The sequence below is a fragment of the Dama dama genome, chromosome 17 (assembly GCF_033118175.1).
Source record: "Dama dama isolate Ldn47 chromosome 17, ASM3311817v1, whole genome shotgun sequence".
Classification (NCBI taxonomy): domain Eukaryota; kingdom Metazoa; phylum Chordata; class Mammalia; order Artiodactyla; family Cervidae; genus Dama; species Dama dama.
The window spans coordinates 68,313,941-68,602,298 of NC_083697.1; the positions used below are offsets into that span (position 1 = coordinate 68,313,941).

At 38.1% G+C, this 288,358-nt stretch overlaps 1 protein-coding gene across 3 annotated transcripts; it reads right to left on the reverse strand.

The window, feature by feature from the left end:
• Positions 1-41,944: 41,944 nt before the first annotated feature.
• GABRA2 (gamma-aminobutyric acid type A receptor subunit alpha2) lies at positions 41,945-182,500 on the reverse strand. 3 transcript variants are annotated; one of them, XM_061164679.1, is made up of 11 exons: positions 182,363-182,500; positions 181,292-181,369; positions 178,648-178,763; positions 127,254-127,321; positions 107,481-107,701; positions 105,042-105,124; positions 100,373-100,516; positions 99,209-99,361; positions 62,245-62,447; positions 55,911-56,090; positions 41,945-48,613 (listed from the first exon to the last, which is right to left on the reverse strand). In XM_061164679.1, exons 2-11 carry the CDS (start codon positions 181,360-181,362, stop codon positions 48,317-48,319), a joined length of 1,536 nt encoding a protein of 511 aa, XP_061020662.1. In that variant the 5' UTR covers positions 181,363-181,369; positions 182,363-182,500; the 3' UTR covers positions 41,945-48,316. The 3 variants fall into 3 exon arrangements, with proteins under 3 accessions (XP_061020662.1, XP_061020661.1, XP_061020663.1); XM_061164678.1 differs by lacking the exon at positions 182,363-182,500 and having other exon boundaries at positions 181,292-181,446; XM_061164680.1 differs by lacking the exons at positions 55,911-56,090; positions 182,363-182,500 and having other exon boundaries at positions 181,292-181,446.
• Between the last annotated feature and the right edge of the window lie 105,858 nt (positions 182,501-288,358).

A 288,358-nucleotide genomic window follows, 5' to 3' on the forward strand; every position in this document is an offset into this window, starting at 1 on the left:
TGGCAGGTGCATTCTTTACCACTGAGCTACATGGGAAGCCCTTAAACACGGAACATTTAACTTAAAAGTAAATAGCACTTTCCATTAATCCTGCAAGCTGATTACATTTAGCAGTTTTAAATTGCCATTTTTCTTTTTTGCTCCCTTTCTCCATTGCATTGCTTTTTCATAACCCTTTATATTAAACAAACAAACAAAAAATCTATAATGTAACTTAAATTCAGCTACAAAAGTACTTATTGTTTTCTTTAAGGTTTGTTTAAAACCTATCTTCCAACCCCAGGGTTGATTTGCTACTGTGGGGATTAGTTCTGTGCAAACTTCAAAGACCTAAGAACTCCTAGAATCGTTTCCAAAATACTATAGTAAATGTATTACTTAAGAAGCCTATGATCCTGACATTACTTACTTGTATTAAATCTCAATTATGCTATTTATTAGCTGATGACATTGGCAGATTATTTAAATTTTCTTCCTTAGCTATGAAGTAGAAAAATAATAGGATCTATATGATAGGGCTGTTGTGAGTTGATTTTTATAAAGTACTTAGTGTTTGGCACATAGGAAACACCTGTGTGTATTGATTATTAATATTATTACTATAAAATTATTCCTAAAAACTATGTATAAACATTTTTGTGAAGTCCCGAAATAAAAGAAAATCAGAGTAATGTGGTCTCAGAACCAGGAAGGGTTTTTTTGTTTGTTTTTTTGTTTGTTTGTTTGTTTTTACCAGGAAGGTTTTGAATCCTACCCCCTTTACATCTGTGAAAGTTTAGGCTATCATATAAGCCTGTTGGGCTTCAATTTCCTCAATTATAAAATGGGTACATTATTCTTACCTTAAAGTATTGTTTCAGGGATACTTACAGGCATGTTCCTGCAAGTAAATACACAGAAAACTCCCAGTAAATATGCTTCTTCTGTTTGTTTTGACACCTGAGTGGGACTTGTTTTTTATAGCCTATAGTCACTTGACGAGGGTAAAATAACCAATGTTCAAGGAGTTAGTGGATTAGAGGTACAGGGCCAAAATGAATTATCTCACCTAAACATGTCACATTTTATTTTACACTGCTGCTCAACAAAGCAACAGAAAAGCGCACAGTGTGGGGTCTTTAAAAGAATGAAATCTATTGCACAAATAAACCATGACACATTTTCTTCCTGACAGTTTCTCTACCATAGCAAGATTTATCTTTACACTCAACCAAAAAGATGGACATAACTCAGGTTGATAAGATTTACCCTGGTGACGCTGGATTAAAATAGTGTAATCACAAGGACTAAATGTATTTCATTTTAGGAAAAGACAGTTGAAAATATCATTTGATCTTCCAATTATTTCTTTGCTGATAACTTCAGTTTCTGTGAAAGATATGATTGGAGAGAGCCAAAGAATGGTAAAAATTCAAATCATATTATTTACTTTTTATAAAATAATATTTTTAATTAAAAATATATTTCTAGATATTTCAGAACTTTTATCTATCTAATCATTTGTTGATTATTTACACTAAAGGAAAAGAGAGAGAATTATACCAAATATCATCTAAAACTGCATTTAAATACTAACTTTTTGCAAGAGAAAGAAAAAGATGATTAAATATTCACAAACACACATTTTTGATGTTAAATAGATACAATTCAAAATCAGGCTCTGTTGTTTTTTTAAAATTCATATAATGAATCAATGAAGAAATGAATAAATAAGCTGAAAACCATAACACTACTTTTCTTTTTTAATTTTTAAAATTGCACCTAGTTTCATTTCTGAATTAGAGAAACAAGAACAGGAATATCTTTGGGGCTCTCAAGTTTCTAGATTCTGAATGATGAGAAATCTTTATCAAATTGCCAACATCCATTGGATCATCGAAAAAGCAAGAGAGTTCCAGAAAATATCTACTTCTGCTTTATTGACTATTCCAATGCTTTTGACTGTGTGATTCACAACAAACTGTGGAAAATTCTGAAAGAGATGGGAATACCAGACCACCTGACCTGCCTCCTGAGAAATCTGTATGCAGGTCAAGAAGCAACAGTTAGAACTGGACATGGAAAAACAGACTGGTTCCAAATAGGGAAAGGAATACATCAAGACTGCATATTGTCACCCTGCTTATTTAACTTATATGCAGAGTACATCATGCAAAATGCTGGACTGGATGAAGCACAAGCTGGAATCAAGATTGCTGGGAGAAATATCAATAACCTCAGATATGCAGATGACACCTCCCTTATGGCAGAAAGCTAATAAGAACTAAAGAGCCTCTTGGGGAAAGTGAAAGAGGAGAATGAAAATGTTGGCTTAAAGCTCAACATTCAGAAAACTAAGATCATGGCACCTGGTCCCATCATTTCATGGGAAATAGATGGGGAAACAGTGGAAACAGTGTCAGACTTTATTTTGGGGGGCTCCAAAATCACTGCAGATGGTGATTGCATCCATGAAATTAAAAGACACTTGCTCCTTGGAAGGAAAGCTATGATCAACCTAGACAACATATTAAAAAACAGAGACATTACTCTGCCAACAAAGGGTCATCTAGTCAAAGCTTTGGTTTTTCCAGTAGTCTTTTATTGATGTGAGAGTTGGACTATAAAGAAAGCTTAGTGTCAAAGAATTGATGCTTTTGAACTGTGGTGTTGGAGAAGACTCTTGAGAGTCCCTTGTACTGCAAGGAGATCCAACCAGTCAGTCCTAAAAGAAATGAATCCTGAATATTCATTGGAAGGACTGATGCTGAAGCTGAAACTCCAATACTTTGGCCACCTGAAGTGAAGAACTAACTCACTAGAAAAGATCTGTTGCTTGGGAAGATTGAAGGAGGAGGAGAAGTGGACGACAGGGGATGAGATGGTTGGATGGCATCACCAACTCGATGGACATTAATTTCAGTAGGCTCCGGAAGTTGGTGCGGGACAGCCTGGTGTGCTGCAATCCATGAGATCACAAAGAGCTGGCTATGATATGACTGACTGACTAAACTGAACTGAAAGAATACAAAAATCTTTGAAACTTGAAATATATTTTATTACAAAAGAATATTTTAATGAACAGGAGTTACCATTTTTTTTTTCAACACACCAGGTAGTAGACTCTTACATGATTATTTTAAGTGAATCAAATATCAAGCCTGAAATAATTGAGGAGGAAAATATATATCTATATGCATAGATATTAATTTGTACCTATTGTTCATTAAATATTTAAATTCCAACTTTAATATTTACTATGAATGTAGCAATTAACTTTAATTCATTTGAATGTCAGTGTCCTTGCTGAAAAAGCAATAAAAAGGTGATAAAAATCTTAAAATAAACCAGGGGAAAATATTTAGAACTCAAATCAATTTTGTGTTTGTGTTCAATTTTTAAGTTATAAATGTGTCATTCATATTAGAAAGAATAATTTAATTATGAGAGAAACCAGTAAGTTCAGTTCAGTCGCTCAGTCATGTCCAATTCTTTGTGACCCCATGAACCGCAGCACGCCAGGCCTCCCTGTTCATCATCAACTTCCAGAGTCCACCCAAACCCATATCCAATGGACCAGAAATATATTTAATGTATTAAATAGTCAGCAATAATTAAGTTTTGGCCATATGCTCTATTGGAGTACTGTGCATTATGCTCTACACACATTGCCTCATTTAATTCTTCCAATAATCCTATGAGGATAGATATCATTATTAACCTTATTTTGTAGGGGAGGAATCTGAGTATTCCTGAGGAACAGAGAGGCTAATTAATTTGCTCAACATTAGACACATTAGCATTAAACATAGATTAAAACTAGGAACTGTCTGAAATAAAAGATCTAAATTACTCTGGTAGATTGACAATTCCAATAGAAAAGTTTGTAAAGGAAAAAAAAACACAATTTTAAAGAATATCCCTCTTTTCCTTCATTATTTTGACACACTCACTTGAAATCCGCAGCTTATTTAAATCCAAATCTCCACCAGTTCTGCCCCTGATCTTGTGCAGCTGAATACATTCTTAGCTGTTGTTCAGTGGCTCAGTCATATGCAACTTTGCAGCCCCATGGACTGCAGCCTGCCAGGCTTCCCTGTCCTTCACTATCTCCCAGAGTTTGCTCAAAGTCATGTCCACTGAATCAGTGATGCCATCCAACCATCTCATGCTCCTTTGTCCCATTCTTCTCCTGCCTTCAGTCTTTCTCAGTATCAGGGTCTTTTCCAAGGAGTCAGCTCTTCATGTCAGGTGCCCAAAGTATTGGAGCTTCAGCATCAGTCCTTCCAGTGAATATTCATGGTTGATTTCCTTTAGGATTGACTGGTGTGGTCTCCTTGCTGTTCAAGGGACTCTCAAGAGTCTTCTCCAGCACTAGAATTCGAAAGCATCAATTCTTTTGCACCCAGCCTTCTTTATGGTCCAACTCTCACATCCATATACAACTACTGGAAAAGCCACAGCTTTGAATATGCAGCCTCTGTTGGCAAAGTGATGCCTCTGCTTTATAATGCGTTGTCTAGGTTTGTCATACTTTTCTTCCAAGGAGAAAGAGTCTTTTAAATTCATGACTGCAGTCACCATCCACAGTGATTTTGGAGCCTAAATAAATAAAGTCTGTTCACTGTTTATATTTCTCCCCCATCTATTTGCAATGAAGGGATGTGACTGAATGCCATGATCTTAGTTTTTTGAATTCCTATCAACATACAAACGTAATGAAATTTATCCCATCATTTTTTTTCTTTTTTTTAATTTTCATCTTCTTTTCTTAAAGCTCCTTTTCTTTCTCTACTTGTCTACGTCCCATTGATTGGTACTTTTTTGGAAACAGAACTCTGATGATAGATATTCCTTGTGTCCAATTTCTTCTTTAATGTTTTCTCTCTTGAATGTATTCATCTGACATTTCCACTCTTGAGAAACTACTTATCCAGGTTGACCATGACCTTCACTTGGCTAAATTCAGTGTCACCATATTAGATCAATCTGTATCTGTTAGGAAAAACGCCGCGGGAGGAAAAAAGCCGCCTCTAAGGACCGGTGGTAAAGGCCTTTATTAAGCTCGCCCTCGGGCAGAACTCCCGGGGGCGGGTGAGTGAGGAGACGAAGGGAGTCTGCGAGGTATGAGGGGTGGGGAGGGGCTTTATAGTCAGGGCCCGGCGTCCAAGCCAGGTCTTCCCATATAAGGAAGAAAGCGCGGGCTACAGCGGCGGTCGGTGTCCAAGGGCTCCGTGTCAGCACCTGATTGGACCAGGCTGCAGGGGGGCGGCCCCTGGAAGTTTAGCCAGCCTCCGGAACTTGTCTGCGACACTTTTCCGGGGCATGCCTCAACATGCCCGACCTTTCAGTATCATTTAACAGAGTACTCCTTTTCTAGATAAATTTTCTATTTGGTTTTCAGGATACACCAGTCTTGATTTTTCTGCTTCTCCCAACATAATTTCTTCTAATTCTTTTTGGTTTGCTCTTCTTCTTAACAGTCACTTAATGGTTGAATGCCCCAAGGCTTAGTTTAAGAGCATTATCTTTTCTATCTAAAGTCAGTCTCTTGAATAGCTAGTCTCAGCATTTATATGCTGAAGACACTCATTGTGCTTAACTGAAACTTTGTGCCCATTAATTAGTAACTTCCTATTTCCTTCTCTCAGCCTCTAAAATCATCACTGTACTCTTTGATTCTATAAATCTAACTGGTTTTGACACTTTATTTAACTGGAATCATGTGGTAGTTATTGTCTGTGTCTCGCTTATTTCACACATCCTCAAGACTCATCCAGATTGTCACATATTGCAAAATTTCCTTCTTTTTAAAGGACGGATGTATACGTTCTATTGTGTGCATGTATCACACTTTCTTCGCCTGTCAACAGACATTTAGGTTGTTTCCGCATCTTGTATATTATAGTGCTGTCGTGGCCGTGGGAAAGTTAGTGTTTCTTTGAAATCTTGAATTTGATTCTTTTGGATAATTTCCCAGGAAGAAGTGAAATTGCTGGAGCATATGGTCCTTGACTTCATTTCTCTCAAATCCAACAAGGAAGCTATCTGGAAATCTACTTTAGATGCATCTTCAAAATATACCCTGAGATTTGGGGCCTGTGAATTTACAATGTTCATCAAACTTGGAATGTTTTCAGTCATTGTGTCCTCAAAAAATTTTTTTCTGACCCTTTCTGTTAGATGTTGTCCGATAGCTGACTTCTGCTCTTTTAGTTTTTAAATTACTTTCCCTCTCTATGTTTTATTTGGATTAGTTTCCACTGCTTTGTCTTTAATCTTGTTAAGCATTTCTTCTGCCTAATTAATCCCTATTATCCATTAATGCTGTTAACCCCATCCAGTGTCTCTTTCATCTCAGATAGATTTTTTATATCTAGAAGTATGATTTGAAATTTATGTATATCTTCTGTGTCCCTACTTAACCATTTGATGGTATATTCCATGGATGTGACAGAAAATTCCATGGACAGAGGAGCCTGGTAGGCTACAGTCCATGGGGTTGCAAAGAGTCAGACACACCTGAGCAACTGACACACACACACACCATAGTTATAACGTTTCTTTCTGCTGTTCAAAAATTCATGTCAGTTTTTATTGGTTGATTATTCTCTTCACTATAAGCTGTATTTTATTGCCTTGAGAAATATTTGATTGAATGCCAGATATTTTGAATTTGTTAATCAAAATTTCAGAATCAAAAACCCGATTGCAATAAAGAGGCATTTATGTGGGGTTTGTTAAGACCACAGCCTGGGAGACAAAGTTTCAAGAAGCACTTGGATTTTGTTCTGGGCTGTGCTATTCTTATTTGCTCAGTCATGTCCAACTCTTTGCGACCCCAGGGATTGTAGTTCACCGGGCTCCTCTGTCCATGGGGATTCTCCACATGAGAATACTGGAGTGGGTTGCATGCCTTCCTGCAGGGGATCTTCACAACCCATGGATCAAACCCAGGTCTCCTGCACTGAAGGAGCATCCTTTACCATCTGAGCCACCAGGGAAGCTCAATAATGTCCTAGTCTTTTCTGACTCTTTGAGACCCCATGGACTGTAGCCCGTCAAGCTCCTCTGCCATGGGGTTTCTTCAGGCAAGAATACTGAAGTGGATTGCCATGCCCTCCTCCGGGGATCTATCCAACCAGGTCTCCTGCATTGTAGGAGGACCCTTTACCATCTGAGCCATCAGGGAAGCCTAACTAGACTACAAAATGAGAAAGGTTATAAGGGCAAAACCCCTAAAGCCACAGTTACTTGAGCTGTGTATAACAAACTGTAATTGGGACTGGCAAGAAGTAAGAGTGCTTGTTAAGCAGGGCTTATACCCATGGATGTATGCTCACTTGTGTCTGACTCTCTTGTGACCCCCATAAGCTGTAGCCCACCAGGCTCCTCTGACCATGGGATTTCCCTGGCAAGAATACTGGAGTGGGTTTCTGCTTCCTTCTTCAGGGGATCTTCCCAACCTAGGGATCAAACCCATGTCTCCTGCATTGGCACGCAAAAGCAGGAATTGGTTGTGGCTTAAATGGTTGCTGTTATGAGTCAACAATCTTGAGACCACAAGATTGCAGGCAGTAGATGTTCTTTTGAAACCAGTTGGTAGTGTCCTTGACTTTGGTACAGTTCACAGAAAATTCGAGTTCTCAGCAGTGTAGGGACATGTCCAAGACCAAATGCTCAATGGCCATCCAACTCTGTTTTGTATTCCTGAACTATGATTACTCCATTATGATCTCAGTCTGCCCTCAATTTTTACCTTGTGAAGTGCTGGATTCTTTTGCATTACTATAAAACTTAAGCTTTGTTCTGGGATATAGCTAAATTATTTGGACACAGTTTGATCATTTCAGGTCTTGCTTCTATGATTTGTTAGGTAGTTATTGAACAGAGATCAATGTATAGCTAATTATCTAAGTACTAATGCAAGACCTTCCCGAGTTCTCTATTCAGTGCTCTGAATTATGAGTTTTTCTGGTCCAGCTTCTGAGAATAGGCATTGAGACCATCCTTGTGTGAGCGCTGGGAAGTGTTCTCTCTGCCTATGTGGATCCTCAAGCTTGAGTGATTTCTCATACATTTGCTCTGATGAGTAATTCTCAGAACACTCCAGATATCCCTCTGCATTCCTTTCTCTCTGTGCAGCTCTCATGTTTTTGGGAGTCTAGTCTCTGAACTATAGTTAGCTTGTTTTCTCTGGAATCTCAGCTCTTCCTCTTCAATTTCACAGGATTCTCAAGGCTCAGCTTTAGAGGCCTTTCCTACACTATGGCTTCTAAACTCTCTCAAAGCTATAGCGCTCACTTCATTTCCTTTCTGTCTCTCAAGGATTACTGTCCTCCATTGCCTAATGTCTAATGTTTACAAAAAGGTTGCTTTGCATATTTTGTCTAATTTTTTTTTTGGACATTTCAGATATGAAAGCAAATCACAACCCTGTTAACTCCAATTTCAATAGGAGCTGACATTACCCTGTGATGGTTGCAAAAATAAGAAATAAAAAGAGGGATATAATATTTTCAAATATAGTCACAAAGAACATATATGTGTTTCTTAATACAATACAGACTTCTTGTACATCTTTTAAAATTATTTCATGTATCTTCATTTTCATATTTATTCTTACACTGTTTATACTATTTAAATCTTTATAAATTATATCAAGGAAATTTACATTACTTTGAGTAAGTTATAGTAAATTATAAATAAAAATGATTATATTTTCTTACCTTTATTGTATAGACCAATTACATTTGGTCCTCAAGGATAGAAAGGAAATATGTTATCATTTGCAATCTAAAATATTTAGATAGAAATTGTTTTTCAGGTAATTAAAATTAGCTTTCATCAAGATATGGACTCTTGTCACCTAATCTTGATATCTAATATTGAATGGCACTTGGGCAATTCACCAAAATCATGCCCAACTTAAATTACTTTGTAAAATCCCAGTTGACACTGATATGAACAAATATGAAAAAGAAGGATTAATTTTCAATCACCAACAATATTTAATGCCTTGCTTTATTTGTCATATTACTGACTCAAAAAAAATTAAAAATGACTTCATTTAATTTTCTTATTCTTATGTAAGACCATCTTGAAAATTATAAAAGAACTAAACAATACAGACAATCAAGAAAAAGGAAGTTAATTATTTTGATTGGTATTGTCAAGACAAATTAATATTTTATAAACTAAAAATGAATGCTTTCTGAAGATTCAGTGGGAAGTCCACTTAACTTGGAAGAGAAAGATAAATTTGAGCACAGTTTGCATTTGAGCTTTGGCAGATTACTTAAATATTCTGAGCAGAAGTATTCTCATCTATAGAATCACATTAATTGTTTATGTAAATTTGCTATGAAGAGTAAATGAGATAATACATTTTTCAGAGCTTTATTCATCACACTGATATAATCATTTTGCATTATTAAATATTACAATATTTATATTGCACTATTTAACTTTAATTAAACATACTATAAGCCTGAAAGTTTATATTTTCTGTGAAACACTCTCAAAATTCCACCTATCCAGGGATAGTTTGGGACTTTGGAAAGGTCATGTATACACTGCTATATTTAAAATGTGTAACCAACAAGAACCTATTGTATAGCACATGGGACTCTGCTCAGTGTTATGTGCCAGCCTAGATGGGAAGGAGATTTGAGGGAGAATGGATATATGTATGTGTATGGCTGAGTCCCTTTGCTGAAACTACCACTACATTGTTATTGGATATACCACAGTACAAAATAAAAAGTTTAAAGTTTGGAAGAAAATTTCTACTTCTCCAATTAAAAACAGTTCTTTATGACATGAAGATTTAAATATAATTCTCACTGTCATGAATAGTAAAGAACACATGTTCCAGTTTTAAACTGTCCATTACATTTTAACAAATAAACAATATTCAACATTCTGCACTTTACATTGGAGGTTATTTAGGCTCTAAATGCATATGATATATACTGCTATAAATATATTTTAAGTATTGTTGAATATTTCTAGATGTTAAAACTATAACTTTACTTGAATAGAAATAAGGACCATAAAAAGAAATAATTCACAAACAGAAGACAACCAAAATAGTATGGGACAAATTTGCCTGGGGATGTAACAGGCTAGGGAGTCTTCATATAACCAGAGGCTATGTTAAACATTATTTTAATGCATATATGGGCTCCCAAGAGGAAGAAAAATTCCTGTGTAATATCTTCCCTACCTGAAAAGCAAACACAAATAAAAACCAGTAAGCTAAAAGGTAAGGTAGCTTAGAAGAAATACTAATAACAACTCAGAGAATCAATCTTGAATTTGGGTTAACGTGATGACACTAAATCTGTGTATTTTATATTCAGTTTCTTTAAAAAGATCAAAGTTATCTCATGAAAGTAGTATACTTGGAGGCCTGCAGGAGCAAATGCAAATTTTCTCTGGAAAACAAGAATACCAAACATATGTCGTCTGTGATCCCACAGATTAAAATTAAAATTGTTGAACTCATAAACAATGATCACCAAACATTTAAGAGAACATGAAACTACCAGAGTCAGAGGAACAAATTGAAGAAATACTCCTATTAATTTATATTCCTATAACAATTCAGATAATAGAGTACAAAATAGATAATAAAAGTAATTAAATAGAAACCATTCTGAAAAAAAATCAGTGATAAGAAAACACACACAAAAATAAGTAGGAAAACAGTAAATAGAAAAATTCCCAGAGAGACATAAAAATTAAGCAAGAAAAATTAAAAAATATAACCCATAAACATTTATATAAAAAAGTTAATAGATGAGTTAAACAGATACAACTGAAGAAAGCTGTTGCGAATTGAAAGATCTGAGGAAATTATCCAGAATTCAGTGCAGAGAGGCAAAGAGAGGAAATTATAAAGTAAAAACAACAATGTAAAGAGTAGACTGTGATATTCTAAAGTATATCTAATCAGACTATTAGAAAGGAGACTAGAGAAAATGAAAGAAATCTGATATTTGAAGAGAAGATAACTGTGTATGCTCTAGTAATGGTGAAAGGCAAGAATCCACAGACATAGGAAGCACAAGATATTCTCAAGAAGGTTAAAAAAATAAAGAAAAACATGTATAAACTAGAGAATATTAAATGCAAAGAGATGGTCCAAGAGAAAGAAATAATATTTTTAAAAATTGTTTCATTTATTTGTTTGGCTGCGTAGGGTTTTAGCTGTGGCCCATGATAGCTTCACTGTGACCTGCAGGACCTTCTGACGCAGCGCACGGCTCCCCGGGTGCAGCGCACGGCTCCCCGGGTGCAGCGCACAGGCTCGGGAGGTGTGGCCCCCAGGCTTACTTGCTCTGTCGCATATGGGTTCTTAATCCTCAACAACAGATCAAGCCTGCATCCCCTGCATTGCGAAGTGGATTCTTCACCACTAGCCCACCAGAGAAGCCCCAGAAGTAAGTGATATTGAAGTCAGACTTATACCAGAAACAGTGTAAACCAGGGAACACAGGAAAGACTATGAAAGTTTGAGAAACATTTTTAAGGAAAAAAAGCTTAAGTACTAATAAAGGTAAAACAAGTATATTTGGGGGAAAGTTACTACCAACAGAAATATATAAAAACTTTCTTTTCAAAATTTAGAAACAAGACAACATGAATTAAGATATGAAATAGATAGAAAAGAAGAAAAATAGAATGCATTAGAAAATAAAAGACATAACCTCTAAACATATAAAAAAGGAAAAGTAGAATATGACAGAAGAAAATTTTAAGTATTGCCAAAATATAAGAAAATGGTAGAAAAGAAAAAAAAAAAAAAAACGTATAAAAGGGGAAGGACAAATAGGAACAAGAAGAATTCAAAAGTAAAAATAATTTCAAATATATTTTTAAAACTCAATTACCAAAAATGAACTAAGTTTAATATTTAAGAACAAATTGATAAAACAGATTAAAAATACCCAGCTATAAGCTGTTTAAAAGCAACTTATTTAAAACATAAAGATAGTTAAAGGTATAAATATAAAGTAAAAAGAAGAAAAAAGTTAAATTTGGAAACATGTTTACACAAAATTATATTAAACTCAGATAGCATATTTTTAAAATCTTTAATTGGAGGATAATTACTGTACAATGTTGTGTTAGTTTCTACCCTACAACAATGCAAATCAGCCACACGCTCAAGACACCCCCTCCCTCTTGAGCCTCCCTCCTACCCCCTAAATTCAGATAACATATTTTAAAATAATCTTTGCTAGGGGCAAATAAGATCACTGAAAAGTTAAAAGATGCCTTTTCATCAAGAAGATATACTAATTATAAATCCATATGTCACAAATAAAATAGTCTCAGTTAGAGCAAGGGCTTCCCAGGTGGCACAGTGATAAAGAGCCCACCTGCCAATTCAGGAGACACAAGAGATGTGGGTTCCATCCCTGGGTCAGGAAGGTCCTCTGGAGAAGGAAATGACACCCCACTCCAGTGTTCTTGCCTGGGAAATCCCATGTGCAGAGGAGCCTAGCAGGCTACAGTTTATGGGGCCACAAAGAATCAGACATGACTGAGCTCCAGAGCAAAAACTGATAAAATTAAAACTTTAAATGCACCATCATGATTTTCCATTATTTTTAGATCAGGCAGAGAAAACTTTTATGAATATATACAAATTTTGAATAATGCAATTAATAGTTTTGTTTGAAAAGGTTGAACTCCCTACTCAGTATTTAAATAACATTCTTGTTATACACTAAGTCATAAAGCAAGTATCCAAAAAATTAAAAATAAATCTATATTCAACATAGTATATCTTTTCTCAAATTATTAGAAAATATTCCCCATTATTTTGTAAAATTTTGAAAAGTATGCTGCGTATTAACTATGAGTAAAGAAAGAAATCATTCTAATGGAAATTTAAAATGAATTATAATGGAATAATGAAATTATCATACAGAAAATTTGTAAACTGCAGTAAAAGCAATATTTTGAAGATAATATATGACCCTCAGTGTTTATATCAAAAAAGCAGACAAACTCAAAATGAAAAATTCTAATGTTTAAACAAAGAAGGTAGCAAAAGAACAAAAGAATAATACCTGAGAATAACTGGGAAAAATATAATAATGAAGATAATACAGAAATTACAAAAAAGAAATATAAGCAAACCTCCATTTTTAGCAGATGGGAACCCAGAGATATGGAAGACAGCTATAGATACATGCATGTAAATGGAGATGATCTCTAAAGCCAAAAGGTATTTGTTCTTTTAAAATATTAACAAAATTAGAAAACTTCTGGTTTAGATTTCTATCATAATAGAATCTTTATTATTAACTAGATATTCAGTTAATAATTGTTACCTTTTTCAGCATCTCTGGCAGCTAGTTTTGCCCTTGAGATTAAGTTCTGGGCAATTTCATGAAAGCAGAATCTTCCTTAAAAGACAGTTGGCACCAAACAAGTGTCCATTTTTCTTTCTCTTTTTTGCCTCTGTTATGGCTAGATGGAAACACCATGGCTGGGGGTGAAGGAGCCATCTTAGTCGATGAAGTCCCTTGGAATTAGAGACAAAGGAGGAGTTCACGGTGATCTAGAAGAGGATAAATGCCTATGGACTTGGGGAGCAAAGTCTTTATATCTGTACTGATCTACTTGCATTCCGACCTAAACAGAAGTAAATTACTATCTTTTGTCTCACTTGAATCATTGTTATGTTTGTGCCTGCCTAGTCAGTCACTCAGTTGTGTCCAACTCTTGAGGACCCATGGATGGTCTGCCAGGCTTTTCTGTCCATGGAATTTCCCAGGCAAGAATCCTGGAATGGGTTGCCATTTCCATCTCCAGGGAATCCTCCCAACTGGATCTGCCTCACTTGTGCAGGCGGATTCTCTACCACTGCACCACCTAAGTCACTGCTAACTTGCTGACAAAGATCGAATTTTGCAGGAGAAAAGACTCTCACAGGAGATTGTTGCTGTTGTTGCAATCCCATGGACTGAAGCACGTCAGGGTCCTCTGTCCTTCACTGTCTTCCAGAGTTTGGGAAATTCAGGTCCATTGAGTCGGTCCCTCTAACCATCTCATCCTCTGTCATCCCCTTCTCCTGCCCTCAGTCCTTCCTAGCATCAAGGTCTTTTCCAGTGAGTTGGTTCGTCACATTGGGTAGCCAAAGTTTTGGAGCTTCAGCTTCAGCATCAGTCCTTCCAATGAATAATCAGGGTTGATTTTCTTTAGGATTGACTGGTTTGATTTCCTTGTTGTCCAAGGGACTCTCAAGAGTCTTTTCCAGCACCACAGTTCAAAAGCATAAATTCTTTGGTGCTCAGTCTTTTTTATGGTCCAACTCTCACATCCATACATGACTACTGGAAGAACCATATCTTTGACTATATGGAAGTTTATTGGCAAGATGATATCTCTGCTTCTTAATACACTGTCTAGGTTTGTCATAGCTTTCCTTCCAAGGAGCAAGCATCTTTTAATTTCATGGCTGCAGTTACCATCCACAGTATTTTGGAGCCCAAGAAAATAAAAGTTGTCACTGCTTCCACTTCCCCCCTCCTACTTGCCTTGAAGTGATGACAAGAGATACCTTCTCTTTTTTCAATTAAAAATAAGGTGAATCATCAATTAAGAGTTAATTGGGTTTGAAAGGATGAAGTTAAAGTTCTGATCAGAAAGGAGAAATCATCATTTCAGAAAGTAAACATATCAGGGAACAAGCTAGTACTGACAGAGAATTTTAAGTGGCCCCCTATAGTGGTGACAGTTATTTAAAAATTGCACCAATTTGCCAGAAAGTATAACTTTTGTCCAACATATGCTAAGTGTTCAGGTTGAAGTACAGAGAAGGCTGATAGAAAAAAAAAAAAAAAAAAATATATATATATATATATATATATATATATGAGTTTTACCAGGAGACTATTAAGGATAGATATTGTGGCAAAAATTGAAAGTATTTGGCAGATATTTATTATAATACATGGAACACAGAACCTAGATCAGTCTAAGGGAAAAATAAGAAGTGAGGAAATGATGGAACTTAATGAAGTTTAGGAATTTTGTAGATATTCAGGAAGAAATAGGCAGGTTTTGAAGTTCATTGTCCAAGAGTGAAATTATTTCATTCAAGATGTTTTAACTCCTTTCCAAGTGCTCAGTTCAAAGACTTTCTCTCCTGCTGCTTGTAACTGGTGAAAACTGAACTGGACAAAATTGGAGAATAATTGCCTTAAGCAATTACAGATAAAAGTAATGTAGTTTAATGAGAAAAACTTGAACATTTTCAAAAAGTAGTAAAAAAAATGGTCTTCAAAGAACCTCCTTTCCAACATCTATATCTAACATCTTCTAGAGGTATAAAACACTCTTGCCCAGAGAATTATGCTAGAAATTAGTATGAATATACATAATATTAATTAAAATGTAACCATTCTCATTATCTTTAAGTGAACTCACAAACCCAGTAGACCTGGATATATTTTTTTTCAGATTCTTATGGAGAAAATTGTATTCCTTCCTATCTAAACTCTTATTCCTTGAACCCTCTTTGATATTTGAAATGGGGGCCAAATATATCTTCATAGTAAGGGAATCCATTTAGGTATATGTGTCACATTTTTCTTTCAATCTTCAATCTAAAATTGTTATTCCAGATGGCGGTCCTAAGATGGAGGAGGAATAGGATGGGGAGACCACTTTCTCTCCCACAAAGTCATCAAAAGATCATTTGAACACTGAGTGAATACCAGAAAATAACTTCTGAATGCTGGCGGAGGACACCAGACACCCAGAAAGGCAGTCCGTTGTCTTCAAAAGGAGGTAGGGCAAAACATGACAGATCAAAGGAGAGACAAAAGAATTAGGGAGGGAGATCCATCCCAGGGAGGGAGCTGTAACAGAGAAGTTTCCAAACACCAGGAAACCCTCTCACCAGCGGGTCTGTAGGGAGTTTTGGAATCTCAGACATAACAGGGAGGAAAAAATAAATAAGTAAAACCCACAGATTACACACCTAACTGCAACCCCCAGCAGAGAATTAGCCCAGATGCTTGCATCCACCGCCAGCAAGTGGCAGCTGAATAGGGAGGCACCGGCTGCACTGCTTAGGGTGAGAGACAGGCCTGAATGCCCTGAGGGCAATCTGAGGGAGCTAAGGTGAGACAGCAACCCAAACCATGGGATAGCCAGAGAGAGAGAGAGAAAGAGAAAAAAAAAAAGAGGAGAGAGAGAACTTTCCTGTGAAAAGCTCTAACTTAGGGCACTGCTGGGCCTGCTCACAGAACAACTGCTAACTGCTACCGCTAAGTCACTTCAGTCGTGTCGGACTCTGTGCGACCCCATAGACGGCAGCCCACCAGGCTCCCCCGTCCCTGGGATTCTCCAGGCAAGAGTACTGGAGTGGGTTGCCATTTCCTTCTCCAATGCATGAAAGTGAAAAGTGAAAGTGAAGTCACTCAGTCGTGTCTGATTCTTAGCGACCCCCTGGGCTGCAGCCTACCAGGCTCCTCCGTCCATGGGATTTTCCAGGCAAGAGCACTGGGGTGGGGTGCCATTGCCTTCTCCATCACAGAACAAAGGACTGAGCAAATACTAGAGGAGAGTTAGCTGGCAGTGGACCGGCCCATCCCCTGCCAGAGGCAGGGAGGCAGGTGGGCGGCAGCCAGAGCCAGAAGGCGAGGGGCAAACTCGGCCCCAGAGGTGGCATCCGCTCCCAAACTGCAAGCAGGCTCCCAGTTGCTAACCAAGTCTTCCTGGGATCCTGGATGGTTGACATCCGTCAGGAGGGTCGCAGAGACCAGCTCCCCAGAGGACACACACTCCTGAGACCGCACTCCCGCTGCGCACCCCGGGAAACCGGCGGCTGGGGCGGGGAGGGGACAAGATGCACCGCCCACCTGGGAGACTGCACTCACCAAGCACCTGGTCACCTGAGCTGCTCGGACCTGGGAAGGACACAAAATGCAGGCCCAGCCGAGTCTGCGCCTTTGTGGAGCACCCGAGAAACTAAACCTGAGTGGCGTAGACCTGGGAAGTGCACGCAACCCCAGGCTCGCCTTAGACAGTTCCCCTGCAGAGCAACCTGGAGCCTGAGCAGCCAGGAAAGTACACACGCCGTGAGCGGGGAAAAACCCGGTGTGGCCCAGACACTGTGAGCACTCCCCACACACGCCAGTGATGTTTGCTTGCAGTGTTTCTCCCTCCCTGCAGCACGGCTGAACAAGTGAGCCTAAATTAATGTTCACCTTAGCCCCCTTGTGTCAGGGCGGAGGTTAGATACTGAAGAAACTTGCAAACAGAGTAAGCCAAAATAAACAAATAGGAAACCGCTTTGTAAGTGACAGGTGCAACAGATTAAACCCCTGTAGTTAGCATTGACTACACTGCAAGGGGCCTATAGACCTTGAGAAAAAGTATAAGCTGGAACAAGGAACTATCTGAAACTGAACTGACCCCCACACTGCCCTCAACAGTTCCAGAGAAATTCCTAGATATACTTTACTACTATGATTTTTAATTCTTTTTTTATTTTAAGTTCTTTATTACTCCTTTAATTTTCATTTTTAAAACCTATTACCTTAAAAAAAGGCCCTATTTTTAAAGCAAATTTCATATATTTTAAAAATAACTTTTGTGATTTTGTTTTGTTTTAATATTGCATTTTTGAGAGTCTAACCTCTACTCTGGATTTTTAATCTTTACATTTTGGTATTTTTATCAATTCTGAACCTACAAGAACCCAATCTTCAGTACCCATTTTTACTTGGGAGTGAGATTACTGGCTTGATTGCTCCCTCCCCTTTTGACTCTCCTTTTTCTCCTTCAGGTCACCTCTATCTCCTCCCTCCCCCTTCTCTTCTCTACTTAGCTCTGTGAATCTCTTTGGGTGTTCTGGGCTATGGAGAACACTTAGGGAACTGATCACAGGCTAGATTGGTCTCTCCCCTTTTGATTTCCCCTCTTCTCCTCCTGGTCACCTCTATCTTCCTCCTCCCTCTTCTCTTCTGCATGTAACTCTGTGAACCTCTCTGGGTGTCCCCCATTGTGGAGAATCTTTTCACCACTAACCTAGATGTGTTATCATTGGTGCTGTATGGATGGAGAAGTCTTGAGGCTACTGTAGAATAAGACTGAAAGCCAAAGGCAGGAAGCTTAAATCCAAAACTTGAGAACATCAGAAAACTCCTGACTCCAGGGAACATTAATAGACAAGAGCTCATCCAAAATCCTCCATACCTACACTGAAACCAAGCTCCACCCAAGAGACAACAAGTTTCAGAACAAGACATACCAAGCTAATTCTCCAACAATGCAGGAACAAAATCTTGAGCACAAAAATATAGGCGGCCAAAAGTCACACCAAACCCATAGATACCTCAAAACTCACTACTGGGCACTTTATTGCACTGCAGAGAGAAGAGATCCAGCTCCACCCTCCAGAACACCGACTCAAGCTTCCCTAACCAGGAAACCTTGACAAGCCACTCGTCCAACCCCACCCATGAGGAGGAATCTCCACAATAATGTGGAACCACAAACTTCCAGCATACAGAAAGGCCACCCAAAACACAGCAATCTAAACAAGATGAAAGGGCAGGAAAATATTCATCAGGTAAAGGAACATGAAAAAAGCCACCAAATCAAGCAAAAGAAGAGGAGATAGGGAGTCTACCTGAAAAAGAATTCAGAATAATGATAATAAAAATGATCCAAAATTTTGAAAATAAAATGGAGTTACTGATAGTCTGGAGACAAGGATTGAGAAGATGCAAGAAAAGTTTAACAGCGGCCTAGAAGAAATAAAAAAGAGTTAATCAATAATGAATAATTCAATGACTGAGATCAAAAGTACTCTGGGGGAAACCAACAATAGAATAACTGAGGCAGAAGATAGGATAAGTGAGATGGAAGATAGAATGGTGAAATAAATGAAGCAGAGAGGGAAAAAAAAAGAAATGAGGACAACCTCAGAGACCTCTGGGACAATGTTAAATGTCCCAACATTCAAATCATAGGAACCCCAGAAGAAGACAAAAAGAAAGGCAACGAGAAAATGCTTGAGGAGATAATAGTTGAAAACTTCCCCAAAATGGGGAAGGAAATAGCCACCCAAGTACAAGAAACCCAGAGAGTCCCAAGCAGGATAAACCCAAGGCAAAACACCCCAAGACACATATTAATCAAATTAATGAAGATCAAACACAAAGAACAAATTTTAAAAGCAGCAAGGGAAAAGCAACAAATAACTCACAAGGGGTTTCCCACAAGGATAACAGCTGATCTTTCAATAGAAACTCTTCAAGCCAGAAGGGAATGGCAGGACATACTTAAAGTGATGAAAGACAAAAACCTACAACCCAGATTACTGTACCCAGCAAGGATCTCATTCAAATATGAAGGAGAAATCAAAAGCTTTACAGACAACCAAGGGCTGAAAGAATTCAGCACCACCAAACCAGCTCTTCAACAAATGCTAACGGATCTTGTCTAGACAGGAAACACAGAAAAGGTTCACAAACTCGAACACAAAACAACAAAGTAAATAGCAATGGGATCATACTTATCAATAATTACCTTAAGTGTAAATGCGTTCAGTGCCCCAGTCAAAAGACAAAGACTCACTGTATGGATACAAAAACAAGACACCTATATATGCTGTCTACAAGAGACCCACCTCAAAGCTAGGGACACATACAGACTGAAAGTGAAGGGCTGGAAAAAGATATTTCACACAAATGGAGACTAAAAGAAAGCAGGAGTAGCAATATTCATATCAGATAAAATAGACTTTGAAATAAAAGCCATGAAAAGAGACAAAGAGGGACACTACATAATGATCAAAGGATCAATCCAAGAAGAAGATATAACAATTATAAATATATATGTACCAAACATAGGACCACCGCAATATGTAAGGCAAATGCTAACAAGTATGAAAGGGGAAATTAACAATAACACAATAATAGTGGGAGACTTTAAGACGTCACTCACGCCTATGGATAGACCAACTAAACAGAAAATTATCAAGGAAGCACATACTTTAAATGATACAATGGACCAGTTAGACCTAACTGATATCTATAGGACATTTCACCCTAAAACAATGAATTTCACCCTTTTCTCAAGTGCACACAGAACCTTCTCCAGGCTAGATCACATCCTGGGCCATAAATCTAACCTTGGTAAATTCTAAAAAATTGAAATCATCTCAAGCATCTTTTCTGATCACAATGAGGTAAGATTAGATGTCAACTACAGGGAAAAGAAAAAAAAAAAAAAACTATGAAAAATACAAACATATGGAGGCTAAACAACACACTTCTGAATAATCAACAAATCACAGAAGAAATCAAAAAAGAAATCAAAATATGCATAGAAAAGAATGAAAATGAAAACACAACAACCCAAAACCTATGGGATTCAGTAAAAGCAGTGCTAAGGGGAAGGTTCATAGCAATACAAGCCTACCTCAAGAAACAGGAGAGAAATCAAATAAATAACCTAACTCTACACCTAAAGCAACTAGAAAAAGAAGAAATGAAGCACACAGGGTTAGTAGAAAGATAGAAATAATAAAAATTAGGGCAGAAATAAATGCAAAAGAAACAAAGGAGACCATAGCCAAAATCAACAAAACCAAAAGCTGGTTCTTTGAGAAGATAAATAAAACAGACAAACCGTTAGCCAGACTCATCAAGAAAAAAAGATAGAAGAATCAAATCAACAAAATTAGAAATGAAAAGGGAGAAATCACAACAGACAACACAGAAATACAAAGAATCATAAGAGACTACTGTCAGCAAATATATGCCAATAAAATGGACAAATTGGAAGAAATGGACAAATTCTTAGAAAAGTACAACTTTCCAAAACTGAACCAGGAAGAAATAGAAAATCTTACCAGACCCATCACAAGCACAGAAATCAAAACTGTAATCACAAATCTTCTAACAAACAAAAGCCCAGCACCAGATGGCTTCATAGTTGAATTCTACCAAAAATTTAGAGAACAGCTAACACCTATCCTACTCAAACTCTTCCAGAAATTTACAGAGGAAGGTAAACTTCCAGATTCATTCTATGAGACCACTATCACCCTAATACCAAAACCAGACAAAGATGCCACAAACAAACAAACAAAACTGCAGGCAAATATCACTGATGAACGTAGATGCAAAAATCCTTAACAAAATTCTAGCAAACAGAATCCAACAACATATTTAAAAGATCATACATCATGACCAAGTGGGTTTTATGCCAAGAATGCAAGGATTCTTCAATATTCTCAAATCAATCAATGTGATAGACCACATTAACCAATTGAAAGATAAAAACCATATGATTATCTCAATAGATGCAGAGAAAGCCTTTGACAAAATTCAACATCCATTTATGATAAAAACCCTCCAGAAAGCAGGCATAGAAGAAACATACCTCAACATAATAAAAGCCACATATGACAAACCCACAGCAAACATTATCCTCAATGGAAAAAAATGGAAAACATTTCCCCTAAAGTCAGGAACAAGACAAGGATGCCCACTCTCACCACTATTACTCAACATAGTTTTGGAAGTTTTAGCCACAGCAATCAGAGAAGAAAAAAAAAAAGAAAGAAATAAAAGGAATCCAGATTGGAAAAGAAGAAGTAAAACTCTCCCTGTTTGCAGATGACATGATCCTCTACATAGAAAACCCTAAAGACTCTAACAGAAAATTACTAGAGCTAATCAATGAATATAGTAAAGTTGCAGGATATCCCTGCATTCCTATACACTGACAATGAGGAAACAAAGAGAAATTAAGGAAACAATTCCATTCACCATTGTAATGAAAAGAATAAAATACTTAGGAATAAATCTACCTAAAGAAACAAAAGACCTATATATAGAAAACTATAGAACACTGATGAAAGAAATCAAAGATGACACAAATAAATGGACAAATATACCAAGTTCATGGATTGGAAGAATCAATATAGTGAAAATGAATATACTACCCAAAGCAATCTATAGATTCAATGCAATCCCTATCGAGCACCAATGGTATTTTTCACAGTACTAGAACAAATAATTTCACAATTTGAATGGAAATATAAAAAACCTCAAATAGCTAAAGCAATCTTGAGAAAGAATAATGGAACTGGAGGAATCAACCTGCCTGACTTCAGGCTCTACTACAAAGCCACAGTCACAAATACAGTATGGTAATGGCACAAAGGCAGAAACATGGTTCAATGGAACAAAATAGAAAGCCCAGAGATAAATCCACGAGCCTATGGACACCTTATCTTTGACAAAGGAGGCAAGAATATATAATTGGGAAAAGACAATCTCTTTAATAAGTGGTGCTGGGAAAACTGGTCAACCACTTGTAAAAGAATGAAACTAGAACACTTTCTAACACCATACACAAAAATAAACTCAAAATGGATTAAAGATCTAAAGGCCAGAAACTATAAAACTCCTAGAGGAAACCATAGACAAAACACTCTCTGACATAAATCACAGCAGGATCCCCTATGACCCACCTCCCAGAGTAATGGAAATAAAAGCAAATATAAACATAGGGGACCTAATTAAACTTAAAAGCTTTCACACAACAAAGGAAACTATAAGCAAAGTGAAAAGACAGCCTTCAGAATGGGAGAAAATAATAGCAAATAAAGCCACTGACAAAGAATTAATCTCAAAAATATACAAGCAACTCCTGCAGCTCAATTTCAGAAAAATAAGCCACCCAATCAAAAAATGGGTCAAAGAACTAAACAGACATTTCTCCAAAGAAGACATACAGATGGCTAACAAACACATGAAAAGATGCTCAACATCACTCATTATCAGAGAAATGCAAATCAAAACCACAATGAGGTACCATCTCACACCAGTCAGAATGGCTGCTATCAAAAAGTCTACAGCAATAAGTGCTGCAGAGGGTGCGGAGAAAAAGGAACCCTCTTACACTGTTGGTAGGAATGCAAGCTAGTACAGCCACTATGGAGAACAGTGGAGATTCCTTAAAACACTGGAAATAGAACTGCCATGTGACCCAGCCATCCCACTCCTGGGCATACACACCGAGGAAACAAGAATTGAAAGAGACACGTGTTCCACAATGTTCATCACAACACTGTTTACAATAGCCAGGACATGGAAGCAACCTAGATGCCCATCAGCAGACAAATGGATAAGAAAGTTGTGGTACATATACACAATGGAATATTACTCAGCTGTTAAAAAGAATGCGTTTGAATCAGTTCTAATGAGGTGGATGAAACTGGAGCCTATTATACAGAGTGAAGTACGTCAAAAAGAAAAACAACAAGACAGTATATTAACGCATATATATGGAATTTAGAAAGATGGTAACGATGACCCTATATGCGAGACAGCAAAGAGAGATCGATATAAAAAACAGACTTCTGGACTCTGTGGAAGAAGGTGAGGGTGGGATGATTTGAGAGAATAGCACTGAACCATGTATATTATCTTATGTGGAATAGATCACCAGTCCAGATTCAATGCATGAGACAGGGCGCTCAGGACTGGTGCACTGGGATGACCCTGACTGATAGGATGCAGAGGGAGGTGGGAGGGAGGGTCAGGATGTGAAACACATGTACACCCATGGCTGATATAATTTGAATGTATGGCAAAAATCACCATAATATTGTAAAGTAATTAGCCTCCAATTAAAATAAATTAATAAAAAAATTTAAAATAAAATTGTTATTCCAAAGATATTGTACTATATTATTGATAAACTTTGTAAAATATTTTACACTGTTCTCCAGTGTTTCTTCACCTCTCATTTCTAATATATGATTTATTCAGAGATAGCCTGCTGGGTTCAGTCTTAGAAATTTTCTGCCTCTTCAAACATTTTTAAGCCGTTTCACTTAGATTCTTCATTTAGCTATTTTTTTAAAAGGCAATCTTGAAAAAATATTAGAACTACAAAGATTATCTGTGATCTTGGTATTTTTTCATGCAAAATGGCTCATCAGATTTTCAAATAGCCAATATGTCAGAAGTCATTTTCAAAGAGTGGTATTTAACGTACAGAGGTGGTCAGGTTTGACTGAGATTGCTACTATTAATGGGCATCTATATCTCTTTTGTATTTCCCAGGTGGGGTTCATTAGCATTGCCAAGTGATTTAAATTGTATAAGTTATTATGAGCATAATTCCAGATGGTTGAAAGTCTGCAGACAAAGGAAGATCATAAATTGTAATATATGATTGTGGGAGTTAATTTCATTCCAAGTGGAATTAGGATTCTTGAAACTGACATAAGCCTTAGCCTTTTGTTCTTTCCATTAAAAAGAGAAGGAAAAACTCACTTCTGTATAATGTATAGATCCTGAAGAATTATGGACTTCGAGAATTTATTAAAGGCATGATTTAAAACAAGTTACAGAAACCACAGGCATCTGTAGGATCTTAGCCTCAGACACATTGCACAGAGCCTAAAAGACAGATACATAAAGAATACACTTCACATCAATAGGCACTGTCCTGTACTTTTAAGATATAATAGTTTATTTAATGTTAGTGAGACTGGAAAGACTCAAAGACAAATAACTCTGGGGAAATGTAAAAATAATTCACAGAAGAGGCAACAGGCAAAGCTGTATCTTTAAGTCTGAAAGTGGTTTCAGCAGGTAGAGATGGATGGAAGATAGGGTACCTGCGAGGGAAAAAGGAATCACATTAAAGTCACAAAGAAGGAATACATAAACCCATTTGGAGGTCAGGAAATTATCCACTACAGGTAGAGGATAAAGTGCTTGAAAGAAAGAGTGAAGAAAAATAGCTTAAGAAAACAGGGTCTGTAATTTAGGATGTGGTCATATTATGGAGGACCTTTATGTTTAGTTTGAATTTTTTCCTTGAAATGCTTTCCCTATTAGGCAGTACTCTGAGGCGATTACATTTGGACTTTAGAAAGAATACTCTGCTGGGGAGATAGCAGGTGGAGAGGAATGGAGAGAGACAAGGCACAGAATTTATTCAAGAAGCCAAAGGAAGGAGACAGAAATCTACGTGAAGGCAGCAGCATCAGGGGTGAAGGAAAGGGAAGGTCTGAGCGCACTTCAGAGAAAGAAGTGACAATTTTTTTCAACGGGACTCAGGATATTTTTGTTGTTGTTGTTGACAAGAATTGATGATGATGTGAACAAGGGAGCAGGGAAAAAACAGAAACAACAGTGACCTAGCATTTCTTTGACCCACTCCAATATTCGTGGGCTTCCCTTGTGGCTCATATGAGTTAAATAAGCAGGGTGACAATATACAGCCTTGACGTACTCCTCTTCCTATTTGGAACCAGACTGTTGGTCCATGTCCAGTTCTAACTGTTGCTTCCTGGCCTGCATACAGGTTTCTCAAGAGGCAGGTCAGATGGTCTGATATTCCCATCTCTTTCAGAATTTTCCACAGTTTATTGTGATCCATACAGTCAAAGGCTTTGGCATAATCAATAAAGCAGAAATAGTTGTTTTTCTGGAACTCTCTTGCTTTTTCTATGACCCAGTGGATGTTGGAAATTTGATCTCTGGTTCCTCTGCCTTTCCTAAAACCAGCTTGAACATCTGGAAGTTCACAGTTCATGTACTGCTGAAGCCTGGCTTGGAGAATTTTGAGCATTATATGAAAAGGAGTATGTCAAGGCTGTATATTGTCACCCTGCTTATTTAACTTGTATGCAGAGTACATCATGAGAAACACTGGGCTGGAAGAAGCACAAGCTGGAATCAAGATTGCCAGGAGAAATATCAATAACCTCAGAAATGCAGATGACACCACCCTTATGGCAGAAAATGAGAGGAACTAAAAAGCCTCTTGATGAAAGTGAAGAAGGAAAGTGAAAAAGTTAGCTTAAAGCTCAACATTCAGAAAACTAAGATCATAGCATCTGGTCCCATCACTTCATGGAAAATAGATGGGGAAACAGTGGAAACAGTGTCAGACTTTATTTTTTTGGGCTCCAAAATCACTGCAGATGGTGATTGCAGCCATGAAATTAAAAGACCCTTACTCCTTGGAAGGAAAGTTATGACCAACCTAGAGAGCATATTTAAAAGCAGAGACATTACTATGTCAACAAAGGTCTGTCTAGTTTTAAAGGCTATGGTTTTTCCTCTAGTCATATACGGATATGAGAGTTGGACTATAAAAAAAGCTGAGCACTGAAGAATTGATGCTTTTGAACTGTGGTGTTGGAGAAGACTCTTGAGAGTCCCTTGGACTGCAAGGAGATCCAACCAGTCCATCCTAAAGGAGATCAGTCCTGGGTGTTCATTGGAAGGACTGATGCTGAAGCTGAAACTCCAATACTTTGGCCACCTCATGCGAAGAGTTGACTCACTGGAAAAGACCCTGATGCTGTGAAAGATTGGGGGCAGGAGGAGAAGGGGACGACAGAGGATGAGATGGTTGGATGGCATCACCGACTCAATGGACATGAGTTGGGTAGACTCTGGGAGTTGGTGCTGGACAAGGAGGCCTGGCGTGCTGCGATTCATGGGGTCGCAAAGAGTTGGACACGACTGAGCGACTGAACTGAACTGAACTGTGCCTTAGCTGGTAAAGCATCTGTCTGCAGTGCAGGAGACCTGGGTTGATCCCTGGGTTAGGAAGATCCCCTGGATAAGGGAAAGGCTACCCACTCCAGTATTCTGGCCTGGTGAATTCCATGGACTGTATAGTCCATGGAATCACAAAGAGTCATACACGACTGAGCGACTTTCACTCACACTCACTCTAACTACTAGTGTGGGCATGGCCTCCCAGAAGGTCAGTAGATCAGTAGCTGAGATATCTTTCTGAGTAGGTGGCTCTGCACTCAGGTATTTGTATTTGTTTGGTGGTGAGTATAAGAATTTTCATGCATTTGAAGGTATTAATGCATAAGTTTCCACAGAAATTTTCAAATGCCTTTCTCTTAGAAATAGCTTCTTAACAGAACACAAAATAAAACAGAACAATAAAACTAATTGGGCAGAAATAGTGTGAATACAAAAATCACTTTACATTCACTGGCAAACCCTGGCAGTCAATCACATGTTGCTCAGGCAAATCTATTTTGTTAAATGAAGACATTGGCTATAAATATAGAGGTATTCAATACATATGATTTCCCCCCTAAACTCCACCACTATTACTTATTTAAAAAATATTTCTAAAACACTTGCATGGATATAAAATACTGGGGATTGATCACATACATTAGTCAGACTACATCTTCCAGAAACTACCAAGATGCAAATCCTTATGAAAGAACCAACAGCCTTCTGAAATGTTTCTCCTCAGTGAATTTGGTACTGTGACCTGACATTTATTACTGACACATCAGAAATAGACATTTTGGGGTTGATTTATAAGTAAGGTGCCTCATGCAATCCATCTCAAAGTTTATTGATCTAAAATCAAGGTGCCAGAGCAATTATTGCCAAAATCTTAAAAAAAAAAAAAAAAACACTGATCAGTTCATTACTTTATAATTTCCATCCATCACAAGATCTTTGGAAATTAGCAAAATGCTACAGGGTTATGCAAATATCCCTTGAGAAGGAGAGGTCTAATGGGTGAATCATGCACCTCAGGGGAACCACAAATACTTTTAGCTTAGTAGTCATTCCTTTATAAGCAATTGTGTATCTGTAAACTAAAAATGATTTTTATTGTGTACTGGAAATTTTTCTTTTAGTATACAACAAGATGATATTAATGAATATAAAACAAAAAATTAGATCATAATATTTGCATTTGTTCCCAGCTTTTGTTAACCACCATGTATCTCTGTAAATAAATCTTGAATCTAGTTACGTGCTCTTTGTAACAGGAAAAAATTTTAATAACATCAGTGTATTTTAAAAAATAAAAAATAAATAAAACAGCCTCCAGTATACAGCTAAATAAGTTAGTCCTATTGAACATGAGCACTTTGTTAAACTTTTATTAAAGAGGAAGATACAGCAAAGATTAAACCCTACTCAGAAACTTGGGCAAATCAGTAAAAATTATATTTCATATGTTAAACTTATTTAGTAAAGAATTTAGTACAATATGTGGTTGTTAGTATCCAGTATAAGTTGTGATTGAGTTTTAATTTGAAGTATTTAATAAGTGTTTCCTGTATATCCCTTCTCTCAGACATGTTTCCTTGTCCCTTTTATATATAGTAGATTTTATATATTCACTTCATAAGCAATCACAAAGACTCTATATGGACAGAAATCCACGTGTACAAGCAAGGTTTTCCACCCCCAGGAAATAGTCAGGGCTGCAGAGCTGGTGCTGAAGTCCCTTCTTCACCTCTTGGTTGTATGACACTGGGAACACACTTAACTGCATTGTGCCTCAGACTTCCTGCTGGTGAAATAGGCATAATGTTAGATGTTGTTCAGTCATTAAGTCATGTCCAACTCTTTATGACCCCATGGACTGCAGCAATCCAGGCTCCTCCATCCTTCACTATCTCCTAGAGTTTGTTCAAATTCATGCCCATTGAATTAATGATGCTATCTAACCATCTCATCCCATGCCTTCTCCCTCCCCCTTGCCTTCAATCTTTCCCAGCATCAGGGTCTTTTCCAATGAGTCAGCTCTTTGCATCAGGTGGCCAAATTATTGGAGCTTCAGCTTCAACATCAATCCTTCCAATGAATATTCAGGGTTGATTTCCTTTAGGATTGACTGGTTTGACCTAATGTTGTTCAAGGATCTCTCAAGAGTCAACAGCATCACAGTTCAAGGGCATCAATTTTTCGGTGCTTAGCCTTCTGTATGGTTCACCTCTCACATCCATACATGACTACTGAAAGAACCATAGCTTTGACTATACAGAACTTTATTGGCAAAGTGACAGCTCTACTTTTCAATGTACTGTCTGGGTTTGTCACAGCTCTCCTTCCAAGAAGCAAGTGTCTTTCACTTTCATGGCTGCAGTCACCATTCACAGTGATTTTGGAGCCCTTCAGAGGAGCCTGTCAAGGCTTCTGCTTTTCCCCTTCTATTTGCTGTGAATAATATTAGTACCTGCTTCGGTTTTCTATGATATTAAATGAAGCGATTCGTTGAAAATTCTTTGTAGGAGTGGCTGTTGAAGTAACTCTAGGTTAATAAATGTTGGCTATTGTTGATAAGAATTGAACTATGGACACAGGAAGAGAAAATGAAAAGCCTAAAAAGCTGAATAATGGGGTGGATAAATTCCTGGTAGACCAAGAACACCTCTCCATCAAAACTACCCGAGAACAAAATGGGAAGTCTGCTACCTGAAAGTAGAAGCAAAGCCATTTTCTCTTTTACCACTGAAATCTCCTCTGAATTAGAAATAGAAAGTCTGTACTAGTATCATTAGTCCATGTAGGAACTCCCCAGAAAGTTGATTAGAAACTGGAAAGTGGAAGTGACACGTGTACTTTGCATCTTGAAAATTTTAATTCCCAGAACTTGAGTGTGGATGAAGAGAAAAAGACCTTTGGTAACAGTTCCTCTTGGTGATTGTATAGCAGTACCAATTCTTCAGTACAATACAATACAGCAATACCAATAATTCTAACATTTATTAAGCAGTCAATATGTACTGCGTGCTGTATGTTACCTAATTCAAGAAGTATATGGTATTAAATATGTAGTTGTTAATCAGTCCTGAATATTCATTAGAAGGACTGATGCTGAAGCTGAAGCTCCAATACTTTGGCCATCTGATGTGAAGAACTGATTCATTAGAAAAGACTCGGATGCTGGGAAAGATTGAAGGCAGGAGGAGAAGGGGATGACAGAGGATGAGATGGGATGGTGGGATGGCATCACTGACTCAATGGAAATGAGTTTGAGTAAACTCTGGGAGTTGGTGCTGAACAGGGAAGCCTGGCGTGCTGCAGTCCATGTGGTCACAAAGAGTTGGATACAACTAAGTGACTGAACTGAACTGAACTTCCATCTGCAACCTTGGTAATTTACCTGTATCCAATGATACTGTCAATAGATCATTGAAAATTCTTCTCTTGGTGATAGACTCATCCAATCTAAATGTTAAAGTGGTTAATAAAATGAGAACAACCATGATGCTAATCTATGACAACAAAAATTATTTATAGATGCAAGAACATTCCTAGTGTATACATCCAGCACGTTGTCTCACTTTAGGCAAACCTAAATGAAAAGCCAAAAACTGATGAAGAGTTAGCTCAGTGTGTAAGTGTAGTATTCTGATGTATAAGAAAAATAAATATTTGATCTTCAGATGACCAAAACATATTTCTCATATACATTTGGTCTTTTCCCATAGTTCCTGACCCAGAACACTTGAAGTTTCCTAAATGAGCCATGAATTTTTGAGCCACAAATTTGTCTTTTGTTATGTTAATAATGTGACTTTTGGACCCCACCTAAGTAGAGGGATGGTTGCCAGGGGAACCAATCATGTGATTAGAGGATTGGAACTTTTGGTCTAATCTCCCTAACCTCCAGAGAGGGGTGAGGGGGCTGGAGAGTGATTTGATTGCCAGGGGCCAAAGCTGTTGTCAGTATAGCCTGTGCAATGTAGCCTCCATGAAAACTCCAAAGGAGAAAGTTTGGAGAGCTTCAGTATTGGTGAACACATGGAGATTTGTGGAGAGTGATGCCCTAGGAGAGATCATGAAAAGGACCTGCCCTTTCCTCATGCATTGCTCTGTGTATCTCTTCCATCTAGGGGTTCCTGAACAATAGTCTTTCATAATAAACTGATAATCTAGTGAGTAAAATATTTTATTAAGTTCTTTGAGCTGTTCTAGCAAATTAATGGAATTCATGGAGGAGGTCATGGGAACCTCAAATTTATAGTCAGTTGATCAGAAGTATAGGTAAAACATGGACTTGGACTGGCCACTGAAGTCCAAAGAGGGGGTCATTGAAAGCTCCAATCAATAGCAGGTTCATCAGAAGTACAGATAATAACCAGAGCTTGTGATTGGCATCTGAAATACAGGGACTGAATAGGGGGCAGTCTTGTAGGACAGAACACTTAACCTGCAAAATCTGAAACTATATCTGGGTAAATAGTGTCAGAATTCTGCTGAATTGTAGGAAAGCTGTCTGGTGTACCAAGTATTGCTTGTGGGTGTGTGAGGAAAACATCCCAGAGCTAACAAACACATTGGAACTGGTATCAAAATACCCAATTTAGTAAGGGCACAGAACAAAGGAATACTATATGTTGACTATTAACCTAAATTAGGCTTACTTTGCTGCAGCCATATGACAGTAGGAATGATTTTGTCCATACTCAGGGACCAGGATATTCAGATGTATTTGCTAAGTTTCTCTCTTTTGGGGTAGAACAAGGATGTGCAGATGTTTACTTCTAAAAGATCTACTTCTGTTAGGCTTCAGTGGCCAACCAACAACACTGATTGAAATTTGTTATTTTGGTATGCTAAAACTTGTAATCAGGTTATATTCTTGTTCATACAATTTGAAAGATATTTTGTCTCTGAAATATGAACTTGGGACTTCTTTTTTTTTTTTTTTCTTTTTTGACCTTAGGGTTTAATTCTCAAAGGGAAATTTTAATTCTTTGATTCTCAGTATCTAAGAATTTGAGGTACATACCTAATTGAGTTTTTAAATTTTTGATTTGATGCAAAAAAAAATTCTAGACCTAAAGTAAAATATTGTTAATCAATTAGTAATATGCCTTTCAATTAAGAAGTGTATTGTGCCCTATGTGAATTTACTATGCAATTCTTAGAGTAGCCTAAGAATAATAATTATAATCACATAAAAAGTAAAAGCAAATGCAACTGTGATCTGCTTCCTTAGAAGCTCAGCAAGACACATCCCATTTTTCTTGACTTTTAGTCTACAATTGTTAAACCATAAATAACTTGTCTTTGTACATTAGCTTTAAATATGCATACTCATTCATCTCATTATTCTTAACCTTCATGAACAGCTGGATTCGTTACAAAAACAGAACTCTCTTTTTCTTCTACCCCAGAATGAGATGAGGGAATAATTTAAACATTTACAACCATATTTAAGTGAAACGGTAAATAGGCAAGATGTAGATGCCTTTCTGAGCCTTCTATTCCCGCAGTTACTTGTTTTCCAGTCGGCAGAATGCCGTGCTCCTCTTGATGAAGCCCAAGTGTTTTGTATTGCTTGCCCTATAATTTTCTGGACAGCGTGCGCCAGCAGAGAACTACACACTTCATTATCTTTTCAATAGACCTGAAAATTATTTGTTTAAAAATCTTTCCCACTGTCATTTTTAGAGGTGTTTGCAAGAATGATTGTTATAGATTTCCCTATAATTATAATTTAAGAGTTGCTTCACATTCATTCTCTCCTATATATCAGTAAAAACTGAACTTGAGGTTTAAAAATCACATCTTCTTTGGCTTTGTTTCTGTTCCCAAGAGTAGTCTGTTCTTTATTCATCAATATTTTGGTTCACAAACTACTCCCTGCTCATGAATTCATTATTCCCTTTTCATTCTCCTGAGAGCACTTCATAGTGTATCTTCTGAGGGACAGATCGTACCATGCCCTTAATTTCTCTCTTCACTACCCACAAAATCATCACATAACAGTGCTGGAAATTTATCTAGTATGTACAGCATTTCACTCTTGATGTCTTTTGATCTTGAAGAAGGCTATCATTCTGGGGTCTTTTTTTCTTTTTTTCCATATTTGCCCAGAGTACATTTCTGAAGTATTTTGCAACTCAGTTCTCCAGATATTTCTACTATTTCAAGAGTTTTATAGAAATTCAATCATGGTCTATACATACAAAATAGTTAAACCCTAGCTCAGAGTATACAATCCCCTCTTTATTCTAGATCTACACAACTGCTAATGAAAGAAACCAATTTGAAATACTGTTGACTCCTGACATTATCATATTTTAATATTTAGTATTTAATATCTAGTATTTAATACCTAAATATTTAATATCTAGTACATTACCTTTTTTTTTCCTCACCAAATAGATTCCACTTCCTGTTATCATCTTTCCCTTTCCTTATCTTTCCACAATGTGGCAGATAACAGTTCTTGTCCCTGCCTTAAAGAATTGGCACCCATCATCCCAAATCACTTTCTTTTCCATGCCAATTTACATTAAAGAGCTTAAAAGGCAGCACTAAATCCACCTACCTGCATTAGGATAGCAGGAAGGCAACAGGAAATGAGTAGACATATAAGTTAAAACCTTTTTTCTGATGCTTACCAGCTTTTAATTTTCAAAAAAATAAAAAATAAAAAAAGACCTGATCACATGAAACAGGTTTGTGATTTTTTTAAATGCTGTGTTTTATTTGGAGCAGCCTTTATTTATACTACATTAGAATTTAATGCTTTAAAGAATTTGCTGGAATTGGTTCTCAACATCTACTCCATTATCCTCTGATCATCATTTTCAGACTCTCAACAGCTAGGGTTCTAGATTTGATTTAGCTTCAGTCACAAGCAGATAAACTCACACAAGAATTGAAACATGAAAAACCAAGGGAATGAAAGGCATTTCCTGTCTCTGCTGTTTATTCCAATGAAGCACATTCCAGAAGATTTGGGGTTTTCTACAGTGACATTAGCAGTAGTCCCACTCTTACGTCTTCATAGGACTGGAAAGCGTGGCACAGATATTTTCCTGATAATGATGATAATAGTGATGATTAATGATAATGGCAGTTACTTGGTTATGATAGTTGATTGTGGTGTTAGTTCTGGCACTGTTGCTCCCTGATTATAGATAAGGTAACAGCTTCTTAGGCTTTCCTTGTGGCTCAGCTGCTAAAGAATATGCCTGCAATGTGGGAGACCTGGATTGGGAAGATCTCCTGGAGAAGGGAACGGCTACCCACTCCAGTGGCCTGGAGAATTCCATGAGCCATGTAGTCCATGGGTTCCCAAAGAGTCGGACTCAACTGAGTGAAATTCACTTCACTGCAGCATAGCTTTGAGAGAATTTACTAACCTGGAGCTTCTTTCTACAGTCTTCCATTGCATCTCTATGCAATTCGTATGTGATAAGAAATCTGTTTTTTGTTTTCTTTGGTCTGCATCTTAATAGTGATTGATAAAACAACTTGATGGCAAGATGGTTTGAAAGTAACAGATTATTAAGGCAATGAAAAATTATAATTGATTAAGTGACCTGGTTTAATTTTAAGCTGGCAGTGTTCCTGCTAACATGAGATGTCTATGGGTAGTCCATGACATGCAATGTTAATGGGTTACTTGAATTATGAGAGGTAGTATATGAGATTGCTTGAAGTCATTAATTTTAGAGCTATAGAGCTTATGTTTGAATTCAAGTTCTACCATAAACCAGCTGTGTGGTCTGCAGTAAGTTATTTCATTTATCTGCATCACAATCTCCTTATCTCTATGACAGTACTAACTTAAAATTTTGTATGAAGATATATGCATATATATTATAAAGAGCCAAGAAAGATGTTTGGAAGGGAGTGCTTTTTGTTATTTGTAAGTATTATCATTACTATTACATTTTGGTAGTTGTTATTTGTCAATAATTGTGAGGTCTAAGATTATATTTTACATCCAAGCTAACAAGTTAGCCAGCCAAGTTTTCTGAAAACTAGCAGAAAACATAAGATCCTGGGTCAGAGACAGGTTTTTACTCAAAGCAATAGCAACAGCCAGCATGCCATGATGTTTGCATGTGTTTCTTGAGACCCAATTTCTATAGAACAACAAAAAGAGATTCAAAAAACACCTGCACAGTGGGTTACATTATAAGAGAGGAACTTCAAGCTTAGAGAGCCTGAATCTTTTGTAATGGGCAATAAACCTGCCTGACTTTTGCCCCAGAGAAACATATTATCTTTATCATACTGGGTTGTAAACAACTTGACTGTGCTTCCGTCTTTATCTTCCAAGGCTGTTTGTTATACAATTGTATTTGAAAAGAGTCTAGGACAAAGGCAGCCAGTGCCTTTGCTGACAAGATGTAGTGAAATGTGAGTGACTCATGGAGAATTGTTTCAAAAAGATCTGCCCTTGTATTTCTACACCATCTTGGCTCCTGGTGAATTTCTCCATGGGTTTGTGACACTTTATTGACAAATTTAACTGATCAAGGCTTGGATTATATCTGTTCAGTTCGTCTCACACAACATTTAAGTAGGGCCATCATCAACTCCTATTTCAAGACAGAGGGTAAAACAAACCTGCAGTCCTGACCATAACCATGGTCTCCCAGGTTCTCAGATACAATCGCCCCAGGTTCTCAGACACAATCGCTGAACAAATCCCCAAAACAACCAAGAAAGCCAGGTATTTTTCTCTGCAAATTTTTGTATTAACCTCTCCCCTTGTCTTGAGCCATTAATCTATGTAGAAAAGTGTGTTAACAATTGCACAGACTCTGGTTTAGCCCTCAAGGGGGCAGTAAATTGAGGATTACCTGAATATCTTTTTGGGTAAAGGTAGTGTCATTGATCATTTCTGGGAAAGTCAGGAAACAAACTTCCTACTACCTTTTCTAATTGTATGCCTCCCACTATAGGAATAAACTGTCCTCAGGATATCTATAAATAATGAGCTGGTTATCTCTCAGGAAACCCCCTGAATAATCAAGGATAACCTCATTTTGGAAAGAGCTCTATAATCTGAGGGCTAAATTATCTACTGGCAGTGTTTCATAAAATACTTTAAGGTCTCTAAAGTACAATTCACCATGTTTTAAGGAGGAAAGGAAGTTTGTGTCTGGTTTCCCTACAAGAATTATAGTCCCGGAATACATTTGGTCCATTTGGAAAGAAAGTGTGATTTGTAGTTGTCAGAACAACTTTATAACAACTTTATGGGGCCTTTATAAACTGAAGGGCACAGGTTACCAATGCTTCCAGTGTGGCAGAGAACAGAAAAAAACATAAAATGTTTAGAGGAACAGAAAAGTTATAAATATGAGCCATAGCTTTGTCATCAGTTAGAAAACAATGGACAGAAATATTTCCTCATAATTTCTTTCTTGATCTGTTATATATAGATATACTTTCCTATATCTTTTTTCCTATACTTCCTTTTTTCTCTTCCTTTGGTTCATGCTTCATATAGCCTATGGTTGTAGGCATAGGCTTTAAGTCAATATAGAATGTCAATATAGAATTTTGACTGTACTAATGAATATTGTGGAGAAGAAAATGGCAACTCACTCCAGCATTCTTGCCTGGGAAATCTGATGGACAGAGGAGCCTTGCAGGTTGCAGTACATAGGGTCACAAAGAGTCAGACACAACTTAGCAACTAAACAACAAGCCATCATTGGGGCTTCCCAGGTGGATCAGTGGTAAAGAATCCACCTGTCAGGCGGAGACATGGGTTCAGTCCCTGGGTTGGAAGACTCCCTGGAGAAGAAAATGGCAACCCACTCCAGTATTCTTGCCTGAAAAATCCCATGGCCAATGGAGCCTGGTGGGCTATGTCCGTGGAGTTGCAAAGGAGTCAGATATGATTGAATGACTAAACAGCAAACAAAAAAATGAATTTTAACACTGAACACCTCCCAGAGAAAGTTTATATCACTGCTGGATTTTTTTTTTCCTTTTAGAGACGTGCTGAAAATATTTTTTTCTGTTCAGTGATATTTATTGTTTGGTCGCTGGGTTGTGCCCCTTTTCGGCCACCCGGCTCCTCTGTCCATGGGATTTCCCAAGCAAGAATACTAGAATGGCTGGCCATTTCCTTCTCTGGGGAACTTTCCCAACCCAAGGACTGAACCTGTGTCTCCTGCTCAGCAGGCAGATTCTTTACCTCTGAGCACCAGGTAAGTCCGCTACCTTTGATGATAGCTTATTGTTATTTCTATTGTATGGTTTCTTTTCTTTTCTTTTTGTGGTAGATTTAAGTACGGAAAGAAGAATACTTTAGGAATTTGAATAGGCAAATGGGTAACCTGACAGTCAAAGACTCACTATATTTTGCAAGTTTGAAAGATAAACATTATATAACTCAAGTTCGGGCTGATTTAAGTTTGACAAATCAGATGCAATTCTGTGAGATTTGGAAGACTGATGCAATCTGGAGAACATGCTTCTGTTGTTTCTGCTGTTTCTGCAGGTAAGCAGAGTGCAAATGGCGGGTGATTTTACTGTGGCAATGTTAGCAAACATCCCAGTCACTAACCTCATAGATATTAAAAAGGAAGCAGGACAGAGCATCCATTTTCCATTAAGACTGTGTGTGGCACAACGTGGTTCTGGACCAAGGAACATCATACTAGCTTCCTGATTGAGGTATTCTTGATGTGGTTGTGGTGTTACACATGTTAGACCAGTCATTTCTTAATCATAGAAGAGAGAGCAATCTAGCTGGCCTCATGCTAAAGTGAAGATATTGAAAATTTTCCTGTAAGTTTATCTCATATTCTATTTTACTAATCTTTTGAACAAATCTGTAGCATCTTTCTAAAACTCTATAATAAATTATTACCTGCTCAAAATGGGTATAGTGGGCTGTTTTCTACAACTGAAATCTGATTACATAATTGTTTATATCTTTTATGTAGATACCTTTAATGTCTTATAAATTATGAGCACAACTCATAGAAGGTAAATACCTTTCATATTCCTGTATATTTTCTTCTAAAAGAATCTGCAGTAATTCTAATTCCTTCAAAACTAAAATCAAAATAAATCCATTATATTTAATTGCTTTGAGTTATCATCCTACTCAGGCACTGAATTTTTTTTTTAGCAGTTTCTTATTTCAGAAACAGGCACAATGCTTATAAAGACACTTTCAGTTTTTCCATGAGTAGTTAATTACAAATAATTTTTAATAGCAAATATGAATGTGATGGCCGCAGCTGCATCTTGATGTATGCAATCTTAAGATGTTTTCTGTGATTCCGTTTTATTATCTGGTTGAATAAAAGAAGGTACAACTATCACAGAATGATGGCAGATTGAATGTTGTTGCTACATCGTCAAGATGAAGCCATTCCCATCTGAATTTTCAAGTAAAATCTGGCTGAAGTCAATTGCTAGCTTTTCTTTTTAGAGACTCATTCAGTCAGGTGGTCTGTTAACATGTATTGAACATATAGTGTATACAGAGAACTAAGTCTGCAATACAGCCCAGGAGAAGCAGCTACTGGAACATTGTTCTGAAGCGGTGACACTGACTTGGCCATACTCTATGACTAAGACTATATGCAGAATATTAATCAAGCACAATCTCAGGGCAGCATCTGAGGGCATTCACTTGATTCAGATTCCCGGGGTTCCTTCCCTACTGCTCTGCCACAGAGCATGGGGTATCACCCTGGACCTTTCCAGTGGATGAACATGATATTTGTGAAGTTGTACTAAATATCTAAATAATTTATGCTCATATGAATTCTTTTCAAGGCAAGATAATTACAGAATTGCTGTATAATTTAATGGAAAGGCTATGGAATTTAAAATTCAGAATATTATAAGTGTGGTTTTAGGCACGTTACTTAGCCTTAGCCCCAAAGAAATTATCCAGAATGCAGCACAGAGAGTTAAAGGCGTGGAAACCATAGAGGGCATTTAAGGAAAAGGGAGGATAAAGCAGGATGATAGAACATGTATCTAATGGGCACTCTGGGTCTTCCCACATCGTGCAGTGATAAGGAAACCTCCTGCCAGTGTAGGAGGCACAGGAGATGCGGGTTCCATCCCTCTGTTAGGAAGATCCCCTGGAGAAGGAAATGGCAACCCACTCCAGTATTCTGGCCTGGAGAATCCCTAGGACAGAGGAGCCTGGTGGGCTACCGTCCACAGGGTTACAAAGAGCTGAAAAGAACTGAGCGGCTGAGCATGCATGCCATGAGCAGTCCAGGAAGAGAGGAGAAAGAGAACAGAGGAGAAAGGCTGTTATTTAAAGAGGGTATAATGAAAAAATGTCAGAACTGATCGAAAGAAACAGTCCTCAAATTCAACAGATCTCACTGAATTTCAATTGAAGATTTTGAAAAAGATGGGCATAATCCTCATTGATGAGAATATTATAGACTAATGGGGAAAACACATACTGAGTCATCATGAGCAACGTAATCTTCATGGAGAAGAATATTACAGACTAATGGGGAAACACATATTGAGTCATCATGAGCAACACAAGAGCCCAGTGGCATGAAATCAGGCACAAGCGTTCAACGAAGGTGACATGTATCTCCATGCAGAGTCCAGGTCAGTGGGAACAGCGTGGAAACTACTAGCTTCACGACATAAAGAGTAGGGTATGCAACAGGGCTTTTCTCCTTCAGGGCAGTGCCTACTAGCATGATAGTTGAGAAAAGCAAGCAAGAAATAATGTGGAGCTTAATTTTGCCCAACATAATTTTATAGTGTTATCAAACTTCGTCTATGCTTTGCTCAAATCAAATAATAAATTGTTAACCTCATATTTCAATTCTATTGTTATTACAAAATTAGCTATAACTCTATCAAATTTAAAGTACTAAAGTTCAATATTATAGAAATTGTAATAATGTATGCTTAATAGCAAGTCATTAATAATGACATCCTGTATAAATAGAACTTCATTCTTTTGAGTAGAAAGTGAAATTATAAAATCATTTCAGAAATTAGTACTGTACTACTTTGAAATATGCTAATCAAATGAGCTTATATTAGATATGTAGGATGTGATCACTATTCTAGTATCAAAATTTCTTATGTGAAATTCTTTGAATAAAGAAGTAGTAATAAAAAAAAAAAGAAGCAGTAATATACTGAATGCACTGAATGCACATTTAGCTACAAAATGTATATTAAGGGTAAATGGCGGATCTTATTTTTTGGAAACAGGGAAGACCAAGTCATCAAATCTTGATTGTTATTTCTCTTTAGTCAATTTCAACTTTATTTCATCTATTATGAAAGTGCAAGTGTTAGTCTGTCCACAGAATTCTCCAGGCAAGAACGCTAGAGTGGGTAGCCATTGCCTTCTCCAGGGGACCTTTCAGATCCAGGGATTGAACCTGGGTCTCCTGCATTGCAGGCAGATTCTTTACCTTTTGAGCCACCAGGGAAGCCCTCAACTATTACAGCTAAATTACTGTTATGAAGCATGCATTATGGGCATAATGGGTAATGAAGATAGGAATATATTCTAGGTCCATTCTTGGTAATCAGCAGGAACTTGATTTCCCTCATTTACAACACATGTTCCCATTCCACTCCAGTTCTGAGTGCAACAGTCTTCAAGGACTACCAGTTTTTGAATCTTACTGCTCTTTCAGCAGTTTCCTTGATTTTACAGTTGAAAGGGGAGGCAAAACTCCTAAGAAAACACTTTGTAACCTCTGTTTTCATTTTCTGAATTGTTGAGGGCAAAGATGACATAAATGCTTCCATGTATAGCATGTTTTAATCTACACAAATTTGACAAAGCTTGGACAATAAATTGATATTAGGGAAACTAGTGAGTAGTGTTGATGAATGTGATTTTATACTGGCTATAATTTAAATGAGATGTGAATTTGAGCGTTAAATATTAACCTCATTATTTAAGTTGCATATGCTTCTTTTCAGGATAAAAGTTTAAAAAATGTTAGGATAAATAATTTTTAAAACATTTAATTAAAATTATATGCTGAAAATGACAATTAGAATGTATCTTTTTAACATATATACTCACAGTGTTCATAATTAATTCCAGGTCTACAGAGTACAAATTAAGATTAAGACTAATTTTAATTAATTGATTACTTTGGCCATTTCATGTGAAGAACTGACTCACTGGAAAATCCATGATGCTGGGAAAGATTGAAGGCAGGAGGAGAAGGGAACGACAGAGGATGAGATGGCTGGATGGCATCATCAACTCGATGGACATGAGTTTGAGCAAGTTCCGGGAGCTGGTGATGGACAGGGAAACCCGGCGTGCTGCAGTCCACGGGGTCGCAAAGAGTTGGACACAACTGAGCGACTGAACTGAACTGACTAGTTAAATGATTAAATAGTAAAAAGAATGAATACTTTATTACACAAGGTTTGGCAGCTTCATTTGAATTCATTATATTATGTAAAAACCTAACTTGTAACATTCATTAATTTTATGTTTGTTTTTTCTTTATTAATATAGACTAAACTAAAAGCTACAGAAAAAGCAATCAGAAGTCTCCAAAAAAGAAACAGATTAGAAAAAGTCCATGATAGGTTTATAAAATGAAAACGTATTCATTCATGGCTATAGAGTAGACTTATTTGGGGAGTTTAGAAAATTTCTCATAACCTCTCCTCTCTCAAGATTCTGACTAGGGTAGAACCAGTGTTTCTGAAAAGTCCTCAGGTAATTTTAAAGTGTGGATAGGGTTGAGAAATATTGTATGAGAACTTACCATACTAATAAAAAATGCCTTGTTATTTAACTTTCTGACATTTAAAAGCATTTAATTTCAGTGATATTAGCAATAATAGCAATGATTCAAAGAAGAAATAATTTCCATAATATTGCATTAAATTAAAGGGAATAGATTCAACAGGAAAGCTGCAAGATTTCTGGTTAACAAATAGAATGATGAACTTGAGTCTATCTAAATAAACGAAAATCACTTATTTTATTTAAGTTTCATGTAAATGTGACACATTTTATGATAGAAGGGAGCTAATTATCTGGGTGAACTTTTATATTTTCCATAGCACCACTTTCTTAAAGTGTTAAACAGATCAATGTTAACTATTCATGATCCTCCCCCCTAAAATTTCAAAGGAGATTTGGACTTTTCCTCTCACTCTATAACCTTTTTATTTTAAAAAGAAGATTAAGAAACTGATAACATTTAAAATCACTACTACAAAATATTAGTGTTCTATCCCAATATAAAAAGTCACATTTACAGTAAATTCAATTCTTGTAAGCAAACATGTAATGAATGATTAGAGTACAAAAAAACCCCACAATTTTCAGATCAAATATACTTAAATTAATTTTAATAAGTACAAAAAAGATAATGTTTAGCATTAATCTGCATGTGATTAATTAGGAATTTTTAAACAGCAAGCATACTGACACATTCAATAAAGGTCAAATTATTTTACATACAAAAAATAGTGACTTTTCCCAGTTACAGCAAGGTCACAAATTACAAATATTATTAGCTCTAGAATGATTTTTTTCCAACTAGAAAACCTACCATACAAGCATATTGTCACCTTAAAATCTCAGATTAATGAATGCTCAAAGTTTAGTGGTGGAAACTTGTCATGCATTCTCTATGCATGTAGTTGTATTATTAATACACAGCAAGAGGAAATCATTCCTTTCCATTTTGTTTTTTACTTTTCTGATTCAGCAACAAATATGAAGTTTTCTTGTTTCCATGCCTGTGACCTCTAATGGGAATATTTCATGAAAGGTCACAATCCTATTTGGAACACCCTAAAACCTGAATTTTTATCTGCTCAAAAGAATCTTTAAAAAATTAGATACCAATAAACTTGAAATCAATTGTGGAGCAGGTGTCCAAGATCTACAATCAAGCACTTACCCATGGATGGTAATGTTTAATTCATGAAAATTATAATTCAAAGTTCAGTTTCATTTAGGTCTTTCCAATCATACATTAAACTTCTTCACATTTATGCTGGGTTTAAAACACAGCCAACTGCTTCAACTACTGTGTTGAGTATTTAAAAATGAATAACTGGGGACAAATCTTTAAGTCATCATCCCTAAAGTAATTCTGTGTCTAACACCTTTGTTTTGCTTTCTTAATACCAATTGTTTTCACAAATAAATTTTGTTGGAGTTACACTTATTTATCTAATAACATAAGCCTGCTTTGGCATCATGTTGTGGTAAAGTAAGTCTATAAACAAAGCATTAAAAACATTTTTTTATACCAACTAAGCTAATTTAACACAGTGCCAACATCAACATTTATATGGTGTCAGATTAGACTTCTTTCTGTAAACAGTAATTTGCAACAAACTGATGAAATCAATAAATAATCCTTGAAGTTCAGTGACTTTGAATATCATAGAACCAATAATATAGCAAATAAAGTCTCTCCAACCCCTAAAATAACTGTCATTTTTTTTAAGAAATGAGAAAAATAAAGAGGGAAGTGCTTAGTATTTTGTGTGCTTAATCAACTTCAATCTTTTTTATACATTATTATACCTATAGACCAAAAAAGAAAAATGTGATATATTCCCAGAAACTAAATTGCAACCAATGTTAGGGAATAGCTACTTTCACAAAAAATGGATTCTTAGTTGCTTTACAATTCAAAAAAGGTATAGAACTAATCAATCACATATATAGATGACTTGCTATTTGCAAATGATCAACAGGATATTAAATATAATAGAAGCTTTAACAAACTCTCATTGAGAAACTTGAAATTCAAAGATTTTTTATCGTATCTTACAAGCACAATTGTTATATTATTTTAAATTTAATGGCTCAAAAGAGTCAACCAAAAATACATCAGAAAAATGTTTACACCTTTGTAGAAAGGATATTTCTAACTATGTGGGGCTCAAGACTAAATTCCAGTGAATAAGTTTGTTGGATCTATTGAAAAAAAACTATTCTATTGACTAAATTAATTACCAGTTTAAAAAGAGCTACATTTGGAAGTACATTCATTATAAAAGAAATTGTTTCTATTTCATAAATTTGTTTAAATTTCTCAAAATATTCTTTCATACTTGGAAAATACACACACACACACACACACACACACCCCTATTTCTAATCAAAGCTAAGGCCTTTTTAAAGGTTCTTTGAGAGTATTACTATAAACTGACACCTAAACCTATTCCTTGGCATTTCCTACTGGCAATCTTAATTTATGTATTAACTTCATCATAGAGAAAGTGATTTGAAGTGGGGTATATATTATAAGTATTAAAAAAAGTTCTTTATATAAACTGGCAAAATAGAATATTTGACCTAAATAAGGTTGAAAACTGTGATCTAAATATGTTGGATAATTAAGAATTTTTGAGAACGTGATATAAACTTATAAGAAATAGATTTTAATTACCTTTCCAAAATGCCTTTGACATGAACTTAGTCTATCTTAGTACTTTAATCATGATGCTTACCTTGATAGACTCATGATTGTTAAATCTCTCTGTATATACTTATGTATGTATAATTTCTCACCTTTCTTAGGACTTAAAAAGGGAAAGTGCCTCATTAGGTTTAACTAGAGATAAACATTTTTCAAGTGGGTTTTTCTATTTGAATTTTTTTCCCTTTTTTTGAGGTCTTAAATTTTTTTTTAATTTGATGAAAATATGAGTGTATAAATATTAATGAAAAGATTAGTATCTTTCATATAAATGTTGAAAATGCAAGATTATGGATATTAAGAGTTTTATTAAATATTGAATTTCATTTTTAAAGCATGAATTCAATAGAGAAAAATATCATTATTTGTCTTATCCATATTATTATGAGTGATTTTGATACAGTGTCTCTGGTCTCTAAGTATGCAAGTGTTAAAAAATAACCACACCCCTTCCCAGTTTTAATTTTATGCTTCTGGATACTTTGGATTAAGAAGAGGTAAACCCAAGGTTGCCAGAGACCTAAATTAAAAGGAAAATAAGTGCATTACAGGGTAGCAATCGATCAACTCATAATTTGAAATTCTGATTCTTTCTATAGGCAAAAAAAAATCTGAGAATTGCTTCAAAAATATGCAGATGGATATAGGAATGCCAGAAGACTAATAAAAGGAAAACCAATATAATAAAGCTATTAATAAGGTCCCAAATTTCAAATGAGTCATAAATATTTTGGTATTTCACAGGCACTGTCTGAGTATAATAAGTATGAAGCATTTGGAAAAAAAAATTTTTGATAGATGCTGAAGAACTATGACTTTGCAGAAGGTGGACCTGACCTACTTCCCTTATCCTCACATTGGAATGATGACAGGCCATGTCAAAGTACAATATCAACAGACTCCATACGGTTTGGGGGCCCTTCTAGGATCTATGACATCATGGTAGAGTTGAGTTCCTTCAACCAGCAATATGAAAAGAGCCATATCATGAAAACTTTATATATATATGTATATATACAAAAAAAATATAAGTGAAATGATAGCTTTTGTGCTCTTTTTAAATAAACGATGAACTATTTAAAAAAAAATTGGAAATGTGGCTCTAGGGGATCACTTATCCAAACCTGAGATAAATTCGAAATAGATCCCTGAAAAGATTGCTAAACATTAAGACTGGCATTTTAAAAATCACTGAAGTTTAAAAAAATTATTCAATGGTTTTGTATGAGTTCCATTTTCTATTCAAGCAAATATAAACATAAACAGAAGAAAACAGCAAAACAGCCACCATCTCAGCACACTCGTGATCTCATAACTCATTAATCAATTCTCAGTGATAAATTAACTTATATATTATATTTGGTCTTTGATTTAAAGTCTTTACAAGAATGAGATGCACTTTGATTTTCAACTAAATTCTGTGGACATGATGAGTGGTATTAACACATCCCCATGGCATGGAAAACAGCAGGAGGTAAAAGATATTTGTTGAACAAATATTGTATTAGTTTAATCAGAGCAGTAACTATACAATAATGAGATTATATCTCTATATATGTACATGTATTTATCTACATTTTGTACATACCATAACTCTTTATGTCAATATACAACTGCATAAAATAATCATGATATTATGGGCCAAAGAGACTATTGTTATTTTATTAAAAATGTTTTCTGAAGTTATTAATCTTATATTTAATAAATCCATGTCACTTTTATTTTGTGTTTTTAAAAGGATTTATGGAAGGGAGAATAATTGTAAAGACTCTTGTTCTATAATTTAAAATCCTTTACCATGGAGCATCCTCCCTCTCTCCAGCAAGACTAAAGCTTCTTCAATTTATCTAAACTTTAAAAGGCTAGGAAGTGTGTTTAAAAAAAAAAAAAAGAAAGTTAAAGAAAATAGAAAACCCCGATCCACATTACTGGACTATCTCAACTGTCAAGATGTTATCAGGCTCAAATAAAATTTTAACAATTGAAACTAAAAGTAAAAATAACAGTAATGGTAACTTTCCTGGTCAATCTACCATAAATTTTAATAAACAGGTACCATCAATGTAGGAGCAGCCTTTTGCAAAGGTATAGATGAGTTTTTTTCTGTTGTCCTACAGAAACTGCTATTTACAAATATTTTTACATATGTACATATTTATAAATTTATAATGTATAGTCACACATTAAGGGGGAAATGCAGAACTTATAAGAACAATATTTTAAATGTTTAACAATATATACCATACAAAGCACTTTTATTGCTTGCCTTCAAGCATTGTGTACTGTCTTAGACTACTGCACCCTTCCCTAAACCACCTGGAAGAGCTATGATATATTCAAATGTGTAAGAAAATAGGATATATTCCATTGCAGTATATGAATAAAGTGCACTTTTAAAAACTATTTAGATGACCAAAAAAGTGCTTTGGAAGGGAATTAAACAATACATTTATTGGCTCATGTAACAAGTTTATTTTATTAAAGATTATGGATTACCTTTTGTGAGGGAATTTTTAATGTCAAGGCTGTCTTCACGGCAAATTCTGTTAATAAGATGCATTTGTGACCTTGGTATTAATACAATCATGCAAAGCACATAACAGAATCACACTGAAACAAAAAAAATGAAAAAAATAAAAACCATAAACGATGCAAAAGAAGAGCAGTTTTTTCTGTGATTTCGCTTGCTTCTATAAGATAACTTCTTTTATTGATTTTATGAACATACCTATTTATGCACTATACTGAAATACTGTACAAAACTGCAAGAAATGCCACTATTTGACTACTTATGTCTCTACAAAAACACCATCATAAAGGTGTATCTATTAGTAAAAGTCAACTAATAACTGCTAATGTATATGTGAGTTTAAAGGATTTTAAGTTTACCCAAAATGTTGAGTCTAATAACATGAGACTCAATTAATAATTTCTGTAACATATTTCAGGGGCATAAAGAGTACTTTAAATTCTAAAAGGAAAATGAATTTTGCCCATTAATAATTAGTAATTATATAAAATTGAAAACCGTGGTTTCTAATTTAGCTAAATATTTGTGTATATACCCTAATTGAGCTAATTGTGGGTGTGTGTGTTTTGTTCGTGCATGTGAACTAATCCACAATCTGTTGGTTGATGCTTTAAAGTTTCAGTTTAAAAATGTTCAACTCTTACCAAAACCTCTTCTCATATACAAAGCTGCAAATTTGAGTCAGAGAAATTTAAAGTTGCAATTTACAAAAGCAGAATTTACATTAATTCTTATCTGAAAGAGCTGCTTTCAAGACAGAAAAATGTGCCAATTAACTGCCCTGTTCTTTGTAATTATTGGCTTCTGAGTCCTGATGAAAAGAAGCCTTAAGGCAGAATTTGCAGTAAACAGCAAAGGAGAGAATCGTCTAAGTGCTCGTATTCACTCTGTGACACCTATGAATTCTCACTGATGGGAGTTTTTGGCACAGTTTTCTAATCCAATATGAATGTTGCTCCACAGCAGCCAAACTGGATGTTTTTTCCAGTTTCCAGCACCAAGAAAATTTAGCTGATCAATTTCAATACAACACATATCTGGAAATACTAAGACCTATTTATCATTTTTTTTTTAATTTAAGGTAGTTTCCAATGATTAAAATAATCTGGAGGATTTCAATTATTACTTTCAAATAAACTCTGATGTGAAACATGTGATGACCATGGCACTCCAATAGTTATTAAATCCTAGGCATACCGAACATCTTGTCAGGGTGATTCATAATTATTTGAATTTGTCATGCCGTAGTATGTACATGGCTATAGATGCTAAACAGAGTAATTAAAAGCTGATTTCAAACCTCTAGTTTTTCTTCAGATGTGTGCTAAGCTTCCAATTATATTAGCAGGGATTCTGAGCACTCGAGAAGGAAAGATAGGAGGTTCTGTTATTTAGAGGAATTCAGCTTGGAAAGACAATGTTATTTTACTTTCTAGTTAGGTAAGAGTAGAAAATACTCCTATGTCAGACCTAAATCAAAAGGGTCCATAAAGGGTGGTGTAAGATCTCCATTTTCATTGCTGTTAGAGTAAGAGAAAATAAATCAGATCACCTGAAATCTGCTTTAGACCAATTCCAAGGGTAAATCTTTTAAAAAGGCAACGGCTCATTGGGCCTGGGGCGCCTTCTGCCTTTGGTTAGCAAATGCGTGTCTCCATTAGAGGTCTATAAGCTGTGACGCTATTTACATACTGTACATGTTGGTTCACAATTAGCAGTTATTAGTCAGACTGTACATGGCAAAACAAACCAAGTGTAATGTCGCTATACATCTCAAAGACAACCTGTGCCGAGAATCAAGGACTGACCCCTAAGACAGGTTCTCTGTTTAAATATGTGGCCCAGTAAACTAAATTAAATGTACCAAACAGAACTGGGAAAACTATTCTAGACATTCTATCAATTTTGCTAACGCTATTGAAAGTCTTCTTGGCTTCAGCTGGTTTGTTTTCCGGTTTCTTGTTGGGTTCTGGGGTGGTTGCGCTCTTGGAGATGGTGGAGAGAACTGGGTCTTTTGAAAGATTCGGGGCATAATTGGCAACAGCCACTGCATAAGCGTTGTTCTGTATCATCACAGAGGCTTTTTCTTTTTTCTATTGAAAAAACACAAGAATTAACAGAATGTGGATTAAGACTTCTTAATATTTTCCAAACTCCAGTTTCAAATCCTGAAGAAAAGTATTTTGATAAGCATCATCATACATTAGAAAGAAGGGATTTAGGGAAATAAATGGAGTTAATTAAGTCCTAAAAACCACAAGGGTGAGGAAATCCCCAGAGTAAATCAATGATACCATTTTCCTGGAGAAACATTTGTTTTTACATAGAACAATTAAAAATACAACTTTAACAAAATGATACATTTTTTACTCTTATGTGTTACTTAAATATTTGCTGAGTGAATGAATAAACAAAATATAGAAATAATTTAACAAGAGGAATGATCATCTTCAGTGAATGCGCTCAAATTTTGCATTGAAAATTTAACTTATTTAACTTCATAATAGGATAGGATATCTCCCCTTCATGTCAAAATCATATAGGAATGCTTTTACTTAATGGTAGAAAATTGTATCCGTATGCAGATGGTAGTATAATAAATACTAAAGACATAAAGGAAGATGTAATACAAACGTTTGGATTTCTGCCTAGCTCATCTACATCCTGTTTCTCCTTAAATTTCCCTATCCAGTTCTCACCCACTCTGGTCTGGGTCACAGTTTTCTCCTGCCAGGAAAAAACAGCATTCCTTTGTGCTTTCCCAGTTGGGAGATAATTAGTCAAACTACAGCCCCCACGGGGAATTTTTAAGACTTAAATTGGATGGCGTCATTTCTGAACTTAAGTCTCATTTAAGAGACCATCTCATGGAACTTAGAATGAAATCAACACTTCTACCATGGTGTCTTTTTTTTATTCATTATACATCAGTCTCATAGAAATCACTTGTATTCAGAGGACTTTTTTGGTCAGTGCCTTTGGCTACGCTACCTCTGATAGTGACAAGTATAAAGTAAGTAATAGGGATTTAGTATTTACTAGTAAGACAGGGATAAAGTAAGCAATTAAATAGTTAATCCCACTAAGGAATTGTAAGTCAAGAAAAAAGTATGAGACCCCTGTAAGTTAATGATCACTCTAGAAAGCAGGTTGGCTTAACCACAAAACCAACCAGGCTTGCTTAGCAATAAAACCAAGCAACAGAAGCATGAGACATGCCCCCAAACAATTAAACAATTGTGGCATGAGACCTACATCCTGCCCAGTGAGCTCAATAAGTTAATGATTCCTAGGACACACTCCTTTGCATACACTAAAAACAAAAATATAAGGACAGGGTAACATTATACTAAAACCTGCGATGATTTACCATTTTTAGCATGGGTTGCCACCTTTTCACTCATTTCCATTGTGCATGACAATCTGGGCTTGACCATGTAGGGATAAGAAAACTCCCCTTCCTGACATAGAGGAGGAACTAGTGATGGAAATATCATGTCTATTCAAAAAATGAAGAATAAGGTGATCTTCTCCCCCTCCCCTCTCTTCCTTTGATTATAAAACTGTAGCCCATTAAGTTCTTGGGGTGTGGCACCCCCTCACCTGCCCACTTTTAAGTCTCATGAGCATCTTGTTCTAATGAATCACTTATCTGTCACTTTGCCTCTCACTGAATTCTTTCTGCACATAGACATAAGAACTGGAGCTCCTCAGAACATCTGAAACGCCGCCGAGTGGTCTTACTTCCCCATCCTGGAATGGCTTCTCTCCATCCCATCTTCCCTATGAGCAGTCTCCTCTCACATTATGGTCTTGGTTTAAATGTTATTTCCTCCAGAAGGATCCCCTAACCACTCTATCTAATGCCATCCTTGCTCCCCACCTATACTTTTTCAGAGCACCCAGTTTATTTCCATCATGGCATTTTTCAAAATGAGTAAATTCTTTCTTCAATTGTGTGATTATCTGATTGACACTCTTCTTTTCTTATTAGAATCTAAGGTCAAGGAAAGTTGGTGCTGTATCTGTCTTCTTCACCATCATAACCTTAGCCTGATTCCTTCTATGAGGTAGGCACATAATACATAGCCAAATTAATGAAACCTGAAAATATTTACATGACATTAAATAATACTATTTAATAAAACCTGAAAAACTATGCAACTGCAGTTCTGTACTAATATAAACACACTATTAGTTACCTGAATGCAAACAAATTTGAGGTAGCAATGAATTAAGCAAAATAGTACATAATGTAAGTTAACAGATTTAGATGACCAATTGACCTAGAACAGAATTTCGAGAATCAATATTTGGAATAAGTGAGTGAAAGTCACTCAGTCGTGTCTGACTCCATGACAATACAGTCCATGGAATTCTCTAGGCCAGAGTACTGGAGTGGATACCCTTTCCCTTCTCCAGGGAATCTTCCCAACCCAGGGATCGAACCCAGGTCTCCTGCATTGTGGGCAGATTCTATACCAGCTGAGCCACAGGGAAGCCCAAGAATACCGGAGTGGGTAGCCTATCCCTTCTCTAGGGGATCTTCCTGACCCAGGAATTGAACCAGGGTCTCCTGCATTGCAGCCGGATTCTTTACCAACTGAGCGATCAGGGAAGCCCCACGCAGTGTAAGTTAACAGATTTAGAGGACCAATCGACCTAGAACAGAATTTGGAGTATCAATATTTTGAATAAGAATTCTCAAAATGTTCAAGTGAAGTAACAAAAGGCCTCTGAGATTCCAGGAGGATCTGTAAACAGCCTGCATTCCCTGTTCTTCACTGCCATCTGGTTTCTCCCTCACCTCTTTCCCTCGCTGATAAGGCATTCTTCCAGACTTGCTAGGAGCATAAAAGAAAAAGATTATCATTTGTAGCTTTATGAAAGTTATAAACAGGTTTTCCCATGTTACATACGGGAAAGCATATAACTATAGTACAGATAACTAATACTTAATGAGCACTAGGATATGTCAGGTTGAGTGTTAAGCCTACCATGTCATTGGTGACAACACTCACTACTGGCTAAGAAACAAGTTCTATGTTGCAACTCCCAAGTTACCCTATCAGAAATGGAAGCTAAAGAGGCTCTATGACAGGACCAGCTCTCCTGTCTAACAAGTGACTGAAAAAGTACAGACACTTAAATGTGTGTGGCTTCCAGGTCTCTGCTTTCAACAGCCTGATATGTGACTTTGTCTTTGCGGAAGCTGTGTGAACCCTGGGAGTGCTTCTTCTCAAAATATTCCAACTGGAGTTTATATCACCAGGTCAATCTTCTAAAAGACGTTAACCCATATGTCTTTAACGCATAAAGTTCTAACATATAGTGTTTATATTACTGCAGTGATACCCCGGTATCACTTAAAATGACATCTAATTGCAGTTATAGAGAATTTGGAGCTTGGGAATGTTTTTTAAACTCTCCTTGCTTCAGCTTCTAGATTTAAAAGAGAGAGAATTATACCAAAGCCATACTGAACTGCGGGGAGGATCAAATTAACTACCGTGCATTTGAATTGCCCTGAAAACCGTAACCATTTAGTGGAGTGCAGTGCTGGTTACGGGCTTCCCAGGGGGCTCCGTGGTAAAGATCTGCCTGCAATGCAGGAGACTTGAGTTCAATCCCTGGGTTGGGGATATCCTCTGGAGAGGGAAATGGCAACCCATTCCAGTATTTTTGCCTAGGAAATCACAGAGGAGCCTGGTGAGCTACAGTCCAAGGGATTGCAAAGGATAGGACATGACTTAGCAAGTCAACAACAACAAAGATGATTTTGTGGAAGACAGATGTTCACGTTGGGTCAGGAGTTATGGCAGAGGGCCTAGTCATTTATACAACGAAAACATAAAATGTAAAATATCCTTCGTTGTAAGAGGAATCTATAGATAGAAACTGTGTTGCTGCTAAGTCGCCTCAGTCGTGTCTGACTCTGTGCGACCCCATAGACGACAGCCCACCAGGCTCCCCCGTCCCTAGGATTCTCCAGGCAAGAACACTGGAGTGGGCTGCCATTGCCTTCTCCAATGCGGGAAAGTGAAAAGTGAAAGTGAAGTCGCTCAGTCGTGTCAGAAACTGTACTAACTCTTACCAACGCCATTCCTGCCCCCCACTTGAATTCCCTTCAATTGTACATAAATACACAGGAGACACTAAAAATATTTAACAAACTCTAGAGCAGAAACATCAACAAATCAGAACAGATACTCTGACCAGTCTGAATGGACATCAGCTATAAAAACCCATAAGGGCTGTACTAGTCTATATCAGCCTAATAGGTTTTTTATATTTGTATGTTGATGTTCTTTATTTCATCCCAACCAGTGCTGGACATTAAAATAAGCAGTGTTAAAAATCATTCTAACATGTTCACAACTTTTCTTATCATTCCAAAGGACATAATTTCATCATACTTTCTCTTCACTGTTCAAAGTATAGCTTCAATTTCTGAATATCAGTATAAACTTCAAGAGCTCAAAAAGATGATGGGTTTTGGCTTCAAAATGTTCCCTTGGAACTTGGAAACTTGAGTATTTTCAAACCCAGCAGCAAGGAAAGTGCAACAGCCATGGGTACTATTTCTAGTTGAAACTCAGTAGCTGGCACCTATAATTTCACACCAATTTACTGAATGAAGGTCGGGGTACCTCATAAAGCTAAACAGCTATTCCTAGCCACAGCTCTGGAAAGTCTTTCTAACTCAGACTCTTCCAAGATCTTGTTTTCAAGGGTATAATAACTCCCCTTCATTACATTTGAAGATGATTACCACAAATCTGTCTTAAAGGAGATTGTTGCTACAGATTTAAACTTCAAAATATGGGTATAGGGGAAAAAAACTGTTAAAATCATAGCTGACTTCTAATTCATAACTTAATTCTCCATGCAAGATAAGTTGCTTCAGTCACGTCCAATTCTTTGCAACACTATGGACTGTAGCCCGCCTGGCTCCTCTGTCCATGGGGATTCTCCAGGCAAGAATACTGGAGTGGGTTGCCATGCCCTCCTCCAGGGAATTTCCTGACCCAGGGATCAAACCCACGTCTCTATGTCCCCTACATTGGCAGGCGTGTTCTTTACCAGTAGCACCACCTGGGAAGCCCAACTTAATTCTAAGATCCTCTAAAGCAGAGTACATAGATTAAGTCCACATAATGTGTTCTATTACTGTTATTTGTAAGACACAGATCTGCTAGTAATAGTATCAAAGAATATCCATACTCTAGACCATTACTAGTAGATATTACCTTGTCCTTTTCATTACTAAGTGAAAGTGAAAGTGAAGTCACTCAGTCGTGTCTGACTCTTTGTGACCCCATGGACAGTAGCCTGCACCAGGCTCCTCCGTCCATGGGATTTTCTAACTTCTATTTAAAAGAATCAAGTTTATAGACAGCATGCTATGTAGTCTTCTTTGAATATCAGGCAAACCTCTGATCAAGCCCAATGATCAGCATGCTAACTACTTGGGCCACGGCATTTTAGCCCCACGTACCAATTTTACTTTATTTATTTCAACTCTTGACTTATGCTAAAATCCGGAGACCCTTGAAAAGAAATAGGGCAATGAATTCTATTGCTACATGAAAATACTCACTGCCATGAGATATATTTTTAAAACTTGTGTCCCTAGATAAAGTTGTGGGTTTTTTTTTGAGAACTAGGTGAGCCCTGATAGCTCATACTATCTAATTTCTTACAGACTAATTTTACTAATTCCATATGTCTACTCTAAGGTTCTTAGGTAAGTCACCTATACATTTTGACAAATAAGGCCAGATACGGCTGATAATATAAGTAAAGTAAACAAAGTTAAGTGTGAAGAATAAAACCAAATGGAAGCAGGATGAGGGAAATGAAGGCAATTTGGCACTGCTCTTTTCTATTAATTTTAAGTAAATTAATTCATTTTGCTACCAATACAGGGATGATTGAATTATCTCACCAGAATTTTTACCCATTATATTTCACTAGACTTCTTCACCTATATATCCCACATATACTTAAGACATTAAATATCCAGAAATGAAATCAGGTTACTTTCACTCCCAACCTAATCCTGTACATCCTCCTAATCTGTGAATGATGCCCTAAACTGTATTTCCTCACCTGTGAATGATACCACAATCGAGCTAGCAGCTGATAATCAAGCCACACCAGTCCCCTAGTAGCATCTGTTTTATACTGACTCAGCTCAAGATCACATCTACTGAGACATAATAACCTACTGCAAAAGCACCCATTCCATGTGCTTCCACACACCTCAGTGCTTGTCTCTGTAGGGGCACATAAAACTGTTTCCCTTCTTTCCTCTTTTACTTGATTGTAAGCTTCCTGAAGGCAGAGATTAGGCAATGCAGAGCTTCTAGCAAGTTCCTGGCACAGTGCAGGCTCAAAAAAATGTATGCTTCATGATAAATGAATGACATCTACTGGAAAGATATATATATATAAGAATATACAATGCATATAACCATACAAAGTATTTTGTAGAGTATAATAAGTATTTATTAGATTAACAGAAGTGAATTCTAATAGTGCGTTCTACAATTATATTATCTAATTATCCCTAAAGTCCTCAATTGCACCATCTATAGATGTAGAAGACTAGGAAATAATAAAATAAGCTCAATTGAAAAATAACACTCTGGAATTTCCACCTATGTGTGGAAATTGTTTTACTTGTGATAGAGACATATAAAAGAGAAGTGGGGAAATATGGTTATACACTAAAGCAGTAAATGATTTATTTTTATACATTATCCAGGGAGAAAAGAAAATTATGCTGCTATAGAAACTGTTGATGCTGTTACTTAAGTGGAATGAGAAGGAATTATAACACATACTACTAAACTTTCTATTTTTTAAAGGATGTTTTATAAGAATCAGAATATCCTGAGGTTACTTATTAGAGTGTCCAAATATATACTTAAAAGTTCAGTCTGGGAAACTCCTGATTATAAAAATCAAAATGTCTTACATCATTGTGGCAAATCAATCTCTGTTTTCTTAGAGTATTAGATAAAGTGATGCATTAGTAAACTGAGTAAACACTTTAGCTAAAATGTAGACACCTAGTACTGAAATGACCTGCATATAAATGAAAATAGCAATCACAGTGTCAGAGTCGGAAAGAATCTCAGAGAGTGTCCTTTAGCATAAGGAAATGGAGCTCTCATAAATATAATACTAAATACAATAGTCTTTGGAAAAAACCCCAAGTTTCCAAAGTGGCAAATCTATGCTCTTTCTACATACAATGTTGCTTTTTTACAGTCATTGTGGCTACTAGAAAGCCCATTATTTGTAAAAAAAACAACATGCTCCCTGATTAGATAATGGTATTGTTAATTGTCTGCTAACCATCCTAAGAAAAGTGATACTTACAGAAGATTGTTTGAAGGTTATACAGTCCATCCACTTCTCTAAGTACTCTAAAGTCTTTCCTTGGATAAAATTGTGCCATGAGAAAGCTATATACTTGGACCATATTAGCTTAGCTCCTTGAAGAATTGCCTTCACTGAGTTGTAAGTTAATGTAATGCCTTCAGCTTTTATTGAAGGGGACTACAAGAAACATCAATATGAAATTAATTACTGCATTTATTGGGAAAATGCTGACATACTTGCAATAGCACCCAACTTTTCCTAATATAGTGGTGGCTTAGTTGCTAAGTCGTGTCCGACTGTTGCAACCCCATGGACTGTGGTCTGCCAGGCTCCCCCGTCCCTGGGATTCTCCAGGCAAGAATACTGGAGTGGGTTGCCATTTCCTTCTCCAAGGGATCTTCCCAACCCAGGGATTGAACCCTGGTCTCCTGCATTGCAGGCAGATTATTTACCAACTGAGCAACAAGGGAAACCCTTTTCTAATATAAAACCCATATTTTTTTTCTCTTTTGATTTTTTTTTTTATTAGTTGGAGGCTAATTACTTCACAACATTTCAGTGGGTTTTGTCATACATTGACATGAATCAGCCATTATTATGTTGTTTAAAAAAGAGAATTCAGTATAGGATTTTTTTTTTTTTTCTGAGGAAATTTATACTTCCATTTTTCGGTTAAAGGGAAATAAGCTTCCCCCTATGGTTCATTCTCATAGCCAAGAAGCTTAGAATTTGAATCTTAGCTATTCTAGCTATGGACTGGGCTTCCTGGGTAGCTCAGCTGGTGAAGAATCTGCCTGCAATGCAGGAGATCCTGATTCAATTCCTGGGTCAGGAGGTTCCCGTGGAGAAGGGATAGGCTACCCACGCCTATATTCTGGCCTGGAGAATCCCCATGGACATAGGAGTCTGACGCGCTACAGTCCATGCGGCTACAAAGAGTGAGACACGACTGAGCGACTAACGCACACAGCGCAGATGTGGACCACAGTTAATATTCTGGCCCAAATGGTGGGCACATTTGCAGTCTACTTTCCTTCATCCTGATTTTCCACTTCTATTTATATAATAGTATAATAATTTAAGGACATACATTCTTTTGATAGACTGTCTGAAATGCTTTTGGAACAAAGAAGGATCTTAAAAAATACAAATAGATGAATAAAAACACTTGAAATATGATGCAATGTGATTACCATGGAGTGAATCCCAAAATAATGGCACAGTTCATGTTAGTTTGGATCTTATGGTTCTATGCCTGTGTTTTCAGTAATTTAATATGTAGTGTATTTCCAAAGAACATGCTTTTCTTGGCCAGTGTAGAACCACTGACTCATGTTTAGAAGCAAACACAGTCTTAACAGAGTAAAGGTATATTTTAAAATTTAATTCAAAAAGCTATGTGCTAAACACTATGTTAGGTATTAGCTGAGAAATAACGAATAAGATAAAGCCATTCTCCTCTATATCATATAACTACTGTTAGCTTTGTTTACAATAAAAGTATAATGTGATGAGGTTACATAAAAGGAGTTTGTGGCAAGTACTGTAAAAGCATAATGGTGGGTGGCAATTACATTCAATTGGATAGGTCTCAGGGAATAAGTAGTTCATCAGTTAGGAAAGAAAGAAGAGGGCATTTTAGCAAGAGGGATCAACACACCTAACGTCATGGAGATGGGGAGAGGCATGGGTAGCTGGAGGTGTTTTTAATGGCTAGAGGAAGAATATGAGCATGGACTTCAGATCTGTTCAATCTTGGATTCACCACTTATTAGATGTGTGATCTTGAGCAAGTAACTTTACTTGATGAATCTTATATTCCTCATTTTGACATGGAGATATTCCCAGGCACATCATGGTAAGTGCACAATAAACAGCAAAATATTTTCTTATCATTCATGATGTAAACAAATGTATCAGAAAGCTATATATTTGGGCCATATTAGCTGAGATGCTTGAAAAATTGCTTTCAGCAATTCATTAAAGAGCTAAAAACTAAATGATCATATTTCTGTTTTAGAAAGATACCTCTGGGACTACTATACAGAATGGATTTAAAGAAGACATGATTAGAGATAATGAGGAATAAACAGACTGAAAATAATGAAAGATGGTAAGGGCATGGCCTATGGACAGACATGTAGGAAAATGGACATTTGACAGCTGGTTAGATCTCAAGGGATGCTTTCAAGTTGTTGGTATGTGAAACTAGGTTTTTCCATAAAGTGAGATACATATGAAAAAATAGGCACTTAGGACATTTACTTTTTGATTGCTTGCTGTTTCTTTCATCTTTTAAAAGAGATATGCAAAGATTGAAAAATTATGTTCATGTAGAACATGGGTACCTGTTGGATATACGAACCTGGAAGTTAAAAGAAAGGTATAATAACTGTGGAAGGTAAGATAAAGGTGTGGGCTGTGGTTATGATTTGGTTATGCTTAGTTAATTTACACCACATTTATTAAAAACTAATATGTATAGTAAGCCCTGTACAAAGGGCCAAGGATAAATGATTTATTAAAATAAATGTGGTCATTGTTACCATGAACAGTGAAGGAGCTAGGACTTAAGCATGCAGTTATAAGCTGTAATAAAGAATGAAATGCAAAAGAGCAGGATACTATACATACTTATAAAATGATCTAATTTTTCAGGGGTCAGGGGAGCAAGTGTTCAGAAATTTCCTGAGGACTGGGCTTCCCTGATAGCTCAGCTGGTAAAGAATCTGCCTGCAAATCAGGACACCTGGGTTCAATCCCTGGGTTGGGAAGATCCCCTGGAGAAGGGAACGGCTACCCACTCCAGTAAGTATTCTGGCCTGGAGAATTCCATGGACAGTATAGTCCATGGGGTCGCAAAGAGTTGGACACGAATGAGCAATTTTCACTTCACTTCACACTGGTATTTGTGCTGAGGATGGGTAAGTTTTATCTATTTAGAGATAATAAACAGTAGACAATGCATAGTGTGGCTGGCATTCCTACAAGTATTTTCAGTAAAATCCCTAAAATGAGAATCACATAGTAATAGCAAGAACAAAAAAATAATTTTAAATGACTGTCTTTGGGGATAAATAAGAGCAAATGCTAGGTAGGCTGGACATACTCCAAACTTAGGCAAAGAATCTCAAAGAACAGAATGAACAGTGGCAGCTGTCAAGATTTAAGGAAGGAAGGTGATATTCTAAGACCTGTTTTAAAGGTCTGACAGAAGAGAAAAAGTTGCTGACTTGGACCTGAAATGGAGTCTTGGAGTATAACAGTATTCAATGGGTTCAATGGGAATCCCTTAAGAAAAATGAAAAATTATCTGATTTGAAAATGTAGAGACTGGAATCCTTCAGCTACAGGACAATAAATGGAAAGATAACCTGATTACAGAGAGCTGAAAATTAAACTGAAAGTGAGAACATACACTTTACAAGCAATGCTTTCAATAAGCTTGAATGGAAAAAGAAGAAGAATGGGGAATCTGAGGATGGGGGAACGGGTGACAGAATCTGGAGAGAGTTTTGCTTTTGCCTTTATGGTAAATTAAGTATATTAGGCATCATCAGAAACTTACAGGAAGCAGTTGAAAAAGAGTAGATGGCTTTGAAGAAGTAAGAGAAGAAAATAATAACTGATGGTTTAATATTGAAAAAGGAACAAGAGGAAAAGGAATCAAGAGATAAGGTATAAGCATTAGTCTTGAGGAAGGTTCCAGAAGAATTTGGGAAGTTGAATAAACAGATACTTTCATATACAAAAAGGTATAAATAAGTGAAGTTGAATTATTTGATCCTGCACTAAATTTTTCGATCGATAAAGTTTTGTTAACTAATTTCACACCTGAGGCAAAAAGTAGTGTACAATCTTGTGCAAGATCACAGAGCAAGATAGGCTTTGTCTTCTAATAGAGGGCTCAAATTTAGCTTGAATATGAAGCAAATGAATTTATTTATCTGTTTGCAAAAACTAACCTTAAAGATCATCAGAGCACAATCTACATATAAACTGTATGTTAAATACATATTTCTTTTTTCAAACATACAATATTAATATGAATCTCTGAGCGATTATCCTCATGGGACAAATTAATACTTGCCAGTTAACAAACCTTAAATAACTTTTTATATATGCTTTGGATTGACAGATCATTAAGTGCATTTACTCATGTTTACTAACTCCAAAAATGAGGGCTTCCTCCAGTCTGGTTCAACTAAAAGGATCCCATTTTGGCCTATGGATAAAAGCTTTGTATTTCAGGAAAATTACTGTTTTCCACTTAATTAAATCTAAGGAAAACAGAGTAAATTGCACTTTTTTCTTTTTTTTTAGGCAGATGTGCTAGTTTGAGGCGTTCCACTATGCATCCTTTTAGCTTTAAGAACCTGGTTATTTCCAATAGGAAAAAACCTCCCAAAATGTATTTGAACCAAGAAAATGGATGAGTACCCCCTGTTAAATTTACCACTGTAAAGTATTAAAAGATTTTCCATGCAGGCAAAGAAGTGTTGTCATTGGTATTACACTGCCAGATTTAATAGCAAAAATCAATTTATTCTTTTATTCAACAAAACTTTCTGCAGTGCCTACTAATTGCCTGACACTGTGTTTGGCACTCTAGCTATGGAAAAATGGTCAACAACAAGCAAGGAGCCTGATGTCAGGTTCCCTTTAACTTAACCTCTGAATTTGAAACACTTAGAACTGAGATAATACAAATTTTGTTAGTTGTTTTCCTGCAAATTAGGTTGGAGCATAAATGACTTCAACCGAGGTTTATCTGCACTTCATGTGATCTGATATGTGGATAGACTTAAATCTAGTATTTGTCTCTGTCAGGGTATTGCTTTTAGAATGCATTATCAGGAATCTGGGTTTTTTTTGCATTTACAGGTACTTGCATTTTCCAAGTTCAGTGGTTAAGAAGGCATATTATTTGATATGCTAAACCACAATGTCAATTTAATTGGCACCTCAATGCATTAAAAATAAAATATCAATATACTTCTACTTGGATTTATATCACAAACCACTATTTATCTTTCGTGATGTATTTGCAAAGCATTTTATCTTCAAAAAATGTTAGTATGAAACTGCATGTGTAACTTATATAACTTAAAAGAAGTAACTGCATAGATAGCAATGAAACAGCAGTATACTATATGGGGAATGAAAACAAATCAACGATAAAATGTGATGGGAATGGTGAAATAACCTAAGAGTTAAGCATAGAAAATTAATGAGATTTTCTTTAATATTTACTCATTGACTATTAGTATACAGAATATAGCTTATAAAATGAAATAAATCAGCACTTGTTAAAACTTTTACAGTTTACAAAGTTAAGGGAAAAGACTACAATATCAATGTCCATATCATCATATAAATTAGAAAAAAATTATATTCAAATAACTGAAAAGGAAAATCAGCAAGTATGCTGTTCCAAACTTAATGGAAGGGTATTCAGGTAGATACTTTGTAGAAAAGAAACCCTCCAAGTAGAGCTTTTTATTATTATTGAGAAAACCTTACATCATTGTGATGTATACAAAGGCTCCTCTCAGGCAGACTGAGAAAGAAAAGGCCTATTTATCAATGCACAAAACTCACGCTTCCTTCAGTACCTGAAACTGGAAAATAGACATCAATAATTCCCAAAGAAGTTAATCTCAAAGATAAATATTTTTTTTCTCTTGTGGAGTAAATGAGCAACTGACAATGCCCAGGCATTCCTACCTACTTACTTATTCCAAACAGCATGGGAGCGATCACAATCCTGTTAGTTCTTTTACATCCAAGCAGCAGCGATGGTACCCTCATCTCTGAAGAGCACTCAGCCCACTGATGGGGCCTGAGAGTCTATAACTGGTAAAAATTAATGCCCACTTTTCTTTTCCAAATCTTTTTACTGAAAAGTGGTGTGGTTAAAGGCATGAACTTAAGGGTCAAGCAGATCTGGGTTTAAGTAAACATTAACTTGTGTGAACCTGGGCAAGTAAATAACTTCACTAAGCTATACCTTCTTCATAAAAAAAAAAAGAGAGAGAGAGAGAGAATTAAAAAGAGATCCTAGTGATAAAGTTGTAGAGATTATATGAGAGGCCATATGTAGAAAACTTAGCAAGTACTGGACACTGTCAGAGCTCAACTGATGCTGGGAAGTGGTTTTAACAGAAGTAATGATACCAGAGCTCCTAAAGGATTTCAGGCAAGAGCATACTTTAAAAGAAAGCTTTATGTTTGAATGTTCTTAATGTCAAATTTGAGGAACAGTATCTGTTACAAGCTAAGTGGGTTGAGGGATTCACTTAATCACAGTTAGAAAGAAGTTCTCACTTACCTTGTCATTGACCACACTCTTTCCATCCCAAGCCCATCCTCTTTTGGTGAAGTAATTAACAGTTGCAAATTCAATGAGGGCAGAGAACACAAATGCGTAGCAAACAGCAATGAACCAGTCCATGGCAGTTGCGTAAGCCACTTTGGGGAGAGAATTCCGAGCACTGATGCTTAGAGTTGTCATGGTTAGAACAGTTGTTACTCCTGCAAAACGACAGGAAGCAAAATCATCAACAAATACCAGCAGGACAGCACTGGAAATATTGTTTTTCAAAAGGTACTTTCACTGCCACCTTTAGCCACTAGAAAAGCAACAAACAAAAATCTTCTGAAAGAAAATAGTGCAGTTAATTATCATAAATGGTTATTATATTTTTTTGAAGTGATGACTCTGAAATGCTTTGCTTTTTCATTTTTGCTTGTATGAATCTCCTTTTCCTCTTAAGTACCATTGAGGTTAGAAAGACTGGTGAAACTGAAGTAGAATGTCCGATGAGGAAAGCAGGTACTTGAAATTGACCCATTTTCCATTAACATTAATTTAAAAAATCCTTCACAAAGCTTCACATTAATTTATTCATCATTTATTTGACTCATTCTAAGCAATGGACCAGTCATCCACACTAGTGACCACAACAGAACTACGATTAAGAAGTTCTTCATTCTAAGCATAGCTAGGCTAAGTATGAAATTAATTCTCGACTGGTTAGTATTGTGAAGATAGAATCTCCTTAATAGTGAGGCTTAGAATCTACAGAAAAATAAAACAAGCAACTAAATGCTATACCTTATAAAATATTAATCACTAATTTTAAGGAGTAGTTTATACCTCCATTGGTTTAAAGAATGTCGTTCGGGGAAATCACAATGGTTAAGTAAAAAGAAAGCAATAACTCAGAAGACAGTCACAACATCAGCAATCAAAATGTCTACAGTTACCTGCTTTATCAGAGATTCAAGAGGATTAATTATGTGCAAGCATGCAAGCATGATAAGTCTCTTCATTCGTGTCTGACTCCCTGTGACCTCATGGACTGTAGCCTGCAAGGCTCCTCTGTCCACGGGATTGTCCAGGCAAGAATACTGGAGTGGGTTGCCATGCCCTCCTCCAGGGCATCTTTCCAACTCAGAGATCAACCCCATGTGTCTCAGGTCTCCTGCACCGACAGGAGGGTTCTTGACCACTAGTGCCACCTGGGAAGCCCAATTATGTACACACAGGACATATTAACTTAAAAGAATCAAAAGGCTGGAGAAATGTTCATTCATATAATGAAATTCTTTTATATTTTATTTTTTACTTTCCCTTAGGATAAATAAAGCAGCTTTTTGTCTCACTTACCATAGAGTTAGCAATTCAAAATAGCAGTAATTCTATTTAATTATGAATGAATGAATCTGGGAATAAGATGGTAGTAGTAGGAATGAAAGGTAGAAAGATAAATTTAGCTAAAAATAATTTTAGCTCACTTGCTGCTGAGTCAATACTATAAAACACATTTAAGAAATATATGGTGTTAACATGTATCAAACTGTGAAAGATTTTAGATGGTGTTTCCTTTTGAGAATTTGGTACAGTACAATAATTAAATAGAATACAAGACAGTATGGACCCACACATACAAACAACAACCTATCCCCCCATGCACACACACATACATAAATGCAATTGACATGAAGATAAATTTAACTTCATCAGCAGTCAAGGAAAAAAAGCAATAATGAGATGCTTTTAAAAACAATATTGTCAGCAAAATGTTAGGAAAACTTTGAAAGACTGATATTATCCTGGCATTGAAGATGATATAGATCAATGAAATTCTCTTTAGGGATTACAAACTGGTGTACTACACCTAAGAAATTGTTGCCTAATCTGAGGTCATAAAGATTTAAGCCTATATTTTCTTGTGATTTTATAGTTTTAGATCTTACATTTAGGTCTTTGGTCCTTTTTGTGGTGATTTTTGTATATGGTAGATGTCCAGATCTATTCTTCTGCATATGGATAGTCAGTGGTCCCAACACCATTTGTTGAAAAGACTTTTCTTTCCCCATTAAATGATCTTACCACTGTTGATGAAATCAACTGATCAAAGATGGGTTTACTTTCAGACTTTCAATTCTTCTTTTTTTCAAACTTGAAACATTTTATTTTATACTGGGGTATATCCAGCCAGTCTATTCTAAAGGAAATCAGTCCTCAATATTCACTGGAAGGACTGATGCTAAAGCTGAAACTCCAATACTTTGGCCACCTGATGCGAAGAACTGACTCATTTGAAAAGATCCTGATGCTAGGAAAGATTGAAGGCGGGAGGAGAAGGGAACGATAGAGGATGAGATGGTTGGATGGCATTACCAACTCAACGGACATAAGTTTGGTACGTTCCGGGAGTTGGTGATGGACAGGGAAGCCTGGCGTGCTGCAGTCCATGGGGTCACAAAGAGTCAGACACGACTGAGCGACTGAACTGAACTGAACTGACAGCCGATTTACAGTGTTGTGGTAGTCTCTGGTGAACACTGAAGGGATTCAGCCATATATATACTGGACTTTCAATTCTATTCCATTCATCTACATGTCTCTCCTTATACAAAATTCATAATTTTGGTAACATAGCTTTAGGGTAAGTGTTGAAATTGGGAAGCATGGGTCCTCCAAATTTCTTCTTCCTTTTCAAGATCATTTTAGCTATTCAGGGTCCCTTATACTTCCCTATGATTTTATGGCCAGTTTGCTCATTTTTTCAAAAAATATCCTTGGAGTTTTGGTAGATATTGCATTAAATTCCTTGTTTGGGGAAATATTGCCATATTAACTATAATAAACCTTCCAATCCCCAAATGTGATATATCTATCCATTTTAATTGGACATACATGTCATCTTCACTTATTTAGAACTTCAGTTCCTTTCAGCAACATTTTGTCATTTTCAATTTATAAGTTTTTCCCCTTTAAACTTAAATTTATTTATAGGCATTTTATTCTTTGGGCTGTTATGTAAATAGAAATACATTTGTTTTCATTTTAGATTATTCATTGCTAGTGTATAGAAACAAAGCTGATTTTTTTGTGTATTGATCTTCTACCTGACATTTTCCTGACTATATTATCTCTAATAGCTTTCATGTGGTTTATTAAAAGTTTTCTATATATAAGAATAGTGACTGCATATAGAGCTTTATTTCTTCCTTTCTAAATTGGATGCCTTTTATTTGTTTTTCTTGCCTAATTTCCCTGGCCTATGCCTGTAGTATGATGTTGAATAGAACTGATGAATGCAGACATCCTTATCTTGTTCCTGATGTTAGAACTAAAGTTTTAATCTTTCACCTCTAAATATCCTCTTTATTGGGTTAAAGAGGTCCTTTTCAAGGGCTAGTTCACTGACTTTTTTTTATCATGAAAGGATGTTTTATGTTTTTCAGAGTCTGTTGAGAGGATGGTGTGTTTTCTTTTTTTCCATATTCCATAAATCTATTTGGGATTATTACATTGATTGATTTTTGTATGTTTAACCAACCTTACTTTCCTGTGGTAAATTACACTTGGGTCACAAGTGTGCAATCCTTTTTATATGTGGCCAGTTTCAGTTTGTTAGTTTCCTGTTGAGAACATTTGTATCTATATTCATAAGAGAGATTGATCTCCAGGGAATCTTTTCCTCTTGTGATTTGTCTGGATTATAGAGCTTCTTGAATGAGTTGATCTGTGTTTTTCATTAAAGCTGAAAAATTCTGACCACTATTTCACAAATATTTTAATTCCTTTATCCCTCTCCTCTCCTTCCATGACTACCACTGTCCATATATTGACATGCTTGATAATATGCCACACGTGTCTTAGGCACTGATTACTTTTCCTCATTTTTTTTTAACTCCTTGTTTCCCATACTTAAGAATCTTAACTGACTTCTCTCTGAGTTCACTGATTCTTTCTTCTGATTGTATAAATCCACTATTAAGATCCTCTAGTAATTTTTTCTTTTCAGTTACGTACTTTTGAATTGCTGGATTTCTACCTGTTTACTTTTTATAATTTCTATTGATTTGATATTCTATGTTTGATAAGGCATCATTATTACACTTTCATTCTTTAGACATGGTTTCTTTTAGCTGTTCTAGTTTATCTAATGTAGCTTATTTAAGGTTTTTATTTATTGCAACACTTGGGCTTCCTTAGGTACAGTTTCTAATGAATCCTTTTGTTTTTGTAAATGGTATATACTTTTTAAATTTGCAGACCTTATATTTTTGCTGTAAACTGGACATTTTGAATACTATAATGTGGCAATTCTGGAAATTATATTCTTGCCCTTTCCAGGGTCTTTTTCAATTGTAACTTGTTGTATTCATGGACTCTGCTTGTATAGTGACTTATCTCAACTAATTCTGTAAATTCTGTATTCTCTTCATTTGGGACCACTGAAGTCTCTGTTTTCTTAGCCTAATGGCTATCTAATGATTGGACAGACTTTCTGAAACCCTGGAAAGCATAAATTTCTCTGTCTTTGCCAGGTGATTCTGTATGCAGGTTGGGGTATGTCTTCAACATTCAGCCACGCAGTTGCCAACTCTGCCTTAGCATCCACTTTCTGCTTGTATAGAGGCTCAAGGTCAATGAGAGGGGAGTGCTGTGGGCTTTCTCAGTCATTTTTGGGTATTCACATAACTGCGTATCCATGTGGCCTTCTAGATTCTAAGAAATACATTGGTGTTTTTCAAATCACTTATGTGCAATTGATTCCCCAGCTTTTCCTCTTAAATCTTTTTGGTTAACCCATTGTTTGATCCAAAAGTTATCCATTGCCTCTGGCAGAGGCAGCTAAAATATTTGTCTGTAAATGCTTTCAGTGTGGATATGAGACTAGGGTATAAGTTTCAGTACCACAAAGATTACTATTCTTACCAAGATTCTACAATTTTTCTCAAATAAGTGTACTCAGGGTTGCAAACTGTTGGCTGATTTCTAAAGTTCTGAAAAAGTTGATTTTCAACAGTTTTACCAGTTTCTCATTGCTTTTATGAAGATGTGGGATTTTAGTATTTCTTACTCCACCATTTTTGTTGATATCACTTCAAATAACTTGAATGGGTCTCCCCTGAGACCTAGGAATTATTTTCCTAGATGAGCCAGGGCAGGATGGATACCTCTGTAGTTCTGTCCTCAGAAGGCTTTACAGTCAGATTGCTGGGTTTGAATTCTGGCTCCACTAGTTGCTGTCTGTGTGATCTTGAGTAAGTTTCTCAACTATTCTCCTCATGTTCCATATCTTCAAAACAGATCTCTAGACTATATCTACTTCAGAAGAATGTTGTGAAAGTTAAGTATGTATTTACCACAAAATTTGGGACATTGTGGGAATTTACTAAATGTTATTTATTTTAATTCTCTTTTTGTTGCTATTAATACTATCAGAAACCTACCTTACCATAGTGATAGCAGGAAAATATTTAAAGATAAATGATACACAAGGCTCCTTATTATGAACGCTGCTTGTAAAAGTAAAAAGGTAGTAATCAGTGATTGGGAAATAGTTTAATAAATTTTTTAATACCTACTTTAGTGATACCACAACAATAAAGTTGGGATAATATTGACTGTAAAAAATCTACATTTTTTTCTTGAAAAGTTTCATGATCCAGTTTTCATGAAAGTTTATGCATAGGAATTTGTGTGTCAATATAGATATACTGTATGAACTTAGTAAATAAAAAAAATCAAAACGGGCATTCATCTTAAATTACCACTTTCAGGAATAAGATAGCATGTGGTTTGGAATGATGAACTAGAAACTTTGTTTCTACTTCAAGTTCAGTTGAAATAGAAAAAAAAAATCAGATTTTTTCTATTATTTTTTAAATTATTTTAATTGTTTAATTATTTTAATGTACAATTCATTTCCAGGTTTTCCTCTTAAATCTTTTTGGTTAGCCCATTGTTTGACCCAAAAGTTATCCATTGCCTCTGGCAGAGGCTGCTAAAATATTTGTCTGTAAATGCTTCCAGTGATCTTTCTATTATTTAATTTCTTTGGTATTTTATCAGATAAACATGAAAGGACAAAATCTCTAAGGGTATTATCTAAGATAATCATACTGATATTAGTTACTCTGGGGAATTAACATTGAGGGAAATTCACTTTTTTCCTGAAGTGACCCTTCTTTGCTTCTGTGATAAGACAAAATGCAAAATTTTTAATTTAAACAAGAGATAATGACTTTTAATCATTTCTAATTCAACTGTGAATTTTGGGGAATGACAGATACATTAATGTGGACTAACAAAGAAAAATCTACAAAAAAATGCATATTCAAATTATGGCAGACCATAAATTTAATTATGATTCTGAGTCCATACCATTAGCTTGAAATTAGATTTGAGTCTAGTCACTCAAGCCAATAAAATGTTACAGCAATTTCAATATAAATCTTTTTCACCATACTTAAATTGCCCCTGTATCTAAATTTTATTTTCTTTCATCTGACTGTGGAAACTTGACATGGAAATTGTTAACACTGATTATAAGCTCTTCCTCCTTCCCTCCCTCCCTTCTCTTTTTTCTTTGTACTGCAGGGATAAGATTCTCATAAGCCAGCTTTTCTCTCTGTTAGTTCAGCCTAGTCTGTCCCATCACACTGTAGATAGAAAAGCTAGGCATTCAAAAGGTGCACTTCCCTAAAAAGTTCACACACCTCCCACGTGCCCATCTCCCAGCAGTGGGCATTTTCCTGTTCCTCATAAGGCCTCCATAAATGAATGTTTCCACAACACTACTTCAGCAGACTGTGCCTTCCCTTATCACCTCCAAAGGACCGCTGAAACTCAATGCTTCTTTGGAAAGCCTAATTTTCTTTTACGGTAAAATAGCAGGCAAGTAGTTCATAAAGCACTTTCAGCACTAAAGTTTTATGCATACATGTGAAAAATATGTGACTATTCCTCAGACAATATCTAACACATAGGTATTTTACATTCTGATTTTATTCTGCATAGTATTTCTTATTCCAACTTGTAGGTGCCGAAAACCTCAGTTCATAGTAGCTGAGTAAATGGTATCAAAGAAAAGAAATGCTATGTTTTGACTGAAAATAGACACTAAAAGGAGAAAATCAAATTGGGGAAACAATTTCACACAGAGAATGAGACTGTGGGCTCCGTGGCCAGGTGCCTGAATTCTAATTCTGTGACCTTAAGGAAGTTCCCTAGCATCTTTGTTCCACAAATTTCCTCATTTGTAAAGCGGGGATTAGGAGTAGTGTTTTCCCACTGTGGGTTCGATCCCTGGGTGGGGAAGATCCCCTGGAGAAGGAAATGGCAACCCACTCCAGTATTCTTGCCTGGAGAATCCCACGGACGCGGGAGCCTGGGGGGCTACAGTCCGTGGGGTCACAAGTGACTGAGAAAGCAGGCATCCCGTTGTTAGAGCAACCAAAAGAGTTACCGCAGGTAAAACGATGCCTCTGATTACAGCAAGATACCTAGTGTAATGTCACTCTGAAAGGAAAGTGGGGGCATATTTAAATCAGAAAAATAAAATCCTCAAATTGTAAAGAATTTTCAGCCAATTAAAAAATAAATAAACTATTTTTTAAAATCCTCGAGACCTTTATACCCATCAAATGCTTGAAAGTGAGTATTTGTGGTTAGGGTGTGGGGCGCAAGTTAGGAAGGAGATATCTCAGAAACCAAATAGGCACAAAAACTGCAATAGAAGAGAAACTTAAAACTGTTTGATACCACCTGCTGGTTGCTGGTAGAAACGGCAGAAACTACGGACTTCTGGCAACAAAATGTTGACTTCCCCACTCCACCCCACCTTCCCCTTGAGCCCAATGGACAAATCAATAATCACTCCTTCCCCCCAAAATGGTAATAATAATATTAACAAATACAGTAGAAGCACACTATGAAATTTGTTGTTGTGTTATTGCTAAGTTGTGTCTGACTCTTTTGCAACCCCATGGACTGTAGCCCACCAGGGTCCTCTGTCCATGGGATTTCCCAGGCAAGAATACTGGAAACGGTTGCCATTTCCTTCCCCAGGGGATCTTCCTGACCCAGGGATCGAACCTGTGTCTCCTACCTTGGCAGGCAGATTCTTTACCAATGAGCCACCTGGGAACCCCCACACTATGAAAGATTGCAATTTTATTTTTAAGGTTGAAATTTTAATGCATAACTGTACTACTACATCTGATGGGCTTCTCAGGTGGTGCTAGTGGTAAAAGTCCCACCTGCCAATGCAGGAGACTAAGAGACATGGGTTCGATCCCTGCATCAGGAAGATACCTTGGATGAGGGCATGGCAACCCACTCTAGTATTCTTGCCTGGAGAGTCCCATGGAAAGAGAAGCCTGATGGTCTATAGCCCACAGGGTTACAAAGAGTCAGACATGACTGAAGTGAATAAGCACCCACACACGCTATATCTGAATAATAAAAAAGTTGAAACTTCTATACATTAGAGGCAGACATTGTACTCGGATAACATATTGTCATAACATCTAATTATCTCAAACTCTATTAATTTAAAATTTTTGAACTTAGAAACTACTGATTATGATCTAGAACATGTTTGAAAGGTTAATTATAGTGTACATAATATTGTGAGGGATTTACAATTTTTTTTATGCTTATGTGAATACATCATGGATTTAATAAATCCAAAACTCATATCCCTTTCCCCAAACCCTTTTCATCTTTATGTCCCTTTCTTAGTGAAAGGCTATTGCAATCTGAATGAAGCCATTTTCATATTCCAGGTTGAAATGGCAGAGACATGGATAGTTTGTCAGTCTGGGCAACACACAGTTTCCTTTACCTAGAATTTTTTTTCCCTTTCACACATCCCTCTTTTTTATTACCAAAATCCTACTCAGTTCAGTTCAGTTCAGTCGCTCAGTCATGTCCGACTCTTTGCGACCCCATGAACTGCAGCACACCAGGCCTCTCTGTCCATCACCAACCCCCAGAGTTTACTCAAACTCATGCCCATTGAGACAGTGATGCCATCCAACCATCTCATCCTCTGTCGTCCCCTTCTCCTCCTGCCCCCAATCCCTCCCTGCATCAGGGTCTTTTCAAATGAGTCAACTCTTTGCATCAGGTGGCCAAAGTACTGGAGTTTCAGCTTCAGCATCAGCCCTTCCAGTGAACACCCAGGACTGATCTCCTTTAGGATGGACTGGCTGGATCTCCTTGCAGTCCAAGGCACTCTCAAGAGTCTTCTCCAACACCACAGTTCAAAAACATCAATTCTTCGGGGCTCAGCTTTCTTTATGGTCCAGCTCTCACATCCATACATGACCACTGGAAAAACCATAGCCTTGACTAGACGGACCTTTGTTGGTAAAGCAAGCAGGCATTGAGTTCCCATTCTGTGCTGGGCACTATGGAGCTGTGCGTGGAATGCAAGCCAAACCCAATCAGTTGTGTATGAGATTTTTGTTTTTCCCAAAACAACACAAAATAATATAACATCACAGCTGGGTCTATGATGAACTGTAACTGGGTGATCTACCTAGACTGGGAAGTTGGGTTAGGCTTCCCCAAAGAAACATGGGGATAAGTTAGCAAGGTCACCAGGCAAGGCTGAGGAGAGAATATGCACAGGAGGCCAGCCCGGAGACACGAGGAAACACGGCCTTGTGAGGAACGGAGAGAATCCGGCAAGGTGGGAAGACAGGGAGGAGGGTTTCCTGAAGAGCAGGTCAGGGGAAAGCAAAGGCCAGAACATCCAAGGCCGGCTTGATGCTGCTAAGATAAAAATGACTTCCACGAGCACTGCCAAAGCTTTACAGAGTTCATGCTAAACTGGCTAGTGACATGATCAGCATTTCTTGTTTAAAAGATTTCTCTGGCTATTAATCTTCCATAGTTAACTAGGCTCCCCTGTTCATGGGATTCTCCAGGCACGAATACTGGAATGGGTTGTCCTGACCTCCTCCAGGGTATCTTGCCGACCCAGGGATCGAACCTGCGTTTTTGTTAGCTCTGCATTGGCAGGCAGATTCTTTACCACTGCACCACCTGAGAAGCTTTCAATAGTTAAGGTGATTGCTTTTATCTGCTCTGGCTTTTTTTTCAAACATTTTCTCTTTGCCTTTAGTTTACTGCTGTTTGAATATGATATGACTGTGTCTTTCCTTGTTTTTCTTTGTAGATAATTATCTTTTGTGGTGTCCTCTGAGCTTTCTGGACCTATGGTTTAGTCATTAATATTTGCTAAGTTTCAGCCACGATTATGTCAAGTATTCCTTCTGTTCTCGCTTTATTCTTCTCATGTTACAATTACGGCTCTGTTACACCGATCGAGATGGCGGCACAGATCCTGAATGCTTTGTTCTGCTTTTGTTGTTATTTATTCAATTGAGGTTTTTTTTTGCTTGAATTTCAGCTTGAAAGTTGAAATACTAGCTAATCATACTAGCTAATCCCTAGTGGTTCAGAGAGTAAAGCATCTGCCTGCAATGCGGGAGACCTGGGTTCGATCCCTGGGTCAGGAAGATCCCCTGGAGAAGGAAATGGCAACCCACTCCAGTATTCTTGCCTGGAGAATCCCATGGACGGAGGAGCCTGGTGGGCTACAGTCCATGGGGTCGCAAAGCGTCGGACACGACTGAGTGACTTTGCTTTGCTTTAATCAATCATTCATTCTTCAGCCTCAGAGTTGGTTGATGAGTCTGCTAAAGTCATTCTTCATTTCTGTTACTGTCTTCTTTATTCCTATTATTGTTTTTGATGTGTAGAGTTTCCATTTCTCTGCTTTTATAAACAACCTCTTCTTGCAGGCTGTTCACTTCTTCCACTAGAGGTACTAACATATGAGTCGTTGTTACTTTAAATTCCTTAGTTTATAATTCCAGTGTCCCTGTCATGCCTGAGTCTCTGTTGCATTTTCTCTTCCAACTGTGTTTTTTTAATGTTTCCCTTTGGCATGCCTTCTAATTTTTACCCCAAGTATTAGTACAGTGTAATTGACATACATCACTGATAATTTTTTGCTAAAAGCTGACCATGTTAATTTGGGGAGTAGGGACTGACATAAATAGACCCTCAGGATAGGATTTGAATTAATCTGGCTAGACAGTTGTGTTTAATGTCTGCTGTCGTTACTGGTGCCACGCGATTCAAGGCTTTTTTGTTTTCTTGTGGCTTCCACTCTTGACCTTGGGCTTTCCTAGCTACTCCCTCTCCCAGGGAGCCGGCGTCTTCAGCTCTTTCTGCTCTAAGCTGCCGCCAGTCTACAGGCATCTCATGGGTGTGGTGGTAAGGTGTACGAAAGGGAGACTGAACTATTAATAAAATCCGATTTGATCTCAGGCTTTTAGGCAGCCTGTGTCTCAGACTGTAACATCACAAGTGTTTCTCTTCTGGTATGGCTTTATTCCCCCTTCTCTTCCTCCCTGCAGTGGCTGTAGCATGCCCAATCTATTTCCGTGATGCTCTGATCTCTGTTGATAGCATTTCATTTTCTCATATCTTCTTAGGTGAGAAAGTAAGACTGGAGCAGCTTGAGTGGGAGGAATAGCCTCTTGTGAGCTGGGCTGAGGCTCCGGCCAAGTGCCTTCCCCTGGACACAGGCTTTGGTTATGGAAAAGGCTCTGGGTACTGTTTCAAAAAGATTCTTCTCCTTACCCCTTCCTCTGCTATTGTGAAGAATGGCTATATCTTAGGTCTGTAGCCTGAGAATCTAGTGGGATTCCAGGAGGTAAAATCCCATGAATATGTGGGGCTCCTTCAAAAGTCGTAGCTTTACTAGTTCCCTACTCTCACATGAGGACATGTTCAGTATCTAACAATTATGAAAATAAGCATTTAAATACCTCTACCAGTGTACGCTGTTTAAGCAGCATCTCCTCCAGGTAAAAGAATCTTAGCTGTGTCTCTCTGGATGTGCCTCAGTTCAGTTCAGTTCAGTTCAGTCGCTCAGTCGTGTCCGACTCTTTGCGACCCCGTGAATCGCAGCACGCCAGGCGTCCCTGTCCATCACCAACCCCCAGAGTTTACTCAAACTCATGCCCATTGAGACAGTGATGCCATCCAACCATCTCATCCTCTGTCGTCCCCTTCTCCTCCTGCCCCCAATTCCTCCCAGCATCAGGGTCTTTTCCAATGAGTCAGCTCTTCGCATTAGGTGGCCAAAGTACTGGAGTTTCAGCTTCAGCATCAGTCCTTCCAATGAACACCCAGGACTGATCTCCTTTAGGACGGACCAGTTCAATCTCCCTGCAGTGCAAGGGACTCTCAAGAGTCTTCTCCAACACCACAGTTCAAAAGCATCACTTCTTTGGTGCTCAGCTTTCTTCAAAATCCAATTCTCACATCCATACATGACTACTGGAAAAACCACAGCCTTGACCAGACGGACCTTTGTTGGCAAAGTAATGTCTCTGCTTTTTAATATGCTATCTAGGTTGGTCATAACTTTGCTTCCAAGGAGTAAGCGTATTTTAATTTCATGGCTGCAGTCACCATCCGCAGTGATTTTGGAGCCCAAAAAAATAAAGTCTGACACTGTTTCCACTCTCTCCCTATCTATTTCCCATGAAGTGACGGGACCAGATGCTATGATCTTAGTTTTCTGAATGTTGAGCTTTAAGCCAACTTTTTCACTCTCCTCTTTCAGTTTCATCAAGAGGCTTTTTAGTTCCTCTTCACTTTCTGCCACAAGGGTGGTGTCATCTGCATATCTAAGGTTATTGATATTTCTCCCAGCAATCTTGATTCCAGCTTGTGCTTCCTCCAGCCCAGGGTTTCTCATGATGTACTCTGCATATAAGTTAAATAAGCAGGGTGACAATATGCAGCCTTGACGTACTCCTTTTCCTGTTCGGAACCAGTCTGTTGTTCCATGCCCAGTTCTAACCGTTGCTTCCTGACCTGTGTAAACATTTCTCAAGAGGCAGGTCAGATGGTCTGGTATTCCCATCTCTTTCAGAATTTTCCTCAGTTTATTGTGATCCACACATGGATGTGCCTGCCTCTCCCCAAGTTGGGATGGCAGTTTGCCTGTCACCTCAATTCTCCTATGAATGCAATAGAAGTCCTCAATTTTCATTTGTTCAGCTTTCTCTAATTGCAAAGATGGAAGTGACAACTTGCAAGCTCTTCACATGCCAGTGATGAAGCCTGAAGCTCAGGGCCTTGATTTGAACACATGATTTTTTACAATTTCCCATTTTATTAGTTATATGTCTGCGTTTTGTTTTTCTTGTGGGTTTCTGGTTGTGTTATGGGTAGTTGAGTTTGACAGTTAATCAGAAGAGCTTGGTAATGTTTAGCAAAGTAGTGAATCAACATAATACAATCTTATGGAAGTAAATAATGAACTAATATCAGCAGATGAGTGATAGTCAACAAGGTGAATTCATAAATCTCTGCATTTGGCCAGCACCATTCAAGGTGAGACAGATGCTCTAACAGTTCATTGTGTTCCTGCTAACTGAATCTTGAAAGGGGAGCTTTGAAAACATATGGAAATGAGTTATAATAAAATGACAGAGTATTGTTATATCACTGAATCTACTTCATTTAAAAATAACTTGTTAAAAATAGGACAATTCAAGAAATAAACCAAGTTTTTAATTATATGTACCTGATGTATTCAGTTAGGTTGCCTAATATTTGGTCCTCTACTAACTAGTTTGATCATATTTTTGGCAAAAATATTACTTGTAAAATCTGGCCAAATTATTTAATGCTTTTACTATAAGCATAAACAAAATCATACTGAAGTTTGAAAGTAAGAAGAATATTCATACAGTAATGTTATTGACCCTAATTTAACATTTGTGAAACATATTAAATTAATAAGATATTAAAACTTTCATGATACAGATGGAAATGTATTTGCAATCAATGTTAATGTGTAAGTACACATACAAATATGGATATGAATATTCAAGAACTCTGGGGAATCAGTGGTGGAACCTCAAGCTATGGGGATCAGTGAATATTCCCAGTCTGTGTTCAATGCCCCTTCTAGGTTATCAGAGAGCACCCTGAATATTCCTAGACCATAATATATATATATATATATATATATATATTTATATATATTTGTTTGCTTTCCTTTCTCTTCAAACAGACTGTGAGTGTAGGAATCACATCTCTTTTGCTTACTTTATGCCTCTAAGGGCTTCCCTGGCACCTCAGCTGGTAAAGAATCTGTCTGCAATGCAGGAGACCCCGGTTTGATTCCTGGGTCAGGAAGATCCACTGGAGAAGGGATAAGTTACCCACTTCAGTATTCTGGCCTGTTAAATTTCACGGACAGAGGAGCCTGGCAGGCTTCAGTCCGTGGTGTCTCAAAGAGTCGGACATGACTGAACAACGTTCACTGTGTCTCTAAGGTCTAGAATAGCGTCTGGCACATGTTTTCTCATTGAATGAGTTAATACAGTTTTGAAGCAAATACACCTATTTGTGTGGATACACACATATAAGTGAGTGGGTATGTTTGTGTATGTTTTGGGTTAAATACATAAACACACAAAAATATTCTGATACTAGCTGTTTTCTCCCCAGAATTCAATGATTAGGGAATTGGGATTAAGAGATGTATGATCATTGAAACAGTTTTAAATAAATATTTTATGTGCTCCAGAAATCTAATTAAAATACTATAGATATAACATTTTACATATATATATATATATATATATAAAGTAGTACGTACATAGTATATGGTGAATATGTTACAGCTATATGTAATATATAGTTACAGATATAATATATACATATATAAAATTATGTATATAAGATAAGGTTAGAGTTAATTCTTAGAAAAGATATTAAGGTAAACACCAACTAAAGACTATTCTCCAGAGTGAGCAGGTAGGAAACCAGATAAGATAAAATGAAAATACCCCTCCATCCTCTCTCTCATTTAACAATTTTGGTGTAAGATATCTAAGGTTAATAAGACGACTGTGGTATCAGAGACCCAGGCTTCCTCTCTCTTGTTTCTCTGTCATTTTTATGGCAGCATCCATGTCCCTGAGGTTGAAGGGGGCTCGCCAGCACTCGGCCTGAATTCCAGCAAAAGAGAGGGGAGGATGAAGAGGGGTCCATACATTTACCTTAAGAGCACAAACTCAAAATTCAACACCTAACTTTTACTCGTGTGTCTGTGACAATTTAGTCATGTGGCCACACCAGCAGTAAGGAAGGCTGGAAATGAGTGGTAATGCACGTCAAATCAGTGTAGTCTCGACCCGATGTACACAACTAGAATCAAGACTTGCAGTGTTCTGTAAGTTATTAGGAAATAACTAGTCATCTCTGACAGATGAGGCCCGTGATAGTTCAGGCACAGACTACATAAATTGTCTGAAAAACTGGGATAAGAAGAAAGGGGTGTTTTATATTAACCCTCTAAGATATCAAACTATCTGCTAAAACAAAACTTTACATTATGTACATACATTGGCCCCCTGGAAATCATTCTACTGTGTTTGCTATGCAAATACAGCTTTGAGACAGTTCCAAAGCTCACTTCCCAATAGTTCGGTCCTGTCTAAGTAGGATTGGAGAGCTACTGCTCCCACCCATGTTCTGTCTTTGGCCCACTCTTCTCTAGTGTTCTTAGGAGGCTGCCCTTTACCACTTGTCACTCAATTGCTCAGATTCCACAAGGCAACATAACTGTTCTTCCACTCCTCTTACTTTACTGTGCTTCTAGGCAATATAATTTACTCTGATTTCCTAATCTGTGCTCATATGACAAATATCTTTAAAGATGTATTTTATGAACTCCAGTGACCATCTTCCTGATATTTCTAATAAGCTCAATACCAGTTTATTAAGTCTCCTACATGACATTAATTTTTAATTAAAAATCTATCCAGTCTATCACATGCCTGCCACTGTGTTAGATAAGTGTACACAAAAAAACATGAATTATATGTTCATGGAGAATATCATCTACTGGAAGACAGATAATTAACAGGCAAATTGCACAGATGGTGTAGTAAGTGATAGAGAAAGTATGGCTGCTCTGAGACTACCTAAAAAGTACCTATCCAAGATTTTGGGGTCAGAGAAGGCTTCCTACAGGAAGTGATATAGCAAAGGAAATTTGAATAATCTGAGGAATAGGTTCAATGAAGAAAAAACATGTTCCTGGGTCTGATGTAGGTCAGTGGATAAAAAGGTACACTCACAACAGGTTAGGCTGTGGAGGCCCCTAGAGGCCAAATAATCATGGTAAGGGCTTCAGTCAATGACTATAACGTACCGTCATAGAGAAGTTTCATGCAGGAGAGGGTTATATGAGTAGAATTGAGTTTTAGAAAGATTACTTTTGCCACACTGTGTAGAAAGGAATAAAGAACAGTAAGACTAAGGTCAGAGAGGCCAGAGAAATCTTATACAGAGAAATCTTATATAGTGACCCCATACTGAGAAGTTCCATAGAAATCTCAAATTTTAGCCTTCACAACTACATCTATAATCTAAACCAAAACTTACCACATCTCCCATAATTCTTTATCATAAAAATGATGTCACATTTATCTAGGCACTCAATAAGAAATCCAGGAGTATTCTGCAATGTTTATATTTATCTCCCCTTCAGATTCACTATGTCCTACATATTCTCCCTCCCTAGCTTCTCCCAAATCTATGACTCCTTCTCCGTCAATGTTCATTCAGGCTTTCATTATTTCTCACTTGGATTATATCAATTGTCTCTTAAATAGTCATCCTCTATCACTCATACCATTTCAATCTATTTACACAGTATTTCTCATAATTGTCTTGCCTAAACTCAAAGGCATCCATTTTACTCTCTCATTAAAATACATTTCAAGCAGTTTCCCTGGCTTTTGTTGTGCTGTTCAGTCGCTAAATCGTGTCTGACTCTATGCGATCTCATGGGCTGCAGCACACCAGGCTTCCCTGTCCCTCACTGTCTCCCGGAGTTTGCTCAAATCCATGTCCGTTGAGTCAGTGACGCCTCCAACCGTCTCATCCTCTGTCACCCCCATCTCCTCTTGCCCTCAATCTTTCCCACCAGCAGGGTCTTTTCCAATGACTCAGCTCTTTGCATCAGGTGGCCAAAATATTGAAACTTCAGCTTAAGTCCTTCCAAAGAATATTCAAGGTTGATTTCTTTTAGAAATATAAGCTGTACATAAACTGGGCTCTGACTATTCTTACAAACAAAAGAATTTCATGCCTGAGATACACTGAGCAATAATCTGTTTTTCTTGATATGTTCTGTGTTGCTTTTGATAATCATGTACCCTCTGCTTGGAATATTGCCTTTTCCATGATACTACTTTCTAAGCTTGACTTGACTTCTTCCCTGGGGGCCTCTCTGATTTTCTCCATTTTTACTGCTTCCTTCTTTTGCTCTCACCTGATTTGGAACACTTCCTCTCTTCACATTTATTTATATGTCTCTCCAACTCCGCCATACTCTGAGCAGTTTGTAGGCATCTGGAAATGATACCACCTGACTCAGATTCTGATAAAAGTAAATACTTATATGCCATTGTTTCATCGAGTGAAATAATTAAAAATCTATGAACAGTAACATTAGGGGACCATATTTACAAATTCTCGAAGAAGGAACAAACAGGTTAAGAAGCTAATAAGCTTTAGAATGAAACAGAGGTTTCATCATTATATTGTATCCATGAATCGAATATAAAAATGGTATAAATTGATGCATAAATCATGTATTCTTACATTAGTTCAGATAGGATTAAAAAGTATCACTTTGGAACAACTACTATGTGCCAAACATTATTAAAAGAACTTTTTATGTATTAATTTGTTCAACTCTTATAACAGCCCTGTGAGTTTGATATCATTATCATTCTCATTTACAGTTGAGGAAACTGAGGCTAGTAAGGCTGATATCTTACTGAGGGTCACACTGTTAACAAGTGGCTGAAGCAGGATACAAACCCAGGCAGACTGCCTCGAAAGCCCACACTCCACTAAACTGTACTGCCTAATCCATAAATGGTCTCCTCTTTCAAAGCCAACTGTCATGTCCATATTACGCAATTTTCAATGTAACGAATCTAACCTTTGTGTTTTAGTACTTCAGCCCCTAACAGCGCCACCCTTTTTAGAGCTAGATCATGCATCAGCGTGTTTCTGCTGCTCAAGAAGTGACCATGCTATGTGTGCACAGAGGCAGTGTGGGCTAGAGTCAGGCGCAGATTTGGATTTTGCTTCTGCCACAGCAGCTCTGTGAACTGGCTAAGATTCAGCAACTTCTCCATCCGTAAAATGAAAATGTTATTTTTTAGGACGGGGGGATCATTGAGAGGATAAAGTACACTGTAAATGCCTAGTATATAAAATCATCCATCAAATGTTAAATTATCCTCCCTTCTTTCTCCCTTTCCCTACCACTTTCTCTCTCTCAGCCTCAGTGGCCTTATCTCTGAAATGGGAACTAAGACATAATTTGAACATTAAACGATACATGCAAATGTCCCAGCTGGAACCCGTCGAGCAAAGAGCCTTACGGCTCCTGTTGGTTCTGAGTTCTCTAGGTCCCCAAGTCTAGGTAGAGCAGCTAAGAATGCAGACCAAGGAGGCAAGAGTCCCATCTAGTGGTGGTTTAAGAAAAAAATCAAAAGACACGCAGGGATTATAACTGCTTAAATCATGGCTTAGAAATCCTTGGGCTAGTTTATTTTAGTTATTCATTTCCTACTTTGAGAAATAATTTAATGTGGCTCACAGGAAAAGAGAAAGGAAAGCCTTGAACTGGATTCTTCTCTCTTCCTCCAATGTCCACAGTCTCTTCAGAATGGATGTCTGGGCTTGTTAAACTCTTTATCTATCTGGCTGAACTACTGTGTTCCTAGATTTCTTAAAGGATGTGATTCGATTCTTCATTTAGGCATGATTTGTTAGCCTAATGCTATCAGATGAATTTAGTAGTGTCATTATGTCTATAGGGTCGCACAGAGTCAGACACGACTGAAGTGACTTAGCATATGACTTTAAGACCGATCTTTTGCAAGAAACATCCATCAATCAAAATCTATTATATTTGAGAGATGACTTCCAAGAAATCTTGCATGGCTTATATCTAATCTCAAATGTTATCAGAAATGAATTGGAAGTTCTGGTTAAGGAAAGGCTAGATTGAACAATGGTTGAATACAGCCTTTCTGGGGATCTCCATATCTCTGTTCCATTACCGAGGAAAATTCAGTCCAGTATAACTACTACACACCACAGGAATTGTTATGAACTGCAAGTCTGTGTTCCCCCCCAAATTCACATGCTGAAATCGAATCCCTGGCGTGATGGAGGTGGGACTCTGGAGAGGTAATGTGGTCATGAAGTTCGGGTCCTCATTAATGAGATTAGTGCCCTGATAAGAAGAGGTCAGAGAGTTAGCTCACTCTTTCTGCCATGTGAGGATACAAAGACCCCACCATCAGGTATCCTGATACACAACTTTCAGCGTCCAAAGCTGCAAGAAAGAAATCTCTGTTGCCTCTTAACCACAATCTATGGTACTGTGAGCAAGAGTCCAGCCTAAAATAGTAGTACTCTGGTTTCATAAGTTTAAAAGAAATTAATATATCCAGTATGATGACAACAAAGCAATGAAAGAACAGACCACGGAAAACACTCAGTATGAACTCCCCACTGTTATCAAATCTTTTTACTATTTCAATCTTATAATTGTACTGTCATAAAATGCATTGTGCCTGTTCAAATTTTAACAGTTTTGGTGATTTCTTATAGCTCCCTGAGGTGATTTAACTAGGGAGATGTGATGCTATTTGTGATAAATAATGCATCATTAAATAATTTTTATCAAAAAAGTCACCCAAGTAGAAATCATTTCCTTGAAAGACTAGGAGATATGTGAAAAAAAATAATAGTTTTTATTTTTTGAGTGTTTAAAAACTGAGAATAAATATGCACAATCTTGCTATAGTGAAACTAAATATTTAATAACCTAAACCTGTTTAAATAGTAAAATAATCATAGTAAAAAAAATCTATTATTTTCCATTTTGTTATTTCAACGCTCAAGTGAAGGAAAAAAAACTAAACACAAAAACTAAAAAACAAAACAATAACAGTAACAAGCCCTCTTGAAACACCTGATATCTCCCTTATATATTCTATAAGGTTATCAAGCTTTCACAGATGAAATCCAAGGCAAAGTATAAGAATACTGTCAAAAGCAGCAATCATATTCTCCACCTCAAATTAAAATTAAATGGGAGTTTCCAATGACTGAGGTTTATAATATAAGTAGCAGTGGCCCAGATGGTAAAGCGTCTGCCAACAATGCGGGAGACCCAGGTTTGATCCCTGGGTCAGGAAGATCCCCTGGAGAAGGAAATGGCAACCCACTCCAGTACTCTTGCCTGGAGAATTCCATGGATGGAGGAGCCTGGTGGGCTACAGTCCATGGGGTCGCAAAGAGTCGGACACGACTTTACTTTCACGTTTAATGGGGCTTCTAAGGTGGCTTAGCGGCAAAGAATCTGCCTGCCAAGCAGGAAACATAGGTTTGATCCCTGGGTCAGGAAGATCCCCTTGAGAAAGAAATGGCAATCCACTTTCGTATTCTTGCCTCAGAAATCCGTGGACAGAGGAGCCTGGCGGGAAGGGTCGAACATGATTTAGCAACGAAACAAAATAAGCAACATACTTTTAAAGACCTGGATTAACTACATTAATTTTGCTTAAAAATGCACCATTATGAAACTAGGACAGGAATGAATTTTGAAAGGTCACTTAATGTATTAGTTACTATACCATAGTTTGATAGTATCAACTTCTGGGCAGGAAATAGATCAAAGGATCTGAAAAACTTCAATAAACAGCTGCTAATACCAATAGTTAAAAAGAAAGAAAGTGAAGTCGCTCAGTGGTTTCTGACTCTTTGTGACCCCCCATGGACTACTGGCCTACCAGGCTCCTGCATCCATGGGATTTTCCAGGCAAGAGTACTGGAGTGGGCTGCCATTTCCTTCTCCAGGGGATCTTCTCGACCCAGGGATTGAACCTGGTTCTCCAGCATTGTAGGCAGACGCTTTACCGTCTAAGCCAGCAGGGAAGATTATCAATAGTTAACTATTTTGCAAATCTGAATATTCACCTCAAGTTCTGATCTATGTTTATTAAGCCTGATTCTCAAACAGAAATTACCCATGTTTGAAACAATTACCCAGGAGATTTCTGATTTCAAACTCTGAAAGCAAAAATAAAAAATTTGATGGAAGAGATCAAACCAGTCAGTCTTGCGGGAAGTCAACCCTGAATACTCTTTGGAAGGACGGATGCTGAAGCTGAAGCTCCAATACTTTGGCCATCTGATTCGAACAGCTGACTCATTGGGAAAGACCTTGATGCTGGGAAAGATTGAAGGCAGAAGGAGAAGTGGACCACAGAGGATGAGATGGTTGGATGGCATCACCGACTCAATGGACATGAACTTGGGCACATTCTAGGAGATAGTCAAAGACAGGGAAACCTAGCATGCTGTAGTCCATCGGGTCTCAAAGAGTCAGAGATGACTTGGCAAATCAACAACAACAAAAGAAAACGTGAGAGCATTTGAGTGAGAGAGCTGTAAGGTCAAATTCTTTCTTTGCTACTGACCTGCTGTCTGATAATGGAGTAATCTAATACTTACAGGTTTCAAAGTTCTTGTCTGAAAAGTGGGGATAATCACTTTCTTAGCTGGGGATACTTTTTTCAGAATTAAATACTGGTTACGTCAAAAGTGTCTAACACAGTATATGACCCATAGAGGTGCCCTAAACACTATTTAATTTTTTTTTTCTCATCACTATGACCACACAGATTTCAGTGTCAGAAATAAGACTGGATAATCTGTCCTTATACCTTGAATGGTCTTAACTGTTTTGAAGTGACAGTTGCATGTCCTGAAAAAAAATCTAAAAAAAAAGTCACTGACAAAATAACAGCATACACTTTTCATTCCCTTCCTATGCACTTAATAATAATTCATTCTCCTCAATTACGCTGAAGCAGGCTACCTATTTTCCTGAAACAACTTCTAAACCTAGCCCGAGTCTAGGACCAGCAAGGCTTTCTAAGTTTCCTTGCCATGGCTTATTAATGCATTTCTCTTTAGTCACTTTCCTAACTGGCAGCGGCCGCCTGGATGACTCTGGCTGTGGGGAGGAAGGTGGCTGGAGGGCTGGTGGCTTGCTGATTAGCACGTGCCGCCTTGTGCCAAAGCCAATCCTAGGACGCCAGGTGTGCAGCCTGTTAGCACTCCACAGCCCGTGCCTCGTGGAAGACAGAGACTTGGAACCGGTTTTGCAGAGGCTGTATTCACCCTGTACAAGCTTTCTGTTTATTGGTTTCATATCCTGCAACCACCCAGGCATTCTGCTCCTGCTGCCACTTGATCCCCGCTTTCCAATTAAAACCATCCACGTCTCCTTCTAAGGCTGCCCTAATTCTTTAGCCTAAATAGGCTGATGCTGTATCCAGATGATTTTCTGATTTTCCTCTCTTTTTAACTTATTTTCAGCTTTATTATGGTGTAGTGGAAAATAAAATTATAATATATTTAAAGTGTACAGTGTGATGAAATGATATACATTATGGGGTTACTTAAACTCATCTCACATATTTACCATTTTTCTTTCTTTTTGATGAAGACAGAGGTTCAATTCTCTTAGCAAATTTCAGTTACGCAACAGTGTTATCAGCTATAGTCATCATGTCATACGTTAGATCCTCAGACCTTATCCATCCTGTAGCTGAAAGTTTGACCCTCCTCTCAGCCTCTCCCTAGGCCCCCACCCCCTGGCAACCACAATTCTGTTCTCTGTTTTCATTAGTTTAACTTTCTCTTTGCTTGGATGTATTGCTCAGGTCTTACGGAATTCTCTTTTCTATTTCTGCATGCCTTGATCCATAGACCACTTGGATTTATACCACATTCTACAGTATCCTTGGTTCTCAGAAAGTACTCAGGCTTGCTATATATAAAACAATAAAAGTATATGTTCACTTTAAGATTAAATAAAATTTGTACACATATTGTTTTAGGGATCCTGTTAGCATCCCAATGAGGTAGACTGCATAAATTTTATATCTGTTTATAATGGAGAAAATCTAGACTTCAGAGAGGTTACATGCTTATTTAATCCAGAAGTGGAACCAGGACCTGGCAGAAGCTTTCTTCCTTCCTGGTGCAACAGTCTTTCAAACAGGTATTTAAGCACTCAACATTATTAGTTGTTTTATTTAATAAATTTATTTATTATTATTAGTTGCTTTATTATCATTATATTGATTACTTCAGATCATGATTATCTCTTTATTAAACTACAACAACGTCACTATTAAGTGACTATCTACCCAGTAGGTACTGGTTTCTCAAAAGTTGAAGTAGAATGTTCTCATCTGCCAATTTTTTGATTGCTTATAGTATGTGTTTCATATAAGTACACAGAACCCACTTTCTACATAACTTTCCTGGATTAAATGAAGAAGTGTTTTTCACTCACCAATTCCAGCTGCAAAAAAGGTAATTCTAATATTAACAGCTTGTTGGGCATGCTGGCAGAGGGAAGAGATCCCCCAGAGTAGGACTAATGTTGAGACCTATGGGGAATTAGACAATGATGAGGTAAAGAGGATAAGGGGAAGGTAAGCCAGGGGGAAGGGAGGGGAAAAACTAGAGACAATATTGACAAAGGTATGAAGAAAGCAGATACATTGATAATTCAATATGATAATCTGATAATTAGATATTTAGGATTTTGTTTTATAATGTATACTGTTAATATAATATAGGATTTTAACCATACCTAAAGAGAGGTCACGCCTTTGCTTTCAGCATCTGGCACATGATTACTACAGCTAGATTGTCACCCTTGATAGGAGTGGCTTTGTCTGGGGGCTTTGGCCCACCGAATAGTGACAATTGAAGGTTGGCTAACCTATTGTAATGCTAAGGGTTACTTGTTTATTTTTTTCCCTGAACCCATGCAACCTTCTTTTGGAAATAGCACTCTGATTCCTTAATTTAAAAATTAGGAAAGTAGCCTACTTTCACTTTTAGTCTATATGGCTTTGCTAACCTAACTCTCACTGAACTCACAAATGTATTTATATCTATCTGTCTGGGCTTCCCTGGTAGTTCAGTAGTAAAGCATCTGCTTGCCGAATGCAGGAGACTTCTATTCCTGCATTGGAAAGATCTACTGGAGAAGGAAATGGCAATCCCCTCCAGTAATCTAGCCTGGGTAATCCCATGGACGGAGGAGTCTGGCGGGCTACAACCCACGGGGCTGCAAAGAATGGAACACAACTGAGCACCTAAACAATTGCAACATTCTATCTCTAAGACCATTTTCCCTCCGCTTATTGCCTCAGTGTGATCCATTTAACTGTTCATCAGTTTAAAAGCAGGTAAAAATAACTGCCCTCTTGAAATTTAAGTTCTTGTGGGAGAGAGAAACTAAACAAAAATGTATTTTTCTATAAGATACTGGAAGATGATATGTGCAATGGCAAAAAAAAAGAACAGGACCAGTGCAAGCAGAAAAGTTAGGCGTGGGAAACAGTTCACAATTTTAAGTTATTTGTCAGTGAGTTCTCTTCGCAAAGATGACAGTTAAGACAAAGCCTGAATGAGATGGAGGAATTAGCCATCTGGGAAAAGAGAAATTCAAGCAGAGGGAAAAGATAAACCTTTGAGGTGAATGACTGGTATATTCATGAAATAAGAAGGAAGCCGAGTGGATGCCAGGGGAGGGGTGTGAATCTGTCCAGGATGATTGCATCAAGGATAAGAATGTGATCCATGTAACTTACTAACCAGTAAGACTCAATTATGAGACTTGATCTACATCTTTGATGGTATGTCCTGTGGATATCTGTACAACCTCATGATTAATTAAGAATGAAGTTAACAAAAAGGCTTAAGTCAGCTTGACTTACATTTCATTATACCAAAATAAAGGAGATTTGATTAAAAAACTGAACACACACTGGCATATTTCATTTCAATACAGGAATATCAAAGATTCTGAAATTCTCTTCAAACAACTAAACACTGACAATGTGAATGTCAAAGAAGCTGGATTATTGCCCAGGTAGGTCTTTCCTAAAGATTTATAGAGCTTGTAAATCACGAAACATGCCATCTTGTGATATCGAGCCTAAGCTAAAACAAGAGCTGATGACACTACATATTTGTTGATATGAAGAAGAGAATGAAGTATTAGACAATAAATAGTAATAATAATAGCAATGACTTCATAGAATTTACTGTATGCCGGAATTGTTCCAAGTGTTCTGTGTGTCTATGAATGTATTTGTGGGTGTGTTAATTCCCTAAACTACCTCATGAAGTAGATACTATAATTCCAGTTCTACAGAGCTACAAGATTAAGATACAAAGAGGTTAAAAAGACTTCCGTAACTCTCCTAATTTGGCAATAGTACTGTCAGATTTTGAACCAAGGTACAAGCATTCCTTGGAGATATTATAGGTTTAGTTCAAGACCACCACAAAAAAGTGTGTATCACAATAAAACAAGTCACATGGAATTTCTGGTTTCCCTGTGCCTATAAAAGTTATATTTACACTACAGTATAGTCTATTAGGGTCTTTTCCAATGAGTCAACTCTTCGCACGAGGTGGCCAAAGTATTGGAATTTCAGCTTCAGCATCAGTCCTTCCAATGAACACCCAGGACTGATGTCCTTTAGGATGGACTGGTTGGATCTCCTTGCAGTCCAAGGGACTCTCAAGAGTCTTCTCCAATACCACAGTTCAAAAGCATCAATTTTTCGGCGCTCAGCTTTCTTCACAGTCCAACTTTCACATTCACACATGACCACTGGAGAAACCATAGCCTTGACCAGAGGGACCTTTGTTGGCAAAGTAATGTCTCTGCCCTTAAATATACTGTCTAGGTTGGTCATAACTTTGGACAGGGAGGCCTGGCATGCTGTAATTCATGGGGTTGCAAAGAATCAGACACGACTGAGTGCCTGAACTGAACTGAACAGATAGTCTATCAAGTGAGTAATAGTATTTGTTTTTGTTTAATCACTCAGTCATGTCCAAATCTTTCATGACCCCATGGACTACAGCCCTCCAGTCTCCTCTGTCCATGGGATTTCCCAGGCAAGAACGCTGGAGTCAGTTGCCATTTCCTTCTCCAGGGGATCTTTCCAACCCGGGGATAGAACCCACGTCTCCTGCATTGTAGGTAGATTCTTCACCACTGGGCCAGCAGGAGCGCAACAGTATTATGTCTTAGGTGAAAAATAGTATTGCTAGAAAGTGCTAAGCATCATCTGAGCCCTCAGCGAACTGTAATCTTTTTACAATAGTAACATCAAGGATCACTGATCACAGATCACCACAACAATTATAATAATAATAAAAATATTCTGAAATACAGTACAAATTGCCCAAATATGACACAAAGTGAGCAGATGCTGCTGGAAAGACATCACCAAGGGACTTGTGTCATATGCAAGGTTGCCATAAACCTTCAAATTGTAAAAAATGCAACATCTGCAAAGTACAATAAAGCAAAGCACAGTAAAACGAAATAAGCCCATGCTCTGGTTCCAAAATATGTATTCTCAATCGTTTCATGATCTTCACAGGAAACATATTTTTCCTTTTTCCTGTTGTAGTAGAAACCACTAACTGCCTATCTTATATTTAGTCAATCCATATTAGAACACTTAATTTATTCAGGGTAACAATTTCTCAGACTCTCTGGTTATGAGACCAAGTTAGGCTAAAAATATATGAATAGAGACTATTTGAAGGGACTTCTGGGAAAGCTCATTAATGGCAAGCACAGAGCTAGAAGATGTCTTTTGCCCTTTTTGCTTACTTCTTCCTGTTTCCTGGGTATGAATGTGACACCTGGACCACCAACAACCTTTCTGTCTCAAGAAGCAAAACTCCACGCTCAGGATATAAAAGAAGGAAAAGAGAAGTGAAGTGACTGCCTGACGCCCCTGGCGTAACCGCATCAGTCTTGTAGCGTTTACTTGAGGATTTCTTTCACATGGAAAAAAAAGTTCTCATATAAGACATGTTTTGGATTCTCTGACATATAAAATCAAACTGAGTCATGGAAATGTGTGATCTAAGTAGAAAAATGAGCAATCCAAACATATCCCTTTTGGAGTTTTTAATTATTTCAAAATTCACACAAGAGAGGAAGGTAAGGCCCTTGCAAATGCAATGAACTTTGTACATATAAAGTCTGCAGTTTTAGCATTTGAACCCCCTGTACGCTTTTACCAGACATGCACTCTAACAGATGTCTGTTATTTGGTTCTAGATAGAAAAAAACTCTCTATTCCACACTGAATGCGACATTAAGGTGAAAATACCAGGACATATTTCTTACGCATAAAGTCATTCATATACGCATATGAAAGAAAAAAGAAAGTGAAAGTGAAAGTCGCTCAGTCGTGTCCGACTCTGGGACCCCATGGACTATACAGACCATGGAATTCTCCAGGCCAGAACACTGGAGTGGGTAGCCGTTCCCCTCTCCAGGGATCTTCCCAACCCAGGGATCGCACCCAGGTCTCCTGCATTTCAGGTGGATTCTTTACCCGCTGAGCCACAGTATAGTCATATATTCATAGATAAACTTACTCAGAAATGTGAAGAATGATTTGGCTTCAAATATACAAATAATAATTGCAAACTCATTATGATTATTCTTATTTATGGGAAGTCTTGAAGGATGTTATTAAGCAACTGAAAAGACCAGAAGCCACAATTTCACAAAATAAGCTATATATATGTTTACACAAATGCAAAATGAGTGTTGTACATTGCAGATATACTGCTTAGTCACCAGAACCTTGAAAGCATAAAACCTGAGGTTTACGATTAAAAGTTTCCCAAGTGTTTTCTCCCACCAGTGGCAACAGAGGGCAACTGTCTCATCATGAAGGGAGTTTTGTTTGTTTTTTGTTCAAGAATACCCCAAGCATCTAGAACCATGTGATAAATAAGTGCTCAGTAAGTGTTGGTATTGAATGAATTGGGCAAGAGCACTCAGAGAAAGTCAAAGCAGGCTTTCATCACCTATCATTGCAAGATACGTGGGCAGAGCCTTTGAGGAAATAGCTTTGAAAAACATCAAGCTGCCTCTACAACCACAGAATCAATGCAATATCCAAAATACTGAAGAGATAAAACCCAATACAATGGAGCAGAGATTCTAATATGAAAGTCGTGCACATTCTATTCTCGATTCCTCTACCTGCTGTCTTGTTTGCTGTATTTTTATTTTATTCATGGCATGAAGCCAGTCCTCAAATGTTGAGAAATTTGACATTTATCTCCCAGGGCATATTAATTTCTTAACTGTGTAACAGTGGGGTTTTTTTTTGTTTGTTTTTTAACTTTATCCATCAAAAAAAAAAAAGCTCCGGAGGCAGGAGGAGGGCAGATGATTTAACGATATCCCATCAGCTTGTAGACCTGACTGTGGACTTAGAGAAGTTTGCAGAGGGCAGATACCTGCTTAGGTAACTGCTGGGCATCAGTCAGATGATGATGTTCAGACTCAAAAGGAGGCAGAAAGATGAAGGGTGAAGTGAAGGATGGAATGAGAATAAGGATGCTGACAGGCTTCAAGTACCATTCTGGACAGAACACAGGACTTTTACTGTTTACTTGCACACACACATATATGTAGGACTTCCCTGGAGGCTTTACAATAAAGAATCTGCCCGCAATGCAAGAGCCCCAGGTTCAATCCCTAGGTCAGGAAGATCTCCTGGAGAAGAGAATGGCAACCCACTCCAGTATTCCTGCCTGGAGAATCCCATGGACAGAGGAGCCTGGCGGGCAGGAGTCCATGGGGTTGCAAAGAGTTGGACATGACTGACTCACACACACACACACACACACACACACACATACATGTATACCCACATGCAATTATATTTATCACAAGCTTTACACAGAGGAACTCACACAGATAATGCCAAAAATGCTTTTAACCACCTGACAGTTTACATTTACATGAAAATGTCTACTGTTAACCAGTCATATAAAATTTACAAATTCAAATATAGTCTGGATTTTTAACTTTATATGTTATTTTTATAACCAATCTTTTGAAACTTTTGCGTATTTGTTATAGTTGAACCTAATAGCCTGGATCCTAACACATTCTGTTGATTAAAAATTAAATATTTATTCATCTATCTGTCTCTTTTCTATACTTCGGTACTCTTTTATTTGCATGATTTTACCATATGCATCTATGTGATTTATGCTATAAAATCTGTGTTTATTTACCTCAATGCAGTATTTTACTTTCCTTACAATCTTTATTAAACAAATATTTCATTATTTAATTTCATTTAATATGATGGATATTTACATATAAATTTAGATCTTCATGGAAAATCGGTTCTGTCCTAATCATTTCCTTTCTGTTTTTAATCATTATGTAATTTTTCCTAAAAATTTATTTTGGCCATTATTTGTGCTCTGAAATCATGTAACATTGTTTTTTAAGCCATTTGAATGGAAATTTTCCCATATTTTTGGCCACATCCATCTGTATGTCCTTGTTTCAATAATTGGCAAATTTTGAAATAGGTATCTAAGAAGATTTCTAAATCCTGAGAAATTCTTGAGGTGTTCATTCAATGCTGTTTCTTTTCCAAGCCATGACTAAAAATGTTTTATGGACATGAAAGTCACATAACATACAATTAACCATTTTAAATTGTACAATTCAGTGGCATTTATGCATTAAACTGTTCTGCAACTACCACCTCTATCCAGTTTCAAAACATTTCCAGCACACTGAACACCCTGTTCTTACTACATACTACAACCCATTTTACCCTGTATCCACCTACTGGCAACTACGAAACTGCTTCTTGGGTTTGCCTATACTGGATAATTCATATGAAAGGAAGAATACAGTATGTGAGCCTTTGCATCCACTCTCTTTCACTTAACATACTGTTGTTGAGATTCATTCATGCAGTAACATGTTATATTTCAGTCAGTTCAGTTCAGTTCAGTCGCTCAGTCGGGTCCAACTCGTTGCGACCCCATGAACCGCAGCATGCCAGGCCTCCCTGTCCATCACCAACTCCCGGAGTCCACCCAAACCCATGTCCATCGAGTTGGTGATGCCATCCAGCCATCTCATCCTCTGTCATCCCCTTCTCCTCCTGCCCTCAATCTTTCCCAGTGTCAGGGTCTTTTCCAATGAGTCAGCTCCTTGCATGAGGTGGCCGCAGTATTAGAGTTTCAGCTTCAACATCAGTCCTTCCAATGGACACCTAGGACTGGTTTCCTTTAGGATGGACTGGTTGGATCTCCTTGCAGTCCAAAGGAATCTCAAGAGTCTTCTCCAACACCACAGTTCAAAAGCATCAATTATTTGGCGCTCAGCTTGCTTCACAGTCCAACTCTCCATACATGACCACTGGAAAAACCATAGCCTTGACTAGATGGACCTTTGAAGGCAAAGTAATGCCTCTGCTTTTTAATGTGCTCTCTAGGTTGGTCATAAATTTCCTTCCAAGGAGTAAACATCTTTTAATTTCATGGCTGCAGTCAAAATCTGCAGTTATTTTGGAGCCCAAAAAGATAAAGTTAGCCACTGATTCCCCTGTTTCCCCAACTATTTCCCATAAAGTGATGGGACCGGATGCCATGATCTTAGTTTTCTGAATGTTGAGCTTTAAGCCAACTTGTTCACTCTCCTCTTTCACTTTCATCACGAGGCTCTTTAGTTCTTCTTCACTTTCTACCATGACATTACCATAAGGGTGGTGTCATCTGCATATCTGAGGTTATTGATATTCCTCCTGGCAATCTTGATTCCAGCTTGTGTTTCTTCCAGCCCAGTGTTTCTCATGATGTACTCTGCATATAAGTTAAATAAACAAGGTGACAATATACGGCTTTGACATACTCCTTTTCCTAATTGGAACCAGTCTGTTGTTCCATGTCCAGTTCTAACTGTTGCTTCCTGACCTGTATACAGGTTTCCCAAGAGGCAGGTCAGGTGGTCTGGTATTCCCATCTCTTTCAGAATTTTCCACAGTTTACTGTGATCGACACATTTAAAGGCTTTGGCATAGTCAATAAAGCAGAAATAGATGTTTTTCTGGAACTCTCTTGCCTTTTAGGTGATCCAACAGATGTTGGCAATTTGATCTCTGGTTCCTCTGCCTTTTCTAAAACCAGCTTGAACATCTGGAAGTTCACAGTTCACGTATTGCTGAAGCCTGGTTTGGAGAATTTTGAGCATTACTCTACTAGCGTGTGAGATGAGTGCAATCGTGTGGTAGTTTGAGCATTCTTTGGCATTGCCTTTCTCTGGGATTGGAATGAAAACTGACCTTTTCCGGTCCTGTGGCCACTGCTGAGTTTTCCCAATTTGCTGGCATATTGAGTGCAGCACTTTCTCAGCATCATCTTTCAGGATTTGAAATCGCTCAACTGGAATTCCATCACCTCCACTAGCTTTGTTTGTAGTGATGCTTCCTAAGGCCCACTTGACTTCACACTCCAGGATGTCTGGCTCTAGGTGAGTGATCACACCATCGTGATTATCTGGGTCATAAAGATCTTTTTTGTATAGTTCTTCTGTGTATTCTTGCCACGTCTTCTTAATACCTTCTGCTTCTGTTAGGTCCATGCCATTTCTGTCCTTTATCGAACCCATCTTTGTATGAAATGTTCCCTTGGTATCTCTAATTTTCTTGAAGAGATCTCTAGTCTTTCCCATTCTGTTGTTTTCCTCTATTTATTTGTATTGATTGCCAAGGAAGGCTTTCTTATCTCCCCTTGCTATATTTAATCCTTTCTAAATGCTGAAGAAGCTGAAGTTGAATGGTTCTATGAAGATGTGTAAGACCTTTCAGAACTAATACCCAAAAAAAATGTCCTTTTCATTATAGGGGACTGGAATGCAAAAGCAGAAAGCCAAGAAACACCTGGAGTAACAGGCAAATTTGACCTTTGAGTACAGAATGAAGCAGGGCAAAGGCTAATAAAGTTTTGCCAAGAGATTGCACCAGTCATAGCAAATATCCTCTTCCAATAACACAAGAGAAGACTCTACACATGAACATCACCAGATGGCCAACACCAAATTCAGACTGATTATATTCTTTGCAGCGAAAGGTGGAGAGGCTTGATACAGTCAGCAAAAACAAGACAGGGAGCTGATTGTGGCTCAGATCATGAACCCCTTATTGCCAAATTCAGACTTAAATTGAAGAAAGTAGGGAAAACCACTAAACTATTCATATATGACCTAAATCAGATCCCTTACGATTATACAGTGGAAGTGAGAAATAGATTAAGGGACTAGATCTGATGGACAGAGTACCTGATGAACTATGGATGGAGGTTCGTGACATTGTACAAGAGACAGGGATCAAGACCATCCCCCAAGAAGAGAAATGCATAAAAGCAAAATGGTTGTCTGATGAGGCCTTACAAATAACTGTGAAAAGAAGAGAAGCAAAAAGAAAGGAGAAAAGGAAAGATATACCCATTTGAATGCAGAGTTCCAAAGAATAGCAAGGAGAGATAAGAAAGCCTTTTTCAGTAATCAGTGCAAAAAAATACAGGGAGGAAAAAAAAATAGAATGGGAAAGACTAGAGATCTCTTCGAGAAAATTAGAGATACCAAGGGAACATTCCATACAAAGATGGGTTCGATAAAGGACAGAAACGGCATGGACCTAACAGAAGCAGAAGGTATTAAGAAGACGTGGCAAGAATACACAGAAGAACTATACAAAAAAGATCTTTATGACCCAGATAATCACGATGGTGTGATCACTCACCTAGAGCCAGACATCCTGGAGTGTGAAGTCAAGTGGGCCTTAGGAAGCATCACTACAAACAAAGCTAGTGGAGGTGATGGAATTCTAGTTGAGCGATTTCAAATCCTAAAAGATGATGCTGAGAAAGTGCTGCACTCAATATGCCAGCAAATTGGGAAAACTCAGCAGTGGCCACAGGACCGGAAAAGGTCAGTTTTCATTCCAATCCCAGAGAAAGGCAATGCCAAAGAATGCTCAAACTATCGCACAATTGCACTCATCTCACACACTAGTAACTTAATGCTCAAAATTCTTCAAGCCAGGCTTCAGCAATATGTGAACCATGAACTTCCAGATGTTCAAGCTGGTTTTAGAAAAGGCAGTGGAACCAGGAATCAAATTGCCAACATCCACTGGATCACCTAAAAAGCAAGAGAGTTCCAGAAAAACATCTATTTCTGCTTTATTGACTATGCCAAAGCTTTTGACAGTGTGGATCACAACAAACTGTGGAAAGTTCTTCAAGAGATGGGAATACCTGACTTTCCTCTTAAGAAATCTGTATGCAGGTCAGGAAGCAACAGTTAGAACTGGACATGGAACAACAGACTGGTTCCAAATAGGAAAAGGAGTACATCAAGGCTATGTATTGTCTCCCTGCTTATTTAACTTATATGCAGAGTACATCATGAAAAATGTTGGGCTGGAGGAAGCACAAGCTGGAATCAAGATTGCCAGGAGAAATATCAATAACCTCAGATAAGTAGATGACACCACATTTACGGCAGAAAGTGAAGAAGAACTAAAGATTTTCTTGATGAAAGTGAAAGAGGAGAACGAAAAAGTTGGCTTAAAGCTCAACAGTTAGGAAACTAAGATCATGGCATCTGGTCCCATCACTTCATGGTAAATAGATGGGGAAACAACAGAAACAGCATCAGACTTCAATTTTTTGGGCTCCAAAATCACTGCAGATGGTGACTGCAGCCATGAAATTAAAAGACATGTGATCCTTGGAAGAAAATTATGACCAACCTAGAGAGCATATTAAAAAACAGAGACATTACTTTGCCAACAAATGTCCATCTAGTCAAGGCTATGGTTTTTCCAGTGGTCATGTATGGATGTGAGAGTTGGACTATAAGGAAAACTGAGTGCCAAAGAATTGATGCTTTTGAACTGTGGTGTTGGAGAAGACTGTTGAGAGTCCCTTGCACAGCAAGGAGATCCAACCAGTCCATCCTAAAGGAATCCAGTCCTGAATCTTCATTGGAAGGACTGATGTTGAAGCTGAAACTCCAATACTTTGGCCATCTGATGCAAAGAACTGACTCATTTGAAAAGATCCTGATTCTGGGAAAGATTGAGGGCAGGAGAAGGGCACAACAGAGGGTGGGGTGGTTGGCTAGCATCACCGACTCAATGAACATGAGTTTGAGTAAAGTCTAGGAGTTGGTGCCAGACAGGGAGGCCTGGTGTCCATGGGGTCGCAAAGAGTCGGACACGACTGAGTGACTGCAGTGACTAACTGACTGACTGGTAGGTGAATCATATCCTATTGTAAGTATACACCATATGTTCATTATCCATTCATCTACAAAGGATATTTGAATTTTTTGCATCTTTTGATTATTAGGAATAATGTTGCCATAAACATCTGTGTACAAGTTTCTATATAAATATGCTTTCATTAATCTTAGGTAATATCTAGTGGTAAAATTGTTGTATCATATGTTAATTCATGTTCAACTTTTTGAGGAACTGCCAAACAGTTGTCCACAGAAGCTATATCATTTTATATTCCCCCTGCAATTTACGAGGGGTTTCCATTTCTCTGCATTCTCACCAGTACTTAAGTCCCTTTTTTTTCTTTTGGTTTATTCATTATTATGGCTATCCTTGTATGTATTAATGTATTTTATTGTTGCTTCAATTTGCATTTCCTTAATGTACAATGATGTACATTATTACTTGTGTTTGTTTGCCATTTGTATATTTTGTTTAGAAAAAAGTCCATTTGAGTTTTTTGTCCATTTTCTAAAATCAGGGTTTTGGTCATTTTGTTTTTGAGTTGTAAGAATTCCTTATTTATTCAGGATATTAAACCCTTATCAGATGTATGGTTTGCAATTTTTTCCTCCCAAAGGTGAGTTGTCTTTTCACATTTTTGATGATGTTTGAGATACAAAAGTTTTCAGTCTTAGTGAAATTCAATTTATCTGTTTTTCTTTGTTACCCATGCTTTTGGTGTCAAATCTAAGAATCCACTGATAGTTCCAAATTCATAAAGATTTATCCTCCCTTTTCTTCTAATAGACCCTGTACTGTCTTCTAATAGTTTTACAGCTCCTCAGTTTTACAATAAAGCTTTATACCTGTTTAATTGTTGTGTCAAGGAGTGAGGTAGGACTCCATCTTCACTGCTTTGTACCTGGTGGTCATCCAGCTGTCCCAGCTCCATTTGGGAAAGAGGCTATTATGTCCCTACAGAAGGGTCTTGGCACCCCTCCTGAAAATCCATTAGCCATTGTTGTTTGTTTCTGGACTCAGTTTTACTCCATCCGTCTATATGTCCATCCTTACGACACTACCACACTGTTTTGATTAATGTAGCTTTGTACTAGGTTTTGAAGCTGGGTAGTATGAGTTCAGCAACTTTTTTCTTTATTGATACTGTTTTGGCTATTTGGAGCCATTTGCAATTTCACATGAACTTTAGGCTTGACATTTCTGCCCAAAAAAGCCATTGGGGTTTTTACAGATATTGAATTGAATCTATAGATTGCTTTGGGGATAATTCCTATCTCAATGGTTGGTACTATTGTCCAAAAAAAAAAAAAAAAAAAACCATGAGATATCTTTCCATTTAGTTAGGTCTTCTTTAATTTATTTCAGCAAAGTTTTATCGTTCTTAGTGGACAAGTTTTTACCTACTTGATCACGTTTATTTTTTCTAGATATTTTATTATTTTGGACATGATTATAAATGAAATGATCTTTTAAATTATTCATTTATAATATTGAGACTAAAACTGATTTTTCACAATTGATAATAAGAATAGCTAACAATCACATAGATGTAATAAATGCCAGGCATTGTTCTAAGAGCTTTACACATGTCCCTGGTCTCAAAACACTATAGTCTATAAGATGCAGCTACATTATATTAACATGGCCCACAAGGACGTCTCATCTAGGCCTCAAACTACATTTCCATCTGTGTGCATATCTACTGACACTGAAATAGCTCACAGTCACTGAACACACTATGCCCTTTCACACTGCTGTATTATTGCATACTTTATCCTTTTTTGACTAGGATTTTTGTCCCATCTCATTCATCTGGGAATCTCCTACTTATCCTTCAAGACTTAGCTTGAATGTTAACTCAGCTACATAATCGGCCCTCTTAGGGAGGATCCATGCTGCTGTATATTTTTAAAGGTTTGCATGTGCCTCTTTTATAACGCTTTCGTCTTGTGTTGTCATTAACTTTCCTGCTTATTCTGGCGCTCTCCACCCTAGCAGATTCTCAGCAAAGCCTTCCTAAATGAATGAGTGGACCAAATACACAAAGTGGCCTTCTTTGTTACAAAATGTGCTCATCTTAATTCATATATCTAAAAAGCAGCAAATTCCCCTGCATGTTTTAAATCAAGAAACTTAATTTTGTTATTAAACATACTACTGATAGGGAATGAGGGATCTCTTTCTCTTTCTACTCCCCTTCCTCCCTTATTCTCTCTCATTGAAGGTACTAAGGTCATCTTTGTTCATCTAAAAACTAACCCACCTCCAAAAAAAAACAACAAATAAAGTAAATATAAAAGCTTAGAAATATGGTACTGTTTAACTTTATGTTAAAACCTCTAAGAATATTCTTCTTATACTAACATGAAATGAAGTGTTGATAAGCGAAATGATTTAACAGAAAGAAGACAGTGTATTTCAGATTTGAGAACTGTTTATATTCCCTGTCAAGAATGGGACACTGGCTCTGCATTTTACTTTCCTGAGCCTCAGTTTCCTCATCTATAAGGCAAAGCCTAATACTCCCTGCTCTGTACATGACAAACTACTGGGGTGAGGATCAAAAGACAGAATGCTTTTGAAAGTATGCCATGAAACAAAATGTGCTTGTGCAGTTAGTCACTCACCAAACACTGTTCTCGCGGGCACAGATTCTCTGTTAAGCCAGAACGACACTTGGGAGAGAATGACCGTCATGATGCAAGGCAGATATGTCTGAATCACAAAATACCCAATTTTTCTTTTCAAGTGGAAATGAGCTGTCATTACAGTATATTCACCTAGAAGAAAAATTTAAGAAGCTTAAGAAACTGTAGTAGTCAATAGTTTGAACATTTTCGAAATGGAAGGGATTAGAGAAAAATAGTCTCTGATTTAAAAATGCAAAGAATTCGTCCCATATATGGCATGGAAAATATATAACATTAGAATGCCATTTAGCAGAGCAAGAGTATTTAAAAGAAAATTTTCATATGACCAAGGAATTTGCATGGTTTGCATACAGTGTGGTATTTGATTTTTCTCTCTAGGTCATGCTTACTGACCAAAGGATAGAGGATTCATAAGTGCTCTCTGAACATACATTATCTTAGTTGCTCAGCTCCTCATCCTCTTTGGTACCACCCTCCAGCCTCTGCTTTGATTGTTTTCCAGTCTAGTCCTACTTAGGCTCTTTTTGGTATTGATCTCTGGCCACATCTCCACGACTGATCTTTTGGCCCAGAACTTAATCCTATCACCAATTCTGAATTTACCAATCTTAATGTCTTCTCTAATATACTGAGGTCAGTTCTGTCTGATCCTCATAGCTACCTTCCGTTCTGCTCTCTGGGTTTATATCTGCCAGATGTGAGATCATGAGTTCATGCAGCTGTGTGTTCTTAGGGAGAGTTTCAGCTTTCCTGCAGAGGCTAGCAGTAATTATTTATAAGCAAGCACTGAATAGTCATAAATTATCCAGGATAGGGAAAAAGAATTAGAAAATGAGGGAAAGTGTAACACTGATGAAGGTAAAACTGGCTCGTCTCAAAAGACGCATTAGATCAGTATTTTTTTTAAACTTTAACACATATCTTGGAATCTCCTTAAAATCTTGTTAAAAAGCAGATCCTGACTTAGCAGGAGTCAGGTCTGAGCGTCTCAGTTTCTAAAAAGCTCCCAAGCACAGTCTATGCTGCTAGTTCTTAGACTTCAAGAGAAAAAGGTTTTAAGCAAACTGATACATGTCCAATGGCTTTAACCCATTAACTTTCTTAGGAATTAGCTTTACTTTAGACTCATTTTTTACCAACCTGTACTAGATTTAATTGTCTCCTTCCCAATTGATTGGCCCAGCAGATCATATTGATTTAACCTAGAGCCATCAGGAGCCACTTGTACAGAATCAGACGCATTGTAAGTCCAAATGTAAGTAACCTCTGAGGTTGTATACGCATCTGTAGGAAATCAGGCGAAAAAAGTCTTTTTAAGCATTTTAATAAGAACCATCAATAATATCCAACATCAAAGGTTGTATATTTCATAGAATTATTGTTTAGTATAAAACTGATGTTTACAGATCATGTTTTTAGGGTAAAAAAGTGTCTTTGAAATTTCAATAAGAAGGGTGTGAAGCAGATCAAGAGAGGCAACCATGACCATAAGAATATTTTCACTGCAACCACTTTGAGAGATAAAGATCGAATATCTCTTTAGAACCTGCAAAAATCACTGGACTCTGAGATGGTTAAAATGTCTTCCATATTCCCAAAGTAACAGATGAAAGCATTGCAGTAAACAGGTTACAAATACCCAAGGCCCATTTAATTAGTTAATTTAGAAACAGTCATTGCTCATGAAATAATAATTGTATTCCAAAATGACATTGTTCTCTGGACATAATGGTAACTTATTTCCATGTGAGAATAATAATGATATATATTATATTTAAAGTATTATCTTTGTAGTTTGTTTTATAGACTTCTCTTCAAAACTTTTACCTAGTTAAGAATTAAATGACTTAGCTATCATGATACAATGCATTTCATTAAAAGAATGAGAAATTTGCTGAATATGTAAACTAACGCAGAATGCTATAGTTTCATAAATTGAAAACACTTTAAAACATGTTCATTTTAAAATTAATTATTGCGCACAGATCTCACTGGACTATACTTGCTTAGCATCCTAAGTAAGCGGTATACTGGTAGGAGGAGACGGATCACGTACAGACCAGATATAACTTTCTGATTTATTTGGCCAAAGATGCAGGACTTATCAGAAGTGAGATGACTCTATAGCTTGAGAGCAAGCCGTGCATCTTGTCTCAGCACTTCTCTGGCCCTGGCATTTCCCTTGTGCCTGTATGTCCTGAGGGGGAACAGGCAGTTTCTCCACAGTTGAATAAGCAGACAATTCTGGCTGTCCTACTGACCTTCCAAAGAACTTCTCTGCACTTGTGCTCATGGGAATATTTAGAAATATTAGTTACTTCCAGTCCCTGAGCAAAACTCAGCATCGCAGTCACATTTTCAATTGAGGGAGAGAAAGAACCAGCTGTCTGCCTCTAGGTCTTCAGGACACTGGAAAGCTCATTTACCTGCCACCTATACATTTTCTAGGTTAATACCATGGTTCTGGGGTGGTTCTGGCACTTACCTGGAACCAAAATCTGTGACCACAAATCCATTCCCACTTAACCATCAGTTACAATAAAGTTATTGCTGTGTCTTACTCACTGTGTGATCTTTCAGTGATATCCTACAATGTGTCTGCTTTTCTGAATGTCACTAGTAAATGTTAATATCAGTGAAAGACATGCACACGCCTACATCCACAAGTAAACTATAGTATATAAAATATTTTTCTGAAACAGCATTCTAAAAATATGTGCATTTATATTATTTATATTTATATGTGTGTCATTGTTTATATATACATATATTTAATAGCAAATATCTTCCTATAGTTTGCATATGAATGAATTAAGTTACTCTAAAATCTAAATTTCTATTAAAAAATTTCAATTAATCATTGATGATTTTGTTGTTATATATAAGTAAGTAATCTTAGTAATGTGTATAACCAGCAATGCATTCTCAGATTATCAAGTGGCTTGTTTTGTTTTCCTCATGAGTACATATACTGACCTTCTCTTCAATAAAATTTCAAATGACACATAATTTAATAAACCGAAAAGACATCACACGCTCCACTTTATATCAGAAGACCTCAGAGTACTCAGCAGTTGTAGATCTTAATACATATAAGGTTTTATTTTAAGCAATTATAATAATTCCACTTTTGAATTTTGATGTTTACCTTTAAACATAAATAAGAGAAAATGAAACTCTGCAAAATGGTGATATTTTTGAGAAACTAATAAGAGACCAATGGGAGGGACTCTTTCTTACTCATAGCTGTACTTTTCACACCTGTCATAAGGAAAACACTCTCGCTTCATTCTTGCTGGATTAATCAGGAAACTTATAACATTTTAATTTTGTTATTTACTACTATGAAAGATGGAAATCTGGATGGAAGCTCAAGAATATGTTAAAATGACTGATCCTTCCCATATCTTTTATAAAAAGAAATCATTTCATTTGTTAGGTAGGAATATGTTTTTTAGAGTTGGGGTCTGGCGAGAAAAGAGAGAACAGAAAGTTATGCAATGCAGATTTGAGGCATTTTCTGGTCCACAAACACACATGTAAACTCAGAAACTATTGTGATTTTTCAGTGAAGTATAAAAGGAGAAAAAGACAAATTTCTTTATAAATTGCATGTCTAGATTACGTTCCATTACATAATTTTACTTAATTTAAATCAATAACCCATTTTGAGTCCTAATCTGAATTAAAGAGGCATACTAACCAATTCTTAATATTTGATAACCCAAACAATACCAAAATCATTTTAATTATTAATTTTTATCCAAAAAAATTAAAATTTCTTCTGGGATGATGCCCAGAGTACTTTTAGATTTCCCTTCAGGAAGTTTTAGATCAAATTAAATAGCAAGGAATTGTATAAAGACGTGAAGCAACAGCAAAAAGCAAAACAAAATTGAATTCAAAACTGTAAGTTAGTAGAAAAGATGCTTCTTTTATTTGAGGATAATGATAAAACTCCAGGAATTCCATCACGTGTGGGAGACAAGGAAATTTTTTTAAACAAATGAGAAGTAAATGATTAGAAGAAAAGGTCATGGCTCCTTCTGCCAAAATTTGTCTTGCCAACATTTTAAGTTTTGGGTTGGCCTGTTGGTCCATATACCATACTGCTGTCTATACAATTAACTCTCTATGTCTCAAGTATGTACTATTGGCAAGGATAAATAAAATAATATGCAACGTTTTTTTAACTGTATGTGTCAGAAAAAAATATAGAGAAAACTAAGTAAGCACAATTCAACAAAAAATGCCAAACAATAAGCTCTATATGTTGCCTGCAACACTTCTAAATACAGAAAACCATAATCTCAAGTGCACAATATTACATTTCTCTGAGCATGCACTATAACACATTTTAAATGTTCATTTAAAATATTTTCCAGTGTATCAATTTCATATTCAGAACTGAGACATCACTTATGTTTAGTGTCTTAATGGCATTAACTTGTCCACTGCAAAATCCTTTCCTTCTTAGATCACTACTGCATCTTCAATAAATACTTGCTTTGGTATCAAGGCTTTTCAGTTATCTATTTAATGCAATTTATGCAATGCAAATAATCTTTTCTGTGCTGTATATGATGTAGTTTTCTAGCTTAATACTTATTTGGAATAACATGATTGACTATCTTAAATAATTTTCGAAGAAGTGCTAGTACTGAAGTGATAGTTTCCATGACAGGAAATGAAGGCTTTGTAATTATACAAAGAGGAGATTCTCAAAGAAAATTGGGAACTGACACTTTTGTAATATAGAACAAATAAGATTGAACTTATCATTCCATAAAACTATGATCATCAAAATAATAAGAGAGTTTTGCATTCGTATTGGCCATCATTCTTCCTTATTCTTCACTTGATACAGTCTGTGAGCAGAAGGTATATTATTTAGTCATGCATATTTTTAATCAGCTGAGAGAACTGCATTTCTGTTCAAGAGTGAAAAGTCAGAAGCTGCTCAGAATGGACAAAGATGGAGTGCCAGAAAGAGCACGGTTTCTGAAAAGGTCAGGCTATGGGACTCTCACAAAAGAGAGAAGCTGCTTCGCCATTGTCCGGGAATTTATCCTGAACCTGCCCTGAATGCCTTGTGGGCCTAGGGAGATGACTTGACCTTCCCTCTTTTCAATTATTCTGGGAGAGCTAATGCTTCTGGTTGACATATAAGATACAACCTCAGTGACCTAAACAACAGCCAAATGCACCGTGCCTTTTCTGAAATACTTTTTGTACACAGAAAGTGCCCACATGGAGCAATCTTGCTCCACTGACTCTTTCAAATTTACTTTAGAAAAAAATTGCCTCTATTATTAGAAAGTGGAAAGATAATTACAGAGATCCAGCTTCTTTTTTCTTTTTTTTCACCTATTCTCTACTGCCATTTGTGTCACGCTGATCACTAAAAACAACAGAATCTCTCCTTAACATTTTCACTCGCAGTTGAAAAAAACCCCACTTTATGTTGCATTTTTAATGTATTTGCACTTGAAAAAGGAGGTAAACGATAATAGTCCGGAACTTCAAGGAGTTCCCACTTTTTCATGTGTATAAAAACATAGGGTGTTTTTTACTAACAGTAAGGAAAATGACAATTAAACATGATAATTAAGATATAGTGATATTTGAGAATACAGGAGGGCTAGCCAATTGATTACTTGAGGGAAGTCAGTATATTTTTTGTTTCTACATCTTGTTAGAAAATCATTAAGCATCCCATCGTATGAGGAGGAAGTACACAGTTAAGTTGTGATGCTGACCATCTTTGATTTTATTGACCCAAAACATGCACCTCCATCCCCATACTTACAGCTGCCAAATTTCAGAGGACATGAGTGGGCATCCATTGGAAAATCCTCCAAGTGCATTGGACATTCAGCTTGAACTGTAAGCCTAAAAGTCAAAATTCCACTCTTTGTTTAAGTAAATTGGCAAGTCAAGATAAATCACTCCTTAATGTTGTCAATAGAATTAATGATGAATGATGAGGTAGGATCCTCATCATGGCATCCTATTAAGCTAATTCACATTTAAATATGCTTTTGTTATTTCACATTTAGGCAATCGTTCAGAAGATGTTAGCATCAATAAAATCTGAGCATAAGTAACAAAACCTAATTAAAAATACACATTACTTAAGCATTTCATACTCTGTGGTTAGTTAAGAAAAAGTTATGTACATGTTTTTGAAGCTTAGTTTCCCATTAACTTCAATATTAACATCTGAAATCTTAAAGAAAAAAATGAAAAAAATCTCTATCATAAAAAGAAAGCTATTTTCTCCCAATGTTCCATCAATAACCATATAGCAAACCTGATACAAGAATTCAACAATGCCTTGGGGAAGCACCCCTCAAAATTAATAAATTGTAAATGAATATTATATACTATATATAGATACACATGAAAGTGAACATGTTAGTCGCTCAGTCGTGTCCTGCGCTTTGCAACCCCATGGACTGTAACCCACCAGGATCCTCTGTCCATGGAATTCTCCAGGCAAGAATACTGGAGTGGGTTACCATTTCCTCCTACAGGAGATTTTCCCAACCTAGAGATCGACTCCAGATCTCCTTCATTGCAGGTGGATTCTTTACCATCTGAGCCAGCCAGGAAGCCCATAGATACATATATATGCTAGTCTCAACAAGATATCTCTAGGATATATATATATGTATCTGTCTTTATATCTGTAAATACATACATATATATACATAAAAATATATATATTAGAAATATATTTTTGAGACTAGACTGTTAATCAAATTATGGACAGAAGTCCATAACTGTTGAATTATAAATGTTAAAGAAATATATTTTGTATTTTCATGATCACATTAAAGAGTAATCATAGCAAATTTATTATAAAGAAAATTATCGATTATTCCATTTTGCACAAAGGTAAAGTAGATAAAATAGGTACTAATTTGAAATTACAGATGAATCTCTTATGATGACCAAAACAAATGGGACTAACAATTAATTATAATGTATATACTTCTAAGAGCTTCCCAGGCGGCTCAGTGGTAAAGAATCTGCCTGTAAATGCAGGAAATGCAGGAGATGCCAGTTGAGTACAACCCCTAGGTTGGGAAGACCCCCTAGAGTAGGAAGTGGCAACCCATTCTGGTATTCTCGCCTGGAAAATGTCGTGGACAGAAGAATCTGGGGCGGGGGATGGGCTACAGTCCACGGGGTCGCAGTCAGACATGACTGAGCACAGAACAGCATATACTTTTAAGAGAGTATTTAAGTAGAACTCTATACAACTTTTTCCAAAATCCCAAATTTCCAATTTCTTTTCTTAATTCACAGGACTGATTAACGTGTAAAACCAAGCAGGATATGATATCTGCATTGCAAGGTTCAACAAGAGAAGCAGAATGAATAGCTAGCTTCCATTTTAGACAATGGTCATTTAGTAATGAAAACTGAAAAAAAAGCTTTTTCTTTAAAGATCAGGACTGCATATTGTCCCTTCTTAAATAACTTTCACAACTGAAATTTACCACTTAACATTTCACATGAAATAATAATACATCAAGTGCCTGGAATACATATCTGTCTATATATAATGCTGATGAAAGTTATTTATTTAGACAAAGTCTTTATCAAATTTTACATTTTAGATTATACATCATTTTATTAGATTTGTAATTGTTTTCCTTGTTACATAACATTTTAAAAGATTAATTTGTGAGAAGAGTTAAAATGGAATAGTTGCTAGAGTCAACAACTATATATTTCTTTAGATAATTTTTAAGACTGTATCATCTGAACTTGGAGTTACAAGGCATCTCTGAAGTTGTAAAAGTATTTTTTCTTTCCTAGGGAGAATCAAAATAGTAAGTGAAATTTGCTTTAAAAAAAAAGGACTTAAAATTTTGAAGGAATAGTTCATGAGATATTAAAAACAAAACTTCATGCTAGTATAAAATTTTAACCCATATTGTTAAAATTGTACTTAACTCCAGTGTAGTATGAAAAGTAAATTGACAAAAAAATAAATACATTTTTAACAGTTAAAGCAATTTTTAAGTTTTAACACACTAAAATGAGATTCAAACTCATAAATACTACTTTACCTTTCCTTGTTAATATTTAAGCATTTACAAAACATATTCTGGTTATCTCAATAATGTGTTGTAAAGGTATTCAACTTGCTAGTACCTGACACCTAGTTTGGCTGGTTGGTTAATGCACAGACTCCTCAGTACTTAAAGGCGACACATCAGATCTAAGCATGTACCTCATTGTGTACAGCAGGGTGCCGTCATCCTGGATTCGCAGAAGCTTGTTTGGCATTGTCATATTGTGCGCCACCGACTTCTTCCCATTGTGGAAAAAGGTATCCGGAGTCCAGATTTTGCTGGCCATTAAATTGTTGAGTCGAAGAATGTTCATAGGACCTTTAAATTTTAATCGTTCATCTTTCCATTTTTGTCGAAAGAAAACATCTATTGTATATTCCTGAAATAGAAAATAGAATTTTTGAAAATAATACCCATTTTAGATACAAGGATACTATAAAATTAGGAAAAAGTAATAATATAGTTCAAAAACACAGAAAACTATTTTGAGAAGTGAATTTTGAAAAATCATTCTTTTATATTTATCAATAATTGTTGCCATTTACAAAAGGATAAAGCATATATAGTCACACAATTAGTTACACATTATGAAAAGAAAATGAGAAATACTTTCTCTGACCTCTTTCAGTTGAATAAATTCTTAGTCAAACTGCATTACTGCATCGTATGGTTTAAAACTACTTGGAAAGGGGGCATGCTTGGGCAGAGTTTGGGTGGATTTGTACCAAATTACTTAATCACTTATCTCAAGAATGAATAAGCAGGCAGCCTGATTCTTAGTAGCCAAAAAAAAAAAAAAGAGGGAAAAACAGCAACTCTTAAACATACACACTGTCAGATCTAAATGACATTTTCTATTACCAAAGAAACTGTAAAATATTTTATTGCTTTTTTAACCCTAAAAAAATGATGAGATATCATATTGTTAATGAGAAATTGTTAGGAGATGATGATTTCAATAAAGTTTATTTTATGAATTAGTTGTAATGAAAATACTTTGACAAGGTAATAGAATACTAAAAGTATGAATGTTTTGCAAACAAACACTCTCAGGTTACAATGTACCTTTAAATATTCATACAGACCAACTATTGATCAATTCCTCTGTTATCATTCTTCAATAGTTTAAGTTGGTTTATTCAATCTGTCTCTCTCTTTCATCCTCTCTCTTTATCATTCCCCACCTCCCTTTTCTCATTCTCTCTCTGTCCTTCTTAGGATAAGAGAATGCATACATTTTAAATATGTACAATTCACAATTGTGATCAATACTGACAATTTATTGGATATTAAAATTTTGGTCAATGTATGTTTGTGCAAACATTTTCATGATAAATAACTAAAATGCTCAGTTACGCCCCTGAGACTGGAAATTCAGAAACTGTCCTTTGAGCATAAAGCCACAGTCATCACATGTTTGAAAATAAACACCTTAGCAATTGGCAATTTCACTCAACTAAAATTGTCTGTTTAGAAAAAGACGTTAAAAAGGTCACATACTTATGACAATATCAAATCATTTGTACAAACCACACTTAAGTAAATGATTCTGAACAAGTCCTCAAAAATTGAATGGATGAAGATAAGCAGTCAGCCACATGTAATGATATACGGACAGAAGTAAAGAGTGACTCTGGGTCCTAAACCTTGGCAGAAAATATCATCACCTAATCTACCCTCACTGTGATTCAGTCACTCTTTAAAGTTTAATTTATAGAAATATAGCTCAATTAAAAAAAACTAGATTAAAAGATGAGTTTTTAACATTTATTTATTTATTTTAATTGGAGGATAATTACTTTACAATATTTGATGGCCCCTGCCATACATCAACATGATTTGACCATAGGTATACATGTGAGCCTATAAGTTTTTGCTATCTGGTATGTTTTTACGTAAATGTTTCTTTGCAAATGTGGTTTTGCCAAATCCATGTCTGATGTGAGCACACTGGACATTTACTTGTTCAGTAAATGAATATACTTTACGACTTTTTATAAAACTTCAAATTTTCTATTTCTAAAGAACTATGGGATGTTTATCTGTTTCAGAAATTCTTGCTAATAGTAGCAAGCCTTTCCTATAGACCCCTCACATGGAGACACTCAAGGTTTCCAAACAGTAAATTTTAGGTGAGCTCCTTTTTTTTTCTTTAACCTTTTTATTTTGTATTGGAGTACAGCCCAGTAACAATGTCGTCATAGCTTCAGCTGAGCAGCAAAGAGACTCAGCCATAAATATTTTAAAGCTATTTTTAAGAACACTGTTTTTGAGCCTTCAAAGCATCCCAAGTGTACTCTGCCATCCTAGGCAGACTGACTGTGCATTTTTCTCCTCCCCACAACCAGGCACATTCATGTTACACTCGAGGCAATTTTCCTAACCTTGCCATTCCTCGGATAAAGCAAGTGCTCTACCTGCCTGGGTCAAGAACTCAACTCTCAGCCACACTCCCAGTCCCCTGAACACCTGGAGGAAACACAGTCTGTTTATCTTTACTACGTCATGGGGCTTTCCATTACTACAGTATCATGTACTGCAGTTACACCTTTGTTCTCCTTCTTTGTTTAGAATCCTTATCCAAATGTAAGAAGTAAGTGAAGTTTTGCTAGTAAGTAGCGCACATTATGTCCCTGGTACTCACTCTGCCCACCGCCACCAAAGGCAGAGTCCTGTGGGCAAGTCACCCCACGGGGAGAGAAGAAACTACAGCAGGGAACGGTCAAGGGACGCTGGGCTCGTCTACATTCAGGGGGCTGTGATTTGCACTCAAGTAACATTTCAAGTTATAATATCTAGTTTTGATTAAACTACCTCTAGTGAAAATAAATTCACTTAAAAAATCACTGCTAAGTGATACCATGGATTAAAGAAAACACTAATAAATACACAACCCAAGTGGACAACAAGAAAAGGGGATATCACTTCTATGACTAATATGAGTTCTTCATTCGTCACATAAAAATGATGAACTAGTCAACTCTACAGAGAAATATGCAAAAGCAAATTTATAATTTTCAGTAAAGATAATTAAAATATGAGTTTAAATCCACTGTATTTAATGATGAGCTTCATCTGAAGCACATATTGTACCATGAAATACTGGTCAATGATATATAAGGACATTGCAAATACTAAGTTGTTTTGAAAACCAAACATCCAGAAAATTAAGATGTATATCCAGAATTGATGGATGTGTTTTATAAAAATTGACATGATGGTTCAGTAATCAGTAACCAATAATACACTTCTTAAACTTGAATTTATGTCTCTTTCTGCACCTATACCAGTTACTGAGGCAAGTATTAAAATGATATGAATTTGGAATCAGATCTTGATTGCTATATTATAAACTATTTAAGCAAGATATATAAAAATAAAGCACATTTAAACATAATAATTGTTAAAATACTCTCAGGAATAAAAATATTAAGTAGAGTAAAAATAAATCTACTTTAATAATTACATAATGATTATTCCTGAAAATAATATGTATTTAAAATTAATATTCCAATTTCTGGTTTTGTGCTTCTCAGAATACTTCAATGTATTAATACAAAAGCATATAGATATGTAAACAAATAAGTACCATTGATTCACTAGTTTTTGTGGTTTTGATTTCAAGATTAAAATAGAGGGAAAGGAGACATTTCAATAGAATAATATGTACCGCATATCCACTAAGCTACAACAGGATTTCCAAACAAATTATTTGCATATGTAATTTGATATATATATATCAAGTTAAATCACATATAACTCACATTCTCAGTATTAGAAAAGAATATTCTTGAAAGGTTTCTTAAAATAAACCTCAAGTTTGTCATGAATATATACTAATAAAATAATTATTTGATTTGTGTGTTACAAGAAAATTGCCAGAGAAGTACAAACAGTACAGCTTCTTCAGACAAACAAGACTTGGTCCCTTGAACCGAGGTTCTACAGAAATAAATAACACCAAGGTCAACCACAAAACTGCTCAGAGAAAACACAACAACTAAGGAACAAATTTAGAAAGAAACACAAAAGTTTCACAAGGACACGTCAGCACGCAGCTATCCTCTGCTGGTGTACAAGACACATGAGGCTAAGGGAGACAGAGTCAAAGAATCTGCACACTTGAGAATTTGAGAAATTCTTTAAGGGAAATGTAATCAAGCATCTCTGTTTTACAGATGGATTTATAAACAAATTTAGTGACTGCCCAGTTTCCAAGCTTGTAAGGGACAGAACTCAGACAAGGATGCGTTTTCCAGCCCAATGTCTTTACTGCCACTGTTATTTCCATCAAATGTATTGCGAATAAGGATATCGCTCTCTATTGCACAGTTAATTGAATAAATATGATTTCAAGGGCACATTAACTTAGTGAAGACAGCATATTTCTTACTGCTTGGCTACATTAATTATAAGCCAGTGCTTGTAGCCAATTTCTGAAAAATTTTATCTATGCACGAAAACATGACCGAATCGCAGGATTGCTCTTGGAGTGATTTCTCATTTCCTTTGATTTACTGAGTGTGTTTTAAAGTCCCAAAATTTGTTTCATTAAACCCTTTTGCTATTAAAGGACAGTCTCCTCTAGGTTTCAGTCTGTGTTTGTTTTATCATGAAGAAAAATGTGGCTTATGAGACAGGTATACAGCAATTAAAGAAATAACACCCTGAGACTATATAAGAACGGTAAGTTCCAACACTTTCAGTTGGTACTCACAGGGGTGGGAATTAAGACTCTAGCCTGGTATTAGCCCTGCAAAAACTGCAAAACGTAAGAAGCTTAAGAATAGATCAGCAGTGTCAATAAACCCAATTAGTACCCATCATAAAACCTTATTATGCAAAGAAGCTCACACAAACAGACTGCAGACCACCACAATTACTACATTTTTGGACTATTGCATGGGCGAGATGTCTGGGCTTTCTCTTTGGAACTAGATGCCTGGCAAGTTTACAAATTAGAAACTGTTACTGAAGATTCAGATTCTAACAGTAAATGATTTAAAATATCTAATCAAAGTACTTAAAATGATTAATAGTTAAAATATGTCAATTGCAATTCATTCTGACACAATGTATTGTTTAAAATTCATTACAGTCTTATTAAATATACAGCAATATTTCCATTTCACAGGTAGGGAATATTTCAGAAGTCATAGTCATTAAAAAAAGAGAAAGAAATCCAACATTTGAACTCAAACCTTATGTTTCCTAACAGTACGTTCTTTTTGTTGTACCATACATAAAAACAATCCTTGGAGGTGGGACAGAAATTTCCTTCTTTATAGACTAAAAAATAGACTCCAGTCCTGTGTCATGGAAAGTTACAGGAAGAATTTAGTTGCAGGTTGAGAATCAGAGTTTTGAAATTGTCAAAGTCTTCTTTCCATATTTAAAACTGACTCAAACACAAGATGGAAAAAAAACAACAATAATAAGTTGAGTGACATGAAATAGATGTTAAGTGCACGGCCTCATAAGTCAAGTGGACCAGAGCACTTGACCTTGAGCAGATTACTTAATCTCTCTTTATTTCAGCGGACTTAATCTGTAAAACAGTGGCAATTACACAGCTTATTTCTTATAAGGATGAAGTGGGATAATACATGTAAAATTCTTAGAAATAGTTTGGATTTCACAGAAGGTAGCCTGCTATAGCTTGGTATAAATCACCTTCGCAGGAGCCTTCTTCCCCAACTCCCCAAAAAGTGTGGCCTGAGAAGAGAAGGACGCCCATCAGTAAAAGGTCACAATATACAGGGCCAGAGGCAGAGGCTACGCAGAACGCCACAAGAGAACTATAAAATAGACCACTGTGCTTTCGGTGTTTGGGCTAGTACAGAGGTCACTGGAAGGAAATCACATGCATGCCCCGTGAGGCCCTGCGTTTATCTAACAGCCATACAAGCATCACAGACTGCCAAGAGAACCACCTACAGAACAGGCTGAGTAAGAAGGCGCGTCCTAACCTCCCAGTCTGTCCCACCCTCTGCACCCACCCTTGCGCCCACATGTCTGGTCTCTACGTCCGTGTCTCCATTCCTGCCTTGGAAGCAGCTCCATCAGTACCATTTTTCTAGACTCCACATAAATGTGTTAATATATGATGTTTGTTTTTCTCTTTCTGACTCACTTCACTCTATATGACCGAATCTAGGTCCATCCACATCTCAGCAAATGGCCCTATTTCATTCCTTTTAGTGGTGGGATGGGGAAGGTGGGAGGGACGTCCAAGAAGCAGGGGATGTATGCATGCACATGGCTGATTCACTTCAGAGAACAGCAGAAACTAGCACAACTTGGAGCAATTATACTCTGATAAAAAATAAACACACCTGAAAAATGTCTACCAACAAAAAAGATATTTCCTTCCTTTTTATAATCTCCCTTTTCATTGCCTCAACTCTAGAAAGACCCAGAAAGAGGAGAGAATAGTCGATCACAGCCCACCAGCCACTTTGCAACCCTTACCTGTGACTATGGCTGACAAGAGGAGAGAAGCTCTAAATGGCACAAAATATTGATATTCAAACTGGACTGGACTGAGCTCTTTGATATTTGAAAGCGAACAGAAGCTATAAGGGGCACCCATGATATTACACGATACGGGGAAAGAAGATCCATAGAATGAAGTGCTGTTAAGTTTGCTTTTGAATTTCTAAAACCCTCGGGATGAAGTCCAAAGGCTTTCTTAGAGCCTCCAAAGCCCTGCAGTGACCTCTCCCTCCCTCACCTTCCCAGTCTCATGCCTAGAAATTCTTCATATACTCTGCCGATGGCAGTACTGGTTCTTCAGGGCCTCACGTGTCATGCTTCACCTCACTACCCAAACTCATGGAATTCCCCTGCAGTCTCCTCCCTGTCAACCCCATCAACATCTGGCAAAGTTCACTCCACAATGAGAACAAAGACTATGACCGCCTTCTTCAATGCATCACCAGTATCTAACTGCCCAGAACATAGGAGATAAACACTAGTTATTCCATGAATAAACAAATGAGAGGAATCACTGGAAATTAAGTGTAATAACAAGGATTCTGGGCCATAACAGTTCAAATGGTACACAAGGAGAAAGGCATCGGCAGGGGCAGATGATAGTGCAATCCCCTAATCCTTACATTCACAAGTGTGCAGTGCGAATGTGTATGTGTATGTATGCCTATGTGACTATATTAAACTAATCACAGCAAGCTCTTTTTCTATATAATATGTATGTATTAAAGTATACTGCTTTATTCTAAAGGAGATCAGTCCTTGGTGTTCATTGGAAGGACTGATGCTGAGACTGAAACTCTAGTACTTTGGCCACCTCACGCGAAGAATTGACTCATTGGAAAAGACCCTGATGCTGGGAGGGATTTGGGGCAGGAGGAGAAGGGGACGACAGATGATGAGATGGCTGGATGGCATCACCGACTCGTTGGACATGAGTTTGAGTAAACTCTGGGAGTTGGTGATGGACAGGGAGGCCTGGCGTGCTGCGGTTCATGGGGTCGCAAAGAGTCGGACACGACGGAGCGACTGAACTGAACTGAAAATATACTAACACATATTGAAAAAGCCATGAGATAATAAGATCTGTGGTAACAGAAATCTACCATGTTTCAAGTTTGATTTGGAGATGCTTTTATGGAGTTTGGGGGCAGCTGGCTATAAGGCCCTTCATGATTTGGTTCTAAGTTGTTTTCTAGTCTCCTCTCCCCCAAATCCCGAAGAGCATTCTAGGCTGCAGTCACACTGAACTTTTTAAAGTTTACTAAATTCATCAAGCTCTTTCACTCTGTGCTAAAACACTCATCCTGATACGTAGCTGGCCAAACTTTGTCCTCCTCTGCTTTCTTTTTTTCCTAGAAATCTTCTCAGATATAGACATCCTCTACCCATATGCTCACTACCACCATATCAATCCATAAATGCTTCAACAAAAACATGACCACACTGTTTTAAGATTGATGATTTTTTCCTTAACTGTCCCCCACAACACTGTGAACTTAAGTATTCGGCTCCCGACACTGACAGATACAGAGTGCACTCGGCAATCTGGCTGAGAAGACCAAACACAACTCATGCCTTCTAGTAGCTCAGGCTGCAATAAAGAAAAAAGACATACAGAGTTTTATAATCCAGCATGCAAGTTCATCAAAGGGAGTCAAAGTCATGTTGTGGAGCATGGGGATCAGAAGGATTGACTCTGCTTGGAGTAAGCCTAGAAAAACATCAGGGAGGATGAAATTTGAGCTTGGCTTTGAATAAACGAAAGCTCTCCAGTTGGCAAAGCAGGAGGGAAGGCATAACAAGAAGGGGGAAAAACATTTGCAAGGCCACAGAGTTGTTAAAGATAATGGCAGGTTCTGAGAACAGCGAGAAGTTCCATGCAACTTAAAAAAAAAAAGGCTGTCTGACAGTCATAATGCCTTACAGCTATTGCCCTCTGCCTTCCCTCCTCGCCTCAACCAAGCGGCCTAAAAATGTTGCCTCCACTCTTTCTCCATTTCCTCACCTCCCACATGCCTCAACCCACTGCAATCTGGTTGCTTTTACCATGATCAACAAATATCTCTTTGTTCTTAATCTAATGACACAGCTAAATCCTTTCCTTGGCTTTACCATAATTTATGACACTGTTGTTTTCTCCCTACTTTTGTAATGAGTGCTTTCTTGCACTGGCATTAAAACCACATTCTCCTGGTGCTGTAGATAATCCTCGGGAAAGTGCCCATGGTACCGCAGACCACCTGTGTTTGACAGTCATCTCCATGTAACGGTTTCTCCTGGAGAAGGTAGGGGCATACGCTAGTGATGGTGTCTGTTATTCCTCATGGCATATAAATTCTGCAGAGTTCTCCCTAAAGGACAGGCCCCGCCCTTGTAACCTTGGGAAAGAACATGCAACTGCTCAAAGTTTTATTTTAAAAATCACTTCATGTTCAGAAGCCACAGTCGTTTGTTATTTAGCTTACACAAAAGCACAGGGGAGTAGAAAGGAGTGCTCTCCCAGAGGCAGTCATGGGAACTATGACTGCATGTGCGTAGTTCCCACAACCCTTCTTGCTGCAGAAAAGTAATGGCTGGAGTCACGCCACCTCTATCTGCATTCTTTTCTGTAACTATCACCCCACTCCCTAAATGAGGCTTTACTAAGGGCAAAACCTACGGCTCATCCCATTCCCAAATGAGCCATGCCTCCTTCAGGACACAGAGTCCAACCTGGACAGAGGGCTGTAACCAGTACAGACACCTGACCCCTGAACATCACTGCATCTGGGCAGGAAGGGAAGGCAGTGCTCCCCAATGCTGATGACTAAGGATGGAGCACAGTCTGGTTGAGAGCAGGGAACACTCCTCCATTCTGACAGACAGCACGGCTGCTCCTTCTCAGTCTCCTCCACAGTCTTTTTAATCCTCCTCTATCCCAGAGTTTCTGTAAAAGCATGATTACCATATCACTCTAATCTCTTTCCTTGTACAAGTTCACGTATGCCCACGGTTTCGGCTTTCAGATGACTCCCGAGCCATCTGCACTCTAAGCCTTTCTCTTGAGCTCGATCTACGCCTGCTACGTAGACATTTCCAAGTAAATCTCTTACAAAAACTCCAACCCAATATGTCCAAAACATATTCATCCCTCAGACACAAAAACAAAAGCAAACAAACTTTTCTTCCAATGTTCCATATCCCAATGAATGGTACCTTCATCCATCCAATGCTCCCAAACCTTCATCCTATATTTCTCCTTCAACTCCTACCTCCAATAGGTCACCAAAGCTTGTCAATTCTATCACATCTCTTAAATCTTTTCAGTTTTTTTTTTTTTTTTTTTTATCTTCAGTCTTTCTACTTGACCCAGGCTTCAATCATTTCTTGCCTGGCATACAGAAGCTTTCAAAAAAAAAGTTTTTTTCCTTTTCTCACCCTCTAATATAAATTACTAGATTGCAGAAAATCTGACTCTTCACATGTCCTCTATACTACCCCACCCTCAAACACAGAAACAAAAGCAAACAAAACTTCTCTTCCTATGTTCCATATTCCAATGAATAGTACCATCATCCATTCAATGCCCCCAAGCCTTCAACCCTATGATGGTTTTTGGCTTCCCTCAGCATAAAGTTGAATACCTCAACCTGTTAAAAGGCATACTGTCATGCCCTACAACAAGCAATTATGATACCACAGATCTTAGAACAAGCCTAGGATATAACTTTTAAAATAAATACTTCAACTGATCCCAACACATTTCTATGAATCTCATTATGGGGAAAATTATTAAAAACTCTAGCTAGGAGGGTGCTGAAAAACACAGGCTGAATGTTCCCTAAATCTAATTCTTATGCTTCCAAAATATCAATAACTTTACAGTAGTTAAATTCTATATTCTGGCTTTAAAATGAGTACATATTATTAAATTATCTTTGATATATAGTAGTTGCCACATTTTTAGCAGTTTTCCATATTTAGACACATTTCCAAATGTCAATTTCTGATAAGTATTAACACCTTAAACTCAGTATCAATTTTCGACCAAATATCAAGATGTAATAATTCTCTAACCTCCCTATGATGTTAACACAGTTCAGTTCACTTTAGTCACTCAGTCATGTCCAACTCTTTGTGACCCCATGGCCACCCTGTCCATCACCAACTCCCAAAGTTTACTCACACTCATGTCCATTGAGTCAGTGATGCCATCCAACCATCTCATTCTCTGTCGTCCCCTTCTTCTCCTGCCTTCAATCTTTCCCAACATCAGGGTTTTGTCCAATGAGTCAGTTCTTCACATCAGGTGGCCAAAGTATTGGAGTTTCAGCTTCAACATCAGTCCTTCCAATGAAGATTCAGGACTGATTTCCTTTAGGACGGACTGGTTGGATCTCCTTGCAGTCCAAGGAACTCTCAAGAGTCTTCTCCAACACCACAGTTCAAAAGCATCAATTCTTCAGCGCTCAGCTTTCTTTATAGTCCAACTACCACATCCATACGTGACAAGTGCAAAAACCGTAGCCTTGACTAGATGGACCTATGTTGGCAAAGTAATGTCTCTCTTTCTTAATGTGCTGTCTAGGTTGGTCATAAATTTTCTTCCAAAGAGCAAGGGTCTCTTAATTTCATGGCTGCAGTAACCATCTGCAGTGATTTTGGAGCCCAAAAAAGTAGTTTGTCACTGTTTCCATTGTTTCCCCATCTATTTGCCATGAAGTGATGGGACCACATGCCATGATCTTAGTTTTCTGAATGCTGAGTTTTAAGCCAACATTTTCACTCTCCCCTTTCCCTTTCATCAAGAGGCTCTTTAGTTTTTCTTCACTTTCTGCCATAAGAGTGGTGTCATCTGCATATCTGTGGTTACTGATATTTCTCCTGGCAATCTTTTTTTTTTTTAATTAGTTGGAGGCTAATTACTTCACAACATTTCAGTGGGTTTTGTCATACATTGATATGAATCAGCCATAGAGTTACACGTATTCCCCATCCTGATCCCCTCTCCCACCTCCCTTTCCACCCGATTCCTCTGGGTCTTCCCAGTGCACCAGGCCCGAGCACTTGTCTCATGCATCCCACCTGGGCTGGTGACTCCTGGCAATCTTGATTGCAGCTTGTGCTTCATCCAGTCCAGCATTTCTCAAGATATATTCTGCGTATAAGTTAAATAAGCAGGGTGACAATATACAGCCTTGACATACTCCTTTCCTATTTGGAACCAGTCTCTTTTTCCATGTCCGGTTCTAACTGTTGCTTCCTGATCTGCATACAGATTTCTCAAGAGGCAGGTCAGGTGGTCTGGTATTCCTATCTCTTAACAAATTTTCCGGTTTGTTATGATCCACAGTCAAATGCTTTGGCACAGTCAATAAAACAGAAGTAGATGGTTTTCTGGAACTCTTGCTTTTTCAGTGATCCAATGGATGTTGGCAATTTGATTTCTGGTTTCTCTGCCTTCTCTAAATCCAGCTTGAACATCTAGTAAACTCTAGATCAGGAATCTGGATATGACTTCAGCGTGCCCATTGTTTAAGATCTAACCCTAATACTTCTCAGAGCAAGAGACGACCACCCGGGCTGAGGTTCTCAGTCCAGGCTTCAGTGCAACAGCTGGTGGCTGCACCACTGTGTCTGAAGAATACGCTCACATAGCAAACACGTTCACTGGAATGGGAAAAGACTTCCTATGCAGACCAAATAAAGAGGGAAAAGACACACACTGAGGAGTTATAAACTGCTTAAATGTGCAACTAGATACTACCTACTCTATCAATTAGCTACTAGTACATTCCCAAGTTTACCTTCTTACTCATAAATTTCTTAAAAGTTGAATTTTTGTAAAAAATCAACTTAATTGCAAACACTGTAATTAGAATCTTTAATTATAATTTAGGTCTGCAACTTTCTTTGGGCAATTATGCTAGTTAATGATTCTGAGAATAGCAGTGTGTATGTGTGTGTCTGTGCTTGCTCCTTTGGGTCTTAATTCTTTTTGCTAGGCTGCTTTTTTCCTCTCAGGCTAATGTCACAACAAATCTGATCACTGACCTGCACATGCAGACTTAAGAGTTTAGGTTCTGCTACTGAGTATGCACACTGCATAGAAATAAGAGTATCAGCTAAGTCTCCCAAAGTGAAATTCCATTTATTCTTTACTGTTTACCTATTAACAAACTGCTTCTGTAAGATACAAATTAGATACCTTCATATCCAGTTTTATGTATGGGCAGTAATTACATGAGTATCCTGCCCCTCTGTATCATAATAAATTTCTTTATGTTTAGAGAAGCACACATAAGTTTCATTTCCTGACCTGGCCATCCATGCTAACATGAATTCAAACTTTTCCTCATTATTTTCCTTGCTTTCCTATAAAAGTAATATCAATTGAAAATCATGCCATGTGAGCAACATGAAGGCCAAATCATTTCTATTTCACATGTGTTGAAATTAAGCTCTGCCTTCTCTAATAGATTTACAATATGAGGAAGTATGTGTGCTGTGCTACACATGTATATAGATTAAGCAACTTTCATGGTCTTCTCTAGATATGGACAAATATCAAACAGTAGCTGTTCAGTGATCAAACTATCTCTGGACTCTCCCTCAAAATCCTCTTCATATCACACACCATGATACACACCTATTATTAATGAATGACCCTTCAGCTCCAATTCATCCTGTTTTCCCTTTCTTTGAGACATGGGAGAAGTGCCCTGTACACTCTGCTCCCTCATCAGCTCATGTAATGTCAGGCCTTGTCACTAGAGGACACGGCCACGTTTTTAGCAAAGAAAGGGGGTTTTCTTTCCTGGCTCTCTTCCTGGTTTAGCTGCATTGCTATCCTTCGGTTCCGCTGCAAAGGACCTCCATGCTGTGAGCTTTCAGCCAGTAGGCACGACATTCCTCTGACCAGCTTCAGCACGTCCCTTCATGTGTTTCTTCACTGCCTGTTTCGTCACCAGTGGCAGATGTATCCTCCTCAAGCCACAAAGTCCTCTCCGGTGAGCTCTAAATCTTGGCCTTGGGGGAAAGGACTCCCTTCCAAGTCCTGAGTTCCGTCCTTGTTTGTGATGCTTACCCCAGAAGCAGATGTTGCACTTTCTGCATGTGCTAAATCTACATTGCTTAGAGTCTCCTTTTACATTTTTATTTAGCCACCTTGTCTGAATTAACAATTCATTTTGTTAAATTTTCTCTGTTCTAATTACTGTTATGGATTCTTTCCTCTAACTGGACACTGATGATAGAGTATGTGCCCAGTTGATGGTCTCGCAATTAATTAGGCTGCCCTCAAGCCAACTATTGGTAGGAATGAGTAAGCAAGGTACATAAAGATGGAAATCAAGTAGAAAATTGGACACGGCCAAAGAGAATTCTATAGGACGATGTTAGGCTGGGTGATTTGAGGACAATATATGCTAGGAAAAAAACATCTAGTACCTTGAGCAGTTCAAGAGGGTGCAGAGATGTTATATATTTCATTTTAGGGTAATTTATATTGTATACAAGTGCATGTGCTCACATACATACACACATAATCCAAAATACATAAAGAAAACAAAGCAATACATGATTTTTAAAAAATTTAAGTGTTGCCAAATACAGTTTTATTCAAATCAATTCAACCTATAGAGTTTGCACTAAATGAGTGCATTTTCACATTTAATGTAATGTGTGGCAGTATCCCCCCAAATATAGAAGCTTATCTTGAGTCGGTTAATTTTTTTTTTTAATTCTTGGGCTAAAGTCACTAAAAAGACCAATGTTCTAAACTCAATTCAGATATGAGAGCATTTAAATTTGGTCTGTTGCTAATGACAATGCATTTAACATCAGCTACCAGCTTTTATTTTTATTTTTTTGCACACATCTTATTAATATTTATTTCATTTTTAAGAATCACAGCAGCAGGCAGACAGGACCACAAACACACAGCTGCTAGATGCATGCCCACTTTATCATGACAGCTTCGCTCAGACACAGTTGTGTCCCAGTTCTGGACACATTGTCCTTGACCTTAAGTGTTCAGCTTCACACGTCAACATTCCCTGCCCTGGGTTTCAACTTGATATCAGTGGATTCCTTCTGCAAATCTTTGATTCATGTAGGATGATTAAAACGCTTTTTCCCATTTTCTTATTTGCCTTTTCCCAGAATTTAGCATTTGTAAAAATATATAAATTTACCATCAAATGCTTGGAAGGAATTCCTATATGGAAACACTAAGTGATGACAGTTTCTTTTTTTCAAAAAAGATTCAGCTTTACTGAAGTATAACTGACAAAAAACACATAAGATATTTGAAGGAGTCATAGTGGTAGTTTGATATACATAGTAAAACGACTCCCCCTGTCTAGTTAGGTAACACATCCATCGCCTCACATTTATTTATTTATTTGTTTTTGGCGAGAGCATTTAAGCTCCACTCTTCTGGTGTCATTCCGCTGCTAACTCTTATCTAGACTGTTTGCAGCTCCATCAACTGCAGTAAACCAGGCTTCCCTGTTCTTCACCAAATTCCAGAGTTCGCTGAAACTCATTTCCATTGAGTCAGTGATGCCATCCAACCATCTCATCTTCTGTCACCCTCTTATCCTCTTACCCTCAATCTTTCCCAGCATCAGAATCTTTCCCAACGAGTCGGCTCTTTGCATCAGGTGGCCAAAGCATTGGAGCTTCAGCTTCAGCACCAATCTTCTCTTTCGATGAATTTCAATTATTCAATGCAGTGTTATCAACTGTAGTCACCATGCTTTACACTGGAGCCTCAGACTTTATTTGTCTTGTAGCTGAAAGTTTATGTCTTTTCACCAACCTCTCTTCATTTTCCACACTGACAACCATTTATCTATTCCCCGTGGTATGACCTTTTTTATGCCACATGAATATGATACAAGGCAATATTTGTCTTTCTCTGCCTGGTTTATTCACTTAATGCCTTCAAGGTCCATCCATGTTGTCAAAAATGCCAAGAATTTTTCTCCCAGTGTGACATATGTACATATATTAATATATATATCACATCACATTTCCCTATCTTGGCTATTGGGAAAATGGTGAATAAAAACAGAAGTGCAGGGAATTTCCTGGTGATCCAGTGGTTAGGACTCAGTGCTTCTACTGCCAGGGTCTGGGTTCAGTCCCTGGTCAGGGAGCTAAAGATCCCACACGCTACACAGAGTGGCCAAAAACAAAAAAAAAAAAACAGAAAAGCTAGTGTAGATTTCTCTTGGGGACCTGTTTTCATTTTGGATGTATACCAGACATGGATTACTAAAAATACAGTAGTTCCATTTTTAATTTTTTGAGGAACATCCATACTGTTTTCTATAGCAGTTATATCAACTTATAGTTTCAATAATGGTGCACAAAAGTTCTCTTTTCTCCATATCATTAGCAACATTTATCTCTTGCCTTTAAAAAAAAAACTGAGGTATAGTTGATGTATATGTTTCATCCATACAACATAATGACTCACAACTTTGAAGTTTATACTCCGTTTTAAGTTATCATAAAACACTGCCAATATTTCCTGCGATATGCTACACAACATATCCTGAGAGCTTAACGATTTTGCAAACTGTAGTTTGCATTTCTTAATCTTGTGCCCCTACCTTGCCCCTCCTCCTCTCCCTCTCTCCACTGGTTACCACTAGTCTGTTCTCTATCTCTGAGTCCGTTTCTTTTTTGTTATATTCACTAGTTTATTTCATGTTACAGATTTCACATGTAAGTGGGTAAGTGATATCACGCTGTATATCTCTCGTCTTTTTGATGACAGTCATCCTAACAGGTGTGAGGCGATACCTCATTCTGGTTCTGACTTACCTTTCCTTGATGATTATTGATGGTGAGCATATTTTCATGTACCTGTTGGTCATTGGCGCATCTTCTTTGAATAAATGTCTATTCAGTTTTTCTCTCTTATTTAAATTAGATTGTGGTTTTTGCTTTGTTTTACTTTTTTACTATTTAGTTGTGGCAGTTCTTTGTATATTTGGGATGCTAACCCTTTATCAGATAAATAATTTGCAAATATTTTCTTCCATTCTGTACAGTACCTTATCAGCTTATTGATCTTTTTTGCTGTGTAGAAGGTCTTGGCTTGATACAGTCAGTCCTACTTGTTTATTTCTGCTTTTGTGTCAGGTTTAAAAAAATCATCACCAAGACCAATGTCAAAGGGCTTATCTCTCATATTTTCTTCTATGAGTTTTATGATTTCAAGTATTATAGTCAAGTCTTTAGTCCACTTTGAGTTGAAGCTACCAGCTTTCTAAATGTTTCAGTAATCCCAAAGAATGGTCAGAACAAAAGGAGGAGAATTAGCTTAATCCATTATCACTACTGGAAAAGAGTCACTTCATACATTTTGCCATAAATACATGACTGTCTAAAACCCTCAAATAGCAAACATTATGTGTCTAGGAAAAGTATATATTTTGATATATATTTTTTTGAGATAAAATAATTCACTTTGCAAAGCAAACAAAAACTTAACACAGTACTGTTAGCACCAAGATTCACTACACAAAATCTGCAACATTGAAAACTTTGATATCTGGGGGCCCTATACCATTTGCCTTTCTGTTTTGGCTGGTAATAAATCACCAAAGTAACCATATAAGAACCATAATGTATATAATATCCTGCTATTCTTTCAACTGTGCTTGGCACAATTCTGATTCTCCACACTTGGCTCCACGTAGAGGTCAGGTGTTCATTCTCACTGTGTCTCTAATACGTGGGAGCATTTACTAAGACAAGCTGCACAGAAATATTAGCTTTATTGCCAACTAATGTAGAAGTTGAAGTTGGAGGGAAAGCACTTAAGGTTTCACATATTAATTTGAAAGAACTTCAAAGATCTACAGTGTTTGGTATCAGTCACCTCCCCAAAACTGATAGCTCAGTTGGTAAAGAATCTGCCTGCAGTGCAGGAGACCCTGGTTCGATTCCTGGGTCAGGAAGATCAGCTGGAGAAGGGATAGGCTACCCACTCCAGTATTCTTGGGCTTCCCTTGTGGCTCAGCTGGTAAAGAATCTGCCTGCAATGCGGAGACCTGGGTTCGCTCTCTGGGTTGGGAAGATCCCCTGGAAAAGGGAATGGCTACCCACTCCAGCATTCTGGCCTGGAGAATTCCATGGACTGTATAGTCCATGGAGTCACAAAGAGTTGGACACGACTGAGTGACTTTCACTTTCACCCCTCTTGTACTTGACATCTTCAGCCATCCAAGTTCATCAAGTTCTCTGACTGTGAGGTCAGAAAAGTGGCTCTGGGTGGAAGAAAAACATATTTTTGTGATAAAATTGGCATAACTAACTCCTAAAGGAAAGGTAGGCATGCCCCAATAAATTGTATAATTATAGGAATGTAAATTGATGCAGCCACTACAGAAAACAGTATGGAGGTTCCTCAAAAAACTAAAAAGAGTTGCCATATGATTCAGCCATCCCGCTCATGGAAATATATCTGGAAAAAAGCAAATACTCTAATTTTAAAAGATACATGCACCCCAATGTTCATATCAGCACTATTTAGAATAACCAAGACTTGGAAACAACCCACATGTCTGTCAGTAGAACACTGGCTTAAGAAGATGTGACGTACACACACACACACACACACTGGGATAGTACTCAGCCACAATAAAATGAAATATCACCATTTACGTCAACAGGGATGGACCTAGAGAATTTTATATTTAAGTATAAAGTGAAGTAAGCCAGACAGAAAGACAAATACTGTATCATATCACTTATATGTGGAATCTAAGCAATAATACAAATGAATGTATATACAAAACAGAAACAGATTCACAGACATAGAAAACAAACAAGGTTACCAAAGGGAAGGTGGGGGAAGGATAACTTAGGAATATACGATTAACAGAGGTGGGGGAAGGATAAATGAGGAATATATGATTAACAGATAAAAACTACTATACATGCCATAGATAAGCAATGAGGATTTACTGTATAGCTCAGGGAACTGTATTCAATATCTTATAATAACCTATAATGGGAAATAATCTGAAAACAAAGTAACTGAATCATTAGGCTATACACCTGAAACTAACACAATATTGTAAATCAACTATAGTATAGTTCAAAAAAAACTGGCGAATCTTGTTTATGAGCATCTGCAAGAAAGGAAAACCTTTAGTTTTAAACCCATGTTTATCCAGATGGAAAACATCCATGCTTGTCATCCTTCCCCATGGGGTATCAGATGAAAGGAAGAAACTTGGGAGGACGATATGATGGAGGATGGCCAGGCAAAGCCTGGGACAAGGGCATCTCCTCTAATTCTCATTCTCTGACAGCAAGAAAGGTGGATGAAAAATAATTTATATGAAAGTTTTCTATAGTACAGCACTACAGGGAGCAGTAGAAGATGCTTCAGGCAGACATAACATGCTTATGCTCAACCAAGAATTTAGTGATGATTGGTCTAGTGCACTGATTTCTAACCCAACTGACCAATCTCCCTCTTCTACTGATCTCACTTTAAAGAAAAATAAAGACCAATTCCACAGAATTCAAGTGTTAAGATTCTAGTTTTCTTAGACTGATTTATATGTACCTATTATAAATGAGGAGTGTTTGTTGCTGTTCAGATGCTAAGTCGTGTCTGACTTTTTGCAACCCCATGGACTGCAGCACACCAGGCCTCCCTGTCCTTCACTATCTTCCAGAGTTTGTTCAGATTTATGTCCATGGAGTTGGTGGTGCTATCTAACCACCTCATCCTCTGCCACCTGTATTGTATTTATTGCTATGACCAGTATGACTAGAAATCCACCTTGATATTCAATGCCAGCAGAGGGTTTCCATTTGTAACACTGATCATGACCACAACCTGTAAGCAGTTACTTGTGAAACTGTACAGATGTGTGGAAGTCAAGTAGGGGCTTTAATCTTAGAAAATGCTTCTCAGTAATATCATTACTTTATTTAAACAACTGTTTGCCACACTGCAGCTGGGTAGGAAGCTTTGAAAATAATATAAAATATAAAGAGTTAATCTGACCACTTAAGTTAGAATGGTGCACCATTCTACAAGCAGATTAACAGCCTTAACTCTCTATGTATTTGGTCAGACTAAACAGGCATGGGCTTCCCTGGTGGCTCAGACGGTAAAGAATCCGCCTGCAATGTGGGAGACCTGGGTTTGATCCCTGGGTTGGGAAGATCCCCTGGAGGAGTGCATGGCAACCCACTTTAGTATTCTTGCCTGAAGAATCCCCATGGACAGAGGAGCCTGGCAGGTTACAGTCCATGGGGTTGCAAAGAGTCAGACATGACTGAGCGACGAAGCACAGCAAACAGGCAAAACGGGCATGAGACAGATACGTAATCTACAACACTGAAAATATGTGTTTATTTTGAATTATCTCCCACACTTCCCATTATACAAAGAAAAAATATTATGAAAAACTTACCATGTCTGTATCTGAGACAGGGCCAAAACTGGTCACATAGATGTTAGTGAAGACTTCGGTAATACTGTCTGGTGTGAGAAAAAGAGATTGAATATAGATATTATATTATGAGAACCAGAGGCGACAGAAAGGGTCAAGAACATGGCAAGGTGAGAAAGTTTTGTGATAATTGGGAATATTCTGTTTGCTTTCTTTTCAACGTTCACAACCAACAAATATAGCTATATGGCTTAATTATTCCCTAGGGTCTTACAGTCCTAAATGCTAAATGCCCAGAAAATGTATGACATTCTTTTTGGAAACTATACCTGACTAGAGCTTTTTGTTTTGAACTCAGAATGGTTTCTCAGAAACTATCTTAAATGTACCAGTATAGAAAACAAAATACACTTACTATCCTTACTGTATGATATAGTCCTAAAATTGATGACTAAACCAAATATTTCAGGTAGTATTTCATGATGGTAGAGATTTAGTTTGTAGACTGTAAACTACTATATCTTCTCAAAAATGCACAAACACACTGTTAATCACTATAAATAAACATAATTCATATTAATATAAAAAGGTTTATCATTCAGTGACACAAAAAAGCAAATAACATTCATTAATCACAAGGATTATGTCCAAAAAAGATTGTTTTTAAATGTATTTAAGAATGCCTGAACTGCTAAAATTAAATTAAATTAGATTTGGAAGTTATGTAACTTATAAAGTAGAGCATAATTAACTGGATTGCTCTGCTAAACAGATGATTTAGATTTTTTATTTTTAAATAAGCCAAATTGCGATGGGGGAAAGCTCAAAGTAAAAAATTAAAAATGAAGCCCTTTCAATATTCTTACAAGAAAAAAATAACATCATTAATTTCTACCATCATGAACTTAATGCCTCAGTTGCTAAGTGATAACCATGTAATTCTGCACAAACAATATCAGGAAATATGTTAACATTATACTGGACATTAATTCACAACCATAAGACAGCAAACTAAGTTTAGGATATAGTATCTACTAAAGCAAAAGTGAAAGAATTTTAAAGTAACAGAGAAGACTGAATACTCATCCTTCAAAGGTCTGAAAATATAATAAACTGCATGACAAATCTGTGAAATAGAGTCTCTGCTATCATCCCAATACACTTACACCTGACGTATGGACAGTTAAGGAAATGTGCCCCAAGACCCACACTCCGCAGAGTAGACAGAGCCAGGTTTTAGGACCTACGCAATCTGGCTCTTGAGCACGCATGGTAAACAAAGTATTGGATTCAGGCAAGAATTAATCTAAAACTGTTTTCTTATTAATGACATATTCTACTCTCCGCAATACTCTGTGTCAAAGCATAACATGGTGTTCCAAATAAATATATTCATTCAACTTTGTTATTTTATATACTATTTTATTCCAAAAAATGGTACTCATGAAATTCTGTTTTGAAACTCATCTATAAAGTTAATTCTCAGCTGCAACCTGTCCCCAAATATCTGTACAGGGTCTGCTCCTTAGCCATACGATTTGTGCAGTCACACAGGTCTCTGTGCTCAGAAGAGTCCTGTGCAAGGTCTAATGTTCTCCTTCCACTTCCCTGAAATTCTTAATTATGTTCTGAATAAAGCCCCCTACATTTTCATCCTGGACTGGGTCTCACAACTTATATAGCTGGCCCTGGGTCTGACTTATACATGTTTTTTCTTCTTACTCATATCAAATCAATCATACTCTCACATTTACTCAAATAACTGAATAAAATTTTAGTCATTATAGATATTGACTTATTAAAATGTTCCAGAGGAGAGAAATTAAAATGTTAAGGTAGTCTTCACCCAAATATAGGCAAATGGAAGTATTCTCCTCAGTCTGGAGTTGTTAAGTTAGAAAAGAGTGATGATAAAAATACATGAAAATATTCATGCTAAGAATATGAAAGAATACCCACTCACACACCACATGACAAATAAAAAGTAGGTAGAATATGGTCATCCTAATGAATGCAATGAGGTGCCAACTAAGAATCTAAAGAGAAAAAAAATGATTACCCTCAAAGCTCTAAGCAGTAAGAGAAACAGCTCAAGACACAGAACACAGATATGCAAAGTTACCCTAAAGGAAATGATTTCAAAGTTCGCTGACTTCATAAACACAGTTAAAGAACACATGTATTGCAAAGGATATTCTCCTGTTACGCATGTTCGAAAAAAGTAGAGGAAAATAAAGTGTCCCGGAAACTAGAGGTGAGTCTTCAAAGGCAACCTACACCCCTGTGAAGAAATGAGTTATGCAGTCACTGCTGCTAAGAAATCCAGTAATCTGAGGTATGGAATAGTATCTGACGTTACAGACCTGGGAGCCATCAGTAAAATAAAAAATGTGTGCAGTGACCAGCTTGGAGAGAGGGAAGGTCTAGAAGAGGAAAAGGCTGCAGTGATTTTATACACTCTTTGAGAAGCTTGATTGTGAAGGAGAAGGGGACTCTAGCAACTCTAGCAACAGGGGAAGGTGGGGGAGTGGAGAGACCATGTTTTGCTTGCTGGTTTAAGGTAGAAGATAGTTAAGCATCTGCCAATGCAGACAGAAGGGACTCCGGGAGCAGCTGAATTTTTAGGAGACAAGATCAATAAAAGAGAAATATCCCTGAGTAAGCATGTAATGCATTCATTAAAAAGGCTCACAATATATACACGGAGGGAAGGAGGAGGGACTATCCTTGATTATGTCAAGTGAGAAGAGTGTTGAAATAAAAGGAAGTAGGTTTTCAGGTCTAGTGGCAGGAAAGCTCCTGGAGAGGAGAGAAATTCTGAGTTACGTGCAAAATATCTGTTCCACCACTTTTACTAAAATAAATGGCGATTCCAAGTCAAAAGTTTGATAGCTTCAATAATTCCGTTAACAACATTTACAATAGTAAACATCTGCAGAAGACCAACGGGGCATGTGCTGCAGCCCTTTGCCCGCATCCCGCGGACAACCATGACTCCTCACCATGCTGGGATGCTCTGCTGCAAGCTCCTGGGAGGCTCTGCTTGGGGGCTTTTCCTGGCTGCACGGGGTGGAAAGGAATCGCAGAAAAGTCTGTGCTCCTGGGAACAGCCATCAACCAATGACTGATGAGTCGGCGGAAATATAACTCAACTTTATCCCCCTCTCAGTGGACACGACTCTCGGGCGTGCGCTACACCATTTCCCAGGTGACCTCCATGGGATGAAACTCCACCTGTGCTCAGCCGTAACCTGCTGACGATGGTACCCTGCATTGGCTGTCCTCCCTTATCATTGTGTCCTTCCCCAGCTAGTGTCTGTAGATATCACTTCCCAAATGATTGTGCATCAAATATCACTCACTTACTCTAAGGAGAAAGAATTATAATAATTAAAGACTTGGGAAAGATATTAGTTGTACTAAAAGATATTAATTAATTGGAGCTAATTATCCAAACAAGCAGCTCTACTGTCTTCATCCCTGTAATTTTGATATTAACGGTAATGTTAAGTAGTATGTGAGCTCACAATATGATGAGTAAAATCAAACTGCAGATGACATCTCTTCAGAAAGATCAGGATGCTAATAATTTTGCTCACCGTGTAGCACAAGTAGACTGTCACACACATATTTTAGGACAAGTTAGTCGTTGCTCTGTTTTGCTTTACTCTCAGCAACAACAAAGACATTGTGCTTCCTGGGATTATTCCCAAAACACCTACATGTGCCATTTGTCATCAGTCAAGTTTGTTCAAGTCAACGAACACTTTCTAAGTTATTTTTGTTTACATGGCACTTAGTGTTCCTATTAAAAGTTGGAAACTTTGAATCTGATAATATTGTTACCATTCTACCAAAAAGGAATTGTTCCTCCTTACCCAAAATCTTCCTCCCAGTAGATGCTCAACACATGCTAGATAAATATAGTGCCCATAAAATCAGAAAGAGTTAAGAAGAATAATAAAATCAGTATGAACTGTGTTTTCATACAATCACTTTTCATGGTAGTTCTATGTTTGGGTCTTTGATTCCTTATGATGATTTGGAAACATAAACATATATTGAATACATGAAATTTCCTCTCAGTATGAGATTCCTGATGCTTTTAAATTTTCGAATTTTTATACATTCTGTTTGTTCTTCTAGTTTCATTTATCTACTTTTATTTTTCCTCCTAATGAAAACGCATTGATTTAAAAAGTATAGCCCATCTGGGGATCCCGAAGAAGAATCAAAGGCTTCCCTGGTGGCTCAGATGGTAAAGAATCTGCCTGCAATATGGGAAACCCGGGTTCGATACCCATATCAGGAAGATCCCCTAGAGAAGGGTATGGCTCCCTACTCCAGTATTCTCGCCAAGAACAAAGAAGCCTGGAGGGCTACAGTCCAAGGGACTGCAGAGAGTCAGACATGACTGAGCGTCTAGCACATTTAACAAGATCAAGTTGCCTGTATGTTTATGGACAGGATACAAGGTCTTCAAAGGATAAACTAAACATACCCCATCATGACAATCACTGATTATGGGTTTCAAATCAATCTCATTCTGATATCACTGGAGAGTTTATCTATCCTCAACAGGATCTGGGACTGTTCTGGTCCTTAGAACCATTGGCAGATAGAAGATTTGTCTCTCTCTCTTTGAAATGCCTTCCTCCGATATGTAATGATTCAGCTTACTCTGGTGAGGAAGCCAGAGACATTCTTCTCTCCCCAAAGCACTAGTAAGGGAAGTCAAACAGAAAAAGGAAGAGGAGAATGAATGCACACTGATTCTCATGGGTTTAGTGGGACCATTTGGTTCAGTTAACAAACAGCTTCTCAGGGCTTACTAAGTACAGTCCAGAGACATTCCCTGCCTGACAGACAAGGGAGAGAATGTTTCCAAAGGGAGGCTGTTAGTGGTACCAGGAGCAACTTATGTTCCTCAAGGTAACGTCTCATCAAGTCATGGCTCCATGCTCAGTTTGGGACTCTGACAAGGGAAAAAATGAAGAATTCTTGAAGTTCTCACTTCTGCTATTACACGTTAGATTCTCCTGTGAGGAGATCCTAGTGCTCCATCCCATACAAAGTTGCTAAGAATGGCATCCAGAGCACATGAGACGCCCCAGAACCTGAGAGGTCAAAGTGCAGCCCGGGCACAGGTTGTTAGAGGTCCAGTGTCCCTGGGTTAGTTACAAACATGGAGATTATTAATCACCAGCTCAAAATCCTAAATTTTTCTCTAAGTACTAATAGAAACCAGCTTACCAACTAAGTTATGAGAATTTATAAACTATGCTGATATAAATTTACATTTTGCTCCCCCCCACACATATTAAAAAATATTCTCACGTGCAATATGTAATGGGAACTCCCCAGTGACTCAGCAATGGATTCTTTAGAATCCACCTGCATTGCAGGAGCTTCAGAAAATGAAAGTTCGATCCCTGGGTCAGGAAGATCGGGACATAACAACCCACTCCAGTATTCTCGCCTGGAGAATTCCATGGACAGAGGAGCCTGGCAGGATACAATCCATGGGATTGCAAAGAGTCATGACTGAAGCGACTGAGAACGCATGTAAGCCAATATATAATAAGGATAAACTTTTACCTTTTTAACATAAAGAATTAGTTTATAAATCAACATAAATGGAGTATTCTGAATGCACTAAGGACTGCAATTCATATATATGTATATATATTATATATATATTCTAATACAAGGGATTCAAAGAATTTCACTATTCATTTTCTTTACTATAAAATAAGGTGCTTAAGTTAAAGTATGCTAGCTGACTTTTTCTTTTATGACCTTTTCACCATCCTCACAGAACACTGCTGTGGACAGCGACACTTTCATTTACTCTGCAAAATAATTTTGCAGTTCTTCTTTCACTACTGCGTAGAAAGAAATTATTTAAATGTAATAGAAGTACAGACATTGAAAATACAATTTCAAAGGCCCGTGTAGGCCATGGCTTCAAATATTCAACATTCTGCCTCCTCTGTTTCTAGACTTGGTAAAAGGCACCACCGTTTCGTCAACTGTCAAACTTATTGCTTCAGTCTGAACTTCTTCCTCATATTCAGCATTTTAATTGCTGACCGGGTTCTGCTGACTCTATTTCATGTAGTCCTTGACTTTTCCTCCCTTCCCCACCCTCACTGGCAATGACATTTGGAATGGCCTCTTCTAGCTTTACCGCTTCTAGACTCCCCAACTCCTATACAGCCTCCACGACACTGCTAGTAAAACAAAGATGTGACGGCTCTTCTCTGATCATAATGTTCCTCAACGACTGTCCTTTCCCTACAGACCAAGTTTGAAAATCACGGCACAGCACACCAGCTCCTTCGTGGCCTTGGCCATCTTTCCAGTCGACCCAATCTTGCCCCACATGGTGCATCTCAGCCATGACCACACTCAATTTCATGCCATCTTCCTTCAGGTTTTTTTTTTTGGGGGGGGGGGGGCGGGGGTAGCTTGCTCTTTCCTCTATATAAAATTATTGTTGTTTAGTTGCCAAGTCATTTCAGACATATTTGCGACTCGGAGGTGGATTGCCAGGCTTCTCTGTCCATGGGATTTTCCAGGCAAGAATGATGAAGTGGGTTGCCATTTCCTTCTCTGGGGGATCTTCCTGGCCCAGGGATGGAACTCACGTCTCCTGAGTCTCCTGCATTGGCAGGCGGGTTCTTTAAGCTGAACCACTGCGGGAGCCTTCTATATAAAATGTCCTCTCATTTAAACCTTGTTCTTAAAAAAAATAAACTCAAATAACACTTTCTCTATAAAGTTGTCCTTGCCTTCCCTGAGGTATTTAACAACCTTTCTGTTGGTTCCAGAAGCTTTTATGTCTTCAAATGAAACACTCAGATCATATTGTAACTTCTAATGCGTGAGGAGTTGTTACATTGCTGTGTGTTTTCCCATTCTATTAAGGACCCAACAGCTCCCAATAGTTTGCTCTATATGAATAATACGGACCATCATAGAGCATCACAAAATGATAAACACAGCAGATTATGATCAAGGATAAGGCCATACAGATTCTGCCATACTCAAATATGAGATAAAGTGTTATCTTTACACCTATGGATAACCTGGGATAAATTACACATAGGAAAAGTATTATGATGGTAGATTGCAGAATTAAATAAATTATAAATGGGGAAAAATTAAGGCAAGTTTTCAGATTTAGATGTTAAAAACATAAAAATCATTTGCTTTTGTTTCTAATAGAGTTCAGTTCTCCTATTCAACAATCCAGTATTTTTCATCTACAACATCCTAAAGGTAAATGCACGAAGAAACTTGTTGGCAGTGTTACAAAGTTTTGCTATCTTTCCCTGAATCTCTTGAAAAGTGAAAGTGAAAGTCACTCAGTTGCAACCCCATGGACTGTACAGCCCATGAGATTCTCCAGGTCAGAATACTGGAGCGGATAACCTTTCCCTTCTCCAGGGGATCTTCCCAACCCAGGGATCTAACCCAGGTCTCCCACATTGCAGGTGGATTCTTTACCCAGTTAAGCCACGGTGAATCTCTTGGATCAGCTTCAAAAAGAAACTCTGTACTTATAAAATGTAGCTTATTGATATTCTAATTTGATGATAGTATCAATTTCTTCTTAAAAATAAATTTGGTTGACATTAGTACAACAGGAAAAAAGAAATCTCCTAAAGTAATTAACTTCATCACCCATCACTGGGATGCTATTTCCTGACAGTGTGTGCTTTGGAAAATGTTATGATTACTTTACACCTAACATGTAATTAGGAACTTTTAGAAACTTATATAGTAACCCTTAAGTACTCATCCTATCACTTGAATTCCTATTGTTTGATAATAAAAGGAACTTATTACCTATTAAGCATTTACTATATGCATGGACTGGGTTAAATTTTTATATATATTTTCAAGATCACCCTGTGAACTGTGCATAATTATATTCATTTTACCTCATCTAAATTCAACAGCTACTTAGAGAGAGAATTATACTCAGACTTTTTTTCTGGCTTAAAAATTCCATGCTAATAACCATTCCAATAATAAAATGCCATTCAAAAACCAATGAAACAATTTTTAATTTAAGATTTTTTGGTATCTTGAGTAGTGCCAGTAGAATCACATCTTATATGCATTTACTACACACTTGTCATGCACCAGTCTCAAGTGACATACTTGAGGAGATATAATAATGTATAAAAAATTATAAGGAAACCTACAGTCCAGTTAAATAGTCAGTGCTACTTTTACAAAATATAAAGTCATTTCAACTTTTTATTGTATCATATATGTGATAGAATATATGTTTCTTATTAGTATGTATACATATCTACATTTATATATATGTGTGTGTGTATGGTTTGGGTGTGTATATATATATATATATGTATGTGTGTGTATGTGTATATACATATATGGCTTCCCTTGTAGCTCAGTCAGTAAAGAATCTGCCTGCAGTGCAGGAGACCCAGGTTTGATCCCTGGGTTGGGAAAATCCCCTGGAGAAGGAAATGGTGACACACTCCAGTATCCTTGCCTGGAAAATCTCAAGGACAGAGGAGCATGGTGGGCTGCAGTCCATGGGTTCGCAAAGAGTCGGGCACGACTGAGCGACTAACACTTACTTACCTACTTATATATATCATATTATATGTTGGTGTGTGTATATATATGTGTCTGTGTGATATATGTATATATTTATGTATATGTATGTATGCACACCAATATATAAATTTTCGTGAACTGCTCCATATTTAAATCAAAAGACTTATGTCATTCTATCTTAAATCTGGAACTTTTCTAAAATTAATTTTTATTGGAGTATAACTTCTGAAGAGGGCTACATGTAAAAAGATACTGAGAAATTGATAAGTAAATTTTCTTTCTTTCCTCTTTTCTTCCTGATTTTCTTCCTTCAAAAAAAAAACCATCATTGAGTTGATTGTTACACTGCATATTGTAACAACACATAGATAAAAGACATATAAAGGACATAATATGTAGTGCTCGTGATCTTTGAGAGGAAAGAAACAGGTAAAGAGATGATTGTCTATGAAGCATGTATAAACAATAAAAATAATCAAATATGCTAAGTTGTGGTATCAGGAGGTAGAAGGTGGCTGATGGTATGAAGATCAGTGACTCAAAACTAGGAAGCTGGAGAAGGCTTCCTGAGCTAGCCTTTTATTTATAGTACATGCTTCTTTGTAAACTTTTAAAAATTTTAAAATTGCTTTATTTTGCACTCAGAATCTTTCCCTTCTATCATTTCAACTCATTCCTAATGGTTTCAATTCATTTCTCATGATCTTACAGTTATAAGCTTCACAGCTGAATTCTACCAAAAATTTGGAGAAGAGCTAACACCTAGCATACTCAGACTCTTCCAGAAAACTGCAGAGGAAGATAAAACTTCCAAGCTCATTCTACGAGGCCACCATCACCCTAATACCAAAACCAGACAAAGATGCTACAAAAAGAGAAAAGTACAGGCCAATATCACTGATGAACATAGATGTAAAAATCCTTAACAAAATTCTAGCAAACAGAATCCAACAGCATATTAAAAAGATCATACATCATGACCAAGTGGGCTTTACCCAGGAATGCAAGGATCCTTTAATACCCACAAATCAATCAATGTAATACACCACATTAACAAATTGAAAGATTAAAACCATATGATTATCTCAATAGATGCAGAAAAAGCCTTTGACAAAATTCAACATCCATTTATGATAAAAAAGAAAAAAACCTCCAAAAAGCAGGCATAGAAGGAACATAACTCAACATAATAAAAGCTATATATGACAAACCCACAGCAAACATTATCCTCAATGGTGAAAAATTGAAAGCATTTCCCCTAAAGTCAGGAACAAGACAAGGGTGCCCACTCTCACCACTACTATTCAACATAGTTTTGGAAGTTTTGGCCACAAAAATTAGAAAAGGAAAAGAAATAAAAGGAATCCAGATTTGAAAAGAAGAAGTAAAACTCTCACTGTTTGCAGATGACATGATCCTCTACATAGGAAACCCTAAAGACTTTACCAGAAAATTACTAGAGCTAACCAATGAATATAGTAAAGTTTCAGGATATAAAATTAACACACAGAAATCCCTTGCATTCCTATACACTAACAATGAGAAAACAGAAGGAGAAATTAAGGAAACAATTCCATTCACCATTGCAACGAAAAGAAAAAAATACTTAGGAATAAATCTACCTAAAGAAACAAAGGACCTATATATATAGAAAACTATAAAACATAGATGAAAGAAATCAAAGAGGACACAAATAGATGGAGAAATATACCATGTTCATGTATTGGAAGAATCAATATAGTGAAAATGAGTATACTACCCAAAGCAATCTATAGATTCAATGCAATCCCTATCAAGCTACCAATGGTATTTTTCACAGAACTAGAACAAACAATTTCACAATTTGTATTGAAATACAAAAAAAACCTCGTATACCCAAAGCAATCTTGAGAAAGAAGAATGGAACTGGAGGAATCAACCTGCCTGACTTCAGGCTCTACTACAAAGTTATAACCATGAAGACAGTATGGTACTGGCACAAAGACAGAAATATAGATCAATGGAACAAAATAGAAAGCCCAGAGATAAATCCACACACCTATGGACACCTTATCCTTGACAAAGGAGGCAAGACTATACAATGAAGAAAAGACAATATCTTTAACAAGAGACTGTCTTTTAAAACTGGGAAAACTGGTCAACCACTTGTAAAAGAATGAAACTAGAACACTTTCTAACACCATACACAAAAATAAACTCAAAATGGATTAAAGATCTAAACGTAAGACCAGAAACTATAAAACTCCTAGAGGAAAACATAGACAAAACACTCTCTGACATAAATCACAGCAGGATCCTCTATGACCCACCTCCCAGAATATTGGAAATAAAGGCAAAAGTAAACAAATGGGACCTAAGTAAACTTAAAAACTTTTGCACAATGAAGGAAACTATAAGCAAGGTGAAAAGACAGCCCTCAGATTGGGAGAAAATAATAGCAAACAAAGCAATGGACAAAGAATTAATCTCAAAAATATACAAGCAACTCTTGCAGCTCAATTCGAGAAAAATAAATGACCCAATCAAAAAATGCACCAAAGAACTAAACAGACATTTCTCCAAAGAAGACATACATATAGCTAACAAACACATGAAAAGATGCTCAACATCACTCATTATCAGAGAAATGCAAATCAAGATCACAGTGAGGTATCACCTCACACCAGTCAGAATGGCTGATATCCAAAAATCTACAAGCAATAAATGCTGGAGAGGGTGTGGAGAAAAGGGAACTCTCTTACACTGTTGGTGGGAATGCAAACTAGTACAGCCGCTATGGAGAACAGTGTGGAGATTCCTTAAAAAACTGGAAATAGAACTGCCATATGACCCAGCAATCCCACTGCTGGGCATACACACTATGGAAACCAGAATTGAAAGAGACATGTGTACCCCAGTGTTCATCACAGCACTGTTTATAATAGCCAGGACATGGAAGAAACCTAGGTGTCCATTGGCAGATGAATGGATAAGAAAGCTGTGGTACATATACACAATGGAATATTACTCAGTCATTAAAAAGAATTCATTTGAATCAGTTCTAATGAGGTGGATGAAACTGGAGCCTATTATACAGAATGAAGTAAGCCAGAAAGAAAAATACCAATACAGTATTCTAACACATATATATGGAATGTAGAAAGATGATAACAATAGCCCTGTATGTGAGACAGTGAAAGAGACACAGATGTATAGAACAGTCTTTTGGACTCTGTTGGAGAGGGTGAGGGTGGGATGATCTGAGAGAATAGCACTGAAACATGTATGTTATCATATGTGAAATGAATCACCAGTCCAGGTTGGATGCATGATACAGGTTGCTCAGGGCTGGTGCACTGGGATGACCCTGAGGGATGGGATGGAGAGGGAGGTGGGAGGGGGGTTCAGGATGGTGAACACATGTACACCCATGGCTGATTCATGTCAATATAGGGCAAAAACCACTACAATATTGTAAAGTAATTAGCCTCCAATTAAAATAAATTAATTAATTTCAAAATAAATGAATAAATAAAAATTTTAAATTGCTTTATTTTGCACTCAGAATCTTTCCCTTCTATCATTTCAACTCATTTCTCATGGTTTCAACTCATTTCTCATGGTCTTACAGTTATAAGTAAACAAGTAAATAAATAAATAAATTTAATGATTATTGACTCTTATGATAGGCCCCTTTGATGCAATTACAGGAGATCTAGACTTCTAATTAGGGAGAAATTCTAAGACTACAGCAAAGGTTTTAGACTTCAAAGTGAGGACAGAAATGCAGCAGAAAGAATTTAACAAAAAAGATTCACTGGATGCAGGAGATAAATGAAAGGTTGAACTAAAAATGATAACTATGAAATTACATTGATGACAGAAGTTTCTGGTGGTCTTTCAAAACTGTTTTGACTGCTACACCTACATCTGGTCAGAAAGCACCCAATTTAATGCAAATTCTCTTGTGAATCAAAACATTGTTTTACTTCATTCTATATCATATCTCGTCCATAAAATATTTCATGTAAATATTCACATTGCTTCACTCCATTTTTGATTTGCATTTAAATTTTATCTTTTTTTCCTTCTCTGCTCTCATGCACTGTTATGAGTAGTTAATTTTCCCCACTGTCCTAAATTCAGTTTCCAGCACTATTTCCAATAAATTTGTGATATAAACTTGTGGTTTGATCCATTTGGGGTTTTATCAGAAAATGATTCCAACTCTTGTCTACCCTTTCTTGCTCCTGCCATTCCTGGTAGTCTTTTAAACTGTTGCTGCAGCTCTCCAGGCAGTTTTAAAAGGCAGCTGTGATATGAATACAACCCCAGCTCATAGATCAGAAAAATTCACCCCATGTTTGCCTTCATTGAGCTCACAACATGGGACTCTCAGCCTTTTGCTCTAAGGGCAGAGAATCATTGATAAGTGAGCCTTTATACTTCATGCAAGAAAAACACATCCAGTTTATAGTCACAGGGACAGATGTAGCTAAAGCAATGTATTAAAAAGTTCGCTGATACCCATCTCACCCAGCTATCTCATTTGTAAGGAGCTGACACTACGTTTCTGAACTTTATTTACAACTGTTGGGTCTCAGTAGTTAGCTTATATTTGTGACTCACTGATTAGGATTAAAAAAAAAAAAAAAAACCAGAAATACTAAGTAAGCTATGTAGTTTATTTTTCCTTTGGTCCTCCCAGAAATAATAATGCTTGCTTCTTTTCTCAGTGTGAAAGTTTTTATAACACCCATCTGTAAATGTTCACAAGAGTATAAATCTGATACAGAAATGAAATATATTATTTCCAGAAAGTATCGTGGCAGTCATCTTTAGTTTCAAAGAATATATGACCAAATAAAAAGAAGAACCAAGACCCTCTTTGGGGGTTCAGAAGAACTGAGCCCAGGAAAGGAAAATTTTAGACAGACTTTTTAGACTTATTTAGTGAGGCAATTTCATCCATCGTCCACGTCCATTGACTGTACTGCACCTGTCTCTATGTGGCCAGAGAACAATAAAGCCAGGGTATTACTAAGGCTGCATAACAAGAGAGACCATTTTCTGCAATCAAGAAGGCTGTGGTGAATCATATTGATCTTGGAGAATCATTGGAGGAGAGTGCCTGGATCAGATAATTTAATGGGGAGTGAAGAGGCAGGACAGACCTAGACCAAGCTGTTAAGTAAAAGAAGATATTCTATGAAAGGTAACATTATCTTTTCATGCCTTACTATTTTCTCTGACTAGTAGAGCTGTCCCCTTACCCCTCAAAGGTTCAAAAATCATTTATTTAGCACCAACTGGGTACACGTCGTTTTTGTAGTGCTGTGGAGACTTACAAATTCTTTGTGTAGGTTACAAACACTTATAAGTGAGTTCACTGTTCTTTCTTAAGTGTATAAAACAAAAAGCCACAAATTGTAAAATAATAATAGCTGTTCAGTCACTAAGGTCTGTGTGTCTGACTCTTTGCGACCTCACAGACTGCAGCACGCTAGGCTTCCTTGTCTTTCACTATACCCTGAAGTTTGCTCAAACTCATGTCCATTGAGTCCGTCATACCACCCAACCATCTTAATACTTACGACAATCCTTGCTGATGCTTTGGGTAAACCTTGTAATTATCTTTGACTTTTTTCTTTCTTTTTTTTTTTTCTGGAATGGGTAAATTTAACTCAGATGACCATTATATCTACTACTGTGGGCAGGAATCCCTTAGAAGAAATAGAGTAGCCATCATGATCAACAAAAGAGTCTGAAATGCAGTACTTGGATACAATCTCATAAACAACAGAATGATCCCTGTTCATTTCCAAGGCAGACCATTCAATATCACAGTAATCCAAGTCTATGCCACAACCAGTAATGCTGAAGAAGATGAAATTGAACGGTTCTATGAAGACTATAATACCTTCTAGAGCTAACACCCAAAAAAAGATGTCCTTTTCATTATAGGGGACTGCAATGCAAAAGTAGAAAGTCAAGAAATACCTGGAGTAACAGGCAAATTTGGCTTTGGAGTATGGAATGAAGCAGGGCAAAGGCTAATAGAGTTCTGCCAAGAGAATGCACTGGTTATAGCAAACACCCTCTTCCAACAACCCAAGAGAAGACTCTACAGATGGACATCACCAGATGGTCAACACCGAAATCAGATTGATTATATTCTTTGCAACCAAAGATGGAGAAGCTCTATACAGTCAGCAAAAACAAGACCGGGAGCTGACTGTGGCTCAGATCATGAACTCCTTATTGCCAAATTCAGACTTAAATTGAAGAAAGTAGAAAAAACCACTAGACCATTCAGGTATGACCTAAATCAAATTCTTTAAATTACACAGTGGAAGTGAGAAATAGATTCAAGGGATTAGATCTGATAGAGTGCTTCAAGAACTATGGATGGAGGTTTGGGACATTGCACAGGAGACAGGTTTCAAGACCATCCCCAAGAAATAGAAAGGCAAAAAAGGAAAATGGCTGTCTGAGGAGGCCTTACAAATAGCTGTGAAAAGAAGAGAAGTGAAAGGCAAAGGAGAAAAGGGAAGATACATCCCTCTGAATGCAGAGTTTCAAATAGCAAGGAGAGATAAGAAAGCCTTCCTCCAAAATCAATGCAAGGAAATAGAGGAAAACAGAATGGGAAAGACTAGAGATCTGAATCTTCAAGAAAATTAGAGATACCAAGGGACCATTCCATGCAAAGATGGGCACAATAAAGGACAGAAATGGTATGGACCTAATAGAAGCAGAAGATGTTAAGAAGAGGTAGCAAGAATACACAGAAGAACTGTACAAAAAAAGATCTTCATGACCCAGATAATCACGATGGTGTGATCACTGACCTAGAGCCAGACATCATGGAATGTGAAGTCAAGTGGGCCTTAGGAAGCATCACTATGAACAAAGCTAGTGGAGGTGAATTCCAGGCAAGCTATTTCAAATCCAAAAGATGATGCTGTGAAAGTGCTGCACTCAGTATGACAGCAAGTTTGGAAAACTCAGCAGCGGCCTCAGGACTGGAAAAGGTCAGTTTTCATTCCAATACCAAAGAAAGGCAATGCCAAAGAATGCTCCAACTACCACACTTATCTGACATGCTAGTAAAGTAATCAGAGAAGGCAATGGCAACCCACTCCAGTACTCTAGCCTGGCAAATCCCATGGGCAGAGGAGCCTGGTAGGCTGCAGTCTACAGGATCACTAAGAGTCAGACACGACTGAGCGTCTTCACTTTCATTTTTCACTTTCATACGTTGGAGAAGGAAATGGCAACCCACTCCAGTGTTCTTGCCTGGAGAATCCCAGGGAAGGGGGAGCCTTGTGGGCTGCTGTCTATGCGGTTGCACAGAGTCGGACACAACTGAAGTGACTTAGCAGCAGCAGCAGCAGCAGTAAAGTAATGCTCAAAATTCTCCAAACCAGGCTTCAACAGTACATGAACTGCAAACTTCGAGATGTTCAAGCTGGTTTTAGAAAAGTCAGAGGAACCAGAGATCAAATTGCCAACATCCTCTGGATTATTGAAAAAGCAAGAGAGTACCAGAAAAACATCTACTTCTGCTTTATTGACTATGCCAAAGCCTTTGACTGTGTGGATCACAACAAACTGTGGAAAATCCTTAAAGAGATGGGAATACCAGACCACCTTACCTGTCTCTTGAGAAATCTGTATGCAGGTCAGGAAGCAACAGTTAGAACTAGACATGGAACAACAGACTGGTTCCAAATAAGAAAAGGAGTATGTCAAGGCTGTATATCGTCAGCCTGCTTATTTAACTTATATGCAGAGTACATCATGAGAAATGCTGGGCTGGATGAAGCACAAGCTGGAATCAAGATTGCTGGGAGAAATATCAATAACCTCATATATGCAGATGACATGACCCTTATGGTAGACAGCAAAGAAGTAGTAAAGAGCCTCTTGATGAAAGTGAAAGAAGAGAATGAAAAAGTTGGCTTAAAACTGAATATTCAGAAAACTAAGATCATGGCATCTGGTCCCATCACCTCATGGCAAATAGATGGGGAAATAGTAGAAAGAGTGACAGACTAATTTTTGGGCTCCAAAATCACTGCAGGTGGTGACTGCAACCATGAAATTAAAAGATGCTTACTTCTGGGAAGAAAAGTTATGACCAACCTAGACTGCATATTAAAAATAGAGACATTACTTTGTCAACAAAGGTCTGTCTAGTCAAGGCTATGGTTTTTCCAGTAGTCATGTATGGATGTGAGAGCTGGACTCTAAGAAAGCTGAGCACCGAAGAATTGATACTTTTGAATTGTGGTGTTGGAGAAGACTCTTGAGAGTCCCTTGGACTGCATGGAGATCCAACCAGTCCATCCTGAAGAAATCAGTCCTGAATAGTCTTTGGAAGAACTGATGTTGAAGCTGAAACTCCAATACTTTGGCAAAGAACTGATTCATTTGAAAAGACCCTGATGCTAGGAAAGATTGAAGACGAGAGGAGAAGGGGATGACAGAGGATGAGATGGTTGGATGGCATCACTGACTCAATGGACATGAATTTGGGTAAACTCTGGGAGTGGGCGATGGACAGGGAGGCCTGGTGTGCTGCTGTCCATGGGGTCACAAATAGTTGGACATGACTGTACAACTGAATTGAATTGCCTTTCTCTTTCATACCCTCATCCAATCCATCAGGAAACCTTTTGGTTCTGCAATATATTCTCAATCCTGCCACCTTTCAAGATCTCTACCCCTTCCACCTTGGTCCAATACACTGCCATCCCTCACTTGGATAACAACAATAGTCTACCAGCTTCCACCTCTCTCCTCAATTTTCATTATATCACTCAGAGTGAGTCTTATAAAACATGAGAAAATGGAGTCACGCCATACCACCATTTTGAACTCTGAAACAATGACCCACTTCACTCAGAGAAAAACCAAAGCTCCTATAATGGCCAACAAAATGATGTAAGTGATGTCAGCCATCCTCTCCATTACATACCTAACTTCATGATCTTCTAGAAACTTGGCCTCCTTGTTTTAGACATACTTCCATCTTAAAGCCATTGAACTGACTACATCCCTCCCCACTGTTCTTTTCCCAGATACCCAATAGGTGACTCCCTCACCCTTCTTTCAGTACTAATGCAAACAGCAGCATGTCAATGAGGCCATTATTGATGACTTATTTTGTTGTTTAGTCGCTAAGTTGTGTGAGTATTTTGCGACCCCATGGACTATAGCCCACCTGGTTCCTCTGTCTGTGGGATTTCCCAGGCAAGAATACTGGAGTGGGCTGTTACTTTCTTCTCCAGAGGATCTTCCTGACCCAGGGACTGAACCCAGCCCCCCCCCCCCCCCCCTGGCAGGCAGGGAGCCAGGGAAGCCCAGCGACATCTTGCCTTCGTTTTTCCCATGACTCACTTCCCTGCTCTACGCTGTTCACTTTTATTTTCTCCATAGCATCCATCACTTATTGTCATACCACATAATATTCTTCACCATGTGTATTTATTTCTGCTCTATAAACTTAGGGGCACTCATAATATTCCATAGGATTAGAACAATTGCTGACACATACTTCACACTCAATGAAGACTTATTAAAAATAAATACATTTATGAATGAATGAATGAAAAGCAGCTTTTACCAAGTATATACTACATGCCAGGGCTTTGCATCTTCTCTCATAAAACATTAGGAGCTAGGTATTACTCCAAATGCCAAAGCTGACACTTGGGAAAATGTGTTACTTGCCCAAGGTTACACAGCAGATAAAGAGCAAAGCCAGGATAGAAACTCATGTCCAACTGAACCCTGGGATATTAACCACTGTGACAGTTCAAAATAAACTCTTGTTTCACTACACAGTTCTGCATAATCCAAAATTCTGTTATGTGTAAGAAAGGATATAAGATTTCTGGGCTGGGAGGCTGAAAGTAATTGTCACGAACTATGTTATTCCACAGTCTAATCCTAAATTAGAAAAGCTTTCAAAATAAGAAACTGGCTCATATTTTCTATAGAAAGAAAAGTAAGAAAAACAGAGGAAATGTGTGAATTCTAATGTGTTATCCTTTCATTTCATTTCATCATATCACGATTCTCAATTCTCCCCTGAAAATTACTCCTAAGTTTCTCTAATGGCTGACCTCTGTTCTTAACCTTTGATTAACACAACACCCAAATCGTTTGGTAAATTCAGCATTTTCAAAAAAGCTGAAAGTGAAAGTCACTCAGTCATGTCCGACTCTTTGCAACTCCATGGACTATATAGTCCATGGAATTCTCCAGGCCAGAATGCTGGAGTGGGCAGCCTTTCCCTTCTCCAGGGAATCTTCCCAACCCAGGGATCAAACCCAGGTCTCCCACATTGCAGACGGATTCTCAACCGGCTGAGCCAAAAGGGAAGCCCAAGAATACTGGAGTGGGTAGCCTATCCCTCCTCCAGTGGATCTTCCCAATCCAGGAATTGAACCAGGGTCTCCTGCACTGCAGGCAGATTCTTTACCAACTGAGCTACCAGAGAGCTAGGTGACCATTAAAGATCATCGAAACTGTTTGTTTGGGGGAATGCAAAGCAGCCAACAAGTGGAACTTTAGCTGCTCTCAGGGGTTCCTCTTGGATTCAGCTTTGATCTCAAGAATCAGAACACTAGGTCTCGTCTTGTAATTTCTCTCACTCTAGGAGTCAGCCTATACTCCTGCGCACATTATCTTATTTCAGATTTGAATCTGCCATCTAGTCTTGACCCATCTATGTCAGACATGGCACTATTTGTATCTCAGATTCCAAAATTTCTTCGGAGGATGTCTGGATATAATTAAACACACCAATTCACTTTATGCACACCATACAGGCAGCCATAAACTAAGTAGACTCTTAATATGCACATTCTGATAAAAATATCCTAGTCTACTCCCTTCCAAGGCACCCTCCACCCACGCCAACACTTCGCTTTCTCATTTGACTGGTGAGTCATATCAGTGCTGGCAATTTATATTAAATACCTTCAATCCCAATTTCTTGTTTTCTTTTTTGCCACTATTCTGCTAACCTGAATAATCCTTATATTTGTAACTGTTTGCTTCTTATGGTATAAACATGGAGGAATGTATAGCAATCCATAGAGTCCTGGCATTTCAATGCCCTGAACAATATTTTTTAAAATTAAACATTCATCATGCTTTTAAAATACTCCAACAGATTGTTTTCCTAAATGGTGCCTTAAACAGCAGTTGTCCCTCTCTCTGCGAGCTCAGTAAAGAGAGAATAGATCCTTTGGGGTCAGGCGATGCTCCATTTCCCCCCAGTAGAACTTTTAACCGCAAATAACTTTTGTTAAATGGATTCTCAATTTTTTCTTTAAATCAAAGTTATTATTAAATTACAGAAAACAAGAGAAGGGTTTTTCATGTGTACAAAGTGTTCACTTTAGCACTTCCTGCAGGATAGCATATTTAAATATGTAGGATTCCTGACCCTCATTGCCAAAGATCCCCCTGGGCACAAGAGCCTTCAAATAATCAGGACCATATTAGGCTCAGCACTATCAGAGCATGATTGGAAGAAAGAAAATGCATTACAATTTAAGAGGCAGCACGTTTTCTGCCTTGTTTATAATTTACTTATATTTTTCTGCATTACTTTGAAATCAGCTAGGTTAGTTAGAATGGCAGTTCAATTGTAAAATTCTTTTAGCCCTTTCTAAATGCACACTTCAGTTTATCCGACCACTGGACTTAAATGTGTTTCCACTCCTCATTTGTTATTCTCACGATGGTGATGTATGTATTGTATTTCCTATTCCAAGAGTCAAGAGGCCTCATCTCTGTCTTCACTGAACCTGCTGAAACGTGGCATCTCTTGCCTCACTGCTCTGCTGTGTGCCTCGGAAAACCCTAGTGATCCTGGAGCTGCTGGAAAATCAGAATCAGCTTTCTACTGCTCTACTTGTCATCTCTTCTCCCAAGACCTCTGATTTTATTTTCCGGTCCAGTCCTTCTCTGTGGATTTGCCAAAGTCAATCTGCTTGTCGATTTATTGACCTTCTGGAAATCTATCACTCAAGAACCTGCTTGCCTCTGCCTCTTCACATTTTTGCCCAGGCACAAATCAGCTTGGCAATTACCTTGGGCGGCAGGGGGTGGGGAGGAAAACTCGCTGAGCAGCAAGCAGCCACCGATGTTCAGCTTCTCAAATTTCTGGCATCTAACAGCTCCTCTCCTTGATGTTTATCAAGCAATCACAGAGTTCGTGACAGCTCTATCCAAGCAAGTATACCTTGAGGAGTCTAGAGTCTGCACATCAAAATCACTTCTGAGACTCACACAAACCCAACTGTCAAAAGACAATCAAGAACAAATCTAATGGTTTCAGAATTATCATATTCTACTATGCTAAGGAGGCAAAAGGAACTGCCACCCTGTAGAAGTTTGATCTAGTATTAGAGAGAACTCGTATTCCCCTCTGTTACCCACAGTTTCCTGGGAACAACATTGAAATAGCACTTCCAGCCCCATTCCCTACACAGTCATGCCTCCCCTGAAAGAGAAGGGTGACAAATGAGATTGGGCAGAGGACTGAACGTTTTCAGCTCTGCCACACTGCTTGGTTTAAGATCCAGCTGCCCTAGGAGAGCTGCGCCCCATGTGCCTGCTTCCTGTGGAGCAAGAGGCACCAGGCAAGAGCTTGTCATCCAGAGACAGAGTGGAAAATGCCCCTTTTTTGATTACACTATGGGGGTTCCACACACATGAAACTGTGACCGGAAGAATGTGTGCCTATCAGCAGACCCCAACGTGCCTTGGGGAAAGTATAGGAAGGCTGACCATGACCACACATGCGAGCCACGTTTTCCAATCCAGACTGGTCAGAAATAAAACTGACCTTCTCATCTCCATTCATCTGCTTCCTTTGTCCAGGTTTTCTGTGACTTTATGAGGGGAATCAAGGAGTCTTATTACTTGTCTTATAGACACTCAACAGCTAAAGATAAGCAATTTACACAGGCTTTTTTACCCAAAATGTTGAGTTTCAGTTGACTAGGGCTGTGTGAAGTTTAAAGACTTTGATCTGAATCTGAGTTCTGTCATTTTCTCTCTGTATAATATTAGGCAAGTTATTTAATCTCTCAGTGCCTCAGTTTCCTCAATTCTGAACCCAACTAACATTTAATGACCACATTCTATGTACTAGGTACTAATCTAGGATCTGAGGACACACAATGTGCTCACACATGAATAAAATATGTTCATGGAGATTTCCTTCTATAAAATTGGAAAGAGTTCAACGACATGAGGTCAGTATCAGGACTGAATGGGTTGGTATATAAGATGTGCTGACAGTAGTGCCCAGAGCAGAGTAAGCCCTTACTGATAGTGAAGATGACGGCAGTGGCGATCTCTGCTGCATTTAGGCAATTATGTCCACTCAAACTGAGTGAATATTGCTGTTAATACAGTTCTTTTTTCTCTATGCTTGTCCCTGAGCTTCATTCAAGATGCCCAATGATGCAATGGTAATTCTAACAAGAAACTATGCCGTAAATTCTGATTTCTAAATTCTACTCTCAAACCCTACACTCTTAGAGGATATTGTTACTTAATGTGCTAAGCTGTGTCAAGGGGAATTGAATTTTTCTCACTTTGAAAGCACAGGGCTTTCATTTTTGTGTATGTTTTGTTTGCAACATTCAGGTAAAATATCCTTTGCACATTGTACTTTCAACTGGATTGTGGTAGGCAATATGGCAAACATTATTTTCTCATGGTCTTCTATGTGGCAGTAGGACACTGATGAATAAAAACATCTATGAAGTCAGCAAGAGTGTTGACAAAAAAGAACTGGTATTTCTTTAAGAATATTCTAATCATTTCTTAGCTACACATATCAGCTAATTAGTAATTCTAGGCGCACACGTTTGCTCAGTTGGTTCTAGTATAGAAATGGCCACACTGGCACACTCCTGCCCCTAGGCCCACGCAAAACCACTGTTTCCAACACAACTGATCTCGATGCAACTCAGAGGGAACTCTTCACACACTTTTCTAACAGACTCCAATCATCTACACGCCAGGCCAGCTATGAGGATCTCATGTGCCAGCTTGGTTACTTGTTAGAATTGTCCATTCGAAATCCTATTGAACCATCTGTGACAGATCCATTTTTCATGGCCACATTAATGCTCTCTACATAAGAACTGATGAATTATTTTCATAGATAATGGATAACTATCAAACATAGCTCCTTAATACATTCATTCAGCTATCAAAACACATGCTTATTATTTACAAATGTGATGATCCGCAATTCTGTCTTCACTTCAAAACAGAAAATGAAAGCCTGAGAACTTAAATATTATAGCATACATGAGGTCATAAAGACAATAAGTAGTAAAGGTATTAACTAAATTATTTTCCTCCTGGCCCAAAGTCTATCAAACACTGGTTTGCAAAAGTTGAACAAAAGTTGCCCATTTATGTTGTAAAATCTAATAAAAGTCACTCTCTGAAAATTTACAGAGAGATTTCCAAAACAAAAATTCTTATGGGGCTTGACATTTTCTGGCACACTCTCTCTACTTCTCTTGTAAAATCTAATGCAATCACTCACTCTAAATTTAAAAAGATAATCTCAAACTAAATTTTAATGGGACTTAACATTCTTTGAAAGTTTAGGGCCCACCATCAATTGTGGACACATAATACTCATGACAATCACTGGAGGATCCTAGAAAAGACACTGTCAGGACCATCAAATATTAGCAGACGATTGAAAGGTGTCATATCTTTCCTTACTCAGTAATGTGTTGCTGAAACAACACATCTACAATTGCCTGTTTCTAATATATTTTTAATGCATCAAGTAGAGGAGAAAGCGGAAGCAGCGATAGATATTATCTTGTGCTCCAAATTCACTGCTGACAGTAAGTACAGCCATGAAATTAAAAGATGCTTGCTCCTTGGAAGAAAAGCTATGACAAACCTAGACAGAGTATTAAAAATCAAAGATATCACTTTGCTGACAAAGGTCCATATAGTCAAAGCTGTGGTTTTGTCAGTAGTAATGAATGGATGTGAGAGTTGAACCAAAAAGAAGGCTGAGTGCCGAAGAATTGATGTTTTTGAATCATGGTGCTGGAGAAGGCTCTTGAGAGTCCCTTGGACTGCAAGGAGATCAAACTAGTCACTGGAAGGACTGATGCTGAAGCTCTAATACTTTGGCCACATGATGCAAAGAGCTGACTCATTGGAAAAGACTCTGATGCTGGGAAAGATTGAAGGAAAGAGGAGAAGGGGGTGGTACAGGATGAGATAGTTAGATAGTATCACTGACTTAATGGACATGAATTTGAACAAACTCCAGGAGATAGTGAAGGGCAGGGAAGCCAGGAAGGCTGCATTCATGGGATTGCAAAGAGTTGCACATGTCTTAGCAACTAAACAACAAAAACAACAATATTTGTAAAGTAGGTCAGCAGTAAAGAATCTGTCTGCAATGCAGGAGATGTGGACTGGATCCTTGGGTCAGGAAGATCCACTGGAAAAGGAGATGGTAACCCATGCCAGCAATCTTGCCTGAGAATCTCCATACAGCCCACGGGATCGCAAACACTTGACACAACTTAGCAACCAAACAACAGTAGTGTTTTAAAAGTTTTGGTAAATCCCGTCATTTTTCAGAACTCTATTTTTTTCAAAAATAATTACTTTAAACATGGAAAAACACCTCACATAGTGATTTTTATTTTGACATTATAATATACTAATAAAATGATAAATGAGAGCATGAAAGATTCACAGGAGCAGTGGGAGCTCCACTCACACCCCCAAAAACAGAGGGGCAGAAAGAACATCTACTGGCAAAAGAAGACTCCCTGCTGTCCTCCTAGTTCTGGGAGCAGTGAAACTAGAGAAAATGTCTTCTGGCTCCTTGAGACTCTTGATTCGTTCAGGAACTCCAAAAGTAATAAAGACAACACTCCTTAAAGCTTGAAAAAAGAAACTTAAGATAAAAACCAAAACACTATTTTGCATGGTACAGGTTCACTTACATTCCATCCAACAAAAAAAGCATAGTTTGGAAATAGAACTAAGTTTAAAAATATATAGATGAAATCATTGTAACAAAACCATAAAAAGCTACTAAGTATTGGAATTGATTCTAAAAGTTTAATGATTGTAACTGTCTGCTTACAGACACTTAGAGTCATTATTAAGAGAAGAGAAATTAGAGTCTTAGCAGACTTACATGCAGTAAAGCAATGGTTTGCAAAAGGATAAACGATGATAAAGTTAAAATGGTTTATTCAATTACTAAGCATTTACTGACTGGCTACTCTCTGCAGGATGCTATTAAGTGATGTGCAGATTAAACAGTTATGACTTAGTTCCTATGATTCAAGAAATTAATAATCTACTCAGGAAGCTAAGACATGTACAGAAAGCAGAGTCATTCAGATCTTCCCTATTTAAGCAAAATTAGGCAGTTTGTACCCATTTGCCTATGTCAAAAACCTTTGAGACATCCCTTATTTTTCTCCTCTCACTTCATCTTGTCTAACAAGTTATATTTCCATTACCTATAAGACATATCCCAAAACAGATGTTTTTGAAAATGAATAAAGCTGCAGTAAATAAGAGAGATGATAAGGGATGGATAATAAATGTAGGGAATGAAAGAATAAAGTATTTGAACAAGTCAGAGAGAAGATAAGTGGCAGGGGGAATATTAAGAATTAGTTCTCTCTCTGTATATTATTATACATATGAAACAGGTAAACAACAAGGGCCTACTGCATAGCGCAGGGAACTATACTCAACATCCTGTAATAACCTATCATGGAAAAGAATCTGAAAAAGAATCATCTCTACATATGTATGCACACACATGTAAATATAACTGAATGTGTCGCTGAACACATTTGCTGTACCCTTGAAGCTAACGCCACGTCGTGAACTAAGCACGTTAAATGGGTGAGGGTGAGTTGCTCCCTCGAGTCTGACTCTGCCACCGCATGGACTGCGGCCACCACACTCCTCTATGCATGGAGTTCTCCAGGCAAGAGTCCTGGAGCGGGAAGCCACTCCCTTCTCCAGGGGAGCTTCCCGAGCCAAGAACCGAACCTGGGTATCCTGCACTGCAGGCAGACTCTTTATCATCTGACCCACCAGGGAAGCCCCAAGCTTCAGTTAAAAAAAAAAAAAGACAGCTAATCAGTAAGCATCAGTGGGCAGCCAGAGATGGTCATACCTGCAGAGGTCTCTAAAGTAAGAAAAGACTTTAGAAACATGCACATACAAGCCCAGATGAACCTGGAAAAAGACGAGACTGCTGTAAGGAACGAAAATGTAAGCGAGAAATAGCTCCACACATTAGAGGGGAAAGAAAAGAGGTCATCAGAGAGAAGAGAGGCAGAAACACACTGATACCAACTAAAAATATGACAAGACAATGGCCTATTTGAGAATATATAATGATATAAAAGTAATTTAAAGAACAATTTAGCAATGGAAGGCTTAAAGAATAAAATTAACTTTATTATATAGAATTTCTAATGTGTAATAGTTTAGCCTTTCAGCTATAAAGTTAATATTCTGAGACTATTTCAAAAGACATTTAATAAAGATACAAGAACAGTAACCACCCTAAAATGGTTTTAAAAGACACCTATTCAATATAGGCAAGGGTGACAAAAATAAAATTAAACATTATGAAGCTATCAATAATGTACTTTAAAAGTCATTCATTTTAGAATATACAATTTAATTTGTATTAATGACAATTTTGAGCCCATACCTGACATCTAAAATACATCCTTGGAAATAACTCAACTTTTCCAGGACAAATGTAAAGGAAAAATGCATTCACGTACAATGGTTTAAAACTAAAATACCCACAGCTGGTAATCTTGTTACATAAAAACTAAAATGAAATTTCTTTATCTCTTGCCAAGGGCTCATAAATAAAATATTTTGTAGAGAAAGTGTCACATCAATGGCATATCTTATCCTGTGGATGGCCTGTTATCAGCTCCATGAAATATTCATTCCTACACAATTAAGGGACATGTAAGATGTTTCCCAGGTGGTGCAGTGGTAAAGAAACTACCTGCCAATGCAGGAGACACAAGAGACACAAGTTTGATCCCTGGGTCAGGAAGATCCCCTGGATGAGGGATAACAAACTGCTCCAGTATTCTTGCCTAGATAATTCCATAGACGGGGGAGCCCGCGGGCTACAGCCCATTCTCACAGAGAGTCAGAAATAACTGTGCACACGAGATGCCAAAACTTAGAGAAATCCAAGTCCAAATTTGAGTTATACCCTAACAATTTTGTGACCCTGTGGATAAGTCATAAATTGTACATGTTACAGTTTTTCTTAAAGATGGGCTCAGAATGCTCATCTGACTATGTTCTTATAAGAATTAAATGAAATGATGTCTGGAATGTGTACTGTGCTTGGCACAGGCTAAACACTAAAAAAAAAACGGTACATTTTAAATTAATAATAGCCACTCTATTAATCAGTTTTCCTGGTGGCTCAGATGGTTAAGAATCCACCTGCATTACTGGAGACCTGAGTTCTATCCCTGGGTTGGGATGATCCCCTGGAGGAGGGCACGGCAACCCACTCCAGTCTTCTTGCCTGGAGAATCCCATGGACGGAGGAGCCTGGTGGGCTAAGTTCCAGGGTCACAAAGAGTCTGACACTGCAGAGACTATGCACACACATACTTCAAGCTACATGTAGACCATATTATGTATTCCTTAGTTTTACATTGTGTAAGGGCTTCTCAGGTGGTGCTAACGGTAAAGAACCCACCTGTCAATGCAGGAGACATAAGTGATGTGGTTTGATCCCCAGGTTGGGGAGATCCCCTGTAGGAGGGCACAGCCACCTACTCCAGTATTCTTGCCTGGAGAATCCCATGGACGGAGGAGACTGGTGGGCTACGTTCCAGGGTCACAAAGAGTCTGACACTACGGAAGCAACTTAGTACACATGCATGCAACAAACTATTACAAACTTCAGAGGCAACATCTATTTGGCAAATCCAGCCTGGCACAGCTAGATTCTCTGTTTAGGGTGTTCCCTTCCGGAGACTCTGGGGAAGGATCAGCTTCCACACTCATTCAAACTTTTGACCAAATTCCGTTCCTTGCAGCTGTAAAATGAAGGTCCCCATTTCCTGCTGGCTGCCATGTCTCATCTCCTAGAGGCTGTATGGTCCTTTCCAGCAGTGAAGAATCTCCTTCACATCAAACTCCTTTTGTATTTCAAATCGCTCTGACTTCTCCATCTCTGACCATCTCTGACCTCTGGAACCAGATTAAAGAGCTCATATGATTACATTCAAGGATGAGATTGTTAAATAGCATCACTGACTCACTGGACATGAATTTGAACAAGCTCCAGGAGATGGTGAAAGACGGGGAAGCCTGATGTGCTACTGTCCGTGGGTTTGCAAAGAGTCAGAAATGACTGAGCAACTGAACAACAAGATGATTATGTCAGGCCCTCCCAGATAGCTTCCCTTTATTAAGGCAAAATGCCATATAACAAAACTTGATGATGGGATTGTTGCCTTTGTAGTCCCAAGGATTACAAAGGGCTTATGAAACAGGCAGCATGAATTGTGGGGATGACCTTAGAATTCTATCTTCCACAGTAGTTGTGTTAGCAAGTCTTAAAAATTGTCTATTGTATAACACTTTCAATCATTTTAAAAAGTTATCTTTTTTAAGGTTTGAAGAAATCACATGTAATTATGATTAGAAGCCTAACAGAAATCCCTTAAATTGTTATACCATTAATGTTTAACTACATCTACACTCAGGAGATGCAACATATTTATGTGAGTGTGAATTTCCAAAGAAAAGTCAAAAGAAAGTAGACTATAGTTAATTTGTCTACTCATGGTTTCTCAGAAACACTGGATTCCCTTGTTTTGTTTTACACTTCCTCATATGTAATCTTGAAAGCTAGCTTTAATGTAATTCCAGTGTGTGACAAAGAATATCATGCCATTTGCAGATTATGACGAACTTCTGCAACAAGGTGGAAAGGCACCCCTCAAAAGGAGAAGTTTAATCACAGTTGACCTAGGGTAAGTAGTTAAAGATCACCCAATTCCATGAATTCTGCCAGAAAAAAATTACTACTCATTTTGTGTTTTTAAAGGACCTCCCATTTAAATTCATTATTTCCTAAACTGTAAGCAAATCTCCACATTATAACATATTTGCAAGAATCAAAAGGGATCAGGGAAATTGGCTGCTGCATGACACGTACTTTTACGGGAACATTACACACATAATTTCCTTTGATCTTTTTAACATTCTTAGGAATGTTGGTTATTTTATACCTATTTTACCTATGCAGAAACTGAGGCTCAGAGAAGGTAACTAGTATGTACAAACCCCATAGATTTTTCAGACCAGAATACAAACCTAGGCTTATCAGACTTGATAAGTTGCTTCTGTTGTGCCTGACTCTTTGCGACCTTATGGACCATAGCCCACCAAGCTCCTCTGTTCACGAGATTCTCCAGGCAAGAGTAATACTGGAGTGGGTTGCCATGCCCAAGTCCAGGGCCTCGTCCAAACCCACAGATCAAACCGGCATCTCTTAAGTCTCCTGCATTGGCAGGCAGGTTCTTTATCACCAGCGCCACCTGGGAAGCCCTGGATATACTATACTGCCTGGTAAAATTAACACGGGCCAAAAGACAAAAAGGAAACAGCATCTAGGAGAAAGGGTTCTCACGTTTTTCAAAGTTGAAAGTTATATGACTGATTGTATCATTGCATTATTAATTCCACAAATAATCTAAATGCCAATTTACTATGTATCAAGCAATGCTGGAATGATTTATCTAAACCACATGGTCTTCTTCTGTCACTTTCTTTAGTTATTCTTTAGCATAATAAAAGCAAAAGCTATGATTCACATCAAGTAAGGGGTAAACCCCAGCAGAGAGTCAAAGCTTCTGGCTTCAATTCACCAATGTCCTAAGAGATTGTACATTGATTGTATAATCAGTGTCCTTTCTGTCCTTTTGTATCTGAACCCAGATCCAATCCAAAGTATATGTCAAAGTCAAGGTTGTCCAAGAAATATGATAATAAGACTCCCCTAATCAAATAAATGTGTGGGATTGCCAACCATCCCTCATCTTCCAGAGGCATTTAAACTGGGCCCCGAAAGCAGAGATGTTTTCATTGCAATTCACTGCCTCTGTTGGTTTTGGGGTTCTTGATTCCTGATTTATCAGATAAAGGTTCTGGAGAAACATTCATTGGTCAGAATGCACATTCTATCAGTATCACAAAATAATTATGTGATGAAGGGCAAATAATTGGTCTCTGGATCTCATTTTCATAAAGAGAGAAAAAAAGTGGAGATCATCAAATTACTACCTGTGGGACTAATAATGAGTATTAAATCATAGGTAAGCTGCTTAGCACATTACCTGATACTCAGAACATGTTAGATATTACTATTATTGATTCATTACAATCAGGATCATTTTATAATGTTAGTAGATAGTCTCTGCAAAACAACTGAACATTTTAAACCATCCATATGAAACTAATGATAGTTTCGCATAATCTCAACAAAAAGAAAGAGTCAGTTGCTCAGTCACGTCCAGCTCTTTGCGACCCCATGGACTGTAGCCCGCCAGGTTACTCTGTCCATGGAATTCTCCAGGCAAGAATACTGGAGTGGGTTGCCATTCCCTTCTCCAAGGGATCTTCCTGACCCAGATAACAAACCTGGGTCTCCTGCATTGTGGGCAAATTCTTTACCATCCAAGGCACCAGGGAAGCCCAATCTCAACACAGAAAAATATTTATATTTATGCTACTCAGGTTTATTTTATATACATATATATCTATATATATATATATATATATATATATATTTTAATTTTATTTATTTTAATTGGAGGCTAATTACTTTACAATATTGTAGTGGTTTCTCCATACATTGACATAAAGGAGCCATGGGTGTACATGTGTTCCCCATCTTGAGCCCCCCTCCCTATGAAATATATTTTGCAGTTTTGTTTTTGCTTCTATCACTGGCTCATCAAGTCTTCTCATTTTGGGGTTACAATTGAGTGCTGATTGCCCTACAGACAAGAGAACCTCGGTTCACAATCATCCCACATATAGTCCCCCCAGTTCAGCAACAGCATGCACGCATGCATGCTAAGTCGCTGAATTAGTCCTTTCACTATATTAAATCCAAGCTCATCTGGAGCTCTAATTCTATGTGTTATTGATATTAAGGTCAAGCACAGCAACTGAACCTATATATCAATCAATATTGCTTCTGAGAAGAGTGACCCATTTTAAGAAATGCTGGAGGTCAAAATTACTTATATTTAAAGATAAAATTCATTGTTAAATGCCTAAAATGTATACCAGTACCCAAAATAAGGAACTACCCAAAGTATTGATGTGTCTACGTATTTGTATGTATATGAGCCTTGGATTCATATACTTAGTCAGTTGACAAATAGTAAATTCCAGGTATTCTGCCAGGCACTGAGAACATAGTAGCAAACTAGACAGACAAGGCCTCTGCTCCTCATCCATTTAATTCCACTCTCCCTGGCACAGAGATTTGAGATTGCAGGCTAACACTTCAAAGATGACCTCCTCTTAAATCCCTGCAATTCAAGCTCTGGCTTTCCAGCCCAGACAGCAAACCTCTTTATGCCCGGGAGTTGGGGAAGAAGGTTTCAAAGGTATATCAAGTCCATTTGTCAAACCAGCATAACAGTTAACTCATAAACACGCTAAGCATGTTAACCACAAAACATAGCTCCTGAAGTCGCGAGCAACTTCACTTTCAGTAACACTACTCCTAAGGAGAAGTACCCATTTCTTAGACGTCACTCATCTTTAGTAGGACAGACAATATGTACCACTTGGTGACACTGGTCATATTTTATTTTAAGGTATAATTCAGGAGCTATGTTTTGTGGTTAACATGCTGGAAAGCCAGAGCTTGAACTGCATGTTGGGCTGGAAAGTCAGAGCTTGAATTGCAGGGATTTAAGAGGTCATCTTTGAAGTGTTAGCCTGCAATCTCAGATCTCTATGCAAGCTGCCAAATATCTCCAATTCTGCTTCTAATTAAATGGCAGATTTGTTTATCTCTGACCCCATGAAGTAAAGCATGTCTATATGCTTTCCTTTGAGCCAAGAATTGAGACGTGATTTTGTGTCACATCTGGGCAGAAACTTTAAGTGACAATTTGCTCCTGATCCCATCTTTTCCCTGACACAGGGACAAGTAGTATTTTAGATGATGTGGGTTCCTCAGCCTAAGAACCTAAGCGAGGATGAGGTAGGACAGCCCAATCTTACACACCTGTCCCACCTCAATGGACAGCATTGGGTCATGAATAAGATAAATAAGAAAGAAAAAAAAAAAAAGTTTTGAGTTGAGAGTTGTTACTGCAGCCTAAGTTGGTTAATTCGGATTGATACATCTAATAAGCAAAAGAACTCTGACCCTGTAAACTGAGAGCCAGCTCAGAACAGTCATACACAAACGCCCTCTTCAAAGTTATTAAGGAATATGCTAGCCAGACTCCTCTGGTGATGGACCAATCTTACTACACACATTCATTCTCCCTCTTTAACTAAAAGGTTTCAGGTTAAGTCCTACGAAAGAAAACAGGAAGACTAGAAACCTAAAGACAGATAACAGTCTAGCATTTGGACCACTTGCATCAGAATCAAGAACTGCTGATGAAATGCAGATGTCTGGGCTCAAACCAAAACTCACTGAATTTTTGAAGATTTGATAAATTTGCATTTAACAAATTCTCCAAACTGATTCCTTTAGACCCTTCATTGAGAAATCTTGGTTTAGGATCAGGGCCTGAGAACTATTAATAAAAATATTCAAGTGCGTGTTGTTTGAGTTGCACAAGGTTTTGCTTTAATTAGAACTAAAAACTGATCGGTCTTTAAAATGAAGAAACATCCCATAGAAACTGGCATTTCCAACAGCTTGTTAAAAATAACTGGAGTATCCAGCACTCTAATCACAAACACTTCCAAAGCAATAATCATACGAAACTCAACCCTTTTTAAACAAGTGCCAATTTAGTTCCTCAGTTGTTATGATTCTAACCCATTCTTTGACCTGCCCTGCCCAGGAGAAGCAAGAGAGTTTGGGTCCTTGTGTTCTGGTTTCCAGAAGCTGCATTATTCACACTGGAGCTTATGTTCTGGGAAGTGGGGAAGAAAAGAAAGCCACTGAAGACTGTTAAGCAAAGTGAAAGTGGCTCAGTCTTGTCCAACTCTTTGCAACCCCATGGACCGTAGTCCATGGAATTCTCTAGGTCAGAATACTGGAGTGGGTAGCTTTTCCCTTCTCCAGGGGATCTTCCCAACCCGGGGATCGAACTCAGGTCTCCCGCACTGAAGGCGGTTTCTTTACCAGCTGAGCCACAAGGGAAGCCCAAGAATACTGGAGTGGGTTGTCTACCCCTTCTCCAGCAGATCTTCCAGACCCAGGAATCAAACCAGGGTCTCCTGCATTGCAGGCAGATTCTTTACCACCTGAGCTATCAGGGAAGCTCTAAAGCCCTAAAGTTAAGCAAAAGAATCACATAATCAAATCTAGTTAAAAAGTAAAAATCTGCCAATACAGAGAATTGGATAAAGCTAGGTTTATACACTCAAGTGTTTTAGAAGACAACACATCATTTACTTTCCAGGCAGGTAATATGACTGAGTGACATGAGCTGAATGAGATTTCTGGCTACTAATAAATGCAGAAGACACATCTCCTCTAACAGGGGAAGTTGTTACTTAGTTCCAATTTTGTCATCAACTCAATTTCTGTTTCTGGCATCAGGTATTTTGGCCTAGGATCAGTAAATCTGCCATTTTCAAAGAGAAAGAAATCCATGATTTTAGTAGACATGTCAAGATTTTTAAAGGTTTTAAGCTAATTATTTCTTTAAAAACAAAATCAAGCTAAGCAATCAGGATGATATTTATATATCTGCAGACAGCAGACATAGACTGAGAGAAAGTAAAGAGAATTTGAAAAATCTTTCTGATTTTTAGCTTTCATAGCTTGACAAATATGGATTACCAATAACCATGCAAAAGAACCACAGGGGGAAAAAAAAAGTTTCAGGTGGCAAAATTATGAATTTAGTTTTCAGAAGTTTGAGAAATGTATGAAAGGACACAGATCATCACTAGTCTGTTCAACTACTCAACAAATATTATGATAATTGTCTGCCTTCCAGAAGTGCCACACTTGGCACCAGGCTAGAACAACAGAGAAGGAGTGAAAAGTCTCTCATTTAGAGAACTTAGATCCTAATGGGTCAAATGCAGAGCTACGAAAAGTATGCTGATATGATGCCAAGTATAGTAATGGGTGATTTGTTCAACAGAGACGTATGTGTGTGAGGGGATGGCAGTCACATAACAATACTAGAAAGTAAGACGTCTAAGCTGGAACCTGAAAAAAGGAAAATGCATTCCCAGTAGATTCAACAGCTTGTTGGGCTAGAGAAAGCCAAATACATTAAAAAATAAAAACAGAAACAAGGTCAGTGAATCTAAGCCACTACACGAAAGATGGCATTAAATAGTGAGTGATGGGGCCAGGAAAGTGAAGAGAGGCCAGAGACTGTAAAGACTGCTACATGAAATGATCTTCACTTGATCCGGAAAGCAGTGAGTGCCCACAAAGAGAGTCCATCTGGGCAATAACAAGCACATTTACATCAGAAAACAGCATTGGGATGAGACAGAACCTACATATAGGTTAATATCTGTGTCTATGGAATTGAATGAAATTCTTGTGGGAAAATCATACAGTGAAAAGCAGCAAGCGTTAACAGGGCTGACTCTTGGGGAGCAGTCACATTCAAAAAGAGGGAATATAAAGAGGGACCAAAACCTGAAACAGATGAAGAGGGTAGAGAGACTAAGAATTGGGAAAGAGGAGTGAGTTTCAAGAGCCAGTAGATCAATGATAAGCAGAGCAGAGAAGACAAAGGGGGTGGGCTTGAAGAGATGTGGCCGTTTACGTCACAGACAGAGAGCGTGTCCAGCATGCTTAGAACACTGCAAACAGAATGTGGCACGATTATCACTACCTCGCTTGGACCAATCACTTCCGAATCAACCTTGCTCAGCTTTAAGAGAAGCTCTGAGCTGGTGTTTTCATGCCCTGGAAGTACCTAGTTTTGTACAAAGTCCTAATTGCTAGCCATTGGAAAACCAAGCAGTCCTTGTTCTCAGCTGGCCATACTTTGGAGGCCTAGAAGCCTTATTCTGCTAGCTTGCATTCAGGCCCATACTCTGTCTTTCTATTTCTCCACAATGAAGAAAAAATTGGCTTCAGATGTCTGTTCCAAGAACCTTATTTTCTATTCTATTCGACTTGAAACGAGTCACAGAATGACGGAGAGATTCTGGAAGGGAGGGGCACTTTAGCTCATGGACAAGAGTTCCCTCACTTCCTGATTTGGAAACTGAGGCGCAGAGGTAATAACTGGCCTCTTAGAAAAATAAAGGGCTTTCTGCCTATAAACAAGCGTGTTGATGCTCTTGTATGCTGCTTTGCCCTCACAGCCTCTTCCGATCAAAACAAAGGCTCTTTCTCCTCTTTGCATCTTTAAAATTAAAATACCGTTAGTTCTTTAAAAACGCGGATCCTCTGGGTTATAATCTGGTTTCTTTCAGGCACTCTAATACAAAACCATAATATTTCTAAAAGGAAATAACACATTTCATCTGTCCAAAAAGATTCTGGAGCAGCTTAAATAGAATATAAAATAACTGAAAGAGAAAGCTCTATTATTTTTCCATACTTAAGATAGCAAAATATTATTTATTGCAATACTATATTCAGAATTAGATTAGTTTTACAATTAATTATTTGATAATTTGAATCAAATTGTATAATCTATTATTTATACTGAATTAACTCACAAGTTTTGTGTCACCCTAGTGTGTTTTCCCACACACCTAGCTAACTGCAATATCCAACAAATTTTTTGAAACAGAGTTCAAATATCATCATGGCTTTATCACAAACTGGTTTTAAATTGTAAATATAGAGATAGGGATGTATTCTCATTTACATAGAGTGTGACAGAATTAGACTATACTGATAACTGGATGTCTTAGTCTCTCAGGCGTGTCCGACTCTTTGTGGCCCCATGGACTGCAGCTAGCCAGGCACCTCTGTCCTCAGGGACTCTCCAGGCAAGAATACTGAAGTGGTCACCAAGCCCTTCTCCAGGGGATGAGGCACCAGGGAAGCCCCAGAATACTGGAGCGGGTAGCGTACCCCCCTCCAGGGGATCTTCTCAACCCAGGGATCGGACCCAAGTCCCCCGCATTGCAGGCGGACTCTTTACCATCTGAGCCACCATGGAAGATAACTGGATAGAGAAGTTGTATTTAACACTATACCTCATATCCACAGACTTTAATGGCCAATCTAGGATCAATATTCACCGGCAATTGTGTATTGACAAATGAATGTATTTGTGGGATGAATAGGAACTAATTAATTAAAAAGAATGAATTTATCTATGGCTATATGTTGATAAAAAGTAAGGTTTATCATTGCAACCTTTAGAAACATAACTTATGAAGTCCTAATTGGCAGAGTAAACCAATAACAGTAATGATAATAAAAAATAACTGATAAAAACTACCATGATATTCTTCTTTCACGTATGCTTTATTATTTTATTCCAATGTGATGGAGCAAAGTTTCTTTTGTTCCAATTAGCATTAAATTCACACTAGGAAAAGTCATTTGGGATTATGATATTCTCTGCTGATGTCTTCAGACAGAAGTATGTAAAGCGTCACACCACCCTCTCCGAGCACGTGGGGAAAACGAAAAATGACAAGCTGCAAAACAATCCCCTAAAGGGAAAGAATTTGATGAAGAGTCACTTTCTGCCCTGCTAACCTTTATACCCACCCACTTACACACGCACCTGAACACTTCCTTATCTCCTGATAGATTTTGCTTCACTTCCCAGCTGTCCCCAGGCAGCAGCGGCAGTTGCAGCTGCACCCAAAGCTGGAAGCAGTCAGATGCCTGAGAGTGCAATGCCTCCTACTAGACGCGGTCCCCAGAAATGACAAGACCAGACTGGGTGTGGCAGCAGCTAAGGGGCAGTGGCAAAGGCAGGCGCAGCAGCGTTACCAGAAGACCTGCACCTACACACAAATACCTCCAACCCGAGCAGCCCTGAGCCTCACGGGCCTTCCCAGGTAACAATGTAAACGCTCGGTGACCCCCCTGCTAAGGCTGTGAGTCAGGCGCTCAGGGTGGTGCCAGCCAAAAACAGCTCCGCGCGTTCTTCAGATTATCTGGGAAGCTTGAAAGAATGAAAGTTGAAAGAATTCTGCTACAGAGATGTCTCCTCACTGCTTCACCTGCCTGCTGCTGTCCTTTAAGAATGCAGACACTGAGATAAAGAACATTACAGCATACTGACACATGTATATGGAATTTAGAAAGGTGATAATGATAACCCTATATGCAGAACAGAAAAAGAGACACAGAAATACAGAACAGACTTTTGAACTCTGTGGGAGAAGGTGAGGGTGGGATATTTCAAAAGAACAGCATGTATGCTATCTATGGTGAAACAGATCACCAGCCCAGGTGGGATGCATGAGACAAGTGCTCGGGCCTGGTGCACTGGGAAGACCCAGAGGAATCGGGTGGAGAGGGAGGTGGGAGGGGGGATCGGGATTGGGAATACATGTAAATCCATGGCTGATTCATATCAATGTATGACAAAACCCACTGGGAAAAAAAAAAAAGAATATAAAAAAAAAAAAGAATGCAGACACTGTTATTTGGACTTACACGCTTTAAGAATAACAAATCAAGTTTTGGTATTTATTTTAAATGGCAGCATACCATAATAGTAGTTCTACTGGTCATATGATGCAATGTATGGTTTCCTTGCTATAGTTCTCTTTGATCTTGTAATTCTGCAATCATTACTAAGGCAAACGCTACTCAAAATGATAAATGGATACTCAGTTTTAGTTTTCAGTTATCAAGGGATGTTGTTCTCTTAGTAATGCTCTAATGACAACTCCTTTTAAAATAGCTCTACACTCATCTCCATTGCATTACAATATTTTTATTATCTAAACCCATCTCATTCATTCTCTTAAGATTTTAGAGTTTCTCTTCCCCTAGTAGCTGTTGGAAGATTCCTTTGCTATTCTACAAAGTACAATCATCAGCCTCACATTTTTTGCTTCAATGATTATCCTCTCACATGCCCTAGATAACTAATTATATCTACCTTCCCATATTCCCCTCTATCCAACCTAAACACCAGCCTTACAATTCCATTTCCTTTTAATTAAGACTTCCTTTCTCTTGGTAGCCAAAACTTCAATCTTCCTTGCAAACCTGGCTGGCCTTTTAGCCCACTATTTCCTTTTTTGAGAAATTGGGGAGGTCATCTATGCACTCATGCTAACAAAACTGAATTTGTTCCATTTACCTACCCTAATTCTCTGCCTATGGCTGATTTGCTTAATTCTCTTGTAAAAGCTTCATATTATTGAAAAATGTGGGCCCTCCAACCCAAATACCTGAGTAGTAACTCAGCATTTTTGCTTCAGAATCCAAAATCTTCTCATGAGAAAATAGGAGTAAACTGGAAGCCTCTCATCATTTTGTAAACATTTCATGTTGTTTGTCTTCGTCCTCCAAACCACTTCTCCAATTTAAGTCTGGAGTTCTCTTCTGTCCGGGAAAGTTTTTCAAACACACATACCATTCTAAAAGCACCTGATCCTTTTATGTTCTTAATGGAAGTTAAATTCCCTCCAAGTACTTAGTAAAATATTTATGTACCACTACAAAACATAATCTAGACAATGGGTTTGGGAATGCACTTAAGAGGTATTTATAATTTTTCTCCTTTCTTCTATCTTCCTCAACTCTGAGGTGTAACTCTATTCCTCTACTCAATAGACACGATCCCACTGTACTATTCATTATACCATATTCCTCAAATATTCACAGAATTTATGAATGATTAACCATCTCCACAAAATAGCTGAAAACAGTATCTTCTTTTTGACATATTTTTTCCTATGGATACTATATCAGAAAAAGAAAACCTTACCTTTGCTTTATTATGTTTTAAATCAACTTAGTAATATCCTGACTGAACATTTCCTGTTAAGAATACTGAAATACTTTTATACAGAAAGAATAATGCCACACATACTACTAGGACAAACTTTGTGCTACATTTTGCATTTATTCCCCTAAAAAGGAACTGCCATCCTGAATCTTAACAAAGATAATTATAAAAAGAAACTTCTTATAACAGAGTACTGTATTTTTTAATTTTACATGAAACCATTTTTTATGTTTTTATTGTGCATGTTTTAAATATCTAAATAAACAAAAAGGAATGCAAAAAATAAATAAAAATTGACATTACTGAATTCACATTAAGATAGAAATGAATTAATACTTTTACATATGCTAATTTGTTTAATTTGTTAAAAAATTATAATAATAACATAGAGAGACATCAAAACTATCCTAAAAGTTACTTAAAATGCAAAAACTTAATGGAGAATTTGAGGGAATCTCTATGTATCTTATAAGTTGATAACCTTAATTTGGTTATCTATTTGGCTATCTAAAGAGCTTCTATATGAAATCTCTTTAGATTTAAATGACCCAGCAATCCCACTTCTGGGCATACACACTGAGGAAATCAGATCTGAAAGAGACACATGCACCCCAATATTCATCACAGCACTGTTTATAATAGCCAGGACATGAAAGCAACCTAGATGCCCGTGAGCAGACGAATGGATAAGGAAGCTGTGGTACATATACACCATGGAATATTACTCAGCCGTTAAAAAGAATTCATTTGAATCAGTTCTAATGAAATGGATGAAACTGGAGCCCATTATACAGAGTGAAGTAAGCCAGAAAGATAAAGAACATTACAGTATACTAACACATACATATGGAATTTAGAAAGATGGTAACGATAACCCTATATGCAAAACAGAAAAAGAGACACAGATGTACAGAACAGACTTTTGGACTCTGTGGGAGAAGGTGAGGGTGGGATGTTTCGAGAGAACAGCATCGAAACATGTATATTATCTAGGGTGAAACAGATCGCCAGCCCAGGCTGGATGCATGAGACAAGTGCTCCAGCCTGGTGCACTGGGAAGACCCAGAGGGATGGGGTGGAGAGGGAGGTGGGAGGGGGGATCGGGATGGGGAATACATGTAAATCCATGGCTGATTCATGTCAATGTATGGCAAAAACCACTACAATATTGTAAAGTAATTAGCCTCCAACTATTAAAAACAAATGGAAAAAGAAAACATTAATTTTATTCTTATGATACTTTACTACTAGTAATAAGATCTGTACCTTGAGGAATGAGGGTATTGCAAGTTAAAAACAAGTTTCCAGAATTCTGTGTTGGGTCAGTAACATTAAAATTCAAAGAAAATAAACAAAATCCTCATAACATTACAACTCCTGTCATTTTTTTTTTTTTAAATTTCACAGTTCATGTCTACTTGTTAACTCATCTGCAGCTCAAAACATTAGGATAAGGCAGAACAGTTTATAAAGAAAATTGAGAAATATCCAGAAGTTCTGACTGGAATTAACACTTACCTTTCTACCTCTAGGAAAGCCACTCTTGCCACAAACACCCTCACCATCCCTGCTACAGACACAGATCTTACACTTCTTTGTGGCTATCACAATTCTTAGCTTGACAGCAAATATATCAGAAATCTCTCTTCTCTGCATGAGAAGACTTACAGTCCAATAAAGAAAAACATAGGGTGATTATTCAATATTATTAAAAAGGAGAGAATAAAGAAACCAACGTTAAGAGACTCAAAAGGCATAGAGAGCCAAAATAAGATGTGACATATTTCTGCAAAGACTCCGTCCTGTTTGCCATAGCATTGAACGTTTCCAGCATTTCCAGCAGGACCCAGCAAACTGCCGGCCCTTAGTAAGAAACAATGGAATGAATGAACTATGCTTACAGAGACAGAACTTGGCTAACTCCAGTTGTACAAGTAGAAGTGATTTCTTCTCTAAATTTTAATAGCATTTTCTGATAATGGAACATGTGTTTACTGTTTCAAGTTATTTTGAGAATCACACTGTACCTACCTTATAAATTTCAATTTGCTAACATCTGCTGGATCATCAAAAAAGCAAGACATCTCCAGAAAACCATCTATTTCTGCTTTATTCTGATTTCATGGATCACAACAAACTGTGGAAAATTCTGAAAGAGATGGGAATACCAGACCACCTGACCTGCCTCTTGAGAAACCTGTATGCAGGTCAGGAAACAACAGTTAGAACTGGACATGGAACAACAGACTGGTTCCAAATAAGGAAAGGAGTACGTCAAGGCTGTATATTGTCACCCTGCTTATTTAACTTCTATGCAGAGTACATCATGAGAAACGCTGGGCTGAATGAACCACAAGCTGGAATCAAGATTGCTGGGAGAAATATCAATAACCTCAGATATGCAGATGACACCACCCTTATGGCAGAAAGTAAATAAGAACTAAAAAGGCTCTTGATGAAAGTGAAAGAGGAGACTGAAAAAGTTGGCTTAAAGCTCAACATTCAGAAAACTAAGATCATGGCATCTGGTCCCATCACTGGGAAATAGATGGGGAAACAGTGGAAACAATGGCTGACTTTATTTTGGGGGGCTCCAAAATCACTGCAGATGGTGATTGCAGCCATGGAATTAAAAGACGCTTGCTCCTTGGAAGAAAAGTTATGACCAACCTAGACAGCATATTAAAAAGCAGAGCCATTACTTTGCCAACAAAGGTCCATCTAGTCAAGGCTATGGTTTTTCCAGTAGTCATGTATGGATGTGAGAGCTGAACTGTAAAGAAAGCTGAGTGCTGAAGAATTGATGGTTTTGAACTGTGGTGTTGGAGAAGACTTGTGAAAGTCCCTTTGACTGCAAGGAGATCCAAACAGTCCATCCTAAAGAAAATCAGTCCTGAATATTTATTGGAAGGACTGATGCTGAAGCTGAAACTCCAATACTTTGGCCACCTGATACAAAGAACTGACTCATTTGAAAAGAATCTGATGCTGAGGAAGATTGAAGGTGGGAAGAGTAGGGGACGACAGAGGATGAGATGGTTGGATGGCATCACCAACTCAATGGACATGAGTTTCGGTAAACTCCGGGAGTTGGTGATGGACAGGGAGGCCTGGCATGCTGCAGTCCATGGGGTCGCAATCAGTCAGATATGACTGAGTGACTGAACTGAAGGGATTTCATCCCCTGGAGACCAACACTATACCTTGTACATCTTTATATCCTGCAGATTGTCTGGCATGTCATCAGTCTTCAACACACACGTTAGGGAACAAACTAATTTCATTTGTCTCTTTTCACATTAACACATTGAGAAATAATGAACTGCTAACTAGCCAAGCTGTTCACTTGGCCATCTCCACTACCAATATAGATTTCTACAACATGATTGAGCTGTTATCAATCAAAAAATAACACTAACACAAATGGATCAGTCATGCCTATGGTCTGATTTATCCACTGTGCATTAAGGTGTGAAAAAATGAGAAACACCGATTGCACCTGAGCGTAAGGCTGGTGAGAAAACAGAACACTGAGTGAGGAGTACTTGTGCCTGAAACAGCAGAAATTACAACCCCTCAAAGTTAGGATTTAGGGCAATGAATGCCTTTCTAGCCGCAATGGTTGAAAGAAGCTGCTATTAACCAAAACCATTTAAGGTGAAAACAAAGCTTCAGTGTTAGTTCAGTAAAACAGAGAATGTAGTCTCTGGGTCACTCACTTCAGTGATGCTGCCTTGAATTTTGTAGGAGATGCTGTTTGGAAGAAAGTGTCACCATCCAATCTAATGCAATGCATTACTGGCATGTGCTCACTCAGTCTACCTTTCCTATAAAATAATCACAAGCTATATATATATATATATATATATATATATATATATATATATACACATATACATATATATATATAAATTACAAGCTATATATATATAATCACAAGCTATATATACATATATAATTACAAGCTATATATAATGACAAGCTAGTATATATATATATATATATATAATTAAAGCACCATTCTGAGAGACAGTTCTGCAGAACCTCATTCTCACCATTTCTGAAGACACCTGTCTGCACCATTCCCTGACAGGGAGTGGGCCAGCCACACACAGCTTTAGGGTGAGGGTGTACAGCCACTCAGAGATGTTTCTTAGTCTGCTTCACAATATTAAAAAGAATCCAAAAGCCTGCATACTACATTACCATGTGTCTAGTTTAACTTAGTATACACAATTTCTACGCAGGAGGGTGAGTACAGGCCCTACCCAAAGCTGAAGAAACTGATTTTGAAAGTCATGTCCAGAGTGTCCAGCCTCCCAAACAACATCCTGAAGAACTGAAGCTTTCCAACTGTGGCACTGGAGAAGACTCTTGAGAGTCCCTTGATGAGCAAGGAGACCAAAGCAGTCAATCCTAAAGGAAGTCAACCCTGAGCATTCACTGGAGAGACTGATGCTGAAGCTGAAGCTCCAATACTTTGGCCACCTGATGTGAAGACCTGACCCACTGGAAAAGACCCTGATGCTGGGAAAGATTGAGGGCAGGAGGAGAAGGGGCAGCAGAGGAGGAGATGGCTGGATGGCATCACTGACTCAATGGGCATGAGTTTGAGCAAACTCTGGGAGATGGTGAAGGACAGAGTAGGCTGGCATGCTGTCCACAGGGTCACAAAAAGTTAGACACGACTTAGCGGATGAACAACAACAAAACAGCATCCGACTTCAGGGAGCCAGCATCTCTCTGTGTCCCATGCTTCAGGCCTCCCACAAAATAATTTTCAGTAAAGAAGAAATGAAAAATAACTTGATTTCTATCATTTATACATTTATCCGAAGCTACTTACACACTTCCCAGGTGGCTCAGACGGTAAAGTGTCTGCCTGCAGAGTGGGTGGAAGACCTGGGTTTGATCCCTGGGTTGAGAAGATCCCCTGGAGAAAAGCCTGGCAGGCCACTCCAGTGCTCTTGCCTGGAAAACCCCATGGACAGAGGAGCCTGGGGGCTACAGTCCATGGGATTGCAAAGAATCGGACACGGCGGAGCAACTAACACTTTACTTACACATTTACACACTTAGGTGAAGTCATCCCAATTTATTTTCATTTTATCATTCATGAAATAATCACACACAGCGTCTCCTATAACTCTGAGTCAAATCTCAGTGGGTGGAGAAGATCTGGTGGCAGAGGGTGAAAGAGGCTTTAAAATCATCTCGTGGCTGAGAAGGTTATCCTACCCCAGCAACTCTGGGGGCCTCAGAAGGCTGAGTCAGGAGGGAGGGGAGGCTGCGTGCTGCACCGCCTCACGCCTCTGCCGGAGCACCAGCCCCATCACAGCTGCTGAGTGAGGAGGAGATGCTGAGGATCATCGCTTTCAAGCAGAGGCCTGATACCCGAAGCTTGCCCTGCCTCCATCTGAGACAAGAACTTCTCAAAGGCCCAACTGCTTCCTGTTTGCCCAGCTTGTCCCCTCCCCACTTCAATTCCAGATCACTCTCAGTGTTCTATCTCCTCACATCTCCACCATCCCTCACCCCTTAAGATGCTGTTAAATATCAGGATGCACTCTGTAGCCGCAACACCCAGAGCCTGTGCCTTTCAAGTTCCTGACACATCCCAGCCTAGGATCATGGACATGCTCTCAGTTTTACGCCCCTAAGACCATCATCTGCATCACGCAGTGAGGTCATTTTGTAAATATAATTTTTCTCTTACAGGCAAACTCATTATCATGAACTGATGATGCCTAATTGATGCATGTCATGACAACATGACATATTTCCTTTTGTGATTGGTTTTGTTTTCAAAGTTTCTGTACATATATTAATACAAAGGTATGCTCCAAAATGAAACTAGCAGCATAAAAAACACAAAAAAATACATCCTTTCTTTAATATTGGGTTATGTGAAAAAAAAATATATTGGGTTATATGTGCTGCACATTTATCCTTTTTTATAAGTCACGGTTTTTATAAATTAAGGGAAATACTGATTGATGGCCTCTATTGCATTCTTAATAGAAGTAGAACCAACAATAACAGCAATATCTACAAGTATTGAGTCCCTACTCTGTCAGACACTCCAATAAAGTTTACATTAAATCCTTAACAAACCAATAAGTCAGATACATTTTACAAATACAGAGACCAAAGCAAAGGGAGGTTGAGTGAAAAGTTTTGTCATTAATATAGTGTGGCAACAGAATTCAAATTCAAAGATGTTACTCTTCAGAGGTACTGATCCTAAACCATGTCTTTACAAAGTAATATTATGCAATGTTGAGATCATACTCTCTCTTAAGTTCTGGGAGAGACCAGATTTTTTTGTACTAACTTTTGTCCACTGAATATCGTATGTTCTAGTTTTATAAATCTGAGAGTAGTAAAATGCATAGAAACATCCGTCTCTCTACAGCCGGAGGAAAAATATCCAAGAGTGAAGTTGGAAACTGACACTCAGACCCTAACTGGATAATCTGACATCATGTTCTTCATGGCCTTAGCATAAAGCTTCTTCAAGTTTTTAGAGGACAAAACGAAGCACTAAAGAAAAGATTCTATCTAGACAAGCTCCTCAAAACAGCTTATCAAAATGCAGTTAAGCATGGTACTCAATCTAGATTTTCCAGACTGAATCTATAATTTAGATGCCAAGCTTTGTCATTTCTAATAGTTGTCACTGTTGAGCACTGTGAATGTTAGCTGTCATAAATATATGAGGCCTGTCTAAACATGCATCTTCTTCAGTGACCCTATAAACATGGTCCAAAAAAAACTGTTGCTCCTTTGATTCAGCTAACAATTTGAAAGCCTCTTATGGAATGTGGAAATTCATAGGTGGTACCCAAGTTGTTAGCTCCAATGAGTAAAAGGAAGAAAAAAGGGAAAACTGATTCAGTAGTTAGTTTTAGTTAATCTGAATATATGGTCTTGATAGATATGCTGCCAGATTTACAATGAAGTAAGCCAACCTAGGGGCTTCCCTGACAGCTCAGGTGGTGAAGAATCCACCAGTGATGCAGGAGACCCCAACTCGATTCCTGGGACAGGAAGATCTGCTGGAGAAGGGACAGGCTACCCACTCCAGTATTTTTGGGCTTCCCTTGTGACTCAGCTGGTAAAGGATCTGCCTGCAATATGGGAGACGGGTTTGATCCCTGTGTTGGGAAGATCCCCTGGAGAAGGGACAGGCTACCCACTCCGGTATTCTAGACTAGAGAATTCCATGAACTGTATAGTCCATGAAATCGCAAAGAGTTGGACACAATTGAGTGACTTTCACTTTCACTTTCAAGCCAACCAAGACCTACCAATATTTTCTTCATCTGTTTTCAAGGATACTACCTTCTAAGATGATGTTCTCCTTGAAGAACTCTCCTCTCTTATTCCTAAGACTAATAGCTATCAATTGTACCCCACATCATATTTTCTTAAAATTTTTAATTTAGTTGAACCATGCCATTATCCTCGTGACATAAATAGGGTAAGTGGAATCTCTCCTCCAATTTCACAGATGAGTAGATGAAGTCACAGATGGGATTAATGAATCATCCAAAGACACACAGGTGGTTCAAAACAGAATCATAACTAACATAAGGCAGGAGCTGGAATAACTGGTGTAGTAATTGTTTCTATTCCACAAAAAGTCAATATGCTGATGCTGACAGTGAAAGACCAGTAAGATAAGGAAATAAAACTGTTCAGGTGATTTCAAGGATAAGGTAAATTCTATAGTTGATTCTTTTCATGAAAGTATACTAAATAAAATAAAAGAATTAAAATTTATTCAAGAAATATTTAATTCCATACTTTCTATGTTTCAGGCACTGATATAGATGCTTGAGAACCAGATAACAAAACCGGTGAAACCCCTACCTTCATTGGCCTGAATTCTGGCAAAAGAGACAAAATAAGTAATTGACATAATGATTAAAAAATTATCTTGTGTATTAAAAAATAATAAGAGCCAAATTTAAAAAGGGAAAAACAACTGAAACTGAGTAAGAAGGATCAGCACTGCTAGAGGATGGACATGTTGTATTTATTTTATTGGTCAGAGGAGGCCTCACTGAGAAGGTGAGGTCAACAGATACCCAGGCAGAGGAAACAGTCAGGGGAAAAACTCCAAGGAAAATGCTGGTGTCTTCATGGAACAGAAAAGATGCCAGTGTGACCACACTAGTCTTAGCAAGAAGGAGAGTGGTGTGAGGAGAGGCCAAAAATAGGAAGACAGATCACGCAGGGCCTTGGAGGCCATCAAAAGACATTTGTGTGTTACTCTGACTCAAGTAGAGACCACTGCAGGATTCGAGCAGCTGAGTACTGTCTTTGGACCTGCAGGTTAAAGAGGACCCACAGTTCTGCACAACTCAAATGTTCAAAGTGCTAGATGCAAACTATACCTAAACAAAACTGGAAGAAGGAAACAATTAATTAACCTGCCTGCAATGCAAGAGATCCAGGTTTGATCCCTAGGTTGGGAAGATCCCCTAGAGAAGGAAATGGCAACCCACTCCAGTATTCTTGCCTGGAAAATTCCATTGACAGAGGAGCCTGGAAGGCTAGTCTATAGAGTCAAAAGAAGTCCGACATGACTGAGCATCTAACATTTCACTTCATAATTGGTTATTAAATATCTTAAAATTTTATCATTCAATGTATTGTATAACTTTCATCATGTAAGTCCCAAACTGATTTCTCTTTCCTATATACTCATTTACATTTCATTACTAAGGAAATATAATAATAATTGAGTTTAATTATTCAAATTATGCATCAATAGATATGTTCAGTTTGAAATATTAAATTGACTCAAACCCATTCCCCCCTTATTAATTTCTGAGACATAATGATACAAATAATTTCCCAGAACTTTTTATTTGAAATAACATATGGATGTTCAGGCTAAGAATTTTGAACAGAGAGGAAACCACAATAATAACTGAAATTTACAACACTGTATTTACTAAGGTTTTCAAAGCCTTCCAGTTACTATGTATTAACTCTCTACTATAGGCCAGTCACTGCTAAGTCCTTTGCATATATCATTGTAATTAATATTCATCAAAAACCCTGAGAATAGTCACTGTAATCCCATTTTATAGACAACAGATGTGTCCCCAGAGAGATGAAGTACTGAACTGATGAAGTACAGGAGTGCTCAGTACCCGAGCTCAGAATTTACCTAAAATCTCCACAGTTTAAAGTTATGTTCCCTTCACCAAACTACACCACCTTCCTGTAGCATGATGCTCAATGTATATCCTCGACATTCCCAACCCAAAGGTCAGCCAGATGTGAGGAATCCCATTTTACAGATGATTAACTGGTCACAGAAAAGTTAATCAAGCAATCAACATTTATTTTATGGCTACCATATGCAAATCAATATTTAGTTCCTGAGAGTGCAGAGAATTTATGATACAATATCTTGCCTCAATAAGTTTACAATCTTGTTAAGGTAACAAGAGACACATAAAAAGATAATAAATAATCCAAGATAGCACATAATAAGTACCAAATGAGATACAGAGCCAACGACTGCTAAAGAAATTCAGCAGAGAGAAAATTGAATCTGGGTGTTTCAATTCAATCAAGAGTGCTACTAAAAAGGACCCATGTTGAGGTGGTCATCACAGGAAAAGTTCAGTTCAGCAGAAAGGATGAGGAATTATTCCCCAGAAAGAGTTAATATGATCAAACGCCAAAGATGTGTTAGTCTCTCAGTTGTGTCCAACTCTCTGCAACCCCATGGACTGTAGCCTGCCAGGTTCCTCTGTCCATGAAATTCTCCAGGCAAGAATATTGGAGTGGGTTGCCATTTCCTTTTCCAGGGGATCTTCTCGACCCAAGGATGGAACCCAGGTCTCCTGCATTGCAGGTAGATGCTTTACCTTCTGAGCTACTAGGGAAGCCAGCCAAGGGAGAAGATGTGAATGGATTATCAAAAGAAAATGGGTAGATGTGTTTGAAGTGCAGGGTGCATGAGTGGCAAAGTAAAAATGAAGCCAGAGAAGTAAACTGTAAAAGTTCTGGTTGCCAAAGTAGGAACCTATGGAAGGAGCAAAGGAATTGATTGTGTTTAAATGCTAGTACCTGGCATTTGCTTTGGTATACACTTTTATTTATGTAATCCTTTCAACAAACCTATAATATAGAAGGTAAATATATCCTGTCATTGTAAACAGAAGGAAACAGATTACCTGGCCAAGGATGGTTTTGAGTGTGAAGATGGAGCAGGAATTCTAATCTAGATCAATGTGCATGCAAGGACTATACTCCTTCCACTTCCCCTTCATCATTGTCTACAGAAAGCAATGGGGAGCTTTAAAAGGCATTTGATCAAGACGAGAGGGGCATTCCTGGTTGCTTAGCTGGTAAAGAGTCTGTCTGCAATGCAGGTGACCCCAGTTCAGTTCCAGGGTTGGGAAGATCCCCTGAAGAAGGGATAGGCTACCCACTCCAGTATTCTTGAGCTTCCCCAGTAGGTAGCTCAGACAGGTAAAGAATCCTCCTGCAACGCAGGAGACCTGGGTTGAATCCCTGGGTTGTGAAGATCCCCTGGAGGAGGGTATAGCAACTCACTCCAGTCTTCTTGCCTGAGAACCCCCATGGACAGAGGAGCCTGGAGGGCTACAGTCCATGGGGTTGCAAAGAGCGGGGCATGACTGAGTGACTAAGTAGGCAAGATGAGAGGGTAATATATGAAAAGTACTGACTAACAGAAGATTAATGTGACTGTGAAATATTAGCACAAGTCCAATGTCAGAGAAGGACTCGGGAAGGAAGTCACCAGGCAAGAAGCTGGAAAACCACTTCATCTACTGCATTAACCTACAGAATGAGCGACAAGGATTTATATTTAAATGCTGCTAATGGAAGTAAAGAGAATGGAAGAGGTATTTAAAAAGAAATATGAAGAGATAAATGGCAATACCCATGTCCTTTAACAGGTATTTTTTATGTTCCAACTATATGCTGATAGTATAAATATCTCTCCTAAAACCTCACAGACAAAATCCAAGATCTAGCTCAAATATTTTAAGTTTTTTTGACAGCACATGATTTATTTAAAAATAATAAAATCTATACATTGGAAAAACTATCTGCCTCAGTGCACTCTACCTCTCAAACCACCATCATGAACTATGACAGCCTCATGCTAGGCACACTTCTATTGTATGAGTTTGATATTAGTTCCTTGCTGTATATATTAACATGGACAGTAATGCCTTATATTCATGGTCATTAAGCATGTTAATTACTAAGGAAATACTTTTTTCTATTAGTTTTTACTTTTAATAGACAGTGTATATTAAACAATCGAATTCTCTCCGAGAGATAGAACACACCATAATTCTGAGGTTATTCCTTCCCAGTACTTCCTTCTTAAAATGCAAGGTACCACTCAGGATTCAAGTCCAGAACTAGTAGCAATTAAATGGCATATTACTTAAAACAAGTTGAATCTTTTCCAACAATCGGACTCCTGGGCAATGAAAATCATACAATTGCCAAATATGTATAGAATTAATCATCTTTTATATTTTTCAAAGACAATATTGACATGGACATCCAGGTATTTAGTCACTACACATCTTTTGAAGCAATTTAAAAAGGCACAGTTGCCAACCAGGTAATAATCAGGCTAACTATATAAATCTTTGTCAGTACCAAGCATTCAGCTAATTTGTCTTAATTTTGAATTAGTTATTAAGCTGAATATCCTAATCAGTATAACATACATTTGATAAATGTGTGCATTCATATATCTGCACATATATATGTGTGTGTACACATGTACATATATGTACATATACATATATATACATATCTTATTAGAACTGATGAGTAACAGTATTTTGACCCAGAATTCTTTTAGGAATTACACATCTACCCTATTTACACCTAATATCCTTAGTATCATCCAACTATGCTAAAGGATAATTAAAAATTAACATATTAGCCAAGCTTAATTTCCTTTACCTGTATGGAAAAAATAAAATAGATTTGTTTTTCTGAGTTGAGAAAGAACATTTAAATTTGATTTCAAACTGTGCCACAGGCCAATAACTTAGGTCTACAGCTAAAGTAGATCCAAAATATCTTTGAAAGTTTCAAGAATGCTAAACCGGAGCTGTACCTTAGAAAAGTCACCTGCATGTGTAAAGAAATATCATCACAGAATCCTAATAAGTAAATTTGCTAAAATTCAACTCAGACCCTCCTTTATATTTTTGTTTCTCATTTCTACACACCTATACCAACGTGAAAACAGGCATCTGCAAAATTCAGTGAGGGAAATGAAAGACACTGAGCAAGCTCATCTATCCAACAATGCCACACTTTAATATGCTCTAAGTTTGAAAACCTTAGCTGTTATCAATAAACTAACTTAAAAACTACTCATGCACAAAGTCTGGGTTCTATATGACTTCAGGTATTCTGTAAAAGCTATGTTAAATACATTTTGTCGGTATAAAAGGAATCAGAGATAATGTTATTTCATATACCTTATTTTCTATTATCTGTGTTTTTTAATACGTGGCAGTGGCATTCATGTATCAAATGTATTAAAATATAAATATTACCTTTAACTTTTAAAGGCATTACTTTGTGTTTAAGAAAAGGAAAACTATTTTTACCTCCCAGTCCTGGTCTAAGCCGATTATCGTAACCATCCAGAAGTCTGTCTAGAATTCTTGTAAAGATGGTAATGTTATTTTTAGCCTCATCTTCTTGGATGTTAGCCAGCACCAACCTAAACAGATAATTTTAAAAGCTGATATATATACATATGTGTGTTTTGCAAGTGCCAACATGCTCTTCTTCCTTGATTTGAATTTTAAGGCTCCTTAAGCTGTTAGTGCCACCCATTTTCTCCTTTTTTTTTTTTTTCAGTTCTATAAATACCAGTGCGTCAATGAGGAAGGTAAACAATCTGTTGTAAGTGGGTAATAAACACTAGATTATCAGAAGTGTGAAATCAAAATTATTTCAGATTCCTACCACTCAGCATACTGGGTGAACCATTCATTTCTTTGTAAAATCCATTCCCTAGGATACATTAGGACTGGAGGTGATCACATGCAGATGGTACTAGCAATGCTATTCTGCATTTAGAAAGGTACAAAAAACCCAAAGGGGTTCCTGAAATAACTCTTCAGGGATCTGAATATTAATTGGAAGATAAATCGCCTCCTTGGAGGCACAAAATTTCTCTATCTTCCTCAGAAATGTCTTTTCCTTTTATGTCTTTTTCTCTTTTAAAGCAAGATGATTTTCTAACTTTGGGTATACCTCCACCCAATGGCCAAGTGCAATATAGACATCAGGGAAACTCCGCTGGCTGTGTTCCAGGCTCCAGTGTAGCCAGGAGGTGGAGGTGGGCTCTGAAAGGATCAGCAGAGCCCACGAGAGCTGCAGACAGCCCTGGAGGACTACCCCTCCGCCGGGCTGGCCTCTGTGGAGAGCAAGGAACAGAGGTCATCCAAGATTGACATGCCCAGCTACCTCGTGTGTGCGTGTGTGTGCGCGCGCGTGCGTGTGTGTGAGATATAAATTTGCAGAAAGAATAAATGGTCTTAAAATATCACCGGAAGAGGGTTAGAAGCAGTGATTTTCTCCATTATTTCTCCAACAGAAAGCCAGAGACCTGATTTTGTGACACCCAGCGATCTGGTGCAGTAGCAACTGGATGTATAAAACAGAACGTCCCTCTTCACTGCCATTTTTTTCCCCCAGAATGATTCAGAGATTTAAATTACTGGTCCAAAAAAAGAATCATTTATATAATAGAATAAAATACTGGCATGAGCATTACTGGTCAAATATAGAACAGAAAATTAGTAGAAGAAAAATAAGTTCTGAGGATTTTCAATGATTATTAACTGACCACGGTTTGTTCACTCCTTTAAAATCAAAGAATATATGTAATTGCATTCTGATCAAGGTTCATTGTCCAAATTATCATTGACAGAATTCATTTGCATGTAAATGATTGTACAGCTAGTAGCTAAAAATAGTCAAAATACATGAACAAATTGGTAACCAACTTCAAGCAAATATTGTCTTCAGAGAAAATGTTAAAATTGTGGTATAAAGAAACATTTTTAAATTATGTAAGCAAATGATTTCATATGTTGAGCCACAAAAGTTTCTATATTGTCTTAAGCTAATTTTAAAACTAGTCATTAAGATAATCATAAAGTTCCACTTAGAGATTTTCACTGGAATGTGTTTTTTAATTAATGTCACATTTTCTTTCTAAAGTCAATATCAAGATATTAAATGAGGAGCTATTTTACAAATAAAAATGCAACTTCATGAAGAAATTTCTTCTCAAGTCTAGAAAATATTTTCATTCTTTAACAATTACTGAGACAGGAAAATTAAAATTTTAAAGGGAAATAAAAGTATTATAAAATCATAAATACTAATTTTTAAAATAACAGTTACATGGACATTCATAAGAATCTTAAACTTTATTAAGTACTCTGGTATGTTGAAAACGATATCCTAAATTTAGGCAATAAATAGAAAATGCCCACTGATGATAAAAGTCAGAAAAGACTGTAATTAAGATGAAGTTGTTGAAAACAACAGAAATTAAAATTTATATTTGTAGAATATAGGTAAAACAGAATTTGTTACATTTTCAAAGTAGTACTGTTTATAGCAGAACCATCTCACGAATAAAAGACCTCTAAATCAGTAACAGAAAAGTTATTAATAAATCAAGGTTTTGTTTTATTGTTCGTGATTGTGAAGTTGTATACTGCCTCCACCTAGAGGTTTCAGATTCACACATCACTTAGGTTTTCTATGTTGACTAAAAGATCCAAGCCCATTTTAGCAAAAAAGGAAAACAGAGAGAGAAAAAGATTAAGTTGCCAAAAATCATTTAGCTTGTGCTTTTCTGTTTGGCTTAAAGGAAAATTGATGGCCTCTTTATTGAATCGTGGTGTTATTACTATCACATATAACAATCACTTCAATTATTCGCAAAAATACGCCATCTAAAGAGTATTCTTTTCTCCTGTGATTTTTTTTTTTAAAGAAAATGTTGTATTCACTTTTGTATTTTATGGCTGCCAACAAGAAGCAGCAAACTTCTAATAGTCTTTGCCACTTTACAGTTCTGTTTCCTGCTACTGCCTTTTTTCATTAGAAATGGTCCTTCAAAATACTTCAGCTCCTCAAAAGCCACCTCTGTCTGCACTGATGGCATTCAGGAAACACACCTTTACCCTGAATTTAAAATGGCAAAACAGTAAAAAACTGTCTCACCTGGCTGGGTCCCACGCCAAGAAAACGAAAAGCAGCAACTGCATATTGGAGCTGTTCGGTTTCGTCTTCATCTCCACTCTTTGTAAAATCATGGAAGAAAAACAAAATATACACTCAAAATTACATTCTGTCATACCATCCAAATAGCCCAAAAGAATGTCATTTCATCTGGCAACGGGAGTTAAAGCAACAGAGACGATGCCAGTGGAGTGTGTACGGGGTGTGATGATGATTGAAGGACGTGTCCCCCCACCCCACCCCCTTTCTTTTTTTTTTTTTTTTTTCTCTTCACAGAAAGATGACCAAATAATCAGACTTTGCTCTGCCAGGAACTTCCCCCAGCCCCATCGTCAGCAAACGCTGTTTTGTGGTCACACGTAAGAAGAACACGCGGGACCCTGCTCTGACATACGAGCTAGAGGAGAAAAGGATGGGCTGGAGAGGAGGGTGTAAAGGGGGAGGAGAGACGGGTACTTCCTGCCACGATCCCCCAACCAAGACCACCCCCGCATTCACCACCAGAAAAGCAAGGGGCAGCCAGCCCACTTTCCTCGATGATTATTTTCTCATTACAGCGAACTGCAGTTCTCACGACTTCACTCCTTGACTCCCTTTCAAATAAAAAATCGAATAAAAACACCTCCCTCCCTGCCCATCCACAGTTGCCCAAGACCACATCTTGGAGGCAGCCGGGTTCGGATTAACTGCTGCGAAACGACGCGTTTGACAGCCGCTCCGGAGCCAAGGACCACAATCCGAGCCGGAGCGTGAGGCTCCGAGACGCAGCCGAGGCAGGCGGGCAGCGGCGACCGCGGTCTGCAAAGTTGAAGACTATAAAGGAGCCAGGCTAACGAGCCGGGCGGCTCGGATCCTAGGAGAGTTGCAAATGGGCTTCTCGCGAGGAGTACCGACATGATTTTTTAAATATGCTGGGGCGGAGGGGGCGACCTGAGCCTCTTCGGTTTCCAGGGAACAGCGGGGAGTGGAGGGAGGGGAGATGAGCCAGGCACGGGAAGCCAAAGGTAAACGGGGAGGCAAAGCTCCCTACTGGGACCGCGCGTGCGACCTTACCTGAAACGGCAGGCACAACTGCTGTTTTCCGCCCTCCGCCCTGATCTTGAAGAGAGAGGAAACTTGAGCGAGGGACCGACTGCAGCAACCCGGCGAGCCCGAGGCGATGGGCTGGCGGAGGCAGGAGCGCGCGAGGCGCGGCGGCGGCGGCGCGAGGAGTAGAAAGCGGCGAAGGCGTCCGTAGTGGCGGTGACGGGCGGAGGAGAAGGGAGAGGAGGCGGGGGGAGCGTTGGCAGGGCCGGGCGGGGTAGGGGCAGGCGCCAGGCGCGGCGCGGTGCGCGCAGGCAGCGGCGGGCACGAGCCCCACGCCTAGCGGAGGAGGAGCCAGGCCCCGGAGGAGGGCCCACGAGTTTCCCGGGAGATCAGGGACCCCCCGCCCCTGCCCTCTCGCAGACACCGGGAGCCGCCGCCCGCCGGGCACCTGCGGCGGCACAGCCCCAGGCGGCGGCGAGCGCCCGGGTGCGCCCGGGGCACCGCTCCCCGCGCCCACGCCGCGCCGGCGGAGCGGAGCCCGCGCGCCGCCCAGCGCTGCGCCCCGCGGCCCCCTCCAGGGCTCCCCGGAGGGCCCCGGGCTCCAGCGGGGGCTGCCGGCGCGTGCTGGTGCGGCGTCAGGGTCGCCGTGCGTCCGGGCTGGCCCTAGATCCCCGGGGCCTCGCCCGGCCGGCCGCCCCACAGCGCGCCCTGGCTCCGGAGCGACGTGTCTGCCTAGGGGAGGGCGGGCTCCCGCCGGAGGGCGAGGGGACTCTGCCCGCCTGGACGTGGCCAGCGGCGCATCCACGCCGGACCGAGTTCAAGGCAGGTTGCGTGGCATCAGACAGCAGGAAGTTTCTTTGATTTCCCGAGCCCCTTGATGTACCACTCATTCCTTCACACTCCTGCCATCAGGACCAATTTCCCTTAAAATCTCTGAGGGCTGGAGACTTCCCTGGAGCTGGTCTGTCAAGTCCATTTACACGTTATTGAGAAACTGCTCGCGCTCAGCGGTTCTTTTCCCCGATATCTTCTCACAAACGTCCTCCCCACCCTGGTGATCAAGCTCAATCAACAACTCTGAAGGAAGTTTACGTCCTTCCCACCCCACCCACCTCAACCCCCAGCAAAAAAAGAGAGGGGGGGGGGGGGGACCTGCGACCTGCTGGGGTTTTACTGCTTCTGGCAATTCCTTCTGCAGTGGGGGAAAGGGGACGGATTTTAAGGCTTTTACACCCTTTAAGGGTGCTTGCTGGCGAGAGACCTGCTGTAATTTCAGTCCCATCGTATGCTTTCAGAATTGTGTGAGCCTTCTTTCTACCTTACAGTATCTGAGGCGATCAAATTCAAAGGTGCAACGAGCAACCAAAGAGACATGTTCCTCTTTGTACTGCACCCAGACAGAATATTATACACACCCTACTAAGGCAAAGCAGAGAGGGTGCTCGTCTTTTCGTGAAGTTTTTATAAATGTTAGACATTTTAAAAGGAAAAAAAAAAAAAGAATATGTTGATATGTTTCTGTCCTTTTGCATTCAGAGTCCGTACATGCCAAACACTTCAATAGTTAGTTATGAACCCAAAATTCAGGTGGATTTCCTAGATGGTGCAGTTTTCCTAACAACAGGCACTTCTACAGTAAATTTTAGCTTTGCTTTGAAGATTATGTGAGGAGAGTAAAACCTTTACATTGTAAATATTTCAAGCTGTTCTTTTTAACCTATTAATCACCTCTTTCTGAATGACCATTTAATAAGCTGCAGCCTAAACAAACATTTGCTCTAGTTAGCTGCCTCTGTGAAGAATGGAATACCACCCAGCTTTCTCCTCCATCATTAATATTCCCTTCCTGACTTGCTCATTGTAGAGTCTAATTGAAATTCACAAAGATAAAAAGCATGCCATTTAAAACCTTGCAACTAGGGAATCTAAACATCTACTTGGTCTGAACACTTCATTTCTTACTGTATTTTCCTATTTTTCATTTCTATGAGTCAATCTTCATTAAAATCTATCACTTTGCCATTAATATTACTACTAAATTTTTTATATTTTATATATTAAAATATGTTTATATTTTAATAATGGAAGTTGAACAGCCCATGGTTTCTTTCCAACTTTAATTGCTGCACTACAAAATTTCTCTTTCATGGACACACAATTTTTGTAAATATCTTCATAAGTTATTTTCCTACTTAACCACTGTAGTCTTTTCCTTGGATGCTAATGATGAATTATGTGTTTTAACTTTGTTTTAACTCAAAATTTGTGTTTATTGAAATTTGTTCTAAAAAATAACCTTTACCATTGGTATCCTTAGTAAATTTGTAATCTCATTGCCATAAATACCCATTTATGTGGAAGTTCACAGAGTTCAAGCTGTTTACGATGATTTTCACCATTTGCTTAAAAAAAAAAAACAAAAAATGTATGCTAGATTAGTCAATAGAATTGGATTTACACTTACTTGAGAGAGACTCAGGAAAAGCTAGATTCAAAAAATTCATTATAAAACCATGATTTTTAGTTCTTCCCCACAAAATGCTTTGCAGTTTTATTGAAGCCGAATAGCTATGATTTAAACTTCAAAGCACATTAAAGGAACTGAAAATCAGAAAAGCTGATTGCAAGCAGCAGACCTCTACTTTTATTGTTACATCTACATTCATATTTCACGGTGTTAGTAGTTTAGCCAAATTTCTTCTAGGACTGCCCAGCTTCCACAAATATCTGACAAACCCAGCCTGATAGCTTTCTTTCTTCTCCGTGATGGAGTGAAGCACATTGCCCATGATTCAAGAGGCAGCCTGGGTAGGTCATGACTAAGCTCTTCCTGCCCACTCGTTGTGGAGCAGGTCCTAAGGCAAGCAGCCCTGCAGAAGTTTCAACTAATTGGTAGCCAGTAAATCCATCCCTGGCCAGGCTAAGGCTGTGCCAGACCTTCTGCTTGAACGTGTTTGGATTAATTACTCTCCCACTAATGGGATTGAAGGAGTCACTTATAGAGTTACCATCCCTAAGAATCCAATCCCTAAGCAGAGTTCCACAGAAAAAAGAAAATGAATAATTGGGAGATCATGGTGTCTGAATTTGTTTCCTGATATCTCACAATATTGTACAGTTTTAAAATTCATTTAAAATTTAAAATTCACAAAACTGTTCATGTTTTTTAGCAGATATTTTGTAGAGCTTCCTTTTTTAGGACTCAGCTATATTGAGATTTGGCACTACTGCTCCAGGGAACTACTACTCCGTAATCTATATATAGGGGACATCATGAATATTTAGATTCTAGACCATAATGTGTGTGTGTATATATATATGTGTGTATATATAATACATGTGCATATATATGATACATACATATGTGCATACAAATATACAGATAACTATCTGTAGAAAGATAGATGCCTGAATTAATAAAATAAGCATAAGGATTTTAATGAGAATAGCATTTATATAATACATTTCCACAAAATGCTTTCAGTCTCACAACCACATGATTTGATCTTAGTGATTTTTGCATACTTTGAAGAGAAGTACGAGAAGTACTTCAACAAGAATAGCATCTCACCATATTTACAAATTTTAAAATATCAGCATGTATTTCATATAATAAATTTATATACATTTTGCATTCTTATGTGAGTCATTCATTCAAATGAGAATATGTATTTGTGAAAGAAAGGAACTAAAGCATAGATTATCCTGTCTTCACAGGATAATCATAGAATTAAATACTATTCTGTACTTTTTCCCCAGAATACTTTACTATTGATTTCAGAGTGTGCTGTCTGTTCTCACATGTTCACCACATTATCATTCAAAAAAAAAAAACTGATTCAAATACCCATTTGGTAATTCTCAAGTGAAAATTATGGCTTGGTCAAGCTCCATTTTCCCTGTAAGTTGAATTTATATAGATGCTTCTAACATGTCCACTAGACTCCAAGAATTTGCAAGAAGAGACAGCCGGAAAGTGGGAGTAACTAGCCTTCTAAACAAATAATTCCAAGACAACTCTGTTACATTAATGTATCTAGGTCACATTTCATTAGAGCTAAATATATCACATATACTAGCTAAGATAAACTAAGCACATTACCTTCTTCAAACAGAGTAACTCTGTGTTTATAAAATAATGTTACAAATTTTCTTCCAACTTGCAAATCAAACTTATCATGCATTCAAGATATCCTAGTGATTTCTAAGATTTTAAAATCTAACTACTGACATCAAAGTAATTTGCAGAGGAAATTCTTTTGCTATCCCTTTGTAAATTTATAGATAGAATTAACTTTCACGTTATTCAACTGCTTCCTAAAACAAAGGAAACGTTCCAGTAATGCAAGCCAAAAACTCCCTCATTGGAAAATATACTGGGCAGTTCACTGAAGGATAAACTGCTACATGATTTGCAGCTTTTGCCTGGGAGGCATGTTCCCTAAATAATAATCATTGTAATGAAAATAAAAGTAAACCTATAATGTCTTCATTAATACAAAAGCTTAGATCCCATTATAAATACTTTGCATGTATTTATTTAATTAATCTTCACAAGTAAGTATTATTCCCGCTTCACTGATGCAAAACTTGTGGCACAGAAAAAGTAAGCTAGCTCAGGGTATTCCAGGAGGGAAGCCAGGAGTAGAGCCCAAGTAATATGTTTCCAGAGTCTCCATGCCTAATTATTATGCTGTATTACCTCTACATTGGTCCTTAACAGCCAAAATCCGAGTTTCTTTTATGTCGTCTCACCACTGAAACTCTGAACGAAATACTTCACTGATGATGTGCTGGTGTCTTCTTTGTAGTGTAAATCTGCTAATAACAGCCATATATTCATCTAGCCAGTCTTACTGAGCGTCTACTATGTGCAAGACCCCATTAGGGACCACTCAGGATATAAGGATGGTTAAAGTTGGGTGCTTACATCAAATTGAAAAGTACTGAAATAATGTATGCTGTTGATAGTAAACAAATCAACGACCAAGGCCTACACATGTACTCTAAAAACTTTATGTTTCTAAAATAATACTACTTTTACTATGTATGGGCGTCCCTGATAACTCGGTCAAGAATCCACCTGCAATGCAGGAAACCCCGGTTCAAATCCTGGGTTGGGAAAGATCCTCTGGCTGCTCTCTCCAGTGTTCTGGGCTTCCCTTGTGGCTCAGCTGGTAAAGAATGTGCCCGCAATGTGGGAGACCTAGGTTCAAGCCCTGGGTTGAGAAGATCCCCTGGAGAAGGGAAAGGCTATCCACTCCAGTATTCTGGCCTGGAGAATTCCATGGACTTTATAGTCCATAGGACACAAAGACTCGGACACAGCTGAGCGACTTTCACTTTCGCTTTACTGTGTAGTAACAGGCAACATAAGAAAAAAAAAAAAAAAATGCAACATGGGGACTATTTCCTTTAATAGTTTACAAATAGATTCTTATTATTAAGAATATGATTAAGCACCTTTCATGAAACAAAACAAGCTACTTAAGAAGCCCCGAGGACCAAGTTTAAATCTAGAATTTAAAAATCTATTTTATATGAATATAACACCTCATCAGACAAAACCATACACAAGAAACCAGTAACAATAACAAAATCAGCAGATAGAGGAGTCCAGGACCTAATTTACATACATCTCAGGTAGGATAAGATTGGTCTCAACAAAGGATTATTTCAACATCATTATTTTTAACATCAAAGCTCTTCGGTTATGAGAGGAAGAGAGGATATACATATCGTGAAGAAATAAGTGTAACACAATCAGGCTATGAGTATTTCATGGTCAGTCAGAGAGACTTGAAAGAGAAAATAGAAACCAGTTATTTCTAAGAAAAAGTGAATAATACCATGGCAAATTAAATACAAATATCACATAATTTTCAATAGTAATATTTAGACCATTTCTCCTTTCTAGAGATCTCTTTGGTTTGCCAGAGCAACTTGCTCATAAAAGCCCGATAAATAATTGCTTAGTTTTTTGTAGAGTTAAGCACTTTGGAACACAAATTGGGAGCCTTGGTTCCAGTGTTTAAAATGCCATGAACTTCGGTAGTCACAGTTATAATATACCGGTAACTCCCCAAGTTCTTGCCGCCTCTCACAGCTCCCGTACATCACTGTACACTGTACACCTTCTCTCCTCATAAGGTCTCTTCTCTGGTGTTCTCTATCTGACCACCAGCCTCCTACCAAAATCCTGAAAACTGGGATTCATTCTCAACTCGTTTTTCTCAACACTCCCCACACACACAAGCATTTCCTATTGATGAAAACACACCTCCCGTCCATCGCCATCCTCTGATCCACTCCACCCCTTACCAGTCCCATCACCTGACCTCTGTACTGGACAAGTGCCATGTCAATTTACAACGTTTACAAATTACAACGTTTACAACGGCAGTTCCCGCATGCAGCAGCCGGCTAGCCGCGTTCTCCGCCTCCAATCTCAGTTTTCTCCGGTTTGTTTCCTATGGGCCAAGGAAAGGCCTTCCAAAACCAACCTGATAGTGTCTCTCAATCATTTAAAACCCTTTGTTGATAAACACAGAAGGTGAAAACTCTTCTGTGCACCACATCTGACCCTTCTGACCCTTGTTTCTGTCTACAGCTTCAACTATGGTCTTTCCATAAGCATCTTGTCACACACGTGCACATGAGCATGCGCGCGCGCACACACACACACACACACACAGACACACACCCATAATTAGCACTCACTTTTCACCATCATCCCATTCTCTCTGCTCCCTTCAAAGGAAAATGATTCAATCTCTCTCAACAGCCAGTAGTTTCATGTCTTTATGTTTTGGTTGTCTTTGCCCGCTTCAATTGGAATGCTGTCTTCACAGTCTACCTGGTGAGAACTTCATGAAAACGATATCTGAAAACTGAAAACTATTTCTTACTTGTCCAGATACAACGATTCATACCATCCTTCTGTGGCCCTGCTGAACTTAACACAGGCATTTTACATGAAACCCGGAATATCTCATTGGACTTACTTATGAACTTTTCTGTCTCATGCCTGTGAGCCTCATCTTTATCATCGTTAACCAAGCATATATAATCTTTCAGAAAATTCTTGAGGAATAAATGAAAGAATGAATCAGAGAATGAATGAAAAACATAATGAATAAATGAGAAGATACATGAGCATCTGTGCCTTCATAAGTATACGAGAGACACAATACTTTTTCAGAGGAAATGAGATGCAAGAGAGTAGTGGTTAAGCGCCTGAGACTCTGGTGCTGAGCACTTAGGTTCAGATCCTACTTCTACTACTTAATCACTGTCCAATCGTGGATAAACTCCTTAGGCTAACTGTGCTTTAGTTTCCTTACCTGTAGAATAAAGGTAACTGTAGAACCAAGTTCATAGGGTCTGTGTGAGTGTTCTGAGCCAACACATGGGCCAGAACAAGACCTGGATCGCTGACGACACTGCAGTGTTTGCTGATACCACTCATGTGTTTGAAAGCCCTTTAGTTCACTGCCTCAGTGTTTAGTGGGTGAGATGTATTGAAACTCTTCACCATTGAATTACTAAATATTTTTATTCTTAGCTTTCCCCAGTTTGTTTCCATCCATCCTTTCTCACTATCATTCAGGCTCCCACCTTCACAGAAGATTCAATCAGAGCCCTTCTCATATACCCACATTCTCTTACCTCGCCTTATTTCTCTTCTCATGAATACATGGTTTCCCTCATTCTCTCTCTCTTTTTTCCCTGTCCTCCTTTTAGTATACCATGCCCTCCTTTTTATTCCAGCTCAGCCTGCATTTCCGTCTTTTGTTAGTTCCCTACTGTCCCCCTTTCCTCCCTCTTTCTTGATTTTATATATAGCATAAGTCTGCTTTTGTGCACACACTTGTCTTAGCATATGGAGAAGGTGAGTTTATAAGAGTACATATAGGCAAGGAAGTGCTATTTCATCCAATGGAAATGTGAGTGCATCTGCTACAAATGTATGGGCGACTCTGTCTGTGTTTCTGTGTGTAGGTCTCTATAAAACACACTATTATTATTATTAGAGAAATGCAAATCAAAACCACAATGAGGTACCATTACACGCCAGTCAGGATGGCTGCTATCCAAAAGTCTACAAGCAATAAATGCTGGAGAGGGTGTGGAGAAAAGGGAACACTCTTACACTGTTGGTGGGAATGCAAACTAGTACAGCCGCTATGGAGAACAGTGTGGAGATTTCTTAAAAAACTGGAAATAGAACTGCCATATAGAACTGCAATCCCACTTCTGGGCATACACACTGAGGAAACCAGATCTGAAAGAGACACATGCACCCCAATGTTCATCACAGCACTGTTTATACTAGCCAGGACATGGAAGCAACCTAGATGCCCATCAGCAGATGAATGGATAAGGAAGCTGTGGTACATATACACCATGGAATATTACTCAGCTGTTAAAAAGAATTCATTTGAACCAGCCCTAATGAGATGGATGAAGCTGGAGCCCCTTATACAGAGTGAAGTAAGCCAGAAAGATAAAGAACATTACAGCATACTAACACATATATATGGAATTTAGAAAGGTGATAACGATAACCCTATATGCAAAACAGAAAAAGAGACACAGAAATACAGAACAGACTTTTGAACTCTGTGGGAGAATGTGAGGGTGGGATATTTCAAAAGAACAGCATGTATACTATCTATGGTGAAACAGATCACCAGCCCAGGTGGGATGCATGAGACAAGTGCTCCAGCCTGGTGCACTGGGAGGACTCGGGGGAATCGGGTGGAGAGGGAGGTGGGAGCGGGGATCGGGATGGGGAATACGTGTAAATCCATGGCTAATTTATATCAATGTATGACAAAACCCAAAAAAAAAAAAAAAAGGAAAGAAAATGGAGGTTGGGGAGTAATGGGGGAGTGGTGGGGAATTTTAAAGGAAAATAAAAGAAAAAAGAAAAAAGAAAAAAAAAAACACACTATTAAATTCACTCAAGTGTATTGTGTGAGTCGTCATAGGAACTGAATACAAAAGTCAAGGGACATTCTTTTTTGAATGGCTACTGATTTTTCTGCAATAAAAAAAATTGCCACATGTTGGATATTCTGTTTAAAAGAGACCCATACGTGTAACATTCAGAGAGCCAGAGACACTAATCAATACAGAAGCTTCCGGCCACCCTGCCAGTCAGACCCTAGATTAAAATATGGTTACAAGTTTCTATTCTGTTTTTGTGACTTACAGGTCTCTAATATCATCATGCTACTCAGTTGGAAGAGAAAAATGAGAGACCTTTTGAGCTAGAAGTTAGGAGTTAGCAATTTATCCTTACATTTTCAGAGGAGCTGTTTTAAAAGAGGCTTATGGCAGACATTAGTGCTGGCCAGCAAATAGTGCCAGTTTTCAGCACTGATGCAGGAACAGACTGAATGTCCTTATTCTTGAAATTAGACATGACAATGGAACTTCCGCTGACCAAAGGAAGTTGAACAAAAGAAACATGGGCAGTTTTCAGATGGAGGCTGGGTGGACCTGTGTTCATGCATCCTCCATTATCTGGTTTTTGCCAGTGATGTTCCAAATGGTAACTCAGTGGGTCCTTAATGGGGGCAACAAAGACCAGAGCTCCTAGCTGACATACAGAGTAAACTAGAAATAAATACTTGTGTTTTAAGACTCTAAAAATTGTTATGGTGTTTAACCACAGAATAACTTGGCATCTCTTGATCAATGAAGGATGAAAAGGACATTTTATTGTATTTTCTTTTCAATATAAAATATTGAATGACAAAATATTTTCTCTCAGGGACACTTTCTTAAACCCTTAAAATCAATAATTAGTTATTAATTCAAAATTAATTAGTTTGAATAAATAATTGCTTGGCCAAAGTCTGAACCAGTGGGTTTCTTTGGTTTTTGGTCTTACTTCTTTCCATCTTTTCACTGTTCTTTGCTTTCTTTCTCCACCTAAACACCCAGATGGGGTGAAATAAAGTCTGAAGTGTTCTTGACAAATAGTTCCTCTGAACCTCAGCTTCGGCCGGCCCCAGAGCAGCATGAACGCGGGAGAGCTGTCCGTGGGAATGGAACGTGGTGTTCAGCAGAAGCTGAACTCAGAGGGTTTCAGTAAAAGCTCTGATGAACGAAATATTTGTCAGGTCCCAGAAAAGGGATGGAAAAATGACAAAAAGAGAAGGGGTTAGAAAAAGAGGCTGACTAGGGCAGTGACTGGGATAACAGCTGTTAGATGTTAACGTGACTGAGAAGAGGTGGATAAGAAAACTGGTTCTGATGAGGAATTCATGTTAGGAATCTAGTTCTGTATATCTACTACACACACACACACAAAAAAATAGAAATTGACTCTGGCCTAAAAAGAGTCAGACAATTTGAAAGCCATTTCCAGAGGTTTCCAAAAAGGTAGAAAAGACCAGTTAGTACACTGATCTTAATACAAATTCTTTTGTTGTCATTGTAGAATTCACTGGAGCAAACATTTCTAGGTTCATATTGGTTTTAGTCAATCAATATCATTCAAGTACAAACCACTGCAACAATTTAACATGCAAATCATATGAAGAAAAATAAACTCATCTTGAATAAGTTCTTGAAGGACCAGAAGCTATGATTTGTCTCTCTTTTTATCCCTCACTGTGCTTCTCATATTGTAAGTGCATAATGAGTATTAATTTTAAGGCTCTGTTAAGGAGTTCATGTATGTTGTTCACTGAAGCTCATCTCTTCTCCCTTCATCCATTTTTGAGCCTCACCAGCCTGGTCTCCACGCAGTGGTCTGAATGATCTGTCCAAAATCCAGATCTGGTCATGTCACTGCCTAACTTAAAATCCTTCACGTATTTCCTATGAAAGTGAAAGTGTTATTCACTCAATCATGCCCAACTCTTTGCAACCCCATGGACTGTAGCCCACCAGGTGCCTCTGTGCATGGGATTCTCCAGGCAAGAATGCTGGAATGGGTTGCCATGTCCTTCTCCAGGGGATCTTCCCAACCCAGAGACTGAATCTCAGTCTCCTGCTTTGCAAGCAGATTCTTTGCCATATGAGCCACTAGGACAGTAGCATATATATCATAAGGTCAAGACCAAAATCCTTATTGTGGCCAAAGTTACTCCTAGATGCTTTGACTCCTGCCTGGTCTTGAACCATTGTTTCCTCTGCCTCATCAACCTCAGCCTTCTTCAATTCTGAGAAGGTACCAGGCTCCCTACTGCTATTTTTCTTCCTGCCATTGGTTGTTGTGACAGATATTTCCTCTGTGGAAAAGTTCTTACCCCTTCCACTCACTTGATTTGTACCAATTCATCTTTCATTTAAAAAAAAAAAAAAAAAATAGGAAGGACTTCCTCAAGAAGCTTTCTCTGACATAGCCTCCCCATATCTCCCTGTTAGGTTCCTTAGTTATATGTGATTTCTCTTAGATAATTTGTCTTTTACATCATTATGTGTGATTACTTGGTTAAAATCTATCAACCAACCATGCTGTGGGTTCCTTGAGCTCAGAGACCATGCTTATTTTTGCTTAGTATTGTACCTGCTACAATTAGTTTACTGCCTGATGGAGACAGTTGTTGCAGCAAATAAAAGGATAAACACACATGTAACAAACACAGGATTGGATGTACACTGTTGTTTTCAAAATCAGCATCTCATACCCTAAAAATAAACCTGTGGTTTAGTAGCTTGGATTGTTGCCACATTCACGAGTCTACAGAAAACTAATAGTGCGACATCATGTCACTGCCTCTCTGCGTTTATGAAAAACAAGAAGAGGGCACACCTAGTGTTGAGACTGAGCAGGTAGTGGGGATGGCCGAGGGAGATGATTCAATCAAGGTGCACCAGAAAGATGAAATGATAAGAAAGATAACCATGCATTGGTGCAAAATAAGGCAAGCTGTTTCTGTTCATCCAGCATCATTCGGTAGTGGTGGAAGCCAGTGGACTCCTGATGTCAAAGGACAGGACCACATGTAGGATACCTAGGATCTAGTCTTCTAGGATTCATCATCCCTCCTTATCTTACCTTAGTATCGTCTGCCCAGAATGGGGTGATTTATCCTTATTTAGCTTAAATGCAGGACTAATTAGCAGCCCCATATGAACCATCTGGATGTGGGATCTATAAGTATTCTAAAAATTTTTGCCACATAATAGTTGTAGTGGATGGATAATAAGATGCCTTTCATTTCTTATATATTCATATATCATGAAAATTCTCATTATCTGCTAATAGACTAATTTCCCTAGCAGTTGTGTTACAAATGGAAATTGTATTTTTGTATCCTAAATATCAAGCTCTTAAATCAAATGAACTGTTTATTTATCTGTCCCATATCCCTAGAAATTCAACTGTATGCTCAAAGAAGTGCATTTTACATAATATAAATATAAAATGAAATTAATATTGCACATTTTATATACATGTTTATATACATGTTTATAGCATGATCTGAACTAGTCACTTTGGAGAAGGGAATGACAACCCACTCCAGTATCCCTGCCTGGAGAATCCTATGAACAGAGGAGCCTAGCAGGCTACAGTCCATGCGGTCGCAAGCAACTTAGCATGAACTAATCAGTTAAGACTCAAGAATCAGTAAATTAATTAGCTGCTGCAGAAATCTGGCCCGCCAACCCTATGGACTGCAGCTTTACAGCCTCTTCTGTCCATGGGAATCTCCAGGCAAGAATACTGAAGTGGGTTGGCATGCCCTCCTCCAAGGGATCTTCCCGACTCAGGGATTGAACCCATGTCTCTTGCGACTCCTGCGTTGCAGGCAGTTTCTTTACTGCAGAGCCATGGGTGACACCCTCTGTGGCTGTTACATCCCTTCCTTAAACAATTTCTATTTGGGAAGCACTTTTCTAGCTCCTACAGGAATATGGTTCAATTAGCGTAAAAAAACGCCGTGGTGAATTGAACAGTTATACTTTTTTTCAAAAGAATTGAAAGATACTTTTAAACACAATTTATAGAATATAAAGCACTACCCTAGATCCTATTTACAATTAAAGCCAGGCAAAAACAAGGTGAACACCCTCAAGGACGCCCTTAAGACACTTGAGAGAGCGCGGGAGCTGCACTGCAGGCCTGAACTCCGAGGCCCCGCGCCCCGTGGTGTCTGCTTGCACTATCACACTATCCCACAAAATACTTCCACCTATCTCCCCGAGCAGAATGTGAACTCCCTGAGGACCGGAGTTAGTGATTTATTTCTGCGCCCCCTTCTGTGTAGCTCCGTAATGAGTTCTCAGTAAAAATTTGTGGAAAGCAAGGATAAAATGACTTATGGATAGATGGCTATGTCAAATAAACCTTGCTATCCTGCATGATTATACCAGTGACGGGTTGGTTATAAGATACTGAAGCGGGTCGACTTGGAGAGGTGAAAACGTGTTTTGTGGAGGCAACCACCTTCTTACTGGTGATTCTGTGAACGCTCATGTTGGTGTTAGCTGCTCTCCTTACTCAGCAGAGGAGTTTCCTGGTGTGCCAGCACAGTTTGCCTTTGGCTCAGGATCATCCTAAACACGTCTGCTATTTGGCACACAGAATGTACTGCACTGAAAAATAACAACAATTTGTATCAATTGAGGTTTTATTAAAGTACCTGAAAGTGGAGACAGAGTGAAACTGAATTTAATCAAGAGCAGGTTGGATTCTTTATTCAGGTATCATTGCCTGCCTGATCCAGCAGCTGTCTACAAAAGCAAATTCTAATGTATTGGTCTCTCTACAGATGATGGCGAACCCTTGGGCATTGTCTTTCCTACTACTATTTGGTAGAAATTATGAGTCTTTGAAGGGGCTTCCTGGGTGGCGCTAATGGTAATGAAGCTGCCTGCCAATGCAGGAGATAATAAGAGATGCATTTTCTATCCCTGGTTGGGAGGATCCCCTGAAGGAGGGCAAGGCAGCCCACTCCAGTATTCTTGCCTGAAGAATCCCATGGACAGAGGAACATGGCAGCCTACAGTCCATAGGGTCTCAAATACTCAGACACGACTGAAGTGACTTAGCATACACACATGCATAAGTAACTCAGCAAAACATGAAGGTGGCTATGGAAAGAGAAAGAGTTCCTTTAAAGGTACAGAAGGAACACTGGTTTACTGCATGAAAATATCAGGGCCAGGACTTAACTCTTCTTAACACTAGTTATGAATAAACAAAACTTTGGGGTGCTATTTTGTTTCTGTAATATTTTTTATCCGTTATTTAACTGCTCCTGAGGATGGATCCCACCCTAAGCTCTGAAAATAACTAGAACAGTGTAGTCTTCTGAAACCAGTTTATACAAGATATCAAGTCAATCTTGTTGGGGTTTCTGAAAACAATTTGTACAAGGTCTCAAGTCAGTCTTGTTGGGGTTCCATTCTGTCTATCTTTATATTATTAGTTGTAGTAACAGAGTCCTTTGGTTGAGATTGATTTTCCAATCAATCCCTGGTTTCGGTAATTGGGAGGGACGGAACCCCTAACCCCTGCTCTGGTTCCCTCTTTAATGTCCCCTCTCTTTAAATAATCAGTAACCGCTTGGTTTCTCCTAATCTTCTTGGCCCCGCCATCACAGCCTTAAATTCCATGCTAGGATTCTGCTAGAATCCTCCAGCTCTGTCCTCATTTCCTTATTTATTCCACTTCTTTACATTTTCTTACGTTTTATCTAACAATGAAAAAGGACCTGGCCTCTTAAATAAAGAAGGCTGACAAAACTTAACGGATAAAGAAATGTTCCTACTTCAGAGAATCATGGACTCAAGTGTTAACAAGGGGCCTTAAATGCCCTCTAAACCTATCCTGTCATCACCCACTTCTACCTAGGACCATGTCTGGTCTATAAAACTGAATAGCTTCAAGATTCCATTGACTATATGTATGAAGTGACCTAGGAAATTAGTGAAGAATCCTCTCATTACCATCACCCAATAAGCTGGTTTGTTTACTATATTTCCTGGTTGTGAAAGTGAAGTCACTCAGTCGTGTCTGACTCTTTGCGACCCCATGGACTGTAGCGTACCAGGCTCCTCCATCCATGGGATTTTCCAGGCAAGAGTACTGGAGTGAGTTGCCATTTCCTTCTCCAGGGGATCTTCCCGACCCAGGGATCGAACCCAGGTCTCCCGCATTGCAGGAAGACGCTGTACTGTCTGAGCCACCAGGGAAGTCCTGGTTGTAATTAACTTTAAATATTTCACTATTAGTGATATGGCAATGTGTGTGGACAAGTTAAATTTAACTAACACTCTAGAGGGAGTTAATTGGCCTAAGAAATGTCTCAATGTGAATCAAACCCTTTGGGTTAATTAATTGACATAAGCCTTATAAAAAATAACTTCTGTTGATGATAGCAATGGGATTTGAGATGTATCAAAAGGTAAGAGGAGTTTAAGAGGAACCGATGTCCTTGCACGAATAAGACACAGGAAGGCCATGCTCAGCACCAGTGAATGCCCATGGCCCAGCATGCCATGTCTGAGGCCTTTGACCAGGAGACATCTCCCCACTGGATCCACTTACGAAGACTGCAGATCCTGCCATTAGAACTTCTTGTGTGCCATTCAGACAGCGTTTTTCATAGATGATGCTGGTCTATGAGGCTGAGGGCGAAAGAATGAATCTCTCTTAACTGAGCTAAAGAAGTTCTGACTATGCCTGCTTATTAATAATAAGAATATTTTCTGTTGGGCAGACTTTGGCTCCTGATTTGCTTTCATTGTGGTTTAGCATCTGATGGAAAAGTTATAGGACCGGAGTTGCCTCTAACCAGGGGTCGTTACTGATGTTTATCAAAGAATCTGACTTTATTAAAGATGAAATTGTTTCTGACATGCCTAAGCAATTTGGAACTGTCCACAGGAACTGTAGAGATTGAAGATGAAAAATACAAGGAGTGAGCAGCTGGTATTTAGGAAAATGTTGCCAGGGCTTTAAACTTGGCATAGTGCTGAAGGAGGCAGCGGTGACAGAAGCCGGCTGGGGTGGGTACAGAAAGCTCCCTCACATCCGCACCTAAGCTCCTGAACTTGCATAAGGCCTCCCTGGGAAAAGGAATTTATACTACAGGTGGGAGAGCCTGGGAAAGAAAAGGTGCTTTATTTCTAGAACACATATTGAAAATATGGAAAGCAACTCTTGAATATGCTTGTTGGTACTGTACTGCATCTTGGTTAGTCACTCAATCATGTCTGATTCTTTGGGGCCCCATGGACTGTAGCCCACCAGGCTCCTCTGTCCATAGGAATTCTCCAGGTAAGAATACTGGAGTGGGGTGCCATGCCCTCCTGTAGGCAATCTTCCCAACCCAGGGATCGAACCCAGGTCTCTTGCATTGCAGGCAGATTCTTTACCATCTGAGCCATCAGGGAAGCCCATGAACACAGGAGTGGGTAACCTGTCCCTTCTGCAGAGGATCTTCCTGACCCAGGAATCAAACCAGGGTCTCCTGCATTGCAGGTGGATTCTTTACCAGCTGAGCTACCAGGGAAGACCATACCTGTTGGTATACAAGTCAGACAGAGTTATTTTAAGTCTTAGCATCCATCCCCAGAAAACGCTCACCATGGTGCATGCTATCATGAGTAGGACGGGAACTGAAATAGTTCAGATTTACAGCCATGGCTCAGAGCTCAAGAGGAAGATGAAAAGTTAGCAAGTCTAAGCTACTAGCCAAAAAAGTCATTAGATTCTATTAGATTCTCTGCTTTCAGGAGGGCATGATTAACGAGTTAATAACCAGGGTTGGGAAGGCTAAAACATTGTAAAACAGGAAGCCAAGCACACTCTTGCACAATCTGGACCTGGGAAGTCTGCACCGCCCCCACGCACAGACCAATATTTACATCAGAGTCTATTTGGAGAAAATTAATGTCTTGTCTCCTCTCTTCTGTCACTCTCCATCTTCTCTTTCTGAAACCCTCAGATTGAAACCCTGCCAGCAACAACCTGGGTGCCAGGGAAGAGGAGCTGCTATGAATGACTTTGTACCCTTTAGTCAATTACCTAAGAATGCTACCATATTTGACATGGTAGAAGTAAAGGGTTTATAAGGGCTCCCGCAGCAGTAAAGAATCCTCCTGCCAATGCAGGAGACACTGAGATGTGGGCTCGATCCCTGGGTCGGGAAGATCCCCTGAAGGAGGAAATGCAGCCCACTCCAGTATCCTTGCCTGGAAACTCCAATGGACAGAGAATCCTGATGGGCTACAGGTCACAAAAGAGTTGGACACAACTGAACACACATTCTAAGAGTTTATAACATCTTTTTTCAACTTAAAACAAGTAGTATATAATCATGTTTTAAGAACTTGGTTAAAGATGTAATTTTTCACTCACTTATTAGTCATACAAATTTTTAAAAAATGTAAGTTGATACTTAGTCCATGTAGTACATGGGCTCTGCATAAGTTCAGATATATGGCTGTATAGTCCAAGATATTTCCATTTATTGGCTAATTAAAATAAGCAGTTAATTTATAATGTTATCAGCTATCTTTGTAAAGAACTGTTCTTACTGAATTTGCCAAATCTTCAATTAACTTCATGAAGAGCAATGTAGCAAGCAGTGTTAAAAGAAAGTTAAAGAGAGAAAGAGACAGAGATTCTTAATTCATTTTGGCTGCAGTAATGCAGCCAAGTTCTCCATTTTTAGTAAAACTTAATAATAACTCACATTTATCAAACCTCTGCACTGTACGTGACACTATTCAGAGAACTTCAGATAGACCATCTCACAGTTTTTCATAACAGCCCATTCAGATACTGGCTCTGCTTCAAAGATTAGGAGAACCAGGTTCAACCTGGCTAAGTTGTTCTTTCAAGGTGACAGGGCCACCCAGAGTCATGTCATGATTTTCATAAGCCCTAAGCATTTTTGCTTTTGTGGGCCCTGTCTTCAATAAAAAGATAAAATGAAATATAAATGATAGTAATAAGTTAAAAAGGAATATTTGTTAACTTCATACATAAAAAGACCATTATTATCCAGGCTGAATTCAGTATTACATTTTCATTATTCTCGAATTGCTTTTGCTTTTTCTGTTTTAAAGAGTTTAAAATTAAAATAGACACCACATCTACTGTGCCTAAAAAGTAAGTTGGCCCTGCAGATCCAAGATTCATACTCAGATCTATGGAGTAAGTTAGAAAACTGCACTTGCACTTTCCCCCCTCATATTGATCAATATTAAATCACCAACCTTACCTTCTTTTCCATGTTTTCCAAACTTTAAAAAAATGTGTATTAGTGTAACAACCTTAGGGTAAATTCTATGAGTTTGTAAAGAATTCCAGTTTTTTCCTTCCAAGATATGACACTCCAAAATTAGATCAGGAATGTAAAAAGAAGATTGTCACAGCATTTGCAATGCTGAAAAGTGAAAGGAAATGTTTTTTCATAATCATTTGAACTCTTAAAGCCATAAAGAACAAAGATGCCTAACCTATCTTTATCATTCATTTCTGTTTTATTGAACCAAAACTGCCTGCAGGTGCATGCGGCTATTTACAGGGAATTGAAAATTGCTTTCTTATCTTACTAATGTAGTAGGGTTGTATAAATAGTTGCACATGGCAGATAATTAATATGCCAACACATTATTGTGCTTCCGAGCATCTGGATATCAACTACTTGGCAAAGCAGCCAAAAGGAGTTATTGCTAACAAACTACTATGGAGTCATTTGCAAAATGCTGAGTGGTGAATATTCAAGTGACAAAAGAAAGATTTAAGTTAAATATGGAAATTCAAAGAAAAAGTATGTTTCACAATCAAGAGATAATGTACTTAATATTTCTTGGGACCTGTTCTGTTTTCCTTTTAATACTTCCTTATGGAGTAAGAAGAGAACAATGCATACATAGAAATACACGTATTATATAAGCTGCAGTTTTTCCACTTTACAGAAAAGGATTATGAAACATTGGAAATATTTATTCCTGGAAAAGAACACATATACGCACATACACATATGTTTATTATACCATGTTCTTTAAAATTTTAAATAAATTCTAGGATACATTGGCATTCTTTTTCTTGTCAGGCAGATTGAAATCTGTCTACCCACAGAGAAGGCTAAATTGCCTAAAGCCCTTATAAACTGCGGCCATTTTTCTCTATTATATCCCACTTTGGAGGGAGATAGAACTCCTATTTGATGCTCATTGCAACATCCAGGCCATTCTCTTTCCTACTGTCCAAAAAACCAGCTTCTTTGAAGTTACTGTCCTCAGTATGTAGCCTCTTATACCCTCTTGCTGTTAATATTTCCTCCCTTTCATTCCTTTTTTCTAGTACCTCAATTCCCATCATTCCAGAGATATGTAAGACCTAGTGACCCAGAAAGCAAATAGGAACTAAAGATCCTCTTGATGAAGGTGAAAGAGGAGAGTCAAAAAGCTGGCTTAAAACTCAACATTCAGAAAACTCAGATCATGGCATTCAGTCCCATCACTTCATGGCAAATAGATGGGGAAACAATGGAAACAGTGACAGACTCTTTTCTTGGACTCCAAAAATCACTGTGGATGGTGAAAGCAGCCGTGAAATTAAAAGATACTTGCTCCTTGAAAGAAAAGCTATGAAAAACCTAGGCAGCATAATAAAAAGCAGAGACATCACTTTGCCAACATAGTTAAAGCTATGGTTTTTCCAGTAGTCATGTACAGAAGTGAGAGTTGGACCACAAAGAAGGCTGAGTGCCAAAGAACTGATGCTCTTGAACTGTAATACTGGAGAAGACTCCTGAGAGCCTCTTGGACAGCAAGGAAATCAAACCAGTCAATCCTAATGAAAATCAACCCTGAATATTCATTGGAAGTACTGATGCTGAAGCTGAAGCTCCAGTACTTTGGAAACCTGATGCCAAGAACTGACTCCTTGGAAAAAACCCTGGTGCTGGCAATGATTGAAAACAGGAGGGGAAGGGGGCGGTAGAGGATGAGATACTTAGATGGCATCATTGACTCAATGGACATGGGTTTGAGCAAACTCTGGGAGATGGAGAAGGACAGGGAAGCCTGTCACATTTCAGTCCATCAGGTCACAAAGAGTCTGACATGACTGAGCGACTGAAGAAAGAAGTAAACTGATGCTTGAACCATTTCATTGACCACAGTTTTAAAATTTTGTTCATTTTTAATTGAAGGATAATTGCTTTTCAATATTGCTTTGATTTCTGCCATACAACAACATGAATTAGCCATAGGTATACATACATCTTGGAGAAGGAAACGGCAGCCCACTCCAGTACTCTTGCCTGGAAAATCCCATGGACGGTGGAGCCTGGTGGGCTACTGTCCATGGGGTTGCAAAGAGTCGGACACGACGGAGCGACTTCACTGCACTTCACTTCATACACACGTCACCTCCCTCCTGAGCCTCCCTCCCACCTCCCACCCTTCTCCACCCCTCTAGGGTGTTACAGAGCCTCAGTTTGAGTTGCCTCAGTCCTACAGCAGATTTCCATTGTCTATTTTGTGTATTGTAGTATTATGCTTCCATGCTCCTCTCTCCATTCATCTCACCCTCTCCTTCCTCTCCCCGGCTCTTGTCCATATGTCTGTTTTCTGTGTCTGCTTCTCCACTGATGTCCTGCAAATAGCTTCATCAGTACCATCTTTCTAGATTCCATATATGTGCTTTAATATATATTTGTTTTTCTCTTTCTGACTGACTTCACTCTATATGATACACTCTAAGTTCATCTGCCTCATTGGAACTGGCTCAAATGCATTTATTTTTATGTTATGAGTAGTATTCCATTGTATATAGGTACCACAGCATCTTTATCCATTCATCTGTCAATGGTCATTGACCACACTCTTGACTTTTCTTACCTCACTCAGATCCCAAAATGCATCTTTAATTGCATTGCCCTACCTAGATCCCTTCACTTACCCTTCTCTTATTTTGTTGAACTAATTTGGAAAATAAAACCCAATGCTGTTTGAATGCAATTCTCAAAATATTTAGCGCTGGTAACTGAGCAGTTTCACATGCCTGGAGAGAAACACAAAATGTCATGTCCGAAACCTTCAAGTGTACTCTGTTTCAGGGCAATTTTACTATATTTCTTTAGATAATTTTCATCTTTCATTCTGCTCCATGATAGTTCATACCCTCTCGTCTCTCCTCAGACACCCACAACCACTTCCTGCCTCAATCTCTGCTTGTTATGTTGCTTCTCAGGGAAAATAGAAGCAAAAAGATAAGAGGGAGCTTCTACATGCTCCCACTAAACCTAAAACCCTACGTGTACCTATATCTTCCACCTGTAGACCAGCCCCTGTTCCATCCTGTCCACTCAAGGACGCAACTCCAGTAAGTTTCCCCAGGTACTGCAGAGTGTGAATTTTTGCCAGAATACAGGCTCATTCCCATTAGACAATCATGCTATAACATACTTCATTAAAAATAAGCAGACAATAACCCAAATCCTTCTCTCTCTCTTCTTCTTGAATGGAAAAGGGAATCCTTCTCTATTCCACTATGTCCTTGGTGTTTAGTGGCTGAGTCAAATCCAACTCTCTTGCAACCCCATGAACTATAGCTTGCCAGGCTCCTCTGCCCATGGGACTCTCCGGGCAATGGATACTAGAGTGATTGCCATTGCCTTCTCCAGGGGATCTTCCAGACCCAAAGGTCAAACCTGCGTCTCCTGCATTGGCAAGCGGGTGCTTTACTACTGAGACACCTGGGAAGCCCCTATTCTCCTATAGCTGGTACCTAATCAGTTTGCTTCTCTTTTAGCAATCAGGTCAGTTCAGTCACTCAGTCATGTCCAACTCTTTGTGACCCCATGGTCTGCAGCACACCAGGCCTGCCTGTCCATCACCAACTTCCAGAGTTTATTCAAACTCATGTCCATTGAATCAGGGATGCCATCCAACCATCTCATCTTCTGTCATCCCCTTCTCCTCCAGCTTTCAATCTTTCCCAACATCAGGGTATTTTCAAATGAGTCAGTAATTTGCATCAGGTGGCCAAAGTATTGCTTTTAGCAATATTCTTCAGAAAAGATTCTATCCTCAAATTTTCCATTATTTGTCTTTCAGTTTTCTTCTTAATTTATTTTTTTTTATTGAAGGATAATTGCTTTACAGAATTTTGCTGTTTTCTGTCAAACCTCAACATGAATCAGCCATAGATACTGGACTTGTATTGGCCCTTTAAAAAGAGCTCATGTCTATTTTTGAGATTAATCCCTTGTCTGTTGCTTTGTTTCCTATTATTTTCTGCAGCTCAATTCCAGAAAAATAAATGACCCAATCAAAAAGTGGGCCAAAGATCTAAACAGACATTTCTCCAAAGAAGACATACAGATGGCTAACACACACAAAAGATGCTCAACATCACTCATTATCAGAGAAATACAAATCAAAACCACAATGAGGTACCATTACACGCCAGTCAGGATGGCTGCTATCCAAAAGTCTACAAGCAATAAATGCTGGAGAGGGTGTGGAGAAAAGGGAACCCTCTTACACTGCTGGTGGGAATGCAAACTAGTACAACCACTATGGAGAACAGTGTGGAGATTCCTTAAAAAACTGGAAATAGAACTGCCATATGACCCAGCAACCCCACTCCTGGACATACACACCGAGGAAACCAGATCTGAAAGAGACACATGCACCCTAGTGTTCATTGCAGCACTGTTTATAATAGCCAGGACATGAAAGCAACCTAGAGGCCCATGAGCAGACGAATGGATAAGGAAGCTGTGGAACATATACACAATGGAATATTACTCGGCCATTAAAAAGAATTCATTTGAGTCAGTTCTAATGAGATGGATGAAACTGGAGCCCATTATACAGAGTGAAGTAAGCCAGAAAGATAAAGAACATTACAGCATACTAACACATATATATGGAATTTAGAAAGATGGTAACAATAACCCTATATGCAAAACAGAAAAAGAGACACAGATGTACACAACAGACTTTTGGACTCTGTGGGAGAAGCAAGGGTGGGATGTTTTGAGAGAACAGCATCGAAACATGTATATTATCTAGGGTGAAACAGATCACCAGCCCAGGTTGGATGCATGAGACAAGTGCTCGGGGCTGGTGCATTGGGAAGACCCAGAGGGATGGGGTGGGGAGGGAGGCGGGAGAGGGGATCAGGATGGGGAACACATGTAAATACATGGCTGATTCATGTCAATGTATGACAAAAAACCACTACAATACTGTAAAGTAATTAGCCTCCAACTATTAAAAATAAATGGAAAATAAAATAAGAGGAAGAAACAAACAAGAAAAAGAGCTCATGTCAGTGAAACCAATGGCCTGCACACCGGTATATGTAAGGATCATTTACCTCTCAGAATTGACTTCCTGCCTCAACAGCATTTGAAACTTGCTCACAATGATCTCCTTGCGATACTGTCTTTACCTGACCTCTTGACAATACTTTGCCTAGTCAGTGCTTACTTCTCTGGCCATCAATTCTTTGTCTCCTTTGCTGAATGTTCCTCATCTTGTCCACCTTCAGACTGACTGAGACTCTGCCCTCAGACTGTATTTCCTCACTCTCTGGCTCGCTCTGTAGGTAACCTCACCCATTCATGGCTTTAAACACCATTTACCTACTGACCATCTAGTCTGTTTCTCTATCTTAGTACAGTTCCTGAATTCCAGACTCATGTATCCATGTTTACTTGACATTTCCATGTGGGTATTTAGTAGGCACAGCAAGTCAATCATGTCCAATACTGAGCTCCTGGTAGTCATTCCCCAAATATGTTCTCCACATGGTCCTCTCCAGCTCCGTAATGGACAAGTTCATTCTTTACATAGTTTGGATCCAAACTGCAGAGTCCTTGTTGCCACACCTCTTTCATCCAGTCTATCTGCAAAACTTCTGTTTTTATCCCCCAAATATCTAGAATTCTTCCCGTGCTCACTAGCTCTATCGTTTAGTCTGAACTAAACTCTATTAGTTGGACTATTAAATCGCTGCTATGTGTTTTCTCTGCATCTTTGCTGGCCGCTCTGCAGGCTACTCCCTACACACCCACCTCTCTGTGTGAGCAGTGCTTCTGCTCGCATCCTGAACACTCAGAAACTAGGCTAACCGCACACCTGGGTCTCAGGAGATGAGCAGTGGACCCCAGATCTGTGTGTGTAAATACACACTGGTTAGAACTGTAACTCTAACCAGTTTTGTGAATTTTTCACTTCCTAAAGTCACTTAAATGATGTTTCCAACCAGAGGAGTAATATATGCTGCTGCTTTTGTTCAGCCGCTAAGTCTTGTCTGACTCTTTGCCGTCCCATGGACTGAAACAACACCATTTTTGTTTCCTGACCCTCACAGAGTAATATATACATTTGATTAAAACCTCCAGGTTTAAGACAGCTGTACTGACATTTAAACACTACTTCTCACCCCTAAGTTGCTTCATCCCAGAGGCAAAAATGTTTCACCCTTTGACTATTTTCTGTAACAGTTTTCCCTCTTATTCCAGCAAAACGCACATATTCTTATTTTCCGGTTATTTGATTTCAAATGTTATCTACAGACTTCCTGCTCTGAGGGTATAGGTCTCTTACAACTCAACCCTACTCTCTATCTCATCAGTCCTATTTAGTTTTATGACTATTTCTACTTGAATGAATAAATAGTGCATACATGATTATGGCTAGGTAAATATTTTGCCCTAGAGAGCCAAGTAGGGTAATTCTTATTCCGTTTTGTTTCTTTTACAGTATTTTCTTTTTCCCTAAAGTTTTAATTATCTTGCACTTTCTTGATTATATCCTGAAATGTTTTTTTAAACACTCATGGTGTCAGAAATTGTACTGAAGTCATCTCTCTCTGTACTTATTTTTAAAAAAATTAGGTGTTTCCAGTTTTATTGAGAAATAACTAACATGCATTACTGTATAAGTTTAAGGTGGACAGCATGATGGTTGATTTACATATATTGTGACATGATTACCACAATAAGTTTACTTAACATCCATCATTTTATATAAATAAATTAAAAAAAAAAAAAGCAGAGACATTACTTTCCCAACAAAGCTCCATCTAGTCAAGGCTGTGGTTTTTCCAGTAGTCATGTATGGATGTGAGAGCTGGACTATAAAGAAAGCTGAACACCAAAGGACTGATGCTTTTGAACTGTGGTGTTGGAGAAGACTCTTGAGAGTCCCTTGGACTGCAAGGAGATCCAACCAGTCCATCCTAAAGGAGATCAGTCCTGAATATTCACTGGAAGGACTGATACTGAAGCTGAAACTCCAATTCTTTGGCCACCTGATAAGAAGAACTGACCCCTTGGAAAAGACCCTGATGCTGGCAATGATTGAAGGTGGGAAGAGAAGGGGATGACAGAGGATGAGATGGTTGGATGGCATCACGAACTCGATGGACATGAGTTTGAGCAAGCTCTGGGAGTTGATGATGGGCAGGGAATCCTTTTGTGCTGCAGTCCATGGGTTCCCAAAGAGTCGGATACAGCTGAGTGACTGGACTGAGCTGATTACTACTATCATTATTAAAGTTGTTATTCTCATGTTATCAAGCCAGCTTCACAAATACAAGATTCTAAAGACTGAAGACTGCAGAGAGGGAAAATTCTTCCATCAATAATTGCCCAACCAATCCAGATTAGTATTTGGCTGGAAGGCAACATAGTATTTAAAGAACACAGTCCTTGTAATAGAAAGACCAGGATTTGAAATGGATTTTTTTCTAACTAAGATACATTAGCTGTTGTAACAAACCCAGGAATTAAAAAAAAAAAAAAAATCACCTCTAAATACCGTTTTTCTTTTCTCTTGTAATTTGACTTGCATTCTAGATTGAAAAGTTCTGATTTTTTTTTTCCAGCTAAGTATCTTGAGAGACTTTCTCATTTAGGACACTGTGGGAAACTAAGAGAAACACCATCTGTTGACATTGTGAAAACAGACACCACAGGATAGGAACTTGAACATTTTCTTTTTTTATTTATTTAAAATATTTCTTACTCTTCCTCTATCTTACTCTAGCCCCTTTGTTCGCTGAGGTATCAAGTCAAAGCTAGCACATTATGTTTGGAAAAATATTGTTAAGAAGACTTACTTCACTAGTGAGTTTCCTAAAGGATATGGTCTGGAAAAATGTCTTAAGTCCCTTCTCAGGAAGCACTTCCATAGTATTGCTGTACACACTGGCTGCCCTAAAACTCACTCCATCATTTTCACTGCTGCTCAGTAAAATGTCAATTTTAATTATCCCTAAGTCACTTCTATCCAGCCGTTCATTTTAACTTCTAATCCCTGGTGTGTTTTGCTGTTGATATAATCAAGAACTATTGAGTTCAGCGACAAATTTAAAAAATTAACTTATTCAACAGTACTGAAAAGACACTCAATTTTTGTTATCTCTCACTCAGGACTATTTTTCTATAGAAATCCAAAAGTTTTGGGTTTTGTCTTGTTTTTGCTGTTTGTTTTCAGGAATGCTATCAGTATTTCCTCATAGAGGCCATACTTAAATAAGACCAGGTATATATTCAAATGTATTTTCAAAATAGTGTTCCTTTATTTTACCTAATAGTAAGATGGCTCTCTGCAGTGTTCATTGGATCGTTTCTTTTCATCAGGAATTTCTCCTGAGTTTGGGAGGGAGAAAAACCAGCCGCGCTTGCTGATAGCTGGTCCCTGGCACCTGTTAAAATATGAACTGGTACTCATGGCCTCTAGTTCTCCCCCTTTACAAAAGCAAGTTGTTTGGGAAGATAATCTGATAATTCTCTGACCCAAAGGTAAAAAGCAGAAAAATGCAGGTCATTCAGCCTGATGGATCCCTTGCTGGTGGCACGGAGGGTACACGACGGGAGAGACAGGAGCCCCTGGCCAGGACTGAGGGCTGAGCATGACTCCCCTTCTTATGGCAAGCTTCTCAGAAGCGTGTTATTTAGCCTCCATATGTTTGAAGTTTTAACAATTTTTTCCCTGTAATTGAGATCTAATCTTACTGCACTGTGGTCAGAAAAGATGACTAGAATGATTTCAATTTTTTTGAATTTTCCAAGACCAGATTTATGGCCCAGGATGTGATCTATTCTGGAGAAGGTTCCGTGTGCACTTGAGAAAAAGTTGAAGTTGATTGTTTTGGGGTGAAATGTCCTATAGATATCAATTAGGTCTAGCTGGTCCGTTGTGTCATTTAAGGTGTGTGTTTCCTTGTTAATTTTCTGTTTAGTTGATCTATCCATAGTTGTGAGTGGGGTATTAAAGTCTCCCACTATTATTGTGTTACTATTAATTTCCTCTTTCATACTCGTTAGCGTTTGCCGTACATACTGCGGTGCTCCTATGTTGGGTGCATATATATTTATAATTGTTATATCTTCTTCTTGGATTAATCCTTTGATCATTATGTAGTGTCCTTCTTTGTCTCTTTTCACATCCTTTATTTGAAAGTCTGTTTTATCTGATATGAGTATTGCGACTCCTGCTTTCTTTTGATCTCCGTTTGCATGAAATATTTTTTTCCAGCCCTTCACTTTTAGTCTGTATGTGTCTCTTATGGCAAGCTTCTTGACATAGTTTTACTCAACTGTTCTCCAACTTTCTGTGAGAAATAATAATAATAATAAGTACTACTTGACATTTGCAAAGTGCCATATTTTTCTCATTTTTCATTTTATTTGACTCACTTTGTGGAAGGCAGATTAATTTATCCCATTTACAGAGAAGGAAATTGAGACATGAAAAGATGAAGTGAGATAGTGTGAGATATTTACCTGGAAGGATTGATGCCTGAGTGCTGGATCACATCAGTCATGTTCTACTCTTTCTGACTATGGGACTGTAGCCTGCCAGGCTCCTCTATCCATGGGCTTCCCCAGGCATGAATTCTGGAATGGGTTGCCATTTTCTCCTCCAGGGAATCTTTCCAGCCCAGGAATTGAACTTGCATCTCCTGTGTCTCTTGCATTGGCAGATAGATTCTTTACCACTGAGACACCCAGGAAAGATTGATAGAAGGATTAAATAGGATAAATATAGCGCCAGGCTTAGAGTAAATATTCAAAAATACTACTTTATGGGAGACTCAGATAAAGCTCAGATTAGAGCTGAACTACTCTCTTTTCACTAAACCACGTAAAACTTGGTTAACACAGATGTTCAAATTAAAAAATGTTTTTCTACACAACTAGACACAAATACATTTTATCTTGAGAATTTGAAAATGAAACAGGGTCCATCTATTTTTCTTTGTAGTTCTTTCTATTTCTCTTCTTCTGAATTGATTTTCTCCCTCTCTCTATTTTTAGAACACTTAGCTGTTTCACTTGTTTTCTAAATAAGAATTTTAAATCACATTATTTACATCATGTTTTTCAAAATTAAAATAAGAAACATAAACATTATTGATTTTATACTGTTAAAGCCAAATTATTAAAGTGTGCCATACATATTTTTAACTTTAAACTTTATTTAAATAAATCCATAATGACAAAAATAGGATGAAAAGTTCAGAAAGACACTGGTCAACTGATTCTTAAAAATTTTCATCGTAATAAGTTATTCTTGTCTGGGATGTTTTGGAGGAACAACGCCCTTTTAAAGTAAAGTAATTCTAAGCCACAAATATATACACTCACATAAACTCCAGTATAATTAGAAATCAGCGCTGTGCCATGCTTAGTCACTCAGTTGTGTCCAACTCTTTGCACGTCCGACTGTTTGCAACCCCACAGACTGCAGCCTGCCAGGCTCCTCTGTCCATGGGGTCTTTCCAGGCAAGAATGTTGGAGCTGGTTGCCAAGCCCTCCTCCAGGGGATCTCCCCAACCCGGGGATCAAACCCAGGTCTCCCACACCACAGGCAGATTCTTTACAAACTGAGCCACCAGCAAAGCCCAAGAAAACTGGAGTGGGCAGGCTGTCCCTTTCCCAGGGGATCTTTCCAACCCAGGAATCAAACTGGCGTCTCCTGATTTGTAGGTGGACACTTTACCAGCTGAGCTACCAGGGAAGCCCATAAGAAAATCAGTGGTAGATATAAAAATCAGTTTTACAGTGCATCTAATAAAAATGATACATACAATTCTTAAATACTTTAACTTAAAAATACATGTGCATTTACTTGCCAATATTTTGATATAGAAAGGCCAATGAAGCATTTTCTTTGAATTTAAAGTTTTATATTATCTCTCTTACATGAATCATATCTTCAATGTACCATTTAGTTCCAACTTATCTATTTTTCTTTCTTTATTAATTTCATTTTGTATCCCTCCTTCCTGCCTTCTTTTCCTTCCTCCCAGTATAATGAGAACTTGAAGAGACAAGTAAACTAATTTCAATTCAAAACTTATTACAATTCAGGTCTTGGTTCCAATCTTTCATTAATCTTTACAATTTCACCCTAGGTTTTAGTTATCTTATTAGTGAACTTAACTCAGATCTACTTGCCTGAGCAGACAGCAAAGCCAGTCTACTAACACTTACCTACTTACCTACACTTATCTACCGTGGTGAAGGAATGTACAGTGTATATTGCAGGGTGCCAAGCATGGAGAATGGGCAGCTAATGCTCAGAAGACCTGAACTCCCCAGTGGTTTTCAAGGAAGAATTTTTAAAGTCAACATTTGGAGTGAGAGTTGCTGTTCATAGACTTTCTTCTGATTGGTTGGTGGTGAAGTGACAGAGTGATGTTTAGGGATCTTAATCATCAACCTCTGGTTCCAGCCAGTCTGGAGTCTACCTGTTCATGTTCAATATGCAGTCACCATCCTCCGCTCAGTGGGAGTCTTAATTTCTGCAAGACAACTCAAACACATGTGTCAGATTATACCTCTCCCCTGAGGAGAAACTAGGACTCTGTTTTACCCCTGAACTATTTAAGCTATCATTATTTTGATTGCTGGACTGCTTTTCCTGTATTTCTTTGTTCCCTTACTTTCCTAATTAGTAACTGCTTGAATCTGCTCTTTGGAACTCAGGAAAAGTTATGGAGACTAAAACCCTTTTCTATAACAAGAAACGAGGAACACAGAGGGGTTTCTGTGCCTTAGTGAGCCCGCTTTGGTCCTGATAAGTCTCCTCTTTTTTTTTTTTTTATTCTCTTTAGTTCTGATGGGAATGGGGTGAGACAAGAAAAGGAATAAAGTTTTGGATAGAGAGATAATCATCAACTCAGCGGGGCAATTCAGTTTGGAGGACTTGGTTTTAATCTCTCCAACATCAAATCATCAAAATTATTTTAGCAACCTACATGCATCAACACTTAGCAACGCAGTATATTCTGTTTTCATATTATATCAATTTACAAATATTTCAAGTTAAGTATTACCATAATAAATGCAATTGCCATATACAATTGGTTGGGAACAAATGCTATCTTGAGAGGCATCTTCATCCAAGAAAGAGCAGAAGGGCACAGACATTACAAAGAGAAGACTATGGCTGGAAGCAATTGCTGACTAGGGTCATGAGTCAATGCATTTTAAGGGGAAAATGAGAAACATTCAAGCGAATTGTTAAGAGACCAGATAAGAAAGCATTTTCTATAATTACTTTCAAAGCATTTATGACTTTTTAGCAAAAATGACCTTAATAAATAAAATATTCTTCAGAGACTGGATTTGAATAAATCTCATAACATGGTCCAAACATCTGGGCCATCCACAATACAGCTCCATACCTATGTTTTAAGGCAAACTAAATGTAGGTAAAGTAATGCTCAAAATTCTCCAAGTCAGGCTTCAGCAATACTTGAATACAAACCATGAACTTCCAAATTTTCAAGGTGGTTTTAGAAAAAGCAGAGGAACCAGAGATCAAATGGCCAACATCTGCTGGATCATCGAAAAAGCAAGAGAGTTCCAGAAAAACATCTATTTCTGCTTTATTGACTAGGTCAAAGCCTTCGACTGTGTGGATCACAATAAACTGTGGAAAATTCTGAAGGAGATGGGAATACCAGACCACCTGACCTGCCTCTTGAGAAACCTGTATGCAGGTCAGGAAGCAACAGTTAGAACTGGACATGGAACAACAGACCGGTTCCAAATAGGAAAAGGAGTATATCAAGGCTGTATACTGTCATCCTGCTTATTTAACTTATATGCAGAGTGCATCATGAGGAATGCTGGGCTGGAAGAAGCACAAGCTGGAATCAAGATTGCCGGGAGAAATATCAATAACCTCAGATATGCAGATGACACCACCGTTATGGCAGAAAGTGAAGAGGAACTAAAAAGCCTCCTGATGAAAGTGAAAGAGGAGAGTGAAAAAGTTGGCTTAAAGCTCAACATTCAGAAAACTAAGATCATGGCATTCAGTGCCATCAATCCATAACAAATAGATGGAGAAACAGTGGAAACAGTGTCAGACTTTATTTTGGGGGGGTCTCCAAAATCACTGCAGATGGTGATTGCAGCCATGGAATTAAGACACTTACTCCTTGGAAGGAAAATTATGACCAACCTAGACAGCATATTTAAAAGCAGAGACACTACTTTGCCAACAAAGGTCCATCTAGTCAAGGCTATGGTTTTTCCAGTGGTCATGTATGGATGTGAGAGTCGGGCTATAAAGAAAGCTGAGTGCCGCAGAACTGATGCTTTTGAACTGTGGTGTTGGAGAAGACTCTTGAGAGTCCTTTGGAAGGCAAGGAGATCCAACCAGTCCATCCTAAAGGAGATCAGTCCTGGGTGTTCATGGGAAGGACTGATGTTGAAGCTGAAACTCCAATACTTTGGCCACCTGATGTGAAGAGTTGACTCATTTGAAAAGACCCTGATGCTGGGAGGGATCGGGGGCAGGAGGAGAAGGGGACAACAGAGGATGAGATGATTGGATGACATCACCGACTCAATGGACATGAGTCTGGGTAAACTCTGGGAGTTGATGATGGACAGAGAGACCTGGCATGCTGTGATTCATGGGGTCGCAAAGAGTCGGACATGACTGAGCAACTGAACTGAACTGAAGTGTAGGTAAGTTAGTTTACAACAGATAGAACAGTATTTCTCACAATGGACCATTTAGACATCACTTTATAGGTTGTGGAGTTTGAATGTGTGAGTTCCACTTTCAGTGTTGGTAAAATATAGTTTAGACAACCAGATCAATCTCATTTTTTTGGAGGTTTACACAAATGGGAAGAAAATATTCAAACAAAAAACAAAAAAGGTTATTACTCGATGTTGCTATTTTCCTTTTTCTACTTCTCTGACATTACTTACTCCTAATTATCCTCAACAGCTACAACCTCTTCCTGACCTGTAAATATTGGAAAACCTCCCGTCCCATGTCTCCACTACTTTTTCTGTAGTTAATCCCTCAGTTCATTTCAGTTCAGTCGCTCAGTCGTGTCCGACTCTTTGTGACCTCATGAACCACAGCACGCCAGGCCGCCCTGTCCATCACAAACTCCCAGAGTTTACTCAAACTCATGCCCATGGAGTCGGTGATGCCATCCAGCCATCATCCTCTTTGTTCCCTTCTCCTCCTGCCCCCAATCCCTCCCAGCATCAGGGTCTTTTCCAATGAGTCAGCTCTTCGCATGAGGTGGCCAAAGTATTGGAGTTTCAGCTTCAGCATCAGTCCTTCCAATGAACACCCAGGACTGATCTCCTTTAGGATGGACTGGTTGGATCTCCTTGCAATCCAAGGGACTCTCAAGAGTCTTCTCCAACACCACAGTTCAAAAGCATCAATTTTTCGGCGCTCAGCTTTCTTCACAGTCCAACTCTCACATCCATACATGACCACTGGAAAAACCATAGCCTTGCCCAGATGGACCTTTGTTGGTAAAATAATGTCTCTGCTTTTTAATATGCTATCTAGGTTGGTCATAACTTTCCTTCCAAAGAGTAAGCGTCTTCTAATTTCATGGCTGCAGTCACCATCTGCAGTGATTTTGGAGACCCCCCCCAAAATAAAGTCTGACACTGTTTCCACTGTTTTCCCACCTATTTCCCATGAGGTGATGGGACCAGATGCCATGATCTTAGTTTTCTGAATGTTGAGCTTTAAGCCAACTTTTTCACTCTACTCTTTCACTTTCATCAAGAGGCTTTTTAGTTCCTCTTCACTTTCTGCCATAACGGTGGTGTCATCTGCATATCTGAGGTTATTGATATTTCTCCCGGCAATCTTGATTCCAGCTTGTGCTTCTTCCAGCCCAGCGTTTCTCATGATGTACTCTGCATATAAGTTAAATAAGCAGGATGACAGTATACAGCCTTGATATACTCCTTTTCCTATTTGGAACCGGTCTGTTGTTCCATGTCCAGTTCTAACTGTTGCTTCCTGATCTGCATACAGGTTTCTCAAGAGGCAGGTCAGGTGGTCTGGTATTCCCATCTCTTGAAGAATTTTCCACAGTTTATTGTGATCCACACAGTCGAAGGCTTTGACGTAGTCAATAAAGCAGAAATAGATGTTTTTCTGGAACTCTCTTGCTTTTTCAGTGATCCAGCAGATATTGGCAATTTGATCTCTGGTTCCTCTGCCTTTTCTAAAACTAGCTTGAACATCTGGAAGTTCTCGGTTCACGTATTGCTGAAGCCTGACTTGGAGAATTTTGAGCATTACTTTACTAGCCTGTGAGATGAGTGCAATTGTGTGGTAGTTTGAGCATTCTTTGGCATTGCCTTTCTTTAGGATTGGAATGAAAACTGGCCTTTTCCAGTCCTGTGGCCACTGCTGAGTTTTCCAAATTTGCTGGCATATTGAGTGCAGCACTTTCACAGCATCATCTTTCAGGATTTGAAATAGCTCAGCTGGAATTCCATCACCTCCACTAGCTTTGTTCATAGTGATGCTTTCTAAGGCCCACTTGACTTCACATTCCAGGATGTCTGTCTCTAGCTGAGTGATCCCTAGGTGAGTTAATCCCTAGGCAAGTAGAATTGATGCCATCGCTTCAAGCCCTCATAACTCTCAAGTTTAAACCACCAGTCTTACCCATATCCCTGAAATCTAGGGCATTTCATTCCAGTGTCAAATAATCATCATAAACTTGAAGTCCCATAATGAATTCATGATTCCCTGTCCACTTCAAAACCAGCTCCCCTCTGCCTTTCTCCTGCCTATCCCACAGGGCTACATATCTCACTAAATAATATTAACATTCTACTAGTTGTTCAGGCCAAAACTCATGAAGCCTCCTTTACTTTCTCTTTTTCTCAGCCTTGGGCTCATCTCTCCATATTTCCCATTGGCTCACCTTCACAATTTATCTAGAAAGCAACCACTCCACCTTCATTCTACTATTAATCTCCTAGTCCAAACTACCATCATTCTATGCCTGGATTAAGGTGATTTGCCTTTGAATTAGCCTGTTTTTACTCTTGCCTTTGTCCTGTTTATAATTTACAGAGAAGTCAGATTAATTCTCTTAAAAATAAATTATATCTAGTCAGTCCACTGTTCAAAACCATTAGCGATTTACCATATTGAAATAATGTCCAAATATATCAATGTATGGATATGTGTGTATATGTCAGAGTAAGATCCAGGACCGTTATTATTTCCTTCAAGATCCTACAATGTCGATGTCCATAATTATTCTCACCATGCTTCCTTCCGCTTACTTTGCAAAAGCCACAAGGTTCTTCTTGCTGCTTGTCAGGCACACCACAAACGCTCCGTCTCCAGCTCTCTATTTGCTGCTCTCTGCCCTGAACGTAGACATTCCCTGTCTCTGATCAATAATTACCACTTTAAAAACAAATGACCGCTTTAGAAATGGAATCCCTTGAAACTTTCTGTCCTTTTATCATTTGTACTCTTTTCTTGGCAGGTTTCACTATCTGGCACTACATTACATATCTATTTGATTATTTTTCTGTCCAAATTGAATGTAAACTCCTTGAGAGCAGGATTTTATCTGTTTCATTCACAGATGAGTCCCAGATTATGAAGCAGTGACTGGCATACAGTAGACATCAAATAAATAAATTTTGAATGAATGAATCCAGAGGTAAGAAAGAGCAGAATGTAGAGCATGTAGAGTGCCTGATTTAGACTACAAAGAGGAAGAGCCCCAAACACAATGGCCTCGACTTCCTATTGGCATCCCCTCTCATGGAGGGTCCAGCAGAGCTCCAATTCTAATCAAGAACCAGAGTGGTTCTAATTGAGGAGCCAGAAATGAAGGAGGCATTTCTAATGGGCATTGAGTCCTGACTGAGCTGGTGTGCCTCATTGCTCAGTCGTGTCCGACTCTTTGGGACACCATGGACTGTAGCCCGCCAGGATCTTCTATCCACGGGGATTCTCCAGGCAAGAATACTGGACTGGGTTGGCACGCCCTCCTCCAAGGCACCTTCCCAACCCAGGGATCAAACCCAGGTCTAGCTGGACACTTAGCTAAATATCGAGCTCTCAGAGATTATTCAGAAATGCTTCCTGAGTTCTGAATGTTTGTTGATGAGGAAAATATACAAATGAATACAATGTACTCTGGTAAGTAAAATAGTAGAAGAATAGCTCTATAAATATTTTATAAAGGTCCAAATTGGGAAGGGCTTATACTGAGTCAGATACAGCTGAGTTGGAGAAGACATCAGAAAGGATTCTTGTGCTAAATTAGTCTGTTAGCTAAAACTCTGTATGTAAAGTATGTCTTTTAACTTCTCAAAAATCGACTTAATGAAGAATAATAATTTACTCTTAGAAAGTATAAATTATTCGTAGAAAACTTTATTCTAATTAATATTCTTTCCCCTTGACATATTAGACACAAATAGTTTTCATGTTGGTCTATATAAAGGAAAGGTCAAAAAAGAATAATATAGTCATTGAGGCACAATACATGTCAGAAATCTGACATATTCTCAGTTAAATTTTTTTAATGTTTATACAAAACTCATCCAGCATCTGAACAGCGACTTTGGGTGTGGGATGTGCAGTGTTCAGCTCAATTAAGCAGATGATATAGATTAAAAGAGATTTTAAGAAAGAATAAAGAGTGAAAATATTTTGCTGATATTACTTTTTCTAATCTTTGAGAAACTACTTTTAAGAAGTGGTCTATCAGAAACAAAATTATTTCCATGTGGCATTAGAACAACATTCTGTGTTTTTGTTAGTATATACTCACCTTAATTACTTGGTCTATGCATTTGAAGGAAAACTTCTATAAACTGATGGATAGAGATAGTATAAATAGACCTAACTAGTTGTTATAATATAAAGCAAGCATTTTGAACTGTTTCCTCCGTTCCACCATCCCCGCACACACACGCACGTTGCCCATATACACACACCCACACACACACATACATTTTACCTGGTTAATTAAAATGTTTGCAATAGCTTTAATCTTATATTGAGTAGTTTAGTGTGCCAGAAAAGTCCTAAAATCTCTAAAATTCTTGTACACACTCTCTCAGCTGATAACTACAACTTTGACATGCAAAATCAAAAACCTTTCTTTCTACTATTAGACATTAATTTTTCATTCATATATTCCAGGTAGATGAACACATATTCAAACTCATCCCCCAGCAGAACTGATTGGCATGGAAACTCTTCTGAGGGTAAGTTTTGACACAGTTTTGGGCCTCTGGAAGGTTTGGGGTCAACTGGGTAGGTGAAAGAAAGAACAACAGTAAAAGGTGAGGATAACTGAGCATTAAGATCTCTCTATTTTATAAGTTGGCTAAAGAAAGCATCTAGTCTAAATTTTATTACTTTAAAAAGGTGCCCTAGAGAAACCTCAGGGCTTAGTCATAGTCAATATTTTAATGCAAACAATATATATAATTTATGGTCATTAAGACTATTAAAATGTTCTGGCAGAGGATTCCAACAACTTATGAGCTGGATAGAATTCTCCAGAGTCGGAAAATGCACTAACCTATTCAATCTCTTGAAAACAAATAAGAGAAGGAGGCACATTGCTTACCTTTTTTGAGAGGGGTCATTGCTAATATTGTGTTTGGGTCTAAGGCTAACAATTGGTTGTTTGGCTAGTAGACATTTTCATTTTGAACTACCAACAAGCTTCCGTTTTGTTCTGATATCCATTTGTTCATCTCAACTGACCAGAATTCTTTCGGAGCCAAGAATCAGCGTAGTAGTATTACTCTTTCTTCCGTGTATTGCTTTACAGGTGGACAGGTATTCTAGTTTCAACTAAGAAGACCCAAGAAGAGATCTGCTGGGGGCTTCTGGAAAAGCCGTCTTCACTCCAAGTTACTGAAGAAGAAATGATTCTCTTTCTCACACTAAACACAGGTGGTACCTTCAAAAAAGAGATGAATCTGTAACAGTCATTTTGCAATTAAAAAGAGACCCAGCCTGGGGAAATTACACCGGTATAGTGGGAGGCATGAGGACAGAAAGATACAAGAAATTTTGCCCCAGATAACATCACTGATTTGCAAAATTAACTGAATCTGAAAGCATTTGATCTCTGAACTTTTTATTTGCTTTTTGTTTGTTTGTTTGTTTTGCTATGATTGTTTCCTTATTGTTGAAGCCTTTCTTGTTACTCGCAGCCAAAATTGTGTTATCTGTATAGAATCAAAGAGAAGAATCATGCACAGCAATCATTCTAAAAATGCATTATTAAATTACAAGGCACAAAAACCAAGCTTATTCACTATGCTTCAAATTGAGAGTTCTTTATTCCTAATTCTCACAAGCAGATAAGGAAATACACTGCAAATACATTGCGGCTGATGAGTGACTCAGCCTGGCACGTTGCCTGTCAGGAATCATGTGCTGCTTTGAGAACCTCTCATCAAACATTCACCCCAGAAGTGTGAGTATGTGCATTCAACAGATATTTATTAGACACTCATTATTGAAACTAGGGATGATATGGAATATAGCAGAAATTTCAAACGAGGTCTCTGCTCTCACAATGCTGACCAGCAAGCTAAAAAAACAAGGCAAGAATGAGCAAAAAAAAAAATACAAAAGAGGTTGTCAGAAATAGTACAAAACCAAATGCTAAATAGATGATGTCAAAAATAAGTCCTGAAAAGAGAGAAAAGTAGTATAATTTGGAGCACTCAGTAGAGTTAATGGAGTTTATATTAGGCCTATTAGACAAGATTAATGCATTAATCAAAATTAATTCATTAATTGATTAGACAAGGCCTATTAGACAAAAGTTCCAAAAAACATCTATTTCTGCTTTATGGACTATGCCAAAGCCTTTGACTGTGTGGATCACAATAAACTGTGGAAAATTCTTCAAGAGATGGAAATACCAGACCACCAGTCCTGCCTCTTGAGAAACCTGTATGCAGATCAGGAAGCAACAGTTAGAACTGGACAAGGAACAACAGACTAGTTCCAAACAGGAAAATGAGTACATCAAGGCTGTATATTGTCACCCTGCTTATTTAACTTATATGCAGAGTACATCATGAGAAATGCTAGGCTGGATGAAGCTGGCATTAAGATTGCCGGGAGAAATATCAATAACTTCAGATATGCAAATGACACCACCCTCATGGCAGAAAGTGAAGAAGAACTAAAGAGCCTCTTGATGAAAGTGAAAGAGGAAAGTGAAAAAGTTGGCTTAAAGCTCAACATTCAGAAAACTAAGATCATGGCATCCAGTCCTATCAATTCATGGCAAATAGATGGGGAAACAGTGGAAACAGTGGCTGACTTTATTTTGGAGGGCTCTAAATACACTGCAGATGGTGACTGCAGCCATGAAATTAAAAGACACTTACTCCTTGGAAGGAAAGTTATGACCAACCTAGACAGCATATTAAAAAGCAGAGACATTATTTTGCCCACAAATGTCCATCTGGGCAAGGCTATGGTTTTTCCATTGGTCATGTATGGATGTGAGAGTTGGACTATGAAGAAAGCTAAGTGCCAAAGAATTGATGCTTTTGAAGTGTGGTGTTGGAGAAGACTCTTGAGAGTCCCTTGGACTGTAAGGAGATCCAACCAGTCCATCCTAAGGTAGATCAGTCCTGGGTGTTCATGGGAAGGACTGATGCTGAAGCTGAAACTCCAATACTTTGGCCACCTAATGCGAAGAACTGACTCATTTGAAAAGACCCTGATGCTGGGAAAGATTGGGGGCAGAAGGAGAAGGGGACGACAGAGGATGAGATGGTTGGATGACATCACCGACTCGATGGACATGGGTTTGGGTGAACTCTGGGAGTTGGTGATAGACAGGGAGGCCTGGTATGCTGCAGTCTATGGGGTCGTAAAAAGTTGGACATGACTGAGTGACTGAACTGAACTGATTAAACAAGTAGAATAGGGAGATTCAGGAAGGAAGAGGAAAGATTTTTCAGTGATATTTTTTGTGCATAATTGTATACACATAATTGTATACCATATTGCTCTCTAGAGAGCAATGTATCTCTAGAGAAAATAAAGCAGAAAAATGATGTAAGAGAAGAATCAGAAATAAGAGAGACACACAAATTTTGACTGACTCTGGAAGTCTTGAATATCAAGCTAAGAAATCTGACCTTGACTCCATAGGTAAGAAGATTACTGGTGGTTCTAAGGAGAGAAGTATAATACCATGGTGAAAACATTCTTCTTGAAGGCGAAATCTGGCATCTTGGTGAAGGACTGGAAGGGAAGAATGAAAGCAGAGTGTCAGTGAATACACTATTGCAAAAATCTGCTCTTATGTGGAAAAGCTATACTCACAATACACATCATTAGGCAATACTGTCGCTTAGAACTAAAATGACTTGAATGAGATTGACAATTCAATCTTAAGAAAACCTGGTGCAAGGTATTTGACACCATGGAGATTAATAACAAGATGTTGAATGCTTTTTCTCTTTTGGAAACTATCATTATTTTGATAGAGTTTCATGATCAATGAGTTTTCAGTTGATACAAAGAGGGAAATGGAGATCAACGGCATATGGCTCCTCATTCCATTGTTGCTGTTAATTTATGAATGTGGGATCTGCCCAGAGTAGTCAGTAACCTCCAATAGCCAAGTTGGAAAACAAGGATGTTGCTTCTTCCTAACAAGACTTTTGTTACTACTTATAGTCTTTAATTATGAGATTCGTTCAGCTTTTCATTATACCATCTTTAATTATGAAGTTCATTTATTCATCCGAGCATTTATTCATTCATTTATACTTGTTATCCACAAATACTTATTGAGTGTCTCAGTGTGCTGGCTGTTCTGTGCTTATCACTGCTGCTGCTGCTGCTAAGTCACTTCAGTCGTGTCCGACTCTGTGCGACCCCACAGACGGCAGCCCACCAGGCTTCCCCGTCCCTGGGATTCTCCAGGCAAGAACACTGGAGTGGGTTGCCATTTCCTTCTCCAATGCATGAAAGTGAAAAGTGAAAGGGAAGTCTCTCAGTCGTGTCCGACTCCCAGCGACCCCATGGACTGCAGCCTACCAGGCTCCTCTGTCCATGGGATTTTCCAGGCAAGAGTACTGGAGTGGGGTGCCATTGCCTTCTCCAGTGCTTATTACTAGAGATGCTTAAAATATAAATAAAATAGCCTCTTCCCTGTTTGGAGTTCCTGGTCTAGTTGGAGAAGGCACTACAAGCTACAGTGACCATAGTCTGCCGTCATAAGTTTTATGATGAGATCAACACAGGCCTCACTGAAAGCACACAGGAAAGGAAATGAACCTATCCTGGAAATCACAGCAGGGGGGATATCGCTATTCTATTTCCACCACTTCACAGCTGTGCTATCTTGGGCATAATAGTTAACCTATCTGCATCACTGTCTTCATCTATAAAATGGTACATCATTTATGGGACCTTTGAAAGAGTAAATTTCATTCATGTGTGTGTGTGTGTGCGCACGTGCATTTATAAAGACTGTCACCTAATAAACCAATACTCAGTAAACGTTAGCAAATATTGTCATTATTATTGTTACTATCATCGTAGTTTTCATCACTATTATGCTGTCATGAAAAATGAATAAAGCTCACCTACGAAAATGAGGCATAACAAAGCGAGGTTATTGTATGAACATGTAAGAGAGGGTCTACTGAAGGGTGGGGAGACATTAAGAGGAGACACTATGGAACGAGGACAGTTCTTTTCAAGGAAACTGCTCCCCAGGAGTCTTTGTTGCAGCAGCGTTTTCCCTCCTTTTCAAAGGCTTCCTGTTTTCTCCCTGTCTGTCTTTGTGTTCCTCTTTCCCAAACACCAGCCTCCGTGTCTCACCAAGTCCCAGCAACAAAAGGCATGCTTCATAGTGTTCGCCATATGATAAGAGTTTATGGTTCAAGTTTAAAACAAGCTCCCACTGGGTAGAAATCTGAATGCCCAAAGCTATCTGTATTACTTAAAAAAAAAAACTGAAGTGTAAATAACACATAACATATTTGTTCCAGATGTGCAACATAGTGCTACACTAGTATATTTATTAAATGATCACCATAATAAATCTAGTTAACATCCATTGCCACAAATACTTACAATTTTTTCTTGTAATGAGAAATTTTAAGATCTACTCTCATACTGTCTATTACTTTTAATCAGACTACCTCCAACTGAAGCCACAAACATCCCAAATTATATGTAAATATTTGCCTATATCCAACTTTTAAAAATTTTTCTCAGGAAGAAAAAGTATTTTTCATTAGATTTTCAAAGGAGTCTTTAAACCCCCCAAAATTTGCTATAAAAGTTAATGATAACCCCAGGCCATCTTTTAATATACCTATGGATAAAGCATAGTTTTCCAGCAACTTAAAAATTATTTACATGTCTTTTATACCTATTTTAGTTTTTAAGTTTATGGTATTTTCTGGGGCACTGAATTTCACAAGGATATTCTCCATTATAGAAGGTAATTATTTCTATTTTCTTGTTCCAAAATATCAAGATTCAGGCTGTATCTACAAGTCTAGCATTACAAGATCTTGGGAACAAGTCTCCAGTGAGAAGCACTGTAGGGCATTGCTTCTCAAATTATTTGTGAGAAAAGACCTTTTTTTTATTTCTTCTTCCCTCTGATCTGTTGCAGAGGTACACTGTTGTAAAATAAAATTTTTAACTGTGGCAACGTATTTCTTTTAAAAACATCTAAATGCCTATTCTTAATTTTTATACTTACTTGAAATAAGTAAAAATAGTTCAGAGATCAGAAGCAGTCTTTGGACCACACTTTGAGCATCATATTATAAGATCCTGGAGATAGAATGCATGCCCTTCTATGGGCATTTGTGTTTCACAGGGGAATTGTGTAAGATTGAAAGGCTCACATGTTTCAGAGAACTTAGATTTTTTAATTTTTTTATTGTGGTAAAAAACACATAAGGAGAAGAGGGCAGCAGAGGATGAGATGGTTAGATAGCATAACTGACTCAACGAGCATGAGTTTAAACAAACTCCTGGAGATGGTGAAGGACAGAGAAGCCTGGAGTGCTGCAGGCCACGGGCTTGCAAAGAATGGACATGAGTAACAGCCGTTAGCGACTGAGCAGCAGCAATAACAGTAAACACACGGCATGAGATCTACCTCTGAACACATTTGTAAGTACTGAATACAGTAGTGTTACACATAAGCCCAGTGTGGTGCAGCAGATCTCTAGAGCTTCTCCATCCTGTGTGATTGAAAGTCTATACCCGTTGAATAGCAATCGCCCCATCTTCCCTCCCCTCACAAAGAAACTGTTTTTACTGGTAAAAATTCAATCTGTGAAAGAGATAGGAACAAGAGGCAAGTTCCCAGTCCCGTCTTAGTGTTTTTACGGAATGATGAAGTCAGATGGTAGATATAATCAGATGGCAGGCCTCAACAAGAATAATGAATACAATAAAGTGAATTCTGTTTCTCTTCCCTTTGCATGTCTGAAAATACCATGATGATGGGAGCTGCAGTGTTTTTTGTTCACATAGAAGATCAGCTATTACCTTTGCGTATAGCTTTCATTTTTATAAGCTTCCTTTTTAAGACATGCAAATGGTGAATGGGCACATAAAAAGGTGCTCAACATTGCTAATTATTAGAGAGATGCAAACTAGAACCTCAGTGAATTATAGCCTCATGCTAGTAAGAGTGGCCATTGTAAAAAAAATCTGCAAATAACAAATGCTGGAGACAATATGGAGAAGAGGAAACCTTCCTATACTTTTTTTTTTTCTTTTATAAAAGAAAAGTATACTTTTATACTTTTGATGAGAATGCAAATAAGTGCATTCACTATGGAAGACAGTTTAGAGGTTCCTTACAGAGTTGCTATAAACATTCTTTTAAAAATCAAGATCTTAATGCAACCCAGATTCAAACATATTTCATTTAATCCTTATCTTATGATCAATACTTTTATAAGAATGTGAAAATTGAAGTCATATTTCACAGTGATTTCTACATAGCAAGACAGGGAACATAAAAATAAATCCAACACAAAGCACTGTTGAATCAGCATTTTATAAAACACACAGAAAATAAAAATTAAAGATGTTAAGAGAAAGAAGAAATACCTTTTCCCCTAAGGATATAGATGAAGGCTAATGTGAACAACTTTTTATTTGTGTTGCTTCATTACTGAGTTATCTTGTGCGTTGTAATCTTTAGAGGAAAATAATTTACTATTTTTTTATAATGAGACATACAACATTTCATCATGTAATGATTCAGAAACTACAGATCAGATATGTTAAGAGCAGGAGATGAGACTGAAGATGTTAGAATGAAAAGATAACTAGGGAACCAGGTCTTGGAGTTGTTCTGGAATGGATTATTTTAAAAACACATACCTTTATAAATGGGCAGAAGAGAAAGTCCTAAAGTAAGTTATCTTAAAGCAAGATAGAGATTGGAGAATACGAGAGAGATCACACCAATTTTCTTACATAAAACAGGCAAGGTTGAGAAATCCACCTCCATATCCAAAAGAAAAGAAAATGTGGTAATCTGAAAGATGTGGGTAAAGGAATGGAATTGGGGAGGAGGAAAAAGGACATTTTAGAATATGCATTACTGTGAATGCGTTGACAAATCTCCAAGATATGAATGATGTACTTTTCATTGAGGACCCAGCTAAAGCCAAATAGCATAGTTCAGTCCTGGTAGTCAACAACACTGGGGGAATTCCTTGACTTGATTACGGGGCGATTCCCTGAGTCATCTCCAGTTCGCCTAAGGTAACTGAACCATTCTTCTACAGATGACACTGCACGAAGTTATGCTTGCATTTCTCTTCCGAATAAACATGCAATGTGATTATGTAAGTGTAGGAAATGACTCAGAGCCTGGATCCATGAGACTGAATGTCTTAGTTTTGAAATGGTTTATCTCTTTGATTAGATTTTATTAAAGATACACTTAGAGTACTGTCTGATCATGATCATTAGTTTGATGAAAACTATCCACTGGATAAAAGGCAAAAGCAAAATTAAAAGCACAGTTATCTGATCAGATCTTATCATAGTCTAACTGTTTACAACACGGTGAGTTGGCAGCTTCCTCCTAAACACGAGGCTCACAGCTCTGCCGACTGAGTTGGTGCTGCCTGGACATCCCATCAACTCTTCAAATAAAAGATATAACAGAAACATTCATTGATTATCTTCCCTTCTCCAGCTTTTTTGCTTCCTGTATTCTCAACTTCTGTTGATATCATTCTTACTCCAGGCATTCAAGCTAAAAATCTCAAAGTGATTGTAGCTGTCAAGTTCATTTGATTTTGTAATAATAATGACAGAGAAATGAGCAATATTTCCTGAGCACTGACTCTGAGCCAGGCTCGATGCTAAAACTTTGTATGTATTTTTTCATCAAGTTCTCACCTTCGTACAAATCTGTAAGCAGTAGCTTTGTTATACGCCTTAGTAAAATGAGATGGCCAAATCTATGCAATTGGTATGGATGGCATCTGTTTTGCTCAGAGGACCATGCACCTGCAAAAGCTGTAAAGTGTTGAGTGTCTGAGAAAAGGCGAAATCTTTCCTAAAGGATAGTAGGAACTGGGCTAGAAACATGGGAGTAGCCAGACTGAAAAGGATTTGAGTCTCATGCAAAGAGTTTGACTTTTGGCCTGGAGTCCAATGAGCTTGACTTTTGGTAGAGGTGGGTGGGTGGAAGGAGTGTAAACTTGAAGGCACAGCATCTGTTTGCACAATGTTTTGATAATATTCTCTGAAGAAACAAGCTGTCTTTATTTCTGGTTTACATCAGCATGATTAAGGAAATTAGAATGCATAGCAAGATCAGATAGATTATCCTGCTTCAAATAGTTCTGTGGTTAATGTGGACTCTGAGACCAAAGTATTTGCAAGATTTGAAAAAGTGTCAAGGTGTGGTAAGCATTGAAAGAACTTTAAACAAAAGCTAGCAATATATAATTATTTACAAAATATAAAAGCAATAAAGATTGGCCTAGAAGTAGTTGCTTTAATGAAATATGATAGCCAAGTCAACCTATTATGGATGATTAGTAGATAATTTCATTAAACATTTTGGAAATAAACAATTTCTTATCAATCAATAATGTTTTTGATCAATGTGATAAAAATCTCTGTTCAACTTTCTTAAAAAAAACTTCCTTTCAGAAAAATCCAAACGTAAGATATCTTTGAACATGTGTTATTGTTTTATATAAGATGTGAAATCAAACAAAAATATCAAAATACCTAATTAATCTGCAGCCTCACATTTCATATTCTAAATAAGGATTATTTTTCCTTTAGGTTTTATATAAATAGTCTATTAAAATATTGCAAGCGCAATGATGAGTTTTGTTGACTTTACCAAAGCAAAAGAGCTAGTTATTATACCAACGAAATGAGTTTTGGGGGGACTAGCAGAGAAATTGCAATTTGGGACAAGCAAACTATGGGGAATTGTAGACAAGTCCAGAGACCAGAGAAAGAGTCTTGTTTTTAGAAAGGGAGAGGACACTGCAGAGGGTTGTGATGGTTCTTGGGTTGCAGGCAGTAGGCAGCTTGTTGCTGGCTCAGAGCAGTCACTGTTCCTGCTGGTATCTGTTAACTGCCATGAAGGCTAGGACCCTAGCCGTTCCCCCTTCAGGGCTTCCTGACTTTATTTAAATAAGGTTTCCTTTATTCATTGTCACAGACACCACTGGGTGATTAAGCACAGAATAGTTGCATTACAAGAATGCTTTCAAAGCACCAAGTAGGTCCGATTGGGAGACTGGAAAACAACTTACATACATTACAGGATAGCCGTTCCTGTCTTGCATTCCATGCATGTGAGAAAGAAGTCTGAAGCCCAGAAATGCATGTAGTTGGAAGACCAAGAATTCGATGGGCATGACATTTTCTAGCCAGATAAAAATACACATGCATATGTCTGTATGACTCATTCCACACAACTCAAATTTGCTAGAGAGTGGGTGTAGCTACGAATATTACTGCACAATGTAGTTTTCAAAGAAAAAAAAAAAACAAATTTGGCAGCTTCCGATCTCCCCGGGTAACTTTAGATTAATTGAAATTTTAATTAATAAAACGCCCAACCTAAAATATATTAAAGACATGTCAAGTGCTAGAGAACAAATGAAGAAGAATGAATAATAGAAAACCAAAGTGGTAACTGTTCTATAAATGGACATTTTTTGGTCTGTCTGTCTGACTACATTTTAACTAAGTTAGGCCATGTCTCAGCCAGTAAATTGAAATAGACAATTGATTTATTTTTTGCCACTATTTCAATTTCACTTTATTTCATATTCAAATGGAAAGATATAGATTGTCCAAATAATTTTTTTCAATTTCAAACATCTCTTTGTAAATTGTGCTTGATTATTAGCTGTAAATAAGCTAGGTTTAATAGATAAAAAAATAATAACAATGGGCTTGACAGCTATCATTTTCCCTTTGTGTTTTCATAAGAGTTTTCTTATGTCAGGTACTCTGGGATGTGACTTAACATGCATTATCTCTTCTAAACCTAAAAGAAAAACATATGAACTTATTATTTTTGTGGATAAAGAGACAAATAAACAATGTAAAAGATGTGATGTATTCTACACAGCTAGTAAATGATATAGTCAGGATTCAGTCCTAGGTTTGCATAATACTAGATTCCTTCTCTAAACTTGTGTAATATTGAGTATCTCTAAAAATGATTGCTTAAATTTAGCAAAGACTATTAAGGGTGAGGGTCACTGGGCTTTCCTGATATTCAGTTGGTAAATAAACCACCTGCAATACAGGAGACACTGGTTCAATTCCTGGGTCTGGAAGATCCAGTGGAGAAGAGGTAGGCTACCCACTCCTGTATTTTCAGGCTTCCCTTGTGGCTCAGCTGGGAAAGAATCCACCTGCAATGCAGGAGACCTGGGTGATCTCTGGGTTGGGAAGATTCCCCTGGAGAAGGGAAAGATTCCCATTCCAGTATTCTGGCCTGGAGAATTCCTTAGATTGTATAGTCCAGGGGGTCACAAGGAGTCATACACAACTGAGAGACTTTCACGTTCACTTTCACCGTTCTTGTAATTTTTTTGTAAAAAAAAATTAATGTAGCAAAACCAATATTATTTCATTTTTTACATAAAGGAGCATGCAAACATAGCAATGTACAGAAGCTGTGTAGGAAACATGTTGTTAGAAAGTTCATAAGTGGACTAAATTTTATATATAACAGAGCCCAGCACACAGGTTTTTGTCTTTGTAAATCACTTCATCAAAAATTTTAAAGATTAGATGGTTATTAAAGATTAAGTTCAGCTACAGCAATAGTGAATGAACCTACTGCAGGAGGCCATGGGTATGTGAGGGAGAGAAAATAGGACCAAAAGATAGAAACAGGCTCTGTGGTTCATTTCAGTGCATCTTTTTGTCAATGTCAGTCACTGAAGCTTTTGCAACTGCTATTGATTATGAAATTGGCATCCTGAACCAGAAAGGCTTCGCTTGCTGTCCTGCCATACTTTGTATTGACTTGGGCATAAGTGAGCTTCAGTCAGCAGATATTTGCTTTGTGCATGTTGAATATAGCAAAAACCAAAAAAGAAAGCAACATGAGTTTTCTCTCACACTGGAATCTTCTAACTTAACCTGGTAGCCTTCATTCACAAATTCACAGTATGTTTGTGATCTGCAAAATGTTTCACACTGCTCTTCCTTCTCCTGGTTTCATATAGCTGTGTGTGCCTGTAGTCTAAGTTGCTTCCGTCTTGTCTGATTCTTTGCGACCTTATGGACTATTGCCCGCCAGGTTCCTCTGACCATGGGATTCTCCAGGCAATAACACTGGAGTGGGTTGCCATGCTATCCTCCAGGGGATCTCCTGACCTAGGGATGGAACTGGTGTGGATTCTCTACTGCTAAACCACTGGGAAAGTCCCTTCACGTAGCCAAGTTCATCTAAATAATGAGTTTAGCTTTTATTATGAGTCAGATTTGAATTCCTCTGTTGTCACACAGTTGTTCTTCATTCCACAGATTGTAAATACTCCCCAGATTATAAATATAAGCTTATTAAGGGCATGATATGTCATATTAATTCATTTACTTGTGCATGCAGGCACTATTTTATTCATACAAAAGGATTTATTATCATAAAATTGTTTACCATTAGCACATCCTTTTCCTGTTTTAAATTAGAATGAGTTACTCAACCTCCCTGGGCTTCAGTTTTCTCACCTCTATATGGTAGACAAAGTGAATTATAGTAATGCTGAAAATTAAATGATGAAATTTCTGAAAAGTACCTCAAATGTGCTCTGGGAGGTTCTCAGCACATCGTGGTCCCTGTATTTCTTTGAGTAAGGTCTTGGTAAATGCTGATTTGGATGTTAACAACTGGTTAGTTTTATCAACATGGCCAAATAAATTTTCTGTTTAGACATAGCCATTTACTTCTCTAAGTTCTTAATAAAATTGGTCTTTAAAAAATGAAAATAGATTTTGGTCACTTGATACAGTTAGGAAAAAGTATTAAATACATTGTAGAAAATACTTTTGGAAAAGGAGAGAAGGAAATGAATGAGGTTCAAGGCTAGAGGGAACATAAAACAAGTAGAACCGTGCACTGACCAGTGATAACAGTGTCACAAAAATTATGACTTATTTCATCTCCTCTTTTTAAGAAATTGGGAGGGGAGAGGGAAAAGAAGCAACAACAAACAACAAAAATATTCATCTTGTGTGCGGGCATCAATATATATATATATATATATATATTCATATGCAAGTAAATATAGTAAATACTGTTGACTTTAGAACAAAAAGTGTTTGAAATGCTTGGGTTCACTTATATGAGAATTATCCTCAATAGTAAATTTTATAGTACTATACAACTGAAGGCTGGTTGAATCCTTGGATATGAGAGAACAGTGGAGAGTACGTTATTAAATTACACACAGATTTTGACTGCTTGGAGGGTTAGTGTCCCAACCCCCACAAAAGCCTGTACTTGTTTTTATGGAGAATATACAGTCACTCTTTCTCTCTTCTTCTCTCTCTTTCTGGTTATTCATGTTACTGCTAAGGGTGAGCAGTATAGTATGTTTAAATCATGGTCTTCTTTAATCTGCTCAGCTATTTTGGTCTCATTGGCACTTACCTTCTACTTTTCCTCAGTCTGCAGATATAAAAGATAGACTTGCAACTCTCACTTTAATGTTCTCTAAACAATGACATGTATCAGCTTTGTTGAGGAAAATGTGATGTTTTCTAACATGAAATTTAAATTAGAGAGTGAAATGTGAAGATTCCATCACAAAAGATCATTTGTACTCACATGAAGTATTTTAAATCTCAATATATCTTTAAGATGGAAATACTTCCCTATAAGGAAGTCAGAAGTTCTAGAGTTATTCCATTACTTATCATAAAGAAAGCAAGATATCATGGAAATCAGATGGTGTGGGTATTGAGTTAAGATTATTTTGAATAGCAATGAATGCATTTTACATAAAGTATAATAATGATGCTGTTTTGTTTCTCGTTGAAGACATTTTAAAGCCAAACATCCATGATCTACATTGTCTATTGATAAAATTACCTAATTTATTACCTTTGTAGAAATAAAAATCCTAGATTTCTACTCTACTAAATATAGTTTAAGGTATGTTCTTCAGCAGAAAAGCACTGTGTGTAGAGGCATGGCAGCAGACCTTCTCTGAGAGCAGTTTCCATCATAGCTTCTTTTCTGCTGTGTTCTTAGAACAGAACATCTAGGGGACAAGATGTAGAACAATGAGCAATGCTCACTAGTTCTCACATATTAGTCAAAATAAAACCTTAAATATCCTCTTTCAGAGTGTAAAGAGATGACTCTGTCCATAGAACATACCTTGAATTCAGTTCAGTTTAGTTCAGTCGCTCAGTCGGGTCTGACTCTTTGTGACCCCATGAATCACAGCACGCCAGGCCTCCCTGTCCATCACCAACTCCCAGAGTTCACCCAAACCCATGTCCATCGAGTCGGTGATGCCATCCAACCATCTCATCCTTTGTCGTCCCCTTCTCCTCCTGCCCTCAATCCCTCCAAGCATCAGGGTCTTTGCAAACGAGTCAACTCTTCCCATGAGGTGGCCAAAGTATTGGAGTTTCAGCTTCAGCATCAGTCCTTCCAATGAACACCCAGGACTGATCTCCTTTAGGATGGACTGGTTGGATCTCCTTGCCGTCCAAGGGACTCTCAAGAGTCTTCAACACCACAGTTCAAAAGCATCAATTTTTCGGTGCTCAGCTTTCTTTATAGTCAACTCTCACATTCATACATGACTATTGGAAAAACCATAGCCTTGACTAGATGGGCCTTTGTTGGCAAAGTAATATCTCTGCTTTTTAATATGCTATCTAGGTTGGTCATAACTTTCCTTCCAAGGAGTAAGCGTCTTTTAATTTCATGGCTGCAATCACCATCTGCAGTGATTTTGGAGACCCAAAAACATAAAGTCAGCCACTATTCCCACTGTTTCCCCATCTATTTACTATGAAGTGATGGGACGAGATGCCATGATCTTAGTTTCCTGAATGTTGAGCTTTAAGCCAACTTTTTCACTCTCCTCTTTCACTTTCATCAAGAGGCTTTTTAGTTCTTCTTCACTTTCTGCCATAAGTGTGGTGTCATCTGCATATCTGAGGTTATTGATACCAGCAATCTTGATTCCAGCTTGTGCTTCCTCCAGCTCAGTGTTTCTCATGATGTACTCTGCATTTAAGTTAAATAAGCAGGGTGACAATATACAGCCTTGATGTACTCCTTTTCCTATTTGGAACCAGTCTGCTGTTCCATGTCCAGTTCTAACTGTTGCTTCCTGACCTGCATACAGGTTTCTCAAGAGACAGGTCAGTTGGTCTGGTATTCCCATCTCTTTCAGAATTTTCCACAGTTTATTGTGAGCCACACAGTCAAAGGCTTTGGCACAGTCAGTAAAGCAGAAGTAGATGGTTTTTTTTTTTTTTAACTCTCTTGCTTTTGCGATGATCCAGTGGATGTTGGCAATTTGATCTCTGGTTCCTCTGTCTTTTCTAAAACAAGCTTGAACATCTGGAAGTTCACAGTTCACATATTGCTGAAGCCTGGCTTGGACAATTTTAAGCATTACTTTACTAGCATGTGAGTTGAGTGTAGTTGTGTGACAGTTTGAGCATTCTTTGGCATTGCCTTTCTTTGGGATTGGAATGAAAACTGACCTTTTCCAGTCCTGTGGCCACTGCTGAGTTTTCCAGATTTGCTGGCATATTGAGTGCAGCACTTTCACAGCATCATCTTTCAGGATTTGAAATAGCTCCACTAGAATTCCATCACCTCCACTAGCTTTGTTCGTAGTGATGCTTTCTAAAGCCCACTTGACTTCACTTTCCAGGATGTCTGGCTCTAGGTCAGTGATCACATCATCGTGATTATCTGGGTCATGAAGATCTTTTTTGTACAGTTCTTCTGTACATTCTTGTCCCCTCTTCTTAATCTCTTCTGCTTCTGTTAGGTCCATACCATTTCTGTCCTTTATTGAGCCCATCTTTGCATGAAATTTTCCCTTGGTATCTCTAATTTTCTTGAAGAGATCTCTAGTCTTTCCCATTCTGTTGTTGTCCTCTATTTCTTTGCATTGATCGCTGAGGAAGCCTTTTTTTTTTTTTTTTTTTTAATCTCTCCTTGCTATTCTTTGGAACTCCGAATTCAGATGGGAATATCTTTCCTTTTTGCCTACACTTTTCGCTTCTCTTCTTTTCACAACTATTTGTAAGGCCTCCTCAGACAGCCATTTTGCTTTTTTGCATTTCTTTTCCATGGGAATGGTTTAACCCCTGTCTCCTATACAATGTTGTGAACCTCCATCCATAGTTCATCGGGTACTCTATCAGATCTAGTCCCTTGAATCAAGTTCTCACTTCCACTGTATAATCATAAGGGATTTGACTTAGGTCATACATGAATAGTCTAGTGGTTTTCCCCATTTTCTTCAATTTCAGTCTGAATTTGTCAATAAGGAGTTCATGATCTGAGCCACAATCAGCTCCCGGTCTTGTTTTTGCTGACTCTATAGAGTTTCTCCATTTTTGGCTGCAAAGTATATAATCAATCTGATTTCGGTATTTACCATCTGATGATGTCCATGTGTAGAGTCTTTTCTTGTGTTGTTGGAAGAGGGTGTTTGCTGTGACCAGTGCGTTCTCTTGGCAAAACTCTATTAGCCTTTGCCCTACTTCATTCTGTAGTTCAAGGCCAAATTTGCTTGTTATTCCAGGTGTTTCCTGACAACCTACTTTTGCATTGCAGTCCCCTATAATGAAAATGACATCTTTTTTGGGTGTTAGTTCTGAAAGTTCTTGTAGGTCTTCATAGAACTATTCAACTTCAGGGTTCTTGACAGGGATCAAGACCATCCCCATTCCCAAGAAATAGAAAGGCAAAAAGGAGAAATTGTTGTCTGAGGAGGTCTTACAAATAGCTGAGAAAAGAAGAGAAGTGAAAGGCAAAGGAGAAAAGGAAAGATATACCCATCTGAATACAGAGTTCCAAAGAATAGCCAGGAGAGATAATAAAGGCTTCCTCCATGATCAATGCAAAGAAATAGATGAAAACAATAGAATGGGAAAGACTAGAGATCTCTTCAAGAAAATCAGAGATACCAAGGGATCATTTCATACAAAGATGGGCACAAGAAAGGACAGAAATGGTATGGACCTAACAGAAGCAGAAGAGATTAAGAAGAGGTGGCAAGAATACACAGAAGAACTGTACAAAAAAGATCTTTATGACCCAGATAATCACGATGGTGTGATCACTCACCTAGAGCCAGACATCCTGGAATGCAAAGTCAAGTGGACCTTAGGAAACATCACTATGAACAAAGCTAGTGGAGGTGATGGAATTCCAGTGGAGCTATTTCAAATCCTAAAAGATGATGCAGTGAAAGTGCTTCACTGAATATGCCAGCAAATTTGGAAAACTCAGCAGTGGCCACAGGACTGGAAAAGATCAGTTTTCATTCCAATCCCAAAGAAAGGCAATGCTAAAGAATGTTCAAACTACTACACAATTGCATTCATCTCAGACACTAGCAAGGTAATGCTCAAAATTCTGCAAGCCATGCTTCAACAGTACATGAACCAAGAACTTCCAAATGTTCAAGCTGGATTTAGAGAAGGCAGAGGAACTGGAGATCAAACTGCCAACATCAGTTGAATCATCGAAAAAGCAAGAGAGTTCCAGAAAAACAACTGCTTCTTCTTTATCAATTATGTCAAAGCCTTTGTGTGGATCACAACAAACTGCAGAAAATTCTTAAAGATATGGGAATAACAGACCACCTCAGTAGCTTCCTGAGAAATCTGTATTCAGGTTGAGAAACAGCAGTTAGAACCGAACATGGAACAAGAGACTGGTTCCAAATCAGGAAAGGACTACGTCAAGGCTGTATAATGTCATCCTGTTTATTTAACTCATATGCAGAGTACATCATGAGAAATGCCAGGCTAGATGAAGCACAAGCTGGAATCAAGATAACCACGTGAAATATCAGTAACCTCAGATACTCACATCACACCACCATTATGGCAGAAAGCAAAGAGGAAGTAAAGAGCCCCTTGATGAAAGTAAAAGAGAAGCCCCTTGATGAAAAAAAGCTGGCTTAAAGCTCAATATTCAAAAAACTAAGATCATGACTTCCGGTCCCATCACTTCATGGCAAGTAGATGGGGAAACAATGGAAATGGTTATCGACTTTATTTTGGGGGGCTCCATAATCACTGTAGATGGTGACTTCAGCCACAAAATTAAAAGACGCTTGCTCCTTGGAAGGAAAGCTATGACCAACAGTATATTAAAAAGCAGAAACATTACTTTGCTGACAAAGTTCTGTCTACTTAAAGCTGTGGTTTTTCCAGTAGTCATGTATGGATGTGAGAGTTGGACTGTAAAGAAAGCTGAGCACCAAAAAATTGATGCTTTTGAGCTGTGGTGTTGGAGAAGACTCTTGAGAGTCCCTTGGATTGCAAGAAAATCCAACCAGTCCATCCTAAAGGAAATCAGTCCTGAATATTCATTGGAAGGACTGATGCTAAAGCTAAACTTCCAATACTTTGGCCACCTGATGTGAAGAACTGACTCATTTGAAAAGACCCTGATGCTGGGAAAGATTGAAGGCAGGAGGAGAAGGGGACGACAGAGGATGAGATGGTTTATAGCATCACTGACTCGATGGACATGAGTTTAAGCAAGCTCCAGGGGTTGGTGATGGACAGGGAAGCCTGGCGTGTTGCAGTCCATTGGGTCACAAAGAGTTGGACACAAATGAGCAACTGAACTGAAATGAAAGAGAAAGCATTTGTACAGTCAATATATTGATTTGAGACTACTTAAGCATAAGAGATGGCTGGATGGCATCACCGACTCGATGGGCATGAGTTTGAGTAAACTCCGGAAGTTGGTGATGGACAGGGAGGCCTGGCATGCTTCGATTCATGGGGTCGCAAACAGTCGGACACGACTAAGCGACTGAACCGAACTGAACTAAAGCATAAAATGATACATTATTGTACTAGATTAATAATAAGGAATAAAGTATTCTCTATAAAATTAAGATTTATAATTACAGAATTATGCTGTAAATTGCAGAGCTTGCTTTATTGACTATGCCAAAGCTTTTGACTGTGTGGATCACAACAAACTCTGGAAAATTCTGAAAGATGTGGGAATACCTCACCACCTGACTTGGACACAAGTTTGGGTAAACTCCAGGAGTTAGTGATGGACAGGGAAGCCTGGTATGCTGCAGTTCATGGGGCCGCCAAGAGTTGGCTACGACTGAGCGACTGGACTGAATTGAACTGATATTGATAATAAGTTATGTGGGAAAGTTTGCATTAATTTGTCAACAGAATAGTGAGTCTTTTTGTAGTTGACTATAGTAAGACAACTTAGAAGTTGGCATTTACTCAGTAGTCTGGTAACAATGTTTCTACACATGAATATGGAGCTCAGATGTTTGGAATTCATGCATGAATACCCCCATTCACTAGACCTAAATTTAGGACCTTCACTCAGATGATTCTGGTAACCACACTTTGAGAAACTGCTGTAGAGTCGGACTTACCACAGAGATTCAGAAAGATGTAAGAAAGAAATAAGTGCAAGTTGGATCTATCTGACTGGATCAGATGTATATCACCCAAGTGGACAGACAGCAATATATACAATAAAATTCTAATATGTTTGTTAAAATGAAAACCATAACTCAGGCAAAGCAGTATAATTAGGTCACTAAGGTAGGCATTATAAACAGAAAGCTGCTTAAAACTTTAGACTCGAAACAAAACATATATGGGATTCAAATAAAATGACATCAAGGTATAAATTGTTAATATCTCACAAAAAATCCTGTAAATTACGCAGAATGGCTATTGCCACCTCCATTTCTATGAAAAAATATGAAAATATAGAAACTTATAAAAGACACAATAATCCTTCACATTTCCATCACTCAGAATTAACAAACATTAACATTTTAGTATATTTTGTTCTTAACTAGTTTGATTTCCTGATTTTTAAATGTACACAACTTACATTATACATATGCTCAATGCAGATATTGTCCCTTAACTTATTAAGATTATAAAGTCACTGATAAAGACCCTTTAGTCCCTTCTCTTTTTTATAAAATATTGCAAGTTTTTTCTTGAGTCACGCGTAAGCTGTGAGAAATAATGTTCGTTTACAGTGTGGAACTGTCTGCTGCCACACTGTCACCACCAGCTGCTAACTCATTACGTGGCTCGTGTCCACTTAAAATGTGCCCAGGGACATTGACAGCATGTGTACTCAGTATAGCAGCCAGAAAGATATTTTACGTTTGTAGATATGAAAAAGGATACATGAGGAAAATATCACAGAAAGATATTACAACTATTAAGTCATTCCAAGCACATAAAGAACTAAGCAAATAAAAGAATTGGAAATGTCACACTCCACAAAGAAGAGTAAAATTTTAAAAAACGGGATAGATATATAAGAGCATATAATTCTTAGATGGAAGAATTTTAAAAATTGCATACCTATTATGGTTCTAAAATAAAAGTATAATAACCTAAAATGGAGATAAATAAAAAAGATATTGGGGAAAGGGAGATTTTGACCTAAATCATAGTGGTCATAGGCAAAATTTGGTGAAGAGGAAAAAGAGAGCTATTCTTCGCTGAGAATACGGTATACTCACAGTCACTAAAGTGGAAATGTACAAGCTGTTGTAGCCCATATCACAAGACCACCGAGACCATGACTCATTAGGTGAGGAGATTTGAAAACTGGGTGAGCTGCTTAATAAGCTCTAACAACAGGTTAGAGTTTTTGCAGGTTAGATGTTCTATAAATCATTGGTCTTATTATTATATATTATGCATTAATATTATTTCCATTTCCCTCCATACTCGGGAACTGTTACCTACTCTCTGCCCTCATAATAATTGATAGCATAACCATATTATAGTTTCTATGGGGCTGTGAGGCAAAGAAATGTCTTCACCTTTGTTCACTTAAGACACTGAACTTTTTCTCATATGATTTATATATATATAGGTTTGGTGGAATTTGCAGAAGGTGATAGGAATGAGTATAGACTCTTGAACAAGTTTTCATCATGGTAAAAATCATCCTTCAGAGTCTGGTGCCTGATGGAGCAAAGTGTGGAGGTGGAGAGGGGAGAAGGGAATCGTGGCAGGAACCTGGCCAGTGGCTAATGCCCTAGTGCAGGTGTGAGGCATCGAGGATGAGGTTTGCACAGCACGGAGGAAGTGAGAAAAAGTGCAATGTGAGAGAAGGAGGCAGAAGAAAAAGAGCACATTGATTACTTGGATACAAAGTAATGAACACGAGAGGAACAGAAACAGGCCCTTATTAGTAAACTCATATTAGCTTTTTCTCTCATTATCTTTAAAAACAGAAAGGAATAAAGTCAGTTGGGGCAAAAATAAAAGTTTAAGAATGAATATGTGCATGTTGTGCAGAAGAAAAATAGAATTAATACATTCAAAGAAAGTGGAATATAGTTAAAAACATTAATTAATCAAGAAGATGATCCATGAAAGTTGGATCATCCATTACATATACATATATATATATATTTTTTTTATGTATATACACAGTCAACTTTCTATTTCAAGTGTTCTACATCTGCAGATTCAACCACCACAGATCAAAAATATTCAGGAAATAGCTTCCAGAAAGTTTTGAAAGGCAAAACTTAAATTTGCCACATGGCCTGAAACTATTTACAAATCATTTGCATCATGTTAGTGTTACAAGTAATCTAGAGATGATTCAAAGCATACAGGAGCCTGTTTGTTGGTTGTATGCAGATACTATGCCATTTCATATAAGGGGCTTGAACATCCACAAATTTTAGTATACTTGGGTGATCCTGGAACCAATTCCCCATGGAGACAAAAAGATGATTGTACATCTATATGTATAATAATAACATGTTAAACAATATTTTTATGATTTTGAAGTGTAAGGAACAGAACTCAAAGGAAATTATATTGTTGAGTTAAAGGACATTTAAACAGAAAATTATACATAAAATAAATATGGGAAACATATACTAACATTTATAATTCATAAGCTGGTGCTCATAGGAAAAAATGACTCTACAATTATATTTTCTTACAGCAAGGGAATGAAAGAAAAAAATAGATTCTGTAGCCACTGTCTATTCTGGTGTCCTATGGAATGACACCATAAGACATGCCAGGCAATAGTAATTTCAATCACTTTCAAGATTGATTTATTTTCAATTTCAAGTTCAGTCTGATGAAAAGTGTCATAATGGCAGCTTGAGATTCTGAGGGTAAAGAACATGAGAAGCAGTAATTTAAAGTGTTCTACACACAGTCCCCTACCTTGACAGGGAGAGTGACTACGGGTGTTCGATTACTGGACTCCTTTTTGTTTACACTAACACTACTTAGCTTGAATCTTGTCTGTAGAGAGAAGGGTCTTTTAAGTAATTTTTATTACGCCTTCGGTAGATAAACTATGTGATGCATTGTGCCCCAGTTACAATACTGTGACACTGGGCCATTGTCACCAGGCACTAGCAAACGTAAGGTGTATATAGATGACATTATCAACAATGTGTAAAGCATTTACCACTTTACAAAGTTCTCCACGTTATTCTCATTTGTTGTTTAAAATATATCAATAGCAGTATGTTTATTACAATTGATTGAGTGCTTTCTCATGACCGTGCAAAGCACTATGTAACATGTGCTTTACAACAGAATTTATCAATCTTGGATCAAGAGTAGCATCCTGAGTGTCTTTAAATTCGTACAGTACTAATTAAAAAAAACAAAACTCTCATGTTATTTTGTTAGTAAACAATATGAGCCTCTTCTGAATTATCTGAAAGATCATTTGATGATTGAATACTAATGTATTTCAGGTCCTGTTTGGAATTTAAATTTGCAATCACATGTTATTTACCAAGTGAGACCCTAAAGGAACAACATGTAATATTAAATGCAATGCTTCTCAAAATGAAGTCCAAAACTGAGACATCTGTAGACGTATTCCTGGAATGCTAAATGCTTGGGGTTCAGGTTTCAGTTTCAGAGAAAAAAATCCTCTAAAGCTAGTTTTAGCAGAAATACTTTCAAAAAAGGGGCAAAATTCTATAGCTGCACAATATGGAGTTTGTTTCATTCCATAGTTTTTTATTTTTCTGAATGTCTCAAATCTAGTAAAATAATTTCTGTTTGTAGCTAAGTTAATATATTTTTTTAAATGTCATTTGAAAATACAGTGTAGAAAAAATACAAAGGAGTCAGTGACAATATTCCCAAGACTAAAACTTGAAGGAGGAAATCAGGTCTTATTTTTAGGAATAATGGATTGTAGGAAACCAACTCTCTGATTAAATCATGGAATCTTATTTGCCTTCCTCCTAAAAGTAAAGAGGGCTTCCCTGATAGCTCAGCTGGTAAAGAATCCGCCTGCAATGCAGGAGACCCCAGTTCGATTCCTGGTCAGGAAGATTCCCCTGGAGAAGGGGCAGGCTGCCCACTCCAATATTCTTGAGCTTCCCTTGTGGCTCAGCTGGTAAAGAATCCATCTGCAACTGCAGGAGATCCCTGTGTTGGGAAGATCCCCTGCAGAAGGGAAAGCTACCCACTCCAGCATTCTGGCCTGCAGAATCCATGAACTATACAATCCAAAGAGTCAGACATGACTGAGTAACTTTCACTTCACTTCACTTTAAAAGTAAAGTTTAGAATTTCACAGGCAAACGTTTAGTCACAAAATTTTAATTTTAGTTTTGCTTCAAGAATATGTAACTTTTTCCCATTATCAGTTAAGAATTTGACACATTATTCTTATAATATAAATTTGTATATTTAAATATCTTAAATCTATAATATATTGACAATAAATATCATCTGTGCAACAGTTGTGTTTACATGTCTCCTTCATTTTCTAAATATTTCTTGAAAGCAATAAGATTTCTTACTTATCTTTTCACAAATCAGATATCTAATGAATGCATGTGGTTGATGTTGATTGGGCATATATTCATACATTTTGTCTTTCTATCATCAGCATGTTGACAGAAAAGCAGCATTATAAGTGGGCCCACAAATCAAATGATTTTTCAAAGAAATTCTTATTTATTTTCACTGTACTTGCTTAGTGTGGTATATTTACCTTCAGTCAGCAATAAATCATGTCAGTTGCAAGAACCACTAACTTTTTTTTATTGTCACTGGCACAGATAAATTCAAAATTAAAGTATCATTAGATGACTAAAATAAAGTTAGACATTTTGCTGAGCTAGAGAGACGTTCCCCAGCAGAAAGATTTGGCTTTTCACTGAGATTGTTTGAGATGTCAGTCTGTATATAACATTACACCTAGAGTAACAGGCAAATTTGGCCTTGGAGTACGGAATGAAGAAGGGCAAAGGCTAATAGAGTTTTGCCAAGAGAATGCACTGGTCACAGAGAACACCCTCTTCCAACAACACAAGAGAAGACTCTACACATGGACATCACCAGATGGCCAACACCGAAATCAGATTGATTGTATTCTTCGCAGCCAAAGATGGAGAAGCTCTATACAGTCAGCAAAAACAAGACCTGGAGCTTACTGTGGCTCAGATCATGAACTCCTTATTGCCAAATTCAGACTTAAACTGAAGAGAGTAGGGATAACCACTAGGCCATTCAGGTATGACCTAAATAAAATCCCTTATGAATATACAGATGAAGTGAGAAATAGATTTAAGGGACTAGATCTGATAGACAGAGAACCTGATGAACTATGGACGGAAGTTCATGACATTGTACAAGAGACAGAGATCAAGACCATCCTCACAGAAAAGAAATGCAAAAAGGCAAAATGGTTGTCTGAGGAGGCCTTACAAATAGCTGTGAAAAGAAGAGAAGCAAAAAGCAAAGGAGAAAAGGGAAGATATTCCCATTTGAATGCAGAGTTCCAAAGAATAGCCAGGAGAGATAAGAAAGCCTTCCTCAGCGATCAATGCAAAGAAATAGAGGAAAACAACTGAATGGGAAAGACTAGATATCTCTTCAAGAAAATTAGAGATATTAAGGGAACATTTCATGCAAAGATGGGCTCAATAAAGGACAGAAATGGTAGGGACCTAACAGAAGCAGAAGATATTATGGAGAGGTGACAAGAATGCACAGAAGAAGTGTACAAAAAAGATCTTCATGACCCAGATAATCACAATGGTGTGATCACTCACCTAGAGCCAGACATCCTGGAATGTGAAGTCAAGTGGGCCTTAGAAAGCATCACTACGAACAAAGCTAGTGGAGGTGATGGAATTCCAGTTGAGCTATTTCAAGTCCTGAAGGATGATGCTGTGGAAGTGCTGCACTCAATATGCCAGCAAATCTGGAAAACTCAGCAGTGGCCACAGGACTGGGAAAGGTCAGTTTTCATTCCAATCCCTAAGAAAGGCAATCCAAAAGAATGCTCAAACTACCACACAATTGCACTCAACTCACATGCTAGTAAAGTAATGCTTAAAATTCTCCAAGCTGGGCTTCAGCAATATATGAACCATGAACTTCCAGATGTTCAAGCTGATTTTAGAAAAGGCAGAGGAACCAGAGATCAAATTGCCAATATCCATTGAATCATCAAAAAAGCAAGAGATTTCCAGAAAAACATTTATTTCTGCTTTATTGACTACGCCAAAGCCTTTGACTGTGTGGATCACAATAAACTGTGGAAAATTCTGAAAGAGATGGGAATACCAGACAATCTGACCTATCTCTTGAAAAACCTGTATACAGGTCAGGAAGCAACAGTTAGAACTGGACATGGAACAACAGACTGGTTCCAAATAGGAAAAGGAGTACGTCAAGGCTGTATATTGTCACCCTGCTTATTTAACTTATATGCAGAGTACATCATGAGAAACGCTGGGCTGAAGGAAGCACAAGCTGAAATCAAGATTTCCAGGAGAAATACCAATAAGTGAAAGAGGAGAGTGAAAAAGTTGGCTTAAAGCTCAACATTCAGAAAACTAAGATCGTGGCATCTGGTCCCATCACTTCATGGTAAATAGATGGGGAAACAGTGGAAATAGTGTCAGACTTTATTTTTTGGGCCTCCAAAATCACTGCGGATGGTGACTGCAGCCATGAAATTAAAAGACGCTTACTCCTTGGAAGGAAAGTTATGACCAACCTAGATAGCATATTAAAAAGCAGAGATATTACTTTGCCAACAAAGGTCCATCTGGTCAAGGCTATGGTTTTTCCAGTGGTCATGTATGGATGTGAGAGTTGGACTGTGAAGAAAGCTGAGCACCAAAGAATTGGTGGTTTTGAACTGTGGTGTTGGAGAAGACTCTTGAGAGTCCCTTGGACTGCAAGGAGATCCAACCAGTCCATCCTCAAGGAGATCAGTCCTGGGTGTTCATGGGAAGGACTGATGCTGAAGCTGAAACTCCAATACTTTGGCCACCTCATGCGAAGAGTTGACTCATTGGAAAAGACCCTGATGCTGGGAGGGATTGGGGGCAGGAGGAGAAGGGAACGACAGAGGATGAGATAGCTGGATGGCATCACTGACTCGGTGGACATGGGTTTGGGTGGACTCTGAGATTTGGTGATGGACAGGGAGGCCTGGCGTGCTGCGGTCCACGGGGTCTCAAAGAGTCAGACACGAGTGAGCACCTGAACTGAACTGAACTGAGAGAAAGGGAGTATGACTAGAGACTAGACTGAGGGAGAGAGGGCTGGGGACAAACGCTGGGGAGGAAGCCGGGGCCCGAGTTTTCTGTCTTTAGCAGTGATTCCTTTGTCTCCTATGCTAGGTTGGAGGCCTCCAGAGAGAAAGCAGTTATCTGGAACTAATGATTTAAGAATTTTCTTAGGTATTCTACATATGAGTTATTTTTATTTTTATTAATTTGTCACAAATATGCTATCATATCTATTCATTTTAGACATTTTAGGAAATAAAAGCTGAAAATGATCTCCGATTTCTAATCTAAGGCACTACTATGATGGTTTTCTTTTTCTTTTTACTTTGCCTAGCTGTTTAGACTAAAGATCAACAAATTCTTTTTATAAATATTTAATGAATAAATATTTAAAGCCTTGTAGGTTATATGACTCCTGTCATGACTTCTCAACTCTGCTGTTGTATCTGAAATCAGCCAAAGACAAATGCAAAGAAAAGACCATGACTGTGTTTCAGATACAATTTCATTTATGGACACAAATTAAATTTCATACAGTTTTCATGTGTCACCAAGTATTATACAACCATGCAAATATATCAAAGAGCAGTCTCAGCTAGCTGGTTGTAGAAAACAGCCAGCCAGCCAGATTTGATGACAGCCATGTTGAGCCAACCCTTCGTTTAGACACATAGATGTAGATGTAGGTATAGCTGTATTCATCTCACTACATATATGCATGTCCAGTCCTGTCTGACTCTTTCAGTGCCATGGACTGCAGCACGCCAGTCCTTCACCATCTCCCGGAGCTTGCTCAAACTCATGTGCATTGAGTCAGCAGTGCCTTCCAACCATCTCATCCTCTGTTGTCCCCTTCTCCTGCCTTTGATCTTTCCCAGCATCGGGGTTTTTCTAATGAGTCAGCTGTTTGCATCAGGTGGCCAAAATATCAGAACTTCAGTTTCAGCATTAGTCCTTCCAATGAATTTCAGGGTTGATTTCCATTAGCATTGACTGGTTTCATCTCCTTGCAATCCAAGGGACTCTCAAGAGTCTTCTCCAACACCACAGTTCAAAAGCATCAATTCTTTGGTGCTCAGCCTTCTTTATGGTCCAACCATCACATCCGTACATGACTATTGGATAAACCATAGCTTTGATTATACAGAACTTTGTTGGCAAAGTAACATCTCTGCTTTTTAATATGCATTTGATCCTTTTAATATATGAATGTTATAAGCAATTAATTTAAAAAGACAAGACCAAAAGATATTACCTGTTTTAGAAATTTTTGATTTTCAGTAATTTTTGTCTCATTTTATGGCAGGTAAAAGGAATACATTTCCCACCTCTTTAGCAATTGTTCAGTTGTGTCCAACTCTGCAACCACATGAACTACAAGATAGCATGACAGGCTTCCCTGTCCTTTACTATCTCCCAGAGTTTGCTCAAATTCATGTCTATTGACCCAGTGATGCCAACCAACCATCTCATCCTCTGTTGCCGCCTTCTCCTCCTGCCTTCAATCTTTCCTAGCGTCAGAGTCTTATCTAATGAGTCAGCTCTTCGCATCAGGTGGCCAAAGTATTGCAGCTTCAGCTTCAGCATCAGTCCTTCCAATGAATATTCAGGACAGATTTCCTTTAGGATGGACTGATTTGATCTCCTTGTTGTCCAAGGGACTCTTAAGAGTCTTCAGCACCACAGTTCAAAAGCAACAATTCTTTGGCACTCAGCCTTCTTTATGGTCCACCTCTCACATCCATACAGGACTACTGGAAATACCATAGCTTTGACTAGACAGACCTTTGTGGGCAAAGTGATGTCTCTGCTTTTTAATATGTTGTCTATGTTTGTCATAGCTTTTCTTCCAGGGAGCAAGCATCGTTTAATTCCATGACCCTAGTCACCATCCACAGTGATTTTTTAGCCCAAGAAAATAAATTCTGTTTCTGTTTCCATTGTTTCCCCATCTACTTGCAATGAAGTGATGTGATTGGATGCCATGATCTTTGTTATTTGAATGTTGAGTTTTAAGCCAGCTTTTCACTCTCCTCTTTCACCCTCATCAAGAGACTCAGTTTTTCTTCCCTTTCTGCCATTGGGGTGGTGTCATCTGCATATATGAGGCTATTGACATTTCTCCTGACAATCTTAATTCCAGCTTGAGCTTCATCCAGCCAGGCATTTGGCATGATGTAGTCTGTGTATAAGTTAAATAAGCAGTGTGGCAATATACTACCTTAACATACTCCTTTCCCAATTTTGAACCAGTCTATTGTTCCATGTACAGTTCTGTTACCCAGAACCATATGGCAAGATTAGTTTAATGGGTGAGATATCAAAAATTGATGATGAACCCTGAGGTTGCAGATGGAGCTAGCAGGGGCACCACATGGAATTAGATGAGTCTCTGGGTCACCACTTGCAGGGCAGATATTACATGAATGAGAAATGAATCTTTATGCTTTGAGCCTCTGAGGTTTTGGTATATTATTGCAGCAGACCCTAATCTAATACAGTGGTGTCTGCATCTGACTTTTAGCCTTTAATAATGTACTCTGAAAAATCATCTTTGAAAACAGCATGTTTATGAAATATAATGGTTCATTATACAAGTCCATTATAATATGCATAACGAATCATTTAGTCACTTTTCAGATGTAGGTTAGTTTCTGATTTCTGTCCAATCTGAACTTAGCTATAGTAAAAATATTTGTAGGTAAATATTTATGTTTTATTCTTATTTATCTATAAATTTTGGAAATGTAGTCATTGAGACAAAGTGCTGAGTATTTTAAGAACCATTGGTATATAGTCACAAATTGGTCATCATACAGTTGGTGACACTTAAAACTATTCTTGGCCCTATATGTTCTACAACCATTTTACTATCATGGGTCAGTAGGGTTTTTTAAACCATGCTTGATTATATAAGGAAGTATTTCTTGTACTGGTTTGCATTTCTTAACTAGAAATGTTGAGTTTTTCCACATTTCTATAGGTCCCTTGACTTTCCTTTTTCATCAGTAGTTTGTTCAGTGCTTTCCCCCTTCTTCTGCTGAGGTATTCATCTGTTTCCCACTGATAGATAAAGTTATTTCTTAATCAATAATGTCATTTTATTTACCCTTTGCCATCTCTATGCTGCAATGAGTCTACGTTTTCATTTGCTATTTCACTTTATGTGGCATATTGTCCCCATGTAAGTAGAATTTTTTAAACTTGGTTTGAGTCTGTAATTCTCTTTTTTATGACTTCTTCATTCACTTTTATGCTTGTGATATTATTTCCCATCTCAGGACAGATTCATATCTGCTAGTATTTTTTTCTTGTTCCTTTGCAGTTTTATTCTTACCATTTGTAGGAGGCAGAATATGGCCTCCAAAATGTACCTATGTCTTAATCCACAAACTTATGAACACGCTATCATAGATGGCAAAAAGGACTTTGCAGATGTGAATAAGTTAAGAATATTGAGATTGGGAGATCATTTGGATTATCCAGGTAGGACCAACATAATCACAACTGTCTTCATAAGAGGGAGGTAGGAGACCCAGAGTATGAGAAAGAGATGTAATGCTGGAAACAGAAGCCACAGTGATGAGATCACTATGTCAAAAAATGCTGGCAGACTGCAGACATTGGAAAAGGCAAGGAACAAATTCTCCTCTAGAGCCTAAAGAAGGACACAGCTCCATTTACACCTCAATTTTCATCTTATGAAGTCTATTTCAGACTTCTAATCTCCAAAACTGCAAGATAAGAAATCTGTGTTATTTTCAGCCACTAAGTTTGGGGTCACTTGTTGCAGCAGCAGTAGGAAACGCATACAGCATTTAACCCACCCGGAAGCTGCGTTTGTAGATATGAAAGTGAGTTAAGAGCAAAAAGGAAAAAAGAACCAAGTGTCTCAGAAATAGCTTCTACACATACAAGAACCAAAGGATTCTCTAAAGAGCTATAAATGTCTGTGAAAGGTGTGTTTTTAGTAAGAAATACAATAGGAATTTGTAGGTTCTGGAGTATCTGTACCCTGTAGCTCAGTTAGACTGGTTCAGAGACTTTAATCTCAATGATATGTAATAAAGAAAGAGAGATGTTAGGAGGAGACCTCTGCCAGATGAACCAAGTCCCGACTTGTTCCTAGTTGAAGTTCTGCTCTCAATTGAAGCCACTATGAAGCAACCTGCTGACTCCTCACCCTCTGGAATCCTTCCTTTATTCTCTGACCACCAGTTATATATTTCTACCAGAGCTGACCTACAAAAGAATCTAGAAACACTAGCTGAAAACAGAGAACTCTAGAAATATGTTTCAAAACTCAATTTTATTGTTTTTTGATATCTGATGACAATATTGAAAGTTGTAGAGGTTACTGTTATTGTTTTTGGTGTCTGTACTTTCCTGTTTCTGAATTATTTGAATGTGGTATTTCTTCCTTCAGTTTCAGAATGTGTGTGTGGTGGTGTGCCCATTCTTCTCTTACTTACTGTTCCCAATTAACTGAAATATTCTGCCACAGGAAGGGAGCCGTCTGCAGTGGTCAAGAGGAATTCTAGAGTCAGAGTGTCTGGTTTGAATTTTCCTCTACCACTTTGTCTAGGATCTTAGCAATATATTGAACCCATCTGAACCTCAATGTTCTCCTCTATAGAACAGAGACTATAATAGGAACTACCACATGATTTGAACATAATAAGTGTAAAATATTTGGGTAGTGTCGCATGCAGAATTCCCACACAGTGAATTTTGGTTATTTAGTCTTCTTTTCTCCTCATAACTCTTTCAAACCTTGTCCACCTGTCAATGCCAGACTAGGCATAATTCAAACTCACTTCTGGCCGCCATGTATCAATAACGCTCCTTCGTTCCTTGTAACATTTATAAACTACTATATTAAAAATCAAATATTTTTACCTCCTTGGATTCAAAATAATATAGTGCTTAATTTTTCCATTTTATTTAACAAATGCATGTTAAATAACAAGCAATTGTTGGAATCTGTTACTCAGTGTCTTTATGTGTAAATTGGGGATATTAATAGCATTTATAGGCTTATTGTGAGAAATAAATGAGTTTATTTACATGCTATAAAATGCTTAGAACAAAGTCTGGCACATGAGAAATGCTAAATAAATGTTATTTTTTTTCTAGAATTATTATATGCAAAATACTATAAAATTATTTAATATTATAAAAAAAACTTCATACTTCTTTAAAAGGCCTCTGGCCCATGTCTTCTTTATACCACATTGTAAGTTTTCAATAGATATCAAGTCAATGAATGTGAAATACAAAGATGGATTGTGAAAAATTAATATTTGAATATAGAATCATTTCAGGGAAATTTTGAAATGAAATTGGACATATGAATGTGTATATATATTTCAAAAGGAAAAAGAAAGTACGAAGAATGTACAAACACCCTGTTTTTTCCTGCAGAAAACCAATTGAGAGGATTTTGGCTGCCTGCCCATAAAAGTGATGGGGTTGAGGGCAACAACAAGTGATCTAACAAGAAACAGCTAGAAGTGATCTGAAATGGCACAGAGCTGCAGGGTGTTGATTTGCATGCCCATGCTCACACTGCAACAAATTCAATAAAAAGGAAGATGTGACAGAATTGATAGGATTTGTGTGTAAGAAGAAATTTAGCTTGTAAAATGTGAAAGAAATTCCCGTTTCTTACAATGCCATGGAAAAGCAGAAATGTCTCCGAAGCTGAGAAATTTGGCAGAAGCATAATTTGGGAAGAGGCCAGAGAGGAAGTTCTGTGCAGTAACAAAGGATACCTCTGACGCGCATGCTAATTATCAGCGCCCCGCTATTTTTAGGGGAAGTTTCATTTGGAAGGGTCTGTTCCTTTCTAGTATATCTGCCAGTCAGAATGGTAGAAAAGAGAGCAATCCAGCCTCTGGGAAGTTCCCATTCGTACATATTTTGGTATGTATCTATTCTCTTGTGAGATTGTTCATCCAAGTGTATTTTCAATATCATTTATTTTTTCATGAATTCAATAAGCATTTATTCAACAAGCATTGATTGAGAAAATTTCTATGACAGTTTTATGCTAGATATCCTGTGAATGTGTTTGTAACTAATAATAATTAAAATAGGAATAATGATGATTATTATTACATTACACTTTATAGAAAATTTTAAAGAGTATTTACTGTGAATTATACTCAGGATTGTTCTGACCGCTTGATTCTCACAAACAGAAAACTACAAGACAAGTAGTAATAATACTTGTGATTTATAGATGAATAAGCACAGCGCAGAGAGGTGAACGACTCTCCTGAGCCTGTAAGCTTGTAAATGTCACAGCTGGCGAGATTCCATTCTGTCTCCCGAATCACCACGCTGAATATGCCTCTGAGATGATCCTGTGCTCTCAGAAAGCTTACAGACCGGCACATTGTACATATGAAAAAATTTTATTCACAATTAAAAACAGCTAAAATAAAGTATGAGGCAGGTACTTACAGCGTACTGTGAAAGCGCACAGGGGAAGTATGGGACCCAGGGAGTGAGAACTGGAAAGAGCTCCCGTCAACGGAAGCCTGGTGCCCAAAGCGGGCCAGCTGGATTTGGGGATAGGAGGTCAAAATGTTGCAGGCAAGGAAGCAGTATGAAGGAAGGAGGGTCTTACTCTCCTTCCCAAGGTGAAGGAGAGTAAGATCTGATCCCTTGGAGAAATGAAGTAAACGTCACTGGACCTGGAGGAAGAAGCGCTGAGGATGAACCCAATGATTTAAGAAAACAGTCAAGACGCTAGAGCTGCAGTTTCCATTCTTTCCAGGTAGGTCTTGCCAAAGAGATGACGTCTGACTCATCTTCCAAAGCCCTGCTCATAATATAAAGTGCATGCATATTTGAGTGGGCTGCTACTTTGCCAGAGAGAACCATTGCGGCCAAATTTAATAGGAAACCTCCTCTGCCTCAGACCTTTGCCTTCTGGCAAATTTTCTTGCCTGCCTTCTCTTATAAGCAATAGCAGATGATCTTTTCTTTGAAAAGAATCTATAAGGATTTTTGTAGGATGACTTTAGGGCTTTCCTGGAGGCTCAGTCGGTAAGGAGTCTGCCTGCAGTTTGGGAGACCCAGGTTCAATTCCTGGGTCAGGAAGACCCTCTAGAAAAGTAAATGGCAACCCACTCCAGTATTCTTGCCTGGGGAATTCCTTGGACAGAGCAGCTTGGTGGGCTACAGTTCATGGGGTCACAAAGAGTCAGACATGGCTGAGTGACTAACATACACAGAATGACTTTAGTTCTAAAGGAATTAACTTACAATGGCAAAAGGAGGGTGAGATGCTGAAACAGGAAGAACTTATAGAAGGACTGATTAAGGAGCGAAGCTTGGATTCCCTTTCAAGATCTCAGAGAGCGACTGGGAAGTTAAAAGCGATGTGAAGAATGATGGTTAAAATGGGCTGAATAAAGCTGAGGCTTTCAAGAAGAGAGTCAATATTCTATAAGGCTACAGAAACATTTGGTGTTGAAAGCCAGAGTCTAAAACAAAGACTAAATTAAGGCTAAAATAGCAACATTCAAAATATAGTTGAGAGAATTTGTTTATCCCATCAAGGTAAAAAGCATAAATAAAATGTCAGACAAGAATAAAATATAGGATAGAAAAAAGAATATATAAAGAAGAGAAGGTAGGGTTGTTTTTAAGATATTAAAAATAAAAAATAAGACGATACAGAAAGAGGAATTAGAAATAAAGGAAATGCCCTTTAAGAAAAAAATTAGAAGTCACATAAAACAGTAGTAATGTATGCCAACACCAAGATATTAACTAAGAAGTTAAAAATTATTCTATAGCAAAAGTTCAACTCAAAAATTGTAGAGAGTGATTAAGGTAGAATTTGATGCTTCTCTTGGGTTTAATATTTGATGGTATTCTACTGAGTTTTTTAGCTCTTTAAAAAAATCTAAAAGCCTTTGTATTAAAGATATATGAATAAAAAGTGAAAAGGTCAGTAAGGGAAAATACCAATAATAATTATTAGAAAACGAGGAAAAGCATTAAAATCTAGAGACTACTAGCCTACTGAACACTGATCACAAGAATTATGTAGACATGTTGCTGCAAGGGTTGGCAGCCCTGGCAGAAAGCATGACACACGGGCAAATGATATGCCAGCCATCCGGCAACAGCTGGTGGTGACTTTCAGAAACGATCTGAAACAGGCCCAAAGCAGAGAGGTGGGGAAAGTATTAATTAGTTTATTAAAAATACGGCCTCAATGGTTAACTATAATTCTTTCTTTAAATCTGGATCCAAAATAGCATTTGCCAGATAAGTTCCTGGAATGAATGAGGATGTTATATATCAATGTGATCCACACTCTAAGGCTCCATGGGGTGGTGGGGGGGGGGGGATAAATTAATGTGACAAGAAGAGTGAGGCAAGACTACCCACGTATGTTCTCTGTAGGCCTCTCAAAAGATAACAAAAACAAATAACAAACCGGAGAGAAGACAAAGGAAAATGATTTAAAACAAAGAGATGTTATGCTAGGTTAATAAGCCTAGGTACCTTATGCAGATGACATCCTCTTGACAGTGGCACGCAAATCAAAGATAAAAATATTCAAAGTGTATAGACGGTACTCAAGGAAAGCTGAAGCAGGAGGCACAGTGCTATAAAATGAGACAAAGGGAGATATGATAATATCGGAGGTATCAAAGTGCAGTGCACTGGTGATGCTTGATTTGCTTTGGAAAGGTGGAAGATGCAAAATGACATGAAGGCAATGAAAGTAACAGCGTAGATGATAAAAATAAACATCGGGGATTTGAAAAGTATTAGGATGTGGGATATACATATAATTAAGCTTTGCCAAGTGCCAAACCGTATTTGCACATTACAGCTCCCACGAACAGCATGCAACTCCTTCATTGATGAGTCATTTTAACATCCTCATAGAACAAGGGTGAAAAAAAAAAAAAAACTTGACAAGAGGCTCTGTATTTCTCCGGAGAAGATGAAATGATCAATGTCAAAGCATTTTATCAGTCAACGTTTTTGTCTTTCAAATACACGAAGGCAGAAGGTGGCACAAGCCGGGGAGAGATGATGAAGCGCAAGCTCAGCACGGTGGGAAGGCAGCAGCTTAGGCGGGCTCAGAGCTCCTCTGACATCAGGCTCTGCAATCGTCAGCTGTAAGGCTGGGCCGTTCCCCAGGTGGAGTCTCTGTTTTCATCTGTGAGAAGAGTAAGACAGTCATAATCAGGATCCCAAGGTTATAGTGGAAATTTAACGGGGTCATTGCATAAAGTGCTTAATAGATAGGTGCTCAAATACTGTGGTAGATTTCCGTGTGTGTGTGTGTGTGTGTGGTGTGTGTGCACACTCAGTGGTTCAGTCATATCTGATTCTTTCTGACCCCATGGATTGTAGCCCACCAGGCTCCCTGGTCCATGGAATTCTCCAGGCAAGAATTTCCTGGAGAATTTCCAGACCGCCATTTCCTACTCCAGGGGATCTTCCCAACCTGGGGATCACACCTGCATCTCTTGCATCTCCTGGATCGGAATGTGGATTCTTTACCTGGGAGACCCTTGTGGCAGCACTTTTAGATCCAAAGGCTCAGAGAGCAGGAAAAAGGCAGCACTGAAGTGTGGTAGCCCTCCACGTGGCGGTGTTGCCTTTGCAGAGCCAACCAAGCAAGAACCTGCAGTTAGCTGAATCCAGAGCTACGGAGCTGTGGGCAGGAAGGCTGACTGTTACACGCTATTTTATACAGAGGACTTGAGCGTCCCTGGGTTTTGTTGCCCTCAGAAATTCTGGAACCAATCTCCCGTGAATACCAAGGGAGGCTGTAATAAAATAAAATAAAATTGAATTGGTAATGGAGAGGTTTAGAAATGTTTCTCTGTACTGACTAGAAATTATTGTGGTATGGAATGTTTTCCAAAGATGCAGGAAACACATCCCAAGCATGAGAAATGAGAAAAAGAGGAGACAAAGCAACATGATAGGCCTTTGAGGCCACTCAGCTACAGGAGAAAGGAAATGGGATGATATCCAGTCCCAACTACGGCTTAGGATGGGACATTATTAAAAGTGAATAGCCAACAGAGGTGGGAAATGTTCTCAAGTTGGGATGCAGGGGGTGGGGTGGTGGTGACAGAAAGAGTGAAATATTATTCATTCATTTGTGTACTCACGAATTTATAGATTTGATGAATATTTACTACACTTTTTGTTGTTCAGTCACTAAGCCAGGTCAGAGTCTTTGTGACCCCATGGACTGCAGCGTGCCAGGCCTCCCTGTCCCTCACCATTTCCTGGAGTTCACCCAAGTTCATGTCCGTTGAATTGGTGATGCTATCCAATCATCTCATCCTCTGCCTCCCCCTGATCTTTTTGCCTTCAATCTTTCCCAGCATCAGGGGAAAAAATACAGAGAAAAGAAATACATAGGAAAAGAGACTGGTGAGTAGCGCACACATGTGCCGGCATTAAATTACGATATGCTTGATGATGACTGCAGAAGGATAACAACCTATAGCCAGAAAATTAGGGCACTGCAGATTTGTCACAGCCACATGTGAAAACGCCAGTTCTAATTTTCACAAATTTGAGAGGATTTTGAGAGTCCAACTCAACCCAGAAGTTGTGTTTGGGGAATGGGGGGACATGCTTCATGGTTGTTTTGGATCTGCCTTTTGCAGATCCAAATCCAAAACTGATCTGTTTTGCACAACCACAACTCATCACCCTGATAGAAGAGGAGGCACAGAAATGCATGAACTTAGCAAAGATTAGTGCTCTTTCTGAACAACTTTGGAGAGGCTAGCTACTTGTAAATCATATGTAAATAAACCTTAAACTATTCACTTTATAGTATATTTTTAAAGATTTTGAAAGATATAAATCATGAATACTTATAAAAGATTATTATTTGAGAGGTTTTTTATATTTATCTGGGCATGCATGGTTACCACCAGTCCAGTGCCCAGATCAGAAACGGCATTCAATACTTAGGGAAATGAGCCTTTCATGATTGTTTGTATTTCAGTGACCCTGTTCCCTTATGCCTTAGTACCACTCTTAAGTGTATTTCACAGATGCTAGAGACATAAGAGCCATGGGTTCAAAACCTGGGTCAGGAAGATCCCGAAGAGAAGGAAATGGCAACCCACTCCAGTATTCTTGCCTGGAGAATCCTATGGACAGACAGGCCTGGTGGGCTATAGACCATAGGGTCACAAAGAGTCAGACACGACTGAAGTGACTTAGCACACACAGACCAATGAAGTGAAGTGAAGTCGCTCAGTCGTATCCGACTCTGCAACCCCATGGACTGTAGACTACCAGGCTCCTCCGTCCATGGGATCTTCTGGCAAGAGTACTGGAGTGGGTTGCCATTTCCTTCTCCAGGAGATCTTCCCAACCCAGGGATTGAACCCGGATCTCCCGCATTGTAAGCAGACGCTTTACCGTCTAAGTCACCTTTAAGATTCTATTAGCCTATTGAACTCTGTCTCCATGATGAGAAAGACATCCCAGGATGCTGGGATCTACAGCATCCCAGGGAGACACCCATGACACAGACTAATAAATTAATAATAATGAATTAAATACCAGGGTGTTTTTTTAAAGATATTTCTGGCTGACAAGGAGAGAATGAAATCATCTTCTTTTCAAATCTTTCTTTAATAGAAACATTAAGAAATTTATTCTCAAAATAAAGTTGACTGGACAAAATAGTAACTTGTCAGGTAGACAGCATAGTTGAGCTGATCAAATTAAATGCTGCTTTAAAGATTTCTTTCCACTGCAGCAAAATTGAGCAAGAAAAAAATAAAACAAATATTACTGTATTTAAGAAATATCCACAATGTCAGGATGACATACAGTTTCTGTAGTTATAATGTTGTTATCACTCAGCAAGTGGCTGAATAAATTAGAAAGAGAATACAATATTATTCATTTTTAAAAATAACCCAACACAAAAGGTTGCCAAGATACTGAGCTTTTATCATCTCTGAAGAGTGTTCTCCTGGTTACTTTTGTTCTGTCTACTCTATGTGACAATGTTTGTTGCTATAGTTAAATCCAATTTTCATTTTTAGTGCTGTTGCATGCTGCTGAGATGCACAAAAGGCTAACAACACTGTCTTTAGGCAAAATTTCTCTATCAGGGTGCAACCGAAGTTTATTTTCCATAGTAATTTTTAAAAGTATAAATGGCATCAGGATTGCTTGTGCTATTTTTCCAGACAAAATATATTCCCACTTATTTGGTAATTGTACTATGGGTAGAATTCTCCTTTGCATCCTCATGGATTTTTATATAATGTGCAATACTTACTACATATTGAAGTGCTGCCTGGTAGGGCTTAATACTTAGAGGATCTTATCTTCTCAGACTTCATCTTTTATCATGGGTTTTTATAACTCTGATATAAAAAGGTTTTAAAACCCTGATATCCTTTTACATATTCAAGGAACTTAAAGCATAAAGAGGGAAGGGCACTGACAAATAAATTGCAATGGCTATATCTTGGAAATGGAATTCACAGGAAAAAATAGAAAAAATTTTTGTTATTTATGTATATTTATATTTAGTGCAGTGTGACTATATACATATATATATATATGTATATATACACACATATATATATACATTATACATATATAATTACATATATATATGTAATTCTGAGATATAAATATATATATGTATATTTCTATAGATAATTCAGATCAAATGTGCTTTTCTATTCTTCTAAAATTTCCTCTAATAAATTGCATTTTTTTGTTCCAGAAAAAAATTACAAATAAGACATGTCAAAAATGCAGTTTGGAACTAGTATAGTTGGAGTCTAAGCTGCTCTGGAGATAACTTCATCAATGTTGAAAGAGAGAGGACAAGGAATATTTCCCAAAGAAAGTAATGTCTCAGCCAAGAGCTGATTCATCTTTACTCAGTGCTTTGCATCCTCCCAACATACTTGCCATTTGCTAATTCCTATCTCCATGCCTTTCTTTCTTCCATCCTGCCGTTAGAAAATACTCACTTTTATTATCATAGGGTCCATCATTTTTCAAGCTTCAGTTCACAAGACACGTGTCCATTATTAATTCGTGAGACAACTGGAAGTGATACTTTTGGGGAAGATTATCCTGAGTATTCACGTCCTTTTATTAAATCCTGCACTTAATTTTAAAAGAGTCAACTGCAAAAATTTCGGGTTAAAGAAACTCCAGATAAGTATTTGTGTGTCAAAACAGTAATGCAGCTTTCAAAAATTAGTGTATCTGTGGGAGCCTTCTGAGGTCAGCTCCACAGAATTGTATGGCCGAGACCAAGGGAGAGAGTGGTGTCTCTGGGACCTAAGATTTTATGATTACTTTCAAAGTGTTATAACTGTCATGGCAGTGTATTTAAACATTCATATAAGAGCAGCTAAAATAATAATTTTAGGGGCTTCCTAATACTCTTAGGAGCTTCCCTAGTGGCTCAGCTGGCAAAGAATCCGCCTGCAATGCAGGAGACCTGGGTTCAATCCCTGAGTTGGGAAGATTCCCTGGAGAAGGGAATGGCTACCCACTCCAGTATTCTGTCCTGGAGAATTCCATGACTATATATATATTGCAAAGAGTTGGACACGACTGAGAGACTTTCACTTTCACTTTCAAAATAATAATAATAATATAAAACTCTGATGAAAATGGGAATACTTAACCCGAAAAAAAAAGATTGAGATATATGATTGTTTTTTTTTTTCATGTATTTAAAAAATTTCCAAGTGAGAGAGGAAATACAAATGTTATTTATGTCTCCAAAACTAAAGTGCTAGGCCCAGTGGGAGGAATTGATAAAAGATAAGTTCTCAGCTCACATGAAGAAGAACTGTCTAATAATTAGAGGTGATGTTAAAGGAAAATTATTCTGACACTTGTTTAAATGGTAGGGAAGATTTTATTCAATACTCTTCCAATAGGGGAGAGAGACTGGACTCAAATCCAAATACAGCAAAGAAAGCTGAGAATTTATAGCCAGTGAGTAGAATGACGGACATCAGTAGATAGAAAATTTCTAAGAAGGGACAAGATATCAGGAATAAAGGGACTCTTACTAACCTTACTAAACAGAACGTCTACTGAAGAGGGACCAGAGTGATTAAACATTATGAATGGGGATGAGGAATTTGATCAGCCATTGAGTCTGATCAGGTATTAAGAGTGACAGATTCTCACTAAAATGACTTAGCAGAATTCTTGGTAAGCCTGGGATTGGCAAAAGCTGGGATTACAGAGACCTAGTTGAGAAGAGAGCTCAAAGGAACCTAACAAAAATTTAGTCAAGGAGAGAGTCTCTCAATAATAGTAACATTATAGTGGCAATATAATTTTTGTAACTAATAATGAAATGTAACTTTCACAAGATCACTCAGCTAGTGAGCAGGAATTCAAACTCAGATGTAAACCATGGCACTCTTCCACCTGTTTATTAGAAGAAGCTGCTTTGTAAGATGGAGAGTTTCTTCTCAGGGTTAATCTTCGGCTACGGGTCATTTAATCAATGATAGTAAAGTATTCCAGAATTGGATAGAAGGTGAAGTGACTGCTGAAGTCTCCTTTAACTTTAAGTGTCTGTGGTTTTATGATTCTACTCTGAAGATTATTTTGGTTTTTAAATAATCTGAGATTCAAGGAAACTTAAAGTAGTATAACTTTAGTCCACATCCTTGCCAACACTTATGTCTTGTCTTTTTTATAATAGCCATTCTAACAGGTGTGAGGCAATATCTCTTTGTGGGCAGTGGGGTTGACTGTAATTAATAAAACTGCATTGTATATTGAAAAGTTGCTAAAAGAGTAGATGTTAAAAGTTCTCATTACAAGAACAAAATTGTTATTATGTTTGTTGATGAATGTTAACTAGGCTTATTGTGAGAATCATTTTGTAATATAAACATTTTTGGAATCATGATGTCATACAGCTAAAACTAATATAATTTTATACGTCAATTCTAACTCAACTTAAAAAATCAGTACATATATAGAGACCTAAAAAAATCTGACTTAATATTCTCACTTTATAAATGATAAAAGCAAAACTAAGGAACATAAGTCAATTTGTTCATGATAACATAGTGGATTTGTGACAGAGAATAGGGAAATCCACTGACTCATGGGTCTGAGACCATGCTTGTTAATTATTTTGTAATGGTCTAATTCATACTCCAAACATCTTATTGACTGGCTTTCCTTTAACAGTATTTTTAGCCCTTGTTAAAAGAAACAAAGTGTGGTGGTTATCTAACACATTCAGTATAAAGGCCTTTCAAGATCCTTGGAAGTCTGGTCTTTAACTGTCCTCAGATGAATTTTGTTCAATGTTAGGGAAAAAAATAATCTGATGGAAAGATTTTTCCCACTAAGGCAATAACACCTTAATTGTCCCAGAATATTTGCATTTAAAAGATGGCATGTTAATCCAGCTGAAGCTGAAAGAGGAGTTTCTGTAGGTGAGAATTTGCTAAGTAACAGGAAACATTTGGGGACAGAAACAGAAGGAAATGGCTCATTTTCCTATACACTCCCAGGTTATAGATCCAGAAATTTAAGAACCCCATGCATCACGTCTTCTCTTCACAACTGGTTCTAAATAGGCTGAGATAATTTCAGATTTTCTAAGCTTTCCTCAAATTCAGCTCTATCTAGATTATTTTATTCTCCCAGAAGTTATGCTATGCCTGCATGGACTATTTAGAGTTCCAATCAACTCTTTCAATAGAATGATGCTAGAGTTTCATATCCAACCTCCTGGGAAGTGAGCTAGAGTCTGGAGAACCAGATTGTGGTCATAGCAGACTTCTGCAAAGACTTGTTTACTTATAGGTGTTCACTCTTATATATTGTTAATTATGAAACCTAAACATCTAGGCTTAATTAAACAACCCAAAAGACTGCTTTTCCAATGTAAGTTATGATAGTTTTTGTAACTAAATTATTTAGTAAGTCTTAGGGAAAAGAAAAATAATAAAAATGACAATGAATTTCATTTTGGGGGTATTTTTACCTAATAATGGAGAAGGAAATGGCAACCCACTCCAGTATTCTTGCCTGGAGAATCCCAGGGACAGAGGAGCCTGGTGGGCTGCCTTCTATGAGGTCGCACAGAGTCGGACACGACTGAAGCAATTTAGCAGCAGCAGCAGTTACCTAATAAAGAATTTATCTTGTTTTGACCAAAATCCAAACATTTCATGGTACTTTTGCAGTGCTGGACTGAAGTAAACAAAAAAATAATTTGCAAAATGCCTACTCAAAGAATGGGAGCTAAAATGCTATTTTTAATTATAGCTTAATTTATTCCTAATAACTTAAGTAAGAACAATACTGAAGAAAAGCTTTTACAATATTGTGACAAAAGACTACAAGTTGGGCTTTGTTAAAATATGTGACTCATAGGAGCATGGGATAAATCATGCTGTTCCAGCCCCAGTGATCTTCAATATCAAAGCTAAAATAATACTTTATATCTTGGGTGGGATGATGAAAGGGCTACACAGGCGTTTCGTTACTGCCTCAGGGAAATGGTTCTCAAAAGTAATACAGAAAGGAGCCTGAAGCATCCCTTGTGAACAAACTATCAATATTTCTGTGTTCAAGACAATCAGTGGACTTTAGACAGGAGTGAGGAAGTCAGGAAGCCAGTCCAGACTGGAGGCATATCTTTTGGAGAGTTAGACTTCTCTGACTCCTATGTTACACTGTCTTCAGGGATAAAGAGAAGCTCAGAGGACTTACCAAATGAAAGGGGGAGGGTTCAAGGCTCAGGGACTATCTTTGGAAAGTAATCAATAACGCGATAATATGTAAGTCTAAGGGCTTCCCAGATGGTGCTAGTGATAAAGAACATGCCTGCCAATCCAGGAGACAAAAGAGATGCATGTTTGATCCCCGAACTGGGAAGATCCCCTGGAGGAGGGCACGGCAGCCCACTCCAGTATTCTTGCCTGGAGAATCCCATGGACAGAGGAGCCTGGTGGGCCACAGTCCATAGGGTCGCAAAGAGTCAGACAGGACTGAAGCAACTTAGCATGCAAACACATAGGTCTAATGTATATGAATATCTAACTTCTTGATTCTGTAACTGCCTGCATCCTTCTGACCCCTTAACCACGGCTTCTTTCTTAAACTTCCTTCATTTTCACTGTTTATTTTGTCTCAAAAGACTCATTCATTTTCTTGGCTTTAGCAATAACCCCTGTGTAGACAACTCACAAATTTCTATCATGAGACCTGATCGCTGATCCAGGCAGGAGAGCTCTAACTCTTCATTGAATGGCTCAGGTGAGCACAAAAAGCTAACATAACTACTCCAAACATAAAGTTTTCACTCAAAGTTAGCCGTCCCTTCTAATGTACCTGTCTCTGTCCATGGTGTTTCCATTGCCCCTGATCCTTAGATTTGGAACTACAAATTCATCTTTGAGTATTCCTCTCCTTTAATCTCTGTATTATGTTGATGATCAAGATCTCCTTATTTTTCAGTTCTGTCCAACACTTTGTGACCCCATGGACTGCAGCACACCATGCCTCCCTGTCCATCACCAACTCCTGGGGCTTCCTCAAACTCATGTCCATAGAATCGATGATGCCATCCAACCATCTCATATTCTGTTGTCTCCTTCGTCTCCTGCCCTCAATTCTTTCCTAGTATCAGGGTCTTTTTCAACTAGTCAGTTCTTTGCATCAGGTGGCCAAAGTATTGGAGTTTCAGCTTCAGCATTAGTCCTTCCAATGAATATTCAGGACTGATTTCCTTTAGGATGGACTGGTTTGATCTCCTTGCAGTCCAAGGGACTCTCAAGAGTCTTCAACACCACAGTTCAAAATCATCAATTCATCGGCACTCAGCTTTCCTTATGGTCCAACTCTCACATCCACACATGACCACGGAAAACCCATAGCCTTGACTTGACAGACCTTTGTCGGGAAAATAATATCTCTGCTTTTTAATATGCTGTCTAGGTTGGTCACAGCTTTTCTTCCAAGGAGCAAGCGTCTTTTAATTTCATGGCTGCAGTCACCATCTGCAGTGATTTGAGAGCCCAAGAAAATAAAGTCTGTCACTGTTTCCCCATCTATTTCCCATGAAGTGATGGGACCGGATGCCATGATCTTAGTTTTCTGAATGTTGAGCTTTAAGCCAACTTTTTCACTCTCCTCTTTCACTTTCATCAAGAGGCTCTTTAGTTCTTCTTCACTTTCTGCCATATAGGTGGTGTCATCCGCATATCTGAGGTTACTGATATTTCTCCCAGCAATCTTGATTCCAGCCTGTGTGTCATCCAGCCCAGCATTACTTGTAAAGAATTATTTTGTTCTTCACCTTCTTCTTATCTCCATTGTTATGGGCCACATTTCACTTACAGTTAAATTACTATTAGAGCACATTTTTTTTAGCTTTTCCAGGATTTATGTTCCTTCCTCACTCAATTAATTTTCCTGGTCTATGACAACCAGATTAGTTATCATCACATGAATTTTCATCTTGTGACTTCATACCTAAAACCCCAAATACTCACTAATGTTATTATATCAAGCCTAAAAGTCTATGATTAGTTTTCAGGCTTCCTATCACCAAAGAAATCTATATAAAAATGTCCATAGTTCAGTTCTTTGCAACACGTACATTCTGTTCAGGCCTGACTCTTCATTGCTACTCAGAAACATCTTGTATCTTTTCTTTTTTCACATCTGCTATTGTTATTTAAGCATGTGTCTCTCCTTCCACCAATGAGAATTCTACATCTGTATCAGCCACCTTGCCTAAGGCATGCTGTAGTAAGAAACAAATTCTAGTTCCTTATAGTTGAAAAAAAAAAGTTTCATTTCTCAATCAAAATGTGTCAATCTCAATATCTCTGGGATTCTCTCAATGTGATCTCTATTCTGGAACTCGAGTTGATAAAGCAGTTGCCCCTGGGACTTTGTAGAAAGCAAAAATATCAACATGAGGCTATTGGAGCTTTTGCTCAGAATTATAACATTTCACTAGACAAAGTAAGTCACTTGGTGAAGCTTGATATCAGTCAGATGGGAGTGAATCTTTTCCTCACATGGAGAGGCACAGAAAATCCCATGGCTAAGCCTGATGTCAACAGAACCAGGATGTATAACACTTCCATAAAGAGGAGCAGCTAATATTTTGAAAATTTATGAAGGCTACTATAGTCCACTCTCTTTGTCACAAATATTTACTTTCCTCCCTTCTGCCTACAAAATACACTCATTCCCTCTCCAAGGGTAACAACTCGGCACGTGACACGCAAGACCAAACACTGATCTTACAATATTCTGTATCTGTATCAGGTCAAAATATAACTCGTCTTGAGTTATATATTTGTGAACTAAAAAGACAAATCATGTGCCTGCACAAACTCAGCAGACAACGCTAGTACAGGGGCACGAAATACCAGTTATTCACATTTGGAAGGAACAAGGATAGTGGCACATGGCGGTGATGGGGTGATAGTCATGCTCTAAAGCTGTTCCAGGGATTTCTGAGGATGCTGCCTGGGACAGGAAGTGTGTTCTTAATCAGAGCCTAGGTTGACTCCTCCAAAGCGGTGTCACAGTCCACTGTTCTCCCATCTTCTCCAAAACACACTGATCTTCCTCTTCTACGAAGTGATTATTTCAAATTACCATTTTAAGAATTCATGGAGTTCTAATATATCTTATATATTTGTTTTAAATATTCTGATATTATTTTATGTATTTAATTTAATCCCTCTAAATAATTTGTAAATCCCCTGATTTCGGGAGATTGTATCTTATCAGTATTTCCAACAAATGCATTATTTGCATGTGATGGCAATTGGGAAAAATTATAAAAATACCATAAGTTTTAGACACTTATAATAACATAAGTAATAAGAACCATCTGACTCAAGCTAACCCTTCACAAGGATAAGCTGGTCCACAAAAGAGATTCAATAACAGTTTTATGAAACATATATTTAACAAAGAGCTTGAAGTTTCACCCAATAGGTTGACATTCACAGTTACTTAAGTGCAGCCATGGCCATCTGGATATTTACTTGATTTCATGCATCTTTTTTAGGTTTAGGTTTTGTTTGTATACTTATGATGGAGGCATTATTGGCCCAGGGAAGTTCGTGGAGAATTCAGTAAAACCCCAACAGACAGTTGTTCTAGTACTTGCCTGCCCTTCATCCTGTGATGTGACTTTGACCCTATGATAACTTTATCTAGGCCTCTTATTGTCAGTCAGAAAAAAATATATACTCTGCTCTTCATTGTTCCAAGGGTGTCATGAGAATACCTGAGGTGACAGGGTCAACTGTTTTGAGTTTGTAGTAAAGAAAACTTTATTCCAGTTGTTCAAGTCATGTGTGGATAAAGCCACGAAGTAAGCAGGCATGTCTTGAAGTTCTTTTGTTGCTCTGTTGCTAAGTTGCTCAGTCGCTAAGTTGTATCTGACTCTTCGTGGCCCCGTGGTCTGCAGCACACCAGGCTTCCCTGTCCGTCCCCGTCTCCCGGAGTCTGCTCAAACTTATGTCCACTGAATCGGTGATGCATCCAACCATCTCATCCTCTGTCACCCTCTTCTCCACTTGCTCTCAATCTTTCCCAGCATCAGGATACTTTCCAATGAGTCAGCTCTTTGGTATTGGAGTTTCAACTTCATCATCAGCCCTCCCAATGAATATTCAGGATTAATTTCCTTTTAGATTGACTGGTTTGATTGCCTTGCAGTCCAAGGGACTCTCAAGAGTCTTCTCTAGCACCACAATTCGAAAGCATCAATTCTTCTGTGCTCAGCCTTCTTGATGATCCAACTCTCACATGCACACATGAACTACTGGAAAAACCGTAGCTCTGGCTATACGGACTGATGCCTCTGCTTTACAATATGCTCTGTGGGTTTGTCACAGCTTTCCCTCCAAGGAGCAAGCGTCTTCTAATTTCATGGCTGCAGTCACCACCCAGAGTGATTCTGGAGCCCAAGAAAATAAAGACTGCCACTGCTTTTACTTTTCCCCATCTATTTGCCATGAAGTGGGGGGACCAGATGCCATAGTCTTTGCTTTTTGAATGTTGAATTTTAAGTCAGCTTTTTCACTATTCTCTTTCACCCTCTTCAAGAAACTGTTTTCTTCCTCTTCACTTTCTTCCAGGAGAGTGGTTTATGATCTGCATGTCTGAGGTTGTTGATATCTCTCCCAGAAATCATGATTCCAGCTCGTGCTTCCTCCAGCCCAGCGTTTCTCATGATGTACTCTGCATATAAGCTAAATAAGCAGGGTGACAATATACAGCCTTGACGTACTCCTTTTCCTATTTGGAACCAGTCAGTTGTTCCATGTCCGGTTCTAACTGCTGCTTCTCGACTTGCGCACAGATTTCTCATGAGGCAGGTCAGGTAGTCTGGTATTCCCATCTCTTTAAGAATTTTCCACAGTTTGCTGTGGGCTTTTTGTCTCTCTGTGCACTCATATAAAGTTAGAAAAGAGAGTTAGTTTGTCTCCCTATGCACTTATATGAAATTAAAAGTAATTATTGCAGTTTTTATTGGTAGGAGAGATGTTTTTGGACAAGAGATCATTCATGACTTCCTCAAGAATACCACCAACAACACTTAACATTTAGATAGCAAAGAAAAATATCTCCTCACACAATCCTATGGGATAGATGTCAAGAATTATTAATAGTCAAAGACCTAATATTTACAGTTGGCGCCATACCAGTCAGTAGAATTGAGAGTGAACTGCCCTGAAAGGCAGATGGATTATGAATCTAAATTTTCTCCCTCTTTATTCCAATTTGGTATCTTCATAAAGCTCATGTCTCCTAGTTTTGTTATATTTTAATGATATTCCTCAGTTTTTGTCTGATTTATATATTTATATATGCTAAGTCACTTCAGTCATGTTTGACTTCTTGTGACTATGGACTGTAGCCTGCCAGGCTCCTCTGTCCATGAGATTCTCCAGGCGAGAACACTAGAATGGGTTGCTGTGCCCTCTTCAGGGGAGCTTCCCTGCCCAGGAAAGACTGAACTCATGTCTTTTATGTCTCCTGCCTTGGCTAGTGGTCTTAACCACTAGCATCACCTGGAAAACCCTTATATATATGTATGTGTGTGTATATATTTACAGATATATATTGTATTACATATATAATATTATATATTACACATGTATGCATAAATGATGCCTCCTGCTATGTTCTGGATATTGCCACAATTTAAGAGATAGTCTGGGGACATTCTAGTTTACCATCTTATGTGGGCAAAGCATATGAAAAGTGAAAAATTTACCAAGCTGGTCTGTAACTGAAGAGTTTTGGTGTGTGCATATTACACATTGGAAAAACACATATGGACTTTAAATATTATGAGATGCCAAGCAGTCTGGAAAGATTGCAGGCTGAAAGTTAATTGCTAGTACTTTAGCGTCTGAAATGCTAATAAAAAAATAACACTTCCCAAGGGTTCAACATTAAAAGTCAGCCTTTTGGCTCAGAACCCTAGCTGTTTCTTATAAAAGTGATACTAATAATAGCTAACATTTGTTGAAGGTTTCCTATGTGTCAAGCTCAATTCTCAGCACATTGCATGCATTAACCCATTTAATCTTTATAACAGCACTATGAGGAGTGTATTGTTATTATTCTTTTGAGATGAGAAACTGAAGCACAGAAAGATTAAGTAATCTGCTCAGGGTTATTCAGCCAGTATCCGACCCATGCAGTTTGGTTTTATAGCCTGTGCATAGACCACTATGCATTATGACTTTCCAAGGGATAAGAGTGACTTTAAAAATAGGAGCAGAGTAACTGCTGGGAGCCTGAATACAGTATTGTAACGGTGGCTTGAAGCTCGTTGTTATCATAATGAAAATCTCAGTCTCCATGTCAGAACTGAGTCTGTGGCCAGTCTGTTTGCAGGCAGCTCCAGGATTCATGGGATATATAAAATTTCCCAGAGGTCTGTAAGCCAGACTGTCTTCTTTCTGTTATCACTGGAAACCAGTGTATAATAAGGAGTTCCAAACTGATTTGGAAAAGTAGCTTATTATTAAATGAATTGACATTTCATTTGCCGAGACATCATCATCTGAAATGTGTAACACTAAAAAGTCTGTTAGATTTTTTGTTGCATACTTAGATGGTGAAAACTCTGCAAGGCAGATTACCAGTGCAAATTAAGCTTTAATGTGAATATTCAATACTTAGAACAGTCACATGTGCATAGAAATTAAGGATCCTGATGTTAGCTATAGGCTGGTGAGAATCTTACTCCTGTCCCTCTCATATTATCACTGCCACCTAACCCCTTAGCAAATGTTTGTCCTAGACGTCTCACTTCTTCATTCAAGACTCGTCTAGCCAACCTCTCACTGCGCTCTGCTCACTCAGTTAATGCCTGTTGTTGTCTGGTAACCTGACATCTGTCTTCTTTGTGTCTCTGAAATATACACCTGCTCTCGTTGTATTATATCTACAACACACCTCTTGTCTTGTTATCTATTAGGATAAACTTTGCAGCCAGATTTTGCTTCTCCAGCTTCTTCCCTTAAACAATTCATTGAAAATGCACTTCTCAGTCAGTTTCATATCAAAATACACAGAGGAGAATATAATCTTTGTATATTCTGGGATTATATGATAAGACTGCTTGTGTCACAGGCAGTGAACCAGGAATTCAAGTTGCCCCAGGCCATGTCGACTGACTCTAGGGCTGAGAGAATCCGTATAACATTTCACCTATAATCTATTCTTCCACTTCTTAGGAAACCCCGATGTAGGGGAAAGAGTATTTTGTTTGTGACCAGATAAGCCAGAGTCTACATTTTGACTTTGCTATTCCATAGCTCTATGATCTTGATAAAATAACAATACCCTATCTTTTGCCTTCTAAGATATCAGATATGAGTAATAATATTGAAAGAGGAAAGGGTTCTTCTGAACATTCTCCCAGTAGACCTAGTCTACTTGCTCCTTTTCCAGGAGAGAAGTTGGTAGTTTGATTGGTGAGAGTTTTAAGATGCTCACTGGATTATTAATAGTAGCTCAATGGAAAAGAGAAGGAGTGATAAATTAGGAGTTTGCAATGAACAGATACACATTAATTATACATAAAATAAAAAAACAAGGATATACTGTATAGCAAAGGGAAACATATTTTATATCTTGTAATAGCCTATAATGGAAAAGAATCTAAATATATTTATATATGCATAATTGAATCGCTTTGTTGCACCCCTGAAACTAATACAATAAGGTAAATCAACCATTCTTCAATCAAAAGGTTTTTTAAATAGCAGCCAAAAGGGGTGAGCCCATCCTCTGCTTCTTGCCTCCCAGTCTGTCTCTATCGCGAAGGCAGGTTAGAACCTTGAAAGCTGTTCATGAAGGAGAAAGAGGTCAACTCAGAGGCCCCTTCCCCTTAAAAGCTCACCTGAAAACTGTACTGGAGAACCTCAGGTCGTCTCCTAGGAGAGCACCTCTACATGCCTTCTACACGGCAGTGGGTTTGTGCTCAGTAGCTTAGTTCTTTCTAACTCTTTATCATCCTTTGGACTGTAGCACCCCAGGATCCTCTGTCCGTGGGATTTTTCAGGCAAGAATACTCCAGGGTATCTTCCTGACCTAGGGACCCAACCTGCATCTCCTGTGTCTCCTGCAGTGTGGGAAGCTTCTGTACACACTGAGGCATTGGGGAATTAGATCATTATAGACATGATCTAAATCATGGTGGATTAAAAACATGAGTGAAATTCAGCTCTGTTTTCAGTGAGCTTAGGGTACAGCAAATGAGAACAATCATTCAAAGAAAAATTTAGGTGCTATTGTCTAAGTGTGGGCAGGAAATCAGACTGGGAATGTTAGAAAAGGCCATCTAGGAGAAACGGCTACACCATCATTAAGATGGTCTAGCCTATTGCTCAGAGAAGGCAATGGCAGCCCACTCCAGTACTCTAGCCTGGAAAATCCCACGGACGGAGGAGCCTGGTGGGCTGCAGTCCATGAGGTCGCTAAGAGTCGGACACGACTGAGCGACTTCACTTTCACTTTTCACTTCCATGCATTGGAGAAGGAAATGGCAACCCACTCCAGTGTTCTTGTCTGGAGAATCCCAGGGACGGGGGAGCCTGGTGGGCTGCCATCTATGGGGTCGCACAGAGTCGGACACGACTGAAGTGACTTAGCAGCAGCAGCAGCAGCCTATTGCTTAGTAGTCGCTCAGTCATATCCGATCTCTGTAACCCCATGAACTGCAGCCTGCCAGGCTCCTCTGTCCATGGGATTATCCAAGCAAGAACACTGGAGTGGGTTTCCGTGTCCTTCTCCAGGGGATCTTCCCCACCCAGGAATCAAACCCAGGTCTCCTGCATCTCCTGCCTTGAAAGGCAGATTCTTTACTATTTCGGCCACCTGGGAAGTCCAAGACGGTCTAGCATGTGCTTTTAGTCTCTCGCTCCCCCACCACTGATATCTGTAGCATATTTCAGGGTAAGAGATATTTCTGCTGTCCCCTCCAAAAGTCTGAAGTGACTAGAAGTCTCTGGGGTTTAAGGTAACCACTGATGCTCTCTTGGTACAATGCGCTATTTGGCCAAGAATTGTAAGTTTGCCTTTGTTCTCAGCTAACCCTTGGGCTTTACAGGTGGCACTAGTGGTAAAAACTACACCTGTCAATGCAGGAGACATGAAACTCAAGCTCGATCCCTGGGTTGGGAAGATCCCCTGGAGGAGGGCATGGCAACCCACTCCCGTCTTCTTGCTTGTAGAATTCCCACGGACAGAGGAGCCTGACGGGCTACAGTCCGTGAGGTCGCGAAGAGTCGGGGACAACCGCCTGGCTAAGCACACACAGCTCAGAGCATGCACGTTGCTCTCTGATTCCTAAAGTCTCAATGACTGACAAACAAGTAAAATTTTAGAATGTGAAGCACTTTCAATTTTAAAATCCCAATTCTCTCAAATCAAAAAGCTTTGTTTTTTTAATGGCATTACTGAAGCTTAAATGCATTCCTGTTATAAAGATATGAATTCTTCCTGAGATGTTGAAATTTGAGGAGGTATCATGTTCCAGGGAAATGTGGAAGGTGAGCATAGGAGAAAATTTTGCTCATATTCAAGTATGCTCTTTCAGATCCAACATGTACAAAGTATCACAAGTTCTGCTGACCACTAGAAGGCCAATCTTGCAGAGATGGACAAGTAAGTTTCTAAGAACTGAGGGGAAAAAAATCAATAAAAGTGATTTTATGGAAGGCAAGGCATGGGTGTTTTAAGAAGATAGTGTTCAATAGAAAGAAAAAAATGGGAGGGACACAATGGATATAAATAGACTATTTACAAGAGAAAAAATGCAAAAGGCTAATAAGCATATGAAAAAAATACTCATCTTCAATAATAATGAAATATATCAGTAAAAATAATTATCAGGAATTTCTTTTCCTCATCACTTTAACATTTTTTAAAGTATGATATTATTCAGAGCTGTGAAATAGGTATTCCTACTCATTGTTGACGAAAAAACAGAGAAACACAGCTGCTTGGGAAAGTAGTCTGGGTAAAATATGTCCAGTCTTAAAATGTATTTAACTTTAAATCTATCTACTTTTACATATTTGTAAGAGTAATTTTTGCATGAACATATTTATTTTTGTGACTTTTTAAATAACACTTGGGAAAAAGCCATGATATTAAAGTAAAAAATCAATCATTGGAACTTTTTTGGTGGCCCAGTGGTTAAGATTTCACACTTCCACTGCAGGGGACACAGGTTCAACCCTTTCTCAGGGAACTAAGATCCCACATGCCGTGGAGCATGACCAAAAATAAATAAATAAATAAATTATATATATATATTTCTATAATTTGCTTTATATAAAACTTTATTCTATCATACATTGCATAAAACATTTCATGAATATAAGAAAGAAATCAACACAGCTTCACCAATAATGAGCAAAATGAAGAATATTTAAAATGTTGGAAATTAATTATATAGAAAAGGGACTCATTAGATCCATATGCCAGCTGATGGTTTATTGGTGTTATACAGTTTATTTATTTATTTTAAAAGACAGACTGATTTTGTTTATGATGTTAATTACTGACTGACGTTTGGCTGCACTGGGCCTTTTTGTCTGTGAGGGGTTGGGCCCTTTTCCGGTGATGGTGAGCAGGGGCTGCTTTCCAGGCGCTGTTGGCGGGCTCCTAGTTGCTGGGCTTGTCTGTTGCGGGGCGCGGGCTGCAGGTGCCGGCTTCAGTAAGGGCGGCGCGGCGGCTCCGCACTTGCAGTCCCCACGCTCTAGAGCACGTGCTCCATGACTGTGGTTCACGGGCTTCAGTTGTTCTGTGGCATGTGGGATCCTCCTGGGACGGAACCAGGGATGGAACCCACATCTCCAGCACTGGCAGACTGAGCCACCAGGGAACCTCCTATACATTTTTAAAATAAGGTTTAAATTCTATGAATTTGACCAAGAATTGTACCTGGTTTCTTTCATTCTGGAAATACCTTTTAAGCATCTGTCCCAGCATCAGAGTACCTCAATGTGCATAAGAAAATTCTAACCTTTAATTCAATTCTTGTGAGGGAGACATAATTGTTCCTCAAAGGTATTCATGCTTTCCTTAATGTTGGTTTGGTGCGTATATTGAGTCTGCTGCCCAAACCAGGGCTATGAACCAGGCAGCAAACATCACAGATCGCATCAGTGCCATGAAGTCGCTGCTTTTGCCCATTTTGTTTCAGTCTTTGATGCTGTCACTCACAAGTCTTGGGTCCCAGTGTGTCCTGAGTTCCTGAGACCAGCAGAGCATCTTCCCATGGCTGGTCAAGAACAAGTGGCTGTCATCTCTGCTGGTGTAGACGTAGCTTGGCAGACTGGAGTGTGGCAAGGTCTCAGTGTTTGAGAGCGCTTTCTTGACTCATGCTGTCTGACAACACCCAGGCCAGTTGGACTTGGACTGAAGGAAAAGGGCTCAGAAGGGTCAGATGCAAAGCTAAAAGAGAGTGTGACAAACTTTTTGCCTGCAGTTGAAATTTCAGTTCCCATGGATTCACATTAAATACCAGTTTGTTTTGTCATTGTTTTTTGTAATCAGTTCCATTTGTGAAAAAAATTGCTCTCTTTCTTCTGACACACAGAAATCATGTTAAAAATAAGCACATTTCACATTGCTTGGTGAAATATATATATAATGTCATTTTGTAATACACTCTGAGGAAAACCAAACGACTATGTAGCAGAAAAGATGTGATCCTGAGGAAGATGGCTATTATTTTAGACTGGATAAGACTGTAAGTAAGAGAGGAGCAAAAGCGTAGACTCATATATCAAAAGAACAGAGGGACTCAAAAAATAGATACTCACATATGTGGTCAATTAATAAAGATTCCAAGGCAACTAAATGGAGAAAAGATGGTATTTTCAACAAATGGTGCTGGAATAATTGGGCATTCAAAATAAACAGCTCACTTAAACTCATACTGTGTACCTCATACAAAAATTAACATAAACTGGAAAATAGACAAAAAAGTAAAACATAAAATCTAAAGTTTCTTTAGAAATGAGAGAATCGTTTTCGATCTTGGGTTAACCAAAGATTTCCCAAGTAGCACACCACGGCTTGAATCATAAAGCAAAGAAAACAAAAAAAGATAAATTAGATTCATCAAACCTAACTTCCCTGCCCTTTAAAAGGCGCTATTAAGAAAATAAAAAGACAAACCACAGACTTGAAGAAAATATTTGCAAAACACTTCTTATAAAGGATTGGTGTCCAAAATACACGAAGAATCTCTTAATTCAACAAAAGAAAACAAGGTCACAATTGAAAACAGGCAAAAAGTTTGGACAGATGTATTGCAAAAGAAAATATATAGATGATAAAAGAGCACATGCAAAGATACTCAACATTACTACCAATCGGGAAAACAAGGTAAAACCATAATAAGTTACTGCTACACGTCTATGAAAGTGAAAGTGTCAGTAGCTGTCATGTCTGACTCTTTGCAACCCCATGGACTATAGCCTCCGTTCGTGGAATTCTCCAGGCAAGAATACTGGAGTGAGTTGCCATTCCCTTCTCCGGGGTATCTTCCTGACCCAGGGATTGAAGCCAGGTCTCCACCATGGCAGGCAGATTCTTTACCATCTGAGCCACCAGGGAAGCCCAGTACACATCTATAAGAATGGATTAAAAAAAAAATTAATGGCAGTATCAGTTGCTGTGAAGGTATAGAAAAACTGATTTTCATACACTGCTGGTGGGAATGAAACACAGAATACTCACTCTGGAAAACAAATCAGTAGCTGCTTGTATAAGTAAGTATACACTTACCGTCCAACCCAATAATCCTGCTCCTAATTATTTGTCTGAGATCATGAAAACAGTGTGCACTCAATGATCTGTATGGAAAGTTATACTGGCTGCAATCATAATCACCCAAGACACAAATGCACCACAACTGGTGAATGGATGAGCTGTGGTAACACTAAACGGCGGGGAGAACACGTGCATGTTCAGTCGATTCAGTCTGTCTGACTCTGCGACCCTGTGGACACCAGGCTCCCCGTCCAGGGAATTCTCCAGAAGAATACTGGAGCAGGTGGCCATGCCCTCCTCCAGGGGATCTTCCCTGCCGGAGGACCAAACCCACATCTCCTGTGTCTCTTGCCTTGTAGGCAGAAACTTCACAGCTGAGTCACCAGGCAAGACCATACAGTGGAGTACCACTTACCAAAAAAAAAAAAAAAAAAAAAAAAATCAATAAAAAGCAGCAAACTACTGATCCATGCGATATAGATAAATCTTAAACGCATTATAGAAACAGAAAAGGCCAGACTCAAAAAGTCGCATACTATATAGTTTCATTTCTATGACATTCTAGAAAAGATATATCTAAGTAGTTGTCAGTCTCTGACTTTAGGCAAAAGAAAGTGATTACAAAAGGGCACAAAGAAACTCTGTGGGTGATGGATGTGTTGTATATCTTGACGATGCTGGTGGAAAAATTCATGCAACTGTGTACCTAAAAAGCATTTATTTTCCTGTATGTAAATGATACCTCCATAATCCTGATTTAAAACAAACAAAACAAAGAAATATTTTGGAAAAGAGCAAGGAAAACCTTGTGAGTGTCAAGTGAAATTATGGTATATTCCTTGACAACTTCAGAATACAGTTTTTATTAATTGAAAGTATTGAATAGGAATATTGGAGCTTCATGTTGCTAATGTCTGTAGAGTTCTGAGAATCTTTTTTTTTTTTTTTTTTAGTTCTGATAATCTTAAAAGTCAAGTTTCACTTACCAAAATCTAAGTTCAGTCATTTATTTGTCCTATCTTTGTTCCAATTTCTAGTGTCATTTCAAGTCTTGCCTTTCTCAAGACATTATTTATATCTGGTTTAATTATTAATAGCATCCCATTTTCCTCTCCAAAGTGTCTCTACTTGGGCAATAAACCACATGGTCACCCTGCTTAAATATGTAGCCTGTTAGGTAATCAGCTGGTAAGTAGAAAAACAACTTTCTCTGTGTGGAGTTGCTGGGAAGAGGTGAGGTTCACACTGAGTGCTTTTGAAAGAGAATGCTCTGTCAGACTAAAGTTTAATATTATTGTTACGAAAAAGGAAATATGCAGGGTTATGTACTCAGCATCTTTAATATGCTATCGTACATCAATTAAAAGCTTGCTGAACATGCTACAAATCTTGGTCAGCACATTTTTTAAATTTTATTTTAGCATTTTGGTTACTTTTTAAAATAGGGAAATTAAGCCATTAGAGAAAATGAAGTCTGAAGTCATATTTTGTGCTGGCACCTCTCTATTCTGATCCCACAGAGCATCAGCAGAGAGCCAAAAAAAAGAAGAAAAAAAAAAAGCTGAGGTCAATGGCTAGCTCTTTTCCAGGGTTTAATGAGATCAAGTTACAGATTCTTCCCTGTTCTTAGGTCATTATTCCAAGGGTAGAAAGAAAACACAAAATTAGTGTGGTATTTAAACTATCTGTTAAAAATTCCATTGAGAGAGAAGCATGGCCCCATTTTATATTTTACTCTATGTCTTAAAGAAATAAAATGAACTTGGAACCATGACTGAATTCAAATGAAGCTGTTCTGAGATTCCCAGTGAATATGACAAAAGTCTTGGTTCCTCCCCATCACTAAAACTGGTCCTAAAGAAAACTGCAGTGGATTAGACATTACTCTTCTGGTGACTGGAAGCAAGATAAGGCAAATTAAACTGCTGAAGAAATTAAGAATCAAACTACATTTTTAATGTAGTTTAACTATTATAAGAAGTTTCTGTGTAAATATCGTTAATCATTCCCTTTCTCTTCTTTGAGTTTTATTAAACCATACATGAAAATTAACTTATTTCCTTTTCTAGGATATAGCACATCATATTAGCATGAAAAATTTGTTCTCCAAATTCCTGAAATCTGAATTTTTCTATCTATGGGTCTAAAATAGCTAGAACTCAAACTGCAGTTTAAAGAATTAAACAACCATTAGTAGAACAGTTAACACTCAGAAAGACTTGACATAATTCCAAAGCAGTGTTCAAGTTGAAAGCTCCATTTGGAATATTTTACTCACTGTTCAGTTATTCTCATCAATGAAGTAAGAAATGCAATATAATTTATCCCAAGAAATAGGTGAGTCATTTTTTAGCAGGGCAGATAAGGAGTAAAGCATTCCAGAAAATGTAATGAGGAAGCTCGATCTTGGAAGAAAAATATAGTAGAAGAGAGATTGCTAAAATATGTGCTACTTCTATTAGGAAGCAGACCTCTTTCATCACTTAGACTCTGATACCTACTTGTGATCTAGTCTTGTAGGAAAAAAAATGGATTCTCTATTCTACAAGAAGTGCTTCCCTTATAGCTCAATTGATAAGAATCTGCCTTCAATACAGGAGACCCTGGTTTGATTCCTTGGTCAGGAAGATCCACTGAAGAAGGGATAGGCTACCCACCCTATAAGAAAATGCAGGAAATAAACCAGTAATTTTTCTGCCATGATAGTTAAGGAATGTGACAGCACTGAAAAGAAAATCAGTGTTCTTTCAATAAATAAACATTGGCCTTAAGTAAATTTTCCAATAATAAATATTTCATTTTCCCATAAATTTCTTCCTAAAATGACACCATACCCATTGAATTACATAAAACATCCTTTTGGACTTTAAATAAAGATACAATATCAACATGTTGGTTAGATTCACATATAGTACCTTTGAATAATTTGAATTTGCATATTATATAATGGTTAGTTTTCTGTGATTGTGGTTTTCATTCTAGAACTAACAACCAACAAAGATGTCCTGTTCATTACAGGGGACTGGAATGCAAAATTAGGAAGTCAAGAAATACCTGGAGTAACTGGCAAATCTGGCCTTGGAGTACAAAATGAAGCAGGTCAAAGGCTAACAAAGTTTTGCTAAGAGAATGCACTGGTCATAACAAACACCCTCTTCCAACAACACAAGAGAAGACTCTCCACATGGACATCACCAGATGGTCAATACTGAAATCAGACTGATTATATTCTTTGCAGCCAAATATGAAGAAGCACTATACAGTCAGCAAAAACAATACCTGGAGCTAACTGTAGCTCAGATCATGAAATCCTTATTGCCAAATTCATACTTATTGAAGAAAGTAGGGGAAACCACTAGACGATTTAGATTTGACCTAAATCAAATCCCTTATGACTATACAGTGGAAGTAAGAAATAGATTCAAGGGATTAGATCTGACAGACAGAATGCCTGAGGAACTAAGTTTTTAACTTTGTACAGGAGGCAGTGATCAAGACCATCCCCAAGAAAAAGAAATGTAAAAAGGCAAAATGGTTGTCTGAGGAAGACTTACAAATAGCTGAGAAAAGAAGAGAAGCTAAAGTCAAAGGAGAAAAGGAAAGATAAACCCATTTAAATGCAGAGTTCCAAAGACTAAAAAGGAGATATAAGAAAGCCTTCCTCAGCGATCAATGCAAAGAAATAGAGGAAAACAATAGAATCAGAAACACTAGAGGTCTCTTCAAGAACATTAGAGATACCAAGGGAATATTTCATGCAAAGATGGGCACAATAAAGGAAAGACATGGTATGGACCTAACAGAAACAGAAGATATTAAGAAGAGGTGGCAAGAATACACAGAAGAATTATACAAAAAAGATCTTCACAACCCAGATAATCATAATGCTGTGATCACTCACCTAGAGCCAGATATCTGGAATGTGAAGTCAAGTGGGCCTTAGGAAGCATCAGTATGAACAAAGCTAGTGGAGGTGATGGAATTCCAGTTGAGCTATTTCAAAGACTAAAAATCACGCTGTGAAAGTGCTGCACTCAATATGCCAGCAAATTTAGAAAACTCAGCAGTGGCCACAGGACTGGAAAAGGTCAGTTTTCATCCCAATTCCAAAGAAAGGCAATGGCAAAGAATGCTCAAACTACCACACAATTGCACTCATCTCACACGCTAGTAAAGTAAGGCTCAAAATTCTCCAAGCCCGGCTTCAATAGTATGTGAACCATGAACTTCCAGATGTTCAAGCTGGTTTTAGAAAAGGCAGAGAAACCAGAGATCAAATTGCCAACATCCACTGGATCATCAAAAAAGCAAAAGAGTTCCAGAAAAACATCTACCTCTCTTTATTAACTATGCCAAAGCCTTTGACTGTGTGGATCACAACAAACTGTGGAAAATTCTTCAAGAGATGGGAATGCTAGACCACCTGACCTGCCTCCTGAGAAATCTGTATGCAGGTCAGGAAGCAACAGTTAGAACTGGACATGGAACAGCAGACTGGTTCAAATCAGGAAAGGAGTACATCAAGGCTGTATATTGTCACCCTGTTTATTTAACTTATATGCAGAGTACATCATGAGAAACGCTGGACTGAAATCAAGATTGCTGAGAGAAATATCAGTAACCTCAGATATGCAGATGACACCACCCTTATGGAAGACAGCAAAGAAGAACTAAAGAGCCTCTTGATGAAAGTGAAAGAGAAGAGTGAAAAAGTTGGCTTAAAACTCAACATTCAGAAAACTAAGATCATGGCATCTGTTCCCATCACTTCATGGCAAATAGATGGGGAAACAATGGAAACAGTGACAGACTTTATTTTGGGGGTCTCCAAAATCACTGCAGATGGTGACTACAGCCATGAAATTAAAAGACGCTTATTCCTTTGAAGAAAAGCTATGACAAACGTGGACAGTGTATTAAAAAGCAGAGACATTACTTTGCCAACAAAGATCCATCTGGTCAAACCTATGGTTTTACCAGTATCATGTATGGATATGAGAGTTGGACTATAAAGAAAGCTGAGGGCCGAAGAATTGATGCTTTTGAACCGTGGCATTGGAGAAGACTCTTGAGAGTCCCTTGGACTGCAAGGAGATCCAACCTGTCCATCCTAAAGGAAATCAGCCCTGAATATTCATCAGAAGGACAGATGCTGAAGCTGGAACTTCAATACTTTAGCCACCTGATGTAAAGAACAGACTCATTGGAAAAGACTCTGATGTTGGGAAAAGTTTAAGGTGGGAGGAGAAGGGGAGAACAGAGAATGAGATGGTTGGGTGGTATCACCAACTCAGTGAACATGAGTTTGAGTAGGCTTAGGGAGTTGGTGATGGACAAAGAAGCCTAGCATACTGAAGTCCATGGGTCATAAAGAGTCAGACAAGACTGAGCTACTGATCTGAACTGAACTGATTATATATTGGACTATTTTTTTTTTTTTCACTTGGATTTTATTATTCTGTTTTACCTGCATCTTAAACTTTGAACTCTACTGACATGTATTCTATAAGCCCATCTTTGTAACGTATAGATTTTTTTTTTTTGTATTTAGTGAAAAATGAAAGAACACAAAGTAAATAAGATAAGACATGAGTAATATTTGTGATAATTTTATAATCCATCTATTAACTAGTTTATCAAGTGAGTCTTTTTTTCCCCCTCTGTTGATTTAATTACTTCCATAGTGTTTATTTGATCAATATATAGCTATAATAAAGATGTGTCAGACTGTGGGTCAGTATATTCAAAGCATATCAAAGCATCAGGTGATTCAAAAATCTTCTTACAATTCAAGATTTTAATATTTTGACTTCAGTTCAATGCTAGTCCTTTAACAAGTGACTGTGAGTTTATGTGTATATTCGTGTTGTGTGACTTGTGATTGAGTGCTTTCCTAGACTTTACAGTTTTCTGTATTGTATAAGCATTATCTTTTTAAGCAGACCAAAATAAACAACTGCAAAATGCATTGGCTCTTCATGTTGGAACCTAGGCTCAGTATGAAAGGAACAATGTTAACATCCCCAGGTCCAGAAAAATGTTTGAAGCAAGCTTCCAGCAGTAAGTAAAGGCAGACAACTCAAGCAGGACAGTGGAATATAAAGGCAACCTGCCACGAGTTTAGTGGATGAAATGTCCAGCAGGTATCACAGACACACCAACAGTGGGTCTCAGAGATGAGTCCATTTCTCAGAGGGAGGGAGGACTGGGTAAGCAGGTCCGTTGTTCCAAGAATTGCCTCAGGACAGCATACTCCAATCAAGATGGAAAAAAAAATCAGACAGTTATAGAAGCTACGTATGGATAAGGAGAAGATTTTTTATAAATTCCAAATTGTCAGAGATACACAAATCCCAAATCCCCAGATTGCAGAATCATGTTCTGCCAAGAGTATCAGTTATCTCCATAGAAAAGACAAGTAAATTATCAATTCCATATACCTATGTAGAAAATCCCTGGAAGTGATGAAAAACTGACACTTATGTAGAGGATGTTATTTGCTTAAACAGTTTCCACTGGACCTATTCTCTAATCTTGGTGTTGAAACTCGTTTCTCTGAAATAAGGCGTGCGTGTGAGCTAAGTCGCTTCAGTAGAGATCGACTCTTTGTGACCCTATGGACTGTACCCTAAAGCGCAGAGTGGTGGGCCTGGACAAGTACTGAATGCCCCATCCTAGTGCTGCGGAGATTTCAATGCCTATGCTCCATACTGTAATACTGTGTGAGTTAGGAGAGACAGACTCATGAATCAATCCAGAAGGAGTCCCAAGAGATACATAGGATTGGGGAAAGGAGGACCTAAGGCGATAATATCTGTTAAGCATCCAAAAAATTAAACTGGTCCCAGATCATAGAGTAGGAGTTAATTTCTAGGTAGGGAGTGAATTGTTTCAACAGGGATAATTGGAACTCATTCATTCTTTCAATTATTAACTCATTAATTGAACAACTATGTGAATGAAGGTAGACTAGTTGAAAGGCTGTTGCCGTAATTCAGAAAATACATGAGAAAAGTGGAAATGGGGAGACATGATGACTTCCAGTGAAAAGGGAAGTAAAACATATTGGACATGATAATTTTCTTTTAGCAACCAGTATCAATAAAGACTTCTACAGCTCTGACTTGAGGACCTGTTTGGAGGTAACAGGAGAAGGTGGAAAGTAAGAAGTTTTGAGTTTACTTTTGACCACATGAAACTTGAAGTGTTTCTGGAAAATCTAAGTGTAAATGTCAAATAAACAAATAATTGTATGGATCTATAACTCAGAAAAAGGTCTTGGCTGGATGTATAATTATGAAATGTTCATTTTGTGGATATTGACTGAAGTCTTGGAAACATATGAGGTCGTATGAGGCGGTTAGGTGGTGCTAGTGGTAAAGAATCTGCCTGACAATACAGGAGATGTAAGAGATGCATGTTTGATCCCTGGGTCTTGAAGATCCCTTGGAGAAGGAGATGGCAACCCATTCCAGTATTCTTGTGTGGAGAAAGCTATGGAGAGAGGAGTCTGGACGGCTACAGTCCACAGCGTCACAAAGAATCAGACATGACCGGAGCAACTCAGCATGCACGCAGACTGAGGAAAGAAGAGGAAAATACTTAGGTCTTGAAGGAAAAAAGGGCCAAGAGACAAAGCTGAGTAGTAAAGAGATGTTAGAATATAATAAAGCAAAGGCTCATACTGCTGAAAAATTAGCCTAGTGAGTTGGGATCCCACAGGTTTCCTTAGGCAGCATAGTTTTACACAGGTGTCTCTATCACTTTCAATTCAATATATTGGACTGGAGTGGGTTAAAGAATCAGGAAATATAAAGAAAATAAGCTCTAGGCAGCTCTTGAGAAAAAAAATGTTTCCTCTATTTTAAACATGGGAAAAAGGAGGATGGCTGAGGACTCAGGGAGGTATTTATGTTTAGTGGTGGGAGGTTGAAGGAGTTCCAAAATTCTGACTTTTATTTTCTATAGGAAGTAAGAGACTTCTGTAACTCTGCTGATTGTGGTGAAGCAAAAGAGACTAGAAGTCTGAGTGGAATAGAAAGATCTGAAATTGTTATTGTGGAATGTAAGACAATTGGCTAAATAGAAGATTATTCTTTGAAGTTTAAGCAGTGTTAGTATTCATGAAAAAAAAATCAACAATAGTATCATTTCTATCTAGATGTGTAAATTCCTTTGGGAATGCTCATTTGCCCAGGTGGAGATTCAGAGAATGGTTGGAATTGTAGGATGTAGGAAAGTTTCAGGTTTGGAGGAGCATGAATGAGATAGAGGAATATGTGATCTAAACTGAAACAGAAGGAAGTAAAGAAGGGAAGCAATGATGGCTAATTAGAAAAATGAGAAGTCAGAGTTTAAATTTCCAATAAGGTCAAAGAAAAAAAAGTTTTTGTGGAAATGGTTAAATGAATAGTCTGGAAAGGCAAACAGTAGAGGCTGGAAAAGAGGAGGTTTCAATGAATATTTCTTCGGAAAGGAGTGAGCTGGGGTAACTTCTAGGCCCACAGGTGACTGTATGAGGGTATGATTAAATGCATGAGTGATACTGAAGAAGATGTCATTTGCATTGAGACGCAGGGGGAATGGAGGATCCAGGGGACGAGGCACTGAAGTCTGTACTGAATATGGCTTTCACGAGATGAGTTAGTACTATCCAGAAGAAGGCATGCAGGGCAGTCGAGCTCGGAAAATAGAGATTTCCCAAGCCCATAGGTGAGAAGTAGTCTGAAGTGGGGTCTGTGTTTTGTAGCTTACCTGCTTTAGGGGACTGCAGAAGAAGCAAAGTAAAAGAAACGGAGAAATATAATGACTGCTAAAACTGAGGCTGACATCAAAGATTTAGATGATTGTGTTGTAGTCATAGGAAGTGGAATGTTCAACCTAAAGCATTTGAGTCTAATTTGCTATATTTAGCCTTTGCTTATTTATGCATTCAGAATTCAGAGTAACAGAGCCAGGATCTGCATAGCTCTCAGAGACAAAGTAATCATGCGAATTTATGGAATTCCCTAATGAATGAATAAAAGGACTTAAGCTTCAGGCAAAAATAATAGTGAAAACCAAAACAACAAAAAGACACTTGGAATTTAGAAGAAGAAGGATAAAAAGAAAGAGGATGAAGCCCAGTGACCACCATTTCCTGTGATATTTCCTTCAAAACTAATAAGAATTAATTTTAAAAATTACATGCATTGACTTGATTTGTTTAGCAGATTCATCTTTTCTATGTTTAACATATTTGTTTTTATTTCCAAGAGTATATGCTACTTCTTTAACACATTAAATGTACTCATTGTAAAGGCGGAGTCTAATTGTTCTATTCTCTTTCTCCAAGTGCAAATTCTACTTGTTTAATTTATTCTTCTTTCATAAACTTGGATTTTCTTAAATATATAGTGATTAAGTTTATTGTAACATATTTTGTAGTATCTTCTGAAATTTTTGAACTGCAGCTTTTTGAAGCAGAACCAGGTGACATCAGTTACCTGGACAGGCTGTCTTTTTGTAATGGTAGTCAAGAAGCACAGGTGCTATTCCCTTCTACTTTACTCTTTTGTGAAGGATTCCTTTCAGTTTCTTGATATTTCCTTAGTCTTACTTTCAATATGATATACAGTTACTTATTTTTATAATAGTGCTATTGTTTCCAAGTTTGACAGACATGGGGGTGGCATGTAGCATGAGTGCTACTATTCTGGAATTAGAAATTTTAAGAAAACTATACACACACCTGGAAATGATTCATTAAGTATGATGAGAAGAAGAGCTTTACATTAGTTTGGTGCAAACATAATTTTAGTTTTTACATTGTTGAACTTTTCCATATGACATAGGAATATATTCCTAAATAAGTGTGGTTGTGTAATACATAACCATGAATCAAGGCAAATTGGAAGTGGTCAAACAGAAGATGGCAAGACTGAACATTGACAGTTTAAGAAACAGCGAGCTAAAATGGACTGGAATGGGTGAATTTAACTCAAATAACCATTATATCTACTACTGTGAGCAAGAATTCCTTAGAAGAAATGGAGTAGCCCTCATAGTCAACAAGAGTCCAAAATGCAGTACTTGGTTGCAATCACAAAATGATAGAATGATCTTTGTTGGTTTCCAGGGCAAACCATTCAATATCATGATAATTCAAGTCTATGTCTGGACCAGTAATGCTGAAGAAGCTGAAAGTGAATGGTTCTATGAAGACCTACAAGACCTTCTAGAGCTAATACCCAAAAAAGATGTCCTTTTCATTATAGGAGACTGGAAGGAAAAAGTAGGAAGTCAAGAAACACCTGGAGAAACAGGCAAATTTGGCCTTGGAGTACAGAATGAAGCAGGGCAAAGGCTGATGCAGTTTAGCCAAGAGAATGCACTGGTCATAGCAAACACCATTTTCCAACAACACAAGAGAAGACTCTACAGATGGACATCACCAGATGATCAATACAGAAATCAGATTGATTATATTCTTTGCAGCCAAAGATGGAGAAGCTCTATACAGTCAGCAAAACCAAGACTGGGAGCTGACTGTGGCTCAGATCATGAACTCCTTATTGCCAAATTCAGACTTAAATTGAAGAAAGTGGGGAAAAACCACTAGACCATTCAGGTATGATCTAAATCAAATCCCTCATGATTATACACTGGAAGGGAGAAATAGATTCAAGGGACTAGATCTGATAGACAGAGTGCCTGATGAACTATGGACGGAGGTTCACAACATTGTATAGGAGGCAGGGATCAAGACCATCTCCAAGAAAAAGAAACATAAAAAGGCAAAATGGCTGTCTGAGGAGGTCTTACAAATAGCTGTAAAAAGAAGAGAAGCTAAAGGCAAAGGAGAAAAGGAAAGATTCCCATTTGAATGCAAAGTTCCAAAGAATAGCAAGGAGAGATAAGAAAGCCTTCCTCAGTGATCAACGCAATGAAATAGAGGAAAACAATAGAATCAGAAACACTAGAGATCTCCTCAAGAAAATTAGAGATATTAAGGGAACATTTCATGCAAAGATGGGCACAATAAAGGACAGACATGGTATGGACCTAACAGAAACAGAAGATATTAAGAAGAGGTGGCAAGAATACACAGAAGAACTATACAAAAAAGATCTTCACAACCCAGATAATCACAATGCTGTGATCACTCACCTAGAGCCAGACATCACAAATGTGAAGTCAAGTGGGCCTTAGGAAGCATCAGTATGAACAAAGCTAGTGGAGGTGATGGAATTCCTGTTGAGCTATTTCAAATCCTAAAAGATGATGCTGTGAAAGTGCTGCACTCAATATGCCAGCAAATTTGGAAAACTCAGCAGTGGCCACAGGACTGGAAAAGGTCAGTTTTCATTCCAATTCCAAAGAAAGGCAATCCCAAAGAATGCTCAAACTACTGTGCAATTGCATTCATCTCGCACACTAGCAATGTAATGCTCGCATTTCTCCAAGCCAGACTTCACAATACGTGAACCATGAACTTCCAGATGTTCAAGCTGGTTTTAGAAAAGGCAGAGGAATCAGAAATCGAATTGCCAACATCCACTGGAAAATAGAAAAAGCAAGAGTTCCAGAAAAACATCTACTTCTCTTTCTTGACTATGCCAAAGCCTTTGACTGTGTGGATCACAAACTGTGGAAAATTCTTCAAGAGATGAGAATGCTAGACCACCTGACCTGCCTCTTGAGAAATATGTATTCAGGTCAAGAAGCAACAGTTAGAACTGGACATGGGACAACAGACTGGTGTCAAATAGGAAAAGGAGTACATCAAGGCTGTATATTGTCACCCTACTTATTTAACTTATGTGCAGTGTACATCATGAGAAATGCTGGGCTGGATGAAGCACAAGCTGGAATCAAGATTGCTGAGAGAAATATCAATAACCTCAGATAGGCAGATGACACTACCCTTACGGCAGAATGTGAAGAAGAACTAAGGAGCTTCTTGATGAAAGTGAAAAAGAAGAGTAAAAACGTTGAATTAAAACTCAAGATTCAGAAAACTAAGATCATGGCATCCGGTCCCATCTCTTCATGGCAAAGGGTGGAGAAACAATGGAAACAGTGACAGACTTTATTTTTGGGGGGATCCATAATCATTGCAGATTGCAGCCATGAAATTAAAAGGCGCTTACTCCTTGGAAGAAAAGTTAGGACCAACCTCGTCAGCATATTAAAAAGCAGAGACATTACTTTGCTAACAAAGGTCCAACTATTTAAAGCAATGGTTTTTCCAGTAGTCGTGTATGGATGTGAGAGTTGGACTATAAAGAAAGCTGAGTGCTGAAGAAATGATGCTCTTGAACTGTGCTGTTGGAGAAGACTCTTCAGAGTCCCTTGGACAGCAAAGAGATCCAAAAGGAAATCAGTCCTGAAAATTCATTGGAATGAGTGATGCTGAAGCTGGAACTCCAATACTTTGGCCACCTGATGCAAAGAATTAACTCATTTGAAAAGACCCTGAAGCTGGGAAAAATTGAAGTTGGGAGGAAAAGGGGATGACAGAGGATGAGATGGCTGGATGGCATCACTGACTCAATGGACATGAGTTTGAGTAAACTCCGGGAGTTGGTGATGGTCAGGGAGGCCTGGTGTGCTGCAGTCCATTGGGTGGCAGAGTCAGACACGACTGTATGACTGAACTCAACTGAACTGTATTATACGTTATTTTAATGCTCATTTCTTGCTTCTTTTTTTTTTTTTTGCTAATGACTTGCTGTTTATTTTATATTTATTTTAGTCTATGGAAATGATGTAGACAAAAAGCAAATTGGAGCGATTTTCTTATTCAAGTTTAAAATGGGTCCTAAAGCAGTGGAGACAACTTGTAGCCTCAATGATATATTTGGCTTGGGGACTGCTGATGAACATACAGTGCAGTTGTGGTTCAAGAAGTCTGGCAAAGGAGAGGAGAGCCTTGAAATGAGGAGTGTAGTGGCCAGCTCTCAGAAGGTGACAATGACTAATTGAGAGCCATCATCAAAACTGATCCTCTTTCAACTACACAGGAAGTAGATAAAGACCTCAGTGTCAACCATTCCATGGTCATTCAGCATTTGAAGCAAATTGGAGAGGTGAAAAGCCTCTATGAGCGGGCACCTCCTGAGCTGACCAAACGTAAAAATGGCATTCTGAACTCTCATCATCTCTTATTCTATGCAACAACAAATCATTTCTCAATCGGATTGTGACGTGGGATGAAAAGTGGATTTAATACAACAACTGGGTATGACCAGCTCAATGACTGGACTAAGAAGCCCCAGAGACTTCCCAAAGCCAAACTTGCACCCAGAAAGGTCGCGGTCACTATTCCGTGGTCTGCTGCCGGTCTGACCCACTAGAGCTTTCTGAATCCTGGTGAAACCATTATATCTGAGAAGTATGCTCAGCAGATCTATGAGATTCACTGAAAACTGCAAAGCCTGCAGCTATATTGGTCAACAGAATGGGCCCAAGTTTTATCTACAACAATGCCTGACCACATGTCACACAACCAACACTTCAAAAGTTGAATGAATTGGGCTACAAAGTTTGGCCTCATCTGCCATGTTCACCTGGTCTCTCACCAAATGACTCCCACTTCTTCAAGCATCTTGACAACTTTTTGCTGGGAAAAATGCTTCCACAGCCAACAGGATGCAGAAAATCTTTTCCAAGAGTTCATCAAATCCCAGAGCATGGATTTTTATGCTACAGGAATAAACAAACTTATTTCTTGTTAGCAAAAGTGTGTTGATTGTAATGGTTTTTATTTTGACTAATAAAAATGTGTTCGTGCCTAGTTATAATGATTTAAAGTTCAAGGTCTGAAACCACAAGTACTTTTGCACCAACCTAACAAATGCTACAGTTATTCATAATAAGATATTAATTAAGAAAATTTTTACTGTCCAATTAAAAATTAAAGTTAATTTTTACATTATTTCCAATTTTCTATAATGGAAATCATGGGACGTACTTACTGGTTCTAAGCTTCTGCTATGTTGTACTGAGCTAAGTTGCTTCATCCACTCTTTCCAGCCCTATGGACTGTAGCCTGTCAGGTTCCTCTGTCCATGGAATTCTCCAGGCAAGAATATTGGAGTGGGTGCTACTTATTCATAAAATTATAAGATCTTTTAGATTATCT

Excerpts from the sequence above, each read along its gene's own strand:
- GABRA2 (XM_061164678.1), bottom strand. The coding sequence starts at position 181,425 with ATGACAGAATGTAATTTTGAGTGTATATTTTGTTTTTCTTCCATGATT. Across the intron at positions 100,517-105,041 it reads TCCTCTGAAATTTGGCAGCT|ATGCGTATACAACCTCAGAG; the intron begins GTAAGTATGGGG and ends GATTTCCTACAG. Across the intron at positions 62,448-99,208 it reads GCCCGCGAGAACAGTGTTTG|GAGTAACAACTGTTCTAACC; the intron begins GTGAGTGACTAA and ends GTCGTTTTGCAG.